We start from the raw sequence: 258,705 nt of genomic DNA, 5'->3' as shown, positions 1-258,705 counted from the left end.
TAGTAACAATTTTCTTCCCTTAAACACTATTTTTTAATCATGATTTATTTGCGAAGTGCTATTAAATTAATTCATTCCCGAATATACTGGTAACATATGCTATTTCTTTTATATGTACTTAGCATATACTAGTAACATATGCTATTTCTTTTACATATAGTTAGCATATACTGGTAACATATGCTATTTCTTTTCTATATAGTTACGACACTAAACGGGGTACCATGGATGTTATTTCAGACCATAAATTTGGTCATTATGTTCATTCAAGAAGAACTCTTATGACATGCCTTCGGTACAAGAATATGGGAGTTCTAAAGAATGATAAGTAGTTTCATCCTGGCTCATTCATCTATCAACTTGGATCAGTGAAGCATTACCATAGCGTTGAAATTTACATTCTGTAAGGGCTTGGTAGAATTAATCCCATAAAATGCAAAAAAAAAAGACAAAACATTCTCTTGTCCTTACATTTTCACGCAGTATTGTACGTGCGTACATTATTAATTATGAGAGGTACATCTTCAACCAATGGGTAGGTATTTATAGAAACTAGATGGTTATTAGTTAATAACTGGCCGTAAGAATTAGAGTTTCCAAGCTGAAAGGCACTTTTCGCGTACATGGCCATATTTGAAAAGTCAGAGAATCCTTGGATTTAGGTTAGCTGTCACTGCTTTTGAAATACTGAACACAGAAATGACAGATTGATAGCTAATAGTTCCCACCAATGCAAGGGTACTGTTCGACCTCTATGAACAAATTTTGTGATTGATTGTTACATTTATAACGCCTTATACTTGAACATACGGAGATTTTTTAGTAATACTTTACCTACATATTCAAAACATTCGATTCGAAAGACGACGCCATAATAACTAGACCAGATTCTCCTATTTCTCGTAGGAAGAAAGCATTAATTTCACTTGGTGCTGTAACTTATAGAGATTCACACACTGAATACATTCAGAATCCAGCAGACCAGAAAAATATCGATAAGTTATGAGGTTTTATGTATCTGTTCTTAGATTTTACTTTCATAAAACATAATACAACCGAGTGAGACTGTTCGCCTGTTTTAGTGCAAAGATACATAATGTACCGTGTCCGTCGTAGGCATCAAATCTCGAATTATACCGTTAAAATCCTAATGTTCAGCTAACATTTGACGCATGTCTTAAAGTAATAACGTGATTAAAATCGAAACTTTTATATTATATTATACATTATCGAATAATTCTATTAACACGAGAGTTAAATGAACTAAGTATCGTTAACTCTTATAGATTCATAACAACGTAAAAGACGATATCCTTGCGTAAGCTTCTTACTCGTGCTTAGTTTTGACGTGAAAATATGTTTCTTTTAACTTAAATTTGAAATTATGCTGTATTACATACTGAGTTTTAAAATGAGAAAGTCTGTTGTGTTCTCGGTACGTTTACAGATTCACGATGCTAAAATTTCATTGAAGATATTCTATTGTTTAGCTTTGCACAATGAAAATGACATCAATCGAAACGATAATGTAAATTCGGGAGAATTAACTATGAGTAACAGAAACAAGAATCATAAAAAGTTAATTTTTCATACTTTGCAAATTGTTCTTATGTCGTGCAATGAATTCAGAGAGTTTGAATAACTAAGTTCAACTTATCACTTAAGCATCCAATATCAATGAGATACACCCTATCATATTAAACTCATAACACTATTTCTGTGTTATGTGTAATTTTAATCTTCATGGATTCAACAACGACTTGAAAAATTATTGAATAATTAAGAAAAAATACATTAATGTATAAATTAATTATCCCTTCTTTACATTTAGAAGTAATTTAATATCTTATTTTAGTGGATGTACTGTAGGTGATTTATTTGTTTATAAACTTCATTCAAAGATAACCGTCCATAATTTAGAAGTGTAATATTAGAAAGAAGACACCTAGTCGTTACCATTCACCACCAACTCTTGAGCTACTCTCTTACCAACGAATAGTTGGCTTCATCGTAACATAATAATACCCTTACGGCTGAAAAGGACGAACACATATGGTATAACGAGGATTCGAACTAACAATCCTCAGATTGCGAGTCGAGTGCCCAAACCACCTGGCAATTCTGGTTGAATAGCTTTTATTATCATGGTTTAAAGAGATGTAAACGTTTGTGTTAGTCTATGATTTTATAGCAAATAAATATTAAGATGAACATCTAGAAGTATGTGACGTGAGAGGGAAATTTCAATAATCTCTTATGAACGTGACCTTTTGTTTTTCGTAATATTGTCCTGTACCTCATCATAAACGACATTTCCACGTGAGTTGTTCGGTTGGTTGATTTAATAACAGCTAAATAAGTTTGTCAATAGTTATAACAGGCATTCTCGTAAAGAAGTACAGAAACATAAACCTATTTCAGTGGAATACAACATGTACAAATATACATATATATTTGTTTAGGACTATTACAAGTACTTTGAAAACAAGCTACCATGAAAACAAATAGAGAACGCTGAGTGGAACTTAGTTGTAAAACATTACATGACTTTTTTAGTTGAAAATACATGTTTAATGACATAAAAAAACAAATGTCGAAAGTACTTAGTGTACCATTTGTTTACTTTATTTATCCATCAGAGTGAGTCTCATTCTATTAATGTATTGAGAAACTAGACACTATTGATTTATGATAATTAATTACTAATTTAACAGTGATAGACTAGCTGGAAAACAGAAAGTCAACATCACCCACTGCCAACTCGTGGACTACATTTTTACCAGTAGGTAGTAGAATTGACTGTAACATTATAAAGTCCCCACGGCTGAAAGAACGAGAATGTGTGTTGATGGAAATTCGAACCTGCTATTCGCACATTGCTAGCCAAGCGTCCTAACAACCAGTGCGTGTCACATTTCATGATTACTAGATGGAATTATTACATTACCTCTAATTAGTTCTTTTTTAATTTAAATACATTTAAAGTTATATCAAAAGTAGTTATAGTGACTTGCGCAAGGACACAACATATGAGGCACGCCAGCCTCGAACTTGCAATCATCCAGCTCCTAGTCGGGAGCTGATAATACCCCACAGACAATGTCCCCAAATAATCACCATTTTATTTGATGTAATATTTTAATATTTTGTTTATTTGTAGTTAATAACAAAGCTACACAATGGGCTGTTTGGACTGTGCCCTCCGCGGGTATCAAAACCGAATATTTATTGCGATATTGCTGAACTAATATAAAACAACATGCTAATTAGTTTGCACTACTTCATGGGTTTTTTGGCGTATATTATGTCCTTATTTTTATAATTAAACTTTATTTTTATATACACAATTTGTAGCTACACCGTTAATATTTTCAAGTACAGTGTTTTTTTTTAATCATTTCAAACTAATGAAATATGTTGTCCAAGTATTTCAAAGCAATTTCATCATGTTTTTATAATATTACTTGCCAAAGACGTACGAATTCTGTGAACAGAAATATCGATGACAGCACAGAAGAAAATGTTCATTGTGTTATTTTTACTTTGGTGTCTCTCTTCCTCTTTTTTAATCATAACGTGTTTTTAGTTGTTGCTTGTTAAATACAAAGTGGCATCTGCACTGTGTTATAAGCCTTCAGACTTACCTTTAGCCCACTGGGTGAGTTAATTATAATAATATCAATAACATCACATGATACTTATATTACCAGACAGTACTTACTGTGTGCCAAGATCAAGATAGATGAATTTCAGTAAAAACTGAACACCCATCGAATACGTATTAATCCACCAAGAACAATATACATTTCACAATGAACGTACGTTGGAAAGTGTTCAGACTCCACCGTGTTACTTTTTTAAAGTCTTTAATCTTCGCAACAAACCTGCATATTACTTTTCGTGGTAGAAAGTTACAACTTCGTGAATAATTTGTGTTTGTTTTTATTTGATGTATATTGAAAATCGTAGTAATTCGAGTTGAGACATATAGCTTACGGAAGTAAAATGAGAAACTTTACATAGCTTGCTGTGCTTATTTCATACATTTGTTTGATATTGTGGCGTATCTTAGGGGGTAAGAACATTACAAAAGCTTTGGACTGAAAATATTAATATATATTACTGTTTGAGGTTAAAGCGAAAAGAAACAAGAATTCTGCTTCTTGAAAATTCAATTCATAATCGATTCTTGGTTTCTGTTTAGAATGTACAGAACGACATCATTTAACATTTGAATATGTTCTTCATTAGGTCCGTGTGTCTACTAATTAATACTAATTAAAATTGGCGTACAACTTAATCACCGTAACCTTGTGAATCTACGAAGGGTATGAAAACGTACGTTGCAATGAGGTTTCGTTATACATTCATTAAGCCTAGTGTCTTAAAGTAAGTGATTATAACATGAAAAATTAGAATAGAATCAAACCCCCCTCAGAAAAATTTGAAAAATGCCAGTTGTTCTTTATATATTCATTACGTATTTTAAGTTTTCGCTTTGTGTAGTCGCAAGTTGTTTTTTTCATTAGAAGCCCGCTTCTGCCATTATCTCAACATCTTAGGCTTATATATTTTGGTTAATCGTTGTAAGTGGTGTGTAATTACACAAGAAGGATATTATTATCACATTCTTACGTTACAGTTCCACATGGAATCAGCTTAAAACAAGAAATATTCCTTAAATTATCGTGTGAAAAAAAATATTTCTCATATAATAAAACCAGTGTCATTTTAGAAATATGTTCCAAAACATATTGTTATTTCCAGAGGAGAGCTTTTATTTTGCATCCGTGAGATAACGGACATTAATTAAGGCAACGGCGTGCATCCTCTATCCACCCAGTAACTCAGTCGTAACTCCACGTACTTACAACACTAAAAACTAGGGTACCCATGGTGGGAAGAGCACAAACAGTCCTATTATATAGTTTGCTTTAACAACAAACCAGCAAAATAACCAAGAAACTGTATCCTTGAAGTCTGTAATTATGTGAGACTTCCCACAACACACGCGTGACTTCATGTACGTTGAACAAGATGACAATTTACCAGGAGAATAGCGTGTTGTTGTTGTTGCTTTGAATTAAGCACAAAGCTACACAATGGGCTATCTGTGCTCTGCTTACCACGGGTATCGAAACCCGGTTTTTAGCGTTGTAAGTCTGCAGACATACCACTGAGTCACTGGGGAGCGAGAGAGTAGCGTGTGATGATTCTGTACTGGAGGTGTTTCCGCAAAACAGTTTGTTTGTTTGTGAATTTTGCGAAAAGCTACACGAAGGCTATCTGCGCTAGCCTGCCTCCATTTAGCAGTGTAAGATTAGAGGGAAGGCAACTAGTCATCACCACCCACCACCAACTCTTGAGCTACTCTTTTACCAACGAATAGTGGGATTGACCATCAAGTTACAGCGACTCACGGCTAAAAGGGCGAGAATGTTTGGTGTGACTGGGATTCGAACTCACGAACCTCAGATTATTAGTCTATGCCGAGCCTCTGCAAGACAGGTTTCACCTTGTTGAGAACATGCGGACAAGCACCCGTAAAAACTATCACTTCAGCTTGGGGATTTCATTGGTTGTGAGCATTCCAAGGCTGAATGGTGCAGACTAAAATCTATGTATTGATTGTTCTTCCATAGTATCAAAATCACTGTGAAATCTTACCAGAATATCACCTTAACTTTATGAAAGTGTGTAGTAAGTGCTATATATATATATATAGATTAATATCCTGCTAAACAATGCAATTACGTGTGCTGGCACTTCCGAAAAAGGAGAAATGTGCTTCAGCAGACCATAATATATTGCCAGGGCGCTGATTGGCTGTTTCCAAAGCATCACAAAATAAACGCACTGGATTAAGTCCGTTTCATTCAATGTTTCAACATTATTTCGCTTGTAAGGAAACATCCCCTGAAGATATTTACTAACTGTTGAAACTAGCAAGTCTATAAACCGAGTAACACAACGTGCATTAATGCATCCATGTGAATGTGAGCTGACTTGTTCTTTTACGGCATATCTGACTTCAATAAAAATTGTAATATATGTCATGGTCTGCCTATAGCGTATTTTATCACAAGTGTAAAACTTCTCTTCATATTTATCTATACGTTTGCACACAACACTGGAGCAAGCCTCTCTTTTGATGTTATACACTCTTAAGATATTCCCTGAGAGACGTTTCGGTATTTCACGTAATAACATTTCACGAATTCACCTCTCGAGACACTAATCAGTTTCATGTTGTTTAAACGAGCTCCACGTAGATCAACAGACCCATTTTTTTTTCTCATATAAAATATGTGAACCAAATTATAGTGGCATCCCTAATGGCAATATATGACAAGTGTGGTATTTGCATCCGTATGAACATCTTGGTATTCTTTTGCAATTTCACCATCTTAGGTCATACCGTTTGTGAGATATGTCGTGCGTTTTCTATATAATCTACATAATCACTCAATATTTTATCAGTTTTTTTATTAATTAGATGGAATCCAAAACTACTTTTTTCCATTTCTTCTCCAGCCGAATTTAATTTTATTTGCTAAACACACTTGGTAGTTTGATATTGAATGTATAATATACAGCTTTCAAAATAATTTAGGCCCGGCATGGCCAAGCGTGTTAAGGCGTTCGACTCGTAATCCGAGGGTCACGGATTCGAATCCCGCTCGCACCAAACATACTCGCCCTTTCAGTCGTGGTGGCGTTATAATGTGACGATCCATACCACTATTCGTTGGTAAAAGAATAGCCCAAGAGTTGACGGTGGGTGGTGATGACTAACTGCCTTTCCTCTCGTCTCAGACTGCTAAATTAAGGACAGTTAACATAGATAGACCTCTTGTAGTTTTGCGCGAAATTCAAACCAATCAAACTCCTAAGTTTATCATTTAAACTCTATCTACAATTGCTCATCTTTATAAGCCACGATAAAAAGAAACATTCATTACTCTTTTTTTCACATCTGTGCTTTTGTTTGTTAACAACTTTATAACGTTGAAATTGATTAGTCTAGACTAAGCCTGTCAATGGCATTCTCACAAATGTTTAACCCACGCTCTTTTTTTTTTTCAAGGTTAGAGCAACTCAAAACTTGTTATGAGCTATCGGTGAATATTTCTGAATTTTATATACTTTATTGCCTTGGAATTATAGACACTGGTCTTCCTGATGACAAAATTATTTATACATTTTTAAAAAGAGGTATAACTTTATTGTTATAGATGTGAGAAATGTTAATATGTATTTAAACTTTAAGATTTAGTTTGTTTTGAATTTGGCGCAAAGCTACTCGAAAGTTATCTGCGCTAGCCGTCCCTAATTTAGCAGTGTAAGAGTAGAGGGAAGGCAGCTAGTCATCATCACCCACCGCCAACTCTTGGACTACTCTTTTACCAACGAATAGTGGGATTGACCGTCACATTATAACGCCCCCACGGCTGAAAGGGCGAGCATGTTTGGCGCGACCGGGATGTAAACCCGCGACCCTCAGATTACGAGTCGCACGCCTTAACACGCTTGCCCATGACGGGCCAATAGGTAGTAATAACGTCATGATGTTCTTCACTATACTTCTTTTAATGACCCAAAAATTATTCGGTTTAACTTTAACTGCACCATAACCTGTTTTGCTTCCATAACGTCTATTTGTTTAACATCTTATATAGCTGTAACGTCTACTCATAAAATTCATTGTTCGTGTTTGACACGTACTTTTGCTTATATATATATATATTCTAGTCATGCTAAAGTGGAGACGGCTAGCGCCGATAGCCCTCGTGTAGGTTTGCGCGAAATTCAAGAAACAAAAAAAAAACAACTAAACTTACTACCTACGTACTTCAACATGGATACATTGATCAGATGATGGCATCAAAGGCACTAGATAAAATTGAAAAAGCATTTAAGACATATTAATAAAGTAAGCCTCAGGGTAGATGACATTACTACTTTAATCTGTAGTTCTTAATAATGTACAAGTTTCTCTACCACATGTGTTATTAAAAGTAATCATTTCAGTGCTCTTTCCAAAAATATTAGACACCTTAGAACTAATAAATGGTGCATAGGTGGTCCTTTAGGTTTTTTTAGTCTATTCTTATTCTAGGGATATCATATATAGTAAATCAATTATTTATGGTGACTTTAGGATAAACTTTAGGCTAAAAAATGTGTTAATAATTTCTCAGGAACAAAATAGAATGATAGTTATTACAAATACGGGAAAATATTGTTGAATCTCCGAAAATCATGTCCCTTTTCATAGACTATTATTAAAATGGTTTATTACAATGTATTTAATACATGTTGGATTATAAGTGTTCATCAATCATGGCGTTTGAGGAGACTAATCTGAAAACTATAGGGATTCACTAAAGACAAAGTATGTCCAAAAGAATTATTTTTTTTCTATATAAGTTTATCTTGGACGTGGTGGATGCAAACTAGAAAGTTTTAAAAACCAGTTCAAATTCCACATACGTCATCAATCTAACATTCTGAAGATTCCGCCAAGACTTTCAAAAGATATAAAGCAAATTGAATTTTTAAAGGCATAATATTGTATCCGATAAACTTATCCTCTTTCAAAATTTGAAATAATAAACTTGAAAAAAAGTCATATGATTTTTTTTTACTTCTGTACTCCTCTTGTGAGGAGTACTACATAAACCTTTAAACATGTTAAAATCAGAAAGATCTGAATATTTCGCTATAAAATGAACATAATTTACATACATATTATCTTATTGAACAAAATCAGTTACGTTAAAACATATAAAATCAGTGATGTCAGTTCTAAATAATATATGTTAATAAAATTATGACTTGAGCTTCTGTGACTCAATTGGCCCAAAAACAAGAAAACCAAAAGATTTAAGTATATCTAAAATGAAGATTTTAGTATCAAAGATTTTACTTGGCAAAGTTTCCTATTGAACATAATGATTTTCATGTTACAAGAAAAGTTAAAATAGTTAGAGTTAATGCAACTCCTCCTCTTTTTTCAACAAAATTAATTAATCTTATGTTTCCTGGTCAGCATTACAATTAATATTTAAATTTTACGACCTATCTTACAATGCAGCATTGAATAAGATATGTTGTTCACATGCACTTGATGTTAAGGTGATGTAGCATTGTATTGTTCGTTCTCCATTATTAGTTTCTGAGAATATCAAAACCCGTTCACCAACTTCATAAGTTGTTAGGTATCATTATGAATAACCGGGGAAAGTCTGTGCGAAAATAAAATTTTGTGATTTACAGAATCCGCTCATATACTATACACTAAAGAAAACTATTAAAGCAATTTAATAAGAATGACCATGAAAACAAAACAAAACTTTAAAAATGTATAATTTGAGCAAACAAAACATTATTTAAGGGAAAACACTTTTTCTACAACTTGTATTGCTCAACTTGTAGATCAGTTTGGATCTATTTTGTTTGGTTACAAAGTTGGATAATGAAGGTTAAATTATCAATATAGTCTGAGATCTATTGTACTTGCTAAAGTTTCCTACGTTGTAGTGTGTGGAACATGATAAAAACTTTTTGGAAAATAATTGCGCAAAAAATAAGGACGTGATAAATATTACATTTTTCACTAATAAAATGGCTTTGGGTGGATCAGCGACATGAATGCAAAATTACAATATTGAAATTTGGGGCTCGAGTCTTTGAGGGCATATAACCCCTTGTATAACTTTGTGCTTTAAACAACAACAACAATATGGTACACATTGTTTCGGTAGTACTTTGGGCAAAGTAGACATAATAAGTTCGAGAACTGCAATGGACTGTAACTGATTGAGGAAAGAAAAGGAAATATTTCGATTTTCGTACTGAGGTCTGTACGTTAGTTTATTTTGTGCCAAGTATTTTGGTCTGGATGAACAAGTCAGAGATCGACAAGCCCCTCTTTCTCTGTTCGTCCCATTCGTGGTTTGGAAGATTATTGGAAACACTATGTGAATAATAAACAAACTGCTTGCGGTGTTATTTCATCATGAGGACACGGCATAGCCAAGTGATTAGGGAGCTAGATTCGCAGTCCGAGGGTCGCGAGTTCAAATCCCTGTCAAACCAAACATGCTCGCCCTTTCAGCCGTGGGAATGTTATTAAATGATTGTCAAGTTCACTATTCATTGGTAAAAGTGTAGCCCAAAAGTTGGCGGTAGGTGATGATGGCTAGTTGCCTTCCTTCTAGTCTTACACTGTTAAATTGGAAACGGTTGGCGCAGATAGCCTTCGTGTAGCTTTGCCCGAAATTCAAAACAAACAATATTTCGTTATGAATCGCTCCAACTAGGCTTTCCATGAACGAACGACTAACTTAACAAGGTTTCATAAAATGTGCATCTAGTGCTATAAAATTTATTTCAGGTAGAGTGTGGAATAAGTAAACAAAGAAAAACCTTTGTTTACTGATCAAATAGTCTACCTGACAAGTACCTACAAGGACTTAAACTAGGAAGTAAAAAGTATCACTAGAAACCTACATGACAAGATTGTTTGTGCTATTAAAAACGCAAAGATAGAAAGTGTTTGTCCTTAGAATCTTCTGACATAAAGTGCTGTCGGTTGTGCAAACATCGACGGAGGAAGCTATCTTAGGAATTCTGATCATCTTTTATAGGTGCTGAGTCTCTGATCAAATTATCCATAGTTGGAATATTTTATCGAGTGAGCTGGATGTAGTGTAGGTGAATTAGCTCAGGATCTAAAGGTGATGTAGTATAGGTGTATTAGCTCAGGATCTAGAGGTGATGTGGCGTAAGTGTATTAGTTCAAGATCTAGAAGTGATGTGGTGTAAGTGTGATAGTTCAGCATCTAGAGATTATGTAGTGTAGGTGTATAAGGTCATGATGTAGAGGTATTTGACAAAGATAGACAGTATTTATATAGGCGGATAGTATTACTATAGAAACATAGGATTGCATATAGATCTCAATTTTTGTCAAATTATGTTTATAGTTTTAATAGATATATTTAATTATATTACATCGTTTATACGTGCGTTTCTGAAAAGTAGCACATACATTTGAAATGACTTTAAGCAACACAATCTTTACATGTATTATGGAGAGATGTGTTCCTGAAAAATATTAGTCCACTCTTGGACTAATTATAATTAGTCAATATAATTCACACATATTGTTAGAGGAGTACTGGTGAACATTGCGCCTGGTAAATAGTCCAACAAATATTTAACACTCTAGTTACAAGAAATACGACAGTGTTTCGAAACTATTGGTAGTATTTGGTAAACATTAGTTTGGTTTTAACTTTATTAATAAAATAATTTTCAAAAACAGTCTCTAATATTTTTCACAAGAATGCCAAAATGTAACTATTTGGAAAAAAAATATTCCTCTAAAATACGATTTTTTTTTCTTTAATGCACTATTAATGTTTTTTTTATCAAGTAATGGGCTATTATTTGCATTTCTGACATAAGATTTGTGTAAATTTATTCTCATACGTAAATTTTCTGTTTCTTTAATACGTTCTAAACAGCAAACAGAAAATTGCAACTTAAGATAGAAAATACTTCCTAATTTACCCTTAAATCTTGAGAACGCCATGAATGTACATTTAGCTTTTTCTATCATTATGTAAAGTAGAAAAATAGACAAATTCGTTCTTTACTAACTGTCAAATTCAGCAACATATACAGAGGTAGTTGTCTTCAAAGAAAATCTATTTTTGTTATAATATTCTAATAAAATCATATTAAGGTTATTTAACGTCCATCAATTTACACTAGATTTTAACAGGAATGAGCTTTCTATGTCATAATGAACGTACTAGAATAGGCTTCTAATGTTCGAAGGGGTGGATCTAATATCCAAAGTGAAAATTTGTTTCACAAACGTTTCAAAATTTGCGATCATCAAGGGATGTTTTACATGAATTAATGTGGTGATATTCCGCACTAGCATATCAACCGATATTCTATCTCTTCAGTACCTTATCTATTTAGATAATTAACCAAGTGACATGTTTTGAATACTTAACTTCCAAATGCTTTATCTAATAACTTCTTTTCTTTGAATGCTTATAAATTCCTTTCCTTCTCGCACCGTGGCACCGTCTGGCACTCTATAGCAACTTCTTGTCCTTTACTTCCATAATCTTTAAAGTGTAAAGTGAAATGTTTGTTTGTTTTTTTGAATTTCGCACAAAGCTACTCGAGGGCTATCTGCGCCAGCCGTCCCTAATTTAGCAGTGTAAGACTAGAGGGAAGGCAGCTAGTCATCACCACCCACCGCCAACTCTTCGGCTACTCTTTTACCAACGAATAGTAGGATTGACTGTAACATTATAACATCCCCACGACTGGAAGGCGAACATGTTTGGTACGACGGGGATTCAAACCCGCGACCCTCGGATTACGAGTCGAACGCCTGAACCCACCTGGCCTGGCCGGGCCAAAATGAAATGAAATTACAAATTAAACTTGGTAAAGACCACCCATTATTAGCTAGGAGTTTAGTATGTGCGTTTATCTTTACTTTTTATCTTCTACAATATTACAATAGTAATAAAGCCTATTTATATATTGTACAGTTATAATGCTATGTCCATTAATCTGATAAACTAAGATGTTATAAAACGAATATATATCTTTTAGATGAAAAATTTAATAGACTTATAAAGATAGAAGCTCAAACCTACATAGCATGTGATCACATTTATCTATTTTACAATAGAGATACTAGCATTTAGTGTAATATTTGAGATACAGCCAGTAAGGTATAGTAAATAATGAGGTGCTTATAATAGACCACTTTATCCTTTATCGTTTCCTGTATTAAAATTAGGGTATAATTTCATTTATAATGAAATCAGTTAATGAATATTGAGCAATATCTATTAAAACACTATTGGTCTCTTTTGGTTGGTTGGTTGACCATCGTCTCTTTAGTTTTACTTCAGACGAAAACTAACCCAAAATTAAGTCCTTGCCTAGACAGTGCTAGTAATTTTGACTGTGCTATATGACTAATTTGTGTGTTTTAGTCTGAATAAAACTCTAATTTGACGCGTTATGATAACTTATTTCAGTAGGTTTTGTGTACCAAAATACCATACAATCGTGTTACGTTTGTATTATGACCAGTGTGGGGTTGGTCGTTAATGACTCAGTGTTTTTCAGATTTTCTGCTGCACTCGGATCCTAAATTGTTTTTCACAAAACTTAACATGAAACACAGAGAGCAAGTCACACTGATGTGCGGCCTGTTCCTTGATCTAAACTAATATCCAGTTCTGTGGCCACTGATTCAATGATTTAGCGTGTACTAGCAAACATAGGGGTCAACATACTAAGTAATCCTAACTAACCTACTGAGGACGAGCAACTGACAGTTAAAAAGAGCTTTGTATAGAGTAAACCATTTATTGGATTTACAGGGAAGATGAAAAAGATGGTAGAAAGTTCTTTAGACACATCCACACTTGCTTATGGAAACTAAGAAAATTAACGCAGGGTACAATGATCCTTTCAGCATCCAGAAGTAAGATGTAACAAATTGAACCAGTATTCAGATTTCTATTGTACCCAGCCTTTTCATTTTTATTTTAGTGTTAGTGGCAAACACCAAAAGGACAAAGGACAAATAAGTTGATTAGGGTGACTGAATGCAAGAGACAATGGCACACCAACAATGGTCAGGTAGTTGTTAATTAATATATTAATATGACAGTAAAGAACATATTCTAGTGTCTTTAGATAGTAATATCAGCTAAACACTAGCTAGTCAGCCATTATGAATAAGATTAATAAATGAATATCATTTAAATGGTTCTATGCCTCTCAAAGGAGAGAAGTCAACTAATAGCAATGTAGTCTTTCTTAGCTTACAAAACACTGCAACAAAATTAAATAATACATCAACCTCCTGAGCCTTAGGAGAAAATTCATTAATTAATCTTCATTTCTATCTCCTTTCTAATCTTTCACACTTTGCTCTCCAGCTCTTCTCTGGCTTTATTCGCGTTCCTCACTCTACCAATACAAAATTCATTTTCCTATCATCAGTTATCTACCCTAACCTCACATCTCACGTGTTTTACAATCTCTACCACATCCCCTCAACTTAACCCTTAGGGCGGCTAAAGTTGTATGTAAGCTCCAAACATACTTGAAAGAAATCCTTCACGTCAGGATTCTCAAACCTATTTTTCTTTATACGGTAACAGAATCGTGTGGACAAGAAAGAGGTGCAGACAGAAATCCAAAGACGCAGGTGCAGTAACCAGAAAGTAAATGACAACTTTCATGATTATCGACCATCTGCTATGTGTCTTCTCTCTAAAACAGGTTGTCGACTACACATTATGACACGCGCCTATAATTTGATTCTTTCCAGAAAGAACAAAGATTACGGCCAGCTAGAATCCTCATACAACTCAGGACATCCAAAGACTTCAAATATGTAAATACATACCACTACAGTGCCAGCATCCCAGAAGTAACAGCAGTCTTTATCTGAGAAAATTAGAGTTGCGTGTTACGACTTTTTACAAACACAACGAAACGATACAACTAAATTACATGCAGTCAAGAGAATAATTTAAAGAAAGACAAGATATTCAACACAATTTTTGAAAGTTACAATGACATGGAAGCAAACAGTAGAACACATACTTAATCATGATTGCTCTTTATATCTATACCATTTTATAGCTGAAAGATCACACAAAAAGACAACCTTTCCAGAAACCAAGCCACTTCTCGCGAAATAACATGTTTACCTAAGCCAATAATCTCTCCAACTATGAAACTGTATACAAGCTAAAACTACCAGATGGCGTAAGGTCATAATCATTTTGTAATCACAACATTCACGAATACTGAAAGCAAGATTATGAACAGTCATCAAAGTCCAAGAAAGTCGAAGCTGATAAACGTTCACAAACCAGAACAAATAAGGAACCAGAAATCTCAGAAACTAACACTCTAATTCACACACACCTTAACATTTCTAGATCCTGAACTAATACACCTACACCACATCACCTCTATATCCTGAGCTAATACATCTACACCACATCACCTCTAGATCCTGAACTAATACATCTATACCACATCACCTCTAGATCCTGAACTAATACATCTACACCACATCACCTCTAGATCCTGAATTAATACATCTACACCACATCACCTCTAGATCCTGAACTAATACATCTACACCACATCACCTCTAGATCCTGAATTAATACATCTACACCACATCACCTCTAGATCCTGAACTAATACATCTACACCACATCACCTCTAGATCCTGAATTAATACATCTACACCACATCACCTCTAGATCCTGAACTAATACATCTACACACATCACCTCTATATCCTGAACTAATACATCTACACCACATCACCTCTAGATCCTGAATTAATACATCTACACCACATCACCTCTAGATCCTGAACTAATACATCTACACCACATCACCTCTATATCCTGAACTAATACATCTACACCACATTACCTCTAGATCCTGAACTAATACATCTACACCACATCACCTCTAGATCCTGAATTAATACATCTACACCACATCACCTCTAGATCCTGAACTAATACATCTACACCACATCACCTCTATATCCTGAACTAATACATCTACACCACATCACCTCTAGATCCTGAATTAATACATCTACACCACATCACCTCTAGATCCTGAACTAATACATCTACACCACATCACCTCTAGATCCTGAACTAATACATCTACACCACATCACCTCTAGATCCTGAATTAATACATCTACACCACATCACCTCTAGATCCTGAACTAATACATCTACACCACATCACCTCTAGATCCTGAACTAATACATCTACACCACATCACCTCTAGATCCTGAACTAATACATCTACACCACATCACCTCTATATCCTGAACTAATACATCTACACCACATCACCTCTAGATCCTGAACTAATACATCTATACCACATCACCTCTAGATCCTGAACTAATACATCTACACCACATCACCTCTAGATCCTGAACTAATACATCTACACCACATCACCTCTATATCCTGAACTAATACATCTATACCACATCACCTCTAGATCCTGAACTAATACATCTACACCACATCACCTCTAGATCCTGAATTAATACATCTACACCACATCACCTCTAGATCCTGAACTAATACATCTACACCACATCACCTCTAGATCCTGAACTAATACATCTACACCACATCACCTCTATATCCTGAACTAATATATCTACACCACATCACCTCTAGATCCTGAACTAATACATCTATACCACATCACCTCTAGATCCTGAACTAATACATCTACACCACATCACCTCTAGATCCTGAACTACTACATCTACACTACACCATTTCTAGATTATCCGCTTATAGAAACACTATTCTTACTAAGACCATCCACTTATACAAACACTACCCAGCTATAGAGCTTTAGTAAAGTCTTAATGACTGAATATGCTCATACCAACATCTCCTAGACCATGCCCCAGCCACAAGCCCTCTATTTCCACTTTCTAAAACTCTGGCGTCACTCCAACCCCTAAACTGTCGCGCTCTCTGATGACTGTTACTAAGAAGAATCCCAACGTGTTTCTCTCGTGTGCTGTGACTCAAGCTCAGGCTAAGAAAGTAAACCAAAAACAAGAGATAAACACCTGTTCAGAGGAAGATATTTTTTGGATTGGACACTGATCTTATGAATAATTGACCTTCTGATAATTGATTGGTGAGTGACATTGATGAACATTAAGCTAGAAGTAAACTGATTGATGAGCAAGAAAAGAATCAACAGATTACATCATTATTTAAATATGCGCTCCCAGAGAATGAACTGAGAAAGTTTAAGATGGTTACTTTTTCAAAAATGATGTGCTTATGAGCAAGTGGAGGCCACCAAACTACCAGTTTCAAAGGACTGGGCTGTAGTTTATCAAATTGTTGTTCCAAAAGCGTACAATTCTGACATTTTGAAAGTGACCCATAAACTCACCATAGGAGATCGATTAGGAATCAACAAGACGTGTGACAAAATTATGAGAAGTTTCTTTTCGCCAAAAATTAGCCAAAATGTTTCTTCGTTTTGTAAAACTTCTCATACGTCTCAATTGCTCACTAAACTTAAGCAGAAAATTCCTGTTGATCTTTTGAGACCTATTGTAGCTTTAAAAGAATTGCAACTTGTATTTGGTATATTATGTTAACCGACTTATGTGAAGAACATTAACAGTTGTTACATAGTTGCATTAACACATTTTATAACACGTTGTTATTGAAGTTACTGCGGTGTAAATTTTTTTATAGAAATTATAATTATATAACTTTATGTAAATATCACGGGCGTTAATTTATGCAAACATTTTGTGTCTTTGTTTAAAAGTATTTATAAATCTACATAAAAGCAGCTATAATTATCATATAATGTTTGTGGTTAGCAAGTTAAAGAGTTAGATCTAATTACATAAAGTAATTCACATGTCCAGACTAACCTCATAAAAAACTTTGCATAAATGTATTCAAAGTAAAATTTAATTAAGTTTTGAACGCAGTTTAACATAGTAAAACAGGCTAATATAGATAAAACAATAAATTTATTATTAATGATGCCTCTCGATTCTATGAAGGAACATAGGGCCGCAATATCTTGCGGATTCATTAACAGGCTGGTTTTTTAAGTGAGTAGATTGTTAGCCTACCGCACAACCCCCAACCAGGAGGAGAAACCTTAGCCCTCCCTAATTTTGCAGTGTAGGACTAGACGGAAGGCAGCTAGTCATCACCACCCACCGCCAACTCTTGGGCTACTCTTTTACCAACGAATAGTGGAATTGACCATCACATTATAACGCCCCCACGGCTGAAAGGGCGAGCATGTTTGGCGCGACAGGGATGCGAACCCGCGACCCTCGGATTACGAGTCGCACGCCTAACGCGCTCAGCCATGTCGGGCACTAAAACAATAAAAAAGACACGAATTTTATACTTATATACAAACTTTAGTACAAAGTTTTCGGATATGGATTTAAATAATTCAATCGATAGACATATTTTTCAACATCCCACAAAATAATGCCTTAAGTATGCTCAACATTATAGCCAAATCACTCTCCTAAAGCTTTTGCAATCCTATATGTACAGTATTGTGCAAAATATTTATGACAAATACAATATTTTGTAATTCTTTCCATTTTAAAGGGCTAATTTTTCCTTGTCATTACAGAATGCAAATGTCAACATTATGTAATACTTTTCTGATACCTGTTGACAACTGAATGAGCCACGGTGAGAATACATATCATTCTTTATAATTCTCATGTACTAATGACATGTCACTAGAGTTCTGCTTGAATGTACCTACTGATCAAATTTTGGGTTTGAAATAATTGTCTTGGTACCCCATGCAGTGTTTTAAATATATACAACCAGCTAGTAAGAATACAGCATATGATACCAGTATATGCCAGAAGAAATCAATTTAATAGCATTCCACAAATACACCTTGACAAAAAAGTGCTTAGCACTGTACATTGAATTTTGTTGTCCTGTCACAGTCCAAAAAGCCTAAGGAAATGTCAGCAGAGCAGAAAGTTCGCATATAAGCTTAATGTGATGCTGGTTGGATTCGGACAAACTGCTGCAAACTTGAAATGGTTTCCAAATACTGTCAAGGACACTTTAGATCATGAGACCAAGTAAGGTAAATTTGAAAATAGGAAAGGAAGAGGCAGAACACTTAAACTCAAAGATACTAATGTCTCTTACCCTCGTTTATGCAGCCTTCGGGACAGAAGGAGGACTGCTACTGATATGAAGCATAAGATAAGCGACCATGACAGAAAAGTGTCCAGATTTACAGTATTAACAAGACTCAATGAAACTGGAATATTTGCCCGTGTAGCAGTTGCAAACAATCTTTACATCGATCTTCAAATATTGTCAAAAGACTAAACTTTGCTTAAAAGTACAAACACTGGAGTTTTGATGATTGGAAAAAAGGGATTTATGGACAGATGAGGACAGTCTTGAAATACTTGGTTTAAACCATAGGTTCTACTTCTTTCAAAAGAAAAGTAAAAGATACTTACTTCAATTCATAGCACCTGCCATGAAGCTTGGCGAGGGTAGTGTGATGGTTTGTAGGTGTTTTATTGCTGAGGCGACAGAAAATATTTCTAATGTAGATGGAATAGTGGGCCAGCCAAGTGCCATCAAATACTGATCCGTCATGGTATACCTGGTGATTTTGTATTCTTGGTAAATATTATACTACCAAGAAGATAATGACTCCAAACACTTATCCAACCTATGCAGAAATTACTTAGAAAAAAAAAGAGAAGCTGTTGGAATTATTCAAATGATGCATGGTCTCCAGTGAAATCCCGATTCAACAGATCTGGGATTTGATAAATCAAAAACTTAGCAAATGAAACGTTACTTCCAAAGAAACTTTATGGAAATGTAAGAGAAATATTTCGAGTAAACTCCCAAAGGATACTTTGAATAAATATGTTGCAATAATGTCTGAAAGACTGTTTACAGTATATAAAGCAAACGAGGGACAAAAAATATTAACTGTTTGCTGAACTCAAGAATTTCTACTGAGTTGATGTTGTACTAAATAAATGTGAAGGTTATTAAAATTTTGATATTTCACCTGTGATTTACCTGCTATTGTTCTTTGAAAGTAGCCTTATACATATGTATATAATTTATTTTGACTCAAAAACAAGCCCAAACAAAAATAAATTAAACAATAAACGCTGCATCAACAGAAAAGATCCCAAGGTACAAACTACAATGTGGGATTATAAAATGTACTCTAGTTTTGGAGGTGACTGAAGAAGTAGAACCCACACGCTGGTGAGGATACACTGTCTATCAGTCTTAACCTTCATTCGCCAGTCTCACATAAGAAATAAAAAATAGTAAGAGATATAGAACTAGAAATATTAATTAAAATAGAAATGAGCAAAGCGAAATGTTGGTGTTGAAGCCCACAACGTCCCACATCTATATCACCCTTCACTGCCTGCAGACAATTGTGGGAAGGTGACTGCTCTCCTAAGTAAATAATTAATAAAAAAAACTAAACTGAAATAAAATACAATTAAAAATTGATTGAAAATGTTATAAAATGAAATAGCTAAAGATATATCATATGACTTGCTCTAAATACTTTTCACCCTATTAGTTAGTTAGTTATCATCATTAGATTCCATCTTGGAATCTTCTTCAACAAGTATTTAAGTGAGTAGGTTGTTAGCCCACTACACCAAGCCGTCCCTAATTTAACAGTAAAATACTAAAAGGAAGGCACCTAGTCATCACCACCCACCACCAACTCTTGGGCTACTCTTTTACCAACGAATAGTGGGATTGACCGTCACATTATAACGCTCCCACGGCTGGGAGGGCGAGCATGTTTGGCGCGACGCGGGCACGAACCCGCGACCCTCGGATTACGAGTCGTACGCCTTACGCGCTTGGCCATGCCAGGGCCTATCATCTTACTATTTACAGAAATTTATCTCTTAACATGTACTAAATGTAATATAAAGTATGTGGGTAAAACTTCAAACCCATTACAAACACGTATAAGTTGACATAATTTCAAGTTAAAAACAAGTTAATGAATTATATCAAATTAAAACATTTTAGGATTCACCCTTTTACCTCTCTTAAGATAACTATATGAGAAATAGTTAATGAAGACATCAATAGATTTCAACGAGATAACTTCTACATTTTAAAACTAAGAACATCATACCCTTATGGATTAAACCAAAATTTTAATAATTTTACTGCTTTGAATTTGAGTGATGATTATTTATTGCTAACTTTTCTTTATAAATAACTTTTCATAAATATAGGAAAACAAGGAAAAATAGGTTAAATTTCAGAAGTTTGTAGTTATTTGGATAATAATTTTGTACGAATATTAATCTACGTAAACTATTTTTAAAAAAGTTTTATAAACCTAATCTTCTCAAAAGAAAATCATTAATTAATATAATAAAAATTGACTTTCGAAATGATCATGCAAAACATTTACTTGTAGACATCAAAAATATCAATTAAGAGTCAGTGGTAATTAATTTTTTGACATAAAGTATTCAATTATTTGCAGATTTATAAAAATATTCATGAATCTGTAAGAAATGATATTTTTCCATATAAGAACTTTAGATCTACCGTCAGTTATAAATACGAATTTACATATGGTCCATTACTATATATTTATAAAAGATTTTAACTAACCTAAATGTAGATAAAGTTGATAACTTTCCTTGTGACTGTGGAAATGGTTTACATATCGATACTTTTCATAAACATATTGTTACTGGTAATCTGGATGTTATAAAAGATAAAATATTACGTGAAATACTCAAAAAAGGATCTAAATTCAAAATAGCCACAAAATGTAACAAGAATAATATTCTGAAATCTATTGAAAATAATATTGATGAATACATTTTAAAACTTAACAATAAATGATTTCTGGAAAGGAGGTTATATGTATTGAGTAAAATAGAAATAAAATTATCTTATATAAAATTTAAAAAATGACATACAGATTTATAATTTCATCATTAAAAATAAGTTTCAAGAATTGCAAGAAAAATATGTTTTAGTTTTCAATGATAAGGCGAACTGTAACATTGGTATCATTTGTAAAAACGTTTTATGCGTTAATTATGATAAAAGAAATCTGTGATACACAAACATTTATACTTGTTAACCAATCCAAATATATAGTGATCAATAATTTCGATAAAGCTTATAATAAACGTAATTCTAAACAAAATTCTTGAAAGATATATTAACTTTATGTATTTATAATAATTATCTATTTTTGAATAAACAAATTTTTAAAGAAGTAATAAGAGCTCCAATGGGAACTAACATTCTATTTGTATAGCTAATTTATGTCTTTACTATTATGGAAGCATATTTATTGAAAATTACACACATCCAGATATTTTTACCTTAACTTACAGATATGTAGATGACCTAATCAGTATAAATAATCGTGAAATAAATAGTGTTATTGATACTATTCATCCAACAGAATTGGAAATAGAAAATGCTTCAATGTCTAATACAGAAATATATTATTTAGATTTAGAAATTAAAATAATTGATAAGGGTATCAAGGTAAATATTTTCGATAAAAGGAAATATTCACCTTTCCAATTTATGGTTTACCCTCTTTTATTAGTAACATACCACACTCTTTTGTTATAAGCATTATATCTTCGCAGTTAATCAGCTATTGTGGTATTTCTAATAAGTTACAATATTTTATCAGCAATATTGAAATATTGATACAAAAATTAATAGTTAATGGATTTAATAAACAGCTTTAACTAAAAGTATTATATTATTCTGTAGCAAATACAAGAATGTATTAAATAAATATAAGGAAATAAAAATTAGAGAAATTTTACTTAAAATTTCTAATAACTATTTTTAGTTAAGAATAAGGTCATTTAACTACTTAGCACAACTTTACGCGAATGTACACCTTGTCGCACAAAAAGGCTTGTTTAGAACATGATAGTTATAGTAAACTTGGTGAATGGGTGATGTTTGGGAGCTATACTAGTTTGGACAGCTGGATGGGACGCTTCATATTGGTGCAGTTCGTTTGCTGTGTTGTCATTTAGTACCTTTCTGCCATATTGGGAGCTGGAATGTTAACATCAAAAAGTAAGTTTTCATTTTACTTACCCCCAAATTGTAGTAACTTACTAATTTAATTTTTTACTTCAATTAATTCTTCACTCGGGAGAGCAGTCACCTTCCCATAACTGTCTGCAAGCAGTGAAGGGTGATATAGATGTGGGACATTGTGGGCTTGAACACTCACATTTCACTCTGTCCATTTTTATTTTAATTAATATTTCTAGTTCTATATCTACTGCTATCCTTTATTTCTTATGTGAGACTGGCGAATGGAGGTTAAACAGATAAACGGTGTACCCCCACTACTATGTGGATTCTACTTCCGCAATCAGCTCCAACACCTAGGCTACATTTTACAATCCCATATCGTGGCTTGTACCCTGGGATCTTTTCAGTTGCTGCTGCGTTTTTGTTTAATTTGTTTTTGTTTCGGCTTGTTTTCGAGTTAAAATAACAAATTATATAATTAGTCAGAAGTTTGAATTTGATTCTTTTAACGCAGTCCTTCCTTATGATTTTGCTATTTAATTTAATTAAAATGTAATAAGGTTCGCTAAAACGATATATATATACATAAAGAGATAGATTTTTATTTCTTCCATTGATACTCACTTTTTGAGACTGACTTTGAAAGCACAGTACACTGAAGTCACAGTTACGACAGAAAGTCTTCGTATCCCTGCGTCGTAAGTAGTTTTTCCTCAAAACTTAAAAAGTATCAGATTAAGATAATGAAAGTATAGTATATTATAAAAGTTGTACTAACACACATCTACATAATTCTTTATGTAAATTGAACGACAAATAAACTGTTTATAAACAAATAACAAAACATAGGAGGGGAAGAAAGTGTTCGTGCGTCTACTTTAATGGTCAGTTGTGTAGCCTTTCAGGTGAATTACTTGGCGCAATCTCTCCTCATAGCCCTTCATGATCGTTTGACAGTACTCGACTGGTATTTTCTTCCATTCTTCTTTATAGAAGGCCTCCAAATCTTGCACGTTTTTCGGATGACGCTGATGAACTCTGGTCTTCAACTCATGCCAAACGTTTTCAATTGAGTTGAGATCTGGTGACTGCGATGGCCACTCCAGAACGCTTATATGGTTCCTCTGCGACCAGGATTGCACATATTTCGATGTGTGCTTAGGGTCATTGTCGTGCTGGAAGATCTAATGACGCCCAAGCCGCTAGTTCCGAGCATCATTCTTGATATAAGTGCTTAATATATCAACGTACTCTTCTTTTTTCATGATTCCGTTGACGCGGTGAGGGTTGCCTACACCAGAAGAGCTGAAGGAACCCCATAGCATAATCGAGCCACCTCCGTGTTTAACTGTAGGGACGGTGTTCCTTAGAAGATTTCATTCCCCCTTCTTACGGAAAATATAGCAAACATCATCGTGGCCGAAAAGCTCGATTTTAGTCTCGTTTGACCAAAGAATACTCTTCCAATACGTAAAGGATTTGTCTACATGCTTTCTTGCATACCTCAATCGTGCTTCTAAGTAAACAGGCTTTAAATATGTTATTCGAGGACGGCATGCTTTGAACCCAAAAGAGCGTAACGTGTTCGTAACTGTAGAGGTGATTACTTCAACCCCAGTTTCTCTTACCAGTTTCTGTATGTCATTAGGTATTAAACGAAGGTTCCTACTAACTTCTCTGAGAACCTTCTTCTTGGTTTCTCTGGAATTTTGGTAGGGGGGGGGCGTCCGAAACGAAGGAGGTTAGCAGTTAATCCTGTAAGCTTAAACTTGGCAATTATGCTTTGAACAGTAGATTTTGGCACATTAAGTTGTGTAGCAATACCGGAAAGAGAACACAAGACTTGTATTTTACAATAATTCGGTTTTTTAAATCAGTAGACAGTTGTTTCCTGTTCGCCATGATGACCAAGCAGATAATGACTAAGACGGCGCTAAATTGCCGGAAGTACATTTTTTGCTGGCTATATTCCAATAATTATGAACTAAGTGTCTAGTTCTGGAATGGTATAATGTAGTTTATTCGCCAAACTAAACAAAATTGTTACAGAAATATCAATTTTTCACACGTTCTGAACTGTACAAACACTTTCTGCTCCTCCTATTTTCGGTTATTTGTTTATAAACAATTTATTTGTCATTTAATTTACATAAAAATATATAGATGTGTGTTAGTATAAAATTTACAAAAAATACTTCTATTAGCCTACTCATGATACTTTTTAAGTTATGAGCAAAAAACCACTCAGGATGCAGGGGTACGAACACTTTCTGTCGTAACTGTAATTTATCAAAATATTAAAATTAAAGTCTTTCTGTTTACAAAGAGAAGATCAATTTATTTGTAGCAAATAATATGAACTAATAACTCTGCTTCTTATAAAATAGGTTCAGCTGTTTCTGTACATCGAAATTTTTTAGTTGATCGAGTGAAATTGTCTGACAAAAATACATTTGAAATAGTTTACTTAAAATACTCATTATACAGTTATAGTCACTTAAACCCACAACAATTAGAAACATAAATTAATTGAATAACGATGTTTTACCATTTCACTTGGAACCAACTGGTATTATTTCACAAAAAAACTACTCTTAAATGCGTCAGAAATATACGTTAGTTGTACTTTTAAACAATACATATGAATTGAAGATAAAAACGAATGAAATATAAAAATTATCAGCACCATGTTGATTAAAAAATATCAATAATCAATAACCTTTAATCAAAAAATAATAATACTTTAGGAAATAATGTACCTAATTCTATATATTCTCTTACTAAAAGTATATAACGTCATAAAATGACTCGTAAGAAAACAAAACTTTACGGTAACCATCAGTTTGGTACCTTTGTTACTATCGATGTTTCGGTCTCATTCAGAATAACATCTCTTGAGCTTTGACCAACTTTATAAGAAGATTTAGATCAGTCCTTAATTCGTAATCCGAAATACCAGTGTAAACAAATATTTGTAAGTAAAGATAATACGAAAAGTGCTGGACAAAGATAATCAAATTCCTCAGAAAGGTGAAGACGTAAATAATTGCAACATATCTTGCAGGATGTGTTACTAAGAATATTGAAGAGTCGTTTCATATCATGCCCAAGCGTAATAGTCATTGATGAAAAAATTACAAAAACTTTGAAATTTTACCCCAATATGAATTGAATGTCTACTTTTTTTTACCTATCTTCTTCAGATAAATTAATATACTGATAATGTGCGGGTAATAATGGAAGAAAGTACTTATTTTAGAGATAACATATATGGACATTTCTACTTTTTTGTGATTTTCTTTTTCTTCGTTTCAGTGAATTTATTTTTCCTGAGTGTTAAGTTCTTCCGATATAAAAGCTCATTACAAGTGTTTGTCGCCCTCTTCGAGCGCTCCGTCAGCGGGGGAATGATAAGTGTATTGATTTCCAACGTTAAGACACGTGCTTCGATTCCACATTGTGAACAGATCACAGATATCCTATGTTGAGTACATTTGCACTAAAACAGACAAATATGCGCCGATTCTAAGACTGAAATTGTTAATAGGAGAACAAATGTGGTATATTCACACATCACAAACTGCATTAAGTTAATAGTGTATCATGTGCGCAATATTTACAATATATGTTTCTTTATCGCTTGACAATGATACATTTAGGCTTATAAAATATATATCCAGCGATACAAATACATCGAGTACTAAAACAATACTATGAACTCTCAGTACCTCTACTTTAAAGAATAAGGCCTCAACTTACTTTATTAGAGGTTTACCTACAAATATTGACCTAAAAATAAATCACATTTCACATGTATTAAGTATTAACTTTCTTAAAAAAAACATTACGGTCAATGTTAATAGTAATTGGACATTTTAATGCTCTTTTGTTTTATAAACTGAAATAATTGATCAGAAAACCTTAATCTAAATTATAATTATATATTTAAAGACAATTTAATTTCATAATCTGATCACGCCTGACCAGGTGGTTAGAGCGCTCGACTCGTAATCTAAGGATCACGGTTTGAATTCCCGTCACACCAAACTTGCTAGCCCTTTCAGGTGAAGGGAGCGTTATGAAGTTACGTTCAATCCCACTATTCGTTAATGTCTGCAGTTTTGAAATAACTGTTGTTACACTTGGGTGATGATTAGTTGCCTTTCTTCTAGTTTTATCCTGTTAAATTATGGACGGCTAGCGCAGGTAACCCTCGTGTAGTTTTGCGAGAAATTCAAATCAAAAACTGATCGGACATCAGAGTGTTTAGGGTATATTGCTGAAAGGGTAAAATTACTTAAAAATAGTTTTCTTTTGTTTCAGAATTTACCTGAAACCTACAGATGTACGTACAGTCGTCCATAATTTTAAAATGACTGAATACAGATAAGGCAACAAATCAATAGCACTAGCCGCCAACGCTTGGGCTACTTTTATCGGACTTGCTATCGGGATTTAACCGATACTCCTCATGGTTTATTCAAGGTCACAAAATATGGAAAGTGTTTTGGCGGTAATAAGCAGCGAACTATGAGTTTTAATATTCAAATTCATGAATCATGCCCACTTAACAACAATTTAAAGTAAATTTTTATAATTACTGCAACATTTAGCACTGCGTGAACATAATACGTTGCAGTTATATTTTCATATTTTTAGAATTTATTATGTACATTTTATGTTTATCATAAAACATAGCACACATTAGATACGATAACGATTAAGAAATCAATATCCTCTTAAGACCGTAGTTTCAAGTAACGTCTGTTGTCAGAAGCTCAACTAGACTAATAATAAAGAATGTCATCCAGCGAAACTAGAACTTTGAAATATGATCCTCTAATTCCTATCCATAAAGTAAACTATTTGTCTGTTAGTTTATCTTATTTTCTATAAGATATAAAATTAAAACTGAAACCTAACTCGAAGCTAGTTTTGTATTTATAATGTTGGTGAAATCAATTTTATTAAATTTCACACCACACGTTTTCTTTTCTCGTAAAAGTAATCTATAAAATTTCTTCATTTGTGTTCTCTTGAGCTTGCAGACCCATAAGATGCCCGACTTTAATATATTTTGTTTGTTTTGTTTTTGAATTTCGCACAAAGCTACGCGAGGGCTATCTGTGCTAGCCGTCCCTAATTTAGCAGTGTAAGACCAGAGAGAAGGCAACTAGTCATCACCACCCACCGCCAACTCTTGGGCTACTCTTTTACCAACGAATAGTGGGATTGCTCATCACATTATAACGTCTCCACAGCTGAAAGGACGTACATGTTTGGTGTGACGTTGATTTGAACCCACGACCCTCGGATTAGGAGTCATGTGCCTTAACGACCTGGTCATGCCGAGCCTTATTTAATATATAATTATATATACACACACACAATGTATATAAATCTTACGCTTTTGTGGTAATAGTTCAGAAAGTGTAGATAATATCAATTGGTTATTCACATTCTACTTGGATACTGGGAGACAGCATTCTCGTCTTTCCATTTTGTCAACGAAATACTGTATATAACTAGCAATGACTCTAAATATTAAATTGTTTAATTTCACAGCACACTTACTTATCTAACTGAATGGAGTTAGATGATTAACATGCGTAAGAAATCTTAGATTCTTCAAAAGAGCTTTATAAAAACAGGAAACCCATTTCGAGTATTACTTCTTTAATTATTAAATAATTTCAGTATAAGACAATAATTCCGTACAAGTAGAAGAAGAAAATAAAATCAACTGACACTTTAGAATAGGTTTTGATTATTATAAGTGTCACTGTTTTATCTTATACTTTTATAGATTGTTATTGAATGGTAAGATTAAAAATAATGTATTATCAGGCTTTCCTTACTACAAACAATATACGATGAATGACTTCATAACATAAACATTTTGTTACCAAATCATCAGTGTTAGGTTTGAAGAAGAAGCGCCTAATGGTGTAATCTATTATTTTGACTCAAGAACAATTGTTTTATTTTGTGTGATTAATTAACAATTTTTGTTAATGAAAAAACTTGATTGACGTTTTCAATGTATAATCTGAGTTGATACATACATGTTTTTTATGTTAACTTGCTATTTTATAGTTGAAAATGTTCTAACTGATAACTTAATTATTAATATAAAAATATCACTTCTCTTTCTTCGTATTGTACAATCACTTTATAGTTCATGCAGTTATGAAAACTTATTTTAGCTCTAATGTCTAAATATCTAGAAAAACTGGCAATGTTGAAAAACTGGCTGGGCTCTACTTGTAGAGTCTGTTGGTTTACTGTTAATTAAAAAATGGCAAACCAGACAAAGATGTAGTTTGTTTGTTTGTTTTGAATTTCGCGCAAAGCAACACGAGGGCTGTCTACGCCAGCCGTCCCTAATTTAGCAGTATAAGGCTAGAGGCAAGGACAGCTAGTCATTACCACCCATCGCCAACTCTTGGGCTACTCTATTACCAACGAATAGTGGGATTGACCGTCACAATATAACGCCCTCACGGCTGAAAGGGCGAGCAGGTTTGGTGCGACGGGGATTCCAACCCGCAACCCTCAGATTACGAGCAGAACGCCTTAACCCACCTGGCCATGCCGGACTGTAGTTTGTTGAGAGGCTATTGAGCTAGACAGAATTCTGGACTTCTTTTGGCGAGGTTTTAGTCAAGTGTTAGCAACAAAAACTCTTTTAAATCCTATGAATCTTGACCAGCAACCTCAAATTCATCAAATGGAAGGAAAAATTTGTTTTCTGTTACTTCTGCTAAATTTTCTCAATTAATTTTCCACATCCGTCCAAGCTCCTACTTTTACTTGGTGATGGTTCACGACATTTTATAAAATACTGATAACATGACAAAAATTAGTATACAGAGAGAACATAATAATAAATTAAATAAAGTAACTGGACACTAAACGTCAATTTGTGACCCAAACCTAACACATAGCCATGCCCATCTTTTTGAGGATGGTAGTAAAACAGATTTATTATATATAGCTATAACATTGTATCTTATTACACGTACAAGTTCCTCCACGGGCGGATAATTGGTAAATATAGGGCTTATCACGTTTAAAATCGCGTTTCTTTATTGGCGGTGGGCATAACACAGGTAGCCCATTGTGTAATTTTGTGTTTATCAACAAACAGTACAAAAATAAACATAGGCAGAGTTATTTTCGTTCACTTATTTTTATAACAAAAGAAGAATGTAATTATACTTATTTGTAACATTCGTATATTGTATTTTATAATAATTACTTGATTTAATTATCTGAAATAACCAACACTGTTATAAATACTACAAACAAAAGAGTAATAGTTGTGCAGTTTCATTACTTTTAGTTATTGGACAAGTGTAAGAAGCTCTATAATTTTTTCAACTTAATGTTTCTAAACCCTGTTTTCAAAGTATATATACATGTACAGAGATTACACACACAGTGATGGTTCAAAATATCTCGTATTTCATTTACTTTAATAACGACATTGGCCATATCAGAAAAGAAGTAATAGATGACCACTTTTGAGATCGATATATATATGTATATTACAATAAAATGGTGTTCAAGTTACAGCAGGAATTTTGAGTGAAGCACAACTCTTATTAAACTCATTGCAGTAGGACTAAATTTATTTGGTTGTTTTTCAAAATTTGTAGTGCATATTGAAGGGCTTAGACATTATTTTAAAGTAAAGTTAAAAACTACCTTACGGATAATAATAATAAAAAATTGCATCTTTTACAGAAAGTAGCGCAAAAGCACTTTCTTGTAATATTACGTTGGAGTCAAGTAACCCAAGGATTTTGTTTTCTGAATCTGCAGTTCATGTTGGTGAGACTTAGAGGTTTTGACTATAAAATTAGGCTAAAAAAGGCTTTCCAGATAATAATAAAAACTTTATTTGACCAATATTTTGTTAGATTCATCACGACTAATAGTGCAATAAAAGCTCTTGTACTGCATTTATTGCAACTAACAGACTATATGTAATTGTTTTTTTGTAAACTTTATGTTGCTTGAAATACGTTTTACGAAAACTAAATACTTATATAGATACATATAAAAATTGAACACGAATTTCCAAGACTTTTGCTATATATATATATATATATATAATTCATCGGCAATAAGAAATCAATATAAAAGTCCTTCGAAGGGTAGGGTGGGTTTTTTCTGATTAATCATGTCGAGGAAAGTCTGCTTGTACTCTGATATTCTGAGAGTTTAGTAACATGAATAAAAATGATCAATCATTTAATAAAACGTTGTCAATAACTTTTAAATTGATACCTGCCACTCTAACACTACTAGCATACTGTCAAAATCAAAGAAAGGTTCTGCTTGTTTGTGGTTAAACTGAAATCTACACAATGGGATCTGGACCCATAACACGTATTGAAACTTGATTTGTAACGTAGAAAGTCTGCAGATATACAAATGAGCCACTGGGATGCAGAAAGAAAGTCATAAATGAAACTATTTTGTTGTGTTTAAAGAATCTGCTAGCGTCAACACACACGCACGCAGAGAGAGAGAGGCATAGTGGATTATAATTTATACACATTTGAACAAATGCATCGTGGAGTACTATAACAGGAGAAAAATGTTTAGGCAGATTACTTCGATTTACCAATCCATAAAAATGGCTAAAATATTCACTCTTCTATAATGTTTGAAACGTCTTTATATCTCTAAAACTTGAAAAGTTTTACATTTAGAAAAGCGTTTTTCTTGTACTTGTTGATACTTAGAACATATTTATGAATAATATCTAATTGTAGTGTACTTTCCTCATATGGCTTTCTATATTATGAATAAGATTAAACTCTAAAATTAGTCAGATGTATGACGTCAATATAAACACATGTTTATTTGAAACATGCAGTGTTCAGATCAATAATGTTTTGTCATCACTTACTTTGTTCATTTATTTCGAACCCACTTTGTACGTTTGTTTCAGAGCAAAGACACACTGTACTATCTGCGGTGTCCACTAAAAGAGAGTTTAACACCGGATTTTAGCATACGTCCAGTTAACGCTGTCCCACCGGAAAACCCGAACTTGTTTAAGATGTCACTGTACACAATGTATATGTTGAAAGCAGTTAAAATGAAAAACCTGTCTGGAAAACTGGTGATTAGACAGCAGATGAATCAAAACGTTTTCTAAGCACCAGGTCACCAGGTGTGTTGTCCACTTCTTTCATACTTTTATAGTTAGTTAATACTTTTCAAGAACTGATAGGAACGTGTATGATATACTTTGATGAAATCAATAACACAGTTTTAACTGATTGGTATTTCAGTGTCATAAAATATTTTCACTTCGCATTAATAAAACATTGCTCTTTATATACGTTTAAATTCTCTTCTCATTTTAAACTGAAAAGTATGATAAAGTAAATTGAAATGAATGAAATAAAATACAATGATATAAAACCCTTGACTCGAGATTTAAAATATTTCATGAAAAACAACTTATCTTGTTGTTGTTATTCTATGCTCTCCGAAACAGTTTCCGTAACAACTATTTACCCATTATCCTGTTTCAGTTATTAGTGCCTTGTATCGGTTATTAATGTTGCTTTTAAAATAAATGTATTTGTTATGAAATTGACAGGGATGGTGTTGAACTTTTTCCCTTAACTTTAAAATTATGAGCCCAGAAAAGTCGGATCCTTATCTCTTAATAAAAGAAATCTATGAATTAATTAACATCAACTAACACTCAACTTCTCTGTAATTTAGTCCTTCAAGTATTTCAGTGGTAAGTTTGTTTGTTTGTTTGTTTGTTTATAATTAAGCATTGGGTATCTGTGCTTTGCCCACCACGGGTATCGAAACGCGGGTTTTTAGTATTATGAGTCCGCAGACAACGGGGCTCAGCGGTAAGTCTGAGAGCTTATAACGTTAAACATTGCGTGAACACGACATAAACTGTGTAGCTTTGTGGTTAACAACAGACAAGGAGAAATATTTGTAATTAAATCTATTTTAAGCAAGTAATACTACATCAACTTCTGTTTTGTTTCATTTTGTTGTTTGCTGCCAATACTCAATTGTAATTGCTTGATCTTTATATTTAATAATTGCTAAAAGATGTACAATCTGAAACGTGTGACAACGTTTATCGTTGTTACTGTCTTTACTTTCAAATTATCTTTCTTTAAGTTGTGAAAAATGGCAAGTTTAAGCATCTTGAGAAAAAGCAGATATTTTATAAACTGGAGATGTGACGAACCCTGTGTTTATTTGTTGGCAGATATCACTTTATTTTACAATATCAACTGAATGATTGTTATAAAGTCACTTTATTTTACAATATCAACAGAATGATTGTTATAAAGTCACTTTATTTTACAATATCAACTGAATGATTGTTATAAAATCGTGAAGTTAAATTTCATTCAACATAAATGTTGATTTGTTTCTAGAAATGGTTTATATATAAACAGCTAATGTTTAAACCATAAAAATCCCAAATTTTAAACAAGTGTATGTTAAACTTATCTTCATTTACAGGCAAGGTAATTACACGTCACTACTGCTCTATATGCTTCCTTGGTGTTTCCTTTTCTTCCTTCAAAGATTTATTTTCTCTATGGGTGTGGCTGAAAAGAAGATGCGTTATTGAAAGGCTATGGATTTCAACATGACAACTTGCTGCTATTAAATGCCAGTTTATATCTGAAAAAGATTCCATCACTTTTTCTTCTACTGTAAACGGACGATCTTATTTTGTTTCCAAAAAACAAAATATAAATGTTTATCAAATTAACCGAATATCTGCTTTTCAGAAGTGTTTTTGTGTGCGTATACATGTGTACAGCGTTATTTATTGACGTGTTATAAAGATTATTTCCTGTAACTTGTATGTGAGAAGTGCCATAGTTAATTATAAAGTTGTAACCATAGTTAATGACAGATCATGTACTTTTAGCATTCGAGTCTTAAAAACTCCTAAAAACATATACCACTGAAACAGTGCTCTATGGTACTACATAAATTCATGAATATACTTTATAACCTCATGTAGCTATCCTATTTTATATACTTCACTTTGTTTTCTAGTGACCCAGAGGTATGTCTGCGGACTCGCACCGCTAGAAACCTCGCTTCGATACCTGTGGTGGGCAGAATACAGATAGTCCATTGTGTAGCTTTGTGCTTAATTCCAAACAAACAAAATATTTCACTTTAATTTTCATTTTACTATCAGTCAGAGGTCTTGTAAACTGAGCAAAGAAACCTAGAAAACAATTTTTATTCCAAGTTTATCTGTCTCACAAAATAGTGAATATTAGTTTTAACACTCAACGGTTTCAGAATAAGCCTATTATCCTTAACTTTCTTTTTATTATCTTATACTTTTACTGACATCTTCGGGAATGCCGACTAAGTAATAATTTGTGAAACTGGTTCGTGTTATTGTGAGTTTGATTTTTACGATTTTATTGGAGAAAAATTTATTCGGCCCGGCATGGCCAGGTGGGTTAAGGCGTTCGACTCCTTATCCGAGGGTTACGGGTTCGCACAAAGCTACTCGAGGGCTATCTGTGTTAGCCGTCCCTAGTTTAGCAGTGTAAGATTAGAGGGAAGGCAGCTAGACATCATCAGCCACTTTCAACTCTGGGTCTACTCTTTTACCAACGAATAGTGAGATTGACGGTACATTATAACTCTTCCACGGCTGAAAGAACGAGCATGTTTGGTGTGACAGGGATTTAAACTCACGACCCTCAGAGCACCTTAACCACCTGGCCTTGCCGGGCCAAGCACAAACTATACAATGGGCTATCTGTGCTCTGCTCACTTCGGGTATCGACACTCTGATTCTAGCATAGTAAGTCCACAAGACATACCGTTTTGTCACTGGGCTGTGGAGAAGAAAGTGAAACAAGTTTTATTATAATAAGAGTGAGTGTTTCTGATGTCTGATTTGTGTCCATTACAAATAAAGATGTAATGTTGTTTTTTATATTTATTGAAATATTATTTTGGTATTTCCAAAATTTAAGCTTCTCATGACATTTGTTATTGTTATCAAATAAATTTACTGATTCATCATATCTATTTATGCTTTTAATAAACTTCAAAATCATTAAATTTCCTTAATAGCTATATTTATACTAAAATGTGAATAACTTTGGCATAGAATTTTCATTTGCTAATCAGCCAAACATTCAAAGTGAAAAAAAATATTTAAAGGTATCTCAAAGTGAAGAAATATTCAGAGTTATTGGTGTACAGTGATATTACATATGTGTAATGTTTATTTTTTAGCTTTAGAATAGCGGTTCATAGAATGGCTCTGAGTTTGTTTCTTTTCAAGTACAAAAGTTTAGTTCATACCTTCGTAATTTAACATCTTGGTTGATTTGAGATCTAATTAGAGTTTTGGACTCAGGAGGTAAATATTTTGGATTGGTGTATTTGACCATGTCTAATGTCTCATAAATTAACTCATTCTATTTCTGCCTAATATAATTTCGATTGTGTGTAGGTTGATAGAGATTTTGATGAGTAATAGAATCCAATCAGGTACACTCGCGCCAAGCGCTTGTTATTTCTGGCGCACAAAAATATAGCCGATAACAGGGAAAAAAAAGAACAGTCGTGGCTATTGACAGTTCTCTCTTGTTTTGTTTTAAGTAATCTCCATGGTGAAATGAATCTCTTTATTTTAACATATTACATTCTTATTTACGTTTATGTTCACGATGCGTCAGCTGGATAGAAAACGACGTCAAGCAATACATTCCTCATACACATATTACTGAGTCCTATTACTTTGGCTCGGCATGGCCTGGTTTCGACTCGTAATCCGAAAGTCGCGTGTTCCAATCCCCGTCACACCAACATGCTAGCCCTTTCAGCCGTGGAGGCGTTATAAAGTGACGGTCAATCCCACTTTCGGCTGTTAAAAGAGCAGCCCAAGAGTTGGCGATGGATGGCGATGACTAGCTGCCTTCCCTTTAGTATTACATTGATAAATTAGAGACGGCTAACGCAGATAGCCCTCGAGTAGCTTTGCGCGAAATGCAAGAAAAAATAATCACCGTAATTTCTTCAAATCAGCATTATAAAAATCACAATCGTTGTTCATCGTAATTTCTTCAAACCAGTATTATAGAAATCACTATCGTGGTTCATCGTAATATTTCTAAATCAGTATTGTAGAAATTACTATCGTGGTTCATCGTAATTTCTTCAAATCAGTATTATAGAAATCACTATCGTGGTTCATCGTAATATTTCTAAATCAGTATTGTAGAAATTACTATCGTGGTTCATCGTAATTTCTTCAAATAAGTATTATAGAAATAACTATCGTGGTTCATCATAATTTCTTCTAATCAGTATTATAGAAATAGCTCTGACTAGTTTTCATCATTTTCTACTTCCTTTGTTTTCTTAACGTGGTACTTTTTGACCTTTGGTAACCAGAAAGTTGACCTTCTGTGATCGTTGGCCACATATTTTCGTAAGAACAATAAGTTGTAAGAATTTTTCTAAAGATTTTTATTAAGGCAATATTTTAAATACTTATAGTATTTTCAACTTGTATTGATTGCTTGCTTTGCCTTTGTTTTAAGTTAAATAGCTTTCTGTACAAATTCAAAGTCACTAGTGTCTTGAAGGATGTTCAGGTTCAGCGTAGAATGGTTAGTACTATGAATTAAAACTTTAAAATGTAACCTTTACCTCGAAGCAAATGAAATGCTTCGCTAATTTAGAGTTTTATATCTCTACATTAATTTCTCTGCGTTATTTTGTAAATATTTATTTAATACCAGTTTTATCTTACTTTCCTCCTATGTTCTTCATTCTTATGAGGATATCATGGTTACAGCCGTAAAATCACAACCATTGTTTTAATTGTTTGTTTAAACATTTAGTGAACAATGCGTTAAACTCGTGACAACCTTGCGGCTGATTTGAAACTGAATTAGAAATTACCTTAACCTCGTTTGTTTTTGGTTTGTTTGTTTTTTTGCCATTCATTTATAAATGAATATTTTTGGTCTACGTTGTATTACAGCTATGAGGTAAGGAGATCAAATGGTGTCTTGAAATATGAGGTGAGGATAATAGATATTGTCTTTCTTTACGAATTGAGGATAACAAATGACGTCTTGATATACTAGATGAGGATAACAAATGACGTCTTGATATACTAGATAAGGATAACAGATAAAAATTTGGCAACACCGAATACTACAGTCATATTCAGAGATGAACAGCGCTATAACATGATAAAGAATTTCTGTGTTCGTACGAAACAGCTCACATTTAACTCGAATAGTTTCCTTCCATTTACCTGCAATTTCTATTTGTAAATTTTTACACCAGTAATTGAAAATGGTTGTGTAGAACTGTTTCTACCTCGCCATCGATCTAAAATTTGCAGTAACAAGTGACTGTAGGTCATCGCCTTTACATGTACTTGAAAGGGGAAGGAAACTGTAATCGCAACATCCTTGTTTTTGAATTGTGAAAGAATTAATCATGAGGTTACGACGTACCACCAATGTCATTTGTCGCTTGTAATGTGATACTTTCAAGATCTACCGATAACTTTCCTTTCGTTTTACCAACTTTTATAGAACAGTAATGATGTTGGTAGACTAATAATAATATAGTCTTAGCTTTTATATTTAATAAGTTCGAATGCAACATAATGATTGAAGTGAATGATTTGATCATCTTTAACTCTATTTGAAAGTCTAAACTACCAAAATATTTTATGATCAAACTGTGTTAACGTTTTCTTTCCCTCAGTTTGACATTTCTTGAGGGCCCGGTATGGCCAAGCGAGTTAAGGCACTCGACTCGTAATCCAAGGGTTGCAGGTTCGAATCACCGTCACACCAAAATGCTCGCCCTTTCTGCCGTGGGGGCGTGATAATGTTACGGTCAATTCCACTATTCGTTGGTAAAAGAGTAGCCCAAGAGTTGGCGGTGGGTGGTGATGACTAGCTGCCTTCCCTCTAGTCTTACACTGCTAAATTAGGGACGGCCAGCGCAGATAGCCCTTGAGTAGCTTTGTGCGAAATTCGAAAACAAAAAAAACAAACAAACATACATTTCTTGTTTGAATACAAATAAATAGTTAACTTGCCTTTGTGAAGAATCGGGCGCGGCCTAATGTTTGCTGTAACTATGGATACGACGGTTCTAAGTTCATGTTTCGTTACTGAAAACAAAGGTACGCTTGACAATTGTGGTTTTGGGTGCGTCATAAGAGTAATAGTCGAATCCTACATTTAATTTAGAATAATACAAAGCTCAGTGGTGGTTTCCGTTCACTAGCTGCCTTACTTATCAGTTTTATCAGTTCGAAATTAGTGAGAGCTGGAAAAGACAATCATTGTTTAGCTTTTATTGCGATATCCAAATATGAAATTTTCGTGAACTCATCTGCTTATTATAATTTCTCTCTATTTTGTATAAGCAAGCTCTAGAACTTTCTAATTACAGCTTATTTTTTGGTAATCGAAATATTAGAGAACAGAGTGATAACATAATATTAGTACAAGAAGCGTGGGTTTGCAATACCAAAAACATTTATGTTTTTCCTCTTACTTGGAGAACATAGAAAGTTTGTTTTTCTTCTTCTAATGTTGCGTCGTCAGACCCTACACAATCAAGCAGGCGGTAGCACTGCCTATGTAGGGATGGCTCGGATTGTTAATCGAAATGGTACTTTGAATATCTCCTCAATAGGCAATCAGTACTTTAAAATACTATATATTGTTTCCTTTTATAAAAAATAGCTATGTAATGATTGGCAAACAAGTTATTGAAATATCTATAAATATCATAACAAAAAGTTTTAATTTCCTTTTTCTTATTTCTTCTTCTTTTCTTTTGTTAAATAATTACTCAAAACATAAACAATGATGTTGACATAGTTTCAAAGGAAATATCAGTTTTCATAAGCATAATTAATAACTGATAGTAGTTTAAAAAAGTCATAATTCTTATGCAAACAATATTATCATTACATCTTGAAGTTGGCTTTTGTACAGAAATGTAATGTTCCACAAAAGAGCTTAATTACAGGGTACACAGTAATTACCAACCAATAATAAATAAACAATAAATAGGGCGGTCCTAGAGTACAGGGGCCCCGAATGCAAGAATTAATGGTGGGCCCACCTGCTACAATGTGAATGAAATCATATGTATATATATTTATGCATGAGAAAGAGGAAGATTAGAAAAAATATATATAACCATGCATGATGCATATAAAGGTCAATTTTAGTAATGACCAACCCAGTTTTCAAACATAAAATAACGACAGCGGCAGCAATAATAAACGATTAAAAAGAAAATATATTTACAAACTTTTAGTTCAACTGAAATTAAATTTTCTTGCTCTATCGCTGGCCCACTTTTCCATGTGGCTCCAAAATCCAGCATGTTTCGTCTTCTCTCTCAACGGATAAAACAACTAAGAAACTGAGACAGTCTTGACTCATTACTGATCGCAAATATGATTTTATTAGTTTACTCAAAAACCATTCAGCACAAGCCACTGTAACTGGTAAAGTAAGGTAAACGGGAAGAGCTTCGACATTTGAAAAACTACACCATATTTGCAATTAAGCAAAATCTTCAATAAATTTATGATTTGCATTTCAGTATAATTCTTTACTTCCAGTGTGTGCTTTTTATAGATTTTAACGCGTCTATGATTTTTGGATCAATATTTTTAATTAAAACCGAAAATTCTTTGATGCTGCTCTAAGTTTTCATTGGAGCTGTTTTGTTCTATCAAATTCTGAAGGAATGTGTAACGATTCATTAATTTAGAAACATTACTAAATCGGTTTTAAATTTGCATCAGTATATTATCAACAAACATATTGAAGAACATGACTCTAAAGTGTTGTTCACAGTCACAAAGAGTTCCATCATCATTCTGTATTCCCTCTTCTGTGTAGTTTCTTAAATGGAAAATTAGAGGTGCCATCAACTTCTTCAATAGCTGCCTTCGTTTGTTGTAGTATTTTAAATCTTAATATGAAAATTAATTTCACACGGACCAGTAAAAAACAATCGATATAATCAAAGACAAATCTTTTTTTTAGTTTGTTAAAAACACTTCACTAAAAATGATTTTTGTATGCGAATGACTTATAATGTTTACTGAAAGTCTGCCCAAAGTAGTGTGCATATACATAATATATTAAAAATTTGCATTATTCAAAAGTATAAGGACTGTAATGAGTACAAAGATGTCATATGGAAGGTCAAATTGACCGAGCCCTTGAGGTTTTAATAGAAAAACTAAACAGGGCCCCATTTGATTGGAATTTTCGGCCCTCTTAAATCCGGGGTCGGAAGGGCCTCGCACACGCCCGACCCCACCCCCAAGAGAACCTGCCCCAACAATAAATATTACAGTTGTATCCTCATTGTATTTATAACTTGGTTATACATGTGACCTGCAAGTGTCTGATTAATGTTTGATTTAAAACAAGCAAACAAATAAAAAATACTTTTTTTGAAAGAGGAGGTAAATGTTATGAAGCTTATATCAATCCTTCAAAAACAATATAAACAAAATATGGTATTTGCATCATTTTAAATAATGCTGAGGAATTTAGAATATTTTTTTCTAATTTCAGAAAGTATTTTTAATAGTTGCTAATGACGAAACCTTTGAGTTATTTTTTTTTAAATCCAAACATTTTATACTATTATTTAAAAGGCCGTACGTTTATGTTTTAAAGTATTTTTCACGGTTGAAGAAATTAATATCAGTCTCTTCATATGTGATTTTAAAATTAAATGCTGTAAAAATATTTTTGTAATATATGCAAGTTTGATAATGATGAATGAAAAATAGGTCGTTCAAGCCTATTGTTGTATCGTGTTCCATGGCTGGGAAACTTTTTTCTGGTTTTGCTTTTTTTTTTTTTTTCTGTTTGGTTAAAATAATCCGAAACCCAGTAGAGGTAATGAAAATAAATTAATTTCTTCAATTTAATGAATAACGTTCTTTGTAGACTACACTGGAAATACATCTGTTCAAGTAATGTTTAAAAGACCTTCATAACACTACAGAAAATCAAACTCACAGTCACAATTATTTGCAGAATTTAAACACACACACACACAACGTAATCTTGACGTTACGCCCTCTTTCACCTGTGTATAAGGTTAGACAAGTGTTAACACTGTATTTCGTAAATGTTTTCTCGGGAGATAGGTTCATATAAAATTTTCTTAGCATGTGTTTAATTTTTATTCCGGTCGGTCATGAAAATGAATCCAGGTATTATGTTAAGTGTGTATTTATGACAGAAGTACGTTAATATTTTCTGAACGCGAAATGGTGCAAGTAATTAGGTTTACTTTGTTTTGTAGAGTGTTCAGTTTGTTTGTTCATTAAATAACTCTCGTTTGAGTTTTTAAATATATCGACAGTTTATATAACTACTTTAGTGAGGAACTGGTTAACATTGATGAAACATTTAGTATATGCACCACAGAAAACATCCATAAGTTATGCACTGAACATATCTCTATACATCTTTGATCTATAATTCTCCACACATTACCAAGTTTGAACAAATATTTTGCACAGAATATTCCATAGTTTTTATTTATTTATTTATTCATATTTGTATTGTTTGTTTGGCCACATTTAAATCACCTGTAAAATTCACACGGATTGATATTTACATGAACAAGTAACTACAATAAATTATAGAATTTAAATATATTGTTCAATTTTCAATGTTGATGTAAATACGAAAACGTTTTTTACAGTAAAAACCTATGAACTTGGTAAGGATCACACCAGTGATCGATACCTGTTATAAAACTTTAACTTACTGTAAAAACTTTAAATTGCAATAAAATATACTTTATCAGTCAATTAACTCAAAATGAAACAATAATTCCAGTTTGCCTTGTTAAACTTAAATTTTAGAAACGATAAAGAGAGATTACATTTGTTAACTAGTACTAGATATGCAGTAGCTTTGAAGTTAATAGCAATATGGCTAAAAGTTTTATTTATGTTAGTGCTATTTATAACGTGTAAATTAATTATTTGATACAAGTTACACAAACAAATTATAAATTAAATAATAGAGAAGAGAAACAAAATATTACATTTAAGTATTTGAAAGAGAACTGTATGTATGGTCCCATGGTGTAATGGTTAGCACTCTGGACTTTGAATCCAGCGATCCGAGTTCAAATCTCGGTGGGACCTAACATAATCATTAATTTTTGCAAAGAATATTATTACACTCTAATACCTTGGCATTACAAATTTCTGTATTTTCGGTACAATTAAATAACTATTAAGGAAAATTGTAATAATAACTCTAATGTGACAAATTTATGTATGAATCTTAATGAAAATGACTACATATAGTAAATTATTAACAACTGTTCTTATATTCTATAGATGTTTTTGAAACTTTAAGATGTGTGTATTTATTGATTATGTTTACAGTGAATAGGAATTAATACAAGTATAGAAAATTAAGTAAAAATTTGGTACCTTTTATTAGAATACTAACAATTATCATCGCTCTTTTTGCCATCTGGTGAATATTATCAAAACTATTACTAGGTATTTAAATTATCATTATTAGAATAAAATTGGACAAATAAATTAAGATAATAATTAAACGAAAATAAATATATTGCAAAAAATTAAATAACGCTATCTATAGTTTTGCAAAAAAATTCATACTTTTCACGGGTATAAAAGTTTGCATCTTGAGGTTTTTGGAAAAGCGATGTGAATTAAAATGCATCAAACTTTCAAATGGATGTATAGAATATATATTAATATGTGTTTCGAGATATATATATTTTTACTAAATTATTATAATATTTATATCACACTAAAATGCGTTTTGTTAAAAGATTCGTGTTTTCTAAAGTGAACACATATTACTGACTGCATAATATACAATTTATCATCTCTCACAGTTCATAAAGATTGTTCAACTTATTTCAATCAGGGGTAATGATTGTTGAAAAGAATTATAGCATAAAAACAAATTTGGCCTCTGATACATTCTGGGTTGTTGTATCCGACTATCTAAGTTCTAGTCTTTGTGGTTGTTGTATCCGACTATCTAAGTTCTTGTCTTTGTGGTTGTTGTATCCGACTATCTAAGTTCTAGTCTTTGTGATATATGGTACACTTCACACTTTCACTTATACATTTATGCGTAATTGTGTTAAATGTCTTCACGGTATTATTTTATCTTTCATGAAACACCAAAGTAAGATTCGGAGTGTATAAACTGATAAAAATATTGCATCATAATTTAGTACTTTTCTTTTATTTCTCTTTCTGGTCAAGCACGGCCATGTGGTTCAGGGGCTTGACTCTGACTGTGAGTGTCGAGGGTTCGAATTCCCGTTACACGAAACATGCTTGCCCTTTTAGCCGTTGGGACGTTATAATGTGACAGTCAATCTCTCTATTCGTAGGTAAAAGAGTAACCCAAGAGTTGGTGGTAGGTGGTGGTGACTAGCTGCCTTCCCTATAATCTTACACTACTAAATTAGGGACGGCTAGCGTAAATTGCTCTCGTGTAGCTTTGCGCGAAATTAAAAAATAAACAAACTTAGATCGGAGATTTAAATGAAATGATTCAAGGTCTTTTACACGTTCTTGCATTCGTTACGAAATGTACAGTAATAAAAAAAAGCATGATAAAGCGTCACTGTACTAACCATAAATTAGATTAATAACTCTTGGGCCAAAGAATTCCCAAATGTCTAAATTCTCCTGCATGGATTCTGATTTTGTTTACATACATAACTTACATCTGGACGCCTTTCAACTAACACATGTATATGTTTTGGAATTTTAAACTCATATTGTCATATAAATGAGTACTTATAATATTATAAATTACAAAATAATTTTAAAAATCGTACCGTAAGTCAGCCTTATTCAACTTCCAGATTTTCGGGCACTGACATATTCACGTGTCGTAACTTTTTATTATAATTAGTTACAAATTACAGATAAAAGGATTTTGAAACACTTATAATAAAGAGACCAAACTCCAAACCTAAAAATAAATAACCACCAAACCGTAAAAAGTCAGGACGATGAAAAGTTTTTGTTCTAGATAGAGAGATAAGAAAGACAATGTCATCAAAATTTCACACTCATTGTATGATATGTAGACAATAAGGAAATACATTTTCCTTCACTCTTTTTGCTGTGATAAGGAAATAGGTTGGCTCTTTGCCAAAACAAAAACACACTAGTTGAACATTAAATGTATGTTACAATTATTCTGTAATTTATCGAAACGCAGCAGTAAAGATTAAACTGCTACATTGCTTTAACTATATCATTACTGAAAATCATAATAATATAATATTTTTAATGTTAATGAGCAAAAGAATATAAAAAACTTTAATTTCTTCATAAAATCTCGCAATATAAAGTACATACATTTAATATACCTATGGCTAGTTTTTTTTCTGAATTCAATTTTTCCTCCTTTAGGTTAGTCTTAGAATATATGTAAGTTCCCCACGAGCCACTCTGGACCTAGTTTCGAAAACTTCTAATATAACCGAAGCTCTACAATAAACATAAGTAATTTAATTTTGTAATTGTACTCAATGTCCGTCCATGAAATAAATAATAAATGAATATATATGCTGAGAAATTGGCTAGGTATTAATTTCACAGAAATACAACAGGTAGATGAAAACATCAACGAAGTAAGAGACAGGTCAAAATTCGGATTAAGTAACTGTCGAAAAAAAGAAAGGAAAAAAAAACGTGAACTGGTGCTAAGGGTATCTAGGCTTAACCTTTAGCTCTCAAATATTGTATTTATACTTATTTGTCATGCACGTGTCCCGAACAGCGTATTTTAGTTAAGGTAGAACGAAAAGTTAATAAAGAATATCAGGTCATAAGTGAAAAAACATTAAAAAATAAATAATAACATTCTGAAACTGGCATCGAGAAAACTGAAATAACAAATACGATACCTGTATAGATATTAGGCATGCATCAGTTTCTAAGTTCGAATCTTTGTAGGAAATATTCATGATATAAAATCTTTCTGTATATTCTAACAAAAAATTACTATCACTAATTCCATAAAATAGTTCCCATGCACTTGCCAGCAATAATTTATAATGTTAAATAACTCGTAACCATAACAACAAATGTACTATAGTCGCACTGAAAGGGGTCTAATCGAAATGTTATATGAAAGTATGTATAAAAACACAATTTGAAGTGTACCTTTGCCGAGTGTCGTAAAAATGCACGCTGTATTATTCTGAAGACTGTATACTCGTTTCCCGGGCAACGAGAAGTCAGGGTAGCCAGTTTTATTTAGTCTTGTCGTGTTTTGTTTTATATAGAGTTAGTAAGATGTAAAAGTTAGGAGGTTTAGCAAAACTGTTGGACATGTATGTGTTTGTTCTATATATACATACAAACTCTATTTCTGTACTTACTTGATGAAAGTAATTATACTACGCAGTCTGAGGCTGTTATTAGACTGGTTTTCAAAACATGCGCTGATTATCTGATGATGTACAGAAATCTTACACACCCAATTCAATTTAAAACTAATAATTGAAAAAATTGATTTAATGTTTAAAGTTCATATTTTTTAATATTAACTTAAAGTATTTTCTAAAGTACCCACCTTGTGATAACTTTAGTCGTTATAGATAAATTTGAAAGAGGATTGTTTTGTGAAAGTATACAACGATTTGAATAACGGTCATATAATGAAAACTTAATAACGTTTGTTTCTGAATTTCACGCAAAGCTACGCAAGGGCTAGGTCTCCCTAATTTAGGAACATAATACTATAGGAAAGGCAGATATTCATCACCACCCAACGCCAACTTTTGGGCTACTCTTTTACCAACGAACAATGAGATTGACCGTCACCTAATAACGCCCCCATGTCTGAAAGAGCGAGCATGTTTGGTGCGGCCGGGATTCCAACCAGCGACCTTCAAATTATCAGTCAAACGCCTTAACCCACTTGGCCACGCCGGGCATGCTTAATAACGCCTATCACAGTTTCATACAATGATAACATTTTGTTACACATTAAGAGTACCTAATATTTCATCATATCATAAATAATAAATTACTTAATCGTCCTCGTACATCTGATTATTACCAAACTACAAGATACATAGTATGTAAAAAAGATATATTGTTTTGAATTTCGCGCAAAGTTACTCGAGGGCAAAAAGAGATATAAACAAAGCTATTCGTACAAAGTTTCGTTTATTGGACTGAATAGCTTAGTTTGCAAAGTTATGGTAAGTGAATTTTACGTTTTGCAATTGTGTGTTTTTTCTTATAGCAAAGCCACATCGGACTATTTGCTGTGTCCACCGAGGAGAATCGAATCCTTGATTTTAGCGTTGTAAATGCGTAGACTTAACATCTGTCGCAGCGGGGAGACTTGAAATTGTGAAAAGACATGTTAAAAAAGAGGGTTTATTATTTCCCTGTTAGCATTGCGTTTGATTTAGTTTTCTTGGAATTTTGCGCAAAGCGACTTGAGGGACATCTGCACTAGTCGTCCCTAATTTCGCAATGATAGGCTAGACAAAGGGCAGTTAGTCAACATAATCAAACGCCAATTCTTTTGGCCACTCTGTTACTAATGAATAATTAAATTTTCTGTCACATTATAACACTCCCATAGCTGAAAAAGCGAGAATGTTCTTTGAAAGGATTCTAACCCGAGACACGCAGATTGCGATTCGAGTGTCCTAATCACCATGCTATGTCAGAGCATGTAGCAATCCGGAAGAACGTTATTCTACGTCTACGACCCCAGAAACAAGCTAATAAGCTTACGTAACCTATATTACAAATAGTCATTTTTGGCATGTTAACATTAAGAAAAAATAAAGGAACACGTTAGGGGAAAATAAAATTGTTGGTAAATTACTAACCTTGGTATGTATATATATATATACACCATTTGTTATTACTTTTACTTATAAACATTAATTAAATACAAAATCCTTAAACCATAATCTGTATAGAATAATCTCCTAACGTATAGTGCTAAAATCCGGGCTTGAATTGTCCTTGATGGACAGCGCGCTGATAGCACATTATATAGTTTTGCACTGAAAACAAAAAGGAAAGAACGAAAGGTACGAAATAAATTATGTATTTGACACATAAAATATCAAAAACATTTTATAGACTGCAGGCGCGAAAACAGTCGAATATTTCGTAATTTAAACAAGATTTCAACGTAATTTAATCAAATACCATAGTTATATATTTCTAAGAATTGTAGATGAGTAATGTTTACAATATAAAAATCAAATAGACAACAACAACAACAATTAAGAGAATTAGGAAAAGCAAACACTATAAACGAATTAATAAAAAGACTGTAAAATTTTTCAAAAACCCATTTGGGTTTTAAACAACTAAATTTGTTAGGGACCTTTAAAAACCTAGAACTCTCTAGCGTCTCCACTTTACGGTCAACGTGAGTTATCCACCATCTTGGTGATTAGTCACACGTCATACCTTACTGTTGATTATTTCTAATATAGATATGTATAAGAAACCTGTTCTAAGTGTATGTCATCAATAAATTGTTTTAAATTTTTATTTAAATCAAGATGCAAATCCCCAAATTAAATCAAACTTTAAGTCTCAAAATACAGTTACGTATCTAATTTCCATCATCCCTTACGATTTTGTTAATATCTTACGTAATGGCTGTAGTGGTTCCACTATCAATAAACATTTTACTAAATAGAGTATTTATTTGAGAAGGTTTTTCCCTGGATCAACAGAGGTTTCATGGCAGCCGTTTCAACTGGTATCTATGGTGGCAAATTAGAAATCTCTACTTTTACTAAGAAGAAGGGGGAGAAAAAACCCAGCTAGAAACGAGTGAAGATAATCGAACAAGACATTTAGAATGTTAAGAGTGCATACAGAGCGAGTAATAGAAAACATAAACAATGTCATATATAGTATACAGGGCAGTCCCAATTATTTATAAACATATGAAGGTATTTGTTTCATACCATTAGACAAAATTGTCGGATAAGCATATCGCTTAAATATTTGTGGGTCAACTATTTCATTTGATTAAGTGATAGTTTGATTCCCTGAGAGATATGAAATGTAAACACGATATCAGATATAATCTAGTACCAGTGTTATACCTAACATATCTTACATACTTGAACTTTGGCATCATTACATACATCTAACTTTGTGCCTTAGCTGCTTGGGTTTTGGTATCATTACATAAACCAAACATGGTGCCTTAGCTGCCATGGATTTTCGATGTTGAGACCATAATTAGGCCCATAAATATACCAAACTACCTATAATTTGTTTATAGCATTTTACTCAGAAATAATAACCAAAGTTTTTAATACAAAATTGTAAAACCATTTTAAAAATACATTTTTATATAGTTCTGTCTGCCTGCCTACAATTAAATGTAATGCCTTTAAAAATTAAAACATTATAAAGCAAATTTTTAATTTATTTGAATTAATTAGAAATATTGACAGTAACTAACCTAGCATTAATAAGTAAAACTAAAGTGACTTTGCTCAAACATTTTAGTATCGCTGAGGCTTGGCATGGCCAAGCGTGTTAAGGCGTGCGACTCGTAATCAGAGGGTCGCGGGTTCGCATCCCGGTCGCGCCAAACATGCTCGCCCTTTCAGCCGTGGAGGCGTTATAATGTGACGGTCAATCCCACTATTCGTTGGTTAAAGAGTAGCCCAAGAGTTGGCGGTGGGTGGTGATGACTAGCTGCCCTCCCTCTTGTCTTACACTGCTAAATTAGGAACGGCTAGCACAGATAGCCCTCGAGTAGCTTTGTGCGAAATTCCAAACAAACAAACAAACAGTATCGCTGATGATTATAGTGTATTATTTGAAAACAAATACATTAGTCTTAATACACGTAACTAAGAATTATTTACTCCTATTTGTTATACTTTCTTCTCCTGTGAAGCACGTTTTCAAAAGTTGTTTTTTTTAGTTGTTGTTAAGTACAAAGCTACGCAATGGTTTATCTGTGCTTTTCCCACCAAGAATGTCAAACCCAGAGTTTTAAGGTTATAAGCCCTAAGACTTGTGGCTGAGCAAGCGTCGAGGGAAAGGGGGGTTTACGAACGCGTCAATACCTTTATGTTTTTTGTTTTGCAAATCCAAACGTATGATGCACTTATCAAATAAAGCAAAATTATTAACAGCTTTATCAACAGAGAGCAGAAGTATTTATATCATAATTTTCTTATTATAGGATAGTAATGGATACTTGTCACTACACGTTTGATTTTCGTTAAGCGAATAATATGGTTAGCTCGAAATATTATTCTATATGTCTGTTCACAGAAAAAAATCAAGAAATTCAGTGTATAACCAGGTTTAAAACTGAACAAATTTAAATTGTTTTTTAGATAAAATCTATGTAGTTGTGGTAAATTTACCAGCAAAGTTACATATATCTACAGCTTGATAATCTCCCAAAGCATCCAAAATAATTAATTATCTTTTTACAAGTTATATATATATATATATATAAAGAATATTGTCACAGTATCATAGATTATTGTTATTTAAGATAAGCTTCTATATAAATTCACATGTGTTAAACAGCATTCAGTAAATGGTATTTTGATATTTTTATACAAGGTGAAAATACGTAAGTTAAGTAAAAAATTTAATTAATAATTCCTTTGGTCGCAATGAATGGTAAAACTTTTACATTTTCAATAATGTACGATCAAGTTATAAAAAAAAAGGTAAGAATCTACAGTATTTTTATTTTCAGATTAAAATTGTTTTAAAAAATAGTTTTATGCAGTTGCATTTTAATGATTTTATAAAACTTTTGCTAAGTGTTGAAGGTTTTAAACAACTTGAATCTGAACATGAAAATACTATAGATTCTTATCTTAAAAACAAATATTGTTTTTTGACATTATTTATTAGCATTTGAATATCAAGCATATACTTCTTATATTTTTCATGTACTCTTGAAAATTAATATAATATTCTTTTACTTTCTCCGCTGCCACAAGAGTTTCTTTCATTGTAATATTTTTAAGAAACCTTTGTTAAACCCATAAGTTAGTTAGATATTACAACTAAGTCATGGTTAGATACTTCAGTCCGTATAGACAAAGGACTTTGATTAAATGAATTTTTCATGAACTTTTCTTCTTCCAATCTATTGTTTTAACATTCTCAAAACAAAGTATAAATTTTAGTGTTTTAAGAAACGTGTGTTTTAAGAAGTTCTAAGATTTAATATCATAAAAGCTAAAATGAAACAGTTGTGTGTGTGTGTTGTTTTTGTTGTTTTTTTCCAATGGAGTCAACACCACATCATTCCTAACTAGATGTTAAATGTACCGAGATTATATAGGTGGGTGTTACACTGGAAATATTAATAATTAAAAGGGTTTTAGCTTAGCATCCCTATGGAATATGATCAAGAACCTTTGAAGATGTCATAAGAGGTCTAGAAGTCGTTTTATACTGTACATTTCTTATAGAATTATTGAATTTTGATTTTAAGCAAAAACTATTTGGACGAAATTCTGTAACGAGAAATAATTAACGATTTCTTTTATTTGAACGATAAGCTATGAGGATATGTAAAGGTGATCTAGTGGTTGTCGTAGTTGTGAATCTGAGAATTTATGGCTCGCAAAATTGTACTCTTGGTTTAGGGTTCTGGGTTCCTGTGTTATTAGAGAGTTTGTTTTTTTCTTTCTAATTAACCATAAAACTGCAAAATGAACAATTTGTCTCTGCCCATCACGGGTATCGAAACACAGTTTCTTATTTTCTAAGTTCGCAGACATGCCGCTGTGCCCCTGAGGGGGGGGGCGCTATAGGAGTGACGACCAAATCCTGCTTCTCCTTTAGACTAGAGTAAATCAAGAACTGGTAGTGCACGTTGTTGACTGCCTGCTTTCTCTGTTAGTCTACTTGGTCAAAAATAAGCAGGCCTTATGTTCTTTCTTATAAGAAAAACTCTAGAAGGAAACCGTAATTTTCATCATTTACAAAAGCGCATGAGTGTACATAGTAACGAAATCTTATTTCAACATATAATAATATATCTTGATATATTAAGTTAATTATTAATAACATATCTTGATATAAGTTAATTATTAATAATATATCTTGATATATTAAGTTAATTATTAATAATATATCTTGATATATTAAGTTAATTATTAATAATATATCTTGATATATTAAGTTAATTATTAATAATATATCTTGATATATTAAATTAATGGACGACATGTTTTATACTACAGTTTTTCGTTACGTAAATTATAAGGTAAATGTCAAAAAAGAGAAATTTATAATATCAAAAACACAAAGTAGGAAAGATATTGTCATCAATAATAATTAAACAGTAATAAATCGACCAATAAAACACATTAAAGATGGATATCTTATGGATAATGAGACTAAAGTTATGATAAGATTTGAGAAGTGAAATAATATGGTTTTATCAGATAAATTGAGTTATCTACATAAAGCTAGTATTATTCCAAATGTTTAAACGCAGTTGTCAAAATTAAGTTATGAGTCCACTAACATTAGAGACTTAATTATAAAAGTGTTTATTGAAATTTAAAAATGATAATTTGTTAACCCAAACAGAATAGTTATATATGAAACTGTCGTATTGAAGAAGTCGTATCGTATTTTTTATGTTTTCAAAGCTCTAAATGTATAATACACTTTGAACAATGATTAACGTTATTAAAAAAATGTTAGAGAAATGAACGCACTTCAAACAATAATGTAGAATCTTTGAAATATAATGATTAAAGCTTAATAGTTTAATATTGAGGCAATGTCTTCCTACACAAACATCTTTCTGTAATAGTCAATACGTTTAATGTGCCAATATTGAGGCAATGTCTTTCTACACAAACATCTTTCTGTAATAGTCAATACGTTTAATGTGCCAATATTGAGGCAATGTCTTCCTACACAAACATCTTTCTGTAATAGTCAATACGTTTAATGTGCCAATATTGAGGCAATGTCTTCCTACACAAACATCTTTCTGTAATAGTCAATACGTTTAATGTGCCAATATTGAGGCAATGTCTTCCTACACAAACATCTTTCTGTAATAGTCAATACGTTTAATGTGCCAATATTGAGGCAATGTCTTCCTACACAAACATCTTTCTGTAATAGGTCAATACGTTTAATGTGCCAATATTGAGGCAATGTCTTCCTACACAAACATCTTTCTGTAATAGGTCAATACGTTTAATGTGCCAATATTGAGGCAATGTCTTCCTACACAAACATCTTTCTGTAATAGGTCAATACGTTTAATGTGCCAATATTGAGGCAATGTCTTCCTACACAAACATCTTTCTGTAATAGGTCAATACGTTTAATGTGCCAATATTGAGGCAATGTCTTCCTACACAAACATCTTTCTGTAATAGGTCAATACGTATAAGTACAGATTTAGTATTTTATTAGGATGAAACCTAAATGTGATGTTCTTGAGAATGAACGCTTTAAGAAACAGAGTTTTTATCGCCAATAAATCTCATTTCATATTTAGTAACACTCTTTATGATCACATAGAAGGCGTTGCTATTGGATGAACACCAGCTTTTTTTCAAGCTATTTATTTTGGGTTTATTGTTTCCCTTGAAAACACTGTTTAGAACAGTGTTTTATGTCTTTTAAACACTTATCTTACAGATAATACTTTAATTATCTTATAAACACCTAACAATGTGTCAAAATGTTTGTAATATTAAATTTACATTAGAATCTCAGAAGAAAAAAAGATAAATCGTGCTCTCTAAACACTCTAATGCAAAACTAAATAAATAACTGTAAGTGTAATTGTTGTTAGGCACAATAAGCTGAATGCACTGTGCTAACCGCAAGGATCGAGTTCTAAATTTTGGCATTTTAATACCATACGTCTGCTACTGAGCCACAAAGAGGACAATTCCTGTCTGAAACCTATGATAAAAAAACAACAAAATAAAATTGTCTTTGTTTTAAGATTGCCAGTATGTAGCAGAATCACGTTAGTAAACCCAGATTAAAATCTTAATACTCTATGTTTTAATATTAAACACATGTACGAAGATCGGAATAAAGAACGAGATTGTAACAGGAAGTTTCAGGCAAGTAAATAATTTTTCCATTGGTAATTTATCCACTGTTATATAATGAATATACAAATGAAAATAATTCGTCTATAGGACTGAAATATGATATTACTAAGTGTATTTGTATTGTACGTTGTGTTTTATACTGTTGAAATCAATTGCTTAAGCTAGTTCTTAGAGCTATTCTATACTTGCAGTCAAAATGCATATTTAAGTCTGAACACCGTGTGCAGAAAGTTTTCTGATGTAAGAATAAACTACAGGAATTGAAAACTTCTAATTCTTTCATTCCAGTTTATTCGGTTTTGCTCCTTCACGACTTAATGGTTTTACCGCTAGGTGGCTACAGACCCGTATGAAATATCAAGCAAATATCAAAGAAGTAACCGAAGCAAGTGGTGGTAAAGAGGCCTGAAAACTGGTTTTTGACACTTTTATACATCCTCGACAGTTCTACTGGATTTTTTTTCAGAAGACTTTCGAGCTAAACGACGTAACTTGTTTTCTAGTCTTTATAAAAATGTGTTGCTCAAAAATTTTATCTATTAGTCGTGTCATGTATTGAAATACACCATTAGTAACTAGGATGTGTATGTTGATTTTAAGAACTTAAGTCAATATATTAACAAACACGGTACTCATATAAAATACATTTCTTATCAATAGACTGAAGCTCATTCAAGTCAACTTTGTTGTGTTGTTATTTAGTTCCTTATCCACATACTTGTTGTTACGGGAAATGTTCTATGAACTTTTATCTTAGTATTTACTGGAAAATGTTTTATGAGCTTTTATCGTGGTATGTATATATATATGAATATATATTATAACCATAAAATTTTCAAGCCATAAACAAAACACATTAACATGAAATAAAAAAATGCGCTGCATATTTTAATAAAAGATTCTAGGGCACAAGTGACAACGTGGGATTATAAAATATATATATATAGATATTGAAATGTGTTCTACGAACTTTTATTTTAATATGTATTGCCTTATTTGAAAATATGTGTTCCACATTCAGATAAATCATAACTTATTCTAACTAAACTTAGATGATCAGTCATGCTTGATTTAATGTTATAAGTTTACGTATCTTGGTATGTTTTCACTTTCATGTGTTTCAATGGTTAAACGTTGAGATGAATTTTAAAGTCATTTTCAAAATCTTAAAACTACAACAAAAGGGTTGAGAAACAGTTCTCTCTGTCGTCTTTCAGTTCTTATGGCTTTCTAATTTCTAAATTGATTATATAATAAGTAAGGTACTTCTACAGTATAATCGTGATACTAACCAGTGAAAAGTGTAGTTTAGTGTTTTGTTTTCGTAACTAAAAGAAAGTTCAGCAGTGTGTTCAGAATTTAACAGAAACGTACGGTATACAGACATTTCTTTTTCCCTCGGATAAAATCAATAACGCGTTGTAAATCACGATTACAGGTGAAGAAAAAAAAACACATTCATATTGTATTTTTATACAAGTAAAAATGCTATTATTTTAAGTTGTTAGTCTTGATAAGATCGAGCAAGAGAATATATCGTTTTTGAATTTTATGTCACGGAACAAAATTAAACGTATTGACAGTTTGATGTCACGTTTAGAGTAACAGACGATATTCTTGCCAGTTATTTATGGAGTGCCATCAATCTGCCACAAAGAAAATCTAACACGTATACGTGCAATTCCTGGAAACCACTGGTATTATGAGGTGTTAACATCAGTTTACTGAGTTTATTTGTTGTCTTTTAAAAATTCACACACGATCCGTTTCGTTAAAAAAACCTAAATGTTTTGCAATTTTAAATTAGAAAGAGGGAACTAACATATCAGAAAGATTTCAAAAGATTTATCTAATGAAGGCAACTTGCACTGTTTTTCAATGGTTATTTTGATATACTGTGTACATTTCTAGTTTTTATCCACTATTTTCCAGCAGCTGACAGTTTAGTTAAAATAGTGCTAATTAAAAATTAGTTGTTTAATAAAGTATGATCAATGTTAGGTAGCTGTGTGAGTGAGAGAAGATGTAAGATGTTTCGTTTGGCTTTACTTTATCATAAAATAATGTATTCTATTTCTATAGCGTTCAAGATACGTTTTTCATAAAGTTCACGAGCAAACTTCCGTATAAATATGAATAGTTATGTTTAACAGAATATATACATTTATTTTTCTGTGTAACTCTTACCTTCTGTTCAAATGTAGAGACAAATGCATTAAAAAAGCGTAAATTATGAAAATATGGAGAACCATTTTCAATACGATAGTGTTTACGGAACACTTGTTCTTTCTTGTCAGTACGTTTCACCGCCTTAACAGAGGGCAATACCAAAGCTAAGGTTCAAGTTCTAAACTCTCGAACTCAGCGATGGCAATTCAGTGAAGGCTGCTAGCGAGGCTAGAGTTGTGTGTTAGTGTGAGGAGGTAAGACTGCTTGCATTGGCGCAAAACACAGAACTCGGGAACCGTACATTTGGTAAGGACAAGACTCGTGCTCACCACTCGTGATATGCTCACAATTTGGATGATTCAGTGACAGTGCTTACTTGATAGTTGTGTAGACAGGCGAACTTTGTTCTCTCTCTCTCTTGTTATAGATATATATCTCTGTACATATAAAGATAAACATGCATAGCTTTATATGTATGTGTGTATAAATGTGCGTGTATATATGCACGAATAAATAAATATATTCATGAACAATAGTATCTAGTAGAAATGTAAAACAATAGGATCTAAACCTTTGTGTGTGCTTGTGTTTAGTTTAGCTGGATAATATTTTAACATTTTCTACAAAGTAAGCAACAAAACTGTCAACTTCTCTTCTCTCATCTCATGATGGACATTCTACCAAGTGGTAATATTTTTAGAGAATTACAGGTTGTCCATGATACCGGCTACTTCTCTTCCCAGCTATCTCTTGAAGACATATGGCAACAGGTAGGTGCTTTATGAATTAATGCATTTACTAAGATAGTATGTTTTACATTATGTGTTTTTGTGACAACAGGAGCAAGGGTGTATTTTCGTTCCGCTACTTGCGTCAAGCTATCAGGTAAATGACAACATTTCCGCTTGCATTCGTCTTCCTGTGTCTGTCTGTATGTTCCTAACAATGTTCTCACGTTGTAATTAGTCTCTAACAAATTAATTTGATGAAAGAGATATTTGCTAGCCCTCTCTTAATGCCCTTGTTATGGAGTTGATTCTATTTTAAAATGAGGAATGCGTTAGAAAGCATATTAAAATGATAAACATTTATAACGTAAGTGCATTGTTACATTTAGCCAATAAGTATAATTTTAGTATGGAAAACATTGTAGTTCTGACACTGTAAGCCAAGCTCTGTTCAATATGCACATTTTCTTTCCTTAACCATAGTTTTTGAGTTACAACTTAAAATACTATTGACATATTTAAAAACTTTAAACAATATAGTTCATTATTTTTAGATAAAATGTATTTCCAGCAGTGGTAAAATTCTACGAAACATTACCATTTAACGCTATATTAATATAGTCGTAATATGTAAAACCTCTTGTTTTTACACCTGGTTCTTTGAATTCCTTAAAATGATCTAGTCTTAATTCAAACACCTAAGTGTCTTCAATGGTAATAATAAATTCTGTAGTTTCGGTAAGTTTCTGTTTTTGTCGCTGAAAGATCAAGCTATTCGTCAAATGATACAAATATTATATAATTAATGTATAATGTGATATCAACGTATGATACGTTAAAACTATAGTTTACACAAGTCAGTACTGTATATAAGAGGAAAAGGTTTTGTGCCATTTTTGGCTGTTTGCCTTTTTTTTATTTAACATTAAACTAATTTATGTAGAGTGTGTAAAAGGTAGAAACTACTACGTGAAGATTTTAAACCATGGTACGTTAACACAGAGATCATAATTGCTTTCTTCTCTAGAGACCTAGTTAATATAGCACAATTGTATAAAACTTATGCTACATGACTTATAGCAGCAAACTTCTGTTTTACGACAATGCTAGTGGTTAGATATTAATACAAAATGCATTAGTATTGAGTGTAATAAAGTTCTAACGATTATCTACTGTTTGGTTAATCAGCATTCCCAAGGTGATACTTTATTATTAGAATGATTCTGTTTAGTTTTGATGATTATGTTGAATCAGACCTAACGAATTTCAAAATTGTAGTTTTAAATTAATCCATTGAAAATCTCTTAACAACTTAAAAAGACATTTGCAATTGAAAACACGTCTCTTCAAGATACTTTTGTATCGGTTGATTACACTATATAACAAAATGTTTCCTTTTTCTTGTTCCTGGGCAGAAAGTGTTATTTCCAAATTGCTTTTGCCTAAAGTAAATGGAAAAGACCTATTTTTCTCTTCAAACTTTGCTTTTGTGACATGGGAGCATATAACGAAAACATGATGAGAGACTATATTTGGGGGCTGATATGTGAAAGTGATTTACATTACAGTCACAAATCTCGAGAAACTACTCCTTTATAAACATTTTTGTATGACTTTAGTATAAATACATGCAAATCTTGATTCATATGTTGTTTTATTCAGACCTTATGTAAATGAAAATGTGCAAATTTGCCCGTTTTTACATAGAAAATAGGTTAATTATAAATTTCATTATCCAGGTCACAAAAGCAAAGTTTGAAGGGAATAATGGCCATTTTCTGTACTGTTACAACATAAGCAATTAAGAAACAACACATACTTTCCAGGAACAAAATTTGTGTTATATAGTGTTATTTTGTTGCATAAGCCTTGCTAGGAAACATTAATTAACACCGAGGGTTTTAGTAGGAAAAACAAACAATGTTCATATTTTACTCGAATATAATGAATCGAAGGGAGTTTGGAATGGAATGAGATAGACAGGTATTTCCATCAAGGTGTTGTTAAGATATGTTTTATCAAACGGAGTTTTACTATTTTTAATTATTTCATCTGTACTACTAATTTATAACTGTTTAGAATATACTCACAAATTCCTTATATGACGACTATTTTAAATATCGTCCAATGAAGACCCGTGCAGCTCCATCGCTATAGTAACGAAACGATGTGTAGTAAACAGGCTTGTCTGAACATTTCCATGCCAGTTGGTACGCGTTGTTGAGAGACAGGTCGGACGTAAAAGTAGCACATAGATAACGTACATCATGTACGTTACATTCCCATCTTTTATATCTAAATATAGGTACTAGCTTTCCCGCCTCAACTTCACACATAGGTATACTAACTCATTCTCAGAATCTTGACGCTCTTAACGTTCTATACAAGTGCGTTTATCATCGTCTTAGGAAACATGAAAGGAAATATTTTATGACAAAGGAGTAGAAATGTTATAAGACTTTGCTTTTTACCTTATTCTTTATCTATCGATTACTAGCTACAACGTTTGTCATTAAAAAGATGATTTTGATACTTGAGCAGCAATCTTACCTCACATATTAATATGTTAGGCTCTAAGCCGAATCAAGATTATTCGGCAATACGCATTCTATTCATCGATTTAATTATTAAGTTTGTTTGTTTTTTACACAACCTTTAATCGCAATTTTCAGTGACAAGAGTTTAAATATTCCCATGCCTGCCTTAAACCAGTCATTAAACTTTTAAGATACAAAAATACTGTTAATTAATATGATCCTATCTTTGGTTTGTTTTGAATTTCACGCAACGCTCTCGAAGGCTATCTGCGCTAGCCGTCCCTAATTTAGTAGTGTAAGACAAGAGGGAAAGCAGCTAGTCATCACCACCCAACACCAACTCTTGGGCTTCTCTTTTACCAATGAATAGTAGGATTGACCGTCACATTATAACGCTCCCACGGCTGAAAGGGAAAACATGTTTGTCGGACGGGGATTCAAACAGGCGACCCTCAGATTACGAGTCGATTTATTTCAATGAAATTGGTACGAACTGTACGCCATTATTGTTGTTGTTTTGAATTAAGCACAAAGCTACACGATGGGTTATCTGTACTCTGCCCACTACAGGTAGACACCCAGATTCTTGCGTTTTAAGTCAGCTGTGCCATTATTGTCACTACCAGGCTGTGTAATGTTATTTTCGTCATCAGTATGCATGGTGTTATTTTCAATAATAATAAAAGAGATTTTATTAATGCTTCTTTTTGCTTGTTTTATTATGTCTATACTGAGGTTAAAAACGTGACGTCAAACCTATTTTGAAGCCTTAACACAACGTTACAACATGTCAATTCATGCTCCATTTGACGACCGTGTTTTTTGGAAATACTACCAAAAAGCAGTTTCCATTGCAAAACGCTTCGTTTTAGGTTGCCACGTTAAAACCACACCACTGGTTAACTCCTGGATGATTTTTATATTCAATGTCGTGTACGAGGTCAATGGTTTCCCAGCACCCATTTCAATATTTCAATCACACAGAAATACATAGGTGCTTTATTTATATGAGCGGTATATCTTCATATGAAATAACATGAGTATCCCCTTCATTTTAGAGAAGCTTTAGGTATAAGACAGTTGAATAGACACATGTGATGCTTTTGAGAACGACTTGTTGAAGCCTCTTTCTGGTGCCCGAAGTTGATCCACATTCTTTTGTTTCCATATTCCATTAAGTAAAATAAATATCTCTGTACTGGAAATTCGAAATCCCTGATTTTTATGATATTATTGTGTTTTGCGCCAGAAAGTGCTTTTATATATCCTTCACAAAAGCTCTTAGCGTCACACTGCCTACATTACGCCAAACGATGTTAAAATGCAGAACTAATTCATTTCGTTCTAACGATTATTACGTGACTTGCTAACTTATATGTTCAAAATAATTTTAAGAAATTGCACTCAGCCATTTATATTCTCAGAGAGCCAACAATATTTCACAGTTAAGAACATGTCATGAAAAAATTTTGCGTCCATCAGTCTGTAGGCAACCATCAAAATATTCATGGCCCGGCATAGCCAGGTGATTAAGGCACTCGACTAGTAATCCGAGGGTCGCGGATTCGAATCCCCGTCACACCAAACATGCTCGCCCTGTAACCTGTGGGGGCGTTATAACGTGCGATCAATCCCACTAGTCGTTATGGAAAGAGTAGCCAAAGAGTTGGCGGTGGGTGGTGATGACTAGCTGGCTTCCCTCTAATCTTACACTGTAAAATTAGGGATAGCTAGCGCAGATAGTTCTCGTGTAGCTCTGCACGAAATTAAAAGAAACAAACAACACAAACAAACAAAATATTCATACTTATTGGAAAACAGCCAAAAATATGGCATGTTTTGTTTTGTGTATTGTTTTGCCACGTGGAGCAAGATAGATTATAATGATTATACTTAATAAAATAATTATAATGTTTGTCTCTGGTTTAACAACTTTTGTATTTTTTGTTTATTGAACATCAACCAAACTTTGGGTTGTCGCTAAAAGTCGCAGTATTGTTTATATAAGTGAATTACAGGTGAAGTTAATGAGCGGAAATGTGGAGTTATGGAATGCAAAGTATGGGTTTCTAAGTCATAAAAACGTCATCAAAATAATTTCTTCGCACAAAAAACAAGGTACATAATACGAAACCTTGGCTCGAACACCACCTACTGGCACAAAATTAACACTTATAACGATATTTATTATTCTAAGAACAATGATATCCTGGTTAAGCTAATGGGCTACCTTAATAATCATTATGTAGCCGAAGAAATAGTTACTTGTTGAAAGGACACGTAATGAGTTTTCAACAATTTTTATGACACTTTTATTTATAGAACTAACGTCTAAAATAGAGTCGGGCTATCCTTCTGTAATAAAGGATACTTACCTAGGCTTGCAAGGTCAATAAAAGGTAATATGTACATATATATATATACTATCGATTGAGCTTAGTTTCAAGAGTTTCTAGTAACCCTAAATTTTACTTTTATACTCAAACAGTAAAACGCATTCAATAAAGCAAAAAAAAAAAAAAAATCAGTAATGGCAAGACAATCGTTCCCGACCGGTTCTGGTTATTTATTGATTACTATAGTACTTATAATTACATGAAAACTTATCGATATTTCATAATAATCGTATACGGAATTTCCATGTATTCATCATGAGTTTTGATCAAAAGCTTAGGAAGTGTAAAAATCACTGAAATGTAACGAGTAGATAAATTTCACTCAGATAGTGAGTTTCTTTTAGAAGTGTCAATCTTGTAAAACATTTTATTATATATTTTTTAAAAGATTCTCAGCACTATTAATAAGCTCAAAACATAAGTAAGTTTCACTTATTAATAATTATATGACCTTAATGAAGCTATGTTTGAAGTTTGTTTAGTAAAGAAAATCCATTCTCTGCTTTCATGAAACAATAATAAACATCAAACAAGATATCATTAATTTCAGTTGTAAGACATGTCAGGAGACATTTTCTGATGTTTCGTTTTCATTTTCGTATTTTTTGTTTATTTCTATAATTCGTTTTTACATTATTTTAATGGCACCTTATGTGACTCGAAATGGAAGAGTGCTGTATACTGTTTTGTAATGTGAAAACACAAAAGTATTGAGGTAAGTGTATCACTAAACGTGATGGAAGTTGAAAACAAGGAAACTGAAACCGTTATATGAAACCAAAGTTGATAAAGATGAAAATAATATTAAAAAATACAGCCCTTACTTTTTAGATAATAGTAAAAATAATTGTAATTCAGCTAATCCTTCATTAAGATCAATGTTGTTTTACAGCGTTTGTTTAAGACATTTACAAAGCATTGTTGATTACTATAGCATTCTTACACAAGAAAGCGGAAACGATTTCTTACGAGAGGAAGTATTTAACTCGACTAAGTAACAATCGTAACAATATTACTAACAAAGATACATTTTATTTCTTTTCTTTCACAGTAGACTACACATTTAAACACAATAACACATACCTATGTTACTTAAGATAACCATTATTTTTCCTTGTATTAGTTCAGTAATGACAACATAACGTTTTACATTTCATTAGTATTCGATCAATCAATAAATTGTCTTTAAAAACCACTAATATCCGTGGTTATATGTGACTTATGATCAAAATTTCCCTGAATGGTTGATGACTTGTCATTTCTCAATAATTAAAAAACAATTCTATACTATTATAGTAATGATAATAGATCTTTCTTAAAGTTGATTCATTTTAATATATTATTTTCAGAAAATTTCATTCTTATCAGTTTTACAGGTGTCTGAAATTTGCAAGAGCGTCTATAATATCACGAACAGCTTTGACAGTTAAAAGTCACCTAACATGCGATTTTTTATCCTTCCATCTATTTATTCTAAAAGTATTTTAACATGTTCATAAAGGTATGTTGGTGCTTTTGCTAAATTCATAGCTGCTAAACAATCCAAGATCAAGTACCAAGGACTTTGGAAATTTATTTGAAATATCAGAGGATCGAGATAACTGATCTGAAACATTGACTTTAATTTTCATACGTAATAACTGCAGCGCACTAGATAAAATAAATCTTTAAAGCATTGGATGAAAATGAATTTCAAATATCACATCAACCAGCTATTCGACATATTCAAGTTTGGCGTACTTAGGTTCGACTGTTTGTCTATAATATGAAACCACTTTTATTCCAATTTACATTCCAAAAATACATTTACGAGCTTTTATTGAAACCTTGTTTTTTTATGCATTTTCATCTGTCATATGTAATTTACATGAATAATAGAAATATTTGGAAAAGTTTATTTTCGATTATTCTTCTGTTGCACCTATTGGAAATTTAATGTAGCAGGAAAAGCAAATTTTACTTTGCTTTTGTGTGTTATCTTTTTACAAGTAAATGTAGTTCCTTGTGCTCATCGAATAGTTTTCTAGTGACTTTTCACATGCCAAAATTGTAAGAAATTTTAATGTTTTTAATATTTGGGCCATTGCATTACAGCATACTTGATGAGATCGTTTGTAATTGAAGTAAAGTCGATTCTTAAGCATGCATGTCCAGAAATGTGTTACATCATACATCCTTAAAATATATAATCTAGTAAAGTCATGCAAGAACTGAAAATAATGATCCATCGTTTAATGTAATTCACAGTTGAGCAGATTCCAGAAACGACGTGTTGTAACATAATTATTCTCGAGAAACAAACAAGTTCAAGTACTTACCATAATGTTGTAGGAAACAGTGACCATGCAGGACTCTTAGGAAATTGTCGAATCACGTTTGATGAGGGAAAACATCATGTATGAATCATTAAAACTGTCGACTATAGAAACTGTGCGTTAAACTGTAATGAAAGTGAACCATGATAATTATTAATGAGAATAAATTACATCAGATTTTAGAGTTACGAAACCAACAATGAGTATCGTTTTAAACGAAATGCGTTTTGTTTATAGAACAAATATTTGAAACGACTGTGGTAAATAGTGTAAACTATATCATTTTGAAAATAAATTACGAACCACTGCCATCTTTGTATATCCATTATATTAATTTCTGTGGAAACAGATATTACAAAGTACAAAAGCTTATACGTTTAAGTAAAGAAGAGTATAATGGATATTGTTAACCACATAATATCTGGTATATCTAGTGCCGATGTGGCCTTTCGCTTAGTATCATGGCTTATATGGTCAGCTGGGATATGCCTGATGCAGCAATATTTAATGTTAACCTTTCTATTTCATAAACAGCTAGAACAACAACTGCTTTGGTGTGAACTACAAATTTTAAGATGTTACTTAAGTCAGTACACGTTAGAAACAGTTTTTTTATTTTTATGAACACCAAATTATTTATTTTAACACCAAATTGCTTACTATTAATATTTTTTATTTATTTTATTTGAATTAAGTTTATTGGTCATTCAAAATAACTAGTGAGTCAGTGAGTTACACATTTCGAGCCAGTAGCGGGTCAAATGATCATAATTTCAACGGCTGAAGACTATATTAGTAGGCCCGGCATAGATGGGTGGTTAAAACACTCCACTCGTAATCCAAGGGCCGCGGCTTCGAATCCCCGTCATAACAAACATGATCGCCCTTTCAGCCGTGGGGCGTTATAAAGTGACGTTCAATCCCACTATTTGTGGGTAAAAGAGTAGCCCAAGAGTTGGCGGTAGGTGGTGATGACTAGCTACCTTTCCTCTAGTCTTACACTACTAAATTAGGGACGACTAGTGCAGATAGCTCTCGTGTAGCTTTGCGCGAAATTCAAAGCAAACCAAACTATAATAGTAATTCTACGATCTTATGAGGAAAGTGAGTAAAATGTAATAATATATCAACCACATTATAACTGCTGTATCTAGTGCCGACGAAGGCTTACATTCAATCCAATGCAATCTTGTTTTGATCATAAAAATTATAACAGAGGCATGCTGTGTTAGTGATCATTAAAGAATACTAGGAAGTTAATTGTTATGTAAGTTTTATTATAGCGGACTTCAAAAAGCCATGTTAGTTTGCTTTAACCACTAGATATAAAACCAGCACGTTGTTTTGACGGTAAATACTGAACATCAACATAGTTTTGATGTGTTGTTATAAGTATTGAATAGAAGAGGGTGACGTAGACTTGTTGTTGAAGGGAATATTAAGAAACCCTTAATGAAGAACAGAAGAAATTAGGATAGCGAATGTTAGATCCACATTGTCATAGTATTGATTTAAACTCAAGACACCAGAGAGATATTATGCCTTGGTGACAGAAAGTAAATATAAAAAATTAAGTTAATCCTTATCGGTCTTTGTTCAGTGTATTGTAGTTAAAATGGAAAATAGTTTTGTTTCATGTTTTTTTTTAAGTTACATTATCATGATTAAAGTATTGGTTGTATTAAGTGTATCACAAGAGCTTGCAATAAATAATAATTTGTTGATCTGTCATGAACATCAAGGGTCGAGACGAATAAGAAGTCTTATTATTATCAGTTGTCTGATACAAGAATAAGGCGAAGAGAAAACTACGAATGTGTAGTGTGATGTCAGTATTGACGAATGTGTAGTTTGATGTCAGTATTGATATTCCAACAAATGTTTGTTAACTTCACTCTGCAGCTGGTTTGTTTAGAATTAAGCACAACGCTACATAATGGGCTATCTGCGCTCTGCTTACCATGGGTATCGAAACCCGGTTTCTAGCGGTGTGAGCTCTCAGATACAATGCTGTGCTATTAGGGGGCCTTGACAACTGGATTTGTTGTTATGCTGTTTGTAAAAAATGAATTTCATAAGTTTATTTTCATAAAACTAGACTATCTGAGTGAATATTTATACATAAAATCAAAACTAGCAAACCAGGGTATTCATGTTTATTGAACACTTCCCATGTAGAAGTTACTACATTGTACACATTTCATCAGTCAGTTTTGCTATTTTCAAATGCTTCAAGGATACATACTTTTCTTCGAAGTTACATAACTATATTTAGCACATTGTATGTCTAGGATAACAAAGTTACCTCAATGTAAACAAAGCAACCTACATGTGAGCGTATTCAAACATTTTAGTAAATGAAGCTTGACTAAAATAAGACATTTCATGTGAATAAACTCTGAAAATAGTTTGATAAAAAAAACGGATAAAAAGTCATTCGTTCAAAGACTGGAGTAAATACAATTTTCCCTAATTGTTAAATTGTATTTTAACTAACAACTGTAATTTATTAGGTTCATCACATTAAATGGACATTTTGAATAATTAAATCACAATGAAAAGTTCATTAAATTAACTATTTTACAATATTATTCTGTCTCTTTTAGTAAGCTATTTACTTACATATTTTATTCTCATTTAATATGCGTTTACAATAAAAATCGTTAATCATACTTATTGTAAAAGAAATTATGAGTCGACAGTTTTTATGGTAAGAGTAAATATTGTCAGTAATCGAAAATTTTGAAATGACTAAAATGAGATTAATGTTTTATATGAAATTCAGTCCTGTTATGGCGTGTGTATTTCCTAATGACTTCAGTATGTTAATTGTCTTATACTGTTCCTTATACGATCATTACAAAATGTTCAGTGATATGAAAACAAATTTGCTCTCCTTTAGTCTGAAGTCTGTGTTCTGATATTTTCTAAGGATTCTAACTTGTGGACCTCCTCAGTATATATCATGATGGTGTAGTCCCCGGTGAGACAAAAGTAAATAAAAAATATATCTCGCGAAGGAAAATGCAGCTCGTGAACTAGTAAAACATCTCACTAAATATATAGCTTAGAGTGTTTAACAATGCAACACCTAATCATATTACAATATTGCTCCCTTGAAGTAAAACATCTCACTAAATATATAGCTTAGAGTGTTTAACAATGCAACACCTAATCATATTACAATATTGCTCCCTTGAAGTAAAACATCTCACTAAATATATAGCTTAGAGTGTTTAACAATGCAACACCTAATCATATTACAATATTGCTCCCTTGAAGTAAAACATCTCACTAAATATATAGCTTAGAGTGTTTAACAATGCAACACCTAATCATATTACAATATTGCTCCCTTGAAGTAAAACATCTCACTAAATATATAGCTTAGAGTGTTTAACAATGCAACACCTAATCATATTACAATATTGCTCCCTTGAAGTAAAACAATTCATAGCATGTCTTATTTTTGCTGTGCTTTATCTGACACGAAAAACTGCTACGGTGAAATAGGGTAATAAAAACGGAAAGAAGCGGTCACGTGTCGAAATAATAAACCTGTACAGTAAAAAGTAGGAGTTGCTATACTGGGTTAAAACGAAATCAACAAATCACTTTAAAAAAAAAACTGTCATGCAGGGAAACGTTATACTAATGGTTCATATTCAATTTTCTCGAGTAGTTGTATAAAACCTAAAATGCTTAACGTTCAGAAGAGTGAAACGTTACGTATTGAGTTCAACTTGTGATGGTTTTTTTTTTTTAAGTGTACAGATAATAACGTAATAGAAATGCAGATGCGTTAAGGAGAAATACCTGTACAGCAGCAAGTAGAACAAGAAATCATATGACAACTTTTTACGTTGTTCATCCTCCAACCAATATATGTATCATAACATCTTTAAATGGTCACATGCGTAGTCGTCTTGTGCATAATCCATCTACCCACATAACCTACCCTACGATGGTTGAACAAGTTCGCGTGAAATTAGTGTAATGTTTTGGTTGTTTTCTCATTCGTATTGAAATAAGCATAGCAACAAATCTAACACGCTCACTATCTGAAACAAGTTTCAAGACGTGCAGGTGAGTCTTGCACAATTATAAGAATATAAAATAGTTGTTCCGGACCAACACGTGGAAAATACGTAATAAGTGTAATGATGCAATGTCTACTTCTTAGCTTTGAGCCATTCATCTGTAAATTAACACTGATACTTTAATATTTGTTCTTATTGCAGTAATATTTTATCCAGTTTGTAATTTGTTCCTCGCTGTGATTTTCGCGACAGAAGAATCAAGAATAGATCCTCATTTCGCTTAGCTTTCCATGCATTCGTGTCACTCAGTTACTGTTAATCACGGTAGATTAGGCATATGTTAAGGTACTAAATCTCCAAGGTATTTCCCAGTTAAGAGACTTACAAGAGTAGAACATATTTTGGTGCTTTATATAGAACTGTTTATCACCCATATTGCACCAGTGACGTTTGCTGAAGCTTTAATGTGCCTGGTCTGAAGACGTCGGAAGGTCGAGGTTCTTTACGATAAACGTACAAATAACCAACTTGAAACCATCAAACGTCCGTTAAAATAAGCGGACCGCCATGACCAGATGGTCGACTTGCAACCTAAGAGTCGCAGGTTCGAAATATCTAGCCCACTGTAGATGATCGTCCATTCAGCTGTGGGGGCGTTATAATGTGACGATCAATCCAACTTTTCGTTGGTAAAAGAGTAGTACAAGAGTTGGCGGAGAGAGATTACGATTAGATGCCCCCCTTTACTCTTTCTCTGCTAAGCTAGCGCTGATAGCCCTCGTGTAGTTTTGCGCAAAATTAAAAACAAACAAAAAATTTAACCAAGGCACCTTTTGCATAGGAGTTTTTAATCAATCTATTGGGTCATGACAAATTTTGAAAAGATCAACAATCAGTCGTGTCAGACATTCATGACTTAAGGAGTTTGAATACTCAATAAAAAAATTAAATCGTTGCTTAGAAGTATTATAGTTGTATGTCTAACATTTGATCCTTTTACACACTTCAAGGTTACTTATGTATTAGCGTTTTACCTCTATTAAAGTTTTTTTTGTCTTAATTAGCATGTTAACCTCTCATGATGAGCTCATGGTATTTGTATTTTTCAAACATAGTACCAAAACGTTTGAGCACATGTTATAGTTTGTCGGTTTGCATACAAGATGCTACGGCATGCTATGGCGTCATCTTAGTATCGTCTTTCATGTTTCTAAAGTTTTTCAAACTAGTAAAATAAGTATTGTATCACACACGATAAATTATTATGAAAACACAACACGTGCGATGCATTTGTACTAAACTGCATGCTTAAGATGTTAATAATTACATGCTTTTCGTGTAAAAATTGCATTTAACATGATACTTTAGGCTGCTATTACATCTGACTTATCAAACCTCGGTAGTTTTTTATATGCAAAAACGGCTCGTTTGGGTTGAGAAAATATTTTACATAGAAGAGCGAACAACGTTTCGACCTTCTTCGGTCATCGTCAGGATCGAATGGTGTTTTAAAATGATTGATATGCAGACTTATATATAAAACATAGATAATTTATATGGTAATTAAACTTTACACTTGATAAGCTAAAAATAAAAAACTCAGAGTCAGCTAGATCTTTTATTAACTGATTTGTACCAAAATCAACTCGAAATTAACTCGCCCATCATAAGACCCTTCATGAGATGCTGAAGAAGTTCCAGACTAGATAGAGGACTCAGTATTGTTTGTAAATTTGTAAAACGTTTTACATAAATTATTATTTGCAATAACCTTATTGAAAATTGCCTTAAATGCTTGTATATCGAAATGTATTTGTATTAAAAAAAAAAAAAAACTGTGTGTATCAATCTTATGACAAATATTATAAATTTCATACATATTTATATTAATTAACTTCTAACAAATCTGGCCATTTAACTCAGTTTCGGGTTATTTTAAATTCTAATACGTAATAATATAAATAAGGAAGGTATTATAATGAGATACGATAAAAATAAAAGTATAAATTTTGTATGCTCTAGATCTTAAAAACAAGCCCGGCACGAGGGTCACGGTTATGAATCCCTATTCCACCAAACATGCTCGCCCTTTCAGTCACGGAGCGTTTAAATGTGATGATCAATCCCACTATTCGTCGATAAAAGAGTAGCTCAAGAGTTGGCGGTGGGTGGTGATGACTAACTGCCTTTTCTCTAGTCTTACACTGCTAAATTATTGATAATTATCGCAGATAGCCCTCATGTAGCTTTGCGCGAACTTAATAATAAACACCAAATCTTATAGCAAAGATAGATCATGTTATTTGTTGTGTCAACCAAGAGGAATTGAACCCTGATTTTAGAGTTGTAAATCCGTAGACTTGCCACTGTCCCAACACGAAAAGACGTAGTTGAAATAGTAATTTTTCAAAAGTTTTTCTATTTTGATAATGACTAGTAAGTTAATTATATATTTTTTACTTTATTAAGTGTTAATCAGGGCGTTTTTTGGGAATAGTGTATGAGCGAAAAATAAGTAAACATTACGACATTGTATTAGAGACCCAGAACATAACTTACGATACATCTACTTCTTCGTATTGTCGAAAGGCTAATTTTTATGGGTTACAAGGAGAAATGATGGATTCTATTCGGTTGAGAAAAATTAATTGTCTCTGTTTACAGGACACTTGAATGTATAACCAACAAAATTCTGAAGAATAACATAAATCAAATATTCGTCATTTTTTCGGAAGACAAATGCACTTGCTAAAATGTAATAAAATGTGTTACTTGTTTCTCTCAAATTGTAGTTTGGCCCCAATATTGATTTTACATTCCATAATAAGTCGTTAACAAAGACGTCGCATACAAAACTCCGTAAAAAAACCAGCAAACTTGAAAAAAAAAAACATCACACAAGTGGATCGTAAAAAAAAACAACCTCTGTCGTATGAAGAATGATTGAATTAATTATCTACATTCAGCTGGCATAGGATAAAACTAACCAAATTCAACGAGTTATTCTTACTCGTATCAATACAGACGGCTTCATACCGGTTACCAAAAGTAACCAGTAGGTTGACTAAACGGAAGTGCTGACGAATTATTTTACACAGGCACTGTCGTTTCCTCTTTTTCTTCTCTCGCATACGTCATTTAATAAATCATTTTTTATTACTCCAGGAACGTCATATCATTAAGACTCTCCAGATCTGCGTTACTCAACTCTATGAACAGTTTGAAAAACGTTGGCAGTTTTAAAACGTTTGTTTAGACGTGTTATACAGTTATAGGGATGTTTATTTTAGACGTAGTTATATGATTTTAGGAATATTTGTTTTAGACGTTGTTATATGATTTTAGAAGTATTTACTTTAGACGTAACTTATATGACGTTAGTAGTATTTATTTTAACGTAGCTATATGACTTTAGGAATATTTATTTTAGACGTTGTTATATGATTTTAGGAGTATTTATTTTAGATGTAGCTATATGACGTTAGGGGTATTTATTTCAAGTGGAAAGTGAGGTTTCTTTTTTCAACATATTTTATGCGTATCAGACCTTGTCTCTCCATTATACGTTAAAATTTACTTGAAAGTATTAAACTCATCTTTATGTTATTTAAACTGAGTTCTGTAGTAACGCTATAAAAATGGTTGTACTTCATCAACAGAAGGTTTAGTGGTCCTACTTTAAATTAGGTACGCAATTTAGCTTATTCTTTCTATAAAGAATATATTAATGATTATTTTTTAAAGTATAAACATGTATTTAAATTACGGTAACCGTACTTTATACGAGTGTTGTTGCACTCGGACCTACACCTTCCGTACTACATCATGCTTACTTCGATTGCCATGATTATGAAAACAGCAACCTGTCAAAACGGCATGTGTAACAACTTTCTGTAAAGGGCAACAAATTCAACTATAGACCAAACACTAGTTTCTAACGATCGTCCAAATTTGAGTCAAAAGACCCAAGAATCCATTGGAAATTTGTAATATGAATGTGGTCGAATGAAATTTCTGTGTACAATTTTTTCCAACATCTTTCTCACCAAAATCAGCCATTAATTTTGAGATGTGGCAGAACGTTTCTAGATCTGATTAACTTCGGCCTTTATTTATAGTATTGTTTTTTGTTTCAAGGGATATAAACAGTTTCATCAAATGTTTTGTGCTAGAGAGTTCTCTTATGTTACAATAGTGATCAATTTGTGGACATGGACGTTTTGCTAGATGTGTTTGAGATATGTTTCGAAATCCATTGTTTCCCTGAACGCTCTATCATTTGGCTTGACACTGTTTAATAATCTTGCTATACAAATGAACTTCTTTGGTTATAGGTATGAAATAAAACTCCAGCTGCAAGTCCTACCGTGGCAGTATTGCACTGTCAAATGATTAGGAATTTCTGTAATCCAAGTAAGTGAGTACTAAATATGTCTCCCGTGGCGCCAGGTCTCGCATTTGAGGCGACAAGCCACTTCATTCATGAATAGAGATTAGTACTTCTAATAAGTACGACTCTTATCACAGGACAAGTAAAATTCATATTTTTTTTTTTCTGATAAGTTTAAGCTTTACTAATCATTATCATTTTCTATACGGCCTGTCTTAATTTAAACTAAAAAAGAAGAGAACAATTACGTTTAGGTTTCTTCTCGTATCAAAACTGAAGTATTGTGTTTCTGTTGTTGTTTACTGCTTTTTGTAAGTAGAGAATAGAAACTCTATAATAAATCACTTCATTTACTATCTGTTATAAGTAGAGAAGGGAAATCCCCTGGTTCTTAGGTATATTACTTCCTGCTCAACTTGTTGTAACATGTTTACGTGATGTTATTCATAATCTTTCTTTAAGCACTCGGAGCTAAAATAAAACATTTCAAATTATTGCTAATATTTTATAATAACTATATTTTAACTTGAGAATCATCATTCAGTTTCGCTTTAGATGAGTTTCATTGTTATTACTTAAGTGACGATATTGTTATGGTGAACTCACAGGTGAAACTGTGGAACGTGCTCAGCGGCCTCATAGCACGAACCTTAGACCTTTAGCTTTGAAGCACGACACGTTCACCACTTGTTCAAGTCCTTATAATGTATTTAATACATCAATAATGAAGTAAATATCTCAGAATTCTAATCTAAATAAATCGTTTAAATGATCTTTATATATTCCTTCAATGGTATTTCCAATTATTCTGTTAAATTGTTTATCCAATTCATAGGTCAGTTAGTCTCCATGGAACTTTTTATCTGACGGCATATAAAATTTACTTCAATGTTATGTTATTAATATATATACTCGGAGATACGCTCGTGCTTCATTTCATGTATGATGTATTTACTACAATTATTTAACTACTAAAACATTGCTTAGGAAAACAAAATATAGACAGGATTATATTCTTAACTCCATGCACATGAAATGTGTGTTGTGCCATAGGAGTCAAAACCCAAAAGGTTTTTCATATACGCAGCATTATTAAATGCCATGATAGATAAACAATAACTAATAGATAAATAACAAATAAACATAAAAAAAACAAAAACTTACTGAGCAGAATATGGAGTTGATGTGTTTAGATTTAAAATAAATGAGTGAGTGTAAAACATGAAATTACTATAAGTAAATGTGTATCTATACACAATCAATAATAGCCATCTTTAATTAAATTCTTAAAATTATTGTTGGTTGAACTCCTGATAAAGTAACATTATAAAAATAAAACAGTGTTGTTGTTTTTTTTTAAATTATAGTACCAAAAAGTGTAAAAGTAAATTTACTTTGTTTGTTACGATTTCATTTATTTTTATTTTGTCTTTCATAAGAGTATTAACTTCTTGTTTGTTCTTTTTAAAATATTATCAAAGGGTTCGTTAGGTCCACTACCACCAATAACTTTAGGCCTAATTGTGGATATTTAGACGCCTGTATTGAGATATTTGAAAACATGCGATAAATATAGAATAATGAATTTTCAATTGTGTTATCAAAAAGTGTAAAATTCAATTTTTGTTAGATTTTTATTTGTAAATTTCTTGTGTACACATGCATATAAATCGTATTTTATGTCACCTGAAAGCTACAATTATTTTCTTTCATGCAGTGTATTGACTGTAGAACATCGAAAATTAATCAAGTCGTGACAGTGGCTATTAAGGCTGATTACCGCAGGTTATGTGTTGGGTAAATACATGCCTCGCGTATAAAGTGTATTTAAACTTTATTTCTAATTTTCGATTCTAGACATCTATTGAAATTTATAATGAAATGTAAACGTATTGCGTTATTTATAAGCCACAGATGAGGACAGACTAGATGTGTTTTCTTGTATGTTCATGTTATTAAAGCAATCTTCTTGAAAATTAATGTTATAAAAGTCATCCTTTTGCACTCGTATAAATGTAAATGTGCCATTGTAAAATATTAGGCTTCCACGTGAGCTAGCACGCATATGTACACGGACTGATTGACACGCCATGTTCTTTTACTTCCATATAAGTATTAAATAATATTCTTAGTATTCATATAACTGAATAAGATAATTGTGAGGAATCATGCTTAAGTTAGCATTTTTGCATTCGCCAATTCCATTGAGTAAAATGACCGTTTCTAATTTTATTGTCTTGTAATATCTGAAAACAAGAATTTATGTTATCATTTCATAAGTGTGTAACAACATTTAAGTGAAATAAAGCATGTGACATTAATTGCACAAATAAATGTTTTCGTTTTACAACACTAATAAGGTACAACAGCCAAAAGGTTTCACTAATAAAACATGATGTTAATTATAGCTTTTTCCTACATTTTGAGAAGTACGTATATGTCAACTGCCTCGTCAAGGCAGAATGTCTTCGCATTATAGACCACATTGCTGGAGCTCGTGTATTCTCGTTATGTTTACCATTTTCGTGGAAAGCACAAGCAATGAGGAAGTAGACTATGATATATTTAGCATTTGAAGAAAACTTGTTTTGAGATGTTCCCGAGCAAATATTTTTGTCGAATTACTTTTAATCACACTTGATCATGAATTACGGTATTTATAGCATAAGTTTATTTGTTTGTTGGTGTTGTTTTTTGTACATGTAAAATATTTATAAACATAGTCACTTGAATCTGAAATCAAACAAAGGTCATTAGTCACACAGTCAAACTGGACGCATGTATCTTCATTTATCATATGAATGAATATGTAATCTAGTTATTTCTAATTATAGTCCTTACACTTCTGGGTGTGTCTTTATATAACAGCTCTTTTTAATACATCAGGACATTCCACAAACATAATGGTCTCATTACTTTTGAATTAACTATTCCAATATGATACTGACATTATGTGAGGTTTTAATTACGTCTTAGTGGACAGATTGATTTACTCATAAAGAAGATGAAAAATCCATGTTAAGGATTAACGCGCGAGAAATTTAGGGGAATGGACCGAAATATACGTCCGCCTTGAGAAACTTGAAAATGTTGTTAGTTTTTGTATCTTTTATAAGATAACAAAAAAGATGTAAAAAATATATGTTTTCAGAACACTTTCGAAAAGATTTGTTCAAATATGAGCTCAACTCCTAATTTTAACATTAACTTTAATAAATATCTGAGCTTTCATGATTTTAGTTACATATTCTCATAAAAAGTGTTGTGCACCTGATGTAGTTTTATAGATCTTCTTATTCCAATTATCCTAAAAAATGATGGAACAAGTTTTTTCTGCAGTAGTGGAGTCGTTAAAAGAAATCTTAGAAATAAGATAATTGATTTTATGGAATGACTAGGTCAGTCATCTGATATCAATCCGATTGAAAAATTATGGGCTGAATTAAACCGTTTAACGAAAAATAGAAAGCCAAACACAAAAGATGAACTTTTTGAAGTACTCAAAGAAGGATGGCAGTCAATCACTCAGGAATATCTTGCACTAACTCACTGAAACCATGTTACGTCGATATGAAGCAGTACTGAAATTCGATGGAATCCACACTGAATAGTAATTCGTGAATCTCGTTTGTGTTATTTCGAGTTTAATTTTTACTTTCGATTATTGCAGAGAAACTAGTTTGATTATTTTATAGGCTAAGTGGAGGAAGAATATTTAAGAAACTACATCAGGTGCACAACACTTTTTTTTACGGGAAAATGTAACTAAAATCATGAAAAGCTCAATTATTTACTAAAGTCAGTGTTAAAATTAAGATTTTAGATCGTATTTGAATAAATCTCGTCGAATGCGTTCTAAAAACGTATAATTTTAGATATATTTTGTTATCTAATAAAAGATATAACAAATTAACATTTTCAGAGGGAGGCACTTTTTGTGTTTCCCTGACATAAATTGCCTTTATTTGTTTTTTTGACATTAACAAAAACTTTGATTTTATTTTTGCTATTTTTTTTTACTTTTTTTAATTAAGACACTCAGTAATTAATAATGACGTTTACTATCGAAAACAATAAATGTTCAACCACATTACAGAAATTTGTACAGGTCATTTCTATACACGATAGAATTTACAGTTTTGTTGCTTCTTTCAGCCGTGTGGGCGTTATGATGTGACAATCAATCCCTCTATTCGTTGATAAAAGAGTAGCCCAAGAGTTAGCGGTTGATGGTGATGACTAGTTGCCTTCTCTCTAGTCTTACACTGCAAAATTATCTATGGTTATCGCAGATAGCCTTAGTATAACTTTGCGCGAAATTAAAAAACAAACAAATTGTTGATTCTTTTTAGCCGAGGTGTAGTGGTTCGGAAAACCGTTCTGAGTGGTGTTCTTTGTTTTGTTTTACCCATATCCAAACCTTCAGCTCATCGCTCTGTCTTTTCTTGACCAATTTGAGATTTAATTATAGTTTTTGACTTGGGAGGTCAAACACTTTCAACAAATATACTTGACCTCACTTAAGATCTCATAGATTAATTTACTCCAATCATGCCTAAAAAACTTCAGTTTGAGAGTGGATTGGTAGAGATTCTGATGAGTAATAAAATTAAATCAGGTATACAAAAACGTGTCTCAGATTAATTTGTTCTATTCCTGCCTAAACAAATTTCAAGTGACGGGGCTATTAAGAATTCCGTCTTATTTTAAACTTGTTAAAATTTCATTCCTACTGGCAAGGTTATCGTTGATTGAAGGGGCAAATAACCTAAAATATCAGTAATAATTTAGAATATTAATGATAAAGGAAATATCTCAGAATTCTAAGGTACAACTTTATTTGAAATGTCAAACGATATTCTCAGTTTCATTGTTAAATTATTTTTCCTATTAATATTTGGTCAGACCCTATGAAACTTCCTACTTGGCGGCAGATCACTCCACAGTAGGGTCAAGTTAATATCGTGTCACCTGTATTAGATAATCATTTAAATAAAACTCGAAGGTCAAGAAATATTTTTTTCTACACGATACCAATCTGGATACTAGAAAATACTTGAGATTATGTAGCGTTGGCGTTGTTATAGATTTCTTTCTCACTTAGCGCCTCTCCCAGCCTTGAACCTTCGTCACGTATCGAGTTTTGTTGTTAGGAGGGAGAGTCCGAGACTTAAATAAACAAACCCAGGACACATTTATAAAGCAACGTGGGCTTTACTGACTAGAAGATTAATACATCCACGAGTTAGTTAATGAATTTTAACAACATAGTTTTATTTCACTTCTACTTGAGATTTAAAACTGTATTTCGAAAGTAAAATAAACTGAAAAATAATTTTATGAAGATACGCTGGATATGATTTCTTAATGAACTCTATTTTTATTAGTTACAGCTATAATTTGTTGGGTTTTTTTACATGTTTTGTTTGTCCATTTCAAATACTTTAATAAATACATTACAAATAGAAAAGATTTGTGTGAAGTTTCTTGTTTCAAATGTTATTGCTAAGTGAAAACTGGAGGAAGAAACTCGTCATTTATGACGTCATACACTGAGGTTATTGTTCTGTGATATTAATCACAAGGCTTCATACTTTGCTCTAAAATTTACTTAAAAACAAAAAAAATAATTCTACTGATACTTTTACTTTAGGTTAGACTGGTTAATGTTTCATCACGTTTACAACATTTTTTAGAAAGACTTGCTATTGTCATCATCGTTAGCCAACCGTGTTTCCTCACGAACTGTAAACTGTATACGTCTATTGAAACTCCTGAAAAAAATGTGACTTTTTGAAGTTTTTATTAATATAGTTATATAATACTTCTTAGTCATAGCTAAGGCTCGTCCAACAGTTCTGTTGAACCTTTTATTCTAAGACGTTAAAATGAACAAAGTATACGAACATAAGCTTTATGTCACAACACTACTGAGTTTCCTATAGCTTCTCACTTTAAAACTGTAATAACTTAGCAAAAAAAAAAAAAAATCCATTAGCGCTAAAGGATTATATTTCAGTGCTTAATGAAGTTTTTCTGATGTAGTTCAGTGTAATGAAAAGCTGCACATACCAAGAAACAATACATGCTATTATTAGGAAAATTGGAGAAAAGAGAATATAAAGGGGAAGAAAATGTCAAAAACAACAGCAAGTATGAGCATCTAGGAAATTGTGTATCATGACACCACAATGAAAAGTATATAAGTGACATTACTGAATCAGCACATCTGATGATTAGAAACCATAAGATTCCACTTTTATAACACCTGTTTTTATGAAGTTACATTGCTTTTTGTGTGACAATAACAATTAGTTATAACTACATGACTGACATAAGTACTTAAAAAGATCAAAGAATACTTTTTATCAAGAGGTTATCTTGGATTAGTGATAAAGAGTCTGACTGTTATTCCTCACTTCATTAGATTAGAAAACAAGTGGAAGGTCTTCAAGTTCATTACAAAGAGTCGACCTTGGCTTTTAGGACTGTCCTTGATTGTATGGTGCATATACAGTCACTGTTCGTCCTTGATTTTTCTCTTAGGGTTGCTTTGGGCTATACTTAAATCGTTTGATATTCACCCTCGTGGCTCTTGGATAAGAGGTTTCAAAACTTGTTCTTAATTTAACGTTCAGGACTCTCGTCAACTTTTTACTGTGATCTGCTGTACTTTCGTTCCATAAGTAACAAGTTCTACAAGCTTTAGAAACTGAGTTTTGAATATTACCTTAAAATGGAATTATCCCAGGTAATTTTATGCCACAAACATATTTTTAATTCTTTAATAATCATGTCGTTCAACCCTTAGAAAATTAAAAAAGTATGATGGCAAGTATGAGGGCTCTTAACGCTAAAATTCAGCTTTCGATTCCTCCAGTGGACAGAGAATGGAAAGTTCGTTGTACAGCTTTGTGTTTAACAACAGTCAAAGAAAATAACACCATTACTTAACTATTTTTTTCTTATATATTAGAATTTGTAAACTTTATTATTGTGTATGAGAATAACGTTGTTCATTTGAAGTTTTATTTAGGGGAATGTTGTATCCAGTGGGGTGTTTGGGCACCTGAAACATTCTACAATAAGATAGTGTTTAAAGTCTGTTCAGTTCAGAGTGCTTTCCAACTCTGTAAAAATAATGACAGTGTTTCTACAAGTAACCCGTAAACATGAAATACCAATAAAATAATTTGAAACGCATCGTTTAAGACACTTAGAAAACAAATTAAAGCTCAAAATACAGTAATGTTATAAGAAGTTGTGTGTGTGATTTGTTACAGTAGAACCACATCGGGCTATCTGCTGTGTCCACTGAAGAGAAATGAACCCTTGATTTTAAAATCATAACTTTGCTGTTTATAGTGCTGGTTAAAACCTTTCGATCCGTTTTGAATATCATACTATACTGAACGTAGCGTGTACATATCTATGTATGTGATCGAAATAATGAATACTTGTGGCGTCATATATTGAAGGCATCACAAACAAAAACACATAAAAAAGTTACACTAAGGGGTATTAAAAATTCTGACAATTTGAAAAATAACTGTGGTACCATGTGCAACAAGCATTTCTTTATAAAGGAACACAATTCTATATAAAAGTACTCTTCTGACAACAAAAACACGACTTTCACAAGGTGTGTACGTGAGGGTTTGATTATATCTTTATAGTTGTAATTTGTCGATATCATACTAAAATAATGAAGCTCTTAAAAATGTTATTTTTTCAATAAAGGGTATTATTTTATTATATAAAAATATTACAGTTTATATTCTTAAAACGTTGATGCAATAGTGAGAATATCTTAAAAAGCAATGAAGCATTAGAAATTTAAGATATCGATATTTTAAAATAGCAGTGAATAGTGTATTTATCTTCAGCTAATGTGCACTACATAAAGATAAGAACAATCGGATATCATAATCTGTTATCTATGTTGTTTGTTTCGTTTGGAATTTCGCACAAAACTGCACAAGAGCAATCTACGTTAACCGTCCCTAATACAGTAGCGTAAGACTTGAGGATTTGTTTGTTTGTATGTTTTTGAATTTCGCACAAAGCTACTCGAGGGCTATCTGTGCTAGCCGTCCCTAATTTTGCAGTGTAAGATTAGAGGGAAGGCAGCTAGTCATCACCACCCACCGCCAACTCTTGGGCTACTCTTTTACCAACGAATAGTGGGATTGACCGTCACATTATAACGCCACCACGGCTGAAAGGGCAAGCATGTTTGGCGCAACGGGGATGCGAACCCGCGACCCTCGGATTACGAGTCGCACGCTTTAACGCGCTTGGCCATGACGGGCTTAAGACTAAAGGAAAGGCAACTAGTCTTCACCACCCACCGTCAACTTTCGGGATAGTCTTTTACCAACGAATAGTGAGGTCGACTGTTACATAAAACACCCTTTTGGGTGAAAGAGCGAGTATGTTTGGTGTGACGGGGATTCGATTCCGCGACCCTCAGATTACGAGTCGAGAGCCCTAACCATCTGGCCCTGCTTGGGCCCCTGTTAATGACAATCGAGCCTTTTAGAATTAAGAAAGTTAGTATGATATATTTATTCCCTTATCGTGCAGATTTTCGAAGTATGATCCAAACATGATGATCTGGTGTATATTTAGTCTGACGATACAAAGGGAAACCAGAGACAGGAGCGCCTTATCAAAGGCTAGAGGGATTATTTTAATATGTTTTGGTTAGTTGTAAGTTGTTTTCTTATTATAAAGCCACACAATGGCGTTCTGTCTATTGTGGGAAAAATGAAGTCCGGACTTCAACGTTTTAAGTCCGTAACCTTACTGCTAGTCCCCGGTGTAATGATAAAGTAGTATGTTTTGAAGCTTCAATAATTAGAAAGGATAGATGTTTATTGAAGGCTTTGATTATTATCTAGGTTGTTATGAAATCGACACCGACCACCTGATCTTATTGCAAGGAGAAATTGTTTTTCTATTAAAATGTAAACCTATAAAGTAAAGGATCTAGCGTGGCCTGGTGGTTATGTCGCTCGTCTCCCAATCTGAGATTCTTGATTTCAAATTCTCGTCACTGATAATGCTCGTCGCTTTTGATTATTGAGTGGGATCGGCATCCGTGTGTGTGAATATTCTTGGATAACAGAAGTACCAGTTGATATCAACTAGTTGGGATTAAGGTTGTAATGGCAATAAAAATGATCAGGTTTGTATACAGTTACTATGAATTAAACTTCATAGTTGTTAATTTACATATTTAATAATAGACAAACAAAATATATTGTAACTTTGTTTCAATTAATATAAATTCTATATCTAGTCATTCCATAACTAAAAGTTATATATATTTGATCAGATATAATGAGACACACACTTCCAAATTTACTTTCAGACATTCTTGCAAATAATTCGTGAAAGGTGATAAACGTTCGCTAGCATTACACAATCCTTGACATATCAATGGCCATTATGTGAAGTTGATAGCTGTCTGATCCTGTTTGTACATTATCGCTTCCCAGACGTAGGTCATACTCAAATAGACAGATAATACAGAAATGTTTGAACTTCACATGAAATAAGGTTTACCTTTTTCGAATATGTATAATTATAATAATCTCTGATGTAACAAACTTTGCATTGTAAGATACTGCACAAGGATTTAGGTCTGACTTAAATAATACAGTATTTTCCTTATACCTGCTCTTGTCTTCACCTCATGCAGACTTGAAGAAATCTCTTCTGGTTCAATAGCACAAATAAATAAAATTGTCCCAGAAAAGCGAATTCAAGTTGAAAGTACAAACATCCTTTGTTGTTTGAATAACCATTTAGTTTTATTTGTATACCCTTGTGTTTGATTATATTTTCTTTGCAGTCTACATTTAATTTGTTCTCTGTTGAAAATTTCTGAAATCTGCACCTTATTATGGAATACTTTTAAACTGGTTTATTAAATCAACTACATTGTTTACTAAGTTAATTTTTGGCTCTGATCAATGTGGGTAGTTTGCTTTGGTCAGGAGTTACTGATATTTTTTTTATTGGAAATTAATTCTGAAGAACACAACATCGTGAATCAGTGAGGCACAAAACAAACATCATTAAAGGACAAATTATGTTTTTATTAGACATATTTATTATGTAATGTTTTACAAAAAAGTGTACATAATATATAGATTATTTATTATTAATAGACCACTATGGATATTAAATGTTACCTGCATGTACAGTTATACAAATGTTTGAAATTTTAGAAATGTCGTTTGATATACTAGCAAAAGATTGTCATCAAAAGTATTTTATTAGTGAATAGATTTTTGTGTAATATTAACCAAGATTATTTCTGCCTCTTTTATACTTTATAAAAGGGCAGAGTTATGTGTACGAAGAATTATAATATTTACTTTTAGAAATACGGTCTCATTACTGTAAATAGAGATTGAAGTATAGTAATACGTAATACAGTCACTGACTGTAACTTTAACTTGCAATGTATTAAAACATTCACTGTTTATGTACAAACCTAAGTGCAGTTGGAGATTTCGTTTAATGACGGAAAAGACTACTTTATCACGCTGTCTTTTAAACCACCATAAGAGAAGTGAGTGAGTCACAGCTCTTGGGGATTAAGAAAGTTGTACTTCAGACAGGCCTAAGCAAGACTGTCAAGTGGCTCTGTAATCTACATAATAAACGCGCATAAATTCTAAATACAATACATAGTGAATTATCTTTCACAAGGGTTAACTTTCAGAGTGGACATTTTGTTTCTGCTGATAACTAAATTATCGTTGCCCAACAGTAATGTTTAAAATAACTTTCGGCCTGTTGACCATCATTCAAAAAGAAAAAGTAGATTAAAACAACAGCAATGTGACCTGGAAACGATTTTATTTCTTTATGTATAAATATAAAAAGTGGCAAATAACAGCAGCTGTTTTATATTTTCCGTTCATGATAGTTGGGCCTTAAAAGACTGTTGTATAATAAACGTTGCTTTATCTTGTATTTATGTATAAATAAAGAATAGTTATGTTCGAATTGGTGTTGATTCATCAGGACATATTTACAAAAGGTTTACAGTGTGATTAAGAAATAACTTATTGAAAGATTTATTCTTCAAAAATATCATTGATGGGCCTTTGAGAACACACAAAAGGACAAATAAAGAATAATAATGAACTAAGTAGTCCTCTTTATACATATTTTATTATATTAAAGACTGATATTGTATAATGTAGTTTTAAATTTACATGTGTATACAGACAGAAATAAGTAAACTTCGTTTTGTATCAGGGACAACAAATTGTATTTTTAGTATAATTTATATTTCATTTATCTAAATATTTTCTTGAAAACATCAGTGTCCTTTTTCTTTAAAATAGAGCCTACTTGCTAGTATACTTGACTAAATTACATTTTTTATTATTAATAAAAGTTACCCAGCGGCACACTGGTACGTCTGCGGACTTACACTACTAGAAACTGGGTTTCGATACTCGTGGAGTATCGACAGAATTCGATACAGAGCACAGATAACCATTTGTGTAGCTTTGTACATAGTGGCACACAACAATATTCTTAATCAAAATTTGCTAAATAGAGAATAATTTGAAGTTAGTCGAATATTCACATGGACAACATCACGCTTTCTAAATTATAATAAACTTTTTTCTTCCAGAGCAACGCAAGGTTATTGACAGTAGCCATTTACTTTTCTCCTGTTCTTAGGTGTTCATGACCATTGATGTGATTCTCTGTGCGCTTTGCTATTATTTTTTTCTAAATGCTTGATGCGTGAAATACTAAAATACCATAATTATTTTGGTGAACACTACCGCAACAAAAAGTAGTCCCTGTAACATGGTTTACAACAGAGCGCGTTACCAGTTAGCTTATTTTTAGGAAAGTGACTTATAAGTCTTCTTATTCCCTTTATCAAAAATGTATTTACACTTAAATATAACCTTTTATTTATATAATTGTTCTTTCGACTTCTATATAGATCGGTTGAAGCACCAACTACCAGGTGTACATCCGCATATATATCGTCGTTCTTTGTCTATCCTGTTCACGTCTTGTTAACTTTCAAATAAACTATATATAAATGTATTTATAGTTAATTGAAGTAAAATCTCAGATACTTACATCTGCACCACCTTAAAATACGATGATAGTAGTTCATCTGGGAGTCTGACTCATTGAAACTCTAATAATTTACATATCTGAAATTAACCTGTAATTTAATTGTTGTACAGTTGCTATAAAAATATCCATGCTAAACCTATTTATGTATTTTTTATACCTGACAAAAAAACGTCTTAGTTGTGAAAAAAAAGTGAGGCTCAAAAAGGACTTGAAGTAATTAAACCAAACATGGCGACCAAGCTGTTAGCTACACTTACAGCATTATTAAAACTTTTGTATCAAAGTTTCATTCATCAGTTAGCCAAGCTGTATTTCTTTTTGTTCAAGTTGGAGAGTGATGCTGGATAGAACAAAATTGCAGCCTGTCTAACTACTGAATACTTACTGCAAAATGTAGTGTACCAAATTTTAAAAAGTCCATGCAAGTTAAGAAATTTTTTCTATCAAATAAAGTTTCTTTACTTTCGGTGCGAAGAAAAAAAAAAAGAAAAAAATTCAAACAAAATTTAAGAATTTGTTTCTCGCTTATTTCTTAATGGATTGCCCTGAAATTTGGTATATGAAGTAGGGATCTAGTGGATCATATCCTCTGAAAATATATTATAATTTGGATTACCACAGTTTGAACTACAGAAAGTGGAAAATTGCTAAACTTTTAATCCTGATAATAAAACACAGTTTGCTCTGCAGGTTGTTTTCACTACGCAACACACTACCATGTGTGATGACTGTATGAAGAAAAACAGGAGGAAAAAACACACAAAAGAACTAAGCATACATATTGGAACATATTATCCTTTTATATATGTTTAAACGTTACAAAATAATTTCATCATAAATAACTGTTCAATCTTATTACTGGCGAATATTAATTGAATTTGTTCATGGTTAAGTCAAAATAGAAATTGCAGAGGTCGGCTTTTATGCACTAGTTTTTTAACTAAGTAAAGTAATCAAGTTTAGTGTATTCTGTCTGTGTATAATGTTTTTAAACTTATCATATTATGTAAATTAACTGTAAGTAAAATGTTTCGAACTAAAGTTCTCCTCATTAAAAAAAAAAAATGGTTTCTTAAGGTCATAAGATTAAGCTAATTTACTAAATGGTGGCACGAACATGCCAACATTTTCGTAATTACAGCTACATTACATTAAGTAAAGTTTAGTTGACAGAAACAGCTTATAAACTTAATAGTACGTGAAATTAATTCACATAAAGTTACGACGTAGCTCGTGTATTGGAAATTGTTCGACGGTGGTTAACAATTAATGAGTAATAAAATTAAAATATTATAAGCATTTCACCTCACTGATAATTCTTTTTAATATTGTCTATTAATAGAAGGACGTCTGTTAGGATTGTAGCTGGAATAATTTTGTTAATACAATTAATAATGCTTGAAATTGATTCATAAAAAATAACGAAGTAATTCGTATATTCTGACTGGATCTATTATAGAAAATATTAAAAAGTAAAGTAATTAGAATATTCCGTCATTAATAATTTCATTTAACACGCCAGTAATGGCAAGACACCTGTTATGATTGTGATTGCAATAATTTCTTTTATGGCACTACATAATTAGAATTTCTTGTGGAAGACATAAGCTACATAATATTTTCACTAGTTTGTTTTTTGTTGAACATTTCTTACCGGCCTTCTATCACGATCATACATTTGTAGACGCTACATTAAAACAAAACATATTTTTGTCTCATTAAAAAGGGGGAAGAGACAAAAATTCTACTTAATCCTAAAGACTGGCATTACTTGATGGTTGGGGTGTTCGACTCTTCTTCTTTCTCATTAATGATGGTGTTAAAATGTGACAGTCAGTCCAACTATTCATAGGTTAAGGTCATCCGAAAAGTGGTGTTAACTATCATATTTGTCGGTGTATAAGACGATACTTTTTACTCATGAAATAATGTTTGTTTCACTCCTCGTATTCTAAATAGTTTCAAAGATAGAGTCCCAGTAAAAACCCTCCAATTAATAACATATTTAACCAAAACTACATTGCTCCTTTTACATTTTTTTGAGTAAATGGGTTGTCATCGTGTCACCTACTGTGTTATAATAACTTATTTGTTTTGAATTTCGCGCAAAGCTACACGAGAAATATCTGCACTAGCCATCTCTAATTTTGTCATCACCACCCACCTCCAGCTCTTGGGCTACTCTTTTACCAACGAATAGTGGGATTAACCGTAATATTATAACGCCTTTACGGCTGATAGGGCGAGCGTGTTTTGTGTGACGGGATTCGAACTCGCGACCCTCGGATTAGGAATCGAGTTCCTGGTTAAGGAACTGGCCCAACATATTTGTAATTGTATCATTTGTCTCGATTCTTCATAAGTTATTTATCTCACATTGTAGTTACAATTAATTGAGATAATATTTTTAATTTAAAATAAATATATTAATGTCATTAATTTTACAGTAATTTTGTAAACATGTTTTTATAGTATATCACTATATCTTAAAGTTAGATTCTTTTTTATAATAGGAAATGAGTTCAACTGTGATGGAAACTTTGTAAAGTTATTTATTAAATGTTCGTGACTTACGTTATGCCGCACAGAGCTGTCTGTAGCGTTTGAAAAACATAAAAACCCACACTTGTGTTTATATTGATTATCCCAGAGCGCAGGCTAGCACAGTATAAAAATAACTTCTAAGAATTTCTTTACAAAAATAACATCCTAGGCTTGCTTGACAATAGAAGTTGTTCTAGGCACTGAATCTCAAAAAATACACTTAACTTGCTAAAACAAAATGCATGGTCGTCTTATACTTTGACAAATATATTAGTTATCTTCCCTCTAGTGAATCTAGTCTATCAATTAAAAAAATTAATAGCAGCTAACACAGAGAGCCCTCCAGGAAGTTTGCACAAAATTTTAAAATAAAAAAAATGAAACTAACCAAAACAATATTTAATCCTAAGTGATTATTTTTGAACGATAAGTTTGTTCTAACATCCGTTACGAGTGACTGAAAGACTTATGTAATGCAATGAGTTTATACTACTGAAAAATCGCATGATATATCTTTTAAATAATACGTGCTTTTCAATGTGAAAAGTAAGAAATAAGTCATACTAACATAAAGGTACGAAAGTCGATAAAGCTTCCCTTTGTAAAGCCTGATTAAGTATGCTAGAAACGTTATTCCCTAACTACAAGAAAAAGTACTTGGGATCAGTGTACAGAGGAACTGACGGTGGAATAAACACTGTGATATATAACTTATTATAACGAAGAAAGAAGTGTGATGCGGATAAACAAAAGCAAAAATTTATAGAACGGTGGATGCGTGAGTTTGTAGAATAATGAAACCTATTTCAATAAGTTATATTATAACAACATAACAGTAGCTTCTAAAGCAAAAAACTTTCCCTTAATTTGTCTTAGCACTTCTTCGTTAATGAAGACAATATTTTTCTTTAAAACTCTTGCCTTTCTGTAGAATACTTGTAAACAAATTATCTTAATAAGTTATGTAAAAGCATTTGAATTTGATGATAGCATTATCCATACATGATAACAAAAATATATCCTGCCTTTCTCAAGACAAAAGAAAATCACAAAGTTTAAAATGTTATTAAAATTATTATTTTTCTTTAATTTAATCGAATGCTAATCATTATCAGTTAAGATAACTTATGGTAAAATGTGATAATTAACTTTTGTGTCTATTATAAACTTTTTACAAAACTTTGTATTCCAAGAGTCTGTTATACTGTAAGACGTAAAATTGTTAAAACATGATAGATGTTCAATTAAACATTACAACGTTGTTATGTCTTACATCTTTTGTCACAAAATAATACATCTAAAATAAACTGAGTAATTTAAAGAAAATATGCTTTTAAAAACTTCTAGGACAAAACATGTAGCAAAGAAAAATAAAATAGTAAGAAATCATAAATCATTTTGATTGAAATGTCATATTAATTATTCTGCAACTTGTGTGATTAGTAGCACATACTAATATCTTATAAGTGATTTTGAGAATTTTTTTTACAATAGTTTTAAAGGTATAAAGTTTTTTTAAACAAATCATCACGTGGTAACTGTTTGAATAAATTTATGCAATTTCACGCAGACCCGACATGACCGGGTTGGTTAAGGCGATCGACTCGTAATTTGAGGGTCGCGGGTTTGAATCCCAATCGCACCAGACACGCTCGCCCTTTCAGCCGTGAAGGCGTTATAATTGCGGTCAATCCTACTATTCGTTAATAAAAGAGTAGCCCAAGAGTTGGCGGTTGGTGGTGATGACTAACTGCATTCCCTCTAGTCTTACACTGCTAAATTAGGGACTGCTAGCCCTCGAGTAACTTTGCGCGAAATTCAAAAAACAGATGAACAAACCAAACAAGCAACTTCACGTGAAAAGACTCAATTTGAAAGCACTCTAACAAATGTTACCGCGTCTTGTAGTTCGTAATTGCGTCATGTGCTGTTTTGAATCATAGTGGTTTTCTTGCAGTTCGTAACTGCATCATGTGTTGTTACTTCTTACAGCTAGCGTCACGTTGCTTTTGTTGCTTAAACCAATTTTAATTCCTTTGTTTTACCATACTAACTTATTCTTTCGTTCTTACCAAGTAATCCTTCAGAGGAACAACGGTCAATTTATGGATTTACAGCACAAGTAGTCAAATGTGGCTTTGCTATAAACAAAGAAATAAATTTATACAGGTTCCTTAGGACATCACATTTATGCCATTTCTTGCTTCCTTTTTGTAGTATAAAGACCCCCCATCAAACATATATTTATTTTATCTTTTTCATGCGTTTAAATGACTCATGTTTGCTTTATACTAGGTTAATTGGTTCTAAATTAGATCAAAAAGTCATATCGTTTGTCTGTTTTCTCACAGCATTTTAATTACTTATTTTTCCTGGATAATTTTTTACTATCTGTATCATATTGAGTTGTATGTTGTACTTTAGTTTAGCCTTCTTTGAAAGCTGGTGGTTCATCGAGTTCACCGTATATTTAAACTTAAACTTTTTTCTCAGAATCATCTTATATTTTTTTATTTCACGTATTTTAATTGTTGGTTGCTCTAGATTTATTTTCATTGTTTCTTTTCTTTTACGTAAAATAAAATTATTTGTTCTAATCCCTCTCCCGTTTTCTCTGTTTTGTTTAATAACATTTCTCCTAGGATTTTAAATCTAAAGTATTTGGAACAGATGTTCGTATATTAAATCAAGTTATAAATTTCTAATCCATACTATTGAAAAACATATAGTGTTTTGTGTTGATGTAATCGAGTCTCTGCCTTGGAAATGATACGAGATATTGGACTTCTTATAGGAGTTACTTTCAGAAAATATCGACCTTTCCTTCAGTAAATACGTGTACTTTTAGATTGTCTCAGTGATCATTTGCTATGTATTACACGCTTACACAAAGAATTATGCTTTCAAGCACACTATAGAAACCATGTTGAGGAAGGGCTAGAATCGATTCAGGTTACTTCTATCCCTTCTTGGTGATCGGTTTGAGCATGCTCTGTACATAACCTACATTCATGCAAAGAATAATAAGTTTCTGTTTAGAATTCGTAACATATTTTTCTTAAAATAAGATACTTAAAGCACATTATGTCATAAACCTGAAAGTAATGAACAAAGAGTCTTTCCTACTGCACTTATTTAGTGAAATTGAATTCCTCTTAACTTAAGAAAAATAACTGTGTATTAAAATAAAAAATAACTCTGAGAGACTAGCTGATTACGTCAGATCTCTATAAATCAGTTTAATCTTTGTGTTTTGTATATTAAAGTCTATACTTCAGTTAGTAAATAAATTCTAAAAAAGTACTTGAGCTAAGTGTGAGAATTTAAGTTCAAAACTATTGATGAAATTAAAAATCAACTTCGTTATTATTTTTATAATCAAGAAAATATAAGAAGAAAATTTACTATTTTACTCTTACTTTCTTATTACATCTTATTTTTCAAATACTATGAAATTACTTACTCCAAGAGCAATAGATGTTTGTATTTGTTTGTTGCTATTATTTTGTTATTGTTTAACATCACTATTTGTTTTGTAGTTCGATGGAAACTTATATAAAATATGGATTATCTTTTCAAATTAAATTATTTAGTTCATGTGTCGTATTACTGAACATGTTTGGGAGGCTTAGAAGAAGCTAATGAAAGTGAAATATGATATTACAACATAATATGTTGTTACATATATTGCGTTTCTCGCATACATATCTGTTTCAATGGTATCGTGACGTATTCTGCTCATGTACAAACAATGCATTTGTGCTATTCTATACGGTTTCGTTTCAATTAAGCATAAATGTATAATGAGAATATAAAAAAATTATACACGTTTTAAGAACATCTATTTTCGGTTTATTTTTACAACAGAGTAATAATAATCGATTTTCGTAATACATTTACGAATAAAATGAATTAACCACTAGTGTTGTTTTTCTTCAGTTTTACACAATCAAAAATAAAAGCACGCATGTGTGGTGAATACGGGTTTATCTTGAAGAGCTGAAGAACAGTTTTATTGAAATAATGCTTTCATTGATGCTTGTATCTCTCAAAATCCTGTTATTTATTTAATACATTTTTCCACTTTAAATATTTGTATCTTTATAATAGCAATGACGATATTTTTGTTTTAGTTTTAGTCTCTTTCTCCCAATAGTCATTAATTTTTAACAGCCCAAATGTATTTCACATAATCAGTGAATAAATAATATGGCACGATAAAGTTAATGAAATAATCAATTATCAACTGAAAATAAATATTTTTAAATGGAGTTTTTAGCTATCAATAAATCTTCTTAAAACCCAATTGATTCATCACAACATCTTAATGTAATAATAGAACTCAGAATAACATAAAGAAAAGTTTATAAAACAAGGAGATAAAACAGATACAATAGCATTTTATACCAGCAAATGGGTATCTTCTCTTCCGAAACGCGTATATAATACCAGCACACTTAAATAAATTGATTATATACCGCTTTTGTTTTGCTTCTTTTTTGGGGGAGGGGGGTTTGGTTGAACAGTGAACTGTCACTTTTATCCACAAACAATTGCCAGACTAATCTTGTCTTTCATTACCAACAGTCGAGATCATATGGTGATTAGTTCTTCATACTCAGAAATATATGAGCACATGTGATATGATATATATATATTCTCGGCCCGGCGTGACCAGATGGTTAAGGGCGCTCAATTCGTAATCTGAGGATTGCGGGATTGAATCCCCGTCACACCAAATGTGCTTGCTCTTTCATTCGTGGGAGCGTTATAATGTGACGGTTATTCCCATATTCGTTGATAAAAGAGTAGCCCAAAAGTTGGCGGTAGGTGGTGATAAAAGCTGCCTTCCCTGTAGTCTTACACTGATAAATTATGGACGATTAGCGCAGATAGTTCTCGTGTAGCTTTGTGCGAAATTTAAACAGAAACAAAATTTATATTATTTGGTCTGATTTAAGACTTTTGTGTTGTTGACATTCGATGATGGTATTAAAATAAATGTATATCAAGTTCGTTTTAACCAGGTTATATTACAATGACCACAGACTTATTTTTAGTTTTAAAAAATAGTTTATTAAGTATTTCAGAGTATCAAATGGAAATCACATTGCATCCTGCAAACATTATTTTCAAAGATATATATATAAACACACACACATCCAAAAATTTTCATTTCATGATAGTTACAGAAATAAATATATTTCTTTGAAGAAGATATTTAAAAACAATATATTCTTTAAGCATTGAAGGCCATACTAACATGTTCAGAATGACATTACGAATATAGCCCATCCATGATATAGCCTGATAGTTTTTCACGCCAAAAATTAGATCTCGACAACCGTGGTGAGCTCAGAACAGATACCCCATTGTCTAGTTTTGTACTTAACAAAAACAAAATACAAATGTGAATTAAAATTTTGATTCACTGAAAATATCTCAGCAAAAATTCAAAACATATATATATATGAATAACAGACAATACTTTAGGTTCAAAAGCCTTTTGAAAATCAACAATGAACAAGAAATCATAATTCACGATACATTAAGAATTATGGAAACATGTAGAAGCTGGAAAACGTTTCTTTGCGAATGCCAGGATGGTTGTAGAACTACAATAATAAGCGAGCGATTTTATTGCATGTAGAAGCAAATCATGTTGTCTGAGCTTTGTAAAATGTGACCAAAACCTGATGTTAGCTGTAAAGGTATAATTTACCTTATCCAGAGAAAACCAAGATACATTGAGGATATAACAAGATCTAGAGCTAAAATACAAAACAATTCAAAAGTGGAAGCCTTCAATGTTCTCTTTTGATGTTGAAAACTTTGCTTAGTAGGACGATAGGGACAACATTGGTCTCAGATACCACACCACAGATACCGTCATTATCAGCTTCACAGTGAAAGCTATGGTTACTGAAGGGAATTCTCCGACCTAAAAGATATTTTGTGGAACCAGTTCATACCTCCTGATGCCATTAACTTATTGTAGACGAGGACTTGAAATTCGAAGTTGACCAAGCTTTACATGCCAAACTTTCACCACTTCTGCGACATCTCGGAATCAATGGCCGTTTTGATGTGGAAGATGACTGAAGAAATTGGAAACACAATAATTTTGTTTGTATATGTTCTTGTCAAATCCCTAAGTGCAACTTAAGTGGATGTTTGTGCTTTTGTTTGGATTAAGCAAACGTTTACAGGTAGCAGGCTTTAGATATTAAGCAACTTACTGTAAGTAGGTAGCCCAGAGGAGGATGAAGTTAAACAGTTACTTGGCTGTTCATTGATGGAGTCTCATCTCATGAAAAAATAACCAAGACAAATACAATCTCAGTAAAAATATATATCAATTGTAAGAATCGTTCTCAATTACCTTTTCTGTATTTGTTTTTTTTAAATAACTCTCTTATGTGAGATCTTTTGAGCAATTTAAATTAAATACCTGTTTCTACATAGTATTTTATTTCATTAGTTATTTTTCGTAGTCAATATTTAATAAGGTTCATAGCCTTTGTGTGTAGCACTCAGCAGATAGCCCGATGTGGCTTTGCTATAAGAAAACAACACACATACACAAACATACTCGTCTATAGTAGTTTCCCGGGGAGTCAATAGTAACTTCAAGCTAAAAAATCTCATATTGAATTTTCCGTTATGGAGAGAAAGAGAATAACAAATGTGTGGCTTTGCACAAAAACAAAACAAAGAAACAACAATAGTTCTCGGCATGCGACGAATTAAGTAGTTAATTTCTAGTCTTTAAAAAAAAACATTAAGCTATTTTGCAACTCAGAAAAGCGTCCCTAATTATATCCTTTGCTACTTACTAGTTTGTTTGCGGTGTTTGTTATTTAAATTATTTTTCTTATTTCTCACTCATTTGCTTTAAGTTGTTTCTGGACATTTTCCTTTCATCTTGCTTTTAAGAGAACCAAAATTTCTATAACTTCATTGTTTAAATCCAGTAGATGATATATGATATATGCCTCATTTATCTTAATTTAATTTTGTATTTGAAAAAAAACAACAACAATAGAAATTATCTTTTAGAAAGACGCATTTAAGTAACAAGTGAACTTTCATTCCAAAAGAAAACGTAAACGCACTTAGACTTTTGGAAAAGTGTGTTTGACTGTTTCGTTATCATTAAGAGTCTAAACAAAAGAATTCTCTAAGAAATACTTGAATAGGCTTATGAATCCATTAATTATTAAAACTTCCATTGTCTCTTTAATCTCGGAGCTGGTAATGTACACTTTTTATGATAGGCATAGCTACTTTTGAAAAGGTTATTTCAATTAGTTGTTTACTGAAAGCGTTAAGTTTGGTTTCTTAGAGGGTGCTTTACAAAACCAAAGGCACTGAAGCAGAGAAGACAGTAATACATTATAAAAAATATAGAATGAATTAAAAATTATGAAAAGGCAACAGTGACTTAGAAAAGAATGAATGAAATATAATGAAAGCGTTTGAAGATCAGATAACAATTATTGTGATTAATAACTCGGTTAAATGTGTTTTAGGTTCTGACAGTAACGAATGGATATAGAAACAATACTTAAAAACGAGAGATGAATATACAGGAAATATATGATTATTATAAAAATAAAGAAACAAAACGTTTCTCACTCTGTTTTTTTTTCTCGAGCAAAACTACACGTGGGCTATCTGCGCTAGCCGTCCCTAATTTAGTACTGTAAGACTAGAGGGAAGGCAGCTAATCATCACCATCAACCGCCAATTCTTGGGCTACTCTTTTACCAACGAATAGTGGGATTAACCGTCACATTATAACGCCCCCATGGCTGAAAGGGCGAGCATGTTTGGTGAGACAAGGATTCGAACCCGCGACCCTCAGATTACTAGTAGAGTGTTTGTTTGTTTTGGAATTTCGCACAAAGCTACTCGAGGGCTATCTGTACTAGCCGTCCCTAATTTAGCAGTGTAAGACTAGAGGGAAAGCAGCTAGTTATCACCACCCACCGCCAACTCTTGGGCTACTCTTTTACCAACGAAAAGTGGGATTGCCCCACGGCTGGGAGGGCGAGCATGTTTGGCGCGACTAGGGCGCGAACCCGCGACCCTCAGATTACGAAGCGCACGCCTTAACGCGCTAGGCCATGCCAGTCCTTACTAGTAGAGTGCCTTAACCACCTGGCCATGTCGGGCTTTCTCCCTCTGCATGGCAGTTTCAATTATATATTGGAAAATTCTATAAATAAAAACAGTTTAGTGCGGTAGTAATATAATAATATATGTATGGTGTGAAGAAGTATTATAATTTAATAAATGTACAGTTTTTATGATTCATACAGATTAAATAAACTTTCGTTAGTTACGAGAGAAAATGAGCAAACTTTCCGAATAAGAGATATGCAGTAACATGCACGTTCTTGTTCTCAGAAGACCTAGGAATCTATCCGTATTATTTCGCTCTAAATTACATATTGATTTCTGTCAATGCATAAAAAAATATATGAACATATATAGGAAAACAAGGAAAAAGTAATAATATAAGCCAGCTGATGACAGAAATAAAAATGAAATTATTTTTGAGAATAAATATCATTTGATTGGGTACATAATGAAAAAAAATACTACGTCATTATATGTAAAGATTATATAACGCAAACCTGTTACTTAATTTAAAGGACTATGTAATGTTTACTACTTCGTATCAGTTGTAGTAAATATTTTGTGGTTTATATGGATGTAAACGTTTTTACTGTGGGTTTATACTTTCACACACACACACACATACATATATATATGATTTTATTGAATTAAGAAACTTCTGTTGAAAGTCGTTATACAGCATAGTTACTTTATAACTGCTTTAAGTCCTTGTTAGTAAAAACATACAGAGATTTCTGATGTTCAGGTAAGTTACATGATCTAGTAGATAGTCCTTGTCATAGCATTAAACAAAAAAATTCCACAATATTTTTCTGAAAAGAACAACGACACTAAAGTACAAACATCAAAAATGTATTTGTCTTAATTGCAACTAGCAGATTATGAGATAATATCAGTTATTTTTGTGATTTGTCTCTTGGTACTGTTTATATTTATGTTTTTCTTCTATATCAGTTTTGACTCTGTTTGAAGTACACGTGTTAGATTATCCCAAATAACAAACTTTTTCGTCCAGAATTTGGCTAACCCAGTTATTTCATTAAGACTTTTCTTTTTTCATGTTAATTTGGCGAAAATAAAGTGGAACAAAACTAAGTACCTTACTGTTATCTTTAAGAAGTATGCACTAACGAAGCCAAAGCTGTTTTTCCTTGTGGTGCTCACCATGCACAAACATCACGTGTTGAATGAGATATTAGGTTGCGGCTCTACACAGGAAGTCGGCAACTTGCAAGGTGCCTAATAGAGTAGGAAAATAAAAAAAGAGTAGGCTATTACGTATATTACACATGGAATACGACTTCATCAGTAACATATTTTAAAGGGTCAGCTCTAACAGTTTTAGACCTTATTTCCGCAGTTTTAATGCATTATTCAACAAATGATACGTACTGTGTAATGAGGTAAAATACAACCAAAACATGGTCTTGTTGACAGGGACGATGACCTGTATTGGGTGAGATAGGTTTTTCTGAAACTATACCGTGAACAATTAAGGCTGATTGTATTTTAAGAACAACATCGAAAGTGTAAGCATCTGTTCACTTTTTAACAGCTTTCCTTTTATTATATTTTATTTTACTATCTGGAATATCCGTCCGCTGGACGGGTGAAATAAAAACTCGTTCGTAACAAAGAATTATTAATAATATCTTTTAAGATTAAAAACCCTATCATTGTTAAGTTAAAAATGTAAATATTCGACGATTACCAGCTGGAGAAACTGTGATCATGAGAAGGTTTAACTAAAAACATTTATACAACGCTTTTACATAATTGCTAGCTATGGATCCACTGCAATAAAATAAGTACATGCAATATTTTGTAAACGTTTGTCGTGTTCCTATATTAAATTATTACTTTCCGTATGAGGTTGGCTTTTGAAAAACACTCTAAAATAAGATACGTTGGAAAGACATTTTTTTACACTAGACTAAACCAATCGTTGTATTTGTTTTCAGTAATCCAAACAGACATGGACATGATTCTATTTTTCCTCATTTAAACAAACGTACTTCCCATTTTTGCTAATAAAATGGCGAGGGACCCGGCATGGCCAGGTGGGTTAAGGCGTTCAACTCATAATCTAAAAGTCGTGGATTCAAATCCCCGTCGCACCAAACATGCTCACCCTTTCAGTCGTTAGAGGAGGTTGCTTGTTACGATCAATCCCATTATTCGTTGGTAAAAGAGTAGCCCAAGAGTTGGTGGATGACTAGCTGCCTTCCCTTTAGTCTTACACTGTTAAATTAGTGATGGCTAGTGCAGATAGCCCTCATGTAGCTTTGTGCGAAGTTCCAAAAAACAAACAAAAAATTAAGCTGTTGTGTTTCGAATATTGTTATAATGTATTATAAGTAAAACTGATCAGACCAAAGCGTTGTCAACGCAACAGATATTTTTTGTGTGTTTTTGATATTATGGAGTACAACATTTAATATTTTCTATTGATAATACTCTTGAATCATTTACTACAGCTAAGTACTATAGTTAATGTTGTTAGTAGCAAATACGTTTCTTTTTCTGCTTAGTTCTTTGTAGAACCCTTTGAAATTTTGTCTGTAAGTAAATAAATGTTTAATTGTGTTGTATTAATTTTCTATATATACGACATTATATTTGGGGTCATCCGAACGGAAAGATGTTGAATTTTTACTATTTAGTCCTAGACTATAAAGTCAGCCAAACTAGTATGTCAAGAACCTACCCCCAATCCCCGAACAACGTTTTGTAAAGAGAGCTGTAAAATGGTTGTAATATGTATTGGTGTTTATAGTGTTAGTGTACATAGTGCCACACCCTGTACGTTAATATATAATTGGCCACTGGTCATAAAGTATGCAAACAAGGTAAACTTTGATATCAGCAACGTTCTGATAAACATCTACTAACTAACAGATTGTTTACAGACAAATAATTAAATAGTCGTCAACTTGCCAAATAGTTTTAAGAATCCAGTAAACGGTAGTAGTTTCTTATATCTTTGCCATAAATAGTTTTAAGTCTTCAATATACATGTCTTGAAAATATGACATGCATGAACTTATGTTATGAAAACATGTCTGCCATCCCTTCAACAATATTGTGCATAACTTCTTTTTTAAACAGACTTGTAAAACAGTTGTATAATCACAGAAACAAACAGGCGAATTTTCTGTTGACCTCTTTCTCATAATGACAGTGCTTGTCATGTTTTGTTGTAAGGAATGTTTTTCTTTGTTTCGGTACTAACGGTATAACAATTATGACCTAAATACATGTTTCATCAGCTTCTAAGCACTTGTTAACTGGGCCTGTCATGATAGTAATCGCTTTTTATTATGTGATGTAGATCTGACGATATTAATATTCGTAATAGACATTAACATTTTCATTACTCATTAATCCACAACTACTAAAAGCATTATTGTTAATAAACCCGGGACCAAATGTATCCAGATATACAACATAAAAGACCACAGAAGTTTCGCCCTCATCACTATGTCCTAAAATTGCCCTCAGTGGTGTAGAATTTCGTCTGAAATCCCGAGGCGATTCCTACCCACAACATCATCGTTCCAACTTTGTCTGGTTTACACACGTTGCATAATTTTACCTAGGGAACGATGTAAACGTAAGTGCCTACTATCATTGGCTATGCCAAAGTATGATTCGCCTACGCTCAGGATGCAACCTCATGTTGCACTATCCAATTTTTATGGATGGTCCACTTCCAGATGAGCTCTACGGAGTCAGCATTTAATTGACAATATCGTGACAGACGTCTCACACTAAATCCTGTTTAGCACAATAATTTTATGTGTTTATAAGATAATATAAAGATTGAGGTTAACTTTGTCTTGATTTGTACATCCACTATTATAACGACAACATAATCTTGAATAGTCATTGTGACACATGACCAATCTGCTTTGCTAGTCCCCAGTCAATCGCCACCCAGTGGTTCAGCGGTATGTCTGCGGATTTACAACGCTAAAAACCGGGTTTCGATACCCGTGGTTGGCGGAGCACAGATAGCTCATTGTGTAGTTTTGTGCTTAATTCAAACAACAACAACAACCCCAGTCAATCCTATTTCACGGTTTAGCTATCGTAAGTTCAAAAAGTTACCTTAAAAAAATTCAGTTTCTCTGATACCTATTTGCGATATTACATGACTAGCTGGAGCACTCACCCATCCCCTGGATGCAAGTTATATTAATTCAGAATTAATGAAAGATTATTTTAGGACGTCATAAGTTACTTCCCTTATATGCAATTGTAAAAAAACAATAAAAAAACCGCAAAACACAAAATGTGAAGTTACAAATTTGCATGTATCTCCTCATGTACCCCCCAAAAAAAAAAAAAATACAAAAACTTTCATGCCATATTTATTGAAGATCCATCAACAGGTCGCGAAATGGTAGTAAAAACCGCAAAATACAAAATTTCAGTTTTGAATTTTGCTCAAAGTTACACGAGGGCTATCTGCGCTAGCTGTCCCAAATTTATCTATGAAAGGCTAGAAGGAAGGCAGCTAGACATCACCACCCATGCCAATACACGAGCTACAGTCTTATTAAAGAATAATTGTATTGACCGTCACATAATAAAGCTCCCACGACTAAATGGGCGATTATGTTTTGTGCGGTGGCGATTCGAAACTGCAAAGTTCAGATTGCCAGTCGAGCACTGTAACCACCTGGTTATGCCGGACCAAGAGGAAGAAACGCATTTTTTTTACTTACGAATGCAAGTTGTTTCAAGGTGAACTACTTATTTGTTTAGTTGAACTTCGTAATTTAATTTTAATGTTTGATCGTTGTTGTGTGTAAAGTTGCACGAAGGCCTATTTATCTGGGCTGGACAAACTGCCGGTATCGAAACCTGTTTTTTACCGTCATAAGCCTCTAAGCCTGACGCTGAGCCACTAAAGGAGGCGCATTAGTTTTAGTAAATACTATTTTGTAACAAACTATTTAGAACAAATAGTAGTTTATTTAATATTAAAATTCATGCAGAATTACATCAATATTAATGAACACGTAATATCGGTATCCTTTGATCATAACAACCTACATACGTGAGAACTGAAACCTAACTCACTAAACACTGTTGCCAAGTTAAAATACCAGTCTAATTACGAATATGCAATATCGTGAAACATAAATTTGTAACAGAAGGCCTCTTTTCCATTGGTCGGGTTGAAAGGAAACTGGCTACGCTACAAATTGGGTTGTTCTGCACTGTAAAAATGGGTTGTTATATTCGGACTGTCTTGTCTGTTTTCTGTTTAGAAAATCAGTTTAAAGGGCTTGTCTACAATGTCTATAAAAGGGTGAAAAAGAAATAAAAAATAAAATAAAATTATTTTTTTCCATGTGTATAATTAATTGTAATATTTCGAAATACTTGTGCGGATAAACTAGACCCCCTTGGGAGACAGCGGTGTGTCTGCGGACTCCGACCGACAGAAACCGGGTTTCGATACCTGGGAGTAAGCAGAGCACAGATAACTCATTGTGTAGCATTTTGCTTAATTCCAAACAATTATTGAATCATGACAAACTTTTGGGACTGTTACCATAATAAAATAAAAACATTTTTAGTTACCTCGTTACAATGCTTCTATCAGAGTGATCTCCCAAAAAAACACATCACTGTTTGAAAGTTGATTAGAATATAAAAAGAAAAATAATCGCACGTGACATATTTCATAATACAGGAGACAAACTTACTAAACCAGTTCGGTCGAGGACAAGAGCCGGGAGAAAGCTACCGAAAACTAGAACAATGTCCTCTATGACCTTGATATAAGTTTATAACTCTTTATTAATAGATATTTGATAAAGCTAATCCTTTCGAGAAATCATCAGTGACAACCTGTTTGTTTGTACTAATAAACATAGCCTTCGATGACCTTGATATATAATTAATAAATATCAGTATAGTAAGGTGTTTTTTTTAAAGTGAATTTCCAGTTTATTTTCATAAACAAAACTGCTAGTCAGTGATTTGCTGGTTTGAAATGTATAATCATCCGATGAGAAAAAGTATCACTAGTTAAAGCCAATCATAAACTTCTCATGACCAATGCATGAAATAGTCTGATTATGTAAACAGTGATGAAACTTATTTTCTTCATTTCTAAACGTTTCCTGTCAGACACGATATGTTGCCTATGGAAAAAATAAAGAAATTTACCTTTGAAGACTATTCCAAGTCACTTACTATTCACCAAAATCTCCGAGAGAATTGGATAGTAAATTATTATGCTGTCATACGAGAAGATATATGAGCAGAAGATGATTAACCAGAAAAACTTTTTTCTACTGAAAATTTAAAGCTTTTGAGAAACCTGAAAACATATATATATATGTGCGTATGTGTAATTTATTTTATGAGAAAGATCCATATACTTACATAATATTTTCAATGTTTAACTATGATATAAAAACAGTTGGACTTTCAACTCACCACACGACATTGATATGAAACTTTTACAACAATTTTAAAATTCTATTTATGTTGTTTATTTAAACATTTCTGCTAATCTCGAACATTCCAGAACATTCTTTAGAAGAATTATAAAGCAGTAAGAAGATGAAGAGCACTGCGTGGATACAGAAAAGTAAAGAACTACTGCTCCCTAGTGGTACAACGGCTTGTCTGTGGATTTACAACGCTAGAAACCTTGTTTCAATATTCTTAGAGGGCAGATCATAGATAGCCCTTTGTGTAGCTTTGTGCTTAACTACAAACAAAAAAACTACCAAACTTGTGCCCCCCCCCAGTGGCTCGGCGGTATGTCTGCGACTTACAACGCTATAAAACGGGTTTCGATACCCGTGGTGGGCAGAGCACAGACAGCCCATTGTGTAGTTTTGTGCTTAATTCAAAACAACAACAACAACCAAACTCGCATTTAAAGCCAAGTCACTGCACATCAGTTGAAGACGTCACACGGTGTAGAAGTGTTTGATTCACTTCTCAAACTTAAACTGGTTTTTATTTTGCGGTAAATTCTCACTCAAAATGTGTTTTTTTTTCTTAAAATCATAAAATTTTACACAACTTTTATAAATTTAGTAGAATGCGTATTTCCATTATTAATATTTATCCACAAAATGAAACAAAAAGAATCTGTTTTGTTCATTCAATTGACACGTGTACCGATATATTATTTGTAAGACTTTGAGATGTATTAACTTTGTTATAAAACTATACAAGTGGCACTTACGGTCTTATCGCTGTACTGACAAGCTGTCTTTACAAACCACCTACAGTTACGAAAAATGCGAAATAATATTGGAATTTATATTTTTACTTTAATGGTCCGTTCATTAAGAGGTTATTTACCCCGAAACTTCTTAATAGAAATAAACATTATTTAAAACTTGCACACTATATCAAAACTACTGAGCCATCACGATATTAAAAAGGCCCACTTTAACAGATAGACAGTTCGGTTCGCCTATGGCATTAATCACAACCTGAAAAGTGATACAAACAATCGCTGTCAACCGCTGGTTCTCATAAGGTGGAATAAACAGCCAATCCTCATGCAAAATATCGTGTCTAGAGTTTAAGATAATTTAGATCACGTCTTTCCATTTCTCACACAACATCTAAAAACATTCAAAACGGTTATATATAGTTAGCTTTAGGTTGTCAAGTGAACAGCAAGTTCTGGGTGTTTTCTATCAAAAACCACTTCTGTACGATTTTAGATAGAATGGCATTATTATAGATAAAGTGTACGATACTGCAATTGTAGAAGGCGCTCATGTTTCTACTTAACTACTGAGGAGGGACCAAAGTGAGACCTTTTAAAAGAGGTATACATCTTTACGATAAGGCCGACAGTCATATTCAAAACGATAATTTGGACAGAACCGATAATAAGAAGACTTTGTACATAAGTTAAGCCTATTTATTACCTATTGAGTAAAATGTATTTTTCAAAGTTTTCCATACCAAAATTATTTCAGTAGAAGTATTTATTCTTCGCAGTAAAATAGCTGACGGAAAGGAAATTCTCAGCAGTGTTTGTTCTTGTTTTTGAATTTCGCGCAAAGCTACACGAGGGCTATCTGCTCTAGCCGTAAGACTAGAGGGAAGGCAGCTGGTCATCACCACCCACCGCCAACTCTTGGGCTACTCTTTTACCAACGAAAAGTGGGATTGACCATCACATTATAACGCCCCCACGGCTGAAGGGACGAGCATGTTTGGTGCGACCGGGATTCGAAACCGCGACCATCGGATTACGAGTCGAACGCCTTAACCCACCTCGCCATGCCGGGCCTCTCAGCAGTGACTCAGAAGTAGGCTTGGCATCTTATTGCGCTAAGATCTGTGGTTTGATTCTGCGATGAGCAAAGTGCACATACTAGCTTGGTACTTAAACAAACAAACAAACAGAATATAAACATTAACAAGGTAGAAGAATAAATAGTGACATCAAGTGTTGGGCTAGGAACATTTGCCTAAACTTTCGTAGTTTGATGTCTTATTTCCAGAACCATTTGATATTTGACGTTTGGAATGATTTTGATTTCCAGGTTGTAATGAAAGTATTTCTAGAGCTTCTAAGAAGATCGATCAAGAGTGTCTTAGAAACCTTCTTAATTATTGTAGACAGCTTCAACCCCCTCGTATGAATTTCAGCTTTGCATAAACAAACAGTTACCTAGAATAAACAAAAAAATCGATGTCTCTCGCTTGCCGTTATGTGTGTATATGTAGAGGAAGATATGCCAGTCATGATTTCATGATTTGACCCTGCCTGCGTGGAATACTGCCAACCGGAGTTTTATGCGGTGTAGTAAGACCCTAAAACTTGTATTTGGCACATATAAAGGTTAACAACATGAAAACATCCACATTGATAGTGCAGCATATTGAACGGGTTATCACATTTGCCAGAGCTTAAAAGCATTCTACTAATTGAAACTAGTTGATGCTGTTTAATGTAGAGGTAAACTTGTTAACTGATTTTGTGATTGTTATAATTTCAACAGATACGTGAAACTTATTTGTTACATTTAAACATGTAGCATAAGAGTGTTTTTTTCACCAGATGTGTTTCTTCTGTGTGAGATAAGCAGAACTGAAAAGAAAAGCACAAATTACGTTTGTAAACTACCGCATGCCAAAATAATGCAGAAACGTGGATAAAAGAAATTATCAAAATTCTCTGTTAAAATAAATAGTTGAAATTCCTCTGAATTGAAAAGTCCTTTTCATTTTACATAAACAGCGAGAGCTTTTTGTAGAACCATTTTAAGCATTACAGACCATCTTTATCATCGCAACTTCGTTCAAATTAATATATATATATATTTCCTTTTCGTATTCTTTTCAGTGTTTGTTTCGCAGTCAGTGTCTTTACCATCGCAACTTAGTTCGAATTATTTTTTTTTTTCTTTTAGTATTTATCTCAGTGTTTGTTTCGCAGTCAATGTCTTTACCATCGCAATATAGTTCGAATTAATATTTATTTTTCTTTTTGTATTCACCTCGACTTTTGTTTTTTTTCTGCACTCAGTGATCGGTAAGACAATATTTTATGGAATTCTGACTCATGGATGTTTTTTCTTCTTGTTTTAGTAGTCGTTTACTTCATGTTCCAAAGACTTGATTCCACACGAGAGCATTTATTAAAGCTCAAAACAGCTTTTTGAAAACAATCAATTTTGTGCAAGATTTTTCTTAAATATGAAGGAAAAATTGAGCAAAATATTCTTCTACTCATTCAGATACTGCAATCTAAGAGAGTCCATTTTCATAAACGTATTAGGCACACATGTTTGTTGTGGAGTCGTCCTAATGAAATATCTAATTTTTTCTGCAATGTTAAAAGGACTGTACATTTCAACACATCAATTTGATTTGGCTGGGCATGGCCAGATGGTTAAGGCATTTGGCTCGCAATCTAAGTGTTGCGGGTTTGATTCCCCGTCCCACCAAACATACTTGCCCTTTGCAGCCGTGAAAGTATTATAAGTAAAGGTCAATGCCATTATTCTTCAGGAGAAGAGTAGTCTACGAGTTGGCGGTGTGTGATGTTGACTAACTACCTTCCATTTAGTTTTTTCACTTCTAAATTAGGGACGGCTAGTGCAAACAGCCCTCGTGTGGCTAAGTAAATTTCAAACCAGACCAAGTAACAACGATTCTTATGACTGCTAGTTAAACCTATTTCACAACACGTGATAACCACGACACACCTCTAGTACGAAAAAGAAAAAATATACCATTTGAGGCGAATGGTCTTATCAGACATAAGAAACCAACCGGCTTGTATCAGATACACTAGACTTAGTGAGGGATGCTTTCAAACTCCTGGAATCGTAGCAATTATTAAAACCCAACAGAGTAACGTTATGCATACTTTAAGTGTTAACAAACAAACAAAGAAGTTCAAACCGAGAACTTTAACACATATACACATATATACACGTTTTCTTTTCGTGAAAGCATTCCGCAAACTAAAATGTTTCAGTTAAATCAGAATAACGTTCTGTATTTACCGCGTAAAAATGTAATTACTATTAAAACAGAGGAAACAAGCATGATTGAATCTATAATAAATATATACAATTCCTTCGAACTTTATTAAAACCGTCACTTAAAATCATATTAGGACACCCTTAATCGTGGCAGCATCCTGGAATCGGCTAAACATAACCATTGCACGAAGCCCGTAAAAAAAGCGTCTTTTTCTATCGTAACCTATTCGGATATGGTATTCAGATCTCAATCCAACCGAATAACTTCAGAATGAACTTGAAAGTTATGTTTGCTATCGCAATTATCTGGCAACGCTTATGGAAGAATTATGGGCTATGCACCATGTCCGAATTCCAAGAAACTGTTTTCTAGAATAACAATGTTGTGTTGTGTACACAATAAAAAACAACATTTAGGTACAACCTAATGGTCATTAACCCTTCCAAGAGAACCAGAGATCTAACTTTACGTAATTATACACTCTCCATCAATATGCTCTGTTGGAACGAAACAATCAAGTTCAGGTGCCTTATCAAGTTTCCCTTGCATTTTACTCTACCCAATGTACAGAAAATGGTGAAACACGACTCACCAAACCGCATCATGAGCTTTAAGTCATTTATTATCAAATTTCGCGTATTAATTATCAGCGGACTGTTTTATATTTGTACCAACAGCTTGTCGGCTGTCATAAGTCAGTTGCAATGATGGCTTTTGTACCATATGATTCAAGGTAATCGAATCTTAATCAGAGTTGAAGGAAATGAACAGTTAGAATACAAACTAAAGCTTGTTCCCAGATTATGTGTTCACTGAATAGTAAATTATCTGTTGATAATTTAACATTATCTAAATAAACTAATACCAGCATAATTTTTTTTTTAGTAAGAGATAACTATTTCTTTAAAGACGATCTGGAGAAATGTAAATCAAAAGTAAGAAAATTAATTTCTTTTATCAACAATGACCAATTATACGCTTTTTTCCTCACACAAAATTAATATTCAATCCTATGAACTATGATTGTTATTTCTTTCTAACTGTTTGATTTTCTTATTTCCTTAACAAATGCATCCCGCTAGTACAGCGGTAAGTGTACGGATTTATGACGCTAAAACCAGAGGTTCGATTTCCCTCGGTCGGAGCAGCAGATAGCTCGATGTGGCTTTGCTATAAGGAAAACAAACAAACCTTAACAAATCTTCTAATTTTTCATTTTAGTATTTTTGGTTTTCGTGATTGCTTTCCATATATATTTTGATTTCGTTTGTATGTATATATATGTATAGGTATGTTTATGCGCAGTCAAACATGTGCCAACACCTATACTATAAAAATAAATATTGAGAAATATACGAAGACAGTATACATATATATATATATATAAAAGTGCCTGTGTGTGAAAACACATACATATACTGATATGTTTGTATATACATATTACATCTATACTGAATACAACTTGGGCAATCGTGTAAACCTTAAACATAGAAGAAGTAAAACTATTTGAAATTAATTATACGTATTGTATGCACGTGTGTGTGTGTGTGTACGTGTACGTGTACAAGCGGCCAAAAATCAAAAGATCACCTTTTGGTTTTCTTTTTTTGTAGAATTTTAATAAGTGTGACTTTTAAACAGTTATAAAGTTTTATACATGATGGTACTAGAAACAGTTGGGACATTATGCTGGTACAGATAGTTGTGACATGATGTTACTATGGAAAATTGAGACGGTATGGCTGGAAACAGTTGGAACATGGTGTTAACAGAGACAGTTGAGACATGATGTTTCTAGAGACAGTTGGGATATGGTGTTGCTGGCGACAGTTGGGACATTATGTTAATAGAGATAATTGAGACATGATACTGCTGGAGATAGTTGAGACATGGTGTTGCTGGAGACAGTTAGGACATGATATCACTAGAGATAACTGAGACACGGTGTTGCTGGAGACAATTCGTGCGATGAGTATCTTTTGAGGTTATCTAGCGAGCTGAAAGTTACAAATAACTGAAAACCAGTGTGATAGACTGTGACGTATAGCTTTAGATTTCTAATCTGTGTATCTAACCTGCCTTGTTTATACAGCATTTCTGGTGTAAGCAACAACATGTGTAATTATACTGTTTGGAATTACGATACTTCATACACAGTTGAAAAGGTATGCAACGTATAAAACATAATAATGTAATTATCAAAGTTCATTCATGCATAAGCAAGTCACCATCTAATGAGAAAATGGATAAATATACATAGTAGTGAAGAACATTAAGTACACTAGTGATGAAAAACAGCAGAACATTCGTAATGTTTTGTGTCGTGAATGTGAAAAACCTGTGGAAGAGTGAGAATCTTTATAAAATCATAACTTATTTTAGTATCAGCTTTACTCATTGAATACCCAACTTATTATTCTCTACATTATGTCAATATGAACTGCCATACGAGAACTTAAATACATACATATTAAATACCAGTATTCAGCCGAGTAGGTTTAAAGCAATACTGTAGATCTTTTAAAGGAAATATTTATTAAATGTATTATTATTTTTGTATTTATGGCAAAGGTACTAAAGAAATCTGGTACCGTCCTTAATTTTTTTATTTATATTTATTAAATATAAATTATTTTTAAATAATGACCAGTAGCCAGTCAGCAGCACCCTATCATCCATAATTCATGCCAATGGATTGAGTGTCAGTCTTATAACGCACCCACAGCATAATGAGTTGATACCTTTTATTATTATTATGTTGTTTTTTATATAACTCGGATTCGAACACTGCTCGCCAGTTCTGAAGTTCGTAGCTAAACAACAGAAAGACATGTGAATAACTGTTGTGTGGAAAGAATGGAATTTAAAAAAATATATTTAATTTCCTAGGGTTCTTCGTTATAATGATTCGTAGGTAATTACGTTTAATAGGAATATGTCCTTCCATTCAACGAAACTGACCGAGCGTCAGTTTGGATTTGATGAGCAGGTTTTTCATTATGAACGCAGTGCATCTGGTAAAATGTTAAACTCACTTTCCACACATTACTTTTAAAGTTTATTTTTTTCTGTGTAAATAACTTTCCTACACTCTACATATCTGTTGACAGTAAACCTAAACCTACAGTCATTTTGTTTCACAAAATAGTGGATACATTTAATGAATAACATTTCCTTTATATTCTAATCGATCTGAAGTATTTAACACAAATTCATTTTAGGATAACAATAATTATTGTAAATAAAGGTTGAGAAGCGTACTAGAAATAGTTTTGAAATTAACATTACAAACAAAAAGACAATTGTTTGTACATAATTACTTGTTCATAGTTTCTCAAGATATCAACGACAAAACAATGTAAAAAACAGAGTTTCAAGTAATGTAGAGAATAAAAGTCAGAGTATGTTGTTGTTTTTTTCACATTTCGCGCAAAGCTACTCAAGGGCTATTTGCTTTACCCGCTTCTAATTTAGCAGTGAATCACCAGAGAGAAGGCATCTAGTCATCATCGCCCACCGCCAAATCTTGGGCTACTTTTACCAACGAATAGTGAGATTGACCGTCACATTATAACGTTTCCACAGCTGAATAGGAGTGCATGTTTGGTGTGACGGTGTTTCGAACCCATGACCCTCAGATGACGAGTCGAGCGCTTTTACCAACTGGCCATGGTCATAGTATGAAACTTTTATTCAACTAATGCTACATTGAGCGAGATGTGTTTCAGCATCTCAAATGATTTCGTTATAGGTTTATGAATCTCTGCACGAGGAAAAAATATTACAATCAAGTTAATTTTCTTCCTTCAAAAATGTGTAGATTATTGCACTTCCTAACAACACGATAGCATGTAAGTAAAGATTTGACTTCAGTAACACTTTCTAAAACAGTTAAGAATGTTTTTTATTGCTATATATGTTAGTATGCATTATCTAACACACATGTTTAGAGCAACACAGTCTGAGAACTTTGTGTGAGTGCTTGTTTTTTCAGAAGCCAAAGTCGATAAAGTGTGGATTTAAAATACTTATTTTGATGTGTGTAATTTTAAATTTAAACGTACAAAATCTCATCGTCTTGAGATTTTGAAGTCGTAAATCATTCAATATTCAATATTTACCTAGCAGTTATAAATAAGTACTCGTATAGACCCTATCCAGATAATTTATATACATATACACTGCTGGCCAAAATCTTGAGGTCAATGAACTAAACAAAATACACGCATTTTGTGTTTGCGCTGTTAGATTCAACCAGTAGAGTAGATCTTCGAAAGACGAAATTAAGAAAAGGAAAAATAAAAATTAAAAACTTTTTTAGCATTTAATAGGGAAAATGTGAACACTATGAAATTAGCCGGAATACTAGCTGGACAAAAGTTTAAGACCATACTGAAACGAAGCGTTTATCGGTAAACACGTAACGAAATTTAGTCATTTGTGTTCAAGCATTAGCGTTGTCAACATCTCCCACTGACATCTCCTGTGTTGTATTAGGTTAAAACATGGCAAAGGCTAAATATTTGGCAGAGTTTGAATGTGGCAAAATTGTCGAGCTGCAAAAGCTAGGTCACTCTAAACGTGCCATCGCTGGTGAGATTAGGCGTAGTAAAACTGCTTTTGCAAATTTCTTAAAATACCCTGATGGATACGGAACGAGAATTTCAAGTTGTCGGCCCAAGAAAATTTTGCCGGCGTTGAGCAGGAGGATTCGACGGGTCGTCCGGCAAGACACCAGCCGATCGTCGAACCAGATTAAGGCCCTTAAGGACGCAGAATGCAGCTCAAGAACAATAAGACGGCATCTACGAGAGAAAGGCTTTAAAAACTGTAAACGTCTTCAAAAGCCACTTTTTCCTACCACATTACGAAACAGCTCGGTTAAACTTTGCTGAGAAGCACCAAACATGGGACGTAGAAAAGTGGACGAAGGTTTTGTTCTATGATGAGGAAACATTTAACCTGGATGGTCCAGATGGTTTCCAACGTTACTGGCACGATAAGGATATCCCACCAGAAACATTTTCTACACGACACAGTGGAGGAGGTTCCATCATGATGTGGGGTGCTTTCTCCTTCCATAGAACAATGGAGTTTAATGTTATACAGGGGCGTCAAACAGCAGCTGGATATATTGGAATGTTGGAGAGAGTATCCTTATTGACTGAATGCCCTCGCTTGTGTGGAAATGACTGGATCTTTCAGCAGGACAACGCTGCAATCCACAATGCTTGCAGGACATAGGACGTTTTCGTGATGAATAACATGATTCTTTTGGACCATCCAGTGTGTTAGACCGAACTGAACCCCATTGAAAATGTTTGGGGACGTATGGCAAGGAATGTTTGTAGAAATGGACGTCAATTCCAAACAGTGCATGATCTTCGTGAAGCCATCTTCACCACTTGGAATAACATTCCAGCCAGCCTTCTGCAAACGCTTATATCGACCATGCCAAAGCGAATGTTTGAAGTTATTCACAATGACGGCCGTGCAACTCACTACTGAGACCCTGTTTAGGACTTCTTTTTAGTATGGCCTTAAACTTTTGACCAGCTAGAATTTAGGCTGATTTCATAGTGTTTACATATTCCCTATTAAATGCTAAAAAGGTTTTTATTTTTATTTTCCCTTTTTTTATTTTCATCTTTCAAAGCTCTACTCAAATAATTGGTTGAGTCTAACAACGCAAAATGCATATTTTTTCTTTATGTTCATTGGCCTTAAGATTTTGGCTAGCAGTGCATATATATATATATATATGTACATATATTCTCAAACTATTTGAGCGAAGGCACATAAACTCGTTACATGTGTGTTCGTTTCAAGATGGAATATTCTCTTACTATTGGTTTCAGTGTTTCATAAGTAGAGTCATGTCTTCAGAAAAAATATTTGTTTTATGAAATAAGGTTTTTTATAGACTTCTTGTATTCTAGAACCTAAACAAGTAAAACGGTGTTCGTAAACTCAAGTGATGATTCAAACGCAATCGTTTTCAAACACAGCCCAAAAATAATAAAGATTTTATCGAACCCCGTCAGAAGGATGACACTATGTAAACATATATATGTATTTTTACATGTTTATCGAGCTTCGTCAGAAGGATGACACTATGTAAACATATATATGTATTTTTACATGTTTATTGAGCTTCGTCAGAAGGATGACCTGATGTAAATCACACACTCAGATATACTGTGTTTTTGTAATTAAACACAAAGTTACGCAGTAACATATTTGTGCTGTACCCGTCATGGGTATTGAAACCCGTTTTTTAGGATAATAAGTCTTCAGACGTACTGCTGTGCCTTTGGAGTAGGGGTATTTATAAGTATATGCACATACTTGAATCCACAATTATTATTTTAAGAATGCCTCTTAGAAGCCAGATAAGTGTGCTTTTGACTGTTCCGATACATTGATATTAGGGCTATTATATTTTTAAACTCTAACATATCTATCGAGTCTCTCTCGGATTTCCAAGTAGTAAAAAAGTGCATTATAATTGTATTCCAACCACATCATGTTCACCGTATCCATTGACGACGAAACGTTTCACTCAATCCATTTCTCTTCAGCTCGACTGAGATACAACAAACGTGGCGGAGTTTGGAAAACTATTTATGTAAACATTTGTTACAACAATTGTTATGGCGTGAATACGTTTTTTTTTCATATCATCGACAATGGATATGACTGGTATAAAGTGGTTGCATATTATTATTATAATACACGTTTCTAATTCTTGAGAATTGACTAGATGAAGAAAATAATGTTTAAAAATATACTAGGCCTGACACTAATTATCTTATGATAATTATAGAATCACATGTTTATCCAACGCTGTTAGAAGAATGACGAGGTGTAAAAATACACGCAGGTTCTATATATATTTGTCTGTGCGTGCGTGTGTAAATTACACTTTTGGGGCTCTTTATAGAAATTCATTGACTTTTTAACAATGCCCAAAATTATACAACTTTTGTATATGTTTTGATTATGTATTTTTATACTGATTTATGGAATCTTGACTTTTCATGTTGATATAAATTGTAACCCAATTGATCATATATTTATTATTTTTTAAGTTTTTTGGCTTTCAACGGCTGAAGAGTTATATTCAGATAAAGAATATTTCTTTCTTTGTGTATTTTATTTGAGGTCCTCTATGAGTCAGTGGAAATGTATGGACTCACAACGTTAAGATTCGGAGTGGGATCCCTTGTGGTGGAATTTTTTCTCTAAAACAAACTTTATATGAATTATGTTTATTTGATTAGATCATTCAAGAAGTACCAAAAATTATTACTGAGAAAAGCTCTTTGGGAAAAGCGAAAGTTATAGTCAAGGTGAAAAAATTAACAGGCAGAAAAACTGATGGAAACCGTACAGTCAACACTAGTAAAAACGGCTTATCACGAATGACACCGTAATCTTTACTTGTTATTGACTTTTCAACTGTTTGACGAACTATACTGAAGAAGTTAAACGCTAAAGTGAAAGCAAAACTAGATCGCTTTTATAAAAATGAAAGTGTTTAAAATATATTACGGACATAATTACTTCATTTTTTCGAAACAAAACATAGTTACAGTTAAAAAAACACATGACACACTTGACCAGATGCTTTAAAAACAATGGTCGAGGTTTAGATGAGACAGTGCAGAAGAGATTTTTGCTTGTTTGTAGTTCAAGGGAAAATAATGATCTTATAATTAAATCTGATGATTGTATTCATGGTCCTCCTTAGCATCAGAGCAAAGGATAATTACTAATATGCAAGGCATAGTTAGGCGCCAATTGACACGAATATAATGCCATTTTGCCTATTAAATGAATAATTTCAAAACCTTTCATGTAAAGACGACGAAAAAATTATAAGCACCTTTCATTATAATTCTCATATCTCCTTCAAATGATGATTATTAATACATACCATTATCAGCCGTAACCGTCGCTTTACAAAAAAGTAAAGCACTGAAAATTTACATAATTAATAAATTCTGAAGATATTTTTGAAAATAACAATTTCTAATTTTTCGGGATTATTAATTATTCTTTAGGTAACACAAATTTAGTTGCTTATTCAAACTCTTGGTTGACCTCAGGAAAAACTAGCCTTTCATCTCACACATCAAATTTTGGTGTCTGCCTTAATAAATCTAAACAATTTCGAACTTAAAATTATTAGTAATTCTTCTATGTGTTATGAAATGAAACTGAAATAAATATAACATAGTTAAGAAATATTTCAGAAAGTAGAGCAATTATGTTTAATAAATTGTTTATATCAAGTTTCTCAAATATGTTACACATTGTTACACACAGAACACTTAAATGAGACATACCTAATGAAAGTGACATGAGTTTAAATAACTTTAATATATATATATCAGTTATAAAGTCTCTGGTGAAACATTTTCTCATCTAGCTATAGTTACTAACATTAGATTAATTATAAACTATTATATACTTGCACTGCGCTTGCCAACGTCAGAACGTACGTATGTATCCCACTGAGTAGTCCTAGACACGTTGGCTATCGTGACTCACTTTACTTCGATTCGTCTCTATAAACAGAAGATGACGTTTCTAAGGCTTGTCAGGCGACTGCAGAGTAACTCTAAGCCTCTTAGTCTCACAGGCCTACAGTTGCTGAGGTAATCATCTCGGTGCTGCTTCAATTTTGGAAGTGGTGAAGAATGATTAAATTAAGGGTTATGATTACCATACTATCAACCTGCTATAGCACTAGGCCTTTCTTCTAGTGACCAACATATTTTAGTGCTAACTCTTATATTAAGGATCTATTTGTATTAGTTATAAGTTTACAGGAAACGAATCACTGGCTGAGACTACAATTCAAGTTTTCCTAACTCTAATCACACAGAAGTCCAGATAAAATATGTAATCATAAATTATGTTACAAATATTCCACAATTATTATCTACCTCTTGGTCAAATTTTGATGATAATTTTGAGACACATTAGGTAGAGTCACCTGGCCACTTTTATAAAAGCCCCTGGTGGCACAGCAGCGTCTTGGCGGACTCACAGGGCTAGAAATCGGTTTCGATCCTCGTGATGGTAAAAACACAGATAGCCCATCATGATGCTTTGTACTTAATTCCAAATAAATATTTGAAAGAAAAAGCCTTGTATAAGGCCATAAGGTTTTGTTGACAAGGGTTCACAGAGCTTAATGTTTCTTCAACACAGTTTCACACTGTGTTAAAGTCATAGTGAAATGCCTCTATGAAGCTTTATTAACAGTTATTCTCCGAATATCAAAACTCTTGTTATCTGTCTAACACAGTGTTATGGAAAAGGGAAAGCATTACTAAATCATAAGAAGTAATGTATATATACATAGGTGCATACACATATATATATATCAGGTCATCCCTTAAGTAATGTCCGATGTTGGGTTCAGAAAAATAGAAAAAATTTCAAATGTTTTAACGTTATTTAATCAATAATGTATGTTCCATTATTATTAATTACTTCCTGTCAATGATTCACAAGCTTCTGAATGCCACTTTTATAAAATTCTTGGAGGGTGGAGGAAAAGAATGTAAAGAGGGTAGTTTTGACATCATCGTTTTTTCTAAGCTCTTTTCCATCAAGATAGTTCTGCAAACGTCGGAATAGATTATGATCAGATGGGGCAAGGTCTAAAAAATAAGGAGGATGTGGAAGTTTTTCCAGTCTAGATCTTCAGTCTTTGCAGATGTGATCCTTGTTCTATGGGGCCGTGCATTATCCTGGTGTAACAAACACCTTTATGATTAATCAAAGCAGGCCTTTTATCTGAGTGCAACATTCAAATAAATGCTCTAACTGTTAAAAATAGAAGTCTGATGTAATCGTTATATTGAGTGACAGCAACTTAAAGTGGATCATACCAATAATATTCCACCAAATGTTTAACAAGACTTTCCTAGAGTGGAGGTTCATTTTGGGCTGTGCTTTAGCCAGAGTACCATTTTTCATCTCTAGTCCCAAAAACGTGAGTTACGTTTACGAGAGTGCAGAGAAGTATAAATTTCCACTATTATTCTAAGGTTAGCTTCTGTCAAATCATGAGGGACCAATTTTCCAAGTTTTGACACCCTTCCAGGCTGTTGCAGATGACGGTGAAGTGCTAGTTCTTCAACTGTTACAGAACAATCTTCATCAAGTGCAACCAGCAGAAAGTCTTCATTAAACTCAACAGAACAACCTGTATGTGGCGCATCACATAAGCTGTAGTCAACTGATCTGAACGTCTGAAACCATCTTTGACATTTTCTTTCATTGAGAGACTCCGCACTACAAAGACCTTGAATGTTTCGCGTAGTTTCTGCTGCACTATTGCCTTTTTTAAACTCATAAAGCATTATATGTCTAATGTGCTCCTCAGACACATTCATCTTCATAAGGGTTTATTTGATTAATGATGTGAAAAAGTGGAGGTTTGTTAATTTCTTTTATTTGTCTGAACATTTTTATACACGTCCTATATTTTAGTCGTTAAAGCGTTCTACAAAGACAGAAATGATGAGGCACTTTCTGTATTAACTTTTCTGACATTACTTATGGGATGACCTTATATAATGGTTTGTGTTTCAAAGTGTTGAAGTATATTTAAGGGCGATAACAGCCAACCTTAGGCTACTACTATAATAGTTCGAAGAGGGTACCTGATTTATTGGATAGAGATTTCATACATTCTTGCACAACGTTCTTCTTTAAAATATTACAAGTGAGTGTAATTTTGAGGATATTATTTTTTGGACTGTTTCATACATTCTACCTGTTCGGTTTAAAGACATTCGTAATGTTCAACTGCTTGGTGTTTTTGAGCACACAGTATCTTATATAATGTAACAATCAACAAAGATCACATCTCTCAGTGGATGATCTTATTCAGTGCTATATTTAGTGTGAAAGAACAATCGAAAGCATCTGATTCAAGTTTTACTTCTGCTTAAATACAGCTTTACGATATTTGTCATCAATAGGGAGTTTTTTTAAAAATGAAAACGTTGAACTTTAACAATATCAGAATGACTGAGCAAACAATGGGTATAAAACTGGAATACCGTGATGATGAGACAACCCACTTGGAGAGAAAATTATGTATTTAAAAACGGCTGGTATGGGTAGAGAAAGCTCCCCTATTCGTGCTGTCTCTACTCATATCAGCCATTTTTAAATATATGATTGATATTGTAATAACACACACGTTTCACACACAACTATAGGCACTGATAGTGTGTTTACTTCTTTCAACTGAAAACTTGTCGCAGCAAGCTTTTCTTCTCTCAACGTTTTGGCATACTTGTGATTGCCTTGAACAACTTACAAGGTTTTACAATTCTTTGGTGTTATTTTTCGTATGTCTTTACGTGTACGATATGTTTCTAAACATATTCAATAAAACAAATCTTGGAAACAACTGAATAATTATGGTTTCCAGAATGTCAGCATCAGGAAGAGAAATGGAAAGTTAAATTTCCAAAGGTTAATTTGAAACCAATAACAACGAAACTTTCTGTACAACGGAATACTAGTGAGGCTATTTAACATCCCTCTATTAGTGGTGTGTGAAACCAATTAGTTCTTATCTCTGATCGGCTGTAATTACTTTAGTAAACTCGATAATAATTTATCTCTTCCCACGGATCATTGGTCTATTTTCTTTAACCTCATCCTATATTTACCCTCGCACCGACTTTTTGTTCTCTATCCGTTGGATTAGAGTTGGCAAACATTGTGTGGTAACGACTATCGATTTTGTATGTAACATTCTTCCTCTTAGCTGGTGATTACCGCCATTGGTCGTTGGACAGGTATTTCTACACGGAAAGGACAATCTATCGACTAAGTCATCAGTCTAAAGATGGCGTCTAGCCATACCAAACACGTATAGATGTGTTATATTCTTATACAATGTACACAACAGCTAATCAAGTTCTTTGCTAAAGATATTGAAACATAAAATAGTTGTGGTTAGCAAAGTGAAATTTTATTCTATACATTTCTTTACAGCGGGATCCAAGTGCTGTAAACTTACAAACCAAAAATTAACAGTAATCTTTAATTTTACAGCCCTCCACTTTCAGTGGCTTCGCGATAAGCAGTAGTGTTTATAATGATAACGATTCGGTATTCAGAACCTATGGTTTATACAATACAGATAGCCTATTGTGTACCTTTGAGCTCAGGTACAAACAAATAAACTGCTTTTAGAGGCAGTTTAGCTAGTACTGTTTCTGATTACAGAATCGATAAATATAGAATATGAATTTGGAGTTAGACACATTTATCAAAAATTATGAAACACTAAACATTTGAATTTGGAACTGTATATTCAATAATTTTGCGTAATTTTCAAATTACAATGGGCAGTTTTTAACATTTTCTCTAGGGGATGTTAATCTTCTTCTGTAATGTTATTAAATAAACCAGTGTCCACTTCTCCTGGATATATTTTGAGTAATGTTTTTTTGTTTGAAGTTAAGCACAAAGTTATCTGTACTCTGCTCACCACGGGTATTGAAATTCGGTTACTAGCGTTGTAACTCTGCAAACATACCGTTGCGCCACTGGGGGGTATTATATAATAAATGAACTGATTTTTGTAGACTCACATGCTACTTGTCTTCCACGCCAAATGATCCAGACGTTTCCAGAGAAAACTTGCTCAGTATAATTTAGTTAAAACTTAAAGAAGTTCTATCTAGTAGAGTTTTTGTCGTTTTTTATTACCCAGTCGAACGAGTGTGTACCTAAACTGCGATAAAAAATCGCGTCTTTACTGTCTAAACTAAGTTTAGTTTCTAAACCTATTGGCGTTCGAACAACACTATGCCACTGCAGATTTCTTCGCGACACGTCTTTCATTTAATTTGTTGTTGTTGTTTTCTGTTTATCTTTCTCTACAAGTTACATCCCAGTCAAGCACCTAAAACACATGATTTTATATTTTTTCATTACTTTATGAATTTTATGTTGATCCAATAATTAAACAGCACTCACAATGATGACATTTTACGTAAAACCGACCAGCCTTCCTTGTTAACTATTATACTGGAATCTAGATCTTATAAGCAGGATAAATGCTAGTGTTCGTTACCTATTAATCGTACTGTACGATTTTACATAGAGGCATAATTCTGAAATTTTAAATATCTACTTAAAAAACACCTTTATTTCAAGGCTTTAAACAAACTTATAATGTGCTGTTAGGAAAGAAGTATGTTAAAATAAATTAATTATTTCATGTTTCTCTTGCTCTTTAATTTTAAATGAAATGCTGATAAAAAAAAAAAACTACCTATTTTACTTTAGCAGTCAAACTCGCGTCATATTTAACTTCCCAGCGTTATACCACTAAATATTATGGTAATGTATTAACATATCTACTCATTATATAAATCTAATGGCATTTAGAAAAGTACGTGTAGTCTGTAATCTCAATATCCAAAGCTCTTCAGAAAACACACTTGATATGTTAGTGGTTCGGTAAGGAAGAACTTTATATATTTAACTACCTTTCATCTATCGAGAAAACATCTTCCATCAAACTGAGTACTGACCATTACGTATAAGAAATACACGTAGGCAAAGACAACTGTGGGGATAGTAGCATGAAATGCATAGGAAGTAACTTGGATGGAAGTAAGGCATAAACCCCCAAAAAAGTACACATCACATAAAATGAAAAATATATTAGAAAACAAACAAAACAATTCGTAATGGATTACATATCTGAAAATATGAGAAGATTAAAGATGAATGATAGTGTAGAAAAGAAACTTTAAACTGTACTGAAATAAGATACAAGTTCTCGTTCTTATGAAATGAATAACAAATAGTTTTACCAATACGCAGAAATCCAAATATCGGATGAATAATAACTCTGAACATATAAATAACGCTGTAGATTATTAGTTAGTGTTACAAGACTATTTGAGCGATATATATACATAGTCATATGTAATATCAATTGATTTTTTGCAAAATACTATACTACCAAGAAAGACAAGAAGTCTTAGCAGCATTAGAACTTTGCTTGAAACCAGTGAAACTCTGAGTATTAAGACGTCGTGTCGCCAATAGTCTGGCGAGGTTATTGATTTTTTGAAGCTGCCTTCCCACCTGACAACTCTGTGCAGATTGTTTAACGAAAATCTTTTAAACGTACTGGATCCAAAACATTACATTGTTTTAGTTTAAAGATGCTGTGCTCTTTCCACTTCGATAATATAAATGTTTGCTAAAAATATTTGTTGCTAAATTCATACAGCATGTGTTAAACATGGATAACAATCAAAATTAAAATACGAGTATCTAACTAACGTATATAAATGAATATCTGCCTTTTATTCTTCCAATTTATCTAAACGTAAATTGCTTTACTTAGAAATCAGTATCAAAATAACCATATTTGTTGATACTTAGTTTTATGTGTTTTAAGACAAATGATTGTTTTTCTTAACTTTGAGTTTACTTCTTCATAAAGTATATTATTTTACAATTTGCAGCTTTTGCAGCGGATAAGTAGTATTCCTAAAAGAAAACTAATCTTATTTACTGCAAAAGCTGTAAACTGTAATAACATATCTCAAGATTGTTTTCTTGTTCACTTTATAACCGAGGAGGTCAAGGTTGTCTACCGAAACGATTTTTAAAAAGTATAAATTGGCAAAAGTCAAAGAAAGAAAAGAAATGCGAAAACTGGAGTGCTTTTTATATGGTACTTCCCCTGACCTCTTAATAAAGCCCAATGTACTAATTTTACTTTAAAAGCTTTTGGCCTAATGTATTCGTATATTTTGTGAGTAACTCTATTTTTTAGCAGTAAATGCTCAAAAGATGTCACAAAATGATAATTTAAAAGTTTTCAAATCAAATGTTAGACCGTTTTCCTTTTGTTTGATAATAAAATGGCTAAGGTATAAAATGTCGATATGAAATATCTTTATAAATCATATAGTTATTAAGTTGTACCGAACATATTTGGTTAATTCTCCAAATTATTTTCCCCTCGGTGGGCTGAGCAGATAGCCTTTGTGGCTTTGCTAAAAGAAAAACACACACCAAATTATTTATTATAATATATTACTGCAGCTTTCTGAAACCTCAAAGAAATGACAAATAAAACATTTTTATAATTGAAAATGTTATTGGAGTATTTAGCATATAAATGAAATAATTTTACCAGGTTTAAGTGAAAACTAGTAAAGTAATTGGATATAGATATATATGTAATACAGTCTTAGTAGTGAAGTCAACTATACGTAACACTGATACAGAAGGAAATAAAGCTTTCGGCTGTTCTCCCTTGAGGAACTGTATGTGTATCATCACGGGTGGTTAGCTTGTCTATAATATCCGCTAAGGTGGACTGTCTCAAGTCCATCCGACAGAGAAAATCCATTTGTCTATATTAGCCTTTCCTCAGTCGGTCCTAATTAGAAATTGATGTTTTCCTAAATACAGGATAGTTGTTGATGAAGTCACTCTTCCTTCCATATTATGAAATATACCTCTACATATCTTATTTTTGATCCTACAACAACATATACATCACGTCTTTAATTAAATGAATTTCCGCGTACGTAAAATATATGTTGTACTATAGTTATAGTGGATTTACTCTTTCTGTCGTTATGTACATGTGCTGCTATTGTGAACAACATTCTGTTAATTAAAACACGAGTAGCTTAATCTCTGTGTATTTATATATATATTTTTTTAAGTTGATGACGAAACTTCTGAATTCGTATACAAATAGATGCTTTATGTAAAAGCAGCAAGTTCTAGATAATGACCACTTTACATGACAAAAATTTGAAGGAATCAAATCCGTATCATTCGAAATCAGATAAAGAAAAAAACGTACAAGTCTTGAATGAAATATCTTTTACATAAGTCAAGATTAATAAGGTGAAATGCTTTGAACATTTTCAAAATAAGCAGGCAACAGAAATGCTTTGGACATTTCTCAAAATAAGCAGGCAACATTTAAGAGAAGATGGTTAAAGAAATAAAGACTCAAAGAAAATGATTTCGGAGCTTGATGATGCGGTGATAGTTAAAAGCTCAGGTCTAATATTTCGGATCAGTGGCGTCACTCTGTTCATGCAGCCACCTATCGTCAGACATGAAACATATTAAAGCGATCTGTGTACTATAAATAGACATGTAAGTGAATGTTTAGTAACAAACTCAGAGTTATTATGCAGAAGGTAAAAAAATGAAAGTCTAAGAATAAACCTTTTTTTCAACATCAAGTTATGTGTGTGCTGAGATTGTGCTCTGAATACCATGTCAGAAGCACTTAGTAGTAAAGCTACAACCTTCAAAAACAAGATGTATTATTTTTTATGTCTGTAATCCTACGTCATATATCACGTGCACACCTAAAGTTAAGTTTTATTTAAGATAAAACTCAGTCGACTACGTTTCTAACCACTTTTGACGTATACTGTTTATATTAATTTTCAAAAACTTGTTATACGATTATAAAATCTAGAAAAAGTGTAAAATTATAGCAACAGCTAAGGCTTCATCTAATTTACTAATACATGTTTATGAAAAAAAATATGAAACATTTCATGCCGCATCTTTTTAATGAAAACCCAAATACAATATAAAAATATTTGGAGATTTTAGTTTAAACTAAAATTAGTCAAAGTTTCCACAATTCATTCTTAATGTCGATGGCACTTAAAATATAAAGCGTGTTAAGGCGTTCGACTCGTAATCCGAGGGTCGTGGGTTCGCATCCCTGTCGCGCCAAACATGCTTGCTCTTTCAGCCGTTGGGGCGTTATAATGTGACGGTCAATCCCACTATTCGTTGGTAAAAGAGTAGCCCAAGAGTTGGCGGTGGATGGTGATGACTAGCTGCTTTCCCTCTAGTCTTACACTCCTAAATTAGAGACGGCTAGCGCAGATAGCCCTCGAGTAGCTTTGCGCGAAATTCAAAACAAACTTAAAATATAATAATCAGTTAATTTGTTTATATTTGTTCTAGTATATATAAATAATAAATTAATTATAATGAAAACAAACATACATAAATTATATGAAACCTGTCACATTGTATTTTTACGCTTCTGAATATCAGTTTAATACTTAACAAAACATCATGTTTGTTTTCAGCGCAAAGCTACAATATAAGATACCAGTGCTTTGTCCACAACAGGAAATCGAAATCCAAATGTTTGTGTTACAGATCGCTAAACACAGTGCTGACAAACTGGAAGACAACAGTTTGTTGTTTACTTTTCTTTTTTCGAAAAGCTACACAATCGATATTACGCGTTTTAGCTTTGTAAAGTAATTGAAGAAGATCATGAAAAAGTTAAAGCGAAAAGTCAAATCAGCACACTTTGAAATTACTTCATGAATCTAAAATACAGTAGTATTGCACATATCTTACAGAATTTTGAAAAACGTGATAACATTAAAAATATTTATTTCCAAGTGAAAAATAAACAAAGATCACAGATAATATCTGTTAGTTTGTTTGTTTGTTTTTAATTTCGCGCAAAGCTACTCGAGGGCTATCTGCGCTAGCCGTCCCTAATTTAGCAGTGTAAGACTAGAGGGAAGGCAGCTAATCATAACCACCCACCGCCAAATCTTGGGCTACTTTTTTTACCAACGAATAGTGGGATTGACCGTAACATTATAACGTCCTCACGGCTGAAAGGGCGAGCATGTTTGGTGCAAAGGGGATGCGAACCCTCGACTTTCAAATTACGAGTCGCACGCCTTAACCTATCTGGCCATGTCGGGCCATCTATTAATTAACACTTCTCATTGTGTTATATCAAAATTCTGTAACATAAACAGCACAAAAGAAAGACACGTTCTCTTGTTCTCACTAAAACGCGCTATTAGTAATTGACGCTCAAAGACATGATTAACGATCCCGCAGAAGAAATATAAGATATTTTCGCTATTATTAAGTTTATGTAGTTACCAAAGGCCAAACGTCTTTTTCCACAACATGCATTGGTTCAATAAATCAGAAAATGAGAAACCAGCGCGTGGGCAAGTTTGTCGTGAACTGATCGGCTCTGGGCGTCTTCAGTATTGAAAGTAATTCTTCCAGATGATGGTGAAAGAACGAAATTCGAAAGGATGTACGCATACTCGTAACCATGACAACCGTAAAACTCCTGCCCTGGCAATTTCAATTGTAATGAAAAAAAAAGGTTTTGAAACACAAAGACTGATTGATTTACTTGTAAAATGGATAGGAAGATAAAACTAGGAGTTTGTCGTCAAAACGCCTGTACAAAGGTTATTGTTCTACAATCGCGTTTAATGTTTTTTGGAATTATGGGACTCGGAAATACACCAAATGAAAAAAAATAAAGCAAATGAAAGCATCTAGAAATTTAGCAGTGGAAATTAATTGGAGATAAATTAGTTGAAAAAGTATTCGTTATAAAGATGATAAAAATTATGTTAAGTGTTATTGTACAGATACTACGTACATTATATTACAAGATTCTTCAAATATCACCGTCACGTTACAGAATGTTCTTTCACTTCTGTTTATACTTTATTTGACTATTCATGTTAACAGTATCTTTTTAACGTGTTTTCCATTGCAAATGTTACATCTTAAAGCTATTTTCATAAGCACACCACTAATCGATGCATGCTTTCCATAAACCATCTAGTGTATGAGAAGGACTGTTTCCCAACACCTGTTCCAACACACAGCTCACACAGAATTTCATCGGGACTTTTTCCTGCTACTTGAACGTTATTTTATTTGTACATATGGAGTAACAAGGATACATGTTTCCTTCTCCAAATGCTCAAAGTATGCGACACTCATATCGATATGTCGTAGGAACAGCTTTTGACAACGTGGCATATCCGTATCACTCTTTCACTCCTTTCTTTTTACCAGAAAGAGATTTTTCATGATTATTTTATGTACTTTTGCCACTAACTTTTACGGTTTTGGATTTTTACCTGTTACACTTTGCTTACCACCGTGGGTGAACAGCTTGTTGCAAGTTTGTTTTTTTTAGGTATTCCTGTTTACCAGAAGTAATTAATATTCATTTTGTTCTATCACTTAGTACAAGGGATATCCTTGTTTTAAAAAATTCTAAATCTCAGTTTGAATTTATTTTTAAGATTTTAGTCAATGAATAGTTTGTGTAGAATAGGACCGTTACATATCCTTCCCAATTGCGATCTGTTTTCGATGATGTCCCACTACCTACGTAACTCCAAATAATGTCAAAATGTTGTCCTTATACAGTTTGTTCTACTGCGAATTACTATCGGCTGTGGTTTGTGCGCGTATGTTGATTTGCACACGTTGAACTAGGTCAATATAACGTGCTTAACCCTCCATATAATAAATAACCCTTGAATGGCGGCTATCATCAACTGATGCTGCTACCTACAGTATTCCTGCTGTTTAAGGGTTAATCCCGTGTTATATCGGATTTACTAATAACTTAACATTATATTTAATTCAATGTGACTTTTATACATGCACACATCTTTGCATATTTTTACTCGGAGAGAAAATCAGAAACTTTTTTTGTAAGATATTACATCAAGCCATTTCCCACGCCTAAAATCATTTAAAGCTCCAACGGATTACAATGTCTATTATGGACTTAGCTGGGCTGATGTTCCTTCAGACTGCAGCTCTCAGCTGGACTTCATATCAGTTTTGTTACTTAATGTAAGTATATATATATTTACTTTCACAGCTCATCCTACCGAGACGTGAATAAAACCTAAGTGCTAAAATTAACTTGAAAGCTTATTAGCCTTACATTTCCCGAAAGAGTATGAAGGAGTGTAATTGTGTGAGCGTGTGTATCCAAAAAGTACACAATCTAAAGCATTTTGTGCTGAAGTGTATGTTAATTTCGATTCAGGAAAAATGGTGCTGGGTAACAAAAAATATATATATTTAAATTTATGCTAATTTTTAAAAGTAAGATTTATCATAAATTTTTTCTCGTATGAAACTATACAGAGTTCACATTTTATTTGATCTTTCACTGCAAATATCCACATTTCCAAAATTAAAACTAAAAACTATATATATATCTTGCATATGCATAGCAGGTTTATTATGTGATTATTCAAGTGATTACTTAAGATCCATATATGTACAAGTGGAGCCATTTCGTGTTTACACTGAAAAGTAACAGCAAGCCCCACTAAATGTCAAAGGGACAGTAATCCACCACAACAACATCGTATCCGAAATCTAGTTGAAGGACATCATTTAGTGCCTCTGGTCATTTTCGTTAGTCAACGATTTCACTGGATCTCAATCCGATTAAGGAGATCAAATGTAAGCGCCATATTCACCACTATAATCTTTTACAGTTCTAACCTGATAGTATCAGTATTATTTTAATAATGGACAGCATTCAAATAAGATATCTACCAACAACTTGTGGTGTCTGGGTCGCATCAAATCCGGGAGTTTATGGTTGCATCTGAAGATATTTCAGTACATTAGGTGGGGATACTAATGAGGCTTTTTGTCGTGTTTGGTGTTTTCTTAGTCATTTTTTATGGTGTAGAGCTGGTATTTAAAGACACAGTCAACAGTTTTATAATGTTTCAATTTTGTAGTTTTTATATGTCCTGAACAACAACAGGGACAGATTGTACTAACAAAACACACAATAAACTTTATTACGTAATTAAGACTATCCTCCCGGCTAAAAACTTATCTCTATAGCAAATGATTTTTAATATTTTTTTTGCATTGTCTATGTGTTCATAATGGCAGTAAACATAAGGTTCAGAAGCAGAAGCTCCAGCATGGCCAGTTTTTTAAGGCATTCGACTCGTAATCTAAGGGTCGTGGGTTCGAATCCCCGTCACACCAAACATGCTCGCTTTTTCAGCCGTGGTGACGTTATAATGTGACGGTCAATCCTACTATTACTTTGTAAAAGAGTAGCCCAAAAGTTGGCGGTGGGTAATGATGACTAGCTGCCTTCATTCTACTCTTAAACTGCTAAATTAGGGACGGCTAGCGCAGATAGCCCTCGTGTAGCTTTGCGCGAAACTAAAAACAAACTAACAAACAGAATTTAGCCTAGAATTATGAATTATAATTTTATTAAGTATACACTTCAATATAACGAAACCTGTGGATACATATACCATCAAAATTCCATGAATCCATGGAACGAGAGTACTTGACGGGATAGAAGTTAAACAAATGAAGAGTTTCCACTAGGACTATTATGTTGGTCGAACCACCCTGTTAGCTAACTCTTATCCAACAACTGCTGCATCACAAAATTCATATTATGTTTGGATATCGCACACATTAATATATTATAAAATGTGGTAGCGTGCTTCCCCACCCTCCTCCATCCGGGTATCCTGTATCCAGCTGTAGTCCTGCAAATGAGGTTAACATTCCAGTCTGTTTAATCAAATAACTCTTATCTCTTGAGGATTGCTGACATTTGTTATGTTAGGTCATGCAATACATTATCTCCCCTCTAATGCGGTGGCTGGTTGGACACAGTAATACCTGTATTTTGGAATAAAATGTTTATAGTTATTACGCGCATTTACGGGAATTTATTGAAGTTGGATGGATTCATTCATACATTAACTTCTGCTGTCATGCATATTAAATACCAATGCCTGATTTCTCTTAATGAATGTGGAACTTGTATTTGTATAACAAATATTTAGTTAATTATACCTGAAGAAGTAAAATAGAATTATGTTTTTTTTTTAATTTTTATTCTTTCAAATCGGGTTTCTTATGAAATATAATAAAATAACTCTTAGTCACAATAAATGAGTAAATAATACATTTCGGTAAGTTGCATACAAATAATAAACTAGCTTTATTTTTCTTGAGTAATTCATTCATTCTCTGATTTATAGAACATTATTCTTCTTACTTATTAAGATCAATGATTGCCTTTTGCAAACAGCTGACCTAGAACCCTCCAACTGAGTTTATTTTGGTCGAATTTTGTGCAGTTATTGGTGATTAATCATTTCTTTCTTGAAAGTCTTGACGAATCTTTAAAATAGAGTGATGTTTTTTGTTCGACTTCAAGTTAATCGAAATGTCTTTCAGATGAAGTAAAATTTATTTTTTTCAATATAGAAACGGAAAACTAAATATAAACGATAAAAACTTGTCTTAAAATTACAGATGATTCATTTTATGTCAACTTACTTAGGGCTTCCCAGTTCATGTTCATTTTACTTTATTTAGTCATGATTTGTTTGTTTGTTTGTTTTGAATTAAGCACAAAGCTACACAATGGACTATCTGTGCTCTGCCCACCACGGAGTATCGAAACCCGGTTTTTAGTGTATAAGTTGGGGCATTTAGTCATGAAGTACAGCTTTATGATTTTGCTTATCTGAATAAATCAAAATGAAATTTTTGCTTAAATATTTTCAAAAAAATCTATGACATGAACTGAGAAAAGTTCTTTTTTTCTATGTGACTTGTCATGGAATGACCCAGGTATCAATACTTTATCATTAAAATTACTCTTTTAGTTGACAAAAGGAATCCATAGAAACGTCAGATACTCCGTCTAAAATAACAGAGACTTTTCAACTCATAATACGAGATGAGCATACATGAACAAATATAATTCATTCAAATGATATAAACATGTCTAATAATAGCTTATTGTTTATACCAACACATAAAACAGTTCATCAGGTTTAAACTCATTTCAACTTACTCTAATAAGCCATAAGTGTGCTATTTGAGTTGTAAGGAAGCACCGACCACTTGTAAATTGGCCTACAAATTCTAAGTAAAATTAGAAATTCAAAACAGGTTTATCATAGATGAAGACTGGAAGGTAAACAATATATGTAATTGAAATGGCTTATCGCTATACTTAACCGATAAAGTAATTTAATGTCAGTTTTGATGAGGATTAGACTTACTTTATTTTCGTTTTTGTTTGTAATTAAGCACAAAGCTACATAATGGACTGCTTATGCTCTTCCCACTTATCGAAACCCGATTTCTAGTGTTTTAAGTCCGCAGACATGGCGCTGTGCCACTGGTGGAGAGGGGCGTCCTGGCTTATTAATTGGCATTTCGGACTGCTGATAATCAAGTACAGAGTCTGATATCACTGAACACGTTCCGTGGTTTCAGATGGGAATTGGCCACAATAATAGCATGCATGGTAATGAATTTGAGGGTTTCATTTCCACAAACTAACGCTCTTCTATATGAGGATATGGGTGCGATGTAAAAGTGTGAAGACATAGGTGCGATATAAGAATATGAGGATATGGGTGTGATGTAAGAGTGTGAAGATATAGGTGCGATATAAGAATGTGAGGATATAGGTGCGATGTAAGAATGTGAGGATATAGGCGCGATTTAAGAACGTGATGATTAGGCGCGATGTTAGAGTGTGAAGATATAGGTGCGATGTAAGAATGTGAGGATATGGGTGCAGTGTAAGAGTGTGAAGATATGGGTGCAAGTGTAAGAGTGTGAGGATATAAGTGAGATGTAAGAGTGTGAGGATATGGGTGCGATGTAAGAGTGTGAGGATATGTGTGCGATGTAAGAATGTGAGGATATAGGTGCGATGTTAGAGTGTGAAGATATAAGTGCGATGTAAGAATGTGAGGATATGGGTGCAGTGTAAGAGTGTGAAGATATGGGTGCAATGTAAGAGTGTGAGGATATAAGTGAGATGTAAGAGTGTGAGGATATGGGTGCGATGTAAGAGTGTGAGGATATGTGTGCGATGTAAGAGTGTGAGGATATGGGTGCGATGTAAGAGTTTGAAGATATGTGTGCGATGTAAGAGTTTGAGAATATAGGTAGGTGCGATGTAAGAGTGTAAGGATATGGGTGTGATGTAAGAGTGTCAATTATATATTTTTATTCGATTTACTCCAAACATTTACAGTTGGTGACGTTGACTAGCTCCCTCTTTTTTAGCCTTGCACTTTAAAATTAAACTCGGCTAGATTAAATAAACCTCATATAGCGTTGTGCAAATATATGAAACAAACGGATATCCCTTTGTGGGCTATGAATTACCAGCTTATCCTATTATTTGATTCAAGAAGCGGAACAAAGCCTTGTGACAGGGTGCGCTTCAATCTGACTATTCTTTCTCAGTAGCTCAGAATTAGGGACGGTTATAGAGGTCTTGCATTGATCTCAAAAACGTTAAACGTGATATAGTTTCACTCCACCATACTGGACGCTAAGTTTGTCTCCTAATGTAATGCTATCTGATCTTATAAATCACTTCAGCGATATATATGAAGACAGTTGTATTAAGAAATTTAATAGCCTTACAGTTTGAAATCGGTATTTTGTCCCTAAGACCATGTTTTTCACCAGCGATAACACGTATAGCTTTCTCTGAGGTTTAGAACCATGGCATTATAAATAGTAGCTAAATTGGTCATTATATTTTATATGTAATTAGTGTCGTGCGGTAAGTGCATAATTTTTTATGGGAATGTTGAGCTACAGATCTACTTAGCATATATCGCTGGAAACCTGAAATATGGGAGTACAAACCGAGGGCGTTTTGTGCTATATATTAAAAAAAAAAAACGTATTTGAAAATACAAAGAAATTAATATTTCTATTGTTATCTGGAAGTATATATCATTAGGCACTATAGTTGTGAACTAACTTACCAGGCACCAGGTGTACACTGTGAAGTCTAGTATGTTCACTCGGAGTCCAGTTCTCATTATTTATAGCAGCTAATCAACGTGCTTTTTGATATGACTCAGCGTGTATTTGATAAAAGTGTGAATCTGTTGTTGCAGCTTATCACACCTAACGATTGTGCGTTTCGATTTGACAAGTGAGGAAAGAATAAATCAGGTAAAGACTATGTCTGTTGCGACAATCAACAACACAACAAAATTTTTCTCACTACATCAAAATAAAATTTCGTGGTTTTCTTTGGATCACAAAAGTTAATAACATGAAATGTTGTATCGATGAGCTTTATAATTGATTTCTATAGGGAAATGTCTGAGGCCCAATATGGCGGGATTAATGAAACAAGAAATTTTGTGACAGCACGTGCATGACCTCTATATCTGAATACTAGAGGCCTCTGACCTAGCAAATTAGCCAAGTTTTACATTAGGCTCCATTCAAGTTAAAATATCCAGATAATTTTGAACTATGTCTTATTTTTATTCTTTAATATAATTCCTATCACCAGGAGTGACTTAACGACTCATAGTGTGGTAAAAAATAATCATTTCTATATGTTAATGAACGAAGTTCTTTTTAATAAAAATAAAATATGCAATACATATTAAGTGTGCTAGTTTTTAATTTTACGCAAAGACGCACGAGAGTTATTTGCGCTAGTCTTTCCAAATTTAGTAGTGAAAGACTAAGAAGGAAGGCAACTAGACTTCACCACCCACCGCCAACTCTTGGGATATTCTGTTACCAACGAATAGTGGGATTGTAGCGTCCCCCAGCTGAAAGGGGGGGCAAATTTTGTAGGATGGGGATTGGAACAAGCGACGTAAACGTCTGGCCATACGGGCCATATGGAGCGTGTAATAAAAGTTTTTAGTATATATATATACGCATCAAGTAAAAAATAAAAATTAACTCTGAGAGTTAGGAAAAACTAACCTTTCTAAATTCGAAAATAAAATAATTATAAACCCTTCAACCAGAATTATAGTAAGTCAGTGTAATTTAGGAAATACATAACCAGCTTTTATACGTTTGACATTTGAATCGTTGTTAATTTATGTTTCAATCATTCCACGTCTACGTATGGCAAGTCTTGTATGAAGGTCATCAGCGATATACTTAAATAATATATGTAATAAAACCGATGAAATATAAATGAAACAGAGAATCGTTAAAATTGCTCTGACACATTAACATTGAATGGAAATTTTAATGAGGTTAGTGATTGTTATAGATGTTATTAGGGGATATTGCTTTTTGTAAACTAACTACTGTTATTAATTGTGTGGAAACACGATCAAGAGCTAAAATTATATAAAACTATTAAGCATTAGAAAAACCTATATTTAAAAAGTTTTCACAAGGTTACTATTAATTTGCTTTAAAGCATATTTCTTTTACTTTAGTCATTTCGTACAATTTTCTGATTTTATCATTTTCCACAATATTTCTTCAATAAATAGCATGATTTTTTTTTCTCCGCTGGTGCACAGATCGCTATTTGTTCTGGGGATATAAAAATATTATTCAATAAAGCACGTGTTTATTTACCTTAATACAAGTTATAGATCTCAGTCACTTTGTTTGGGCCCGTCATGGCCAAGCGTGTAAAGGCGTGTGACTCGTAAACTGCGGGTTCGTATCCCCGTCGCGCTAAACATGCTCGTCATTTCAGCCGTGGGGACGTTATAATTGGTCAATTCGTTGGTAAAAAAGTAGTTCAAGAGTTGTGCTCAAGAATAGGTGGTGATGATTAGTTACCTTCCCTCTAGACTGCTAAATTAGGGATGGTGTTTTTTTGAATTTCGTACAAAGCTACTTGAGGGCTATCTCCGCAAGCCGCCATAATTTAGCTGTAAAAGACTAGAGAGGAGAAAGCTAATCATCACCACCCACCGCCAACTCTTGGGGTACTTTTTCACCAACAAATAGTGGGTTTGACCGTTATATTGTAGCGCCTCCTCAACGGAAATGGCGAGAATGTTTGTTGGGAGGGGTATTCGAACCCGCGACCCTCAGATTATGAGTCGAGTGCCTTAAGCTTCTGGCCTTCCATAACGTGTTTGTTTCACTGTCTCATACTTCAAGCAGTTGAAGAATCAAATGGGTATTCATTCTATCCCTTTCGAAGAAACTTCGATACAGTCCATAAACATTGTGTTTATGGATGTGTATGCAATGGAAATTTTAAAACTAGAGCTTGTAAACCTCCTTTCTTGTACACTAGATGGAATACGAAAATTATGTAGGGAGAAGTGATGTAATTTTGACAGGACAGTCTTAAAATGGAGCCTTTTTGAACGGAAACTACGCTGCAGAATAATTGTCAAGATCCACAGCCGTCAGATAGAATACGAGTAGAAGTGGTGACATGAAAGTAAAGACATTGTGAAGCTCTAAAATCAGTTTAATATAATATATTCAACGTCTATATTCAGACTTTGTAGTTAATCAATATAAGGTTGATATATAACATTCCATTTACGCTCAGTTTTTCATTATAGATGAATGTATCGTTTTTATCAGATTTTTCACATAAGTTGATTTTAATAGGACAGTTCATCTTGTATCATTTCGTTCGTTCATGGTTCATTAAGTTTTATCAAAAATATCCTTCAAGCGTTTTTAACTTTTTAACGTTTCTGTTTTTTTAACATTTCAGTGAGTTTCCTTACTAATTACAGTTTTTTTATTATTCTATAAATGTGCGTAATATAGGCATTTCAGTGTATGGATTATTTCAAATGGAATCATAAATTTCCCATAGGGCATTAATCTTCTGTCCAATGTTTAATGTACGTTGTATATTTTTTTAACTTGGTTTTGAACAACTTTATTTCAGTATATCACAAAACATTATATGTTCCCCTGATGGACAATCGATTTTAAAATGCATAATAAACGTGCATTGGTTCTATTATTGAAGAAACGCGCGCGCGTGTGTATACACACACACACAATTTATATTATATTTTCCAATCGAAAATTACTTTTTTGAAAGAAAACTGATACATTTAATTACAATCTTAATTTACATTCCACAAAGGTCTCTTTATTATTGTTATTATAACTGAAATTAAAATCTTAACATAAACAACATAAAATGAAACATACCCCTAGTGGTGCAATGATTTATCAACGTACTTATACTGCTAGAAACCAGGTTTCGATATCCTTGTGGGACAGATACAGATATCTCTTTGTGTAGCTTTGTGCTTAATGACAAACATATAAACGTAAATGCCTACGCTAATACAGTGAATAACATTAAAATATTGTGCGTATTTTGAAAATCCCCTTTAAAGTATATTTTCATAAAGATTAGTTCATGTTGAAAAATAATTTGACGATGAATATTACTTTTACTAAATGCAACAGCATGAGAGGGAGAGACTCCATTCTTTTTCTGTTGAAAGTACAAACGTCTTTTCTGGTTTAATGCACCAAAACATATTATCCAGGAAAATATAAAATATTTATAACAGATTAAAAGTAATATGTGTAAATGGATTTCCGCTTTATTTCAATTGTAGAATAAAAGAAAACACACATACATTTGATAAATCTTGTTTCTTCGTGATGAATTGCACGAGGGTTATCTGCGCTAGACGTTCATAACATAGAAGTAAAAGACGAAGAAAGAAGGCAGCTATCCAACACTTAGGCTACTTTTCCCTAATGAATAATGAGATTGATGGTTACATTATAACGCCCCCAAGACTGAAACGGTGAGCGTGTATTTGTGGGACAAAGATTTGATCTTCCCCTTGTGAGTCAGGTCATTCAATTAATATTTAACATAAGATATCCCCCACATCTGGTTCCATTAAAAAAAATACCTCATTCGCACCTGAATTAAGGTTATTTATCTATTTCCTATTTTTTTTACTATTCAGTTAGCATTTGTTATTTCAAATAACAAGTTAATTTTCCTAAATTATTGGCCCAGCGTTGCCAGGTGGTAAAGGCACTCGACTCGTAATCCAAGGATTGCAGGTTCGAATCACCGTCACACCAAACATGCTCGCTCTTTCTGCCGTGGGGGCGTGATAATGTTACGGTCAATCCCACTATTCGTTGGTAAAAAAGTAGTTCAAGAGTAGGTGGTGATGACTAGTTGCCTTCCCGCTAGACTTACGCTGCGCTAAATTAGGGACGGCTAGCGCAGATAGCCCTCGAGTAGCTTTGCACGAAATACAAAAACAAACATAATATCTTCAGATTTGTTCTTAATAGTTAGCAGCAATAAATAATATATACATCCAAGTTATCGTTCTATAAAACGATGAAAACATATACATGCGTTAGAAATTACTTACAGTTCTGTGTGATACTGAATTCTTGTAACAACCTCAAAAAAACTAAAAAGTAACCTGTCAAAGTTTTCTTTAATACTCGACGTGACATCTGCTTTTTGTTATAATATGAAATGCATAACTTACTAGTGCTGTGTGCATTTTCAGAGGGTATATATATATATGTGTGTGTGTGTATATATATATATCTTTTATAACGTGAAATAGCCATCAAATTATGATAGTTTGTAGCTTTACATGGTGTCCACAACTTGTTTGAACGCAACATGATTGAATTTCTCAGCTATCTTACTGCTTAACGAACTAGTTGATGTGTATGAAAGAATAAAATTCAATCTCAAAAATACAAGTTTCTTCAAACAAAAATCATTCGCGAAATATTTAAGACAAACTTATTTTACAGTGGTAAAAGTGTTTGCATACATATATATTTTTACATTCTCAGCGAAATTCTCCCTTTAAAATTCTTGAAATGTTTTGTGATTGAGCAAGACAAATAAAAATATGGATTAAATATCCCAAAATTATTTTGGAAATTTCTCTTATATTAAAACAGTTACCAGGAGGGAAATGATGGAAATATACAGTAAATAGATAGACGTTAAATTCGCTGATCTAAAGAAAGTTGCCTCTTATGGTAAACTGCTCGATTTATTCTAATAATTAATAGAAATTGTGTAGCTATTTTTTGAAGTTTTTGTAGTGTATAACATATATTTTGATTATATGTTATTGAAGAAACACATGTTTTTGTGAGAACTGATCAATAATTAACAAGCACCCATCAAGATAACAGCTTCAGTAACACTAAAAACTACACGTTTACATAGAGCACAACCTCTGCATTCTAACCATGCTAAGCGTTACATCACTTCGGGATCATGTAATGTTATATTGTTACCACCAGGAGATATTTTAGCAGTTACTTGATAATTATGTATTGAGCTATTGACTGAAATCTAAATCTAAATTCTCTTTATTTTAGTTCCAAACCTATAAAAGCACGGCAGAATACAAAACAAGGTTATTTTATTGATATTAAGAAGTCGGAAAAAGTACGGGACTATTCCCTGTACATGAGAAACAGTGGGAAGAGGTTACCATTACGAAAGCTCGTGTTTCTGAACGTGGGTAGTAGATCCTTTTAGTGCCAGTAAAGAGAATGTGAAGGTCGGTTCATGTGATTCTCAAGGTCGTTTGTTTCTGGATTATTTTTCTTAATTTTAACCTACTCATTCTTTGCACACTAAAGATTGGTTATTCAACAGAACAATAGAATACTTTTTTCTCAGTAATTATTTTAGTAATGAGAAAAAATATCAGTATGGTTAATGAATGTAATTGATTTTCAAAGCGAAGAAATCGGAAAATGAATACGTTGAAAATAATATTAGAAACTTTGTTGAGAGCGTTTTTTATTAGAGGACCTTACTATTCTGTTACTCTAATTTCACGACGCTAATGTTTTACGTTACAAGCTCTACTAATCTTTCCTCAACCTAGTCCGTAAAATAATGGCTTCTTACAAAAAAAAGAGCCAGAAATGTTACAGTTGGAGCTAAAATAAATATATTATACCATTGTTTGAAAATTAATTTGGGAAATACAAGGTGACTTAACCGTTACAAGATTTTACAGTTAAAAATGTTTTGCATTTGAAAATCGCATCTTTGTGCATACTCGCCCTTTCAGCCGTGGAGGCGTTATAATGTGACGGTCAGTCCACTATTCGTTGGTAAAAGAATAGCCCAAGAGTTGGCGGTGGGTGGTGATGACTAGCTGCCTTCCCTTTAGTGTTACACTGCTAAATTAGGGATGGCTAGCGCAGATAGCCCTCATGTAGCTTTGCGCGAAATTCAAAACAAACCTTGTGAGTAGACGTCGTTATTATTTGTACAATCCCAGGTAAACTATGTACCACATAATGTCTTTCTAATTTAAAAAAAAAAACTGAGAATTTCAGGTTTATATATATATATAAATATATTGTATGTGTTTCTTTACTTGTTCATTAACTAAGGTTTTGAGCGTGTGGTGCGTACATAATTAACTGAGAGATACACATAAACTTCATGTTAGTTATTGAAAGGTATTGTTACAAAGTTATTTGGAAATATTCACTTTAAAAATTATAAGCTAATATTGCATTATCGAGAACATATAGTGATTAGAATTTCTTAATATATCGAAAACCATCAACAGGTATAGTACCTCATACTCAGGGGATTTTCTGGTATTGTAAAATGAATAACCGAGTTTTGGAAAGTTTGTTTGTAATTACGCACAAAGCTACAAAATGGGCTACTTGTGTTCTGCCCACTACGAGTATCGAAACCCGGTTTTTAACGTTTGAAGTCGGCAGATATGCTGCTGTGCAACTTGGGCGCGAGGTTTGGAAATATCTCACATGTTTGTAAAGAATTTATAGCTTTGAAACAAATATTTTACAAATATTTTATATGCGAAATTATTTTTTTAATTTGCAATTTTATACACATTAATTTATAAGCATTTTTATGTGATTAAAATATCATTATTAAGAAAAGCATTACAATGGTTTTTAGCGTTTAACAGAAACGTGGATTCACTTTTATACCAAAATGTCTCAAAAATAAATGCAATTCCCTTATCTGAAGAGAAATTCGTACATTAAAATGTGTTTTAACTAGCGTTGAACAAAAACATATAAGAATAGATTTTGCCTTCAGCTGAGAAAAGCTATTTCATAAACAAAGGGAACAGATATAAAAACAGTTAAAGGCCTAGCAGTAGTATATTCAGCTGGAGTGTTAAAAATTACGTTCTCGTAAAGCAGGAAATGAGTGAAAACAGGAGGGATTCTGGGTAGAATTTTATATTTATTTTCCAAACAAGAACTGTGTACATGTCTGTTCATTCACAGCTGGTCCAAGTTAATGGTACCCACAAGTTCTAATAACACAACTTGTGTTTGAGCGAAGGAAGGCACATAGTTCCCAAGAAGTTACAACTCGTTAAACTTAATCGTTGCATTATGTAATTAAGTATATTCTACTTCAGAGCCTTGTTATTTTTGTATCTTTTTTAAAGCTTGGCTTAGGAAATAAGTTTTTTACTTATACGCTACTTTATTTTATTTTATTTATTTTTAAGTATGATCCTACATACCCAAGTTGTGCCGGAAGGTTACTCATGAAAATATGATAACTTCGCATTATAGATTTTCAGAAATCAAATGATTTTATTAAAGTATTTATTTTAACGTTGTTTTACTGAAGGGTGGTTAATTACGTTAATTAGAAAGCAATATACACTTTCAGCTGTATTGCACATGTTGAATATATGTTTCATAACATGAATAAAATTTTTCAAACATTGAAAAAAGTTTAGTATTTCCCCTATCGGCATAAAGTATCAGTTAAACAAATGTGTAATTTCAATTGCTTGGATTTTACTGTTGGTTAATGTCAATAATTACCTGAAATTGCCCAATTCAAAGCCGAATGAAAATGTATATAAATCTAGTGACAACTACAATAAAACAGCTATGAGATGTTTCATGTTCAGGCTTTTATAATTTACATATGGTGGCCAGTAATGTATTCTTTCCTATATATTTATATTAGTCATTGTATAGTTTCTTTGTTGATTACCTGTGGAATGGCTATTGATAAAGAAACATATGCATATATTTATAAGTCTGATAATATACACTAATAACAACACATTTCGAGATAGACCGATACATTGACTATAACGTCTTATATAACACAATGTCGGGAAAATATTATTATATGCTTTCTATACATTATATGATACCTGTTTCTGTTCTTGTACTACAGTCCTGATGAAACATCAATAACGAAACAATGTCTGAAATAAAAAACAGTGTTTCTTTATTACCTGGAGAATGAAAATCGTTTTTATTCTTCTGACTTTATTACCAAACATTTAAAACGAACCTGACTATCACAAGAACCAATCTACACTATTTAACAATCTATATCATATATACCATTCTCGTTAACTGAGTCCAGTTTCTTGTCAGTTTGACTAAATATACATTGATAGAAGAGGTGAGGACGTGTCCTCGTAGTACCAAAGACCAAGGTTTTATGTAGAACATGCAACATCATCATAACATTCTTCTGTGTTTGTCTCTGCGTGGCATTGAAAATACCAGTCGTATATTAGCTAATGAAATGTGCAATGAAATACTTATGAAGTTGATTTTCGATGACGAATTCCTTAAATAGATTTTGATCCACGCTACGCTTAACTGTCAGCTTTTGAGAAGTTTTCTTGAATATGCATTTCTATGTATTTGACCTAACTGATGACATCTATTGAATTAGTGTGTTAGATTTCAGAAAACATGACGAAATCAGACAATATAGCATAAGTATATAGCTAAACAACATGCTGTGAAACTAGCATCTTTCGTTGAACCATTACCTACAACTCATTTGATTTCTGCATACAACTTTTGTCTTACTCTTGTGTGTTAGTTAGCTTTGGCTGGAGAGCACTGTACAGTGTCCAAAGATTTGTGAATTAGTCATATTCTTGTCTAAGGGACTCCGTTTTTAAAACTTTCCATTTACCAACACAATAACCAGTTAGCCTTTCATCATATTATAAATTAGTTTCCTATATTTGTTGTATGTTTTTACATCTTTATTGAGGCAAGGTGAAATTCCATTTCTGGACCTTATAGACTTCAAGAAATCTACATTGTCAAGAAAATCCTAATCATCAGGAAATTAATATTTCGTATATAGCCACTTCAAAAATTTCATGAACTCATACTTTTTAGATTGCCCAAAATGCCAAGGATGTGTCATAAAAATTGTCGACATCACTAAAGTCCTTATTTGGAAATTGTATTTCCTATATTCTTGTTGAAAACATATATTACCATAACGACAAGGACAACTATTTCGTGGCCACCTGAAAACAACTTATGGAAAGAGATTTAAATATAATTACCTTTCATTATTAATAGAATTGAATATCGGTGTCAAAATGTTATTCACATAGCCGTTTTAGACATCCTCAACCATTCTTAGAGATGTGACATTACCTACCTAAAACATGCTTCATAACACCAATATAGCCAAGTTTGTTCTCACCATTACTAACAGCAGTTTGAGAAAGATATTTGGAATGTTTGATTTCTGGAAGTACTTTTACATGCTTGTCAGGCACATGACAAACTGATCCTTGGAATTTCCACTGAGGGTTTAGTAATCATCATTACATGAAGCTGCAGGAATACTTTGAACCCTCTGGAAACAAAATTATCTCATATCTTAAAGTGACTGTAACAATTCTAATTTTATTGAACTGCGTTGAATCAAATATCGTTAACAAATTATATTTTCCATCTTGCTCCACGTTCTTCCGGGAAACATGGACCTTACTTTAATGTTGCAATTCATCAGTGTTGTGTGTTGATTGTAACAGTTTGTAGTCTGCCTGCAGTCTTGTGTTAAAGATTCTTATTCAACCATACGTTGAAAGAAGTGACCGCCTGTATTGTAATGTATGTTAGTGTTACCTTGCTGTATTCCAGCTTCATACTTCTTGCATGTTTGTTATCTATACCTATATTACCTTTGTATTCCAACACTGTACAGCGTGACCGTACACAAAACCAATATTTAAAAGAATTATATCTTAAAATCTACTTTTATAAAGAAGGACATCAATATTTTATTCGGAAAAGTTGACATAGATACGTATTATAACACATTACTTCGATTCTCCTTGGTGGACACAGCAGATAACCCGATGTGGCTTTACTATAAGAAAACACACACATAACACATTACATTACGTGTTTAATTTGTTTATCTTTTAACCTAGCCTTGTTTTCATTTATCTCTATTCTTCATCTTTGAAAAACGAAATATTAATTATTTGAAAAAAAAACGTGCCATGTGTAGGGTTTGGGAAGAATCAATGAACTCTGTTGAGAACTGATGAACCGTCTAGTTGTCTCATTTTAGGGATAAGCGGAATCAGAAATCTTGCTAATCAGCTATCGCAACAGTTGTTTTTAACCAAGTGCTGTTTTCAAACTTTCCTAAATAAAACTTACGATTCTCAATGTGCCTCTGTGTTTCACTAATTTGGTGTCCTAAGACAGATGCTATTTACTAAAATGTAATTATTTTAAACGTGGCTTTATTTTTACAATGATCGTATATATTTCGTGACCAAACGTCGATTGCGGGTTATATACGTTTTGTTTTGTTTTCTCTTTTCATATACAATGGTTATTTACGTTTCCTGGCTGCATTTAAGTTATTTATGTTCTTTGTGTGTTTTAAAATTATCTAAGCCTCTTACTTGCATATTGAAGAATTGGTTATTCGCATTCGTTGCTTATTTTTTAATTATGCGTATCGTGTGCCTAAATCCCGTACAGGTATGTTCTTCGGCCTGTTCCTTGCCTATATATTTCTTGTCTTTAGTCTGACACCATAGTCTCTTTTATAATTGGGGTCGGGGTTGACCTTGTGGAAGAGCTCTTGATTTCGGACTTGAAGATCTAGCTTCGAATCATTGTGAAGCCACAAAATATTCTTTCATTGGGTCATCTCTTGCCGTACATGATAGCCAATTGTGTAGGTTCACGCTTAACAACAACCAAACAAAATCTTTTAGACTATATACATATATTTCATATATGTGTTTTTATTTTACTATTAGTATCTAAGTTTATAGTTTGATACCTGCCTGTTTCGTGTTACTTTAACATATTCCCTGTATTCCAGTTGATTATATAATTTGTGTGTATCACGAAAATATTTGTTGCCTCATCTTAACTATATGTTTCTTGCCTGTTTATTTGTTCACCGAAACCACTGACGCGAAGACAAATGCTGTTTATGTAAGAAGCCTGAATGTAGCTCCATCTAATCAAGTGGAATCGTAGTTCTAAAATCTCCTGTGTTTCAGTTTTTACTCGTTCAAAATAATATATTTTGTGAGCAAGTTTAATCATATTCACATACGACCTGGTATGTTTTTACCTGTATCACAACAGTAAATTTCTAAAGTGTCTCCCAATTACACTTCAGAATTTAAGAGTGAAAAAAAAACACGACTTTTTTGTCACAATAATAGATAAATACTTATTATTTATTCAAGATGGTTAGTTTAGATAAGGTTTATAAGGACTTGAGACTTCAGTATTATACTCCAAGTAACTTCTTTTTTTTTAAGTAAGGTCAAGAGAAATGGAAAGGAGGGTAGGTAAGTGACGAATAGGGAAATATATTTAAGACGAATAATTATTCCAATAGAACACGTTGATTGGTCTATCATCTTCATTTTTGCATAGCAATCTGTTTTTAACGGCGCGATGATTTTTCTCTCAAGTTCCTTTTCTTCTTTGTGTATTTCTTAATATTTTCACATTTTTCCAATCATAACTGCCCTCACAGCTCCAGAAATAATCAGCTGCAGTTGAGGATATGGTGTTCTTTCAAACTAGTCTTCTGTTTGTCCCGTGTACGTTTTATCATAACTAAGACTGGTTTGGCTTGTTTCACCTCTCACTAAGTTTGAATTTGAGTCTTTTGACTTGGTTAACAACTTTGTTTTTGAAAAGTAACTTATAACTCTTTAATCAAAATGATTCACTTTTATTTTCCCGAAATGATAAGACAAATAGTATATTAATTAACACATTTTTAGTTGATTTTAACGTGGTTAATTTTGAGTACCTCGCTTGTAGATTTTTGTCTTTAATTTCATGAAAAGCTCTCTCAACAATTATAAATCACAATCTATGGCTTCCACGTGCATTTGTACATTTTTTGTTGTTTATATGTACTTTGTGGGAATTGCATAGTTTCTCACATAAAGATTAAATTGAGTTAAGGTGTGGTGGTATGCTGACAGCGAAGTATTTACGAAATACATTGAATTTGAACTTATTCCAACAAATATGATATGATACATAAGCTATACCTACGATGGTTCAAGGGAAAGTGTTAGGCCTTACGAAGCTTAAAAGCTGGTTTTGAAGGCCTCAGTGGACAAAGCACGAATTGTACAATTGTAGAGTGGCTTGCATGTAACAACAAAACAAATGCATGGCTGTTGAAGTTGGTAAATTAATTCAGACACATTTTTCAAATTGTTATTATTTTTGTAATTTGCGATAGTTGTACAAACTGTCAAGAAATGACTTATTTTATTTTAACATGGATGCATTCGTATCAACAAAGGTTTGATCTATATAATAATTAAATAAAGAGGCAGAGAAAACTACGAAACACTTTTTAGGTTCTTTCAGAAACTCGTGCTTTATGTTCTATATTATTGTAAAAAATACCATTAATGTTATAGTGCAACAAACTTACAAAGTATGGGGACGCTTTTTGTCACGCTAATGTAATGACACTGGGTAACGATTAGTGCATAAGGAACACGGAAGTTAGCTGTAATATGTCTCAAAGTCTGTCTGGTGCTTTCATATACAAGTATACTTCTGACGCCATTGTGTCTGCACTTAATGTTCCAAAGTTGTCAATAAATTATATAGGACTTTAACGTTGACTCAGTGATTTAGTATTCAAATGAAGGCTGAATAAATCAATCGAATCTGAGCCATAAGTTAGCAGTTCATTAAATGAGCATACGTTGCGTTTATTACTAATGATTTAATTATTTTATCTTTTATTCTCATCGTTATTATATATACCATTACATTCACAACGTTTCGACTGCTGGTCGTCGTCGTTGAACCTCCTATCCTGGGAAATCCACAAAAGCTTTCTGGTTTGTGACGCATACAAAAATTGTCTGACATAACACCTAATGACGGCCGGATAATTCACTGGTCGAAATGTTGTAAAAATAGTAATATACATAACAAAGACGAGAACTGTCCAAATAATTATATCAATAGTAGTACCAACATCTCATCTCAATCGTTCAGCTAAACTATACATTGTGTTTAGCTCCTTCTGTCAAAAAAAAAAAATTCCTTCCGATCCACACTACTGGTTGAATTTGGTCGTTAATATACCTGAGAATAATAACAAAAAACATTGCGATTAGTTTCATGTTTGTTGATATAATTCTATGAGGTATATTGCAGAAAACTTTCCAGTTTTTCAACATCAAAATATCTAGCAAACTGATATAGGTTTGTTTAACCAACAACATTTCTCTCAAATGCTCCGTTAGGCATCCAGTTTATACAACCAGTAATTCCGCTGTTTCAATAACCCTTCGGCTCTTTAACTGTGGAACACATAGTTTCGTTTAATGCGTTGAAATAAGGCATTATTTTTATTGAATATGTTCCATGAAACTTTTCAACAGTGTCGATATCACGCAAGGTGGGTTACTAACCTAACATCTACACCTAGCTAGAATAACCATTACCATAGATATATAAATTTCTCTTCTATCGATTGAGTCTCCTGTCTGAACCTCAACATTATTCAGATAATAAAAACGCTATAAGGCACACTGGCGCCAGGAGCAATCGAATTTTATAAAGAGGGCGCACTTAAATCAAACTTTTTTTATTTTATTATTTAGAAATATAACAAACGACACGAAAGTTTTTGACGTACACAGTACTTTTTTTTTATCTTGAATCACATGTAAGAAAGACATGGATAAAGAAAATTAAAGGCAGAGATATAGATGGGTAGATTTTTGTGCCTGCTATTTTTATTTTAATTACTGTCTATGTAAAGATTCATGCCGTTCATGTTATTTTACGATGTCTTGAAACATGATCTAAAAGTTTGGGGAGAGAATGGCATTATAATACTTTATGTTCTTGTTGTTTTACCAAATTATGTGTTTTCATCACATTTGTAAGCACATTTAGTATGTAGCTTAGTTTCTTGTTTAAAATGATCACATATCGTGCGATTGACGTTGAGGTTTTCTGCCACATCATAGTTTTTGGTGGACATACTACATTCACTAGTGCGAGAGTGATCCGTTAATCAAAGTGTGTTAAAAATATGCTTCACAAATTAAACACATATACCGTCAATGCACTTCGTTCGAATTTTTAGATTTTTGTTAATTTGTTTAGTGTGAAGAGCAGAACTAAAGAAGAGGGAAACCTCAATAGTCGCGGTATTTGAATTTTTTTTAAGGCAGGATTAACATAAACTAACCTGAGATTTCCGTCCCCCTTTTTAGTACTTATATTTTTGTATTGCCAGCAATACCAAGCATGGGGCGCATGTACACACGATTCTATTTTATTACTCATTATGATTTCTACCAGCTTACTCTCAACTTGAAATTATTTTAGACCAGATTAGACCAAATTAATCTATGAGACCTTGGTCGTGGTGAAACACGTCAATCAAAAGGGTATAACCTCCAAAACTGTAATTAGATCACAAATTCATCGAGAGATGACGGAGCTAAGATCCAAACTTTGTACTTGATAAACAAAACGCTAAGAGCTATTCTACGAGCCGCAGCTTAAAATGGGATATCTGTGCTCTGCCTGCTGCGGGTATCGAATCCCGATTTTCAGCAGATAAGTTTACAGGCTTTCCGTTTAGCTACCATTGGACCGAATCTTTATAACGTTTTGTTATTATTATTGTGTTGTGTTCAAATGGCAAAACTATGTAGCACGTTTTTTTGAATGAACAAAATACATACCCACTGAAAAGGAATATTTTTTCAGGTTATCATTTTTGCCAACGACTCCTTACTTGTTCCTAGTCATACTGAGGATTTCCTTTGATCGACTTACTTAAATAAAGTTTATTTGCTTGGCCGATCATTTTTATAATATTCGTTTGACTTAATTCGTACTTTCTGTTTTTTGTGTATAACATAAGTAAGGTGTGCTTTATTATTTCTTTACGTAACAGCTTTGTTCAACATGTGTAATATATCTATTTATTATATCGAATATTTTGCACATTTTACTTGGTATATGGTCTTAGTTGGCTGAGCCTCGTTACCTGTTTATAGGATTATAACCGAAAACATCGTTATTAACGAGAATACACAACTTGTCAAATAATGCATTCTATTATTGAGTATGTAAACGCATTATGCTAATACCAATATAACAATAAGTTGGCAAACAACGATTTATAAGCATAATTACTAATGCCTTTATGTCAGGAATCTGTCCAAATATGTGGCGTGTTCCAGATAAAGTAAATCGCTTCATTATACTTACAAATAATTTATTGTCACTTTATTACTAATGCATTCTAATATTTACGTGTTAGAATGTAATAACAATATATATTCAATTAGATATTTGTCTTAGAGAGTTTATTTTTAATTTTGTCGTAATGATGTTGGAAACGTTTTCTTATCGCAAGTTAATATACATTATTTGTCCTAATTATATATATATATAACATTTAAAAATCTGAGTTTTATTAACATACTTTGAATTTTAACACTTAAGAGAGCTTCGCTATTAATTTTGTCAATATTTTATTTTCGACGAAATTTCAATGCGTATTTGCAATGTTTTATTAAATTATTCAGTATTTTAACAATTATACTACCGCTATTCTACTGACTTCTTTAATTTCTCATTGTGAATGAGTATCATATGAATATTTCCCTTGATCCAGTTTATGTTTATAAATCTCATTCACGTATATTTAATGTAAATTTTATTTGGACATATTTCCTTTTCTTTGAAGCCACCTAAATCTCGAGTTGAGAAAATATATTTCATATTATATCTTATATCACAATTAGGCGAATCATAAGCTCTCACTGATGTCCTCAAAACTTTTGTTCCCGCCATGTACAAGTTTATTTTATAACATTCTCCATCATAGATGTAGCGGGAACTGATGACGATCGGAACTGAAGTTCTCAGATTTGATACTGACTTTTTTGTCCAAGATTTTTCATAGTCAGTTTAAAATTCTAAACATGGTTTTTGGCATATTTTGGATATAGTAAATATCAACCAGGTATGTATATCTAAGTGTTATCTATTTTATTCAATTGTGTTATATATCGTTTGTTGTTAAGTATGCTTTTCGATTTATTGAAATATATCATACTGTTCTACGATATTTATATTTATTAGCTATTTCTTATGCCTATATATTTTCTCCTTTTAACGGCAGACATTGTTTTATTGTTTATTATTGTAATTTCTATGAAAGTGTTATGCATTTGTTGTCAGTTTCTTTATGAATGTGTTGTACGTTCAAAGACGAACGTATGTTTTGGTTGTGTATAAATAAAATTTTCAATGTAACATATCGTTGTGATTTGGTAATAAAAGTAATTAACACGAAAAAATAAGCTTAATATTACGTGAAATTAAATATAAATATGACATCAATTAATGTTTGGTTAAAATTTCTCAGTCCGTTAGATATATGTAAAGAAAAAAGTATTTCATAAATTGACACGTTAAATGAGATAGGCCTAGCTTCAATAGTGAACCATGTTTCGAACATCAATAATCCAAAGTTCAAGCTAGTTTTTTAGTCATAACTGACTTTTATAAAACACCTGTTTATAATATCTAGGAGGAAATAAACGTTTCAGTAATAAGCCAGTAAGTATTATTTGTCAACATGGCCGTGACAATGTTGATCCAACAAGAATACAAGTTAATTTAGGTTAATTTATTTATCTTCACATCCGATCACATAAATCGGAGTAACTTATGTGTTTGTGTGTCTTTTCTCTTATAGTAAGGTCATATTGGGCTACTAGCTGTGTTTACCGAGGGGAATCGAACCCCTGATTTTAGCGTTGTAACTCTGGGGGACGGAATAATGTAAAAATGGAGTTTCTTGATAACGAGAAACACACTTGAACTAAAAATGTATCTCAGAACGGCTGGTACAGGTAGTAACACTTTTATTGATAAACAGAGAACAACGTTTCGGTCTTCTTAGGTCATCTTCAGGTTAACAAAGAGTGAGTTTGCAACTTACCGTTGTCTGACGCATGTCTTAGGGACGAGAGTGTAAACGGGTACGAGATTGTAGGGGGCGTTGCAATTGGATGTTAGGTTATTAATTAGTATAGTTATATATAAAGTTGTTTTGTTCCTTTGTATTAGTCTAATTTTGGTTTTAGTTGTTGTATAAGTAGGGCTTAGATTTTGCGTTTGTTTATATTTGTTTCCCTACTTAGTATCTGGATGTTTTCTATGGTTATGTTGTGTTTGTTTGACTTTCAGTGTTCGTAAACGTGTGAAGGTGGTTTTTTTTTGTTATTTGAATATAGTTTCAATTTGGTTATTATTTCGGTGATGTCGAGAACGTATGATAAACAGCAGTGTAAGGTTTTGTAGCCTGTTGTATCTTGGGATTTATTGTTGTTTGTTTGTTATTAATCTAGGTATGTGCGTATAATTTTTACAACATTTTTTGGAGGAAATTTGTTCATGTTGATGAAGTGTTGTTTTATTTTGTTGATTTCATCGTTAATTGTATCAGCTGAACATAGTTTTGTGGCTCTGTTTATTTGGTTTCTTGATATGTTGAGTTTTTGTTTTGTTTCATATGCTGAATCCCAGGGAATGTAATCCAGTATGGGTGATTTTTCTGTGGATTTCTGTTTTGAATTGTATATCAGTTCTAGTGATCTTGAGGTTGAGAAATGCTATTTGGTTGGTTTTCTCCTATTCACAGGTGAACTTAATGTTGGGGTGTATCGAGTTAACATGGTTGAAAAAACTAAGTGTGTGTTCTGTAGATATGAATACAGAAACTTTATCATCAACATACCTGTACCAGTATAGTGGTTGTATAAGGCTGAATTGATCGCTTGAGATTCAATCTGTATCATTAAAATGTTGGCTAGGACTAGAGACACGGGATTCCCATTACTTAGGCCATTTATTTGCTGGTAGTTTTAGTTACTGAACATAAAGTAAAGTTAGTTTTGATGGTAGTGAATTATATAAGGGTTGCTAATTGGTTGCTGCGTGTGTGTATCAGTGGGTTGTGGTCTTGGATGTACAGGTCTAAAGCTATCTTTCAGGGTTCAGTTCTTAGAACTTCTGTGAAGAGGGTGATTACATCAAAATTGGTCATTAAGGCTTTATGATTTAGTTGATCAAAAATATATTTGAAGTTAAAAGAGTCTTTGAAAAAGGAGTAGGCTGATGTTATATAGTTAGAAAATACCCACGTTATATATTGACTGAGGTTGTAGTTAAATGTTTAATAGGTCGACATTATGGGACGTAGGTGACAATCGGGTTTGTAAGGTTTGGAGGTGCAGTATATTTTTGGTGTGCGTGAGTCGGTCTTTTGTGGATCAGAATAAATGCTTTCTAAAATTGTGTTGTTCTTTTTCATTTGTAGCAGTATTTTGTTTAGTTGGTTTTCGTGTGTTTTTTGGATTTGTGTTTATTAGTTTAAATTTGTTTGTAGCTGGTAAGATGTTAATTTTTTGAATGTATTTATTTGTGTTTATTATAACCATAGCATTGCTATTATATGCTTTAAGAATTTTGATGCTGTTGTCTTGTTTCAATTTGTTTATAGAAATAATATCTTTTCGTGTGAGGTTGGTTTTCAGTTGTTTTGTTCTGTGAAATTATGTTGATGGTTTAGTGTGAAAATTCTTTGAAAAAGTTAAGATACTGTTTTGAGGTGTTTTGGAGAAACAGATATTTTCAGTTCTTTCTGGAAAGATCGGTTGTTGGTTGTCAATGGAATTGTCGAAATTTTCTTCTTTCTGGTGGTTGTTTTCCATTGTTTTGGTGGTTGTTTTCAGTTTGTGTAGTGTGGATCACCAGTCTTCTAGCTAGGTCTTCCAGGCAGGCTTTCATTTCGATAGATGGAATATATCACGGTATTACTGCGAAGTTGAGTTCTTTGTTGAGTAGATGTATTTCTTTACTGCTTAATTTTCGGTCGGATCTGTTAATTACGAGGTTTGTTGATAGTTTGTATTGTTAGCGTCTTTTTTGTTGTTGGCTCCTTAGTTTCTCTAGTTTTTTTGTTGTGACGGATGTTCTTTTCCTTGTTCTTACTGTTGATTTGATTGATGTTGCGTTGCATGAGTCCATAAATGTCTGGTTGAATGCAGCAGGCCAGTTAATGGTCTAGATTCATTTTTTGTTTGTGCGAGTCATTTAGTTATTTATAGTTTGAGTTTAATATGGCTTTTACTAGTTTTTTTTTGTTTTTTTTTGGCCCGGCATGGCCTAGCGCGTAAGGCGTGCGACTCGTAATCCGAGGGTCGCGGGTTCGCGCCCGCATCGCGCTGAACATGCTCGCCCTCCCAGCCGTGGGGGTGTATAATGTGACGGTCAATCCCACTATTCGTTGGTAAAGAGTAGCCCAAGAGTTGGCGGTGGGTGGTGATGACTAGCTGCTTTCCCTCTAGTCTTACACTGCTAAATTATGGACGGCTAGCACAGATAGCCCTCGAGTAGCTTTGTGAGAAATTCCCAAACAAACAAACAAACTAGTTTTTTTTTTCTGCAAATCATGGATAATGTTTTTACACTGTTAAAATTCTTCAGTAGTTTTATCTTCACAAAATTAGGGATTAGTTTTTCCTTTCTGCACCATTGGATGGAATAAATGTCATTTCTTCTATTGATCATTTTTTGATCTAAGTTTCTTAGTTTCGTTAAGATCGCACGAGCGTGTACGGTTAACAAGGGCGTAATGTAGGTAAGTTCGGGCATAACGGAGTTTAAACAGATAACACAGTACATAAAGAAATACTATGGACTTACACTTCTCGTATAATCGTTTTGGTGAAGTAATTCTTGATGACTAGAAACCCACTTGAAATAAAAAATAACCAGCATTTGGAAAAAACTTATAACCAAACACAACATTCTAGTAAACACCAAATTTATTCAAACACTAGGTACAAAATTAAAGTTCATACTATGTAAAAACTACACTGACAAACACAACACAAACATACTTTATAAAATACAATGCAACACCTGCCACGACATCTATATTGGAGAAACAAGCAGAAAAATGGAAACTAGATTCAAAGAACACTAAAAAACGCTTTCACACGTTTTTAAACACTACCAATCAAATAAACACAACATAACCATAGAAAACACCCAGATATTGTAGGGAAAAAATATAAACAAACGCAAAATCAAAGAAACCCTACTTATATAACAACTAAAACCAAAATCAAACCAATATAAAGGAACACCTTTATACCTATACTAAGTAATAATCTAACATCCAACTGCAACGCCACCAAGAATCACGTAAGTATTTATACTCTTGTCCCTAAGACATGTGCCTAGCTTCGTTTAGTTGCAAACTCTCTCTTTGTTAACATGAAGATGACCTAGGAAGGTCGATACGTTGTTCTCTGCTTATCAACAAAAGTGCTAATACCCATACCAGCAGTTCTGAGATACAAAAATGTAGTTTGTTGAAGCTATTATCGGAACACAGTCAGTTTCTTGATTCGAATTCTGCTTTTATATGCTAAGAGTCATCTTAACTGTGATTACATATGTAATGTGACAACAGGGAATGTGTCACCAAGAAATTAGAAAGCAAGGCTTCTAATATAATACATTTACCTGGCCCTAGGTGGCCATAACCGGGTTACTTGATGCTTAGATAACTTTCACAGTTCTTTACTTTTAGTGAGAAAGACGCTGTAAATAACGTTTTACTGAGTACAACATTCTCATTGTGGGGGTTATAATACAATTAGCTTCATCTTTTTCACGTTAATAAATATCCTTTTTAGGGCTAGAGGCGTGACTAGTGTACGTGAGGAAGACATCTGCAGTGTTGTTAACTTCTCCTTTGGAAATTGAAGTTCCAGTTCAAGATAAATGCTATGTTTTATTGACACCAGTTATGGACTTAATAAATTAGTTTAGTTTCTAATTAATTAAAACTATCCAAAAGTTTGCGAAAAGTAACTTTAAAGTTGGTTTTTTGTTTCCGTAACGTGACTATTATATTAGTAACATGGTTGATATATTGAATATACCTTTATTTATGTATTTGATATTGTTGTTGTTTTAGGTTAATTAGGATTTATCAGGTTTAAAAGTGGCGTAATAAGAAAATTATGATCTGTTTTGGATTTTACATTATCGTATAAACTTCATTACAATATATAATTTCAGTAATTTATACCTCGTGGTCGTTAGAGCTCAGTAGAATTTTTCGTTTCAAGGAAGTTTTACCAATCTCACTTGTAATAGAAAAGAAGTCTACACTATTCAAGTGCCAAACAGGCCTATTCTAAAAATAGGTTTCTTGGAAAATGCTACTACCATTAGACTAATTTGTGTAACTAGTTCAAATAGTTTAGGAGGAAAATAAATGAGTGATAAAATGTTTTGGGTTGAGAACTATTTTTTCTGTTCATCTAATTGGAGCAATCATAAGTATTTCTGAACACAAATAACTAATAACTGAGGATAAAACTTTAGAGTATGTTTAACATAAGTAAAGTGGAGACTGTGGCTTAATTTTACTTGAGATAAATTGCTTCGCCAAAATAAATTTTTGCATAAGGCAACGAGCGTTTGTTTATTGAATTTCACACAAAACTATTCGAGCACTATTTGGGCGCTGTCTTAGAAGTGATAGACCAGAGGGAAGACACTGATCAACATTATTCACAATTACCCCTTGACCTGCTCCTTACTAATAAATAATGACATTTATAATCACATAATAACGCCATCTATGGCTGAAAAGAAGAGCGTGTTTGATGAAGAGATTTGAACTTCTGACCCACAGATTGTGAAGCAAGGACTCTAACCGCCAGGTCATACTAAACCGAGAGTAAGTGCTTGGAAAAAGTCGAAATTAATTTAAGCTCAAAAAGTTCTTGTACCAATTTATTAGATATTTTTTATAGTTATAACGTAAAATAAACGCAATTCAACACAATTTTTATGAATGCAAAACAAATATAGGCTTAACTGATAACCAAGTCTAAGCACGGGGCCCATAAACAAGGGACGTGAGGAATAGTTTGTTATCATCTTTTGTTTGGATGGAAACATATGATTCTCAGATAATTGTCATTTGAGGTAAACAGATATTTTAATTTGTTAGGAATCGTGACTTTGCATAGTTTAAATTTGCAGTTTTCTAATTGTAACTCAGACCACAAGGTATCTGTTTATCAACTCCTCTGCGTGGTTTTAGTGAGTTATTGTCCTATTTGATTCATTTATCCAATTGTCTAGATGACTGTTTGTCTTTCTATGTTTCAACCACATAGCAGCCTAAATATTCATTTTTAAATCTGTTGGACTGAATTTCCTTTTCTCATTATCCATTATTAATATTACCAACACGCTAATTCGTATGTCTTCAATATTAACTGGAGAGCCTTCGTATCGGGTTCCATAGAACTATCCATCAGTTAAACCTACTTGATCATTTATCGCTTTGTTCATGTATTCAACTGTAACCGGTAAAATGTTTAAAAGACAAATTCCTCACTCTTTCTTCATTAGTGCATTTAATTTTAATGCCCATGTCAATATATGACAGCTAAAGTCATATATATTTGAAGGAAAAAACACAGCAACCTAGTTCTGGTTAAGAAGTTAACACATAGGATTACCTACAGAAGTTGCAATGTTTTCAAATTTACATTGTTGGGTCTCGTTTGAAAACACTGTGGACTAGTTTACAGTGTGTACGAAGGTGTGCAGACACACGCGCACATGCATATGTATAAGATAAAGTTCGGTTTTTAATATTTTGTATGGTAAATTAAAGCAAAAAAAATCCTCATATCAAAAACGAAACCGTGTATTGTTTCTATAACTGTTACAATATTTAAATAAGAAATTTTAGTCATAGTTTAACAGTTAATATTATTTAGTTTCATCAGAATAATCTATTCTTCTTTAAATTATTCATTCTTGATGAGCACTTCTGGATGTACATTCTGGTTGAGATTATTAGATTTCAACATTTATGTACGCCTCTGTTTGCCAGGTGTAAATACCACAGAAAATTATCTGTTTTTTGTCAAGAATTGTGTTTTTCTTATAGCAAAGCCACATCGGGCCATCTGCTGAGCCCACCGAGGGGAATCGAACTCCTGATTTTAGCGTTGTAAATCCGGAGACTTACCGCTGTACTAGCGGGGGGCTGTTTTTTGTCAAACAAATACTGTAAATGATGTTAAAAAAGTAAATAATTTCTGATTAAGATGAACCGATTCCAATCTGTAACTATGTAATAAATAGTAATAATATTCCTTTCTAGTCTTCTTAAACTGTGTGAGTTAAGAAGGTATTCTTATTGAAGTTTGTAATATACTGGACATTAGTTCGATTGGATAAGGTGTTTCTTGTTGCTTTTTTCAAACGTTTATCCAAATTAGTTAGAATTTAGGTCACATTAGAAATCTAATGTACCAAGACTGTGAATTTGGAGATGCGTGACTTGCCCCACGTCGTCACTGAAATGTGCCTCACGTCTCGGTGCTGTTATTGCGCTGTAATATTGACAGTGAAATCAACTTATTTTGCCAGACAAGAAATTCTCAAGAGTTGGCAATTGGTGCTGTTGACTATCTCTGCCTTTTATCTAGTCTTTAAGTTCAAGATTAGGGTTGGCTATGAGCAAATAGCCTTTGTGTAGCTTTACATGAAAAGCCTAAACAAACAAAGTATTTATAAAATTTACAACATATTTATTTTGTTCAAACTGTGAGGTTGTTGATAAAAACATTGTTTATGTTCATAATATTTAATACATAAGTAACACGTTCTGCTAAAATATCATTAACTTTCCAGTCACACAAGACACTGGGCCACGTTCAAGTTTAAAATTTTTGTTTGCTGTTAAGCAAAAAGCTGTACAATAGGTTCTTTATATTTTGCACACCACAAAGATCGAGCCTGGAATTTCAGTGGTATAAGCTTTTGAGCTATCTGCGGAGCCACGAGACGCGACATGTTATGAATTAAAACAGGTTACTTTAAGTAGTGTTAAATAGAAAATAAGTTTGTCTTTATTTTTGATAAAGTTATGAATATAACAAGTTATTTTTCTAGTAAAATGATTTTATTCTTTTAGAAATGATTAGGATTTTCAGTGTATAATATATTAAGATCAGTTTTAAGTATTGAATATAGATTTCATTGGTTACTTGTTTTCAACGGTAAGTTTCACTGATATCATTTGATGAACGTGGTTTGAATTAATTATGCAACATTTTTAGTTGTTACCTTTTATAAGTCAGAAAACCAGTGATGTCGAGAAAACCCACTTGTAGAGAAATATATATGTAAAAACGGCTCGTTTTGGGTTGAGAAAATATTTTACATAGAAGAGCGAACAACGTTTCGACCTTCTATGTAAAATATTTTCTCAACCCAAACGAGCTGTTTTTGCATATATAAGTCAGAAAACATTTTAGTTGAATAGCCTATTTTGCAATGAAAACCCAAGCAACTTGTTTTATTAGAATATTTCATACAAATTCTGAGCTTGACGAAACTTAGTGTTAACTGTCAAACCAATGTTCGTTCTGATTACTTTGGGACATACTTGGCTTCGTTACAAATGAATTTCTCAGATCAGCTATACATTCTGGATACATTGCGGTTTCATTGGTCTTTTTCTAACTAATGCTGTCAGATGAGATATTCATTCTGATATCTTCAAGGATTTAATACCTTGTCAGAGCAAAAGGCACACAGTCTGGTTAATTAAAAAAAACGATAAAAAGTGCATACATAGAAGTTTCATGTTTTTATTAGTTTATTAACCTTTAGAGCAAAAGCTTTAAAACATGAGTATTTTGCTAGTTACTTGGCCGAGTTCCTGGCAAAGTTTCAGAGACAAATGTATGAATTGTAAGATAAGCCTTCCGGTGACTTGACAAAATTGCCGAATCTTATCCTTAACGTACGCTTAACCAACTCCTATTTGTTTCAATATTTACAAGTTGGTATTGGTCACTTACAGAAAAAAAAAAAAAAAACACAAAGTTTGTGCTTGTGTTTTCTTATAGAAAAACCACAGCGGGCTATCTGCTGTGTCCAGCTAGGGGAATCGAACCACTGATTTTAGCATTGTAAATCCGAAGACTTACCGCTGTCCCAGCAGGGGGAAAACTACATTTAAAAATGCTTTACCGATTTAAAACCCTTGTTTTCAACAGTAAATATTTTATAGTTATTATGTGAGATTAACAAGTTGTATTGATATATAAATGTATTAGTAAAATTTTGGGAACTTACTCAGTTTACTGAATACGTTGAAATCGTTGAATATTTGTAACACAAATATCTTGCAAGTGTTGCATGAGCAATTTATTCATGAATTAATTAGCGCCATCTAAATACAGTTATTGAAAGCGCAACGCTATTTCTTTGGCGCTCCGGCATAGTTAGTCAGCCAATTTTTAACAGCAACGTGTTAACTTTACAGACCTTTTTTAAAAGAGTTCGTATGTCTTGAGTGTGTGTTTTCTTATAGAAAAGCCACATCGGGCTATCTGCTGAGTCCAGTGAGCGGAATCGAACCCCTGATTTTAGGGTTTAAAATCAGTAGGCTTGAACGCATGTCTTGAGAAATATTTTATAAATACTGTTGCACGCATTTAAAACTTTTTTATGATTAATGAAGGACTGAAGACATTTTTAAAATACTTTTAGCTAAACAATTAAGTATTACATTGAACAAGAAATTGTAGCAGCATTTCTTTCACAAAATACCGACTGTAGTATTGTTTGTTTTTGAATTTCGCGCAAAGTTATTCGCGGGATCTCTGCACTAGCCGTCCCTAATTTAGCCCGTGTAAGACTAGAGAGAAGGCAGCTTGCCATCACCACCCACCGGAAACTCTTGAGCTACCCTTTTACTAACAACTAACGGTTTACCGAAACATTATGACGCCCCTACGGTTGAAAGGGAGAGCATGTTAATGTGACAGGGATTCAAACCCCCGACTCTTGGACTACGAATCGAGTGCTTTAACCACTTTGCCATGTTGGACCTGACTGAAGTAAGTTTAATCAAGTGAAAAATTAATTTATAGATTGATTATGTCAAAAATTCTCTGAATAACGTTGGTACTCAGCTACATCATGAGCTATTATGACAATTGCATAACATATTTATGTTTTGATAAAATGCATAGAGTGTTTTATGTTTCAAACAAACTATATGAAACCATTTAAGGTGTCAGTTTAGGATCAGATGTTTAGACACAAAGTATGGTCAATTTCTTCTTTGTTTGCACCGCATCCGTGTCGGTTTTTCTTACAATCTTCTGTGACTGGGTGTTTCAGAGATAGATATGATGGTATGTATGTTCACGCGTTATCGTTCGTATTAAAATGTCAAAATCGTGTGTATTTTAAAAGCAGCAACAAACTTGTGTGTACGGGCGTGGTGAATGTGGATATTATACAACAGTTTAAAGGGCGTGGTTATGAGTTGTATTTCCAGAACTAGGTGGGAACAGCTAATTTACAAGATTAGAGCAGTCTAAAGTAATCAGGAAAATTGTTCTTACACCTATATGTACATCTAATTGGTAATTAAAGTGATACAGCAGTTAATGAATAGTACTATGTATGCATACTAAAATTTACAAATATAAGATTACTTTGCCAAAGTATTTTTGCATTGTTAGTTATTTAGTTACCACCATTAGATTCCATCTAGAAACGTATGGCCGCAAACGCTTGCGGATTCTTCAACAAGTATTTAAGTGAGTAGGTTGTTAGCCCACTGCACCGAGCCGTCCCTAATTTAGCAGTGTAAGACTAGAGGGAAGGCAGCTAGTCATCACCACCCACCGCCAACTCTTAAGCTACTCGTTTACCAACGAATAGTGGGATTGACCGTTACATTATAACGCCCACACGGCTGGGAGGGCGAGTATGTTTGGCGCGACGCGGGCGCGAACCCGCGACCCTCCGATTACGAGTCGCACGCCTTACGCGCTTGGCCATGCCAGGCCATTTTTTGCATTGTACGTTTAATATAATTTCATGCTACACTAAACATAGCTGCTTTTACTTTGACCTTGATTTTGTGGGTTATTGGGCAATGGATCCGCGAACGATTCTATGAAGGTATGATACGTTAAAATGTCGTTAATTTTTTTAATGGCGTCTGTCTGTCTTATCTGTCGTCAGTCATTTTTTACATGAAAGAATGGATCATGATTTTATATAAATACACAAAGTAAAAACAGAAGCAATTATGTAGTGTCTCAGAATGCATGAGATGGAAGAATCGTATATATCTGGGTTGTCATATCTAAATTACCTGAATTCCTGATGTAGTCAAATTTCTTCTAAAGTTGAAACATTAGTGACTAGTCTGAATAAAATAAATGGGATATCAAATACATTATCGGAATGAAATGTACGTGATATGCAATCTTAGAGGTAGGTAATCGAGTGAAAAAGACAGCTTGATGTCTGATGATTCTAAATGTCATGTGACATCTTCGCACTCGTAAAAAATGATTGCTTTTAGTAAACGTTTGACTTAAGTATATGTGAATCTAGGAAAATTCATAAATATGAAGTACCGCTGAAAATTGTACTAAGATCAAAGTTGAATATACTGACTTTTAAGTATCACCTGTCAACAGACATAGTTTATATAAGCGACCATAAACATTTAATATAATAAAGTTTGACGTAGAACTTGGGCCCGCCATGGCCAAGTGGATTAAGGTGTTCGACTCGTAATCCGAGGGTTGTGGTTTCGAATCCTGGTCGCAACAAACATGCTCGCCCATTTTCAGCCGTGGGGGCGTTATAATGTAACGGTCAGTCCTACTATTCGTTGGTAAAAGAGTAGCCCAAGAATTGGTGGTGGGTGGTGATGACTAGCTGCCTTCCCTCTAGTTTTATCTTGCTAAATTAGGGACGGCTAGCGCAGATAGCCCTCGAGTACCTTTGAGCGAAATTCAAACACAAAACAAAAAACAGACGTAGAACTTGAACGATTTCCAATAAAAAAATCACAGTACAAGAGAAAATCTCTAACGGTAAATATCTTTATGAGACAATTAATTGCATAACTGATAAACACAGAATTTTTAATTTTTTAATGTGAAGTTTGCTTGCAGAACATATTATTGAGCTTATTGAAGATAGCATTTCGAGGAATTATCGGGATATGATGACGAAATCTTAAAGAATACTTTTTGTCACAATACGCAACCCAAAAAGGTTTCTTCAAATACTTGTCTTAATTTCCTAAACTGTCTCACTAGCAATGTATATTTAGTTAGTGGTGTGGTTTCCAAGATTTTAGAACCAAACAATCTTAATACCATGTTCCCATCCTGGTATTGTATTTTGTTTCTATTTTGAATTTCGCGCGAAGTTACACGAGTGCTCTCTGCGTAGCCGTCCCTAATTTAGCAGTGTGAGACTAGAGTGAAGGCAGCTAGTTATCACCACCCACCGCCAACTCTTGGGCTACTCTTTTACCAACGAATAGTGGGATTTACTGTAACATTATAACGCTCCCACGGCTGAAAGAGCGAGCATATTTGGTGCGACGGGGATTCGAACCCGCGACCCTCAGATTACGAGTTGAACGCCTTAACCCACCTGGCCATACCGGGCCCTCCCTTCCTTCAGTAATAATAAATCAAATTAAAAACATAAAGGTTTATACCTTATGAGTTAGTTTAAATACGAAAATACGACTTGCCTGTGTACATGTGTATCTCTTCTGTTAGTATAACAATACAATGACAGTAATCTACTTAGAACAAGCAGTTGAAAGTACATTAGCAAATGGTGCGTATTCCGTTATTTGCATTGTCTAAGAGAAAACGTGTTTACGTTAATTATTATTCTAAAAAGAAATAAAAGAGCATAAATTATCGAGCTATTATTAATCGAGGAAAATTAATTCCTATCACTTAATGTAGCGAATAGCTTATAATTTTCTTCCAGAAGAAATCCTTCCACAAAACACAGCACGTATAACTATTTCTACACAGAGATTGGAGTTCCAGAGTTTTCCTCTAGGGACTCATTATGAAGAATAAACCGGACTTTTCTGCAAGTGATAAAGATCTTTTGTAACCTTAAGCTTCTGACTTGGCTGATTGTTATCTAAATCCTACCAACTACTTTGCTTTAGATATACGACGTATCGTGAATACCTTTCAATTTAGAACTAAGGCTTTTATGTTTTACTTACCTTTTGTTTCTGTTTGGAATGAGTTGCTTAAGCATCAGTAATATAAAGTTGAGTGTGAAACTTTAAACGTAAAAGAACCTTGTGTAAATATTGTGTGAAATGCTACATGTCCAATGAAAGTATCAAGTTGGTTGTTACTCAACTTGTAGGCCTGGCATGGTCAAGTGGGTTAAGGCGTTCCACTTGCAATCTGAGGGTGGTGGGTTCGAATCCCAGTCGCATCAAACATGATCGCCCTTTCAGACCTGAGGGCGTTATAATGTGACGGTCAATCCCACTATTCGTTGTTAAAAGAGTAGCTTAAGAGTTGGCGGTGGGTGGTGATGACTAGCTGCTTTCACTCTAGTCTTACACTCCTAAATTAGGGACGGCTAGCGTAGATATCCCTCAAATAGCTTTGCGCGAAAATCAAAACAAACAAATACTCTACTTGTAGATCACCTGACTTTCAATTTTTTAAAATCATTTCTTAATATTTTGATTTTAAGACTGTGAATGAGAACACAGCAGTTGAGAATTGTGTGTTCCTCTTATAGTGTGACATTTAGGGTATCGACCTTTTTTACATACTTTTTACTTAAACAGAACACAGATATTTATTTAAGTGTATGTTTTGTTTAGCTAATTATGTAGACAAGAACAACGTTAAAAACAGGTATTTGTCGTGTAACTTTACTGCAATAAATCTTTAGTCTATATTTACATACATTGTAAAATGAACAGAAACACATAACAGGTGATAAAATTGCGAACTCAAAAATAAATTCGGAGAGAGAGAGACTTTTAATAGTCCCAAGCCCCTTAGTATGACAACTGTTTGTCAAATACAGAGAATTCCTTACTTCGGAACGGTTCTTATCATAATTTCATGATTAACTGTCAGTTAATGACAATATTTGTACGAGCTCATATTGTTTTGTGTTATTACTTTTCGAGATTATAGCAAATTTTATAACCGAAGCTCGCGCTTACACGATAAAACTGTTTGTTTGTTTTGAATTTCGCGCATAGCTACAGAAGGCTATCTGTACTATCCGTCTCTAATTTAGCTGTGGAAGACTAGATGGAAGACAGCTAGTACTCCACCTCCCGCCAATTCTTAAGCTTCTCTTTTACCAATGAATACTGGAATTGAACGTAGCTTTATAACGCCCCCACAAGTGATAGGGTAAGCATGTTTGGTGTGAAGCAGATCTAAACCCTCGGCTCTCAGATTACAAAGTTAAATACCCCTAACTACCTGCCCATGCCGAGCTGCAAACTGAAATTATTCTAATCTTTCTGAAAGAGTAAAGAAGTTGAAACTCAAACCATGAAGTGTGAATTACTGATGTATATAATTCAAACACAAAGAAAAACTTCAAAGTTTTCTATCCTTATATTAGAGAGAGAAGATGATTTAAGAATTCATAGCGTGTAAACCTCTCACTTTGTATGATATGTTTCATATTGTGGATACACAGGAAAAATGAACTTTCAATGATTTCTCATTGGATGTAGATGTAAAACAAGCGCTTCACATCTCTCGAGTGTTCACAATCGAAGTTTTTCTTAAATATTCTGCTAGAAAATGTTGGTGTCTCTACAGTAGATTTTGACTGATGGAATTTATTTAATTATTTAAAATGAAACTCAGTTTTGAGCTGCAATTAAGCGCTCAGCCTTTAGGCTTAGCTCTTAACTGTGAACGTGTTCAGCTTGTTGACAAGTAGTGCAAGTATTTTAAGGAATTAAATTAATGAATTTTACCAAGTGGATACGTAGGTTGATATAACTTATCTTCGTCTCTTATCCTAATATTTTACAACCATTTTTGGTACTGATATAGTGGAATTAGATGAGTAGACAAGAAGTGAATATTTTAGATTTAAGATGTTTATACAAATTGGATATATTTGTTAATTTACATTGTATTTAATAGGCAGGATGTATACATTGTTTTAAACTTGTCTTGAAAGTCGCGAGCTCGAATCCTCGTTACCGAATATACTCGTCCCATTAAATGTTGGGCGTTATAATGTTTCAGTCAATCCTTTGAGTAACTTTGTGCCAAATGGAAAGCACACTAAACCATACAATTTTAGTCCTAACTGATTTGGTGCTAACCAATGTTCTTGATGTTTGTTTAAATTCTTTGTAATATGCAATAATAAATCAACAACATATGAAATAAAACATATAATCATTTTATTATAATTCCTGCGTTGTCCTGGTTTAATATTTGGAAAACAAATGTATAAAAAACGTGTAATAGCCTTATGTAAAAAGTAAAAAGCATTACGTACAAGTTTTCATAGAAGTACAACTTCTTTCACAATTTATGTTTATGGAGTCTCACAGGAACAGTCATTATGACGTTGGTTGAGATAACAGTGTCATAACAGTTAGTGAAAATTATGATATTCTTATTAGCTGCTGCAATAACAGGAAAATAGGGTTGTGTACATTTACACGACTGTACTGTTTAACAAAATATACCGCTAATGATTCTACAAAAACCCTTACACGTAATACAGGAAAAAAAATACTATTTTTTAAGGGCATATAATTAAAACAACCTTAAATATATTTTTTACGTTACACACAGCTTAATAAACAATAATGATGTGACTTGTTACTGTCTGCACTAGTACAGCGGAATGTCTAGAAAGTAACAACGCTAAAATCAGGGGTTCGATTCCCCTCGCTGGGCTCAGCAGATAACCAGATGTGGCTTTGCTGTAAGAAAACACAAGCACACACTTGTTGCTTAATTGTCATCATCAGACAAGGACCTAACAACTGCTGTTTCCTATCTTAAGCTCGAACTAACTTTTTCAAACATTTACATAAGAGTTGTTTTTTTCTAGTATATTAACGAATTAGGACATTTTGTTTTTCAAATATTAACAAAAAAAAGAATCGAGCTTTCAGTGATAAGATAAATCCCAGCCATTCTGTGGCTCGTGAAAATGAAGATGTTATTCATAAGCAATGAATTTTCTGATCTTCAATAATCAGCTTGCTACTAACATAAGAACAAGTAAACTAACTGCGAATATTCTCGTCTCATAATGGCCTCCATAAGTTATCCATTATTTAATTATGCTTTTCTGACCAAAGTCGACTTTTTAACCCATCCTATATCAACTATGACTTTTTATCTGACTTGGTCTTCAGCTCACTGTAGTTTATATGATTATGATTATGTTATCTATCTTGACCTTTAACCCATATCGTTTATTCAATTATGATTGTATAACTTGGCCTTTTCGCCAATAACTGTTTACTAAAATGCCTTTATCATCGAAAAACCTTCACGTTTTTAAAATTATTTTTGCTTTACAAGTATTATAAACATTAGTCTTTGTGTAAACATAAATAGCCCCCATATTTTATTTAAAGTTCAGTAGTTTTATTTTTCCGACTTAGTAACAAAAGAATATAAGGTACTTATACCATGTTTTTTACTCTTGAATATACTGTATTAATAGCTCTAGTTATATACAGTAACTGAAGCTCGATTAATTAGTTAATTCAACAGCAACGTAGTGTTGTGTGTTTGGTGTTGCTCTAGACATTGCCTACCACAAATAATGTAGTCTTCATATAACTGTGGTCGAAAATTAGGTGTAACTAATCTTTCTTCGAAGATTTCGGTAGTAACTAATTATCAAGTTCCTTAAAGCTAAATCCTTGCGAGTCACAAAGGATGAGGATGGTGACCAATTACTCCTAGACGGGATTCTAGTCATCACAGGTTAACTCTTAGATAACAGTCGTTGCTTATAATGCAGCTTGTTAGATTGGAACAAAAGTGATATTTCTTACTAAAGGAAACATTAGCATAATGCAGTAGCATTATGCTAATGTTACAGGCTGAAACTCGCAACCATTTGACTACGAACCCAAAACTAAGCAAATGAGTTGACCGTCCCGCAATTATCAAGATGAGAGGATTTTAGAATAATTCTAGTTTTAACCTATTATGCTAGAACGTACAGAACTATGCCTATATCTATCAGTAAAACAGAACTATCACATATAAACAATTTATGTCTATGTCAGATACTAAAGACTGTTTATTTATTTTGTAGATTAATACTTCATGATTGTTTCGGTGTTTTTTTTTGTAACAAAAGAGTTAAAATGAATTATGTTGTGATAAGTTTGGCTACATAATTTGGTAAGAATTGTACGTTGTGTTTCTAATTTATTAATGTCGAGGCTATCAAACATTGCATGCAATCCTTTGGTATTGAGGTTATAGAGATCTCTGGAAGGCGTTAGTGATAGAATTACAAATAGCGATAAATATACAAAGAAAAGAGCAGAACAGAGTAAAGTAAAGTCACGGGAAGGAGAAGTTCGGTCAGAGAAAAGTAAAATAAAAAATTAATCGCCGTAGTAGTGAAAGATCTAATGGTGAATATGTCAAAGTGAGCTGACCAATTTCGTAAGAGATAAAGAAAATAGATTGTCTTGTCAAATCGTATTCTAAAATAATTGGACCAGCCTAAGTGAACTTTGATATAAGGTAGATGATTCTTATAAATAGGAACTAGGAGCAGACGCTTTTAGAAGTATAGGATACAACTGCAGTAACTCAACGACAACGTAAGTGAACTATACACGGATCGTCTGGCGATAGAAATAGAGAAAAATGGTTCGGCTTGTCAGATGAATTTTAAAGTAATTGAATAGACTTAAGTATACTTTTCAAAAGAAGAAGAGAAGTGTTTAGTGTTTAAGATACAACTAATATGTATAATAAAAAAATAATTTGGCTTTAACAACTGAATTCTAAAGCAATTGAATAGGTCTAAGTAGATTTTTGACAACAAGAAGAGAAATGTATAGTTTATAAGATACTACTATGATTTCCAGAGATTAAAGATTTTTGTATATACGTTCAACTTTTCTCTGATATACAGATTATTTAAAAAAACACAGTTGAGTGTGTGCTATTCGTTTATTGTCAGACTTATCACCAACAAGTCACAGACACTTACTGTAGAAGAGTCCTTAGCCCAACACATCCATATACTTACACTTATACATTTCTACTAAAACGTACGTTTCCTGATAATATATCAGTATAACAGTACTATCAAAATTAAACAACGTAAATCTGTAAGTATAACAGAGCTATTACACATAAATAATATATATGTATTGGTATAACACATCTATCTCATATATAAACAATGTAAATATATCACTATAATAGAAATATCCTAGATATACAACTTATATCTATCAGTATAACAGAACTATCACATGTAAACAACGCTATGTATTATTTCTCGTGACATCCTAATCATATAATGTGCAAAATTTCATAGTAACAAGAACCATCATTGTAACAGATTATACAGTCCTTAACTGGATGGATCTTTCCCGAATAATAGCAACAGTTTAAGGAACTTATTTAAGTCATATTTAACCTCTTATCTATGTAGTATCTAGACGTAGTTCTAAAGTTGATTTAATTTTGTGTATTCATATTAGTAGCATTTACTTTTTACTTTTCTAGCAGTGATGATCTTACATTATACAAAAATGCAAAAAGCGATCACTATTTTCACCAATTCTCTGTTTTTACGTGGTTTCATGAGTTTTTATACGATCTATATAAATTCAGTTTCTCATCAAACAAATGGGTAATCATATTTTGTATTAATTTTATGATTAATGCTGTGACTTCTTTTAGATTTGAAAGTGATAATATTTTTACAATTTTAGTCACTTTCTACAATATGTATGTTTTATGGAAATTTCTATATCTAAGTACTTGCAATAACAATCATGTACCTTTACTTTCAGTTTCTTACTGGCGCTAAGAAAAGAAGATATAGAAATTCATAAAAAAAAGATTGTTTTTTTTCTTAATTTGCTTATGTTAGTAAAGTATGGATGACAATAGATTTGTTTCCTTAGCGAGTAGAAAGAAAATTACAGCTCGACCTCATAACGATGGCGTCAAAAGTTAATTTTAAATATATGTTACATCATAATTTATTTATTTTCCAGACGATTTTCGAAATGGAACGGTACCTGAGGGACGAACCCAGAATACGCCCATGTAGACAGCTACCAAAGACTGTACAAGATCCTTTGAATTTGTTATCATTACGGAACGAAAGAGAATCATCCCTGTGCGATTCTATTTCTAAAAACTTAACCTCTGGCCCAGATGGACATTTGATTAGTTTTAATTCGAGTACAGAAAGTAGAGATTGTTGCAGTGACGGTGGAAACAGCAGTGGAGGAGAAGATAGGCTTAGTGTTTCAGATCTGGATGTAAGCGATCATAACGGCGATAATGTGTTGCCTAGTGCTACTAGGAGAATAAACATGGAAAGTAATATGGTCGCGTCTAGTGAATTCAAGAATAAGTTTCACACTTTGAAAAAAAAGTCGCTTCTGTCAGTGCCCGGCGGAGAAGGTATTTCTATGAAACTTCTAACAAAGTTAGGGCAGTCTTCTCTTTCACCTCCGTCCTCTCCCAAGGACTCAGTTAAGCGTCCATTGACTCAAAGTTTAGGTGTCAGTGCTACTTTACAAGTTGCCATGGCCTCAAATAATTCCATTTTTCAAGACCCATCAGTGCCAACATCAACATTAGGACCTCGGATGTTAGCATCTCTAACAGCGGTTAACCCATTGCCTGAGTCACATTGCCGAATTGGGTTGGTCCCAGACAACAAGAGAAGAATCCACAAGTGCCAATATAGCGGGTGTAAGAAAGTGTACACTAAGTCATCACATCTTAAAGCTCATCAGCGTACTCACACTGGTAAGCTATGTTTTGAAGATCAGTTAAAGGAAGGTCTTACCACTTTTTTTACAATACCTTTTTCTTCTGAGTGTAATTGTAATGTTTCATTAAAGTTTACTGTTAAATATATGTCAGAACTATTTGGGCTTTTGAAAATGAGCATTCACAAAGTGATTTCAATGATGAAAAAAATATTCCATTGCCTAAATTGACTTAAAATAACAAAATTATTTAACAATACAATTTCATTGACTGTTCTAAAAAAACTGTTTTATAGTTATCCGAGTAAAGGACATCGAGTGTTTTTTGTCAATGCAGCATCACCTTTCTTCTACTGCAAACTGTATAAACAATTTTACTGTGAACCAACTGCAAAAGCATTATAACTCCGTAAAATAGAATCATATATAATTGATTTTAATTGTAATCGACAAAAATAATAAATGCTTTGCTATCAGTCTTTAAGAAAATAACAGAATGTAAAATAAAAATAATCCCACTATTCGTTGGTAAAATAGAAGCCCAAGAGTTGGCGGTGGGTGGTGATGACTAGCTGCCTTCCCTCTAGTCTTACACTACTAAATTAGGGACGGCTCGGTGCAGTTGGCTAACAACCTACTCACTTAAATACCTGTTGAAGAATCCGCAAGCGATTGCGGCCCTATGTTCCTTGATGGAATCTACTGGTGATAAATAACTAACTAAAATAAAAATAGCATTTAATAGTAAAAAAATAAATTAAGTAAGAGAGACGTTGAATGATGAAATTTGAAATCATACTTCTTTTGTATTTCAACACTTGCTTGGATAAATGTATTGGGTTTGAAATCTCTGTTAACAATGAAACATATAGCTTTATTTTGTAAAAATTCTAAATATTCTACCAATAGTATTTGTACTTATATATTGTTCTTACATTTTATAATGTTGGGCAGTTGCTTTTGGATCATTCAGTGCAGCTAAACAGTTAGCAATGGGTGGTGAAATATGGTGAACTTTTTCTCTACAGTGCGTGTCACGTTTGGTTTTTACGAATATCTCAAAAGTATATATTTAATTTTGGATAAAATTAATACAGATTAACTATCATGTTATCTACATAAGTTTTACAATTGTCATTACAATCCACCAGCAAATAACAAAACTTCAAGAAAATTTTCAAAATGTCGTGAATTACACAATGTCAAATTATTAAGCAGATCACTGACAAGTTAGTCCACAGTACAAAAATAACAGTCGTTGGAAGTAATAATAAATAAAACTGATACAATTAACCTCTAATAACTAAATAAAACTACAAAATCGCATAATATATAAGAATCAGAGGAAGATAATTAATATTTTTATTAATTTTACCACCATTTTTGACATGCCTTTGACGGGCCTTTCAGCGATAGAGTTGGTTAGTTCTTGAATGCCATTTGCTTTAACATCTCTTACACGTGATAGTAGAGCAATCCAGAGATAATTATTTGATATAAATTACTTTCCACCAGCATAAATCGTACGTTTGATAATACTTCAAAGGTTTTTTTTATCGGGTTTAAACCTCGAGTGAAAGTTGATCATTTCATAAGCTGCCTGTTTTTGAAACCTAATTTTGAAAAGTAACCCGGTGTACCACGAGCAGCATAAGACTGTACATTATCTTACATAAAAAATGGACTTTCTTTTGAATCTTAAAGATTTACTCTTATACCAAAGTTCTAAGCTGTCCCTAAGTAAAGTAATGTAAGCCTAAGAAGTAATTTCACAAAATCATATAATCTAAAAGGACCCATAAGCTCGTTACTAATGCTACCAGTCCAAAGCATTACAGCTCTTCCTCCTTACTGACGTGCCATTCTTGATGAGGCTGAAGAACCTTTTGCAAACCATCCTCTGGTTCGTTCATCTGGCCCGTCAGGAGTTGCACGAAAACAAAATATCTTTTGTTATCAGAGTACCAGAATAAGAAATAAAAAAGGCATAACGTAATTAATTAACTTTTTTCTAAACACTTACACTATATAACATGTTTATAAACATGATTTTGTTTAAACTACTGTGCTGCTAAGAGTACATAACATTGCAAATAATTTGTATGATACTTTTAATAAGAACGAACAAAACACCAAGAAAGCTTTCAGCACCTTACTAAGTCTGCTACAAGTTCGTCATAAAGTACAACTCTATACTATATGGCTTTATAAAATTACTTTGACTTCAAAAAAAGAAAATAATAATCCATCAATGAACCTCCAAGTCTGCATAAAATCGAGGCTATTTTACACACTGCGCTGTAACTGATAAAACTAATTTTCGTAGGGGATTTTATATATTTCTAAGAGTGTATTATTTCCTCACTGTTTCACGTTTCTGTTTGCTTATATGAGATAATTAATAAGCCCTGGGTATACTCTTAATTATCGAAATTTTTATAAAATACTAAATAAACAATAAATTTGGTCACCAACTAAATTATCGGTCTCTTTAATATGATCATCTTAGGCTATAAGTATAAGACTGCAAAGTCACGGTTTTTCTCCGTGTTTGATAAGTCTATATAAAACCATTAACGTAGTAAAATGAAATCGAAAGAATGGTTATCAAGATAAATAAATTAGCTTCGTAGAAGTCACGTTTAATAAATTACGACACTTGCGATTGTTCATGACTTTTTTTTCACTTAGTTTAGATTTGAGCTTAAGTTTGTTTGTAACGGATCGGAGTGGAGATCCGAGGGTCCCGGGTCCTAGACGAATGCTATTTTTAGTTGTAGGTGTGTTAAAGGATAACAAATTCGATTTGGTTAAGAATACTGCTTCATGTGGTAAGTGCTGCCATCTAATGTCGTGTTCTCTAACGTACAGTTTAAAATTAAAGACAAATATGCCTGTACTGAGGGAGCATTTGGCCTAGCATTTCATTTATTATACACATAAGGCTTCAGTCAGGTGAACAAACAAATATTCTAGTTATGTTGTTTTCACCAAGATGTGGATGAATACTGTCGTCCTAGGTTGTTGCTGTTTTTTTTCTGCTATAAAATGAAATTAATTTCTATGTACAAGGTATTCATAAAGTTAATAATTTGTGGTGAAGAGAAACCCACTTGAAGTAAAAATGCATCTCAGGACGGCTGCTGTGGGTTTTAACATGTTTACCAAAATAAAACAGAGAACAACGTTTCGATCTTCTTAGGTCATTTTCAGGTCAGCAAAGAGAGAATTTGCAACAGACTGTTGCCGGACACGTATCTTAGGGACGAAATTGTAAACGGGTACAGGATTATAGGTGGCGTTGCAGTTATATGTCAAGTTATTAATTAGTTTAGTCCAGTTGAAAACTCTCTCTTTGCTACGCTGAAGATGTCCTAAAGAGGTCAAAACGTTGTTCCCTGCTTGATTTTGGTAAAAGTGCTAATACCAATACCAGCCATCCTGAGATACAAAACCAATAATGACATATTCAGTGTCTAAAGGTGAACAAAGTAACACGAATAGAAACTATTCACACGTAAAATTATATTTTACGTATTTTCTATTTTACATCTCTTGAGAACGATAGAAAAAACATTAATATAAATATATTTTTAGTTGTCGTCATCCGTATTAATAATAAAAGAGTAGAAATATTTAAAGATAAATAAAGTGTTTTGTTGAGTTTGTGATATGTGTTTCTGGCATCTTGTGGATCACTAAAGAAAGTATTTCTGTTTTCTGCATAAGCAACCTGTTTACAAGTTATATTTAAAACATATCAGAAGTGGTCTATTCATTTCAAATATTTCTTATGCTATCCTTTATGGACTTTATTAGCTGTAATAAGCATGCTTACAGTTATTTTTGTTGAACCAGTACAGAACTAAAGTTGTTTGGTAAACTTGGTAACTTTGATTTCGAGCGTCGAGTCAAAGGACAAAAGAAATGTTGTTTTAACGCTAGCTGACCCACTATCCCCACTCAAAGTAGATTAGCGTCTGTGGACATACAAAAATAAAAATTGAGTTTAGATACTCGTAGGGACCACAGCATAGCTAGCTAGCCCATTTTTTTAGTTATGTAGTCAACGAAAGACAAAGAAAGAGAATGAAAATTGTTGTGAGACATACAGAAAAGTAATATAATATAGTATACTAACTCAAGTACAGCGTTGTAAGGTCTGAAAATATGGAAAAGTAAATTATTATTTAATTATGCGTTGTTAGGTCTGAAAATATGAATAATTTAATTATTATTGTATAATAAGTGTCTGACCTTGCCATCCTGATAATTGTTATTGATGATCCTTAAACACAAAGCTACACAAGCTACAGAAGATCTGAAAATGCAAAGGCTTTAGTTATTACACTGTGTAATAAGTGATGTTAACATTTTTTGACCAGAAGATCTTCTTCCTAACAGACCGTTAATTTAGTGTCGCTGTCCTCCGGCACTGTGCTATTGGTACCGTTCGTTCTGAAAGTTGGTTATTCACTTCAAACTACGGATAGTTGAATGGCTTATTAATAATTCAGTTAATTTGTAATTTCCAGAGTGTTCCGTCTCCTAGTGAGTCAGCGGTAAGTTTACTGTCTTACAACGCTATAATATTGGTCTGATTTCCCACTGTGTAACTTTGCCCTGAAAACAATAACAACAATAATTAGTGTTTTTTTTCTTGTTAGTGCCTACATAGCAAAAAGTAGGGACGCTGGTCTCTACAGAGTTAAGAGATCAGTGTTTGGCAACATTTTGAAAATATAAAAACTTGTATTTGCGTACCAGATATGTAAACTTCTAGGAAAATTGTAAAGCTGTATTTAAAACGCCAGAACTAATTCATCATTGTGATTGCGACTTGTATTTTAGTGACTTCCAAAAGCACGTGGAAGAAATACATCTGTGAAAACAAAACCTGTCTATAAATACTACTACATTGTGTACTGTAAGTAAGGAATGTTTTAACATTTTGAAACTCTATATCAGCATTAATTGTAAACAAATTAAATACGATTTAGATCATGTGTTAATCTTTATCATTGTTACTGTTGTTTTTAAGTGCCAAGCTGTATAAAGGATTATCTGTGGTCTGTACACCGTGGGGAACTGAACACCTTAAGTTGGCGTTGTAAGTCTCTAAAGCTACCTCTTAACCACCTAAAAACCATCTTGATAATGCTTATCGAAATTATATACAACCAAATTACGTAATTGAAACTATATAAAACTAAAACACGTAGTCTTGCGTTAGACGTCTTACAAAAAAATTTGCAAACCCACCTACACAAAATCGCAGTAAATACACTCTCAGTGACTCAGGAGAAATCTGTAGGCTTACACCGCTAAAAACCGGATTTCAATGTTCATGGTGAACAAGAAACAAGTATTCCATTGTCAACATTGTTCTTATTCAGTCAACGACAAAGAAAAGGATTTTTATTTGATCGTTCTTAACATTAGAGACAATGTTTCTCTTTGAGTTTTATCCCTCTGCAGGTGTAGTTAAGTGTTCTATATTTTCAACTTAAATAATGGTACGAAACTATGTTAAAAAAGGTACTTTTCGAAAATGTGCGAACGAATATGTAGATACAAGTACACTTCTATTAAGTCTGTAACCAGGGTTCAGGTTTGAAATGTCTTAAGAAAAAAAGAATAATAATCTTAGCATAGGTTTCTAAAATGAGCAAAAGTTACGAATTAGAAAACCGGTGTAGTTAGTAATTAAGTTTGTGATGCAATCTCGTTTAATCTCGTGATGAATAAACTAAGATTATGATAAGCGGTTTTTCCATTGCATTGTTACTTCTAACAGTTATATTAAACACAATAATCAATAAAAGGTGGCTAAAAAAACGTCTTAAAAATGCTAAAAATTTATTTGATGCCTTATTCTACGCTAAGTTGGCCAAACATACTGAGATTAAAACAGGCTTAAACATGTAGTGTCAGGGTAAAGCAGTATTTATAAAAGGAAGAGAAATAAAAATAGACAATTTTCAAAAAGGGATTGCGTTAAAAGGAATCGAACCTTACTGAATAAGAGTTGTTATATATATCTGTACTAGGAAACGTAAAATATATTTAACGATAAATGAACATATAATAACTTTACCCTTTTTAGCGATTTACGTATTCTGTAATAAGAATATTATCTTCTTTTTCAGCAAATTTCTGAATGTATAACATAATAAAGATTTAGAGAAAACAAGCCTTTATTGATATTATATAGAATTTTAGACCCTAGAGTGGTTATGATGGCTGATAAGTGATTAATCATGTGTACATTTCTTATGTATTGTAATAAGAATACAACCTATTTAGTGCATTTTGCACATGTTGAATTCCCTCTTTTCCCCTTAGTCGTTAGGTTATTGAGCATTATGTTATTAAACTCAGGTATAGCTGTGTTTTACTGAACAAGAACTAGTCGTAACACGAATAAACAAAAGAAGGGGTCAAGTTTGTCCGCATCGTGTCTTGTTTAAATCAATTATTTGTATATTATCTCTTTGCAAAAGCTGGTTATTTTTGTTGGATACATGTTTACAGAGCTTAGATTTTAGGAACTTTGGCTCATTTTAAATAAATAGCACATTATTATTTGGCTGGTTACTTTACTGCAATGGTTTTATATTTTACATATAAAGTGTTTTGGTGTGTATGATTTTATAAAAAAAGATGGTAGGCCTAAGTAATTGTAAAATATTAGTTAGATGTACCCTAGCAATAACTAGCTGTTAAAAACAGCAGCATACTGTCACCATTACTTTTCTATTCATCAAAATAAGGATTAGATCATGAAAAGTTTATATATCTTGCACGTGATGTTTCAGTTATAACTTAGTTGCATTATTATATCAGATTATGGGACATGTTTTTTAATGAATAGCATTTTTATGAGATAAGAAATCATAAAATAAGATTTTATTTGGCTTTATAATGAAATTATAAAATCATAAATCATGTGTTTAAGATATTTATTTATAACCTGGGATATACAAATTTTAAAATATGTTGGTAAAGCTTTTCAAACCTATGGGGTAGAAATCATAAGGTTTGTGTCCAAAGCATTGCTAACTTCTAAAATAGAATCCTGAGGAATTACGTCAAACCAGTTACCCGTGTAATGTTAATAATAAAACGTGTAGGTAAAGTTATGCCAACATGTGAAATGGAAATTATAAGAAGTATATCCAAACTATTAAAAACTTATAGAATTGTATAATCATAAAGTGTAACCTTAGACAGATAAGCTGTGTAATATAGATACTAATGTATGTTTATTAATTATCTGAAGAGTAATAGTAAAGTGTGACCTTAAAACATCAGCAACCTTTTGAATAGATATCTTTTCATTATTCCAAATACACTTCAGTATTAAATACGCGCAGTTTATACAAGTGTCCACGTCAATAAAAACAAAACAAGGTATGGCAGTATACCTCAACTGATTAGACAATAATAATATATTTAAGTTCATATTTATTTTAACTCCCATAAACTCAAGTAACAACAATCTCTTGAAAATACCGTTAGTTTTATTTGGATTTCATTAATTATGTTTTTTTAGTTATCCATCTAATATTTCAAGTCTTCATGAAAATCTCATTATTTTTCTCACAAATTAGCTGTTAATGAATATTATTACTCCTACTCTACCACTCTATATTTGCATGAAATAAATGTGCTGATTCAATATTTCTATTTTATTTTCACGTGCTGTGGAAGTTTATAAATATAAGTTTAATCCTGTTAATTCACTGTTATTCTGAGATCGAATTTTGGTTTCAGTTTTCTTTGTTACTGCCAATGATCTCAGTAACACGTGGGTTTCTTTATCAACTCTTTGTTCTTCGTCTTTTAACGAATTTACTTTTTCCAGTTGTTTGTTAATATATTTAGCCTCCCTTTGATAGCATGTGTTGTCATTAACTACATTTCCAAACTAAATCTGTAATCTGAACCAGATACAACCAAGACAAAAATGCCTATTTTCTACTGAGAGCACATTTTAAATCATTACAAAACAAGTTAAACGGTGTATTCCTACGCTCGTTCTTCCTACTTTATATTGGCAGCATTTTCCTAAGCGCAATTCAAAATAATTAAGAGTAACAGAAAATACAACATTAGGTAAAAAATAAGAAATATCAAATTCAGTATCAACTGAAGAAATCTATTTTTAGTTGTTGTTGAAACATTAAATTGTAAATGAGCAAAATGATAAAATCAGTAAAAACAGAAACAACGAATCCGACGTTGTTTGACCTTACACGTTACTAGAAAATTGCAAAAAAACTTAACTTAAAAATCAAATACGTGTTTAGGAGCTTTTTAACGGCAAAATTGAATGTATGAGCAAATTTTAGCATTTTATGAATGCTTTGCGCCATATGTCTTCACTTCCCGTCTTTGTTATGTTCTAAAAGATATTTTGCTTAACTTAATACTCTCAAACTCACATATTGAATTGTGAAGTATGGATATTTTATAAAGGAAAACGCAACTTACAAACTTTACAAACTTTAGTCTAGGATAATTAGTTTTATTTGATAAAAACTAGTTAGGTAAACGTGTGAGCTTCATTTTATCTTGTAAATGCTTGAAAATGTGATAACGTTATAAATATGGAATAACGAGAAATGTGAGCATGAATTCAGAAGGAATCGCAAGATAAACTTGCAGCTTGTTTATAATGATGATTTGATAGATTTTAATTGTCACTGTAGAAACACTACTAGTTTATTGTTATTTAAAGTATCAACAGGTGTCACGCTCTGGGATACTTTCCCTGAAGATATCTTCTTTTTGAAACGTATAATCTATTTCTAATATAAAGAACGTTGCATATATATATATATATGAAAACACATTAGAACTTTTGTGATTTTGTTTGACATTATTACGATGTTCTTAACTTTTGTGAAGTTTATCTTCTTATGCATGTTGATGTAAACTGCTAAAACGTATCGAAGCGGACAAGAAACCTATTATATAAACCCTGATTGTGGCATATTTTTCTTCTGAGACACACGTACTATAAAATATCTGTTACAATAAACAACTATAAAGGTATTATCATGGCCATTTGGAAGTAACTTCATATTTTATTTCAGTTGTCACAAATGCATACAAAATACTCTGTCTTCAAAAATTGGTAATAAAACAAAGTAAGCCTTTTTTATATGTAAAAACGGCTGGTGTGGATAAAGAAAACACCATGTAGAGGAGCGATCAACGTTTCGACCTTCTTCGATCATCGTCAGGTTCACAAAAAAAGAAAGAGGTGACTTAAGGCCAATGAACATAAATACAAAATATGCGTTATGCGTTGTAAGACTCAACCACTTATTTGAGTAGAGCTTCGAAAGATGAAAATAAGAAAAGGGAAAATAAAAATAAAAAACATTGTATTTTATAAATAATGTTGGTGTTGTGTTTGTTAGTGTAATTTTTATATAGTATAGACCTTAATTTTGTGCCTGGTTTTTGAATAAATTTGGTGTTAACTGGAATGTCATATTTTGTTACTAGTTTTTGCCACATATTGGTTATTTTTTCTGCTGATGTCGGGAATATATGATATGCAGCAGTGTATGGTTTCGTGATTTTTTTATTCGTGAGATATATTTACTTTTGTTGGTTGATTTTGCTTTCTGTCTAGGTGTGTGTGTATAATGTTTTCTACGGTTTGTGGAGGAAACTTATTGATGCTGATGAAGTATTGTTTATTTTGTCTAATTCGTCATTAATTTTATCTTGTAAGCATAGTTTTATGGCTGTGTTTATTTGGTTTCTTAGTATGTTGAGTTTTTGTTTTGTTTCATGTGCTGAGTCCCAAGGATGGGTGATTTTTCGGTGGATTCCTCTTTTAAATTGTGTATCAGTTCTTGTAATTTTGAGGTTAAAAAGTGATATTTGATTGCTTTCTTCCTGTTCACATGTGAAGTTAATGTTGGGATGTATAGAGTTAATGTGACTGAAAATAGTTAGTGTGTGTTCTGTAAATGTGAATCCCACAATCGTGTCGTTTACATATCTGTACCAGTATAGTGGTGGACGTAACGCTGTGTTTCAACTTGGTTCATAAAAATATTAGTTAAAACTGGTAACACTGGATTGCCCATGCTTAGGCCATTTGTTTGTGTATAGTTGTGGTTATTGAACATGAAGTTTGTCTTTATTTTGGCGAATTCTATGAGGGTTGCTAATTTTTTGCTGGGAATGTCTATACATGGGTTAGGGCCTTGGATATAAAGTTCTAAGGCTACCTTGCAGGCTTCGTTGGATGGAACTTCTGTAAAATTGGACATGACATCGAAACTGACCATTAAGGCTTTATGATTAAGTTGATTAAGGTTAGACTTGAAATTAAAAGCGTCTTTGATGAATAAGCTGGCTGATGTTACATATTTGGAGAATGCCCATGCTATGTATTTATCAAGATTGTAATTAGACGATTCATATGTGGACATTATTGGTCGTAATGGACAATCTGGTTTATGAGGTTTGGGGATGCCGTATATTTGCGGTGTGCGTGAGTCGATTTTACGTAGGTAGGAATAAAGTGTTTTTGAAATTGTTTTGGCTTTTTTCATTTTTAGTAGTATTTTGTTCAGTTGCGTCTCGTGTGTCTTTGTTGGATGTGTGTGTATTGGTTTAAATTTATTTGTGTCTGATAGGATGTTATTCATTTTTTGGATGTATTCATCCATGTTCATTATGACTATAGCGTTTCCTTTATCTGCTTTTAGAATTTTAATGTTTTTGTCTTGTTTTAGGTGTTTAATGGAATTAATGTCTATTTTTGTAAGGTCGTTTTTTAGTTTTCTGTTTTGTGAGAAAATTCTTTGAAAAAAATCGTTTAAGATGTTGTTTTTAAGTGTTTCTCGAAAATATAAATTTTTAATTTTACCTGGGAAGTTTGGCTGTTGGATGTCAATAGAATTGTCGAAGTTGTCTTCTTTTTGTTGGTGTTTTCGGCTGCTTTTTGTTGTTTTTGTTTTCTGTGGAAAGTATCACAAGTCTCCTGGCTAGATCTTCTAAACATGTTTTGATTTCTATGGTTGGAATGTACCTAGGTGCTATTACGAAGTTGAGTCCTTCGTTAAGTAGATGTATCTCGTCCGTGTTTAATTGTCGGTCGGATCTGTTAATTATGAGGTTAGTCAACGGTTTGTCGTGTTGGTGTCTTTACTGTTGTTTCCATCTTAGTTTCTCTTGTTTTTTGTTGTGGCAGATATTTTTGTCTCTGTCGTTAGCTTTTATCCTTGTCGTTATGGGATGGACTCCTGAAACACAAATAAGTTGTATAAATTTGTTTTCAAATGATTACTGAGAAACACTAAACATAAGAGGAAATATGCCAAAATATATAAAACTGTGATGACTGTAACTCCGTCTTACTTAATCTTATACTGGAAAATATAAATATTTGCAATATTGTTGTTCAGCTGAATTTGATGAGTGTGATAGAATATGGTAGTAAACAAGCAGTTAGTTTTACAACAAACAGTTAATATAAATCACCGATAGTGGACAGCTTGTAAAGGTTTGTGTGATAATAAGTTAAAGTGATTATTCTGTCTTCGTTTCGTGAATCTTCTGTAGTTTGTCACCCGTGTTTGAGTGACACTAATGAATTATTTCTGAGTGACATTATCTCTTTCAAGGACTGTGCCTTTAGTAATCTTCTGTAAAGTGTATTTTACATATAATCGTCCATAAATTTTGCCCATATGATTTTCGTATGCAAAAAATATTTATTCTTCAAAGTGTTTGTTCAGATTATTTTTATCATTTACTGTAGTTTAACATTTGTGTTTTCGATGAATGAGAAAAGTGAGAAGTAAATTAAAAAAAAATGTTTAACATATTTTTCATATACTTCAAAACATTTAATGTAAATATTATTCTACTGAGAAATGCACATGTGAAAATATAATAGTATCTTAATAATTAACAAAAAGTGCAAGTAAAGTAAAAATAGCATGATATTAACATAAAGCTTGCACTGAAATTATTAAATTAACTAGAAACATAGATATAGATTAGCATGACATAGACGATACAAAACATGTTCCTTTAATGTTTTTAGTTCTTTATCTCTACTTTTTCTCTCCACAACGTATAACCATTGTTTGTCTTATTCTTTAATTACGTATCTTTAGTTACATGTTGGTGCCTTTCACGGTTAATATTTTGTGTTAGAAGCATCAGACTGACGTAGTCTTGCTTCATTGTTCTCTGGGGTACCATATCACTGCCTATTCAATCCGCAGTGTTCATGCGTTACTTACAATGGACGAGCAATAGATATAGAAAGAGCTGATTTTATCTGAACTTCACAGAGAAGAAAACTGGCGGTTTTTCCAACAACCAACTTATGAAACTCATTGAAACAGTACTTTGCATACAAGACTATGTGTTGCTGCTCGAAAATATTTGTAACATGTTTTTGGTCTAAGAAGCTACATAAGCTAAGAAAGAAGATTAAACATAGATCAAGAAAGCTACTCGCTGTGATTCCCCAGTGAATAAGTGATGTATAATATATCTAGAGCTTTGTTGGAACTTCAGGAATAAAGATAGGGAATTACAGTTATACAGGATGTGAGTGTTCTTCTTTGAGTCCATTTCTTTTGCACTTAAAGAACGCTAGCTCTCTGAAAGTATTAAATGTTTATTAGGCAAATGACCAAAAAATAACTTTCATGTAAGATGGAGCTCTATTATAATAACATGTCTTGATTATCAGCACAACAAGGTATATACAACATGAAAAGTGTAAGGAGTTATCTTGGTTTAATTGTAATTTCTAATAACAAATCTAACTTCCTATACGACTTTGTAGTCTTAATAAAGATATTTTATTCCACTAAGACAGTTTTATAACTAAAGTTTGTCTACCAGTGGTACTTAGGTTGGTTTAAACCTATTCTCACATAAACTTTGTATATATACACTACAGAAAATGTTCAGTGTCAGTAGTTCAAGTTTGACTTTGTACCAGGGACAGTAAATACTTTTCATGATGGATTTTGTTTTCTGGTCTAGTGGTTAGCGAGCTATGGTGCGTATCGAAGTTCCAAGGTTTGAGCTGCAACTCGCTGCTCAGCACATAATGTGGTACTTTCACGTATAAGGGCAACAGTTAACTCTGATATTCGATTAAATGTAACGAAACAGTAAGCAGTGGGTGCTGCGGATCGATTTTCTTGCTTATTGACAACATTTCTATATTAAGTACGATAATTTCTGTATTAAGTATGGGTTGCTGATGTAGCCATTTAATCGCATAATCTGCCCTTCAGACTGAAAATTCCGAACTAAATGAAATATTCTGTTTCGCTGATTAGGTGAAATCCTAAAGAATCAATTATTCAGCCCTAAAAGTACAACAGCGTTGAAGTGAACATAAATAATCATACCAATTATGCATCACACTGATTTCTTTTTAAATTGTTTTTTCATTTTCTAAACGAAATTTCAGAAATTCTGAATCTTTGAAAGAGTTTGTGGAAAAATAGAGTACGCTATTATTTTGTTTTTGCGAAACGTGACGAATTAGGTAAGAGCAAAACGAATTAAAATTACCTCGAGGAAAAGTTTTCAACTACTGTAAATATATAGTTTACTTGTTGATGAATTTGTAATCAGCCTTCAATGATCTTAAAATCAAAGTTTTGTTGATTTTCACATCTTATCAGAAGAATTGAAGTTTTCAAACATCAAGAAGGGTGTACACACCATTCAAGAAAGATTAAACATTTTTTGTCTGAATAAAACAAAATAAATATTTACCTAACAGTTTAATTCAACTATCAGAAGATTTCCTCAATTTTTTGGATATATTTTTTAATGAAATGGAAATTAAGTGGATGAAAATCCATTAGAAGTCATACTGCATCTAATCGCACGTGAATAGATTTGAGTACTTTTGTAAGCTCTTAAAGTATAAACTGCTTTAATGCAGAATCTGAAGCCAAATCACTGCTTTCTATATCAAGGACTATCAAATAATGTATGAATAGAATCTGAAAGCCATAGATTTTTCCTAACAATATTAAGTTATTCTAAATCTTTATGAGATTATGAACTTATATTGAGAGGAGCAGATTATCACTTTGTTGTTGTCTTCTTGGAGTATAAAGACTTATAAGTAAATTATTATCAGGACTTTAAGTATTCGTATAGAAAGATATGTTCAATCTTTACTTATTAATATTATCTACACCTTCTCTACATATATTTATGTGTAAAAACAATTCAGAAACAATGCAAGAAAAAATTATTCTTACAACCATTGTTCACTAGTCCTCACTTTTTAGTTGCTCTTAAGTGTTGAAAGCTCCTTATGTTGTACACTTCTCGTTAAAAGTATTAATAAATATAGCTCGAATACTAGTAATTGTAAGCCAACGTTACAATTTTAACAAACATAGCCAAAATGTTTTAAATTGTTTTCCATAGATGCATTACAACTGCCATTCTAAGCCAACCCCATATTTTAAAGATATAGTTATAAGAACAACTAATGGTATACTGACATAATATGTAGAATGCCCTCATAAACATCACCAGAAGTATTGTATAAAATAAATTCTGAAGATTTTCTACAGTAAGACATTTAACTTTGTCATATAGAGAACATAAACAGTTGTTTTAGAATACTTAAAGAATGACTACATATATCTTTAAGGAATTAACCATTTCTATACAGTTAACCTAAATGATTCTAAGAAAACATTCTATAAAGCAACTATGTAGAAATTTTACAGGTCTTTGAAGATATTTTATAGAGAAATAATATAAAAATTCTAACAGTGTCTACAGACATTTCATAAAGAAATTGTATAGCAATTCTAAAACGTTTTTGTAGGTCTAACATAAAAATTATACTGAAATTCTGAAGATATTTAAATACATTCCATAAACAAATTGTATAGCAATTCTAAAACTTTTTTGTAGATCTAACATAAAAATTATACTGAAATTCTGAAGATATTCAAAGACATTCCATAAAGCAATTGTATAGCAATTCTAAAACCTTTTTGTAGATCTAACATAAAAACTATACTGAAATTCTGAAGATATTTCAAACGAACAAATTTTATAGAAAGTTTCCAAGATTTTCAACAATAATCAAGTTTTTATACCATGCACTCTGTATTATTTAGTTATTTATAACTTTAAGGTAATATCGAATAGCTTTACCAGAAATTTCTGATTTCTTGATTTTACTCTTTTAGCTAAGTATGTCATGTTACAGAACAAAACTGGGTGGTTTAGGTTTATGAACTTAAGTGCGAGGCTTAGGTCCACCACAACAAAATCAGTTTTATGTTTGCTTAGCATTTCAGCATTTTGCAGATACTTTTTATTTTATTACTCTTCAACTCACGAGAAATATATTCCCAGATGGCATAACTTCGATACCATTTAAGAACGAACCACTTGTGAGTTGAAACGTTGTGGAACGTAAAGTTGTATCCGCCCCTTACAAGAAGCTGAAAATTTAAAGACGTCTACCAAAAACACACAATAACTTCTCCAAGTCCTGACATTAAGAATAAATTCATGATAAATATTCCAAGCTTAATGAAGGTTATTAATTATGATTATTGTTTAATATGTCATGAAAACACTTTTGAAATATCCGAGAATCGAGATTTTCAAATGTAAAATTATTTATTTTATTTCTACAGATTACATACTCGCACAATGACGAGTTCAAGTGAAGAACTGCTGAATGCATAAGAAAGTGCTGTTAAGTTCTGAGAGGGAAACTTATTCTATAAGATATAAACCTCAAGAAAGCATGACAAAAATCAATATACCGAAAAACAACTTCAGTCATCTCATCAGTGTATTACATTTTTGTTGTGCACATTAACAAAATCTGTTCTCTAATTCTCCTTTTACATCATGTTCTTACAAGTTTCCAAGTTACTAATGAACTTACTGTTAATAAATATAAGTTACATTTCTTTCGTTTGTGTGTGCATATATATATATGTACAGTACTGTGCAAAAGTGTTAGGATAATAGAATATTTTGTCACTCTTTCCATTTTATGAGGCTAATTCTTCCACGTCATTACAGAATGTAGATTTCAACGTTATGCAAATACTTCACTGAACCCTATTGACAAATGAGCGAGCCAGGGTAAGAATACTTATAATTATTTGGAATTCACTCATGCTTTTACAAAGGACATGCCATCCGGGTTCTGCTTGAATGAACATATTGATTAAATTTAGTGTCTGAAGAAAGTGTCATAGTGCCCCATGCAGTGTCTTAACTTATATAGAAAGAAACTAACAAGGAGATAACATATGGTACCAGTATATGCTAGAAGAAATCAATTTAATAGCACTCCGTTATATTAAGTTTTGTTCTCATGCCATAGTTAAAAAAGCATAGAGAATTGTCAGTAGAGCAGAGAGTTTGCATAAAAGCTTTACGTGATGCTGGGTGGACTCTCTAACAAACTGCTCCCCAAACACTGTTAAGTACACCCTAGATCGTGAGACCGAGATAAATAAATTTGAAAATAGGAAAGGAAGAGGCAGAACACCTAAACTCAGTGATACTGATGTTAAGTATCTTACTTTATGGACCCCTGGAGACAAAAGTAAGACTGACACTGATTTCAAGCATGAGATAAACAACCATGTACCAAATGAAAGTATCTACATCTATCACATCTACATTATCAAGGGAACCCTACGAAAATGGAATATCTGGTCGTGCAGCAGTTAAAAACAATTACTTTGATTAGAAAATACTATAAAAAGACAGAATTTTTAAAGTAAGAAACTGGACTGTTAATGAGCGGAAAAGGGTGTTATGGACGATTTGTTAGTTTGTTTGAAGTTAAGCACAAAGCTACACAGTGAGATATCTATGGTCTTTCCATCACGGGTATTAAAACCCGGCTTATAGCTGTGCAAGTTTACAGATATATTGCTATGACACTGGAAGACAAACCTCGTTATGGACGGATGAATCCAAGTTTGAAAGATTTGGATCAAATCGTAGTTTGTACGTCCGGCAGTAGAAAGGTGAAATATACTTATCTCAATGCGTAGCATATACCACGAAGCATTGTGCAGGCAATGTAATGGTGTTAGGGTATTTTTCTGCTGAGGTGATAAGATATGTGCCCCCAGTGGCGCAGCGGACTTACAACGCTAAAAACCGGGTTTCGATACCTGTGGTGGGCAGAGCACAGATAGTCTATTGTGTAGCTTTGTGCTTAATTCAAAACAACAACAAGAACAACAACGACAAGATATATTTGCAAAATAGATGGAAAAATGGACCAACGCAATATTACGTATTAGATACTGATCAATTACGTTGCAGCCAGTGATTTGTAAATTATTGGTAAGTAATTATACTTCCAAGAAGATAATGACCCCCCAACAGTCAAACAAACTGTGCACAAATTACTTAGCTAAGAAAGAAGTAACTAGAGCTATTCAAAAAAATTATGGAAGTGTACTAGATACATTTGGAGTAAAATTTCAAAGTACACTTTAATTAAATATATTGCAACAATGTCTGAAAGTCTTTCTGCAGTTATTAAAGCATATGGGTGACACATAAGATATTAACTGTTTGCTGAACTCAATCACTTCTACTGAATTTTAGGTTTGTTAAATATGAAGATTAATAACATCTTGATGTTTCAGCTGTGATTCATTTTCCATTGTTCTTTGAAAGTAGTCCAAAATTTATTTTTCGACTTTGTCCTAACATTTTTGGACAGTATTGTATATGCGTGGGTAGGTATGTTTATGTGTTGCATTACTTACTAGTGTGATATCTAAATATCCTAAGTCCACACATGACCCCTCCCTTTGGTGGCTCAGTCCTAAGTCTGAAGACTTATAACGCTAAAATTCGGTTTTCAAAACCCATGGTGGGTATGATACAAATGGAAAATTGTGTAGCTTTGCGCTTAATAACAACAACAAGTTTTGAGCTTAACAATAAAAATAAATTTAGATTACGTTTATCGATTCAAATAGTTTTGTAACTGCGTTACTTATTTTTAAGAGAACACATAAAACAGAGCCTAATATTTTAGTACTTGTTCTAATTATCAGGCATAGAGTATCTCGCAAGATGGTTTTGATTAATTTTAACAAACGTAGAACAAAGCTGTCAACTTTTATAAATGTATTTGTGTGAGACTTTTGAAAAAGTAACGTTTTATATGGCTGTAAAGTGTTACGAGTACAGAAGTCAGTAATCTTATAGAGAAATCTGGTAGAATCTTCCTCCAGAAATCTTTTTATTCAGTGAAACAAAATAGTAGAAGCTGATGTATTTTTTAGATCAAGGTGATGCTGGATCCAGGTTAGGCCTATAGGTAAGCGGGACTGTTGCAAATATTAAAGAAATAAAATGGTATTTTATTATTGCTTGGACTGTTTTTAGCATTATTTTTACCAAGTAATAAAAATTATTCCACCTCAAAGATAAAACATGTTATAATTATCCTGAGAGTCTGTTGTTGATGCTATAGACTTCTACCTCAATCTTTAAAACAGTTGACAAAAACAGTGGCCTCACCTACTTAGAGTAAATTTGGAGTTCGTTCGTTACTTACAATAATCAAAAAACAAAACAAGTATTATGTAGTACCGCTATAGAGATACAGGCAGTGTTTTACATCAGTTATAGAAGTTAAAAATAAATCTACTGATGGCGACATCAGATACATATTCCCAAGTGTTAGTATTTCGATGTGGAAGTCAGGGACCTTTACACTGTAGTTATACATATATATACCAGAGACTTTTAAACTGGTGTTATACACATTTATACCAGAGACCTAAACTGGTGTTATACATATCTATGCAATAATATTAACACTGAGGTTTGTTTAGTTATGTTGAGTTCTTTCATTAAAGGAAAATTTATTTTCATGAGGACACGGAAAAAACCTAAAGTATGGTACTGAATCATGGCACAAACATTAAGTATACTAGTATTTTTCGTTGTTTGTTGTTAAGCACAAAACTATCTGTATTTTGTCCACCACAGGTATTAAAACTTGAATTTTAGAATTATAAGTTTTTAGATTTACTACTGAGACGTCGAGCCGTATCCTAGTGTATTCTCTTTCTTTATAAGTTATGTAAAAGTAAAACTTTATGGTGATTAAAAGAGCCCAAAATTTTGTAATTGTTGTGTTTTGAAGTTATGTCTTTATTAAACAATGTGGTTTGTAGTGTCAGAAACCTGCAGTATTGTTACGCGCATGTTCAGTTTGAAATAATGTCTTCAATCGTAAAACTTTACGAACATTATTATGATGACTTGAAAGTGTATTCTTCTAATTTCAGTTTGTTTTATTATACGAAACATTAGAAAATTAGCATAAAAATACGAAGAGATCTAAATCTTCAAAGCATGATATTATTTTGATTAATAAACACAAAGAAATTAAACTTTAGGTATGTAAACAGTGAACTGAAGCCTTTCTATTTCTGAGGCAGTATCGTATGTTTCTCACATACTGTTTCCTGCTATATGAAATAACATGTAAAATGCACTTCGAAATATAAAGCAATTAATTCGTATACAACAAAATGTTGATCGATATGTGGTGTGTTTTGTTTTTGTTGTAACACAATAATTATAGTTTTTGTAATTATAGTTTTTGTTTCCGTGACAGTTCCCATAACGATTTATTAATATATTTTAAATTTAAACTGAATATTTGGTACAAAAGTAAAACTAGAATTAAATTGTATCCGAATCAGAATGCGGTCACCCTTAGATATTTTTACCTTTTATAAAGACCTCAACATGTGGTGCAAATGTAGTAAGAAATATTTATCTATGAACTATGAAAAACTACAATAATTTCTGACTACTTCCATTAACATACGTGTCTAACAATAAAACTGAATATATTTGTATTGATTGTTTCTTAATGTTTTCCGTATTATACACTTACTGAAGAGGCCTGTCAAGCTACATTCATACCAGTTTCATTTCGATATACATTTTAAATCTATTACCTTTTGATTATTTCAAAAGTATTGTTAACGGACTACATCTAACTATAACGTTTTGGACGACGTTTCGATCTGTTAGCGCAGTTCTTCATCAGGTTGTCTTTATCTACGTTAACAGCTCGAAACGTTGTCCAAATTTTCTCAGCAAAGTGTGGTCCGTTAACAATGTCTTTCAAGTATACTTTATTCTATCTAAGTTCTCTCTTCGAGTTGTTCCACGCTAGTACAGCGGTAAATCTAGGGATTTACAACGCTAAAATCAGGGGTTCGATTCCCCTCGGTAGACTTAGCAGATACCCCGATGTGGCTATGCAATATAAAAACACACGCACATGCTGTTTGTGTTAATTTACGGAAAGGAAAATAAAGATTCGAGTTTAACTCATACCTAAGCATGTTATACTTAAATTGGTATTATTCACAGAAGACTATAATGTATAAATTATTTCAATTTTATTAAAATTGTACTAAAAGTGTTTTTTTTTTCCTCCATCTACGAATAGTGGATTTTTTTCATCGTAGAACATGAATAATGAAGCTACTCATTAGCAAACTATATATATATATGTATACCTGTAGGCTGCTGTGCTACTTGGATATCACGAGAAATATTCAGTAAGAATGTTATTTAAGAGAAGATAACATAGTTACGAGATTACATTGTGTTTCCAACTACATAACACCTCCAAAAACTTGAGATCCGTCAAAAATTACTTTAAACACATCAGGATAAAACAATATCATTCTCCCCAGTAACAGTGAACACTATTTTAAAAATGAGCTTACACAAAACATCTTCCAGAAATTCTTGTATCTTTTCTACGTATCCTACCGATGAAAGTACTTTTTATTAAAGGAAATAATTTTTTACATTTGAAGTTATAAATGAAAAGAAACTATTCCGTGGAAAGCGTATTATGGGAAGAACTGAAAAAAGGAACACAATGTTCAGATATATATGAAATTGTTTCAACCTTTTTAACTATAATTAAAATACAGAGGTTAAATTAAAAAAAAAACTAAGAGCTGCTAGCTTTCACTTTATTTTTATTTTTTGATTCAACTTTAAAATGTAACTAAACTATATTCTATCTTTATAATTGACTGTTTCACTGTCTAATTAATTAAGTCTGTAATTCACTCGCACTTTGTTTGAAACCACTTGTTGCTATAAATTTAACTCGTATGTGATCCATTATATGATTATTACATTAATAGGTATAATCCTTTCAAGAACAATGTAAATTTACAAATGGGTTTAGAACGAACTTCACATACAACACAAGTATAATTATAATTCATGTAACACCTTAATGATGAGTAACGTTTATGCGTGTACATCCAGTTTAAAACCTGAATATTTCGTTTTAATAAATCTGGTTTCCAAACAAAATGGAGAAATACATTTTCAAACTGTAACATTAGGAAGAATTCTGATATTAATATTATAAAACAGAAACTGCGACCACGATATTTTTGTATTATGATATTGTGTTCAGAGATATAATATTAATCATTATATGTATCTTTTCTTTAGGTGAGAAACCATACAAGTGTAACTGGGAAGGCTGCGAATGGCGATTCGCTCGTTCAGACGAGTTAACTCGTCACTATCGAAAACACACAGGATCCAAACCCTTCAAATGTAACCATTGTGAACGGTGCTTTTCTCGCTCAGACCACTTAGCCCTTCATTTGAAAAAACACCAGTAGCAGTGGCTTCCTATACAAGAAGATTTCTAGTTCTTTCTACAGCGCCCTCTTCCAAGTATCACGCTGTAGACTTTATATTATTATCTGTCGACATATTCAATATGCTAAACTTCTAAGCCTGTGAGCGTTGAAAGTGTCATGGCTAAATATCTTAGTTAAATTTTACTTCAATAAGTACTTTCTTTTTTGTTTTTTTTTAATACAAATAAAAGGAAAGATAGAATAAAACATTACTGGTACTGTTTTTTAAATTGAGAAAGAAAAGGAATGCGAAAATATATAAGGACGTAAATCCAAATTGAAATAAAACTATGGTATGTGTATATAAAATCTTACATATCTCTAACTGTAACTGTGGGATTACAAACGAGATTAATGCCACTATGTAGTTGGATTTAGTGATTTTATGAGAGATAAATTTTTCCATTAAGGTTTTTGTTACTACAACTTTAATGCAATGAAAAGCAACTTTGCTAAAAATGTTTTCTTGTAATGCCTTATTGAAACGTTGCATGTTAATTAATTGTTCTCAAAATATTTTCGGGTATTTTTTAAAATTTTACTTAACGTCAAATGATTTTCGAATATGTTAAGAAGTGACGATGTTATTTATTGTTTCGATAACAGAGCGTTCTAAGGACAATTAAATGCGCTTCAAACGAATGTGTTATATTTATATAAGAATATGTGGTTTTGTATTTTGAAATTTAGTTCTAAAATAACTGGTCATCGTCATGAAATAGAGACTTGTACACTGCCACTTTATGTGTATATAGTTTAGGTTTAATTAGATAAAATCATGTTTTTTTGTATACTGTATGCTTTAGGTAACCAAAAATGCTCTAGCTAAGCACTTTTCAGAAAGTAATTGTTGCGTATACCAAAACCAAAATGCGGTACTATTGTTGAATATATTGTTTAGATATTACTTTATTAAGAATTCAGATTTATTACGCTCATAAAATGTTTGCCACAAAACATTCACTAACGATATTCAAGTCGTTTCGCCGCATTCTTTTGTTTATAACTAGATTAATATTTGCTACATAATTTTTTATCAGTATTCGAATACTTTTAAGAGTGAACTCTACAAGTCACACTTCACAGACTGTGAAAAATTATAAAGTTATAACGTGCGATTTTAATGGTCGAGGAATATTGTGTAAAACGTACTTTTGGATGTGTTAACAGTGATATTGTTAAAAACATTCGAGAAAACAGTTGCCTAATAAATTTATTATTACTATCAATTCGTCTTTTATAATCTATTAGAATGAGGTATTTGGGCCAAAATGAGAAGAGTGCATTTATGTATCAAGGTGATATTGGAACCACTATATCGTATCCTGAAGACTTCAATTAAGAGAGCTTTGAGTACCAATTTAAGGAGTTTCTATTTTAAAATCATGTAATGGGTTTTGCATGTATAGATAGATAGCTTTTGATACACTCGATAATTTTGTGTGGAATTATTCTAACTGAGGACGAAAGAAGCTGTTCTCATTTTGTACTTTCTCCGCCTACATTGCCTTCTGTGAATCAGAATAAATCACAACATCCCGAATGTTCAATTCTAGCCAATTTCTTAGTTCTCCGGCATCCGTTTATGTGGTATCTGTGATTTGTACATAGCCATAGAACAGCATGGTTTATAATTCTTTAACAGTTGTAATGTATTGTCGTCAGTTTCTTCCACAGCTGCTTTGTATCGTCTAATGTGTGGCTTCAGAAATAATAAAAGGTAAATCAATCCATGCGTGTTTATTTTTGTCTTTCCTTGTATAGTTATTAATTATGTAATAATATTTTAAATAAGGTATATATTCTTCTTTCTACTTTTTATGGCCTCCCATATGCAGTATATAAACATGTTTAAAAATGACGTATTAAAGAATCCAAAGAATAAAGTGTTTTTTTTTTTAAATATATAATGGGTGTTTTAACGTTCCGGTCTGTAGTAGTTTCAAATAAGTTAATACATAGACACCTTTCCGTCATTATTTTTGTGTTGTTGTTGTTGTTGTTTTTGTATTTTTAAATTTCAACCAACATGTTCTTTCTCCAATTCTTACTTTTATTATATTTTAGAGAACTGATTCACCGCAACATTTCATTATCTGCAGCCACGAAAGCAATAAACATTATCTTATGACACTATAAAGAAGAATTGTAAACTATTCGTAAGCGCTCGAGTTTGAAATCTTGTTTTAGAAAGGTTTATAGAGTTTAAACACGAACATTTCTTTACGTTAACATTTTTTTCTGTTATTTACGAGCTTTCGGTTTCAGTAAGAAGGCCAAAAGCTTGCAGGTAAAGGAAAAGTTTTTTAACATAAAAAGTTATTATATAATTATACATATTAATTATATTAATTCACCTACATTATTATTTTTACTCTTCAAGTACAAACGGTTCGTAGCCACCTCTAAAGTGAAACCGTTACATTTTGGTATTCTCTTGATATCTTCCTTGAAATTTCAGCTATCCACTAAAATACATAATTATGCAGCTTATGTGACTTAACCATTTTGTCTATGCTCAGATTTTCTATCGCATGCAGAAACTAAATTATTTATACTATAATTTGTGAAAATATTACTTTAAATACACAAGAAATTCGTGTTATTTTGATTTTTATTAGACGTTTTATACAGTGTACTTATTAAATGCCCAATACGACCTGCAATATTACAGAATCACGCAGTGGGTCAGCAGTAAGTTTACGGACATGTATAGGTAAAATCCGGGTCTCTATTCTCTGTGATGGGCAGACTACATATATTTTCCACTGTATAATTTTTTCATAAGAATACAAATACATCAGTGTTGTAGAATGCGTCAATAAATTACCGTAAGCAAAAGCCACATGAATTACATAAAAGTATATATATATATATAAGTAGCGAGAATATTAAAAAGTTAAGTAAAATAAAACAAAATCAAAAGAAATATCTGCGTTAAAAACAGCAAATACAAACATCTGACTAATGTTACTTTGTTACAAACAAAAACAAGCCGAAACAAATTGAAAGGATTCCCAGGGTACAGGCTATAATGTGGAACATAAAATGTATCCTAGGTTTAGGAGGTGACTCAGAAAATATGACCCAAATTGCGGTGGAGATACACCGTCTATCAACCTTAACCTCTGTTTGCCAGTCTCATGTAGAAAAATAAAATAAAGGAAATTAAAATAACAGAACTAGAAATTAGGAGAGCGAGATGTTGGTATTCAATTTCACTACGTTCCACATCTATATCACCCTTCACTGCCTACAGACAGGTGTGAGAAGGTGACTTCTCGCCAAAGTAAAGACATAATTTTACAGTAAAATATCATTTGGGGTCGTTAATGTGACTTTGGTGAAATCAGAATAAATAAAGGAATAAAATTACCATTATTTATTTACATAATCACACCACCACTTTCTGTAAAAATATTATACCTCTTGTTTTTCCTGTTGATAAAGCGAATAATATACAGTAAATGGAGGTGGATTTCACAAAATACTGTATATAATTAGTACTGCTATAACTAAAGATTTAAAGTGATTTGGAATCTGCAGGCGTATTTAAAACACAATAAGAATAATTGTGTTGGCCAGTAATGGAATAAGCTTAATGCATTTAAGAATATGTAATCTGTTAGGTTTTTTAATACATTTTAATAAATTTACTCGGGTTGAGTAATTAAATATATTCTGTTTAGTCTATGACGCATTATTCTCTCAGTTTTCTTTACATTTTTATGATATTTTGCCAAACAGTTTGTTAAGACTTCAAACACACAAAATAGGAAGAGAAAAAATTTATTATTTTATTATAATTCCTTTATATAAAGATTTATATATATAAAGTATTCTTGTAATTGCAGATAACTGACCTTTCGCGCACTGGTAATGTTAGTAATTTTAACCCTGAAGATTTCGAGTTTGTATTTTCGCAGAGTATGAAACTCCTTTACAAACATGAAATTACAGAAATATTTTAGCTTCGTAAAGATGTGGCATCTACAAAACCAGACAATTTACAAATATAAATAAATTAACCAATAAAGATGCGGTTTCCACAAACACAGATAAATTATAAAATGTGATTAGCTACTTAAAGATGTGATGCCTACGAAACCAGAAATTAATAAGTTAAGTATTTTAGACGTGATATCTACAAAAATAGGTAAGTCATTTAAGGGTGTTATATATAAAAAACAAACAAACAAACAGGCAATTCATAAGAGAAAAATTAACCACTTAATAATGTGGTTTCTACAAAAATCATACAAGCTAAAAATATATTAGCCATACTAATAGATATGATACCTGCTGAAGCAGACAAATCACAAAACTTAAAGATGTGATTTCTACAAAAAAGCTAATTTACGAAGATAAATTAGACACTTAAAGATGTGACATCTACGAATATTTCATATTAAATTATTTAGTTAAATAAAGCACAGTTAAAACTAATTTAGTCCATCTGTCACTTAACTTTTCAATCATTTCCTGTTATTTGTTTCGATGGTAACACTTCCTATATCAGTATAAGTTGTACTACTTAGCAGATAAAACTGTCTCAAATCTTGAAAAATATTTCAAATTTCCATGTTTACTCAGGCTTTTAATACACTTATATTTATTTACTGTATATAGGTAAGTGTTGACGCATATGTTAATGTCCCTCGCTAGACATTAAGTTTAAGTAATTGACTTCTTTGTTAACAAGAAGATGACCTAAGAAGTTCGAGAAGTTGTTCTGTATTTTATTTTAATTAAAGTTTTAATACCCATATCAACTCTCTCGAGAGTACATGATTAACCTTCTGTTTTAGTTAGCTGTTTTTATAAAGTCCTAATGTTTTAACTAAATGAACTATACAATGAGAACAGGAAGAATTATGGAACAAAGAAATCTTCGTTTCATCCGCTAATGTAAGCACTTTGTGAAATTGTTTTTCTAAAACGTTGGAAGAACGGGACTATCAAACACTTTTACTTTAAAAATCTCCATTGTTTTGAAGATATAGTGATATAGGTTAATCTCATTAAATTTTCTTTGAAGAAAAGACGTCGGTGGAGTAAAATAAATATATGAGGTCCAAGTATTTCCAAGTATATAACTTTTCTTCCTTAGTCTTTGAAATAATCGACCAAACTTCTCTTTCGGATATTTTGATGGCCAAGTTTTCCTATCAGTTTGACAGCGGTAACTTATCATTCTTCTATTAGACAATGTTTGAACGACTTGATAACAAGATAACTTAGACCTCTGATTGACGGATAATAAACTGTAGCCTCATTTATTTGAAAACTGAATGATCGTACACGTTCCTTAGGATTTATTGAATTTTTCACCAGTTGATTGGCTTCCTACAGTAAAAATATTATTGAAAAGCAAGTAATTTGTGTCCTTTTTCTTTAACGGTTTATTCGATATGACAAGAATCAATTACATTATGATTATCATCAAGTGTGGATGATCAGGTGACCTCTTGATGACTGCACTAATTCTGAGCTGGTTAAGAAAAAAATGTTAAGTTTAGAAAACGATAAGGCTCCAGGGTCCGATAATGTTTCCCCAAGGGTTTTGAAGATGTTGTAAGATTAGCTATGTGAGCCACTTCTACTACTCTTATTGGTCCTTGAATAGTGAGCATGTACCAGAGGATAGAAAGGTAGCTAATATAACTCCCTTTTTCAAGGGAAGTGATAGAAATTGTCTCAGTGATTATAGACCCATTAGTCTTATTTCAGTTCTGGAAAACTTTTGGACAGTCTGTTAAAAATGTTTTGCGAAATTATTTAACAAAGTTTAAAGGCTTACTTGATAGTCAACATGGTTTTAACAAAGTAAGATCTTTCCTTACATATCTTTTTACGTTATTTGAAAAGGTTGCTGCATATGTAGATGAGGGTAAGAGTGTACCTTTGATATATCTGGATTTTTAGAGAGCATTTGACAATGTGCCACATAAAAGGCTTGTAAAACAATTATACCCATAAGTGTGTGGGATAAGTTAGCTAATTGGATAGAAATGTGGAAGAATGCAAGAAAGCAGAGGCTTCTTACAAATGGAGCTCAGTCAAAGGGGGTTAATGCCACAAATGGGGTTCAGTCTTAGTACTTTTGATTTACTTTAATGACATTGATGAAGGAATAGTCAATAAGTTACTTAACTTTGTTGATTATATTAAGGTCTTGGGTGTTGCTGGCTTGAAGAGGATGCTGGTGACTTTTAAATGGATTTAGATCATTTAGTGAGTTGGACGAACATATGGCAAACGTATTTTAATTATAATAAATGTAATATGAAGAATGTGGGCTATCATAATTTGAATTATAAGTATAATTTGAAAGGTAATAACTTTAACAATGTTATGAAGGAAAGATATCTTGGTGTAACAGTAGATCAATTTCTAATGCCATCCAAGCAGTGTGTTATTGCTAGTGGTAAAGCAAATAGTATATTAGGTTGTATCTACAAGTCTTAAGAGGAGAGGCTTAAATCTCTCAAATTGTATTCTCTTGAAAAGAAAAAAGTTAAGGGTGATCTGATCAAGGTGTTTAAGACTGTAAATTAGGGCTAAGAGACACTAAAATAAATTTAGACAAGATAGGAGCTATCTTAAGCTAAAGCCATTTATTTTCTTTAACAGGGTGTTTGGTCTTCTGAACGGGTTGCTTTCGGATGTTGTAGAGACAGTATATTTAAGTGAGTTTTGAGAAAGAGAAAGCTTGATAATTATGTGAATGTTAAGCTTTAATACTTTTTACTTATTTTTAAAAATTATTTAGCTTAGAAGTTGGAATAGTCGAAGTGGTCCTATAGGTCCCATGTTTTTTCAAAACGTTATGTTATGAATAGTATATTAATTATCTATTCCACAACCGTTTCAGCTGTCCATTTTTTAAACACAGTATTATACGAAAATCTCTTAAAGTAAATTTCTTATAACGTGTCCAACAAAGAATCTAATTTGCAAATAAGTTTCACACATAACGATTATATTAGAAGTTATGAGTGAAAGTAAAGATGATTGTAATATTATGTCAACTTTGTTATATCTCATACATTTAGTACCGACGAGCTCTTTCGTCAAATACTAGATTTCATTTAGCCGGTTGGAATATGATAGTGGTCGAGACGATTTTTTATATCATTAGATGCAAGTTGCATGAACAGCAATTCTCTTAATGAGAACTGCATTTAGTTACTTCATCTGTTAATTAAGTCATCATAACTTAATGTTAGAGTACCAAATTATACACTGTTTTGTGAATTACGTTTTTCTAGTACAGTTATCCACATAAAACATGTGGAATGTTAATGACTGAACTATTAATGTCTGTGTTTCTTATTGCAACTTACAGTAAAAAAGTTATTTATAAGGAATGTATTTTAAAACAGCTTCTTGTTTACTCTTTATTTATTTTAACCTAAAATCATGTAATCCAACATTTCCTGACGCTTACATCTCCAGCTTGTGTTATCTTAATGTACGATATCATACTAGTTAACATTTCTTTTTATTTAGAATATTCTCATAATAGAACATTCTATAGAAACTTAATACTGTTTTGAGTATGGTGTATCTCTAGAAGTGGAAGAATATCTGGTTAGATCAAGCTATCGCAAACTTACTGACTTTACCTGTAGATGGCATTAGGTGATTAGATATACATTGTCCTTAAGCACAAAAGAGTCAAAACGTAAAATATTATAACATTAGATACATTTCTTCTTTTAACTTTTACTTTCATTTAAACATAGTTAGGAAACTACCAAAGTAAAACATAAGTCAGAATTTTTATATTGCCACTCACGAAGCTTCAGGTGTTTGTAATCTTGTTCGTTAATTGAATTTCACGCAAAACTGCACGAGGACTATCTTTACAAGCTGTCCCAAATTTAGAAAACTAGGCATAAAATTAGCAAACACCACTATTCTCCAGCACTTGATCCACTCTAATCGTACAGTGGAATTGATAGTGGCATTACAACGCCCTATAACTGAAAGGCGCAGTGTGATTTATGATGGGACTATGAGACGAACGCCATAAACACTATACCATGCCAGGCCAGTTTCTAGCATTTGGATATCATTACACTATAGTTGGTATATTATTTATAAGAGATTTTATTATTATGTCTTCTATAATGTAACAATTAACAGACTTAACCATTATGTTGTTCCTGGTATAATACTTATAAAATGTTGTATGTGTTTGTTATTTTTGTTTATGAAATATGATTGATACAACTTACTGTTTTCATTAGAAGTACAATTATACTGTTTTTAACTTAGTAGTACAGGTTTTTCTTTATTGCTACTGTTTAATTACCCTGAGTTACAGTTAAGGCATTCGCATTCCTGAATAATTGTAAAGTGCTTGAAAGGAAAATAAAAAGCATGTTTATAAAATATGCTAATGTTCAGATAATTACATAAAGGCAGCCCGTATATGTATTGTCGTATTTTGCTATTCATAACTTTCACAATTTTTCTTAATATTCCCAACATGACCATCAGGTATCATTAACAAAATAACATTAGGAGATTGGATGACAGCATTAATTAATTTAATGGATGTTAAACTAAATTTTATATAACTTGATAATAAAATTCACTGACAAACTAATATTAAGTATTAATTTTACCGAATAATATATTTAATAAAGCTCTTAATAATAAGTACTGAATACACAACTAATCAGGTATAGAATATTAACAAGAATATAAGTAAAATTAATTTTAAATCAATGAAACCATCAAAATTGAAATGTATGTTATTAAAAGTAGCTTTGTGAGAATGTTAGCTCCCAAGTAGATTAGTTCAGATCCATGCACATCTTCCATGTTAAACTTAATACGAGAGTGTGTGTGTGTTATTCTTTTAGCAAAGCCACATTGGGCTATCTGCTGTGTCCACCGGGGGGAATCGAACCCATGTTTGTAAATCCATAGTAATACGAGAGAGTGGAAATAAATTGAAATAACACAAATAACATTTATCAAGCCAACAATTCTGTGGTAAACAAAAAGCAAGAGGAGACCAATAATGGAATCTGGAGCAATACCCTAAATTGAAATATAAAATAGTTTTAAAAAACGGTGAATGTTAAACAGTTTAAAGCTAAAATAAAGAATAAATTACATATATCAAGAAGAATGACATAATTTTAATGATGTTATCAGGATGAATGGCAGCAGTCCTATGTTTATATTAGGAACAAACATAAGATACAACTTTGTGTTGTAACGGATTTACTGTTGCACATTTATTTTAATATCTGCATTTGTTTCAGTTTAATGCATATAACGTATATTGTTAAATGTGTATTGCACAAGTCTTGCCTGTTCTCTAAATTTATAGAAGGTTCTCGATTGTAACAATCAACAATATATGTTTTACGAAAGCACCCGCGTATCTTAAATATATTGTTGCCAAGTTTATTCTCGAGAATTTCGCCTTACGAGTAAAAGATTAGTTATTGCACAACTCGAAGTAACACAATATTGTTGATCAGCTACAGTCAATATACTATAAACCTCGCAAGCAATAATTGAGATTAATGCTTATTACTCGGAAAACTACATAATTTGACCAGGAACGTTTATAAATTTTGTATAGAAAAAAAACCGTTCAACTTCACTGAATTAACTTCGGAGACTGGTATTTCTACGAGGACAATAAACATCTTCGTGGGTAAAACATCAGCTTCTAAGCAGTTTGAGGCCAGCCAAAAAAAGACAGAGCTAGCTATATAAGGTGTAATATAATAAATCCAGAATTACATTGCTCGTTGGAGGCCTGGGCCGTCGATAAAATATTCAGTTCCAGACCAGAAAGAAGACTCAGTATAGTATGTAACTTTGTAAAACTCTTGTTTACGAGCCAGTATTTGTAATAACCATTATTATAAATTGTACTGCTGTTTGAATATAATCAAAATATATTTGTGCCAAGAAATAAAATTGTGTGTATCCATATTCTTTGTGCATATCATAAATTTGATACATCTTGAAATTTAATTAATTTCTAAGGTAAAGGTAAAAGTTCCGGGTATTTGATATTGTAATATGTAACGTATGTAACATTAAAAATTCAACACTTGCCCGAGATAAATTATAATACGTAACAGTGTGTGTGAAAATACCAATATTTCACACAATGCATCAAACAAAGCACTTATTCTCATAATTTATTAACTCTTACTTCTAAAAAAATAAAAATCTCAATTTTGATATGATCAATTTTAAAATAATAATATATTTTATGTTTAACTTGTGAGAGATATAATTAAAAGCAAAAGTTGCTGATAAAATATCTGAACGTAAGTAGCTACATTATTAAAAATGGTATATTATATATTATACACATATAACCCGATAATTAATAAACGTTAAACTGATATTAAAGATAATTATATTCATCATCCACCGCTAACTCTTAGGCTATTCGTTTATCAACATATAATAGGATTGACAGTCACTTTATAACGTATCTACTCCTGAAAGGACGAGCACGTTGTGTGAAGGGGATTCTGGCTCGCAACCCTCAGATTGCGAATCGAGCGCCCTAACCACTAGGTCGTACCAGGTCGTCTGCTGATGAAAGTTTAATTTCTTCATTAAGTGAAAGGACGTGAATAAATATTTAGCCATCCTTTCTGAATTGCAAATAAGATAAATAAATCTACGTTCGTATTTAAGAAACAAAGCTGGTTTTATATTTAAAAATAAATTGAAAAGAATAATGGTGTACTACTGATCAACGAATTCAAATAAAATATTCAGGCTTTTGGCTTGCGTCGTTGGAACTCACACGTTTCTTATCTTCCCATGAGTAATATTGTGTCGTCTTATCTCAAGTAGCTGACTTTAGAGCTTAAATATAAACAGCTTCAACTCACAAATAAGACATAACCCTAAAGTTGCTTCACGTAAAAACAACTTTTTTCTCTGAAAAAGCAATTGATAATATAGTTATAACACTTTAAGTTTCTGTGAGTAAGACACTTAGGTTTAGCATTTGTAAAATATGACTTTGACATTTAAAAAATGTCTGAAATGTACTGTTATGTTAAACATCTCACACCAGTGGTTGAGCAATACGTTTAACGGTATATAACACACAAAAAATCTTTTTCAGATACTCATGTTGGGAAGAGCGTGTGTATAGCTTTGTATATATCCCATGGTGTAGCTTCGCTCTTAACAACAACAAAAATAACGTTAAATATCACAATAGTATTTTTAAAGTGTAGGGAAATGTGATTCAACGTGCTCTACCCTATTCTTAACACAACTTCTAGACATGTCAAAAACCACTATTACTTAAATTCTTCATTTATTGTTGAAGAATCATAGGATCTGATATTATGTTTAATTAGCTCTTTCTATGCTTTGTTATCAGAACTCAATACAGTTGTGTTATACTCTCAGTAGAAAGAAACAGTGGTATAAATCGCCAGTTTTAAGATTTGTCACTCATTGCACTATCTACGCCCTATTCACTATTACTATGAAAACTCAATTTTTAGAATAACAAGCCCTCGAACTTACCACTGAACCACCTGAGTTTACGGAGCGACGCATTTTAAGGAATCGAACAACAGTTTCAAATGTTTCGACAACAGTTGACAGAACAACACTGTTGTTGTTGTCTATTAAGCACAAAGGGCTATATGTGCTGTGCCAGTCACGGGAATCGAAACCTGTATTTTAGCAGTATAAATCCACAAACATACTGCTGTGGAGGGAGACTAGACTTGAATAAATCAATGTTTTGTTGTACGTTCTGTTTGTTAGATGTTTAACTATATTATCACTAAAGACGTTAGCAGATGTAACTCCAAAATATTTTAATTTGTTGTTGTTTTGTTTCTTGACAAAGAAATGTCTAATTCCCATCACTACAACATTAATGTAATGGTCAATCCCACTATTCGTTGGTAAAAGAGTACCCCAAGAGTTGGCGGTGGGTAGTGATAACTAGCTTCATTCCCTTTAGTCTTACACTGCTAAATTATGGACAGCTAGCGCAGACAGCCCTCGTGTAGCTTTGCGCGAAATTAAAAACAAACAAAGGAATTATATATCAAATATTAAACCTTTCTAATTATATCATCACATATATAAAGTCCAATATCTCTTAACTGTATTAAACACGCTGCTTTTTGTTGTTTCTAACACAAATGTGGCATATTTTGTTGTTAGTGTAGTAAACTAAAATTGCCACAAATTATAAATACCAGCATATAAAAGAGTTCAAGAAACTCTTACGTCTATATTTGCTTTTGTTTGTTATTATAACTTTTTTTTCCTAGATCTCGCAGATTGAATTAAAAATAGAATACTTTTTGGGTTTACTTTGGGAAATTTAATAAATTATGTTTCACGTTCTTTACTGGACAGCCTACTTCTCGTTTGATAAAATCGTATTTGAAAATGTTGAAAATGTTTAACATGGTGTAGCCATCTATCAGCAGGATAATAAAACAGACAATATAAAATTGCTCCAAGAAGAAATATAAAAACATTATTTTAAGAAAAGCAGTTGCTTTCAGCACAGAAACCAAAACGTTTAAGTTGAGCAAATACATTTACAATCTCAAGGTCTTATTAACACTAGCGTGGCTTCTATATTAAAAGATTTTGTCAAGACATTATAAAAAATTAAAGACTTTATGCGGATGATATTCTCAATACTTCATTCGACGTAATACTATGATATATCATATATGCAAATAACCTATGGGGAAAATTTTACATGTATTTATTTAGTACTTCATATTTTGTGTTATTAACCTTCAGATTATTTGGTTAATAAATCTATAATTATGTAAAAAATATGAATTGTTGATACGAAAGATCTTGCATTTACATTATATTAAAGTGGACATTTTAAAATGCATCACATACGTATTTGTTTGCTTTCAATACATCTTACTGGAATCAGTGTTTTGTTAAAAATATGGTCAAATCAAACAAAAACGCAATCAGACCTAATAAAAATATCAAAATAGTAGATCGTAATAGAAAATAAAATTTTCTTGAAGTTAAGCACAAAGTAATACAATGGGCTATCTGTGCTTTGCCCACCACGACTATCGAAACCCGGATTCTAGTGATGTAGGTCCGCGGACATACTGTTATGGCAAAAAAAAATTACCAAACATTTTGTAAATAAACGAAAATGTTGCCTACAATCCAATCATTTAGAGTCAAACTCCGAAAGAACATAAAATCTTTACAACGTGGTCAGCCAATTTTAGTTTATTTTAATTAAGGACACAGCACTTTAAGCGCTACAGATAAACATGTAAGTTAGTTTTTGATGATGAAATAAACAAAGAACGAAACAATATCATCTTCATGCAGGTGTGAAACAAAGTTAAAGGTGTGTGTGAACTATTCACCAAAATTTTAACATCATATTTTTTCTCTGTAATTGTTGTGATGTCCAATTCTATAACCATTAAGTAACCATTTTAACCCAAAATGTATTGTATATATTCCTAAATAATTAACAAATATTCATATGATAAACAATATAACTTGTACAAAATAATAGTGAGCATTGAAATTAGAAATCAAGTATACCAAGTTTGTTAGGTTTCAACTAACAACACATAATATCATCACACGTAAGTAAAGAATAGTTTAACATTATGTGAATAGCTCAAATTTAATTTATACAACAAGTAACCTTTTTTTAATCTACAATAATATAGTTAAAAAGGAAAGAAATATGGAACTTAATTTCTTAAATTACACAAACGAGGAATGATAGTTTTTATACTGTAAATACAACTATAAATGTTTTTATTCTCTATCTTACGACCCCGTTTTCTTTTGTTTTTCTCCATCAGATGTTTATCTTCTATAAGGTAGTAAAATAACTGCGTAAAAAATGCGTGTTATCCAGTTTCTAACGTTAACTATCCTTATGTAACACCGTCAGGTGGTTGAGTACGTTATATTATCTTAAATTTAATTATACAGATTAGCAAGTTAAGGAAGAATTAATATTTGTGATAGACAACCACTATAATTCTCTTTTAGTGTAGTTTTCGAGCTGAGGAAGTTTGCAAGATGTGAAAGTAAAGTTTATAATAAGACACATCACTTGTTTTCCACAAGTTCAGTAATTCAGTTTATAATTTTCTTTCGGAGAAGGAAAGAAATGTTAGAATTAGAAATTGTTAAGATAGAGACTGAAGCTCTTTCAAGCTGAAAATTCTAGAATAAAAGACATAAAAATAGATTGTCACATACTGAAGATTTTAAGCAATTTACACTTTATGATCAAATTTTAAGTATGCTCAGAAAAAAAATGCTTTAAGTAAATAGAGTAGTTTTTAAAGCAACTAGAAAAAAGACTGAAAAATAAGTAAAAAATGAAAACCACAAAACCAGTGAAGGAAAACTGTTATTTGAAATCCTACTTCTCATAGAATATAGAATGGAGTTGTAGAACCTGTTTTTGAACCTGAGCAGAGAACTTATTCTAGTGACTGGAACTCATATATTGGAAGACACATTCACAGGCAGTTTCTTTGTTTTGAATTAAGTCCAAAATTACACAAGGAGCTATATGTGCTATCCCCATCACGGGTATCGAAAACAGGTTTCTAGAAGTGTGAGTCCGCATACATACCGTGCTATTAGGGGACTCATAGGCAGTAAAATGTCTATCATAGACTTAGAAATCAGAAAGACTGGATAATCCGAAATCTATCTGGATCTAGGATTTGTTAGTTTCTTTATTTTAGACCAAAACAACATTAAGCTAACCATTGTGTCTATAAAAGGAATCAAAGCCCGGACTTGTCAGACGTTAGATTTACTACTGTCTCGCTTAAGAACCTTAGAAGTAATCCAGACAATCAAAATATAATATATTTCATTACTTCAGTTAATTATTTAAAAATATATTATAAATTAAGTCAGACAGGTTTTTAAGGTGATGCATTTAAAATTAAGACTAATTTTTACACCTAATAAAATTAAAATAATAGATTATTTGCATAATTTCATTACGAAATTGATCCTAAAATATATTTTATGAAGTAAGTATAGATGAGGAATAAGTTGTGAATTCTATGTTTAACACACTGGTCAATGGAAATTCTAAACTAGATATTATAGTGAAAAAATTAAAGACACATTTGTAAGTTATGAAAGAAGTAATGATAATCTGTTTCGAAAATAAATGAAAGCAATAGGAAACTTTAAAACGTAATAAAAGGATACTTGAAACACCTATATAGATAATATTATGATGATTATAGATGAAGTTTGTTATATAAATATAGCATTAGAACATTTAAACCGCGGCGATAGTTATGGTAAAAAAATATTTGATGTTCAGAAGAATAACTATATAAATAATACAAAAGAAACACAAGTTGATTGTTTTTTGGATTAAGCACAAAGCTACACAATAGGCTATCTATGCTCTGCCCATCGAAACCCGGTTTTTAGCGTTGTAAGTCCGCAGACATACCGCTGAGCCACTGGTGGGGACACACAAGTTGACGACATGACTCAATATGTTAATGTTTTCACGACAAAAGAAATTGGATACTATTTCTTTTAGTACTTCATATTAGTGAAGTATTATAGTTCACCATAATAGGTGGTGAGAAATCACCAATTTCTTATATAACTTTCCATTATAAAATGGATTTATAACTTATTCGGAAAGAAATATAATAGAATATTTACGCCTTTAGAATGCCATAGAAATTTGAGATCGATATGGTTGTTAGAGTAAATATAAGATTATTACCTATTTAAGTAATTCATTAGATACGTTTCAAAATCTTTATGTCTGAAGTAGTAAATAATATTTGAGATAGTATGCTAAGAAGTTTATTCATCAACTGACAAAGAATGGAGAATCAAACTGTTCCATATTTTTTTTGTTACACTGCTGTAGCCCAATAACTAAATGGTGTTTATTTAAAGCCATTGAATAAATATTATTTGAATTAATTTTAATGACTACATATATGAAAAGATTGTTTGTTTTGGAATTTCGCACAAAGCTACTCCAGGGCTATCTGCGCTAGCTGTATCTAATTGACCAGTGTAAAACTAGAGGAAAGGCAGCTAGTCATCATCACCAACCGCCACCTCTTAGGCTACTCTTTTACCAAAGAATAGTGGGATTGACCGTCACATTATAACGCCCCCACGGCTGAAAGGGCGAGCATGTTTGGCGCGACGGGGATGCGAACCCTAGAACCTCAGATTACGAGTCGCACGCCTTAACATGCTTGGCCACGCCGGGCCCTTTAAAAAGATTTAATAAGGAAATTAGTTTACCCACTTGTTCATTTAATCGTGGTATAATACATTACCAACTTTTTTGAAAATCCAATCACAAAGTTATTCCTATTCATACAACAATGGTAATGACCCATTAAAAAGGGTGATTATTGATAAATTAACCTCTTACTTTGATAGATAATAACTATTTTATCTATTCAAATATTATTCATGAAAACGATTTACGGACGGATATTTTATTATTTGGAATAACAAATATGATATGAATGTTTTCAATCGAGTTTTAAGTGGAGTTAATGAGATTTTTACACGTACCCCAGAGTACAAGGAAAGTCCATTACCATTCTTAAATGTTTCAATATATATTGAGGAAAATTGTGAACTAGTGCAGGCATATTTACAAGATGACGTATTAACAGAGATTTTTAGATTTTCTTAGTAATATTCCAAACATGTAAAATTACATAATACTATTTGTTCAGTACAAAGATTATATTTCTTAATATTTGACCCTCAAATTTGAAGTGAATGCCTGAAGCTATAAAATATCTTTTTTGTTAATCGTCACTATCCTCATGAAATAACTTATTGAGAGTTCCAAATCGTAAAACATTCGAAATAAAATTACAAATAACTAAACGATAAAAAAATAATTACTCTAATTACAACTTATTATTAATACACATATTTTAAATTAATTTATCTTCAATAACAAGTTGATGATGCTAGTGTTAATAAGTTAAGAGTCGTGTTTTGAAATGTAAAATAATTTAAAGTTTATACAACTTTAAAACTTGTATAAAATTCTAAATATCAACGAATAAAAATAATTGAAAAGGAAATGCGTGTAACAGAAGATATTGTATGTTGTCTTATAGAAATTATTTAGAAATAGTAATATAATTATAGGTACCAAAAGTGATTTTATTTTTGATATTAATAAAATTTTGCATTATAATGTTAAAATATAGATTATGCCCTAAACTTCACTAGCTCTAAAAACTATATGTTTGTTAAACTAACAGTTAGAAATTATGAGTGAATTTACGACATATGTATTATGTCCCTCACCTACAGTAAATGTGTTTTTTTTTCCTTCCAGTTTTTAACATTTCGGTAGGACGTATTTTCACGTGATTTTTCCTCATTTTTGTAGATAAAATTTAGGGGATTAGTTTTCAACAATATTTAACTGAAGGATTTCCGACGTCATTAAACTATACTTAATTATCTGTACGTATTCGGCCAGTTGAATTGTTAGTTTATTCAACTCACAAATATTTATTATTAAACATGCTGTTTACAGAAAATATGATAAATAATTACTGTAACCTGAAACGTTAAAATATAAACAAATTTATTATATGTACCACCGTTTAGAGTAGCTGACACTTATCAAACTTGACATATTTTTTTTAAATTTATTACATCATATTTGAGTTTGTTTCCAAATAATTCTCATATTATTTACGATTACTAACAATTTATTGCATTTTTAATGGTTTAGAACTTGTAATTTATATATTATTTTAAATACTATTAATTTCTTTTGAAAAATTTTTCTAAGTGTTAGATTATATATGTATAGGGTTAACTCTATAAATTATTGCAGCTAAACTGTAAACATGAGGCTGGGACCGGATTTGGTTTACATTAAATAAACAAAAATACAATTACCGGATAAAATTAAATGATGAAAGCTGATCTTTAATTACATACTTATAACACATAAAAAATTCAAGGGTTTAGCTTTGTTAGTACTTCTATATACATATATCAAAACAATATTTTTACTAGAGATACCACCTTGCATCTTGAAGCAAACTTGATGTATTTTGTTATGTTTTATGTATCGACAGGATTCTTTACAGTAGGTGTCTCTGACTTCTTGGCGATAATTTTAAGCAATAAATAAACATCACACATTCTATTTATATTAGAAACGTTTTTTTTTATACATTTTTACGTCAACTGGGTTTCTGGTCATCATAAAACACAGCTTATTTATTTAAAAAATGATGAAGCAAATAAAACATATACACAAATGTTCTTTATATAATTAATTACCACAGTTTTTCAACAGTTCTATATAATCGTCACTTTTCGTCAAGGTCTACACAAGCTGGTTCATTTACCTTACAAAAGATTTGACAAAATTAGTTATTTTTCTACTCTGTTATTGCAATACATTCTGTAATAATTCCACTTTAAAAATTGCCACAATACGCTCTTTATGGCTAATCTCACAATCCCACAGTCTAGATCTGTCTATCTGTCTAGCTTTGTCTAATTATGTATTACTACTCGAACTATATTTCGTACACGTATTTATAGCCTGAGCGAAGCACAGAATTTTCTACACGTTATGAGCTACTATAAAGTAATAATACTCCATTAAAACAAAGAGAAAAACCTAGAAGGTTCTAGTAACATGATGCAGTAATACAAAAAATACAAATTTATAATAATGGAACTACACAATGCACGATTCGTACAGTAAAGTAAGCAAACTTGTGTTGAACTAAGGTTAACACTTCCTTTAAATTTAAATTTAAACAGTCGTATTTGGATAACAATAAGTTTCTATTTAATAAAATATTGTAATTTTTTCATACTATACATAGACTGTATTCAGTTCATGCATAAAGTCTGCTCCTACAGCCTACACCAGCATTTGCAGTTCCCTTAATGGCCTCAATAAGGAACTGGTAGCTTTAAAGGTACATTGCTAACCCCATGATCTTCACCTGTTGATTTTAAGCCTGTGAATGTATGCAAGTTACGTTTTATCCATTTAGATGGTGAATACCTTTCCATGGAGTTACTTCCGGAATTTCTGAATGAAAAATATGATAGCCAGACACATTCTTATGCAGATGTACCTTACGGAGAACAGTCCACCTTCGTTTTCTTTCAGAAGTACTGCTTCATCTCCAACATCTGATGCATTAACACGAATGATAAACATTTTGTTGAACTCTGGCTCTCTATGGATAGGCGAATTTCCTAATATGTTCTTGAACTTCTGTAATGCAATTTGCTGTGGTTGTTCCCACTTTCACCTTCTTGGGTTGGTCTTTCTTGATCAAATTAGTTAGTGCTACAGCGACTTCAGTACAACTTAGGATAAACTTACTATATTATCCTACTAAACCGATAGAAGACCTGCTTGATCGTTGAAGCTCCTACGTCTTCTTCATGGAATAGCTTCTCCTTTTTCATAGCTATCTCTCAATCACCCAGCCCAGCATAACCTGTTTAGCGTGTAGATGGTCAGGTCTGCTGCTCTCATTTGCCTGAACAATTCTTTGAGTTTTTTCAGATGGTCTTTCACCTGACTGTATGGATTAGAATGTCGTTTATATAATGGTCGGCGTTGGTGGTTTTGTGCAAAATCTTCTTTATTATGTGGTTTAATTTGTTGCAGAGATGACTAGACCAAATGGTATCGTTTGGAACTGAGAGCATCTTTTAGTGTCACAAAGGCTGCCTTCTCTGTAACAGAAACAGATTGGACAATAACTGTTTGCTTTACTATAAAATGTATACGCTTGTAATGACAGAGTAAATTTTATATAGCATGCTTATGTGGACTTTCAAAGAAACAAAATATAAACAACTTAAATAATCGAGGTTCTAGGTGTAATACAGCTTGCACATGAACCACTTGGGACTGTAAATCCCTTGTAACTTGGGACTTGTAAATCCCTTGTAACTTGGAACTTGTAAATCTGAATTTATGAAATAATGTGATGGAAATTTAGGAAATGCAAGAAGGAACGAAAATAAATCTAAATAAAAACCTTTTTATTGAACAAAATCTCTTTATGGATCCTCACTTATATATCACATTGTACACAATAATGGATTTCCTATTAGGGTGCTTGACTCACAATTTCATATCCAGATCCAACAAGATATGCTCTCCTTTTCAGTCGTGGTGATGTAATTGTCAATCCCACTATTCATTGGTAAAGAAGTAGCCCAAAACTGGTGGTAGGAGGTGATGACTAGCTACTTTTCCTGTAGTCTTCTACTGCTAAATTAGATTTGTTTGTTATGCATAAAGCTAAACAAAGGGCATTTTGTTCTCTGCCCATCACGGGTATCGAAACCTGGTTTTTAGTAGTGTAAGTCCGCAGACATATCACTGTGCTATTTGGGTGGCGCCACATTAGTAAGGTCTAATAGCCCTGTGAAACGTTGCTCGAAATTCAAAAACAAACAAATCTACTTTTCAAAAGAAAGGTTCTGCATTTTATTTCTAAAGTTATAAGTATCGCATAATTTTACGCCTCATCCGCTAATATAAGTTCTCATAGTTTTAAATTAATCAGTGAAAAAAATACATCTGGAATTGTTTGAATAAAACGAACAAATGAGCATCAAACTACAGACTACAACTAAAGTTTTTCATTCAGTGTTGTCATATTTTGTCAAAATTAATCTAACCAAGCTGACTAGAACATATGTGATCCAAGTTAAATAACTGGACAGTTTAAATTTACATAAATTACACTTTTTAAAATGACTAAACTAGACTTATAACGAGAAAACCTAAGAAAACTAAATTTCAAGTACAATCAAATCAAATCAATAACAATAGTTTGTTAATTTGTTTGAATTTCGCCAAGAACTGCAAGTAAGATGCTTGCTCCAGTTGTCCTGAATTTAGCAGTGGTAGATTAGAGGGAAGAAAACTAGTAAACACCACCCACTGCCAACTCTTATACTACTTCCGACGAGCCCCTTTCAAGACGGGCCACAGGTCAAAGGCCACGTCATCGCGTTTGTTGACATTTTATTGAAGTACTATTTTATAAATCTTATTCCCCTTACCTTTGGCATCAAATTGCAGATTATGATTCATATTTTATCATTTTACATTATTTAATTTGTTAATTTAGAAGTAAATACTGAATAAGTACACTTTAACATTTATCTTTGTGCGACATGTGGTTTATTGAATGCGACATTCGTTCAAATTAGATGCTTGTGATGTCAAATTACAAAGTCTATATTTTTGTACAAATTAGAGACTCAAATTACGATACTGCAAGTTATAATATAAAATTAAAACATTTTATATTTTCTATATGCTGAGCTATGACTATATTTAGTGAATCAAACACAGTGTCCTCTTTTCATCTTTTTTATATGTTTGGAAACGGTCCTTTATATATATACCTACTTCTATATACAGCATTTGAATAAGAAATCGGAAGCTCATAATATCTGTCCTCTTAGTGATTTTCTCAACCATTTTCAAATGTAATGGCGTCCTCAATTTCTTCTGGAACAAACCCTCGAGCTGATAAGCTGAATCTTTAGCCTCTTCGTGATTTCGTATTTTTTTACATTCAAATACCGATCAGTTATTAAATATTATAAAGTATAATGGAACTTTATGATATCAATGAAGTAATTTATTTCGTTTCAGAAAGCCAATTAGCAACAACTACAACTAATTGAAATGTGACTGTATTTTACGAAATACTGATCCATTAAAACACAGCAAAGGTATTATTGGATACGGTAACATGAGTAAATGTGCCCCTGCACATTGTAATGTCTGTATTGTTAACAGTTGGAAGGTGAACATAATAAAAGTATAAAATGCTATGAGATTTATTCTATTTTGTCTAAACATTTATGTTTTCCTTTTATAACCTTTAGTCATTCTGGAATGAAAAAGGCATAATTTACATTCATTTCCTAGTTTTATGTGGTGGTTTCGAGATCGGTCAGATCGACTTAGCCCGTAAATATATTTTTTATTAAAAATAACGTAAAATATTAAAGCTTTTCTTTAAAAACGCTTGATAAAATAATCTAGACATAATAATGATTTGCATGTGAAATTTAGAAATGTTCTAATGCACAAAAGTGTTTTAATCTTAGAATAAAAATTGCTCTGTATGTCGGATAGAAAACATGGGAAAATAAAAAAGGAATGAGAAAAATATTATTTAACAAACCTTTAGACTTAATAAAAAATCTGATATTTTTGCAGATGAAATCCTTATAATGTTTACTAACAATTATGAACATACACTTACTGATTTAAAAGTACTATAATGAACATAATAACAAGCACAAAATGGTTATGACCGACCCTTTACTGTAAGAGATATAAAATAATAATGAAATTGACTGTCACAGCTGAAAGTTCAAGCCTGTTTCATAAGAAGGATTCTACCCTTCAGGTTGCAAGTAGAACGCCATAACTATTAGAACATGCCTAGAATTAATAAACCTAGTAGTTTCATTATGTATTCACCCTGATCAATGGAACCAAAAGTTTAAAAAGAGCAATTGCATTATTCACGAAGCTTATACTTATTAAAAAAGTATATAGAATAATAAAACTTTTTAGATGTAGTCAGGGGCGTAGATTTTTTACACCCTATGGGGCGGATGATTTTTGCAACCACTTATGTGACTGTTCAATTTGCAAATCGGTAATCTCTGATTACGTGAACCTGAAAGCTGTAAACATGCAGTCACAGAGTAATCTTGTTGCCACGATACTTCAAGGTTTCCACGTAGGTTTGTATAAGTGAGGTGCTGTGAACAGTTTTCAAAATGTTAATTGAATAAAGACAAATGTGTCACAAATTAACTGTCGCATGAATTTATTCCTGCACACTGCACAGTATAAAAGATGGTCATCATACTTGACAAGGTTACTAATAACTTTCATTGCATGAATTACGTTTTCAAATATTAATAAAATTAGTAATTACCCTTGATAAGTTTATATGTACTGAAAAACTATTCATGTTGTTTGATAAAAATAATTAAAATGTCTTTGCGAACTCTTGAAAATTACACATTAATACAATGTAGCACATAATTATTCATACTATTCATTGAAGTAAGATTCATTTAGTCCTCCAGTCATGTTAGCGGCTCCATCATAAGTTTGTGCTCTTAATCCTGAGAGTGGTAAACTGAGTCTAGTCACTACATGAAGTATAGTCGAGAATATTGTTTCACCAGTTGTATCGAAAATACTGTACAAACTAAGAAATGTATCATAGACGTTAAGGTTCTCATCTACGTATCGTTAACATATTGCTTCCATTTCGGCACCTGTAACATCTTGAGTGCGATCAACCATTAATGCAAAGGTTTTACTTTGCTGCACTTCGTGTGCTATATTCCTCAGTATTTGATGGCTGAACATCTCCATTAATTCATTATGAGCCTGGAGTGATGTGAATGTGGTTTTCTTTGACAAGTAGGCCGTCAACTCAGGATCTTCCTTTATCAGGAGCTTCATTAACTGCAGGAAGTTCTCCTCCGTATCAGTATGTCCACGTAATGCTAAACCTTGACGCAGTAAGAAACATAAATTTCTGAATACTTTGGCTAGACGTCTTTTGCATTCTTCCTGCTGCTTCTTTTTTCCATCATGTAGCTGGACAGTCACTGGAGTTACATCAAGTGAATCTACAGATATAGCGAATCTGTGCTGAGAGGAGGATTGGTGTTCGTTGAATTTTTGTTTTGCCTTTTTCCAGTTGCAAAAACTGGTGGATATGAAGGTATACTCCGCTGGCCTTTCCAATTTCCTTGTAAAAAGGCCTCTATTTTCCGCCTTGGCACAATGAAAGCATATGACTTTTTGAGTCTGATTGTCGAAGTGCAGCCATGGGAACTCATCAAACCACTTGCTCTGGAAGTTGATATTTTGAGATTTTGCTTTCTGTCATGGTATTAGTTGTACGTCTGAATGATATGGCTTTCCACACTATATCTGTGGAGTGTCAGATTTTTCATTACTGCACAAACTTGTTTCACAACTATCTGGTTGTTCATGATGTGCAATAGTTGCACAAGCATTTTCAGACTCGTCCTCTGATGCATATGGTATTTCCTCTGTATGGCAAGTTTTTATTCCTTTGCTTGAGGTTGTTAGATTATCTGCATTGTCACTTGTTGTACTAGTAACTGGCTTGAAGAACTGTCTTATATCGGAAAGTTTCAGATGCTTGCTTGTCATAATTGGAATCTGTTTCCCAGATGACTCAACAGACTAAAATACAGTCTTTAATTGAAAAGCTTCAACGTACAACGAACGAAAATAGAAGAGAATGGAAGTAGGACTAAACTGTACAATGTATTTAAGTCGAACGCGCTAACCTCACAGTGACTACCAAGCCGACTGACCGCCTGGGCATCGTTGGGACAATAATGTGTGCTAGTTACAACACAAGTAATTGCAAGTTTCTCGAAAAATACTTAAACAATCACAAATATATTATATTCCTGTTAAAGTTCATCAAAAGGCAAACACGTTGTGATATAATGTCTATAAGCACGTCTATTAAATAAAAACACCTAAACAAAAACTAGCAATACAATTCGAGTAGAGGCTTCAGGCCGTTGTAATCGCTCCTTTTGTGTTCTAATTATACAAGAAAATACAATATTTTTACTATCTATGATAAGAGAATATATTGTTCTTTTACCATAAAACACCAGAACTTTATTAGAAGGCGGTGATAATCTGAAATTTCATGGATTAATGAGGACCACAAACACAGGTCTAATGAGCCGTGTTATAAAATGGAGGCTCAGACTAAAGGGAGCGGGGGAGGGTGATGTAGGGCGCGTCTGGATCCTAGCTGCTCGAACCTGTCGTTAACTGTACACTAAACGTACGCTATGGTCAGCGACTTCGGCAGCTAAGGAGAGTAAGGCGTTCGACAATAAAACCGGCTAGACATGCATAAGAACAAATGGCGTAGGAAAACCGCACAATATACACATAAGATTGATGCAGCTACAAGCTACAAATAACCTGCCAGATCTAAATCACAGGAGTTTACGCTTGGGAATAATGTTTTCTAATTTCATGCTCTGTTCAATCTGTTGCGATGAAAATTTTACTTAATCTTACACTATGTACGAGACGTAGGTAGATTCTGTGATAGTGCTTGCAAGCCTTGCATGTATACTTAGGCCTACTGACTGATACTTACGAACTATCGCTTAGATCGAAAAGCTTAGAAGCACGCCTATATTAAAGATGTACATTTCGGCTACTGAAAAAGCCTACATCTAGGCCTAATTATATAATTCGATTGGTAAGAACACGAGAATCACAAGAACAAACACACAGTTTGTAGGCATGTGATGCAATAAAACAATTCAATAGAACAAACTGTAGGGGGGATGATTGTATGCACCATACCCCCACCTAACATGAAGGAGAGGATGTATACCCCCATCCCCCCAGGATTGCGCCCCTGGATGTAGTTCAGAGGGTTGAGTACAATAAATTAGAATAATTTTCTATATGAAAATTAACAGACCTCGTGACACCGTATCTGACATGAAGTCGCGATGAAAGACAGAATGAATCATTACTACATTTTGACATTTCTTGGGTAGTGTGATGGATCAGGTGCTCTCTTGAGTAGAAGAATAAAGCACTGAATTGGGTTTTTTAGAGTTGCGTTAAATTTTAGGTATTTAGTAGTTAGAATTTAACTGGATTGGTTCATTTCTTCCTGTTTCACTTTTCCTTATGAACTGATAATTAGCTAAGAATTTAGTTAATAAATCAGGCAGCTTTACCAATCATTAGAAAGTTCCTGTAGTAGACGTCTCTGAAATATGGGTTAGATTTGTATTAGATTATAGGTTGTGCGTTCACCAAAGTTTTAGTAGTTTTTTAATGGTCAGAGTCTTTCTTGGAGGTTGACTTACTTGGCTGTAAAGTGTACTATTTCTTGGACTTGCAGATCTTGCAGTTCATCCGACAATCAAGGAGGTTATTTCTATAGGTTCTTGTTCTAAAGTGGTGCGTTACTCGTAACTAGAGGCATTTGCCAAGGAAGATGATGCATGATCCTGTAACTCCATTTTTGCTGTTTTAAAGAAACTTTCAAACGTTAAACCAGTACTATAAAAATTTATTAAAAACTGTTTCCATTTTCTATTGGCATCTTTATCATAGATAGATCCAGGTTCCCAATAACAGTTACATAGGGTATGTTCATTCCTTATACTTGGGCTTAAACCTACGATGCCTTCCATTTTGCTTGTATTTTGACTCTACTAGACTCTAAAGCCTTTCGTTGTAATAAGTTACGAAATTTCCAGATAAGAGTTGGATTCACAGAGTATATCGTTGTACAAAAGCTAACAGGCAAAGGCAACTGTTAATGTAATCACGATAACAAATCAGTGCAACACTGGTATCTTCTCTGCTGTTTTACACATTTGGTCAGACAAGAAACTTTAGGAAACATGTTTATAGCAACTGCAAAGGGTCACTAAAACTACAATCGTTTTTTGATTACTGAATCAGCATAACAGTCTGCTCTCACTGCAAATTGTGGTAAATCAATCACAATGATGTTCCTGTAGAAGGGATCTTGGTAATTCAATCACAATGATGTTCCTGTAGAAGGGATCTTGGTAATTCAATCACAATGATGTTCCTGTAGAAGAAATCTTGGTAATTCAATCACAATGATGTTCCTGTAGAAGGGATGTTGTAACAGCTGGAACTTCTTTCTTAACCCTGAAGACACAACTCTTATTCACTGTCACTGGTGAATGGATTATTTACATGAATTAATAATACTTATTCACTTGACAATACTAACAATGCTTTCAAATCATCAACTTTGTACCCCATAAGTTTCTAAATCGCCTTACGAGTCATTTATTTTAGATTTTTATCTTTTTTTTTATATTATGAACAACCGTATTAAAGTGGCATACTCCTTTAACACTTTAGCTACTTCGCACAGACCATGCCTAACACAATTGCACCCTTGTATTTCTCTACTTCATTGCCTTAACATTATGCTTATAATGGACAGATTTTTAGCGTTAAACTTCGGTTTGAAATAATATTTTCTTTAATCGGCGTAGGGCATTATATAATGTCAACAAATAGAATCACGTCTGAGCCAAACAGTAAATACTTAAACAGACAACAAGCATAACGTTGTTCGAAAGCCCATTAATCTACCATTAAATACGGAAAATGGTAATCTAAGTGTGTTGTCTCCAAACTGACAAACATGTGTTTGAATGTCTATAAGCCTTCTCAACTGGATCAAGCGACTGAGTATGATATAAAGTACGGTAATCTAAATGTTTATCAGATTCAATATTAGGTAGAAGCATACAAATAACTAATTGTGAAAGCTTACTTTCGATCTTTGAGTATCTTTTTAATTGTCCTAAAGATTCAGATGTGGCTTCAGAAGAAAGTTCATCAATTTAATGAAACTCAAACTAACCACTGGAACATTTTTGACATATTTCGAAGATAGGCTATTTTAGGTTGGTAATCATACTTATTTCAAATAAAAACAAACAAATTTAAACACATTTTGTGTATATAACCAACAAAAGTAGATTGAAAGGACAAACGTCAACTAAAATTATTCATTTTTTTCCTGTGTTTGGCAAGTAAAATAACTGAATCAATAATTCTATATTTTAGATGTTTATTTCAGTTACACATTGTTATATACACTCTTTTGATTCAAAAATAATAAAGTGCATCAGTAAACATTTTGAATGTTGAAATGTACACGATGTATTTAACTCAACTGTACGGTAAGTGACAACAAGATATAACTCACGTCCTTTTTTGTTTTATATATTATTTTTAAGTTTAGTGTATTAAAAATGCAACATATTGTTATGTGGGTTGACAATAATGTGTTGTGTAATGTGGAGTCCAGAAACACTGATTTATCTACGTTACTTTTTACCGTGTTTTAACGATTTGTTGTTAGAATCTTGATATTTTCACACATTATTAGAAATAACAACTGCGGTAAAAAGTGAATAAGGAACCATTGAACATGATAGAAACAAGTAAAAGATTATTGATTCAGAAAAAGGATGAAATGGAAAATAGATTTATAGCCTACTTCATATGCACTGTTTATATTGACACCCTTGTCATTCTTACGGGTAAGTTATACGACCTGCTGATATTGAACCCAACTGCGGATATATTTGCATTCTCTGATACAGGTAATAACTTTTCTTTACTTCATATCAATGTTACCTGTCACACACTGGACAAAATATCAAATTTATTTGTAAAAGAGAAGAATTCAACATGCGAGGCTAAAAATTCGCGTTTTGAGGTAACTAAGGCCTTCACTTATTTAACATTGAATCCATACACACATACAAAGAAACAAAAAGAATCACAACGCTCCGAACTTCTTATCCGCTTACATTCGTTTTACGTGACAAGACCAGCAACCTGGAATATATTAACAAGGCAAGAAAGAAAACCACAGAAAACAGAAAAGTTTGTGGCGACCCAACAATTCTGTTCAAGCACTTAGTGCATGTTATTTACCAAGCTAGAGTCTGGACAAATAGCAAATTGTCTAACAGCACACAACTACTCCAAAGAGCTGGAGTTTGAGTTGGGACAAAGACAATCAGGTTTGACTTCCCTGTTGGACCATCCTATCCATAGCATCCATAGTCTGCGATGAATTAGTAATGCTTTGATGTCAAATAAATAATATATGTGATGCAAAGTGTGCCTACAAACAATATACCTTATATATATAACTTCTAACATTGTTCATATACTGAATCAATATAATATTTTACGTTCAGTTTCATAATTTTTGAACTATGTTATGTTTAACTATTTATTTACATAAACCTAGGAAGAAATGTAGGTTTGATTCATTACGAATGGGAAATTCAGGTTAAGTGCCGTGTCATGTAATCTTGCATAAGAGAAGCAAGGAATTAATTCGCACCTTTTAATTTATTGTATATTTATTCAGATATTGTATTTTTACACGAAAGCAACATTTAAAAATGTTTAAATCAACTTGAAAAACATTAAACTACTTAAAACAATTATACATTGTGTTTACAAAAATAACTGTATATATGTCCAATAATTATAAACATATTCAACTATGAAGCAAACATTAAATTAAATTAATGTAAAGATTTCAAGTGAATCTACACCATTAAAATGATTTATGTCTGCGTAAGTACACTGCTATAAACCAAGTTTCGATATCCGTGTTGAGTATAGCACAGACAGCTCTCTATGTTGCAAGTTTCGATACCCGTGTTGAGTATAGCACAGACAGCTCTCTATGTTGCAAGTTTCGATATCCGTGTTGAGTATAGCACAGACAGCTCTCTATGTTGCAAGTTTCGATATCCGTGTTGAGTATAGCACAGACAGCTCTCTATGTTGCAAGTTTCGATACCCGTGTTGAGTATGGCACAGACAGCTCTCTATGTTGCAAGTTTCGATATCCGTGTTGAGTATAGCACAGACAGCTCTCTATGTTGCAAGTTTCGATACCCGTGTTGAGTATAGCACAGACAGCTCTCTATGTTGCAAGTTTCGATATCCGTGTTGAGTATAGCACAGACAGCTCTCTATGTTGCACGTTTCGACACCCGTGTTGAGTATAGCACAGACAGCTCTCTATGTTGCTTTGTGCTTAATAACACACAACAACACCTTGAATAACTATAATAAATTTTAACGTATAGTTTTGTACGAGTGCCAAAACAATTTCCTTTAATATGGACTTTCTTTCATTTAACACAGAAAATATCCTACTGTTCACACACACACACACACACAAATTTTTTCAGAAAAGTAATTCATAACTCCATAATTATTTCGTTTTACATTCATAAATGTGTAAGGTTTCATTGTGAAGAAAAATCAGGAAATGTTCCAGCAAAGACTTTTCAACAAGACAGAAACTAAACACGCTTGTCTACTTGTTAGGCATATAATTAAAAACGTCAGTCCTATTAAATTGTAAGAATTAGCCCTCGAAACTGGCAAATTTATTTTAATCAGATTGAAACTGAAATAATTACAACCTTCGAAATTTATAAATAACATGCTATGTGACAACAGATACTCGTTTACAATATTTACAGTTTGGAGCACGATTACTAGCACTGTTAAGTTGGTGGGTGTAATATTACAATATTCAACAAACTTCAAACAATAAACTATATGATTAATACTTTATCAGATGTGCTTCTTGAATTTTGAAACATTTGTAAACGATCTATAAATGTTTTGTATTTGACGAAAGTTGCACTCATAATCAACTATTTTCCAAATCTAGAATAGGTCAGTTATATAATATCTAAAAACCACTGTTACGGGAGATAAAACCTACTGTTTAAGAAACTAAGCTAAGTAAGAATACCTTACTTAAATGAAAATAATAAAAAACAACTTCACAACCTAAACTAATGATACGAAAACAAAGCCACTGACATAAAATTATATTATCTACTTTATCACATAAAGAGGGGCAGTTTTATTCTACAAGAAAGAAGCTTCATCTGATCTTGAACTCACTTGTTCAAAACCAAAACTGAAACCAGTATATATGTATATATCATACGACAAAAGAACAGTAACCAGAAATGAAACACAATAATCCAAACCTAAACTGGGCAAGTATTTAATTTGGTAAAAACATACCACCACAGGAGGTGAAATGTAGTGTTTACAAACATAAACTGAAGCTCGCATATAATGCGTGAAAAAAAATAGAGAAAGTGGAGTAATACGACAACTTTAACTGGTTTGGTTTGATTGAATTTCGCGCAAAACCACACGAGGGCTATCTGTGCTAGCCGTCCCTAATTTAGTAGTGTAAGACGAGAGGGAATACAACTAGTCGTTACCATCACAGCCAACTCTTGGGATACTCTTTTACCAACGAATAGTGGCATTAACCGTCACACTATAACGCCCGCACGGCTGAAAGAACGAGTAAGTTTAGTGTGACGGGGATTCAAACCTGTGAACCTCAGATTACGAGTCGAGTGCACTTTAACTGTGACTGCTGTTTTCACCAAATAAGATAAATGTCATCAAAACGTTTTAAAATGAATCTTTTGTTAGAAATGTCCTATCTAGATAAATTAAAAACTAAAGATGAAACTCTTCTAAATGTTGAAAAAAATGTAGTTGGTTGGAGCCAGTGTACCTCTGAACTTAGAAAGGTAAGGAATTACGACCTCCGAAAAGATGTAAAATGACTCATCCAACTCATAGCAACTTCAATTTAAATAGTACAGTTAACAGCTGCGTTGAAATCACTTATATACTCTTCCTAGGGATCTAGAAGGCAATGTATTAAATAAAACATTGTGTTTAGGATATATTCGACTATCTGTAACGTCTCACCGTTTCAAACCGAAAAAGTGAAATGCCCTGAAATATGTACTTTATATTTGTAGTGTTCTCTTTAGTTTAAAAGCTGTTAAAACAACTTAATGCTCGGTTTGTTCAATTACATTCAACCCATCTAAAAGTGTGTTTAGGAACGGGGTGTAGAGTCACATGGATTATAGTTCACGGTAGATGGCAGCACGTCATAACTAATGAAAGAAAAGGTGACCGCGTTAACTCATTTATACCCTGCTACTTCAAGAGGTGAACATCAATTTCGTTATTCGACTAAACAACTAGATTCAAGATTAGGGGCCCTGCATGACTACATGGTTAAGGCACTCGACTCGTAATCTGAGGATCACGGGTTCGAATCCCCGTCAAATCAAACATACTTGCTCTTTCAGCCGCGAAAGCGTTATAATGTATGGTCAATCCCACTATTCATTGGTAAAATAGCAGCCCAAGAGTTGCCGGTGGGTGGTAATGACTAGCTGCCTTCCTTCCAGCCTTATACTACTAAATTAGGAACGGCTAGCAATTCAAAAACAAACAGAAACAATCAAGATAAAAGAAATAACATGTTAAGATTATCAATTTTACACCTCGTAAATATCATAAGTTATAAGAAAGTTACAATCATCATAAAGACTAATTATATTACAGCAGAAATTCCAGTGCAACTTATCATGGTTAAATTGTAGTAACTGATTTTTTTCCTGAATCATACATCGGAAAAATTTCAATAGACGTAATAAACACATTTAGTTTAAAACAATAGCATAAGAAATATTTTAAAAAGTAATTCATATCAAACAAACTAATCTAATAAAGTATATAAATAGCAACTAATCCTTATTACGTATTATAATTTATCCCAGACGAGCCTCTAATATATTATGTTACGTAGTGCAATTTAAAGTAACCTGAACCTAAGTTAAATTTTATTTTAAATTTATAATTTAATTAAAGGCCGAGATATATCAAATTTATGATATTTACTAACAAGATTGATACACACAGTTTTCTTTCATAATATATGTATATTTTAACATAGAAACAATAACACAATTTTTAATAACAATTATTACAATAATAATTAACATACAAACGTTTTACAAACTTACACCATAATAACTAGTCTTTTTGGTTGGATACTAAATATTTTTTCTACGGTTCACTACAAGCGAATTAATTCTGGGTTGAAATAGGAACAGTTCATTTGACGGGAAAGTAGTTAGCTCTTTATAGATCACATGGGAGTTTTTCACAGCTGAAGTTGTACAATGTATTAACAGAAATGCTAAACTCCAAAGTTAATCCACTAGAGGTAAACAGTTTGTAATGTTCGAAATCTGTCAATGTTCCTGGTCAAGTGTCTATAGTTTCTCGATTAATAAGCGTTAGTCACAGTTATAGCTTCCAAGATTTAAAGTATGCCAACTGAAACAAACCAAACCAACAACATATACTGTCTCTTGGCGTGTCGGGTTGGTTTATAAGCGTTAAACAAGCAAGATTCTACAAATTTCTTAAATACTTACGACATGCTAGTGCATATACACTGTTGATTCTTGCATTTAAAAATATTCTATAAATTTATCGAATTGGCGGGAATTTCACAATACTCATTTAACAGTTTAAGTTACATGCATTTCTAAATATATATTTAGCTGAAAGATATTGATGTTAAAATAAATATATAATAGTAAATTTGTCACAACCTTAAGTAAAGTTTAGCTTACAAGAATTGTAACTCCCTTCTGATCTTCCAATTTAATTCTTGAACACAACTTTACAAGTGTGTCAAAGTTTAACTATATTATATATTTATATCTGTTAAAAGCAGTTAAAAGTAATAGTATACAGTAAGATCATCATGCTAAAAAATTTTGGAAACAAACATTAAAGTCCTTCACCACGTGTTGCTATATACAATATACTTCGTTTTTAAGGTTGTTTATTTTTTTGAAATTCGCACAAAGCTACTCAAGGGCTATCTGTGCTAGCCGTCCCTAATTTAGCAGTGTAAGACAAGAGAGAAGGCAGCTAGTCATCACCACCCACCGCCAACTCTTGAGCTACTCTTTTACCAACGAATAGTGGGATTGACCGTAACATTATAACGCTGAAAGGGCGAGCATGTTTGACGCGACGGGGATGCGAACCCGCGACCCTCAGATTACGAGTCGCACGCCTTAACACGCTTGACCATGCCGGGCCTGCGTTTTTAAGGCCAAATAAATAGCATGTAATTCAACAGTTAAAGTCCATTAACATCTGGTATTAGTTACAGTTACCCGGTGGGACAGCGATAATTCTTCGGATGTACAACGCTAAACTCAAGTGTACACAACAGATAACCCGATGAGGCTTTACTAGGAGAAAAATACACATACACACACACATACTACTTACAATGTTTTTATCTTCTCATGCCAGTAAAGTGATATGTAATTCAACCGCTAGGACCCCTTAAACTCCCTACTAGAATCTGTTTGGCCAACACAATAGTCTGCTATTTAACCTAATGAGAGTTGAATGCCCGTCTTATGGCGGTAAATGGTGATTAATTTTTCATCTGAATTTGGAATCTCTGTTCATCAAAAGTTTTATTGTGATATTATTGTAAAATATTTCTTTAATTTTTCTTGTGTTTCATAATTTGTTTGTGTCGATGATTCTAATTTATTTTGTGTTTTTCTTCCAGTTTATTTTGTGTCCAGTTCTGAAATGGCTGTTTTTTTCTATTTTCGTGAGTCGTTTATTGTCTGTATGTTCTTATCCTCCAGTGGCAAAACTGTATGTCTGCAGGCTTATAACGCTAGAAACTGGGTTTCGATAGCGGTTGTGAACAGAGCCCAGATAGCCTGTTGTGGAGCATTGTGTTTAATTTCAAACGAAAAGAACTTTATGTTATTTTATGCTTATCATGCGTCTTATTAATGTTTTTTCAATGTATGTTTCGTTGCAGGAATATTTGATTTCATAAATGACGTTTCTTGTGTTTCTCATTGTACGTTTCTGTTTGTTTTTCATCAAAATGGACCTTGATGTCTTATAAGATTTCAATCAAAGGTCTATATTGAATTTCTTGAATATGTGTTTGAGTTTTTTTTTTGAATTTCATAGGTAGGGCAGGTAATCTGTAGTAGTGTTTTGTGCCTCATCTCTTTTTTCTATTGTAGTCTTCAGGGAGTTCTTGATGAAGAAGGAAGAGTAACCCTTCTGTTGAAAGCACTCCACGATATTTTCTACTCTCTTGGTTAGACATTGGATTATACCACGTTTAATTACGGTTGGACAATAAGAATGGAACCATAGTTATATGTTGTTGGTGATATTTCTCTCTTATCTTTTGATGAATATATAAAGAAATGGAAGCCTGTTTAATTTCTCTATTTTCATATAGAAGTGGATTGTTTTGTCTACAAAATTAAGATGTTCTATGGAAGCTAAAACGTTTACATGACCTTGGATTGTCGTCAACATAATGTCAGTACATACTTGGTTTTATATGTGTGTGGATTAGAGGACTTTTTCTTCAAATTTGGTCTTCCAAAACACGTCCTCTAGAATCCATCAGAATACTATAAAGACTGACAACACAAACACTAACCTGAAATCGAAAGGCGGAAGGGTTTTACAACAAGCACTTAATCAAATTTCGTCATGAATACACTACCTAAACAATCTGTAAAAGAATTCTCATTTACGTTTTGCTTAGAGATTTCAGAATCCGTTACCTAAGGTGAAAACCATAAATAATAATGGAGTGTTACGCCATCTATTGGCGCTGAAAAGATATTTACGTTATTTTTAACATATGGGGATTTGTGTTTGTTAGGTAATATAATATTACCAAATATTCAAAACGATTTTGAAGATATAATGATAAATATATATATAAGATAAAGATTAGTAAAAATATTGAAATACAACGCTAATCTTACTGATAATCGAACAAATGAATTCCACATAATAATTCAACACTATAACCATTGTGACAACCAGTCTTTGTAAATAAATGTTCAAACCAATAATGTAAACTATCATGTCATTGGTGTTATTCCTAATATTTCAATATCGTACTGTAAGCGTGGTGAATTAATAATTTATAAAAAACAGTAACCCTTGCTTGGGATTTTAACTCGATATTTCTGTTTAACACAAAAGATTAAACAAGATCACAAAAATATTTTAAATATAGTATAAGTCGTGCTGTTGAATTATTAATTTCAGTTTCAGACACTTGAATGCCCACTGCTCTTATTCGTCAAATTTGAATAAGTAAAATAATGTAGAACAAATCAAGAAGTAAATAAGTAATTATTATTGCATGAATGATATTTCACAAGCTTTAACGCTTACTGTTTGCCCTTACTGTAGACACCGTTCTTTACTTATTTTCGTGGACAAAGTATTCTATATATGCAACTTAGTGCATTTGAAACTTTGCACAGTTACTTGTAGTTGTTCGTTATTAAGCACAAGACTACACAAAGGGCTAGATGTGATCTGCCTTACATTGGTATTGAATCCCAGTATCATAAGTCCGTAGACATACCACTGTGCCACTTGGAGATGACAGTTACTAACATTGGTAATTGGGGGTGCAACAATGATAACTACAGGAATTTACACAGTGTTGACAGAATAATCTCAGGAAAGTAAGTGTCAGTTCTGTAAGTAAAAATAACAAATTAAATAAGCAACAAGTTATTCCACACAATCTAGTGTCTGAAAAATGTCTTACAGATGAACTGTTGATTGTAGATTTTCGTTAATAACTGATACCTATGTATTTTTATTCTACTCTATATATTCATAACACTCTACAAATTGTTTCAGAACAAGATAAAAGCAACATAACAAAAATACGAGTAGTTCTATTTTTTGGTCTTTTCCAAGACACTTAACAACTGTATAGTCATTCAGGAGAGTTTAGAGCTATCTAGTTGTCAATCACATATAAAATACCAAATAGCATATGCATATACTGTTAGTTAAACACTGTGTATTTTAAATAATCGAGTTCTGACCTTAACAATAAATAAAGAATCCCGAGAATCAGGATTAATGTTTTACAGCACCCTCAAACTAAGGACGAAATTATGTTTTTTTACTAATTTTGTTCTTCATATTTGCATATTAGATTATAGTTTTGCGGAAAATAGGTTGATTTGGAACAATCCATTTTAACTGAGATGTATTCTCTAGAAATAAGAATAAGTTAATTTAACAACTTGGCACTTCGTTATGCAGTTGCACATCTTGCTGCATATAAAGGCTTGTCTAGAGCATGACAGTCACAGTAGACTTGATGGATGGGAGCTATACTAGTTTGGCCAGCTGGATGGGGTACTTCATGATAGTACAGTTTGTTTGCTGTGCTGTCAGTTAGTGCCTTTCTATCATATTGGGGGCTAGAATATTAACAGTAAGAGGTAAGTTTTTCTTACTTATCTCCAAATGGTAGTACCTTATTTATTATTATTTTTTCAATTCATTCTTTACTTGGGAGAGCAGTCACCTTCCCACAAATGTGAAGGGTGATATAGATGTGGAACGTTGTGGGCTTCAACACCACATCTCGCTCTCCAAATTCCTATTTCTATTTCTAATTTTATATATATGGCTATTCTTTATATCTTTTGTGAGACTTGCGAATGGTGGTTATGATTGATATACGGTGTATCCCCACCGCTATGTGGGTCCTACTTCTTCAGTCCCCTCCAAAACCTAGGGTTCATTTTATAATCCCACATTGTAGCTTGTATCCTGGGATCTTTTCAGTTAATGCAGCGTTTTTTGTTAAATTTGTTTTTGTTTCGGCTTGTATTGAGTTAAAATAACAAATTATAAATACAAGTAGTGTAATAAGTAAACACTGGAATATTAGACAATGCTATTTTTCTCTTCTTTATTCATTTCTTCAACCGGTTTCTTGATTTCAAAGGTCACTATTCGAGATATAATTTTACTGAAAATTTATAACAAAAATCTTCAAACACCGTCTTTCAACTAAACACAAATAATCTCATTAAAATATATATATATTCTAAATGTACAAACATATAATACACTCTGTGTATAAATTATGTTTATAGTGCTCAAAAATAAATAAAATTGAAGTATATCTAACTTACTTCATTTTTAAATTACAGTCTTATTCTAATTATACTTTCTGTTATTATAGAAATAGGCATGGCCAAGCGTGTTAAGGCGTAAGACTCGTAATCTGAGGGTCGCGGGTTCGCATCCCCGTCACGCCAAATATGCTCGCCCTTTCAGCTGTGGGGGCGTTATAATGTGACGATCAATCCCACTATTTGCTGGTAAAAGAGTAGCCCAAGAGTCGGCGGTGGGTGGTGATTACTAGCTGCCTTCCCTCTAGTCTTACACTGCTAAATTAGGGACGGCTAGCACAGATAGCCCTCGAGTAGCTTTGTGCGAAATTTAAATACAAACAAACAAAAAAAAAACAATTATAGAAATGAAATTTATTTTTTTTCTATAATTTCACCGGCCCGGCATTTGTCTAGTAATCTGAAGGTCGAGAGCTCGAATCTCCGTCACACCAAACATACTCGTCCTTTCAGCAGTGGCGGCGCTATAAAATAACGGTCAATCCCACTATTCATTGGTAAAAGAGTAGCCTAAGAGTTGGCGGTATGTAATGATGACTAGCTGCCTTCCCTCTAGTCTTACACTGCTAAATTATGGATGGCTAGCGCAGATAGCCCTCGTGTAGCTTTGCGCGAAATTAAAAAAAGATAACAACATACTTTCATACCTCTGACTTATTGTATTGTCTTTTCTGTAAGTCTTAGTAATAGGCTTTAAGTGTTGACAATTCTTATTGATTTTACTCCTGTAATGGGAACGACAGAGGTAACTTAATTAGAAACAAACAAATAAATCATTTCATATTTCTTACTTAAACTTACCATCATTGACGTGTATAAGTCGTATTATGCAAACTAAAATCTTAGTAAACATTATGCATCATATATTTAAACAATGATAGTGTGTATTTCGCTAATTTCTGCTTTTTTCATTAAAATATTAATCAAGAACATTTCATAGAATACTCACATATTAGAAAGGTGGAGTATAATACGGTCTCTTAGAAAGTAGTAGCATATACTACATATATATTTTCTTTTTTACAGTGTATGTCCTAAAGTTTACTGAGTTTACAATATGTTTGCTTGAAGCTGTGTTATTCAATTAAATTGTCTTAAGAATGGCTGTGTTTACATTTTCCTTTATTGAAGTTGATTGTGATAGTACAGTTGGAGGTTCTGAACCCCGGAAGTTTCGTATTTGCATTCACTGAAGCCTTCGTAATTGGAAAAATAAAATATGATTTTTTCAAATTCAAAACATAAGTAGATATTTTATCAGTAAACAAAATGAACCATGCATCAGTTGCACACAATATCACTGTGTTCAAAGAACAAAACTAACAAAACATGAATTTCACACAAAAACAAAAACATAACTCAATGAATATTTACTGCAAATCAATGTGACTTTTGCTGTTGCCTTTCAGAGACAAGTTCAGAAATGCGCGGCTTCACCTTGGCAAGTGCCACTCTCATATCATTTTCGCCACAAAGTCTGTTCTTTTTCTTCGTTTTTATGTCTATCATCCTCGAAAAGGATTGCTCGCAAAGATACGTTGTAACAAACGGTATGAGTACCTCAAGGGCTTTCTCAGCAATAAGAGGGTACGCTACGATTTGGTGACACCAAAACGTTGAGAGCGTTGTTGTTCTGAAAAGTTGATGTTGAGCCTGGCTCTGCTAAAGTTCAATGATTTCGTCGAAGTATTCATCATTGATATCTGCTGTCCCAACACTAAACGTGAACGGCTGTCTCACTCATGCTGGATATGACTCTCTAGTGTGGAAGTATCCGTCGAGAGACTTTGGTAGCTTTTTTTGAAAAGCCTTCAGGTTTTCTTCCGTTTCGATGATGTTGACTCCACCGCCCTGCATCTGTTGATTGAGATGATTGAGAGCGTTGAAGATATCGGCCTTTACGCCAAAATGAGAATGAACTCAAATTTTTTCGAACTAATCTGCATGACAATGTTGGTGCTCTCGCAAAAACAGGGTTAATTCCATATGCATGGCAAAAACACGATTCAGCTCCTTTCCCCGGGATAACCACTGAACGTTAGAATGGTACAGAAGTACCTCGAATTCAAAGCCCATTTCATTACACACCTCTTTGAAGATGCGGTGCTTCAGGGCACGATTTTGCACAAAGATCACACATTCCACTGCAATTTTTAATACTTTTGCCAGTTTTGAAGGCAAGGGTTTTGTTGCCAACGCATGCCTGTGCAGAACACGGTGCGTTACAATGATGTGTGGTTCATCGGCTTTCACCAGAGCACCAAAACCAGAGTTTTGTCCAAACATGACTGGAGCTCCGTCCAAACAAACCGCAGAAACCATATCCCACGAAAGATTGTTGTCTCTGAAAAAGTCATCTACAAGTTTCTTCACGTCAACTTCACATAGCGCACGAATACAACAAGCTGGTTTAGATTGGAAACTTCGGTAGTCTCGTCAAGTTGAAGGCTGAATTATGCTGGGCTTGAAATCAGATCTGCAACTACTTGAGCCAAGATGTCATCGCTCATGTCATCTATTCTGCTGCTGATGGTGTCATTTGAAAGAGGAATTTGAGATAACTTATTTTCAGCAGCTTTTCCCAGCATGATATTCGCCATCTTCAACGCAGCTGGTTTTACGAGTGCCTCAAAAATGGTGTGTGGTTTGCCCTGCTTTGCGATCAAGTACGCAACTTTGTTTGATGCTGTGAGGATCGGTTTGTCGATGGGTACAAAGCCGAGAACAGGCAAAGTAGCCTTTTCATCGAACCTGGCTCTCTTTACCTTGAATTTAGCAAGCGTTGTGTTCTTGTATTTCTCATCTCCATGTAGCTTTAGGGAGCGTTCTCTTAGTTTTGCCGGTGCTAGAGTAGAATTGCTCAACTTGGCATTGCAAATCATGCATTGAGGATGCTGACTCCCATCATGTTCCGTTATACACGTGAATCCATATTGTATGTATTCGTCCGACCACTTACTGTGTTTGCTCGACATAGTTAGTATGAAGGTATTGAAAGATTATGAAAACAATTACAAATAACGCACGATTACTACAGTCACAAGTCGACTGCTAAGCGCACGAAGTTCCCTGCAGCACAGATATTAGGGCCAAGTGATGTGACGAGATCAGCCGCAGTTAATGATGGCCAAGTGGAGCATGACGTCACGAATCATACGAATGGGGTGAACGGAACGGACACACACACAGTGTGTGTGTCTTCACCTCCGCCAAACCCCTGAGACTGACTCACCGAACCCCTGGGGTTCGATTGAACCCAGGCTAAAACCACTGTGGTAGTGTGTATTAGTCCTAAGTATGATTTAGTTTACAGTTTATATGTTCTGAAAATGAGTTTGTTTGCAATATATCAATCATGAATATAATTTGGTTTAAAGTGTATCTATTGTAAAGCTGATTTTCGTCACAGTATATCAGTCCTAAAACTGGATTGGTTTTTAATATATCAGTTTTGAAGATGAATTTCTTTGCAGTGTATGTATCCTGAAACTGATTTTGCTCAGAGTGTATCAGGCCTGCAAGTGATTATGTTTACAGTTATCTGTTCCGAAACTGGTTTTTTATTGCAGTACGAATCTTTTACAATGTTTTACCTGTGCTCCGTCCATCGCGGGTATTTGAAAACCTAATTTTATCATTACAAGTCCTGAAACTTACCGTTAAGCAACTGGTGAGAAGATGTAACAGTTGCGGTGTTTATAGTATGGTTTTCCTAAATATTATAATTGTTATACCGTTTTATATATGCACCCGATCAGATATTGCAATTTTTTTAGAGTAATGGTTATAGTCATGCGGTTAACACTTTACGTTTAAATTGTCTCCAGTTGTGACATAGCAATATAGATATATAATTCTTTTTTTAACCTCTTACTTTTGAGTGAAAAAGCCTAAAATGTATTCTTCGTTTAGATATTCAAAAGTATTATTTCTCTAATTTAACTTGTAAGAACTGTCAGCAAAATTGGAACGTGGTAGATAATGTACGTTTGGAATTTCGCACAAAGCTACTCGAGGGCTATCTGTGCTAGCCGTCCCTAATTTAGCAGTGTAAGACTAGAGAGAAGGGAACTAGTCATTACCACTCACCGCTCACTCTTGGGCTACTCTTTTACCAACGAATAGTACGATTACTTTTACATTATAACGTCCCCACAGCTGAAAGGGCAAGCATGTTTGGTGTGATGGAGATTCGAAACCGCCACCCTCGGATTACGAGTCGAGTGCTATGCCGGGCTTAATGTAAGTTGAAGCACTCACTATTTATGTTGATTGTGTTTCTCTTTATGTTTTATCATATTTTATTTTGATTTATTACTGAAATATTTCACAGATATTTCTTTTCGTAAAATTAAGATTAAGTAAAAAGTTTGGTCATATCTCAGTTTTAATTTTTTATTATAAAGGAGAGTCATTCTTTAATTCCTAAACCAGATTGTCAAATAGTATTATTCAAGTTTTCAAATACTAAACTTGAATATTAAAATACTGTATTTTTATATTATCCACTGGTATAATTGAATTACATTAACAAATCCACTGGTATAATTGAATTACATTAACAAATCAAATATCAAGTGCAAAGAGTTAACTCGTCCTGTGATGGTTAAACACATAATAATGTAAAATCAAAACTTACAAAATCAATATAAAGTTCCCAGAATATTATCATCAGTATTTAAGATCCATTGTTTTAAGTATTTCTTTTGATTAACACGATTAATAGAAGATCTTATACTATAAGGAGTAAAATTATGAATACGAGGTGCCAAATAAAGATATTGATGAAGTGTAACTGTTTTACGTGGTGTGGGTACATTAATTGGAAAAAAAAGATTGAAGTCGTGTAAAATATGAAGTGACTTTAAAAGGCCTATTAAAAGAAACATGCAATGTAGATAAAGCTAAAAATATAAATAAAGTTTATCATATGAAAGAGGGAGTTAAATTTACTGAAATCGGTATCAAGCCTATGAGTAAAATAAGAGAGAAAACTTTTTTTGCAACTTGTGAATAGGAATTAAAAAAAGTCTTATATGTGCCACCCCAAATTGAAATACAATATTGTAAGAAAGACTGAAAGAGAGCATAATATACACTTAACAAAATATGATAAGGAGCACAATGACTAAGTTCAAAAATTAGCATAGAACTATATTTTAATTTATTAACTAAAGAATTAATATGAAATTGCCAATTTAATTTTCGATCTAAAATAATTCCTAAATATTTAACAGAGGAAACTTGAGTCAATTTGGGACACTTACAATTAGGGTAAGTATAACAATCACTAGAATGATAAAAATAGAAGGAAAAGCTGGAATGACACCATAAAGGTTAAACTGAAGAAGAAAAGATTTAGATATATTTAAGGATAAGTCATTACAGAAAAGCCAATTTTTAATTTTATTAAGATCACTAGAAATAATGGCTTCATTAATTAGATTTGACTTACTATAAACAACAGCAATATCATCGGCATAGGCTTGGATATCTCCAAAAAACTGTTGGTAAAGAATATCATTTATATAAATGAGAAATAATAAAGGGCCCAGAACAGAACCTTGTGGTACTCCAACATTAATTGTAAGCCAATCACTATAATTATTATGGATACAAACTGATTGCTTTCTATTGTGAAAGTAAGAAAAAACCAATCAAAAACAATGCCTCTAAAACCATAATAAGATAATTTATTTAACAATATTTTATGATTAACAGAATCAAAAGCTTTGGCTAAGTCAAGAAAAACAGCAATAAAGAAAGCTAGAATTTTACAATTTTTTTAAACCATAGTTTACGTTAACGTTAAAAAAATGTATTATAGGAATAGTAAGATATTTGCGCTATCTGTTGTGGAATATAAAAATTAAAAAATAGTATCACGCATTGATAAAATATTTAATAGATTTTATTAAAAGGAGAGAGTTGATTAGCATATTATTGGTTTACTGTTAAATAGAGTACAATTAATATAAATAGCACATGGAGCTTTTAAGCAGTTACAAAATTTGCTTTAAAAATATACTATGATCTCCAAAAACAGTGAGTCCACAGTAGCATAGTGATGTCTTTGGACTTAGAACGCTAGAAATCGGGTTTTGATACCCCTGGTTGACGGAGAATAGATAACTCTTGTGTAGCTTTGTGTTTAACTTCAAACAAACCAAAAATAATAAATCAGAATATAACCCGTCGACAGAAGTACAACTTATTAAAGATACTTACTGAGCAGTTTGGAAGCTTTGATGAAAAATTTTTTGCGGTAATAATAAAATGAAAAAAACGAACACAAAAGTTAAAATCCAAGGAAAGAAGTTGAATTATGAAATAGAGAATGTTATATATGTAAAAATGGCTGGTATAGTAGAGAACTACCTATACCAGCCATTTTTACATATATAATTTTGTCTGCAAGTGGATTTTCTTGTCATCACGAAATAGAAAATGCTTTGTCACAATTCTTAAAGTCCTAGAACATTTCAAAACTATACGCGTTATTTACAAATAATCATGTTTAGCTCTTTTTCAGTTACAGTAATTCAGATAGGTTATACATTACGTTAATATAAAAATATCTGATTTCGGTATCCCAGAGTTTAAAGAAATTCAAGATATTGCGCGTGTGTGGAAGTTATAACATTTCAACTATTATTTTTTTTTGTAACAAATAGTTAAATATTTCTGTAAAAACAAAACCTTAATATGTAAATCTCAGTATAATCTAGAAATTCTCCTTTACTTGACGATAATTGGGAAAAAGTTTAATTATCTGCTTACATATATTATACATTTGCGTTACTAGATGGCAGTAGCATCAAAATAAAGTCTATGCTACATCAACGCCGAAAGTTTGAGCGGGTAACTAAAAGTTAAAGATAACTGATGTATGTGTTAAACTTGTAGTTACGACTAAAACACAATTTTTACTTTTCTTGTGGTCAGTTGATAACTGATAATGAAAAACAGCGGATATATATAAAAATTTAGCATAATTTCATTTAATTTAGAATAATTCGTATATTGTTCTTCGCTTAAAAACTCGTATTGTTGCGTAAATAAAGCAAATTTAATTTCACTAAAAATTTATATGTATGAAATATTCACTCACTAGTTTCTTACACACATAAACATATACTGAGCAAACTTATATCTTCTTTATTGACAACTGAAGCTTATTTGTTGTTGAAATGTAAAATGTGTTTTCGAGTCAAAAAAGTAGTTACTGATCACTGGCATGAATAACTTACAAAACAAGGTATACCTCCATGTATTTTGCCATCCGTACTCACTATGTATGCCAGAAGTAATTGGTTGTTGGAATTTCCTGCAGACATAGAGGAGGACTACATGCGATAGTCGTCCCTAATTTACAAGCGGAAGACCAGAGAAAGTCAGTTACTAAATACCACCCAACTCTTGCCCCGGCATGGCCAAGCGTGTTTAGGCGTGCGACTCGTAATCTGAGGGTCGCGGGTTCGCATCCCCGTCGCGCCAAACATGCTCGCCCTTTCAGCCGTTGGAGCGTTATAATGTAACGATCAATCTCACTATTCGTTGGTAAGAGATTAGCCCAAGAGTTGGCGGTGGGTGGTGATGACTAGCGGCCTTCCCTCTAGTCTCACACTACTAAATTAGGACAGCTAGCACAGATAGACCTCGAGAAGCTTTGTGCGAAATTCAGAAATAAAGAAACAAACAAACTACCCAACTCTAAAGTTATTCTTTTGTCAATAAATAACAGAATTTGTCGTAACCTTATAGCATATTGAGAAAAGCGCATTCGAACCTACAAACTCAGATTACGAGTTAAGCGACCTAACTACTTGGCCACGCAGCCTAAAGGTAACAGATAAGATAAGACATTTAGTTAAGTAAAATGTAATATGCAAATATTAATCAGTGATAAGTATTAATACTTAAAGTAACAGTTTGTGTTGCAATTAATTTCAAATCGAATTACAATTACGTACATGTCATTCGTTTGCTATTATCATTATGCTTAACATTAAATTTTGGTTGTACGGTTATTGCTTAAAGACAGAAATGTGGTTATATTTTTACCTATAATGTTATTGTTTTGATGTGGAGAAGAGTTATGAATATTTAATATAGTAATATAGTGAATTTAGATCAAATTGTTACACAGTAGTACCAATAGTAATACCAGTAGTAGCACGTTAAATGTAATCTTAACTTCATCACGCTTTACACATAAAATTACTGTCAATATAATTACCAACTGTGGTTAAGAATAATATAACTACTAATACTAAGGGTTATCAGTTGATAATGTGTGATAGGTGCTTGAAGATTGTGTTATTTATAAACTCTGGTTTAAAGCGTACTTTTAGGTAGGCTAGTAGCCAGAATGTACAATTTTTTTTTTCCAGGTGTGCAGGTTAGAAAAGTAAGAGGAATATGTTATAGTCCACCACTCGGGAATTAGGAAAATAATGAGAAACTGTATGATGAGATTAGAATGGTAGCAGGAAACGATGTTATCATGGGGGATGTTAATTTCAGGCATATTGATTGGGAAAACTTTGAGTCTGATAGTGAGTGGAATTAGTTTTGGATACTGCTCAGAATACGTTTATTCACCAACTGGTCGTGGAACCCACAAGAGAAGAAGCTATATTTTATTTAATATTAGCATCTGATGTGAATGTGATAGACAGGGTTGTGGTTGATGATCATTTAAGTACAAGCGACTGTTGCACTATTAGGTGTGGGAATTTACTACAGGGTTATGGTTGATGATCATTTAAGCACAAACGACTGTTGCACTATTAGGTGTGGGAATTTACTACAGGGTTATGGTTGATGATCATTTAAGTACAAACGACTATTGCACTATTAGGTGTGGGAGTTTACTACAGGGTTATGGTTGATGAACATTTAAGTACAAACGACTGTTGCACTATTAGGTGTGGGAATTTACTACAGGGTTATGGTTGATGATCATTTAAGTACAAACGACTGTTGCACTATTAGGTGTGGGAATTTACTACATGGGAAACGGAAAATAATAGTATTCTGATCCCAAGTTTGAGGAAAAGTCATTTTGATGGAATGAGACATGATTTAACTTCTGTAGATAGAACTAAAGTGTTGGGAGGTGATCTTGAACAGATTAGGGAAACATCTAAGGAACAAGTTATATACAAATAGAACGTACGTATTTTCTACAGAAAATTAAAGGGCAACGGAGCAGAATAAACCGACATGGTTTAAGATAACATATTAGGGTTAAACTTAATAAACTTAAAATTTTAAATTTATGGAAAAAATAAGAACTTGGAGGACTATAGGAAATCAAGAGAGCTGCTTGAAAAGTAAGTTAAAATGGCAAAAACTGTATATGAAAACAGATTGGCTGAGAGAGTTATATTAAACAATAACGAAATATTTAGGTTTATGATGGGTAAATATAATGTTACTATGTGGATTAAGTCTCTTATTAAATAATAGTGGAGAGCTGATCTTGGATGTTTATATGGTAAACTTATTAAATTTATGTTCTCTTCAGTTTCAGAAAAAGAACACACAAGTGTTATACCTCAACCACAGCACTTAGTGTATGGGAAAAGTACTGACATAAAGGATATCAATTTAAGTTCTAAAATTGTAAGAGAAAATTTGAGGATCATAAAAACTAAATCACTGGATCAGACACCCTTTATACTTGACTTTTAAAGAAAGTTAAAAATATATTTGTGAACTGCTAACTAATATTTTTGTAGGTCATTGAGTAGTAGATAATTGAAAATTAACTGATATTAGTTCAAGATTTAAATGAGCTGGTAAGTGGTTGAAATGTTTTTGGAAAGTGTGGCTAAAAATACATTAAAGAATCACTTAAAGCAGGTTGGTATAATGTCAAAGAGCCAGCATGGTTTCACTAAAGGAAAGTCTTGTTTAACGAATCTAATATTCTTTAAGGATGTTACTGCAAAAGTTGATGAAGGAAATACTTCGGATTTGGTTTACTTTGATTTTCAGAATGAGTTTGATAAAACGACTCACAAAAGACATATTAACAAAATTAAATTTATAGGTGTGGGGAAAATATTTTTACATCGAATAAAGATATTGGCTGGAGAGCAGAAAACAGGGAATAGTAGTACATGGAGTTAAATCTGTCCTCATCACAGCTACAAGTGATATGTCCCAGGGTCCTCTGCTGTTCGTGATTTATATTAATGATACCGACACTGAAATGACAAACAAAATATTAAATCTTGCAGATGACATTAATTTTTTTGTATGTCCAACAAGATCAAAGGTGCTGGAGATTCACAGGGAGATTTTGATCATTTGATGTATTAAGTCACTACGTGACAGATGATGTTTAACTATTCAAAATGTAAGGTGGTGCATGTAGGTTTTCACATATCAAATTACTGTTACAATTTAAATGGAAAAACATCAAATACTGTGATTGAAGAAAATGATTTTGATGTTGTGATTGAAAATTCTCTTAAGTCGCCAAAACAGTATATTGTAGCTAGAAGTAGGGTTAATAGGATTTGAGGTAACTTCTGTAGCAATACTGAATGCAAGTGATATTATAGTTTCAGTATGTATGTTACTCACTAGTAAGGTCCTATTTAGAGTACTGTGTACAGTTACGGGCATTTCTCAAGAAATACTTTAACTTCTTGGAGAAAGTTCAGTAAAGACTACGAGGATGATACGTGGAATTGTGGGATTGTCCTATAAGAGGAGACCAAAATCTCTAAACTTGTATTATCTGTAGAAGAGAAGAGCTAGAGGGAATTTGATTGAGATATCTAAGATTATTAAGGATTTTGATAATATAGATCTATTAAACGTTTATTTGTTTAGCAGGAAAAACAGTAGGACAAGGGGCCAAAAATTCAAGCTTTGGCAGTGTACGAGCCTTCTGCAGTTTAAAGAGTATTACTTTTCAAACAGGGTGGTTGTTTTTTTCAAAGAGCAGCCTTTAAGCGTGAAGCAGGCAGACAGTTTAACTGAGTTCACGGAAAGATTGGATGAATACATGAGTAGTAAGGGGTGGCTATAGTTGGGATCTGGAAGGGGCATCCGGAATGGGGTAATAAACTCCTTTCTGTATCTTTAACATGTTATGTAATTTTATGAAACTTATGAAAAACGTTTGAGCATGTAGCTATAACTACTTTAAACGTATTGGGATAAATAATAAAATAGTCATCTTTAAACCTTGTGGTATATCCCTGAAAAGAAATCATTCAATATATATCACTTGTTTCTCGTCTTCTAATACCAAACTCTGGTGGTAGATTGATTGCTTTAAATAGTAATACGTTCCTACGTACACGTGTGGGAAAAATCAATACAAAGACGTTCACTGAGACGTACGTTAAATAAGAGAAAATAGCTTACAATAAATAAGCGTGCAAGTATAGATATGTAGGATAAGACGCCTTGGTACCAGAATTTGCTTACGAGTAATTTATTAAATGTATGGTAAGGTTGGTAAATTTAGATGTAATCAGAAATAAACTAATCGACAAAATTAAGTTATTTAGTATTCTTTGAGACGTTTAAAATTTATGAAAGAAATGTTTGGTTGGTTGTTTAGAATTACGCTCAAAACTGCACAATGGGATATCTGTGATCTGTCCACCACGGGCATCGAAATTCGCTCTCTAGTGGTGTGAGTCCGCAGACATACTTTTGTGCTACTGGGGGGGGGGTAATGGAAGAAAAGTAGTAACAACTGCTGGTACATTGGAGATTGTCAGGCAGTTGGCTGGGGGAGACATAAAATCTATATTATTCATCACGAGCTTTCAAACAGATATTACAGTCCTTCTTAAGATTTATGTTTATACTAAGGAAGACAATTATAAATCCTAAAACTCAAAATATGAAACTTTCTATTAATATATCAGTGTAATCCAATATAAGAAACAAATACTGAATTATCCACTTTTATGTAATATATTTACGATTCTAGATGGCGCTAGTACAAGAAAATTGTTATACTGAATGAGGTTGATCCTTAATGCACTCTATGTTTTTGACGCTGTGTCAGTTACTGCTTACGAAACGTTGTTTTAATGATTTTACATCTTTATATGAGTTCAAATGAATTTTGACAAATAATAAACATACCCAGATTTCACTCAATCACTGAGCATCTTGTTAAAATAGTGTGTTCTTGAGAACAGTTATGAAAGTTTAAATCAGTTTGTCAGTTAGTTTCTTAAGTACAAATCTGCACAAAGGGCTACTCTGCTGTATCCAACACAGATATCAAACCCCAATTTTAACATTATAAGCTCTTAAGTTTACCGTGACTGTTGATCAGCTGAGATCCTAACTACAAAAGTACAACATTTACATTTTATTATAGATGTGGAAATTAATTTCCTTAAATACGTTATAATAAAATGTAACCATACTTTATTTAAGGGATCACTAATTCATTTATCTAATTACAAAATTACTATAAAATCAGTAATAAACACAAGGTACGTAAGATAATGTAGAAAACCTTGACTTCTCAAATTCATCTAAATTCGTTCAAATAAATAAAGAACAAACTGTGTGCATTCATTGAAACAAAAATCATAACGTTATGAATAGTTGTGAAAAATATTCAGCTGAATCAGAACCATTAGCAATACAGGAACAATTCTAGAAACAGCCCGAACAGCGCGCTCCGAAACAATATCAAAGACAAAAATATTTTATATGAAATAAAGTTTTTTATAATTTCTAAGGGTATTATTAAAGCACAAAACTTTATAACTGAATGAGCTGTTAGTTTACTAGCTTTTAAACGTTTCTATTAGGAAGGTTAGAAGGAAAAAGTACAAATATCAACTGTTAACTAACTATATATATATAATAAATTAATAATATTCAAAGTTATTAAAAATGTTTAACTGTTTTATTTACAACCCTCAAAATCAGAGTTAATAATATAGTTTGTACTTTGATTTAAAAAGCTTTAAAAATTAAATATAAATTAAATTATATTAAGGAGAATTGAATACAGAGGAATATTGTATGGTGTAATAAGAATAAAAAAACAGATTATTGAGAAACTATATTGTAATTATATTCATAATTTTTGTTGTAAACATAATCGCAAGGCAGATTTTGAGACATATTTGTGGCTCATAAAACTATGTCAGTTAGATTTTTATAGCTGTAGCACACACACACATATATATACATATATTTTTTACACATAGACTAGGTTAACGAAAAATGGAAACATTCTTTACATATGTGTCTCAACTATCTAAAATATCCAAATTTCCTTTACCTTGTTTGTTTTTTTTTTTAAAAAAAAACAAAGACAAAAATAAAACAAAACTTTGATACATTTTTAATATTAAAATTATAAACAGAAATACTTTTGTTCTAGTGGTACTAAATTTTATAATTTTGTATTTCGCAAAATAGAATAGAATTATTATAAAATTAAGTATTAAAAAGCGAGCTCATTATATGGGTGTCGAATAAATTATACAACCAGCAGATTGGACCAGTCATGAAATTATGACGTAGTAATTGTTAAGATAATTCCAAGAATGACATTATATGAAAGCCGTATATTACTGTATGTATTTGTTTGTTATTACTCTACGTGATTTGTTTGTTCCATGTTGAGTGCAAAGCTGTATAATGGGCTATCTTTACATTGTTCACCACAGGTATTAAAACTCAGTCTTTTGCGTTATAAATCTACAAATAACTTACCATTGGATCAATAGAGATACACCATGCGATCCTGGAAGACAAACTCAAACTAATAATGAGTGATTGAAATACAGTATATTTAAACATATATATTTTACTAAGTCCACAGCCCGTTTGCCAAATATATATATATAAACATTTACATATCACTATAAAAAAGATCTAACGAAACGCTTTCTGAATTTCTTGATGTTACATCCATTGAAATAATACCAGTGTTATCTTCGACATGGGATATGTAGTTTATACATTTAAAGGTGGAATGGAAATCTCTCACCCCTCCACCCTAGATTCTAGCCGAAATATGTAACGAAACATGCTTCGCTCTTTCAGCTATAAAGAGGTCACAGATCTGGTGCTTAAACCCTTCAATTTCTTAAGCATAACCACGTAGATAAAAAGTGTAACTAAGCTACTAAGGTTATCTGCTACTGTTCGTGTTTTTGAATTACTAACCACAAAGAAGTTAGCCAGTCAATAGCACACTACCGTCCGCCATCCACACTAAGGGAATGATCGTTGTTTTTATAAACCACCAATACCGGAAAATAAATTGTTATATATACAGATTCGAACCTAGTTCTCCGTAGAATTTCTTACCCTGGCCACTTATAGCCAACGTGTCGCATACGGTGTCTCTAAGGCTGTAGATATTAAATATCATGTCAGAAGAACATCATACAATTATTAAAAATATGAAAATATTTTTACATGACTAGTTTTGCGTTTTCTTTGTTTGTTCTTGAATTTCGCCCAAAGCTGCACGAGGGCTACCTACGCTAGCCGTCCCTAATTTAGCAGTATAAGACTGGAGGAAAGGCAGCTAGTCATCACCACCCACCGCAAACTCTTGGGCCACTCTTTTACCAATGAATAGTGGGAGTATCCGTTACATTATAACGCCCCCACGGCTGAAAGAGCAAGCATGCTTGGTGCGACCGAAATTCGAGCCCGTGATCCTCAAGTTACGAGTCGAACGCCTTACCCCACCTGGCCGTGCTGGGCCCTGCGTTTTGTAAGTTTTTATGTCATAGTCTTAAATCGTTTGTGTAACACAATAAGAGACAAAAAGTGTATAGTAAGATACATATATTTATATTTACTTAAAATAACAATATATGTATTACAATAAATCTCAGATGCTATTAATAATACGTTTTAAATGTTAGGAAAAAAAACAGACAAGGTTTACATAAAATTATGTTAGTCGGTGGCTCATTGGTCAATCCGAGGGCCTGCAATGCTGAAACTAAAGTTCCGATACCCCCGGTGGACAAAACACAAATTGCCTATTGTGCAACTTTGTTAATATCTATATTCTATTTATCAATACAGCATTCCATAACCACGCAGCACAACATTAATTCGACGTACAACTGACGTAAAAAAGTGTTTTGCAACGGTCAATAATATATTTCAACATTCGTAGATTCAAGCGTCTTCTAATTGTTTTAGTGATGACAATGTATGTGTCAATATGCTTCAAAACCAAGCTTCAAAAACTGACCACAGAGGTTCTAAATCTTCCTCATGTTTTATCAACCAGTCTTTAACAATTTTAGTAGTTTGAATTGGTGTCTTGTCTTCCTGAAATAAATAAGTTTCGTTTTGGAAATAGAATAGAGGGCGAACTTGGTCTTCAATCTGGTTTCAGTTATCAATTACTGTCACTTTACCTTTCAGTGAGATCACGGGTCCTACACTGTTCCAACAAAAAGAAATCTACCAATACTCTCACAGAACTTTTTATGTTTAAATGATAATATAAGACATTCAGGACTGTAAGCTTCTATTGATTTTCACCACACATAGACACGCCTATCTGGTGAGAAACTTGAAAATGATGATTTATTTGTTCAAATCATTCTTTTCAGGAACTTCAGTTCCACTTTTACGTTGTTGGCAACGTTCTCCATGGGTTTCAACATTTTTGATATTATTAGAGGTTTCTGAACAACCATATTAACTTACTCTGTGTTTTTTTCTCTTCTCTGAGTACTTTTAACGTTGTCATATTTTGTTTTTGTCCCAACATTTGTCTGTCACGATTTCTAAATTTAGCTTTTCAGCCACTGATGGTCATTTGATGTAGTCTTATTTTTCTATGGTAATGCTGAAATCATTTGTGATACTGTTCCTAGCCCCCCCCCCCGCTAGTACAGCGGTAAGTCTACGGATTTACAACGCTAAAATGAGGAGTTCGATTCTCCTCGGTAGGCTCAACAGATAGCCCTATATGGCTTTAAAAACACACACACACACGCTGTTCCTTAGGATTCACTCATTATCTTCGTTCGTTTTTGTCACTGATGATCCAGCTAAGCCATCCCTCCTTGGAAATCTGAGAGATCCTGTTAGATTGGCTTTTTAGAACTTTTCTGAAAAAATTATAATATACTACTTATATACAGAGATATTCAACGATATATAATAACTGAATCTTCACTTACTTACAATTTTTTCCATACTTTCCACTTTTAAAATCGCTAAAGATCGGACATAAGCAGGTGAAGTGGTTCAATTATTTTTGTATTTCAGATACACCCTCGGAATGAAAACAACAAGCATGACTGAACTCATGGTGGAAGATATTCGATCAGTTTACTGATAACTTACAGTAACATTAAGCTGAGACGTCTTCTAGTAAAACAGTAATTTTGTAAGAAAAAATAGTAAAAGACTGCATTGCAGTCGTTTTTTTTTTATGTTTAATAGCATTAGCGGCATCACTTGTTAAAATATTTACACGATCCAGAAAAATGTACTGTCCTTATTTTTAGTGTTTTCAAAATGCAATTATTGCTTTTGTATCTGAGGACGTCTAGTTTGGGTATTAACATTTTTACTAAAATAAAGCAGAGAACAACGTTTCGACCTTCTTAGGTCATTTTCAGGTTAACAAAGAGAGAGTTTGCAACTTATCGTTGCCGGTCTTAGGGACGAGAGTGTAAATGGGTACAGGATTGTAGGGGGCGTTGCAGAATATGTTAGGTTATTAATTAGTATTGGTAGAAAAGTGTTTCTATACATTGGTTTAATTTTTGTTTTGGTTGTTGTATAAGTAGGGCTTCTTTGATTTTGCGTTTATTTATATTTTGTTTCCATACTTATTTTAATTAAAGTTTAAATGCCATAACAGCCGTCTTGAGATATATTTTTACTTCGTATGGATTTCTCGTCATCACGGACGTTCAATAACGTTTTACTCAGTTAAGAAGTGCTATCCAGTTTCTGTGCCTTCCCCCACCCAATGACACAGCGGTATGTCTGCGGACTCATACCGCTAGAAACCAGGTTTTAATACCCGTGATGGACAGAGCATTGTGTAGATTTGCGCTTAATTTCAAATAACTTGTTTCGCGCTTATCCCGTGACGTTTGATGACATTCTGTTGGACACGTACGGTATATTGTATGTCATCTCACAGAAGAAACATTTGTTAATTTGACGTTTCCCGACATATAGCATGTGTCCAACAGAAGAAACGTTAGTTAATTTAACCTTTGATGACATACAGCATGTGTCCAACAGAAGAAACGTTAGTTAATTTAACCTTTGACGACATATAGCATGTTTCCAACCTAAGAAACGTTAGTTAATTTAACCTTTGACGACATATAGCATGTGTCCAACCTAAGAAACGTTAGTTAATTTAACCTTTGACGACATATAGCATGTTTCCAACCTAAGAAACGTTAGTTAATTTAACCTTTGACGACATATAGCATGTGTTAATTTAACCTTTGACGACATATAGCATGTGTTCAACCTAAGAAACGTTAGTTAATTTAACCTTTGACGACATATAGCATGTTTCCAACCTAAGAAACGTTAGGTAATTTAACCTTTGATGACATATAGCATGTGTCCAACAGAAGAAATGTTAATTAATGTAAAGTTTGATGACATATAGCATGTTTCCAACCTAAGAAACGTTAGTTAATTTAACGTTTGATGATATATAGCATGTGTCCAAAAGAAGAAACGTTAATTAACTTGCGTCCAGTATATTTTCAGCCTACTGTTCTTGAGGTTTCAAACAAACAAAAAATAACATGTAAAATATTATAGCTTAGTTAAGCTTCTACAATGTTCTGAGGTTCTTCAGTAAAGCTCAGTTCTATTTGTTGTAGCTATAGCAATATCACCCAATAGGTCTTCGGGTTTATTAACGCAGGATTCGATTTACCTTGTTCGACACAGCAGATAGTCCAATGTGACTTTGTTATATGAAACACACACACGCACACATAGGCGTAGTAATAAGCTTTACAAATCAATAAAAATATGCTTTACAAACTACCATAAAACGTATGCAGTTTTGAATATCCAAATTACTTATTACATATATTCAGGAAGTATTATGTGTCATGATACTAATTCTAATTGGTTACCCTAAAGCTGTAAGGCATTCTATATTGCCTGTAATACCGTTTTAAATGTGCGTTCAAACCCAAAGCAGCGATTCTATTGAATGGCAGTCATGAAAAATCACATCAAATAACGATCAGTGTTACAAGATACATTAAAAAGATTCATTATATAAATTTATATACCGTAAAAAAAAGAAAGCCAACATATGTTGTTTGCAAGTGCGATGTTTTAAATTACTTATTAGAGCCACATTCTTAGATTTAATCTCAAGAGAAATAAAACAGCTTGGATAGTTTTCTCTGTGCAAAGGCCGTAATTGTGAAAATTAACTTTTGATTCAATTCATTAAAATTATTCATTTTAAAACAAAATTTACCGTTAAAAAACTGTTGGTTATTAAGCACAAAGCTACCTGATGGGCTATCTGTGCTCTGCCCACCAGAGGAGTCGAAACGCGGTTTCTAGCGTTGTAAGTCCGCAAACATATCGTGGCTCCACTGTGGAACAAATACTGAACTAAAATTGTCTAAAGATGTTTAAGACTTTTAAATCCTTTCTCTTGTAGATGCCATCTTATTGTTCTTGAGCTGCATTCTGCATTCGTAAAGCTGATTCGACGATCGGCTGGTGTCTTGTCGGACAACACGTCGAATCCTCCTGCTCAACGCCGGCGAAATTTTCTTGGGCCGACCACTTGAAATTCTTGTGCCGTATACCTCAGGGTCTTTTAAGAAATGTTCAACAGCAGTTTTACTACGCCCAATCTCACCAGCGATGGTACGTTGAAAGAGACCTTGCTTTTGCAGATCGACAATTCTGTCACGTTTAAACTCTGTTAACTTTTTAGCCTTTGCCATGTTTTTTACAGGAGATGTCAGTGGGAGATGTTGACAACGCTAATGATTGAACACAAATGACTAAATTTCGTTACGTGTTTACCAATTAACGCTTCATTTCAGTATAGTGTTTACATATTCCCTATTAAATGCTAAAAAGGTTTTCATTTTTATTTTCCCTTTTCTTATTTTCATCTTTTGAAGCTCTACTCAAATAAGTGGTTGAGTCTAACAACGTAAAATGCATATGTTTTCTTTATGTTCATTGGCCTTAGGATTTTAGCCAGCAGTGTGTATATATATATATATATATATATGTTGGATATTTTTATTCATTGTTTGTTGCAAGAAACAATGTTATACAATGGGATATCTGTGCTTTACTAAGCGCAATTACTGAAACCCGATTTTGAACGTTATAACACAATTCACTGACTCACCGCTGAACCACCGAAGGGCAGACTTGGAAAGATACAAAAATTCAGAAACGTTTATTGGTTTGCTATTGTATTCAATTCCTTTCTTACATGGTTGTCTTCTCGATTTTCTTTTCATTCATCCTAGTGAAAGTAGGTTTAAGGGCGATTCTCTGAGATCCCTTTTTCGATCTTGAAAGTGATATTCCTATTTGGGAAAAAGTACACCATGTACGAAAATAGGTTATTGATAAATCTGGCAGGCTAAGATACAATAAAACTATTTTGGATAGATTTGGTAACTTGAATTTTACTGGAACATATTTTTGAAAATAAAAAAATGAAAAAACAACAACATTAATTTCTGAGATGCCATCCAAACAACATCTGCATGCAAAAATAAAAATGATATGATGTAAATTCGGGTCCTCAAATACAGAAGTTTGGCATGGCCGGTGGTTAGGGCGCTCAACCTCAAGATTTGAAACTTTGCTTTTAACATGCTCGTTCTTTCAACCGGTAAGACGTTATAAACCTACAGTCAATCTCACTATTCGTTGCTAAAAAATAGCTCAAAAGAAAGCGGTGGGTGGTATTGATTAACTGTATTCCTTCTAATTTATCACTCTAAATTAGGGACAGCTTGCGCAGATAGCCCTCGACTAGCTTCGTGTGAAATTCAAAAACAAACACATACTTGTATGAATAATAACAATTACTGGGCCCGGCATGGCCAGGTGGTTAAGGCACTCGACTTTTAATACGAGTGTCGCAGGTTCGAATCTCCGTCAAACCAAACATGCTTGTTTTTTCAGTCGTGAGGACGTTATAATGTGACGGTCAATCCTACTATTCATTAATAACAGAGTAGCTTAAGAGTTAGCGGTGGGTGGTGATGAGTAGTTTCCTTCCGTCTAGTCCTACACTGCAAAATTAGGGACGGCTAGTGCAGATAGCCCTTGTGTAGCTTTGCGCGAAATTAAAAAAAAAAACAGATAAACAAACAGTTACAGTTCTAAAGTGTTTTTGTGTGTGTGTTGTCTAACAACGCAAATAGGGAGTGATTTTCAATCCACAATTTTGTTTAGTCACATAGATTATGCTTTTGTAAACATACATAACGATGGGTGATGTTGAAGTACTGTCTTCCCTTAATATATCACTGCTAAATTAGGAAAGCTAGTGCAGACAGCCTAGAATATCTTTAAGTGAAATTCGAAAGACAAACAACCACAGACTTGTGTAAAGTACAACAAGTTATTGTTGTAGTGATGGAAATTCTAAAGGATTTTTTTATGTGTGTATTGTCTAACAATCCAAACAACGGGTAGTTTTTAATTCAATGTTTTGTTTAGTTACATAGAAGGTACTTCTCTGAAGTACTTATGACAAGTCTCGGGTTGAACGTGGTAAAAAAGAATATTTATTTATTTGTGGCAATTTTTGAAATATAGTTTTTATACAGAGCTTTACTTTTAAATTCTGACATGAAATTCTCGTTTTTACTACTATTATTTCGTATATGTTTGGGCCCGGCGTGTGTTAAGTGTGTGTTAAGGCGTTTCACTCGTAACCCGAGGGTCGCAGGTTCGAATTCCGGTCGCACCAAATACGCTCGCCCTTTCAGCCGTGAGGGCGTTAATATGTGACAGTCAATACCACTATTCGTTGGTAAAAGAGTAGTCCAAGGGTTGGCGGTGGGTAGTGGTGACTAGCTGCCTTCCCTCTAGTCTTACACTGCTAAATTAGGGACGGCTAGTATAGATAGCCTTCGAGTAGCTTTGTGCGAAATTCAAAACAAACAAACGTATATGTTCATTGTATAAAATACAACACATTAGAGCTTTATTTTAGCAGGCCTAAAATGATTGAATTGTTTTTAACTTGAACTTGTATTGCAACCATTTAAAACACCAGAATATTGTTCAACCTGCGAAATCGTTCTTAACGCAAGTTTTTTTACATGATATATCAGTTGGACGTCAAAACACTAGAATATTGTTCAACTAGTGAAATCGTTCTTAACGCAAATTCTTTTACATGGTATATGATTTAAAAGTATACCTATAAACAAGATAATTATTAGGCAAAATGTTCTCCCTTTTAGTTACATTACAGACCTGAACATTATAAATACTATTATGTTGTTTTCAATAGAACACATTAAATGAATATGCTACAATTTAGCACACAACGTAATTCCGTAATTTATAAATCATAGTTAACATCCTAGAAACTGCTAGTTTCCTATCAGATATACATATACTGTAGGAAATATTAAGTAATAACAGTTATCATTAAACAGACAATGAAATACTATTCCAGTCATTCGTAATAATTGTACCTTGTATTGTATATCTATATAAATATCAACAAGCTCGACAAACAATATACTTTATACATAAAATGCACAACTAGTCTTCTCTATATATATATAACATCTGATATCCATCAACCGCCTGTTGAAGAGTAAATTAAAAACAAAAACTTATGAATCTGATAAGTGGATAAATCAAAGACACATAAATGTGAACCTTATACTGATCCAGTTTATGAGCTGTCTGTACACGTTTGATAACAAACGACTCTCCAAGCTGTGTCTTTGCTTGTGTTGTATTCTGGCTATCACTTCTGAAGACATAATTTACAGTGATTCGAGTCTCTTTTAGAAAATGGAAGAAGTCATTCAACTAAGCTTTATTTTAATATAAAGATAAAACTGAAAAAAATACGAAATAATCTTTAAAAAACCACAAAAGAATAAGCTAGAATAATATGATTTCCCAAACAGTTATGTGTGTGTGTATGTGATTCTTGAAGCTCCAAATACCTGTACTTAAATTCTTCACGTGTTTCGCGATTATCAAATGCTATCTATCATAATATTCCGTATATTCTAAAGAAACAGTAAAGCGGTCTAAACAAGCACATAACAGTTTTATATTTAGGGTGTGGCTGTGCTTATCGCTTTGTTTGACACCATGTGTCAGATTTGTAGGAAATTTTCACTATTTTTTTTTGCTTATAGGCACGATATTAGATATTCACCCATTCGTCCTTAAGCTTTTACAAGTATTTCAGATATATCTTATCGTGTGTGGCTTTCACAGTTTATAAATTTATTTCAAGTCTTCTTCTAACAAATATGTTAAATGTTATCGATAGAGTGGTAAGGCAAACTTGAAATGAATGTTAGATTTTGCTGTCAGCGCTTTTGGTCAGAATTGTTTCGTTCGTTAACTGATATCAGAAACTAAGAAGTGTTTCTTTACACAAATGAAAGTTTAGGATAGCAGTGTTTGACGTACACTTAAAATTAATCCAATGCTTCAAATATTTGACTAAAACCACTTCTATTCATTATACCTCAGTCGTTCCATCTGACTAAAAGATATGAGAATGCAGAGTCATTCTCAACCAGTCACAAAATGACAAAAGTATATAAGTGTACACACAGGTACTTGTACTCTGATGATTCACACATTGAATACTTTCCGTTATGTGTTTGAGTTTGTGTAATAAACACAAAGCAAATTAGTGTAATGTAAGCCGACATGTCTTGACGACATATAAACATCTAAACATTCCCCAAAGTACAAAGATAGTTATACACATATATTATGTAAATAAGTGTGCACGTGTGTTCTTTACAGTGCTTGTTACTCTATACACAATTATTTATTAAATCTCCTAAGCAGATATTGGGTCAGTAAGTATAGAGATATAAATACGTAAATATATATAAATATGGCATCTTTGTTTGGCGAGAGTGATTAAAATAACAGAAATTTGCGGTTCACATACTTGTCTACCCTTACTTAGTGAAGGTAAGGTAAAATGTGAGATGAAATAGAGTAATTTTTGATGGTGTCTTGGCAGTAAGTTGTGTTATTCCACCATTTTATTCCTTAAGTTATACTGACATTTATGAATATTTCATCTTATATATATACTGATAAATTGCATGCCAATATTTTTCGGCACATTAAACTTTCATATCCAAAGACTAAATATCTCTGGGCACTAAAGAAAAAAATCGAATCCTATGACATAACAAACAGTTAACGTTCATATATCTATTTACAAAGGCTTGTACGGACTTGTTTTAGAGATTTCACGCAATATTACGTCTAGACGTCTGTTATTTTTAAATGATAGACAAGAGATTAAGCAATGGTTAACGGCACCCACCGCCAATTCTTGTCTGAGTGAACAGTTGAACTGGACCATAACTGTTATAGCAGATCCCTAGCCCCAAAGTCCCCAGCATGTTTTTTTTTTTTTTTGCTGCAGCAGGACACAGACCATCAATTATAGGATTCACAATTTGGGTACGCTAACCGCTAGACTATACACGCTACAAAACTGTGTGGAAATTGAATTGAAAACTTATAGAAATATTATTGTTTCATGTAATACTATTCTAATTTACATCCAAATGGAGTTTTGTTTACTAAATTTTTTCTTTGTTTTAAAAACCAAATAATTTTCATAATAATTAATTTTCTACTATAAAAGTAATTTACTAATACCCTTGGAAAATACAAATTTCAGAGTTATACCTTATTCACACAAAAAGCTATAGGGACCCTGAACTACATTATTACTCATTATGTAAAACAATATTTAAAAAAAAAAAACACAAACGCTTTAAGCTCCAAGTCGTACTCCATTCATTTTGAGGGTAATATATATATATTATGATATATATATATATATATATATATATATACTCGCACACCATATGATAAATACTAGCTGTTATTCCATAAAAATCCTTTTATTATAGCCACCCAGGTACTGCAGTTCCAATTCATCTCAGCTTGATCTACAACAAAGGATCCAGTAAAGGAAGTTTATACATCTTCAGGTGTGTGGAACACAATGATGTGAATTTTATATGATGTTTGAAAATGAGATGTATTGTCAGACATTATAATTAGGAATTACTTTCGCAATTTATCCATCTTGTGATAAAGTAGATTGTAATATAAAAAAAAACACAGTTTATCTATTTATTATCTTCTTAAATACCAAAAATTCTGCAAAAGATCCAAGGTTTATCATTACTATAACGTTGAAAGGACGTTGCTTGATAAAATAAATAATGCAGTAACAAATCAATTTTTAGGCAATTTCAGATAAATTTATAAATAATTTTATCATATATGTATATATTTCGTACATTATATCTGCGTATTAAATGTAGCTTTAAAACTCTCATTAGATGTGTTACCTAAACTTTACTCCTATGTACGATCTCGGCTGCTATCTTTGTGATTCAGTTGAATTGTATCTACAGCTAAAGAAAACTTGTTTTATCTTCTGTTCATTACAAAATCCCCCTTGGTGAAGTTAATAAAAATATTTTATCTGATTGGTTACATATTTAACGTGCGAATTGGAATAAAAAAAAACAGTCAAATCGATTTCCGATTCTTACGTTATGATCAGGCAATAGCAACGTGCATAACTGAATGGAATCATTTGATAAGCTACAAATGACTTGGCTTTCCTCGTGATGTCAGCAACTCTCCCACGTTATAAACATGGCAGAATGTATTAGAGGATATTTAATTGATTCTCACTAAAGGGAACTATATCACCATTTATTTGAAGTTTTATAAAGCGTAAATCTATATTTAATCTTTTATCATATATGTTAAGCCTGCTTTATGCTATGTCTGGTATATTTTTGTTCATACACCGTTTGTAAACTGCTGAAACTGAACAAAAAACATAATGTAATATATATATATTGACAATAACTAGGTAAAGTTCTATCAGAAAAACCAAAGTTTTATGATATTTAACTTCAATATTCTATTATTTTTTTATATTAATATAAAAATTAATGCCATAAAATGTTTTAGTGGAATATTTCAAAAATTTTATACATATATAGTATTTACAGAAAATTAATTTATTGTATGTAATTATATGAAAGTAAGAAATTTGTAAATGTGAACTGTAAAAAGTGGTGTTTTAAGTATGAACTATTCTAAACTTCACAGGCGAAAAAAGATACAGCTTCGCATATCAATTCAGCTCTACTAAAGGCTTTTACCTTCTAAGAACCTAGGCTTTACGTGAGCTGGTGATTATTGTGACTGAAAGATTCACAGTTGACGTTCCGTTACCAAAGGAAAAATAAAAATGAGAAAAATCGTATTATAAACATGACTGTTAAGTACCATTATTTGACTAGAGCAGCCTAAAAGTTACCAGTGGATGTTGTTGACTATATACCCTTTATATATATGTCAAAATTAGGGACAGATAGAACATATAGTTTTTGACGGATATCCAAAACAAATAAACTGAGAATTTAAAACAGTTTTAGCCACTATCATATTTAAAATAATAATTCAACGTTGTAAAGTTTCTCTGTTTGTTTTGGAATTTCGCACAAAGCTACTCGAGGGCTATCTGTGCTAGCCGTCACTAATTTAGCAGTGTAAGACTAGAGGGAAAGCTTCTAGTCATCACCACCCACCGCCAACTCTTGGGCCACTCTTTTAATAACGAATAGTGTGATTGACCGTCACATTATAACGCCCCCACGGCTGAAAGGGCGAGCATGTTTGGCGCGACGGGGATGTGAACCCGCGACCCTCAAATTACGAGTCGCACGCCTTAACGCGCTTGGCCATGCCGGGCCACGTTGTAAAGAAACAACAACATGCGAAATTAATTGATTAAACTTCAAGTCAAATATCACAAAACTTCAATAAATATTAAAACCATTATAAAAAAGAAAGATGTTGTCGCATGTAAAAATATTTTTTACAAAGAAGTTAGAAATATAACAAAAAACACTCCGACGTTTCTTAATGCCATTAAGTTTATTATAGGCCCGGCATGATCAGGTGGTTAAGGCACTCGACTCGTAATCCGAGGGTCGCGGGTTCGAATCCCCGTCACACTAAACATGCTCGCCCTTTCAGCCGTAGAGGCGTTATAATGTAAAGGTCAATCCCACTATTCGCTGGTAAAAGAGTAGCCCAAGAGTTGGCGGTGGATGGTGATGACTAGTTGCCTTCCCTTTAATCTTACACTGTAAAATTAGGGACGGCTAACGCAGCTAGCCCTCTTGTAGCTTTGCGCGAAATTCGAAACATACTATGTTTTATATTGGACTTTCTGTAATTTTTATTATTGCAATTAACTTTAACCTTATTTCGTATTTTGGTATTATAACCAAATAAATATTTTTCAGTTACTGCTAAAGGTATGGTTATTCAAATAAAAGTATAATTTCAATAAATATGAAGTTATTGTTAAGTTTATAGCTACAAAATGAGCTATCTGTACTCTGCCCAGCACGAGTATCAATATTTATAAAATAAATTCAGAAGCGACACCTATAAAAACTTATATTATAGTTGAGACTTCTTTTTTTATTATTTTCTCATCAAAAATGCAAATAACGGTAAATGAGCATTCGTGTTTTGTTACCTTAGGCATTCAATGTTTTACATTTTTATCTTAATTAAACATCCTTAACTTATTTCATTCTCTTGAGACCATTAAGATATTGCTGCAAAAGCTTTTAAATATTAAAGTTACATAATTATGTAAAATTTATGAAATCAAATACTTTTCGTCTACGAATGATAATTATAAAGTAACAGAAAATATGTTATTTGTTTCTCATATGTCATGTTAACATATTTAGCAAACTCAAGAAATTTGTCTGTTTGTTCGTTTTTGAATTTTGCGCAAAGTTACACGAGGGTTATCTGCGCTAGCCATTCCTACTTTAACAGTATAATACTAAAAGGAAGGCAGCTAGTCATCACCATCCACTGCCAACTCTTGGGCTACTCTTTTATCAACGAATAGTGGGATTGACTATAACATAACGCCTTCACGACTGAAAGAGCGAGCATACTTGTAGTGATGGAGATTTGAACCCGCAACCCTTGGATTAGGAGTTGAGTGCCTTAACCCACTTGGCCATGCCGGGCCAAAATATCTGTTGCTTTGTGTTTAAGACTGACGTACAAATGCTTGATTGAAAAGAAGGACCTTTATCACTGAGTGAAATTATTTAGCAGAAGAACCCTCAAAGTAATACATGTAAGTTGTTGTGTTACTTGCCTTACATATCTATGCTTTGAAGGTTTTTTTTAAATACAAGCCCTAATGTCAAGACAAAAAAAAGTAGAACAATATATTTTTCCATTTTAACTCGCTTTGCATTTTCACTTTAAATATGGTGAACTCAGTAAGTGAACCCAATTTATATATCAATACGAATTTAGTTTTGGACTGATTAATTGATGAGTACAGATATCAATACATTAGACTGACAGCCCTTGTTCTTTCATGCAGTACAAATAAAACAAAAAATGACCAACGTTTATAAATACACGATAAATTTATATGTGTATTGTATATGGTTAAAAACAAAAACACGCTCTACATATTTCGGTGGACGATATAATTCAGCCACCTTCAGAAAACAAAGACACGTGAGGTTTGTTTATGTACTCGAGAAGATGTCCGTGTTTAATTTCGTCACGGTTGCTCCATTTAAGAAAGAAAATCCCCAAAATTCACTTCCATGCTCAACAAACATAAAGTCAAGGAAGATGCACAGTCTGATAACATAAAATGGACACAACCCTGAAAATGATAGTTCCTATAAAAATCGATAGGCATCCAAACCAGCTCACTTAAAACCAAGCTTAGAACATTTCACAACAACAACTCAGTAGAAAGGAAGAGATATACTAATCACCCTAGGCCCAAATCCCGATGATTGGATTGATCCCCTGGCAACTGGACCTAATGTCTATTCAAAATAATCAGTTTGTCGTTATTTTAGATTTTATTTTTATTGTGCTAAAATATATGTTACAGTCGTTAAAATATTTATATGAATTTTCGGAATAATATGTAGAGTTTCATTATTCAAGTAAGCTTAATAGATCATTTATAAACCAGACGTTTGAAACTTAAAATTTCTTTAGTGAACACATTTTGGAAAATCATTTAAATCCCTTAAGTCATAGAATGTGATGTAAAAAAGAACTACGAGAATACTTCTATGTGAATAGTGATATATGTAAAATGAAAGTAAAAATGTAGCTTTGATAGACTTACTCCTTTTAGTTTCTCGACTCTTAAGTTAAAATGACGCATCAAGGTTAGTTAAATATTGCATTCGTGCTAAATAAACTGTGCACTACCATTCAGTTCGTGAGTTACCTTGGAAGACTAAGTTCATCCAATATAAACAATGACTCACTGAAATGGTAAATGTGTGGTAACCAGTTCGTTCTGAAAGATAAGAAACAGTTTTATTTCAACGAGTTACTTTTCTTCATTGTGTCCACATGTTTTCCAGCCAGCACTTTTTTTCAGTTTCATAATCTAACATCTGAAAGAAACAAGGAAATGCATTCGTATTTATTATATTTATTTGCTACTATTATATTTTTATTTTACTGTATTCAATATTAAAGAAAAACCAGTGAGTTTGTAACTCAATCACAGGAGAGACTGTCTCAGTACCTGACTGTGATGAATCATTTTGTACCTTCGTTGAAGATAAATGTAAACATTATAGAAAGAAATGTATTCTTGATCTAACAAATGAAATCTTATTATGATATTCAAGTGTTTGTTTTATTAGTAAATATGACAATTTAATATTTTTTGTTTTCAATCTAAATAGCACTATTTCTAACATATAGGCTAAACGTTCAGGTCAAAGACTCGGGTACTGTCACATCTAAATCACACTTACAACAGCTAATCAGTAGAAGTATCCATCGTCTTTAAGACTACTCTTAAACGAAGTGCAGAAATGACTGTACGATAAAAATGCCCCGAATAAATGAGAATAAAATCGTGTTTAGATACATTTGCGGCTCGAACGTTAGACCTTCTACCATTACTCGCCACGTTAACCACTAGGAAACGACTGACCATATTAATAAAGCTGTTATCAATCTGTGACGATTTTTAATGCATTAGTGATGGTGGTTTATTAGAGTAAATAAATTTCTCTCTTTGTATTTGTTATAACTTCACACATTTGAGTTTCTTGAATTATCTTCATCAACTTTCAGTAAAATTATAATAAAAAACGTGTTTGTTGTACTGCTTTAAAACATTAGGTCTATGTTGTCTTTTTACTGCTTTCATTATCAACTTTTGAATGACAAGGTACATGATTTTCCTCCATAACTGTTCTATCGTTTGGAGTTTACAGGTTCTTCCTGTTAACTTTTTGGGCTAAAGCAACTCAATGAACTCTCTACGCTTTTACACCGCGAGGAGTTGAACGCCAGAATTTAGTATTGTAAGTCCTAAAAGTGATAGTTGACGCACCGAAGGAGAGCTTATTGGAGTTGCTAAGTATGTGAATTGCCTGATGAGTTCTTTTTTAATATATTTAATGTTTGTGTGGTAATTTTTAAAGTCTTTCAATGCACGTTATATGATTGAAATTTTCGATTTTATCCAAATTTTTGCAATTCATGAATATATATATATATATATTAGCGATCGATTGATCCGTAGCCATTTCATCTTAACCAATGAGAAAGCTTGAAACACAGATTCATTACTGAAAGAAATGTAGTTGGAAGAATCAATCACAGTTTCTGACGGTGTTCCTAATTCAGCTGTCATATTGCTTGGTCCGTCATATATCAGATTACTGATGTAAGCTTCACAAAGAAATGTATGAGTGAAACTTGTCGCTTTTCTTCGGATTCTGTTTCAACAAATCTTTCAGTTGATCGTGAAGTTTAAATCTAACTAAGTAATCAATGTCTGTAAAATAAATCTATCAGTTAGAGTGTTTGACTGTCATTTAGGTAACTGTAAATCAATAACAACTATCACACAGAGAGTTCTAGTTTGTAATATAAGAGTAAGTTGCTTTAGGATTTACACTTGAAGCAAACTAATGTAAGGTATGTAACTAAAATTTAAACGATTAGTGTAGTAGCCATCAATATATATAACATATCATATTCTATCTAAACACCAAGATCGACTAAAATTCGAGTTCGTGCTCTGCTTACCAAGTAGGTGTTCAAATTATTTATTTTATCTATACATTTAAAATAATTTTCATGAGAATATATTAATATGAAAGCTTATGTGTTTTCCAAGATTGGATTTCAAACGGACAATACAGTATAACAAGAGTTTTGAGATAGGCAACTACTTCAATTTTAAAATCTTAATGCTGTGATTATGGGTTCAAAAGAGCGAAGAAATCCGCAGCATAATACATGAAGCCGAACTGTACGAAAGTGACGGGTACCTTTATATCGAACGAACAGTTTATGTGGTACGTACTGCATAGCTGATTTTATCAACACATTAATAGTGGGGCCTTACTGAAGGTAGACACTGCATGGCTGGTTTTATCCATCCATTTTATGGTGAAATATTTCTTAAGATAGGCACTGCATAGCTTGTTTTATCCATACGTTGCGTGGTGAGGTTTTACTGAAGGTAGGTATTGCATAGCTGGTCAACCGTACACTTTTGAAGGTAGGTATTGGGTAACTGTTTTTTTTCATGCTTTTATGATTAGGTCTATTTTGAATTTCGTGCAAAGCCACACGAGGGCTATCTACACTAGCTGTTCCTAATTTAGCAGTGTAAGACTAGAGGGAAGGCAGCTAGTCATCATCACCCACCGCCAACTCTAGAATCACTTTTTACAAACGAATAGTGGGATTGACCGTAACATTATAACGTCCCACCGTTGAAAGGGCGAACATGTTTGGTGTGACGGTGATTCAAACCCACAACCCTCAGATTACGAGTCGCGTGCCTTATCCATCTGGCCATGTTGGGCTGCGTCACACTCTTATGGAGGAGTCTTACTATACGTAGGTAATGCACAATTTTTTTTCATACACGTACAGAGAACTCTTACTAATAAAAGATATTGTAAAGTTCCATCTTGTTCAAGCACGTTAAGTTTATATCAACTACGAACATTTTTAGATAACAGTAGAAAAATAAATCAAGACTTTTTTTAAACAAAGGAAATGAAACAATTCATATGAAAGAAAACGAAGTCCATGAGCTTGTAAGTGATGTAGAGACTTGATGATTCGCCACAACACCATTACTTTCACTAATTTACAGCAAATTCAATTTTTAAGAAGATTTGTAATGATTTTTGAAAACCACAGTTTCTTCAATGAATGATGCATTACCCATCAATATTGATTTTATTCATAGTTCTAGCCTCATTGTCATTGATTCGTTTTCGCAATTTCAAATAAAAACAGCAAATACTAGTAGCTCACAGCAATAACATAGGTTGAACGAATAAAGTAACTTGCTCACTGACGTTGCAATTTTTGTGATTATCAGTTATTACGAACTGAATATCTTCTTCCTTTAGTATACGAATAAATTCCCTTTTTATATAAATTACATCCATTCTTATACAAATTCTGTTTGTTTGTTTGTTTTTAATTTTACGCAAGAGTTACACGTGGGCTACCTGCGCTAACCATTCCTAATCTATCAGTCTAAGACTAGACTGGAATGCCACTTGCTCAATGACGTTGCAGTTTTTGTAATTATCAGCTATTACAAATTGAATATCTTCTTGCTATAATATACAAATAAATTCACTTTTTACAAAAATTATGTTTGTTTGTTTTTAATTTCATACTTATTGTTGATATTATTTGTATGTTAAGAAGGATGTACATTAAAAACAATCCTCTATTAAGCAGGTAATACAAATGGTTATTGGACACTAGAGCTCTAAGCCCTGCGTCGCGCTAAACATGCTCGCCCTCCCAGCCGTGGGGGCGTTATAATGTGACGGTCAATCCCACTTTTCGTTGGTAAAAGAGTAGCCCAAGAGTTGTCGGTGGGTGGTGATGACCAGCTGCCTTCCCTCTAGTCTTACACTGCTAAATTAGGGACGGCTAGCACAGATAGCCCTCGAGTAGCTTTGTGCGAAATTCCAAAACAAACAAACAAACAAACAAAAGCTCTAAGCATCAAAATAAAATATAAATTATTCTTCAAAGAGGAAAAGTTAGCTTTTCATGAAAAAACTTCGACAAAACAATTACAGAGCACTGGAACTTATTTCTGTAATTACAGAATTCAGATGTTGCGAAATTTATTTTTTCACTGATTTATACAATTTACGATTGATTAACAAAGTCCTTTTGTGAAAAAGTAAAAAATTAATCTTTGATTTAGAATCTTCTAATTTTTTATTTTGATTTAATTTCGTGCAAAGTTACTGGAAGGCTACCTGCGTTAGCTGTCCTTAACCTAGAAGTGATAAACTAGAAGTCCACTCAACGCCATCTCTTAGAGTACCCTTTTACAAGGAAAAATGGGTTTGTTTGTTTTTGAATTTCGCGAAAAGCTACACGAGCGCTATCCTCGCTAGTTGTCCCTAATATAGCAGTCTAAGATTAGACGGAATGCAGCTAGTCATGACCATCCACCGCTAACTCTTCGGTTACTCTTTAATCAAAGAATAGTGGGATTGACCGTTACTTTATAACGCTCCTACGGCTGAAAAGGGCAAGCATGTTTGGTATAACGGGGATCCAAACTCGCGATCCACAAATTTAATGTCAATTGCCCTAACTATCAGATCATGTCAGGCCTTGATTCTAAGATTTTAGGAACAAAATATAAATTTTAATATAATTTTGACTGAATATACTTCATTTTGTGTTTTATTCAATCGTATACCATAAAGGGTGATTAAGCGTCTAAATGATCTGGGTGTTATACACAGGTAGATTGCTTTATATTAACGCAACTTTGAATATTTGAAAGAAACCTCATCTAAGCAACTACATTTTGACATTGCTTGACATTACGTAAGTAATGTTGTAGTATCGCAAACTAGTCATTGGTATTAAACAACTCTTTTTTTATGTCAAATATCCGTACACTTAGATGTATTCAGATCGGGGTTTTAGTATTTTTAAGACTTGGACGTCTCTACAAAAACACACAAGTCGCCTGATGAAGTGCTTCTGTATTTGTGTGTGATTGGATAGTTGCTACCTGAAATGGGCACTAGGAACCAATCGTTCTCTTACAGCAGATGTCATATGGAAAGCTCGTAGGTGGAGTGGTGTGCTTTGGTTGTTTTTATCATTTAACACGAAGTGAGATAATGGGTTATTTATGTCGTATCCACCACAAACATCAAAACTCGATTTTTAGTACTGGAAACCTTACCTCTTTGCGATCATGGATGGGAGTGCGCTTTGAACA

At 32.8% G+C, this 258,705-nt stretch overlaps 1 protein-coding gene, 1 long non-coding RNA gene and 1 other non-coding gene across 4 annotated transcripts; 2 read left to right on the top strand and 1 right to left on the bottom strand.

The window, feature by feature from the left end:
- The first annotated feature begins 41,899 nt into the window (after positions 1–41,899).
- On the top strand, positions 41,900–41,971 carry TRNAQ-UUG (transfer RNA glutamine (anticodon UUG)). Its single transcript has one exon. It is a non-coding gene; the product is annotated as a tRNA-Gln (tRNA).
- Positions 41,972–55,343: 13,372 nt separating this feature from the next.
- LOC143245417 (Krueppel-like factor 7) lies at positions 55,344–189,217 on the top strand. Of its 2 annotated transcripts, none has more exons than XM_076491753.1 (3): positions 55,344–55,868; positions 164,998–165,763; positions 187,288–189,217. In XM_076491753.1, the coding sequence occupies exons 1-3, from the start codon at positions 55,764–55,766 to the stop codon at positions 187,461–187,463; spliced, it is 1,047 nt and encodes a 348-aa protein (XP_076347868.1). In that variant the 5' UTR covers positions 55,344–55,763; the 3' UTR covers positions 187,464–189,217. The 2 variants fall into 2 exon arrangements, with proteins under 2 accessions (XP_076347868.1, XP_076347877.1); XM_076491762.1 differs by lacking the exon at positions 55,344–55,868 and adding an exon at positions 145,663–145,800.
- Positions 124,946–129,544, bottom strand: LOC143246099 (uncharacterized). The gene is made up of 3 exons (XR_013025805.1): positions 129,515–129,544; positions 126,760–126,884; positions 124,946–126,377 (listed from the first exon to the last, which is right to left on the bottom strand). It is a non-coding gene; the product is annotated as an uncharacterized LOC143246099 (long non-coding RNA).
- Positions 189,218–258,705: the final 69,488 nt, after the last annotated feature.

The sequence above is a fragment of the Tachypleus tridentatus genome, chromosome 1, assembly GCF_004210375.1.
Source record: "Tachypleus tridentatus isolate NWPU-2018 chromosome 1, ASM421037v1, whole genome shotgun sequence".
In the NCBI taxonomy this organism is placed as follows: Eukaryota; Metazoa; Arthropoda; class Merostomata; order Xiphosura; family Limulidae; genus Tachypleus; species Tachypleus tridentatus.
This window is presented reverse-complemented; position numbering and strand designations above follow the sequence as displayed.

Excerpts from the sequence above, each read along its gene's own strand:
- LOC143245417 (XM_076491753.1), top strand. The coding sequence starts at position 55,764 with ATGATGGACATTCTACCAAGTGGTAATATTTTTAGAGAATTACAGGTT. Across the intron at positions 55,869-164,997 it reads TTGAAGACATATGGCAACAG|ACGATTTTCGAAATGGAACG; the intron begins GTAGGTGCTTTA and ends TTTATTTTCCAG. Across the intron at positions 165,764-187,287 it reads TCATCAGCGTACTCACACTG|GTGAGAAACCATACAAGTGT; the intron begins GTAAGCTATGTT and ends TCTTTTCTTTAG.